Source organism: Helianthus annuus, chromosome 16 (genome assembly GCF_002127325.2).
Source record: "Helianthus annuus cultivar XRQ/B chromosome 16, HanXRQr2.0-SUNRISE, whole genome shotgun sequence".
Classification (NCBI taxonomy): Eukaryota; Viridiplantae; Streptophyta; class Magnoliopsida; order Asterales; family Asteraceae; genus Helianthus; species Helianthus annuus.
This window is the reverse complement of record NC_035448.2, coordinates 112,976,565-113,264,922: the sequence shown is the minus strand read 5'-3', so window position 1 is coordinate 113,264,922 and position 288,358 is coordinate 112,976,565. Positions and strand designations below refer to the sequence as shown.

The window sequence follows — 288,358 nt, the reverse complement described above, 5'->3', positions numbered from 1 at the left end:
GTTCGGGAGGTAATGTAAGTCTGTAGGCCACCTTACCGATTCTTTCGACGATCTTGAATGGTCCAACGTATCTAGGTGCAAGTTTTCCAGTCTTTCCAAATCTGATCATACCTTTCCAAGGTGAGACCTTAAGTAATACACGATCACCGACCTGGAATTCCAAGGGCTTGCGTCGTCGGTCCGCGTAACTCTTTTGACGGCTTCGAGCTGTCTGTAGGTTATCACGAACTTTCTTAACCTTGTCAGTCGTCTTTAGAATGAGGTCAGGGCCAGTAAGCTGAGCCACACCTATTTCATTCCAGCAGACTGGTGAACGATATTTTCGACCATAAAGAGCCTCGAAAGGAGCCATATTGATGCTGGAGTGATAACTGTTGTTGTAGGAGAATTCAATCAATGGAAGATGTGAATCCCAACTACCACCAAAATCGATCACACAAGCTCTAAGCATATCCTCCAAAGTCTGGATTGTTCATTCAGTTTGGCCATCTGTTTGTGGATGATATGCTGTGCTCAGATTGAGTTGGGTCCCCATAGCATATTGCATGGTTCTCCAAAATCGAGAAGAGAAGCGAGCATCTCTATCAGAAATAATGTTCAAGGGAACACCATGTCGAGATACAATTTCATCCACGTAGATTTTGGCCAATCTTTCAGCAGAAAAATCCTTACGGATTGGTAAGAAATGCGCTGACTTTGTAAGACGATCAACAACTACCCAGATGGCATCGTGACCTTTCTTTGTGCGCGGAAGTTTGGTAACGAGATCCATAGCAATGCTTTCCCATTTCCAAACTGGGATCTCTGGTTGCTCCAAAAGACCATAAGGATGCTGGTGTTCAGCCTTAACCTTGAGACAAGTAAGGCATTTTGAAACGTACAAGGAAATGTCTTTCTTCATACCAGGCCACCAATATTGAGTACGAAGATCCTTATACATTTTGTCTGAGCCGGGATGAACAGAATAACGAGACTTATGGGCTTCATCCATAAGCAAAGTGCAAAGATCATCTAGGCTTGGAACCCACAAACGGTCCATGAAATAATACGATCCATCTTCCTTTAGAACAAGATCAGGTTTAATGTGATAGGGAAATTCTTTACTCATCAAATCTTGTGAAACACAAGCATGTTGAGCCTGATATATGCGTGCTTGGATACCAGATCGAGCTTGAACATCAGATCGAACACGAACACAATGAAGCTTAGTACGTTCCTTACGACTCAATGCGTCAGCCACAACATTCGCTTTACAAGGATGGTAGCGAATTTCGCAATCATAGTCGTTTAGGAGTTCGACCCAATGTCTTTGCCTCATGTTGAGTTCTTTCTGATTGAAGATGTGCTGAAGACTTTTGTGGTCAGTGAAAACCACACATTTTGTGCCGTACAAATAATGTCTCCAGATTTTGAGAGCGAAAACAACTGCACTAACTCAAGATCATGAGTGGTGTAGTTTCTCTCATGTACCTTCAATTGTCTAGACGCGTAGGCTATGACTTTATTCCTTTGCATCAGAACGCAGCCAAGACCCAATTTCGATGCATCACAGTAAACGACGAAATAATCATTGCCCTCAGGCAAAGTCAGAATAGGGGCATCACAAAGCTTCTGCTTCAAGGTCTGAAATGCTTCCTCTTGCTTAAAACCCCATTCAAAGGGTTTGTTCTTCTGAGTTAGAGCAGTTAGAGGAACTGAAATCTTTGAGAAGTTCTCGATGAAGCAGCGGTAATAACCCGCAAGACCAAGAAAAGAACGAATCTCAGTAGGAGTAGTAGGCGTATCCCAATCCTTAATCGCACTGATCTTGGAGGGATCTACATGAATACCTTGTTCGTTGACAATATGTCCCAAAAATTGAACTTCCTTAAGCCAAAATGCACACTTGGAGAACTTGGCAAAAAGTTGCTCTTTCTTTAGGAGTTCCAGAGTAAGACGAAGATGGTGCTCATGATCAGCTCGCGTCTTAGAATAAATCAAGATATCATCAATAAAAATGATGATGAACTTATCTAAATAAGGCTTACAAACCCTATTCATTAAGTCCATGAAAACAGCAGGAGCATTGGTCAAACCGAATGGCATGACTGTGAACTCATAATGCCCATATCGAGTGCGGAATGCTTTCTTGGGAATATCCTCTTCATGCACACGAAGTTGATGATACCCAGAACGAAGATCGATCTTCGAGAAGCAAGTAGCACCCTGTAACTGGTCAAAGAGATCATCAATGCGAGGTAGGGGATATCGATTCTTGATGGTAAGGTTATTCAGCTCACGATAATCGATACACATTCTGAAGGATCCATCCTTCTTCTTAACAAAAAGAACGAGAGCACCCCAAGGTGAAAAGCTAGGACGAATGAAACCTTTGTCAGAAAGCTCTTGAAGCTGCTTAGATAGCTCTTGCATCTCGGATGGTGCAAGACGATATGGAGCTCTGGCAATGGGATTTGCACCAGGTATGAGGTCAATACGGAACTCGACTTGGCGTGCAGGAGGTAGACCAGGTAACTCTTCAGGGAACAACTCCGGATAATCCCGAACAACAAGGATATTTTGAATAGATTTACCTTCGTTTTTATCTGCTGTAACATGTGCCAAGAAGGCCACATAGTTCTTTCACAGATACTTCCGAGCTTGAAAACAGGACATAAGCTTGAGGCTACTAACAGGTTTCTCACCACGAACCTGTAGAATCTCACCAGATGAAAGCGGAACTCGAACAACCTTCTCAAAACAAACTATCTCTGCGCGATGCTTGGCTAACCAATCCATACCCACAATAATGTCGAAGCTTCCAAGTTGCATAGATGTGAGGTCAATGGGAAAAAGATGGTCGTTAAGGTTCAATTGGCAGTTGCGAAGAACCGAATCAAGAATAATGGGTTCTCCATTAGCAACTTCTACTGTCAAAGGCTTACCTAGTTTCGTTCTAGACACGCGAAGCAATGGCTCAAAAGACAACGACACGAAACTCTTATCGGCCCCTGAATCAAAAAGAACAGACGCAGGTTGATTATTAACAAAGAACGTACCGTTCACCACCTCATTGTCTGCTTGCACCTCAACAGCATTCATGTTAAAAGCTCGTCCACGAGCCTGAGCCTGAACTGGATTCGCATTAACCAGCCTTGGACACTGGTTTCGATAATGGGTCAGCTCTCCGCAATTAAAGCACGAGCCAGGAGGATAGTGAGGTCGTACAGCTTGTGCTTGCTGTTGAACAGGTAGTTGAGCTACCTGCTGAGCTGGATTTCGAGCAGAACGACAAACCTCTGCAAGATGACCTGATTTTCCACAGTTGGTACAGAAACGGCATGGGAGTTGCTGTAGATGGTGACTATTGCACCTATTGCACAAAGGTGCATTCCCTTCATACCGCCTCTTTGCTGGAGGCTGCGCTGGCTGATTAGGAGCTGCCTGGTTCTGTTGGGCAGTGATGGCAAAATTCTGGGAAGCCTTTCGCTTCCTAGAGCCCTTTGAGGAACAAGAATCCTTCCCCTTCTTGTTTTTACCTTTCTTGTTATCCCCTTTGTCAGACTCCTGATTCTTACCCTTCTTGTCACCCATTCTGTGCAACTTACCCTTTCGAATCTGCGACTCAGTCAACGTCGTAGCTAACTCGATTGCCTGACGGATAGTGGTAGGATTATTACCAGTAACGATGTCTTGCACGGGGTCAGGTAGACCATCGATGTATCTCTCGATAGCCTTGTCGAGTGGGGTGACCATTGTTGGGCATAATAAGCTCAGCTCTTCATATCTATCAGTATACGCCCTGTGCTCACCACTAACCTGCTTCAGATCATCAAACTCCCTCTCCAATTTTCGTAGCTCATGACGAGGACAAAACTCCCTCATCATAAGAGTTCTCAATTCAGCCCATGTTTGTGCTAAAGCAACTTCAGCACCACGATCTCTCATAACCCCGTTCCACCATGTAAGCGCCCTCTTCTGAAATACACTAGAGGCGAACTCGACCTTCCTATTCTCTGGACATAGAACGTGACGGAAGGTACTCTCAATGCTCTCAAACCATTGAAGGAGCCCAGTTGTCCCCTCAGTACCACTGAACTTCAGTGGTTTAGCCGAATTGAAGCTCTTGAAGTTACAAAGAGTGTTCTGATTGTTGTTGGCTTGGTTTATCTGAGCGATAATGTTTGCGAGTGCGGCAACCATGTGTTGTGCCAGAATGTCTGCCATTTCGGCATTAGACAACGGGTTTTCACGTCGAGGAGGCATGCTAAAAAGAGGAAAACATGAGAGGAAACGAGTGAGATGATTAGATGAAAAGAATGCGATGAAACAAAATTAACAAAGCAAGGATGGTGGTCATCTGTTCGTATCACAAAGCAAACAAACGACAAACAGTGACTAATCAAAGTAAATGGGTTCATAAATAATGCTTAGCGAAGACATGCTCGCCTATAAGTGAACACTCACCCCAAAAGTTCCCAGGTAAGAGTGACTGGTCCGATTATGTGGATTTATACGAACACTCTAGCCTTAGACAGAAAACCTAGGGTACAGGCATTCACCCTTCCAGTTTGCACGTGTTCACACTATTTAGAACCCAAAACTTTGATGAGACTTTGAAAACTTGGAAGGCACAAGGCCCAAAAGGATCATTCAAAAAACAAATGATAAAGTTTCAAAATCAATTTGAAAAATCAAAAGGGTTCAAAACCATATAAGAAATCATTTAAAAACAGAGGATTGTTTTTCAAAAATCGTTTCAGAAAATTGGGTTCATGTTTTGGCGATCACCTAAGGATAGGTGAAGTGCATGTTTTAAGATCTAAACACAAGACAACTTGTGTTGGGGTCCTAGAAAGGTTATAGTCTAGGTCAAAGCATTACTAATTACCCAATTCCCTATAACCATTGGCTCTGATACCAACTCTTCTGTCACACCCCGACCACGTAAAACATCAAACCGTGGCGGAAAAGTCGGGGAGTGTTGTAACAGAATTATTGTTTCACAACCATGGCATACAAAGTTATATTTTATTGAATCAAACAAACGAGTTACATTGTCTTAAAACAACTGAAATAATGAGTACATAACAAGTTTTAACTAGTCTAGTTCCATTTTATCGTCACTAAGGCCCAAGTCCACCCTAGCGTATCACGAACGTCCTATGCATTAGCTCCTGAAACACATGTGAAAATAGGTACGTCAGCGTAAAAATGCCTGTGAGATACATAGGTTTTGTGAAAATAGGATTCATGACTAAGTTTAAGAAAAGTTAGTCATGAACCTTGTAAATTGTTTTGTTTTGTAAATCGTTTAAAAAGTGATAAAATCAGATGATATGTATAAGTAAAAGAATAATGTATGGTTAAATAAATAACCAAGTAAAATAAGTTGTAACAAATAAACTGTTTTGTAAAATAATGTCTTGTGAAAAATATGTTATTTGTAAAAATGTATAAATCCAAAATGAATGATTTAAATAACGCTACGACATGTAATACAATACAAGCACTTATATATAGGAAGTACCAGCGGCGTATCCACCATGCTTGTATTACATCACATACATCTCGTTACTTAAACCACTTACCCAAACAAACCACCAATGTAAATTTACCCATGTCTAAACCAAATTGTCAAATGTCATTGTGAAAACCATGTCAAAATGTCTATGTCAAATGTCAATCATGTAGTGTGTAATAAAAATGTCATGTATGGCAAGTGAAATATGTATCAACTAAACCATAGGTGAAAATGTACAAAACAAGGTATTGAAGTAAAACTCAGTTTAAATCAATGTTATGTTTTGTGGAAATGCATGCTACACTGAATACAAACATTTATGTGGTATTGTGAAAATGCATACATCCAAGCCTTGTGACTGTGGTGATAAACCTTTAAACAAATTAAAGGTCTATCGGTTTTTATGTTTAAATCGAATTCGGTCATTCCTTCCATCCAAACATACCCAGGATGTCAGGAACGGGAGTTGTTAATTCCTATGGTACCATTACCTACTAACGAGCGGCGTGATCAAAGTTAATGAATGTATATGGTCCCACTTAAACAAACCAAATGTCATACCCAATATGTAAGCAAGTGATGAAAAACAAATGCACTAAGTATGCTGAACATACATAACGTGAAAAGGTAATGTAAACAATGTACTAAGTATGCGCTAAACGAACATACGTAGCATAAAATGTCATGTAAAACGATGTACTAAGTATGCACACAATGGACATACATAGCAAAAACACGATGAAAGCATGTACTATATGTGTACTATTGAACATAACATGCATATGATATGAAAACATGGAAAGCATGAAAGTAACAAGTAGGCACATGTGTTTCACCCCAAAATGTTTGGAAAACAGTAAAAGAGGGGTCTATGTACTCACTTGATATTGCTTAATAGACTTTAGATATCCACCAAGCAAGCTAGAAGATCACGGATTCAAACGGCACCTAATATAGGTGTTTACATTAATAAACGGACCTATCGGAGGATCGGGTAGTACGAGGGTTCGTAAACCAAATAAGTAGAGGAACTTATGTAATATGGTTTAACAAAGCCTACGTACTAAAGCGAAACCTATCCTAAGTGCTTTTGACCCGTTACGACCCGCTTAGGTAGCTTATGCTACTTTAACGCGTCGTTCGCGTAAAACGCGTTTGGAATGCCTAACTAGCCCTATGACAAGCAAGATATGCCTTAACATGTTTAATATTGTTGTTAAATCAGTTTAGATACCAAAAATTATGTTACATAGGCTTAAAATGAATTTTAGCATAAAAGGGCATTTTGGTAATTTACCTAAGGCACATACATTACCTATCATACAACTACTTAAACGACGTGACCATAAGGTATAACCTCGGAAGGTTATTCCCTATACATTATGGTCACCAAAAGTATTTGGTCGGATCCTAAAGATCAACCAAATGGGTCGGGTTCGAAAGCATAAGCGATTGTTTAGATTGCTTACCTTACGTCCCTAGACAAGCACAAAACTAGAAGCGACGAGCTAAATATGCTAGAACATGTTTAGTAAAGTTAGAAAACAGGTTTGGTATTAAAACAAACGGTTTTAATACCCTAGAGTAGTTTGGTTACAAAATACGCGAGAAAACGCATTTTGGCCGAAACCACGACTCGTCACTGAGCCTAGATAACGTGGTAATCAGTAGGTATAGTCACTAGGGACTATAACCATCGTGATTACGCTCACGTTATGAAGTTCAAACGAACTTTGCGTTGACCATAAACTGGTCAATGCAGAAAGTCAAACGCAGTTTGACTTTAACGTTAAAACGAACGATAAACACGAAAGAATACTTACAGAAGGTCCCCGCAAGGTTTGATTCCAAGTAATCTCAGGTAGGAAGTGTACAAACACAACCACTTAGAGAAAAACTCAGATCAAATGTGAGGGAAATGGGCAAGGCATGGGGGTATTTATAGATTTGGTAGAGCCTTTAAGATCGTTCCTCGTTATCCGAGACTCAATCCTAGCCGTACACATCAAGCCCATAGTTTTAGAAAACCATGGGGCCCCTAAACCAGCCTATAGACTCAACAAAACCATGTGCAAGGGTGGGTAACAGCTGGAAATGGCTGGAATGCAATTCTGCTGATCTGGGCATGGCTTACGGACCGTAAGCATACCCATACGGTCCGTAAGGACCCTGCAGACCAGCAGATTTTGCATTTTGGCAGTTTTGGTCCCTGTGCGCGTATATTCGTGTTTTGGCACTTCTAACACCCATCAAACCCATTTTTGAGTTCTACAAGGATGTTAAAGTATAGGGAACATAAAACATGCTCAAAAATATGCCGGATGTCGGTTCGTTTGGCCGTATGATTGCATTGTTTGGCTAATTACGACGGAAGTCGTAACGGATGCAAAAACGATCCAAATTACGCAACGAATGGATTTTTGACAAGCCAATCACCAAAACAAAATATTTTAATGATTACATAAATTTTTGGATGTCCGGATGTAATAGAACGTAAGTTATGCGCGAAAATGCAAACTTATGCACTTTCTGACACTTTTAGTCCCTGATTGAGCATAAAGTTTATTTTAGCACACCGAACCCCTCAAAGCCTATTTCTAAGCTATGTAAAGGATACTTAGGGTGTGTTTAACTTATGATCATGTTCCGGAATGTTCGTTACAGTTCAAATCAGCATACTTTCACAGTTTGTCAATTTTAGTCCCTGTAAGCGAATAAACTAGATTTTTGCCATACCAAAGCCTTCAAAACTTATCTCTAAGTTGTGTAAAGGTTATTTAAGGTATGTTAAGCATAAATTGATGTTCCAGAGTATTTGTCATGTTAAACTGATTGCGTTTACGCACCAGTTTGCGTATAACTCTCTAGAAAGCGATATAGAGTTTGAAATCGAATAAAAGTCAAAACATGAAAAACATCAAACATCAACAAACAAACATTGGGATCAAATAACTTTATGTCATTGATAACTGAATTGTTTACAATGATTACAAGCACATATGTCACAATATATAAGTGTGTGAATATCAAGAATATATATAAGTTTGATTTCAAATATAATTAAACATCAAGTATAATTCGGTTTCGTATATAATAAGCCCGTATTCGAGATTGATTAAGTATCATGTATATATGCATAAACAAGTGTGAGTAAAATGTATTTACATTATGATCAAAGTCTCGGATTATAAGATTGGAAAATGAAATACGAATTATGACACGATTACAAGTTAAGAAAAATAAAAATACGATTACAACTTCCTAAATATGGAAAGTGCAGAAATGCGAACCGATACACATACACTCTACCCACTCGCAATCACTGCAAACAACATTGCAACACTTAATTTCTAATCGATCAAGGCTCAATCTTGTAATTTTTACATCATTAATAGTAGTGGAGCTGTGTAGTTTCTAACTCCCGGGGTCTTTTTTTGTGCGTGAGATCATCTTCACGAAGAAGATCAATGGCTTTTTCCTTGTGATAAATCACCCATGTTCATTGCATTCATTCTGATTTCATTACATTTTTCTTGTATTTGCTTAACAAACTGCATTATACACTAAGGATCTTGACTACCAATCTAGGATCCTAAATATCAAACCCGATTTTTTCATAAGCACCTCACCTCACTTTCTCATTTTGGTTGTTAAGTTCATCTTGTCAATTTTCACCAAAACACTAACAATAAATGATGGCATCCTAGTTTCCTTTCATCAAATGTTTAGTCTTCTTCCTCTCCCAAACCCTACTTTGCAGGAAGTAATTAAACCATGTCGTTAATATCAGTGATATATCGGTCCCCTAGTAAAATAATGATGTCAAATATTGGTCAGAATATCGGTACCGATATTATCGGCGATATTGACTGATATAACAAATATAACATTGATATTTGACCGATATGACCGATATATCACTGAATTACTAGTGTTAAATTGATATATATATATATATATATATATACATACATAAACTCTACATTATATTAAAATTACCGATATCCCACCAATATCTCACCGAGATAACCTGTATCTCAAATATCGGTCCTTGATCGATATATGATATTTTATCGCATTAACTGCGTAGTAATTAAATCTATGTAACTAGTGACAATTATGTGAATAAATACACAAGTGGATGTATTTGTGTAATGTAAAAGAAGTTACGGTTTCAGAGAAAGGTTATTGTACAAGAGGAAAGAATTGTACGAAGTGTAGGTGACAAGTTTGTCCCTTGATTTGCAAGATCAATGGTTGAGATTAAGTGGTCCCCAAATATAGATTCACATAACTAAAAACAAAGGAAACAAGTTGGGAGCGGGTAAAATAGGAAAATCCAATATTGTTGACTCAGAAACCCACTTCTCCTTGATTTTTCAAACGGTTATAACTTTTTCATACGTTAATATTTTTTTATAAAAATTACACCGTATTAACGAGCATTTCATTCTCCTTAATTTGAGCAGCCTATTGCTATATTTTTCTTATTTTTTGCAAGATTCTGAATACCCATTACATGATTACATGATTTTAAATACCTGGTAAGTGACTACGTGATTTTGAACGCCCATTACATGATTACTTGATTTCATTATAGTATTTTATGTGAAACCCTAGTAAGTGATTTCGTAATTACGTAACAATAGTTGACTATGTATTATTACGTGACTACATGATTTTAAATACTCATTTCGTGATTACGTAAAAACAAAACATGTAATACATAATATTTCATATGGAATACCTAATATTTCATGTATAATCACGTACTAAGGATAAATTATATACAAAACATTCACCAAACCAACCTATAATAACAACATAATGTCGTATATTAGTGATTTAACCACGTAATAAAGCATAAACAATCAAGTTCTTACTATTGAATGTGTAATCACATAATAAGCATAATTGTATTAACATTAGTTATAACAAATCATATTGAATGTGTAATCACGTAATGAATTTACACTGAATGCGTAATGATTTATGTTGAAAGTGTAATTACGTAAAGGGTATTCAAAAATTACGTAGACGTGTATCGGGTATTTAAAATCATGTAATGGGTATTGGATATTCAAAATCACGTAATCACGTAATGGGTATTCAAAGTCCTGTAAATTATTTTTAAGAACACTATAGCAATAGGTTGCTCGAATTAAAGAGAATGAAATGCTCGTTAATACGGTGTAATTTTTTTTTAAAAACTATTAACGTATGAAAAAGTTATAGCCGTTCCCCGAAAATCAAGGAGGAAACTAGTTAAAAGGAGAAAAGATCATCATACCCTTCTCTCTTTGAATTGAGAAAAACAAATGTTTGGTCATGATTCTCTCCTAAACTTCATACAAAATTACTCTGTTGTACATGATTTCTTATCACGGTTTCACTAGTGATATGATTTTGAAGACAAAATGAGAACAAATAAATACAAATCTTTATAGATATTTCCATCTGGTTTTAGTTGTTGATGAACACTATCTCTTTAAATTAGGAATATTGATATTGATATAGGCATAGCAGTTGTATTGTTAAAACATATATGCATCAAGTTAAAGTCTTTAACTCTTATTGTTTTATGAAAAAGAATTAAATTGTATCTAGAAATTTTTGAATTACCCAAATAATTAGTCCCAAAATATTGCAACCGACCCTTTTAAAATATGAAAAAGATCAAAACATTTTAATACCACGAACCTTGATCTAATAATTATAAACGTGAGAAATATGAAACTTATATTTTACATATTGTTAAATAAGTAACGTGTAAAATGACTATTAGAAATATGGGGTATCTAGACAAACATTGACTACTATAGGATACCGTTTAATTATTATATTAAAATATATTATATTATATTTAACCCTACTTCGTTTTTTGTAGAACCTAGGTCAAAATGTAGAGAAAAATAGGCTCATTCCAACGACATATTCAAAGTTATATAAAACATTATATTTTAAAAGCTATAAGAGGAAAAAAAGATTCGAGCTAAAATAATTATTATACATGTCACACCGCGACCTCATTAAAACAACGAAACCGTGACGGAAACGTCAGGGAGTGGAGTGGCAGAACTATTGTTTCACAACCATGGTATTCAAAAGTTTCGTTTTATTAGAATATTTACATTAAACATTGTCTTTGAAACCAAACAAACAAGATTACATACCGTCTATCGTTGTTATTAAGTCACTAAGGCCTCGTCCAGTCCTAAGTGAGCATGCATCCTAGCAATCAACATCATTCAACACCACCTGAAACATATGTAAAACAAAGTCAGCAAAGAAATGCTGGCGAGCACATAGGTTTTGTGTGAGTGTCAGATTCATGGCACGTTTATATGTTTAGATAATTCGTACAACTTCGTAAATCGATATTAGTAAACCTTATTAGTTAAAACATTTGTATTGTAAAATAAATAACCAAGTCAAAACAGATTGGTTATAGTTTATAAATCTCGTTGCCATGAATCTTAACTCAAAACATTTGTTTATGTAAACCCAAATCGTAATTCGTTCTCGTAAAATAACTCGTATGGGTTATATCGTTTAGTAAACATTGTTTGTTTGACATCGTTTCAAATCGTTCGCCCAAGTGAACTAAATAACGCCACAGAATATAATATGATAAAAACACTTATATATAAGAAGTACCAGCGGCGTATCTACCATGTTTTTATCACATTACACCCGTCCTGTTATCTAAACACTAACCAAAAACCAATCATTCGTTTAATTCGTTTAACTCGTTTAAATTGTTCCAATCGTTCAGTCTGATAACGGGATTTGTCAGATCCTATGGTACCATAACCTAATATTGGTCGGCTTGATCAATGTTAATGAATGTTATTCGTTATGTAACTACGTCCAACAAGTTCGTTCAAATTATCGAAATCGTTCTTGTTTAATATAAACCATAGTATTCGTTTTCGAAATCATCGTTAAAAGCATTGAAATCTTTTAACACTAACAATCGAAAACAGTAAAATAGGGGAACTATGTACTCACATCGAAGTGCAAAGTATCCTTGATTAAATGAACTAGCAAAGCTCGAGTAAACCAAGGGATTCAAGTAGCACCTAGTAATCGGATCGCTAGTTAATAAATCGACACCTAAATCGGAAGATCGGGTAGAATGAGGTTTCGTAAACCAAATGAGTGTTGGAACTCATGTGATATGGTTTAACAAAGCCTACATTGTAAATCGGAACCTATCCTAAGTGCTTTTGACCCGTTACGACCCATTAAGGTAGCTTATGCTACTTTAACGCGTCGTTCGCGCGAATGCGCATTCGAGACGCCTAACTAGTCCTATGACAAGTATTATATGCCTTAACATGTTTAAATATGTTGCATAATCAGTTAAGTAACAAAAGTTTAAGTTACATATGCCTAAATACCAATTATGCATGAAAAGGGCATTTTGGTCATTTACCTATGGCATATAAACTACCTATCATACAACTAATTAAACTAAGTGACCATAAGGTATAACTTCGGAAGGTTATTCCCTATAAAACTATGGTCACTAAACATGCTTGGTCGGATCCTAATGATCGACCAAACGGGTCGAGTTCGAAAGTCTAAGCGGTTGTCAAGACTGCTTGACTTATGACTCTACACAAGCACTAGACTAAAAGTGACGATGTTTAACTAAGTTAGAAAACAAGTTTGATATCAAAACAAAGTGTTTTGATACCGGAAAATAGCTTCGATGCAAAATACGCATAAACACGTATTTTGACCAAAACTTTGACTCGTCACTTTGACTAATCGACGTGGTAATCAGTAGGTATAGTCAAACGGGACTATAACCATCGTGATTACGCTCACATTGCAAAGTTCGAACGAACTTTGTGTTGACCAAATCGTGGTCAAAGCAGAAAGTCAAACACTGTTTGACTTTTATGCTTGAAATACAATAACAAGCACGGAAGAAACTTAAAAAGGGTCCAAGCTATGAGGATTTGAACTCAAAATTTCTCTGATATGAAGCTTCCCAAGGAGAGCTTCAACTTAGAGAAGGATTTGAGAGCAAATGTGTGGAAGATGAAGTGAAAAATGGTGGTTATTTATAGATTTTCCATAACCATTAGGATCATTCCTCGATATTTGACCTTCGATCTGGACCATACATGTAAGGCACATGGTTTGGAATACTAGGGGTGTCCAAAACCATCACACGGTATTGAAAAAGTTACATTTAGGCCCCTGAAAATCAACCTGGGTGTCAAAAATGAAGTTTCTGTCCAGATGAGGCAGTGGCGTGCCGCCATAGCACAACCATTAGGCTGTGGCGCAGCGCCACCACATGACAGCTACCAGAAAGTTTGCCAAAATGGCAGAAATGGTCCCTGCAGCTTGTTTAAGCCATTTTCGACGCGTTTAAACCCCGTTAACCCATTTTCAAGGCTCTAAAAGGATGTTAAAGCATAGGGAACATGAAATATGCTCAGAAATATCTTGGATGTCGGTTCGTTTGGTCGTACGGTTGCGTTATTCAGTTAATTACGACGAAAACTCGAATGGATGCAAAAACGATCCAAGTTAAGCGACGAATGGTATTTTTGCATTCCAATCATTAAAATAAGATATTCTAATGATTAAAAATTTTTTTGGATGTCCGGATATGTTTAGAACGTAAGATATGCGCGAAAATGCAAACCTATTCACTTTTGACGCTTTTAGTCCCTATTGATCAAAAAGTTTATTTTAGCATACCGAACCCCTCAAAGCCTATTTCTAAGCTATGTAAAGGATATTTAGGGTGTGTTTAACTTATGATCAAGTTTCAGAATGTTCGTTACCATACGAATCAGCATAGTTTCGCAGTTTGACGCAAATAGTCCCTGCGATCGAATAAACTTGTTTTTGACACACCAAACCGTCCAAAACTTATTTCTAAGTTATTTTTAGGTTATTTAAGGTATGTTAAGCCTATTTCACTGTCCTGGAGTGTTTGTCGCGTTAAACTGGTTACATTTACGCACCGGTTTGCGTATAACCTTCCAGAAAGAAATTTAAAGCTTGAAATCGAACTCGAATCAAATCGTAAAATCATCAAACACATATACACACATAATAACACCAAAACACATCGTTTTATTGATAATTAATATTGTTTTACATCGTACATCGTTTACAGGACACAGTTGTCATAGTCTCCCCTATTTTAGGAAATTTCGTCCCGAAATTTTAACTAGAGGAAACTTGTGAAAACAAATGTGGATATTTCGCTTTCATTTGGTCCTCACATTCCCAAGTAAACTCTGGGCCACGTTTGGACTCCCAGCGAACTTTGACCAATCGAATTCGCTTGTTCTTCAACTGCTTGACTGTACGGTCCATTATATCCACCGGTTTCTCGACAAAGTGCATCGTTTCATCAACTTGAATTCCGTCGAGTGTGTAGGATCGGTTTCGACTCTGAAACGATTGCGTAACAAACGTTCGACGTGCGGAATCCGTGAACGTGCGTGACCGAACACACAATAACGTACACTAATCGGTGATTCTATTTATGATGTGACGAATACAAGCTCCGTGAATCACGTTTTGCCACTTGCTCTCTCTAGTTTCTCTCTCTAAGCACTTAGCTCTCCAAGCTCTAATGTGGCAAAAGTTCTAAATCTAAACCCTAAGGCTCCTATTTATAGGCACAAGATTATAAGAGATTTCCCCTTATTTACAATAATGCCACCTTGCCTATTGTTTACAACTTACAATATAAAGCCTATTTTACTTCTATTTCAGCTATGGTTCCGATTGACGAAGGCGATAGACATTCTGCACTAACAGACTCCCCCTTGGATATTTCCACAGTCAATCTGTAGTCAAACTCATAGCAACTTGACTTTCTCTCTCTCTCTGAGTCTTCTTGAAGGTTTGACGGTTTCAGCAACCATAGACTCCTTCTTTCTCAAACAGAATCCCCGTGGATCTGTTTACGAGCTTCCGTTGCTCCCCCTCTCGCTTAGACTCTTTTTCTTCATCAGGCTCCCCCTTTCGTCAAGCTTCCGTGCTTTTGGGATCGACACCTGGATTTCCAGATACAAGCTCTTCCAGGAACGATACCTGGCTCCTTACACGCTTCCGTTTGCGTTGAGCTCGTCTTCAGACTCCCCCTTAGACTCAGCTGTCGGGATCGTAGTCTGGCTTTCATCGTTTCACAAGTTCAGGATCAATTCCTAGCTTTGTTCTGTATCTGCTTAGGATTTGAAACCTGGTTATCCTGCACATCCTCTACCTCAACATAAATTTCACAAATTTATAACAGTTAGATTTAAGAAACTTACAGGTAGAAATCATTAACTCATCAATCTGTATAGTTACCTCAAGTTTAAATGAATGACCTTGATTAAATAAGCATACAACCTTTTAAAACATTTGTATATGACATTCAAAGTTTTCAACATATTCTCCCAATCCTGTTCATCATGTTTAGCACTCGAATTTTGAATATCAGCTCTTCAATATCAGTTGTCGAAAATCTTTTTGACTTTTCAAAAATTTTATGCTAAAACACTCCGAAAATCTTTTTGGATTTTTGTTTTTGAATGAAATGCAGTAAACAAATATATACAGATAATATTTTTGAGAGTTTGTGAAAGAGGATCATATCAGTTCATGAGACAAATCACTAGCACCGTTAAGCTTTAATCATTTTAAGTTCTAAACGATTCACGTAGATTGACGATATAGTTGTCCTCTTAAATTTTCACACAATTTTCAATCTATCCAGGATACGATTTAAGTGTTTTATGAACTTAGCTCAATTCATATGTCCCACCTCTTGAATATACTCCCGTATCCAGAATCCCAATATTCAGTCTTACAGGTAACTATACTACAATGATATCTGTACATAAATTAGGGGTTAAATGCGAGAACTGAGGGATCTCAGGTCGATACTTCCGTATGCGCAGAGAGATATCAGTTTCGACTTTGCAGTATGTCCCCTTTAGAGGATCTTTTCAGCTACAACAGATGATTATCAATTTTATTGTCTAATCAGCTGAGGGCTTTATGCTATGTTTCAAGCATTTTGGTGAAAGTATTAGCCAAGGACTAGGTCAGAACTACCGTTCAGCAGAAGTCCCGGAATAATACCCCAGACATCATTGAGTATAAAAACCTAGTATATCAGAATACGAGACCTTTCAAACGAGATTTCAGGGGTTACCTATATATCCAAGTAGTGTTCCCCATGAGTTTCGCAAGTTTGAAATTTTAGGTTTATATCCCGAATAAATCTACTAAATGTATAAAAACCTATCGACACATCATCAGTGAGACCGTTTATCACATTTCACATTACATTTCTTTAGCGTGCTGTGATAGTCCACTGATGTACTATCATTTCCTCTTTTCTCAACAAAACTCATTTTTGCTTTTTCAATGTTTTTGGCATTTTCAAATTTTCTAAATTTTTTTAAATTTTTTCTCCCACTAAAATCAAAATATGTTTCAATTTTGATTTTCAAGGAAAATTTGAAAACTGTACAAATAAAATGACAAAATGATATCGAATCACCTCAATTCGCCATTCATTTGGCATAAACAATCAGAACTCCCCCTGACAACAAACTATTTTCCCATTTAGATTTCAAAACACTTAAGTTTGGTTTAATCAAAATGGTTTTTCCGGAAAATTAGTTTTGTGTGTCATTTCACAAATTCGGGGTTATTTCATCACATTGTTTTCCTTTAATCACTTGTCGGAAAGATAAATCAAGTACAACTTAATGTCCTTGATTAATATTTTGTAATTCGAAATATCACAGTTACCAACCTGTGAATTTCTCAAGAAAGATGCCGATACCTGTTCCACACTTACCAACCTGGGAACTCCGGCAAGTCAGGTACTTTATTTAAACAGATTCACCCAAGCCTGACCAGCCTTGGGTGTTTTTGACAATTTTACCTCAAAACTTGGCTCTTCTGGTTTTGACGAACCAGAATCATTGCCTGAATGTGGCTTATCTGCCTTTGATCTGTCAGATTCATCGCCGACACTTTTCTTTTTCTCCTTTTTCTCTTCTGTCCTCAAATTTGTATCTGATGAAACCGTCTTGCTTGACTTTGCAATCGAGTGAATCGTTTCATCAGAACTTTTATTTGAACCAACTAGTGAACCCGAGGACAAAATCCTCTCGAGATACTCTCTCGCCTTCTTTCTTTTCTTCCTCAGTTTGTCTTTTTGCCCCAGAGAAAGCTTTACTTTTGTTTCCTGAACTTTAGGTTCTTGAACTTTCTGTGCTCTAGCTTTCTGTTCTGAAACTTTCAGTTCCTTGGGCTTGACATTTACAAGTTTCTTTGCCATTCTTTGAAATTCAACCCTTGATCTTCCCATTGATCTCCTCGGGCAATCTCTGGCAATGTGACCTCGGATTTGACAATTATAGCACCTTCTTGTTTCAAAACTTCGGCTTTGGCAGTTAACAGCAATGTGTCCTTGATATCCACAAGAGTAACACACTCTGTTATCATACCTCTTCTCTCTTTCATATCGTATACCATTTTCATACCACACACTTAAATCATAGCATTGAGTTGCCTTGTGGTAATCACCATTTCTCTGTTTTCTATCATTGTAATGATTTATCCTTGAAGAATCTTCATCCCATATTTTCCTGTAAGCTGGATTTGGCTTTTGAGAACTGTGGTCAAACCTCCACCACTTATTACCAACATTTTGTGAATTTTTATTTTTAAATTTTTGTAATTTTTTATAATGATTGGATGACTTATCTGATGAGCTTTTATTTTTATTTTTAGGATTTTTCAAATTTTTATCTTTTTGTTTCTGTTCTGCATTCTTTTTAACAGGTTTTTGCTTTGAGCATTCACCTATTTCAGTAGATTGCAAAACAATCTTTTGAAATTTTCTTGTAAATCTAAAAATATTTTTCTTTTCTTTTCTTTTTCATCATCAAATATTTCATCACAATCTTCAATTTTGACTTTGTCAAAATTTGTGACATTGTCACTTATTGGAACAGAGTTGATTGGTTTTGGACAGGGAAAATTCAACCTATCTGATGAAGTCACAAAACCTTTCAACTTCTTTTCAAGTTCATCAATCTTGATTCTTGAATTCTCACCTTCATTTTCAAGCTGAGATATTCTTTCAAGATGAGACTTGATTGATTTTTCATTTTCAATTTTAAGATTTTCAAGAACAGATTTTTCATTTTCCAAGACTTTTAACTGTTCTTGAAATCTTGTTTCATTTTCTTTTAGATTTTTGTTTTCCAGTTTAATCCAGAAATCTTCATCTTCTGAAGATTTTCTTTTACTTTCAAAATCTTTTTCATTTTCTTTCAAAATTTTGTTTTCTGATGATAAACTTTCAACAATCTTTAAAAGTTTGTCATTATTAGATCTCAATTTTTCACAGTTCAGGCGCAAACTCAAAATCTGATCTTCATCAGCCTTCTTCTCGATCTTCAGAGCATTATTTTCCAACGTCAAACTCTTCACATCCTTCAAGAGTTTCACACTGTCTGCTTCTGATTTTTCTCATTTCAAGCAATTTTCATTCATTTTACCACCTTCAGCTTCTTTCTTTGTTTCCATTATGTATGTACCTGCACAAAAAATTTTAACAAAATCAAGAGGATTCGAATTTTTATCAATATAACAACCCCTCTTAATATCGTATCTCATATTCTTTTTTGCTGCAAGACACACATCAATTCGTTTTCTCATTTCAATGATTACATTCAAATCTATCTTTCTTGATTCTTCTTTTATTTCATCCAATAACTTCCTTTTATCTGCATTTTCATGAAACAGATGATTTGTTATTGTATTGATGAAACTTCTTAAATCAAAACGTGATAGACTAGAATCCCGTTTCAGTCCATTCACAAATTTATCCCACTCCAAAGGTAAAGCATCAACAAATTTTAAAATTCTTTCATCATTTGAATGATATATCTTATGTTTTTCTAACTTGATGATTAATTCATAAAACCTTTCCTTCAACATCTCCATTGATCCATTCTCCACACACAAGAAATTTTCGTATCTTTTTACATAAACATTCTTACCATATTTCATCTCATACCAAGCTTCTTTAGTCCAGTTATTCAATTTTTCAAGATTTTTGTTTTCTTGTTCATCAAACATTTTTATCTCACTTTCTTTGTTAAGTGACTTGATTCAAAAATTTGTTTTTCGCTCAAAGCTCACACAATTTCAACTTCTTGATATTTGCACCTTGTTTTAACACCTCGAATCACCTGCAAACACACAAACAAACGATCAGTTTAAAAAATATCAAACTATCAAACAACTGAATCAGATTGTGATTGGGCCGTTAATGAAGTCACATGGGCCGATGGTAATGAATGGGGCGGTGCAACATGGGCTACTAAATCAATGATTGGGCCACCTAAATCAACCAATGACAAAAGTATATATGATCATTGATTGGGCCTTTTATAAAAACGACTTTCAAGGGGCGGTGCACATGGGCTGAACAAGTAACCAGCCGACAACTTAAAATGTTTTCACATGTGATATCAATTAATGTCCGACAAATTTACACAAGCTGATTGGGCCTCTTGCATCACTTCAACCGACAACTACCTAATTAATCGACCAATAATCATCAAATGATTCTGTAGTGAGCCTTTACAAGTGATTGGGCCAATTGTGTTAGTGGGTCGGTGACATAAATGCTAAACAATTAACTAGCTGACACCTCTAAACGATCTGAACCACGTGAAGATGATGACAAAACAGCGAACCACTATCCTGATTTAATGCACAATGAGCGAACCTGATTGTCGTATAAGCGGATCACACATGTCATCATAAGCGGACCATTACACAACAAAACCTATGAGCGAATCTCTTCTTCCACATAAGCGAACCTTAACAAACACAATAAGCGAACCTGTCTTTTTTAACCGAATGAGCGAACCTATGAAACTCCACACGAGCGGACCTGAATTGTGATCTATAAGCGAACCATCTCAAAACAAACAGATCCTATGAGCGAATCTCCTGAACTTATGAGCGAACCTGTTTGATAACCAAATAAGCAAACCTGTGATGTTCGAAAAAGCGAACCTACCTGAATTTTGACGCAAATTCGAACCTAAAAACTGCGATATCTCCTAAACGGCTAGGAGTTTCGATCTGAAACTTGGTAGGGTTGTAGATCAGGTATATATGCACAATATATCCAAAATTCAGACGAATCGGACCGTGAAAACCTGTTCAATTCGACGAATTTCAGTGAAAAAAGTGAAAAATATGTAGAAGATGAAGAAATGATGAAATTCGGATCTGAATTGGCTGAAATCTGGTACAAATCAATGCATTTGATCGTGCAATCGAGCTCCTAGCTCTGATAGACATTCTGCACTAACATAGTGGAATGTGAAGATCAGTATCGGCTAAACACTTTCGTAAATTGGACACGTGGAATGTTGGGTGAATATTCCCAAGTTCAGGAGGTAGCTCTAATCGATAGGCAACCTTTCTAATTCTTTCAACAATCTTAAATGGTCCAATAGATCGTGGTGCAAGTTTTCCTTTCTTTCCAAATCTCACCACTCCCTTCCAAGGGGATACCTTGAGTAGGACACGGTCTCCGACTTGAAATTCCAAGGGCTTGCGTCGCATATCCGCATAACTCTTTTGACGGCTTCTAGCCATCAGAAGATTATCACGATTTTTCTTGATTTTATCTGTTGTATCCAGAATGAGCTCAGGTCAAGTAAGCTGAGCTTCACCGATCTCATTCCAACAGACAGGTGAACGACATTTTCGACCGTATAAAGCTTCGAACGGTGCCATATTGATGCTAGCATGATAACTGTTGTTATAAGAGAATTCAATCAATGGAAGATGAGAATCCCAATTACCACCAAAGTCTATCACGCATGCTTTAAGCATATCCTCCAATGTTTGTATCGTTCTCTCGGATTGTCCATCTGTTTGGGGATGATAAGCAGTGCTTAGATTCAGTTGAGTTCCCATAGCAGATTGCTTGGTCTTCCAAAAGTGAGATGAAAATCGAGCATCACGATCAGATATGATATCCAAAGGAACACCATGTCGAGATACAATCTCATCAACATAAATCTTGGCAAGTTTATCAGCAGATAGATCCTCGCGAATCGGTATAAAGTGAGCTAACTTCGTTAATCGATCGATGACAACCCAAATAGCAGCGTGACCTCTAGATGTACGCGGTAATTTAGTGATAAGATCCATTGCAATGTTCTCCCACTTCCAAGCCGGTATTTCTGGTTGTACAAGCAAACCAGATGGTCGTTGATGTTCAGCCTTGACTTTGAGACAAGTTAGGCATTTTGATACATACAAGGCAACATCCTTTTTCATACCAGGCCACCAATACTGAGTACGAAGATCCTTGTACATTTTGTCAGCACCAGGATGAATAGAATATCGATACTTATGAGATTTGTCCATCATTAAAGTGCGAAGATCGTCTTGTTTCGGAATCCACAAACGATTCTTGAAATAGAGTAACCCATTGTCCTTCATTTCGAGTTTGAGCTCAAGTTGACGTGGTAATTCCTTACCCATCAAATAGAGTTCGAACAAAATTAAGCTTGACTCGTTCCTTTCGACTTAGCGCATCGGCTATGACATTCTCCTTACCAGGATGGTATCGAATCTCACAATCAAAATCGTTCAAGAGTTCAACCCAATGTCATTGCCTCATGTTCAGCTTCTTCTGATTGAGAATGTGTTGGAGACTTTTGTGGTATGTGAAAACCACACACTTCGTGCCATAAAGATAGTGTCTCCAGATTTTGAGTGCAAAAACTACCACCCCCAACTCAAGATCATGAGTCGTGTAGTTTTTCTCGTGAACTTTCAATTGTCTAGACGCATAAGCTATAACTTTGCCTCGTTGCATGAGAACACAACCAAGGCCTAGACTTGACGTGTCACAATAGACAACGAAATCATCGTTTCCATCAGGCAAAGATAACACAAGAGCATCATAGAGTTTTCATTTCAGCATTTGGAACGCTTCTTCTTGTTTGGGTCCCCATTCAAAAGGCTTATTCTTTTGAGTCAAACCAGTGAGTGGAACCGCGATCTTCAAGAAGTTTGAAATAAATCGTCGATAATAACCAGCAAGACCAAGAAAAGAACGAACTTCTGTGGGTGTCATAGGTGTATTCCAATCCTTAATTGCAGCAATTTTGGATGGATCCACATGAATACCCTGCTCGTTGACTATATGACCGAAAAACTGAACTTCTTTAAGCCAGAATTCACACTTGGAGAATTTAGCAAACAATCGTTCTTTCTTTAGGAGTTCCATTGTCAAACGAAGGTGTTGTTCGCGATCGGCTCGAGACTTCGAATAAATGAGAATGTCGTCAATGAACACTATAATGAACTTGTCTAAATAATGTTTACAAACCCTATTCATTAAATCCATGAAAATAGCTGGGCATTCGTCAAACCAAAAGGCATGATAGTGAACTTGTAGTGTCCATATCTCGTGCGGAAAGCAGTTTTGGGAATATCTTCTTCGAGTACACGAAGTTGATGATACCCAGAACGCAAATCGATCTTAGAAAAACATGTAGCACCTTGCAGCCTATCAAAGAGATCATCGATTCGTGGTTGGTGATATCGATTCTTGATGGTAAGTTTATTAAGCTCACAATAATCGATACACATTCGAAAAGACCCATCTTTCTTTTTCACAAACAGGACAGGAGCGCCCCAAGGTGAATAACTCGGTCGGATGAATCCTTTTTCAGATAACTCTTGAAGCTGTTTCCATAACTCATTCATCTTAGATGGTGCAAGACGATAAGGTGCTTTCGCAATCGGGTTAGCATTAGGTACAAGATCAATATGAAATTCTACTTGACGAACTGGAGGGAAACCAGGCAGTTCATCAGGAAACACCTCTGGATAATCTCGAACAATCGGAATATGTTGAATACACTTGCTCTTGCCTTTCTCCTCGGTGACATGTGCCAGAAAAGGCACATATCCTTTTTGTAAATAACTTTAGGCTTTCATACACGACATGAGTTTCAAACCTCCAGATGGCTTCTCGCCACAAACCTCTAGGACTTCACCAGATGAAAGAGGAATACGAACGATCTTATCAAAACAAACCACCTCAACATGAAACTTAGTTAACTAATCCATCCCCACGATAATGTCGAAACTTCCAAGTTGCATCGGTGTGAGGTCAATAGGAAAAAGATGGTTATCGAGGTTCAATTAACAATCACGAATAACAGAATCGAGTACAAGGGGTTTACCAGTAGCAACTTCGACAGATAAGGGTTTCCTCAGTTTAGTTCTAGGTATCGCAAGTAAAGGCTCAAATGACAATGAAACAAAACTTCTATCGGCACCAGATTCAAAAAGAACAGATGCAGGTTAATGGTTCACAAGGAACGTACCATTAACAACCTCGTGGTCAGCCCTCGCCTCGTTTGCATTCAAGTTGTATGCTCGTCCACGAGCAGGATTCACATTCGCGTTCGCATTCGTACTGGCGTTCGGATTTGCATTCGCGTTCACTAACCTCGGGCAATTGTTGCGGAAATAACCCATCTCACCACAATTGTAACACGAGCCTGGTGGGAATCTAGCAGCATTCCCTTGAACTGGAGCGTGTGCTGGATTCTGAGCAGCTTGGTTCTGACCCAAACGACAAATGTTGGCCAAGTGCCCAATTTTACCACACGTAATACACTGCTTACAAGCCTGTTGGGCAGTTTGATGACCATTGCATCGAGTATAATGAGGTGCGGTACCAGCATATTGTTTCTTCGCAGGAGGTTGTGCTGGTGGGTTCTGAGCATTTTGCGCAGTAACAGCAAAATTTTAGGAATCCTTGCGCTTCCTCGACCTCCTTGAAGACTCGCCTTTCTTACCCTTACCTTTACCCTTGTTTTGTGTGGCATCAGCTGACTGCTTTTTATCACTCTTGCGGGTCAGTTTACCTTTTCTGAAGTGAGACTCGGTCAGAGTAGCAGCCAATTCAATCGCTTGACGAACAGTAGTAGGATTACTACCAATCACAATGTCTTGCACAGAATCGGGCAAACCATCGATGTACCTCTCAATCGCTTTCTCCAACGGGGTAACCATAGTAGGACACAACAAACTGAGCTCCTCATAATGATCCGTATACGCACGGTGTTCTCCCCCATCTTGTTTCAAATCATCGAACTCTCGTTCTAAAGCTCGAATCTCGTGACGGGGACAAAACTCTTTCATCATGAGAGCTCGAAGCTCTTCCCATGTTTGTGCCATCGCCACATCGGCACCCCTGTCCGCATAACACCGTTCCACCATGTTAGAGCACGCTTCTCGAACACACTTGATGCAAACTCAACCTTACGCTAATTCGGACACTGAACATGTCTAAACGTGCTTTCCAAACTTTCGAACCATTGCAGGAGCGCAGTTGCTCCTTGAGACCCTGAAAACTTCAATGGTTTAGCCGAATTGAAATTCTTGAAACTACAATTGTCACGGCCCTAGCCCCGGTTTGACCCGGTCAAGAACCGTGGGACAGGAACCCCGTGGTGTTTAATTTAGGCGACAACGGAAGTCTTTAATGCAGGATCTTTTAATACTAAAAATGCACGTTTACTTTATTACATAATTTTAGGGATAAAACCCTGTAATTTACAATAAAGTGATTTCACTGGGAAATCTTAATTTTATGTTAGTGCACTACATCTGTCGACTTTGTCTTGTATCGAGTCTTAGATTGCATTGTATAGATTAGGGCACGTTTTACGAGAAAATAGGAAGAGTATAGAGTTTAGTAGGCTGATTTCGCTCATAAGTGTCAAGTAGGGTGATTTCGGGTGAAATCACATTAGCTGATTTCGCTCCTATGGTCCTGTGCATGTTGGGGCGAAATCAGAACCCTATATATAGGGTCTTCTGAGCGAAATCATGTATCGATTGCCTTGTATTCCACGCCGAAGTGCTGCCGGTGTGAAGACTGAGTGTAATTGCTGTCATATCAATACAATCAGTAGTTTAAGTGAAGAATCAGCTGTTTCTAGCTTTGTTTCTTGTTTTCCGCACCTGAAACATAGTAAAGCTCCTCTAAACGACTCATTCAGGTCAGATCACGATCCTACATTTTACAAAACATGTTTCTTTATTCATTTATATTGAGCCACTTCCTTAAGCTTGTAGTGCTTCACGGCACTTTTCCTGGATCGCAACAGATCACCTGAAACATGTTTGAAAAAGGTTTTGTCAGCGGGAAATACTGAGTGAATCCTTCATTTTGTCTAAATCGATATTATTGTTATAAATTACAGTATTAAGAGCGATTACAATGTTTCTACATGTCAACCGTATACCCACGGTATTTGTCACTCGACCACCCATTGGCTATCTCATTGTCCAATGGTGTATGTGACTATGGTCATATCACCCCTTGGCTATCTCGTTGTCCAATGGTGATGGATTAACAAGTATTGTATACAAAACCCCACATACCAGCTGTAATGAAGACTACAAAGACTTAATCCCTGTAATTATAACTTTGAAAATAGTTTGGAGTTTTGTAAAGCATAATTGATAAAAAGAGAATGACTCACATTGTAGATTTATGCGGGTGGAGTTTAGTCTAATGATTAGCCTGTTTAACCTAATTTAATAACAATGCACACGAAACTAGGTTAGTAACTAATACAGCATTTACGACAATTCACGAGATTAAACCCTCACAACAAATGACAAAGTGCGATACTTAAACATCCATCGAATTAATGACGAATGACAAAGTATAAATCCAATTTGAGCAGGACTTAAACATTCGTTGGATAGCCGTTGAATCGTAATAGCGATCAGTTATTACCCTGTTTATCGCAGCAGCGTTTCGTGTTTGTGTGTGTTGTTATAGTAATCTACGTATATCTCAGTGCATGAAACGAAATTTTACGTCGAAACAAGCAATCTGATCAAGTCCCAGGCCCCCCTATTTATACCCGAAATTTGACCCGCCGGCGAGTCGCCGAGGGATCCTCTCCCCCTGTCGCGTATCGCGAGGCGTGCCCCCTAGCCTAGGGTTGCTTCGTCACTAGTATAGCCCTGGTGAGTCGACGTTCGAACGAACTTCAATTTTGACAACATATTTCGAAGATAATCGTCAATTAGGGTTTACCCCCTTTGAGTTTTAGGGGCCCTGATCCTGATTCTGAATGTTCTGAAAATTTTAGGGTTTATGCAGGATCACTTGGGTTTCTCAATTAGGGTTTCCTATTGGACAATTAACATAATAAGTAATTATTTTAGTGAGAGTTGTTACATCCTCCCCACCTTAATAAAAATCTCGTCCTCGAGATTTACTGAAATAGATGAGGATGTTTTCGTTTCATTTCTAATTCCAGCTCCCAAGGGTATTCTGGTTCTCTGTTTGAATCCCATTTGATTTTGACTAACAGTAGTTGTTTGTGCTTGAGAAACTTAATCTTTCTATCTTCTATTTGCAATGGTTTCTCCACAAATTTCAGCTTTTCATTTACCTCTATATCTTGAAGAGGTACTACCAGGAATTCGTCTGATAGACATTTCTTGAGGTTGGATACATGAAACAGATCATGTGCTCCAGCTAATTCTTCTGGTAGTTGTAAACGATAAGCAATTGGTCCTATTTGTTGAATTACTGGGAAAGGTCCTACGTATCTTGGACTCAGCTTTCCTTTCTTGCCGAACCGTACTACTCCTTTCCAAGCAGAAACTTTCAAAAGTACTTTGTCTCCGACTAGAAATTCTAGCGGCTTGCGGCGATTGTCTGCATAACTTTTCTTACGATCTCGAGCCGTTTTCAGTCTTTCTTTGATTTGCGTGATCTTGTCAGTGGTTTCTTGCACAATTTCAGGGCCTGATAACTGACTTTCTCCTATTTCTGCCCAACAAACTGGAGTTCTACACTTACGTCCATATAGTGCTTCAAATGGGGCAGTTTCAATGCTTAAATGATAACTATTATTATAGGAGAATTCAATTAAGGGTAAGTGGTTATCCCAGTTGCCACCAAAATCAGTTACACATGCTCTGAGCATGTCTTCAAGGGTTTGTATCGTCCTTTCACTTTGTCCGTCTGTTTGTGGATGATATGCAGTACTTAAATTTAGTCGGGTTCCCACTGCTTCCTGAAAACTAGTCCAGAAATGGGAAGTGAAACGACTATCCCTATCCGATATAATGGAGAGTGGAACTCCATGTAAAGATACTACTTTGTCTACGTACAACTTGGCTAACCTTTCCATGCTAAAGGTTTCTTTCATGGGTAGAAAATGAGCTGATTTGGTTAATCGATCCACAATTACCCAAATCGCATCATTACCTTTTCTAGTTTTAGGTAACTTAGTAACAAAATCCATTGTTATGAGTTCCCATTTCCATACATGCATTTCTAACTGTTGTAGTCGTCCCGAAGGTTTCTGGTGTTCTGCCTTAACTTGCGAACAAGTAAGACACTTAGACACGTATCTAGCTATGTCCTTTTTCATACCTATCCACCAGAAATTATTCCTTAAATCTTGGTACATTTTATTGTTACCTGGGTGCATGGTATACCTAGATTTATGGGCTTCCTCTAGAATCTTATTTCTTAATACTCCTTGCTTAGGTACCCAAATTCTTTTCTTGTGGAATCTCCAAATTCCATCATTTCCTTGCTCTAACTCTTTTATTCGTCCTTTTATTCCTTCAGCATCGTCTTAGATTGCCGTTTCTTGAACTTTCTTCAATTGTTCCATTAAATCAAATTGCAGATTTAATCTAAGAGCGTGGACTTGCTTTTGCTTTTCATGATACTTACGACTTAGAGCATCAGCGACTATGTTTGCTTTTCCTTCGTGATATTGGATATCACAGTCGTAGTCACTCAGGATTTCCATCCATCTTCTTTGCCTCATGTTCAATTCTTTTTGCCCAAATATGTACCTTAAACTTTTATGATCTGTATAAACAGTAAACTTACTTCCATACAGATAATGTCTCCAGATCTTAAGGGCAAAAATTATAGCTCTTAATTCTAAGTCATGAGTTGTATAATTTTCTTCGTGCTTCTTCAATTGTCGGGAGGCATACGCAATTACTTTCTTGCGTTGCATTAGCACACATCCTAATCCTAATTTTGAAGCATCACAATATACTTCAAAATCTTCAGTTCCTTCTGGCAAGGCTAAAATTGGAGCATTTGTCAACCTTTGCTTTAAAATCTTAAAAGCTTCTTCTTGTCTAGGTCCCCATTCAAACTTAACTGCTTTACAGGTTAGCTTAGTCAAAGGTACAATTATCTTAGAAAAATCCTTAATAAATCGTCTATAGTATCCCGCTAAGCCTAGAAAGCTTCTAATTTCCATAGCCGTTTGCGGAATCTTCCATTTGGTGATTGCTTCTATTTTAGAAGGATCTACGTGAATACCTTCGTGATTCACCATATGCCCTAAAAATTGCACTTCTTGCAGCCAGAATTCACACTTCGAGAATTTGGCGTAAAGCTTTTCCTTTCTTAACAAAGTTAAAAGTGCATGCAAGTGCTCACAATGTTCTTCCTGACTTTTTGAATAAATAAGTATATCGTCGATGAAGACAATTATGAATTTATCCAAGTATGGCTTACAAATCCGATTCATCATGTCCATTAATGCTGCAGGAGCATTTGTTAGTCCGAAGGGCATGACTGTAAACTCATAATGACCATACCTTGTTCTGAAAGCAGTTTTAGGTATGTCTTCTTCTTGTACTTTCAACTGATGGTATCCAGAGCGTAAGTCTATCTTAGAAAAATACCTAGCTCCCTGGAGTTGATCAAAAAGATCATCAATTCTAGGTAATGGGTATCGATTCTTAATTGTAACCTTATTCAGTTCCCTATAATCGATACACATTCTCATCGATCCATCTTTCTTTTTCATAAACAACACTGGTGCTCCCCAAGGGGATGAACTAGGTTGTATAAATCCTTTGCTTAGTAATTCATCTAACTTCTTTTTCAATTTTAGAATTTCAGTGGGTGCTAGCCGATAAGGTGCTTTGGCTATTGGTGTAGTTCCAGGAATTAGATGAATCCTAAACTCTACTTCCATATCAGGTGGTAACCCGGGTAATTCTTCTGGAAAGACATCTGGATATTCTGATACTATTGGTATATCCTTAAGTTCCTTACTTTTTGTGTTAATGATTACTGAAATCATATACACTACTTCTTGTTTTCTTGAATAACTAGCCAACTTCATTACTGAAATGAATTTTAGTGGCTTTCGAGGTTTATTTCCTGTGATTAAAATTACTTCTCCTGTAGGTGTATGGATTTCTACGGAATTTTTATCACAGAGAATTCTTGCATGGTTGGTTACTAACCAATCCATTCCTAATACCACATCGAACCCGGCTAACTTCATAGGTAACAGGTTTGCAGAAAACTTATGGCCTAAGAGTTCTATTTTTCCTTCTTGCAAAACCTTATCTATTTTAAGAGAATTTCCATCTGCCGTTTCGACTGTAAAAATCTGCCTAAGATTGGTTAATGGTAAATTAAGAGCTTGGCAGAATGAGGTATTAATAAAACTTTGGTTTGCACCAGAGTCGAATAGTACTTTTGCAAACACGTCGTGAACTAAGAACGTACCAGCTATCACATCGGGAATGAGTTCTGCTTCTTGAGTGGTTAGCTGGAATGCTCTGGCATTCTTTTTAGTAGTTCCGTCGGTTGTCTTAGCTTTGTTATCTGCTGGTTTGACCAGTTTGGGACATTCGGTTCTGAAATGCCCGGTTTCTCCACAGTTATAGCAGATCCTGGTCTTTTTCCTACAATCTTCCTCATGATGTCCTATAGCTTTGCAAAAGTTACAGGTTTCATTGCATTTTCCAAAATGTTTCTTTCTTCAATTCCTGCAGAAAGGCGGAGTGGAAGATTGCCCGATTCCCCTCTTCTTAAACTTGTTATTATTACCCATACGAAATCCTTGGGTAATTTTCTGAGCCAATTCCTTCTTCTGGTTTTCTTCTCTTGTACGTACCAGTTCGTTAGTTAGGGTGTTAGCTAATTCTACCGCATCGTCTATAGTGCGAGGTCTCACAGCTTTAACGATATTACGGATTTCGCCAATCAATCCCTAAATATAACGGGAAATAAGCACCAGTTCTGGTGAAGCCAGGGTTGGTACTACTCTCGCATATTCGAAGAATGTCGAAGTATATCCTCGACAGTCTATACCCAACATACGATGGCTCAGGAACTTATTTGCCATTTGTTCCTTTTCATACTCGGGACAGAATTTTCTTTCCATTAACTGCTTAAATTCTTCCCAATTCATGGCATAAGCCATATTTCTTCCTTTGGCTTGAAGTACCGTATTCCACCATTCTAGCGTCCCTTCTTTAAAAAGATGCGAAGCATACATAAATTTGTCTTCTTCAGTACATTTACTTATCATAAGTACTGCTTCGGTTTTCTCTAACCAACGCAGTGTTGCAGTCGCCCCTTCATTGCCTGCAAATTCAGCTGGTTTACAAGCAAGAAATTCTTTGTAAGTACAACCAGGCGTTGCAGCTTTCATTTTCTTAGGGAGTGGGGCCTGCCGTGGATCATTGTTGTGATTATCATGATTGCCTCCTTTATTTACGCTATTACTGAAGTTATCTTCTTGAGTACGTTTACTAGGAATGATTTGTTGAGGTTCAGCAGGTTTCTGGGCAGCAGCCAGAATTGGTGGAATAGCATTGGCTATCCCTTGAGCAACGATATTCTCGATATCTTGTCCAGTCATAAATTGATTTTCCTGATTTTGCTCAGATTGATTCACTTCATTAACTGGTTCATTACCAGCGTTTTCCATCTGGTAATTTATTATAGATATAAATTATTAGTGTCAAATAATTAATAATCAAATATACAAATCAATTACACATAACCACACAAACTTTTACAACACACATATATAGCCAAAATTGTCGATTTCTCGAACTCTATTTTATAGGTTATATTAGGCATCCGTACACACTGTTTATCTTACAATGTTTTATTCCTGAGCTATTTTACAGAGTTATATTTTTGCTACTACTGTTATTATACAAATATAGCCTCCCAACCCCACTATTCCTTTGTCAACTGGCATTTTAGTAGCGACGTTCCCTTTCGTCGTATTTCCAGGAGATTTGTTCTCCCATTTCCCGGATCCTATTCCCTGTACCTATCAGCTCTTCGCAAAAATGGCGGAGTTCGGCTAAGTTTTCGTTACTCATCGGTGGGTTCGGTATAGGTTCTGGGTCGAACTGAGGGAAAAGGTCATAAGGGTTATTAAGAAGGTTTTGAAACTGCCAGTCGTTAGTCCACCACTCGTCCATTTCTCCTAAAGGTTGGGTGTGGATTAGAGGGTCTGGAATAACTGGTTCCAAATTCATTGGAAGTTGGGTTTCAGCAGGATAAAGGTAGAGATTGTTGGTGATAGGTCTAATGATATCACAGCTTGCCAGTAGATGATCTAATTCCACCTGAAATGGAAATTCTTCAGTTTGCTTAGAACTTTCCCCGATTTCTATTCCCGTTGGCCTAGAATTTACCCCGATTTCTATCCCTGCTGGCCTAGAACTCTCTCCGATCTCGATCCCTTTTCCTTTATCCATAGGATTTTCTGTTTTGGGAATTTTCCTAGTTGCTGGTTTCCTCCTGCGCACTTTCCTCCATCCTACATATCTTCTTCTTTTCTTAGGCTTTGCTTTCTCCGGAGGTGGAGCTTGAAATTCCATAGGTTCCTCTAAATCAGCAATGTAACCAGTGAAGTCGTTGGATACTTCTATTAGTACAGGATAGAGATTGAGATTCTGAAGGGCTTCAGATAACGTATTCATGCTGTTTAGCATATATGCAAAATGCACAAAAATGCTAAGTTAAAATTTCATAACAAAATTTCACAAATAAACATTTAAGTCTTATTGCATACCGTTTAATACAAAAGAAAACTGGAATTCGAAACACACTAGAGCTTATTGTAATTTATTTATTTACGGGATAACTTTTCTTTAGAGCTTCTGGCTTGTAGTATAGGTGCTAATACCGATTCAGGGTCCTGATAGTTTTAAAGGTTGGTATTTACTGCTACCGTTGCTAACATATAAAGATCTGCCCATTTTTCATCTAATTTGTCTTCCCAAGGGGGATTATTGCCTATTTCCTGGGTTTCCGGATTAAACCTCACTTTCTTTGGTTGTGATTTTTTTCCTTTCTCCTGACTTTTCCTAATAATCGAATTTCTTTTCTCTGGGGTAAGAGGATTCTCATATTATGCCTTACGGACAAAGATTTCTTCCTCAATTTCTGCTGGGTATTTTGATGAAGTTCCTTTTTCTATAGGTGAAGTATCTAATTTATGATAGATAGCCGAAAGTCTTTGTTTACCCATACTGTAACTAACAAATAGTCAGTTAATAAAACACATAATCACAGAATGGCAATCAGTAGAATTAAGTATTTTGCTGAATACTTAATTTGCTTAAATCAGTGGCTATGATACCACCTTTTCCTGTCACGACCCTATCCCCGGTTTGACCCGGTCAAGAACCGTGGGACAGGAACCCCGTGGTGTTTAATTTAGGCGACAGCAGAAGTCTTTAATACAGGATCTTTTAATACTAAAAATGCCCGTTTACTTTATTACATAATTTTAGGGATAAAACCCTGTAATTTACAATAAAGTGATTTCACTGGGAAATCTTTATTTTACAAAACATGTTTCTTTATTCATTTATATTGAGCCACTTCCTTAAGCTTGTAGTGCTTCACGACACTTTTCCTAGATCACAACAGATCACCTGAAACATGTTTGAAAAAGGTTTTGTCAGCGGGAAATACTGAGTGAATCATTCATTTTGTCTAAAACGATATTATTGTTACAATTTACAGTATTAAGAGCGATTACAATGTTTCTACATGTCAACCATATACCCACGGTATTTGTCATTCGACCACCCATTGGCTATCTCGTTGTCCAATGGTGTCTGTGACTATGGTCATATCACCCCTTGGCTATCTCGGTGTCCAATGGTGATGGATTAACAAGTAATGTATACAAAATCCCACATACCGGCTGTAATGAAGACTATAAAGACTTATTCCCTGTAATTATAACTTTGAAAATAGTTTGGAGTTTTGTAAAGCATAATTGATAAAAAGAGAATGACTCACATTGCAGATTTATGTGGGGGGAGTTTAGTCTACTGATTAGCTTGTTTAACCTAATTTAATAACAATGCACACGAAACTAGGTTAGTAACTAATACAACATTTACGACAATTCACGAGATTAAACCCTCACAACAAATGACAAAGTGCGATACTTAAACATCCATCGAATTAATGACGAGTGACAAAGTATAAACCCAATTTAAGCAGCACTTAAACATTCATTGGATAGTTTCAATCGATCGGACGTTGAATCGTAATAGCGACCGAGTTATTACCCTGTTTATCGCGGTAGCGTTTCGTGTTTGTGTGTGTTGTTATAGTAATCTACGTATATCTCAGTGCATGAAACGAAATTTTACGTCGAAACAAGCAATCTGATCAAGTCCCAGGCCCCCTATTTATACCCGAAATTTGACCCGCCCGCGAGTCGCGGAGGGATCCTCTCCCCCTGTCGCGTATCACGGGGCGTGCCCCCTAGCCTAGGGTTGCTTCGTCACTAGTATAGCCCTGGTGAGTCGATGTTCGAATGAATTTCAATTTTGACAACGTATTTCGAAGATAATCGTCAATTAGGGTTTACCCCCTTTGAGTTTTAGGGGCCCTGATCCTGATTCTGAATGTTCTGAAAATTTTAGGGTTTATGCAGGATCACTTGGGTTTCTCAATTAGGGTTTCCTATTGGACAATTAACATAATAAGTAATTATTTTAGTGAGAGTTGTTACAACAATGAGCATTATTGTTATTGTTGTTTGCTTGATTAATCTGAGTTACTAGGTTCGGAAGTACAGCTGCGATTTGCTGAGCGACAAGGGCTGCGATTGCAGCGTCCTGTTCGGGATCACGTCTAGGTGGCATATTCTAAAAAGAACAATGAAACATGAGAAATGAGTGAGATCGAAAATTGGATAAACAAAAGAGGTATTGAAAACATCGATAAAAGACAAGGAAGGCGATCATTCGTTCGATACCTCGAACAAACAAACGACACGCAGTGACTAATTAAAGTAAATGGGTCAATATAATGTATCGTGAAGATCTGCTTTAGCCTATAAGTGGACACTCATCCCAAGAGTTCCCAGGTAAGTGTGACTAGTTCGATTACGTGGATTTGTATGAACACTCTAGCCTTAGACAGAAAACTCAGGATACAGGCACCCACCTTTCCAGATTGCACGTGTTCACATTATAAGACTCAAACTTAGAGGGTTCAAAACCTTATAATAAATCATCTACGAATAGATGATTGATTTTCAAAACGGATTTGCTATTGTGTTCTCGTTGTGGTTATCACCTAAAGATAGGTGACGGTATTGTTTTTAAAATCTAAACGCAATTTTCTTGCGTTAGGGTCCTAGAAAAGTTATAGTCTAGGTCAAATCATTACTAATAACCTAATTCCCTATAACCATTAGCTCTGATACCAACTCTTCTGTCACATCCCGACCGCAATAAAACAATGAAACTGCGGCGGAAACGTCAGGGAGTGGAGTGGCAGAATTATTGTTTCACAACCATGGTATTCAAAAGTTTCGTTTTATTAGAATATTTACATTAAACATTGTCTTTGAAACAAAACAAACAAGATTACATATCGTCTATCGTTGTTATTAAGTCACTAAGGCCTCGTTCAGTCCTAAGTGAGCATGCATCCTAGCAATCAACATCATTCAACACCACCTGAAGCATATGTAAAACAAAGTCAGCAAAGAAATGCTGGCGAGCACATAGGTTTTGTGTGAATGTCAGATTCATGGCACATTTATATGTTTAGATAATTCGTACAACTTCGTAAATCGATATTTGTAAACCTTGTTAGGTAAAATATTTGTATTGTAAAATGAATAACCAAGTCAAAACAGATTGGTTATAGTTTATAAAATCTCGTTGCCATGAATCTTAACTCAAAACACTTGTTTATGTAAACCCAAATCGTAATTTGTTCCCGTAAAATAACCCGTATGGTTTATATCGTTTGGTAAACATTGTTTGTGTGATATCATTTCAAATCGTTCGCCAAAGTGAACTAAATAACGCCACAGAATATAATATGATAAAAACACTTATATATAAGAAGTACCAGCGGCGTATCTACCATGTTTTATCACATTACACCTGTCCCGTTATCTAAACACTACCCAAAAACCAATCTTTCGTTCAATTCGTTTAACTCGTTTAAATTGTTCCAGTCGTTCAAATCGTTCCATCGTATCAATTGTTTAATCGTTCAAACTCGTTTAATCGTTCAAAATCGTTCTTGTTTTAATTGTGAAAACTACTTTTGGTCGTCTCGTGGAATACATTAAAACCTTCGTAACTCGTCCATCGTTCAACTTCTATTAACAAACCACCATAGGGTAAGTTAACAATTAACAGGTTCAGTCGTTACCCACAAACCCCCAGACATAACCATGGGTGTAGTCTGATAACGGGATTTGTCAGATCCTATGGTACCATCACCTAATACTGGTCGGCTTGATCAATGTTAATGAATGTTATTCGTTATGTAACTACGTCCAACAAGTTCGTTCCCATTATCGAAATCGTTCTTGTTTAATATAAACCATAGTATTCGTTTTTGAAATCATCGTTAAAAGCATTGAAATCGTTTAACACATATAAATCACCCCAAAACAATCAAAAATAGTAAAATCGGGGAACTATGTACTCACATCGAAGTGCAAAGTATCCTTGATTAAATGAACTAGCAAAGCTCGAGTAAACCAAGGGATTCAAGTAGCACCTAGTAATCGGATCGCTAGTTAATAAATCGACACCTAAATCGGAAGATTGGGTAGAATGAGGTTTTGTAAACCAAATGAGTGTTGGAACTCATGTGATATGGTTTAACAAAGCCTACATTCTAAATCGGAACCTATCCTAAGTGCTTTCGACCCGTTACGACCCATTAAGGTAGCTTATTCTACTTTAACGTGTCGTTCGCGTGAATGCGTGTTCGAGACACCTAACTAGTCCTATGACAAGTATTATATGCCTTAACATGTTTAAATATGTTGCATAATCAGTTAAGTGACAAAAGTTTAAGTTACATATGCCTAAATACCAATTATGCATGAAAGGGCATTTTGGTCATTTACCTAAGGCATATAAACTACCTATCATACAACTAATTAAACTAAGTGACCATAAGGTATAACCTCGAAAGGTTATTCCCTATACAACTATGGTCACTAAACATGCTTGGTCGGATCCTAATGATCGACCAAACGGGTCGAGTTCGAAAGTCTAAGCGGTTGTCAAGACCGCTTGACTTACGACTCTACACAAGCACTAGACTAAAAGTGACGAGTTAAACATGTTAAAACATGTTTAACTAAGTTAGAAAACAAGTTTGATATCAAAACAAAGTGTTTTGATACCCGAAAATAGCTTCGATGCAAAATACGCATAAACACGTATTTTGACCGAAACTTTGACTCGTCACTTCGACTAATCGACGTGGTAATCAGTAGGTATAGTCACACGGGACTATAACCATCGTGATTACGCTCACGTTGCAAAGTTCGAACGATCTTTGTGTTGACCAAATCGTGGTCAAAGCAGAAATTCAAACACTGTTTGACTTTCATGCTTGAAATACATTAACAAGCACGAAACAAAATAACAAAGGGTCCAAGCTATGAAGATTTGAACTCAAAGTTTCTCAAGTATGAAGCTTCACAAGGAGAGCTTCAAGTTAGAGAAGGATTTGAGAGCAAATGTGTGGAAGATGAAGTGAAAAATGGTGGGTATTTATAGAATTTCCACAAGAATTAGGATCGTGCCTCGATAATTGAGCTTCGATCTGGACCATACATGTAAGGCACATGGTTTTGGAATACTAGGGTTGTCCAAAACCATCACACGATATTGAAAAAGTTACATTTAGGCCCATGAAAATCAACCTGAGTGTCAAAAATGAAGTTTCTTTCCAGATGAGGCAGTGGCGTGCCTCCACAGCACAACCATTAGGCTGTGGCGCAGCTCCACCACATGCCAGCTACCAGAAAGTTTGCCAAAATGGCAAAAATGGTCCCTGCAGCTCGTTTATGCCATTTTCGACGCGTTTGAACCCCGTTAACCCATTTTCAAGGCTCTACAAGGATGTTACAGCATAGGGAACATGAAATATGCTCAAAAACATCTCGGATGTCGGTTCGTTTGGTCATACGGTTGCGTTATTCGGTTAATTACGACGAAAACTCAAACGGACGTAAAAACGATCCAAGTTAAGCGATGAATGGTATTTTTGCGTTCCAATAATTAAAATAAGATATTCTAATGATTAAAATGTTTTTGGATATCCGGATATGTTTAGAACGTAATATATGCGCGAAAATGCAAACTTATGCACTTTTGACGCTTTTAGTCCCTTTTAATCAAAAAGTTTATTTTCGCATACCGAACCCCTCAAAGCCTATTTCTAAGCTATGTAAAGGATATTTAGGGTATTTTTAACTTATGATCAAGTTCCGTAATGTTCCTTACCATACGAATCAGGATAGTTTCGCAGTTTGACGCAAATAGTCCCTGCGATCGAATAAACTTGTTTTCGACACACCAAACCTTCCAAAACTTATTTCTAAGTTATGTTTAGGTTATATAGGTATGTTAAGCCTATGTCACTATCCCGGAGTGTTTGTCGCGTTAAACTGGTTACGTTTACGCACCCGTTTGTGTATAACCTTCCAGAAAGCGATTTAAAGCTTGAAATCGAACTCGAATCAAATCGTAAAATCATCAAACACAAATACACACATAATAACACCAAAACACATCGTTTTATTGATAATTAATATTGTTTTACATCGTACATCATTTACTGGGGTTTGTTACAATATATAATAATAAAAATAAAAAACCTGTTATGTTTGATTTGAGTAATTGCGTTTATCCCACATCGAAACCAATCAAGCCAACCCTCATGCCCTGTATATATATAGATAGAAAAATGACAATATAACATCTTTAGACCCTAAACTACCACTATCATTACTTTAGGGTCCGTCTTTAATTGTTAAACATTGTCCAAGAACACAAGAAGCTCATTAAAAACCGTAGGTGAGTTCTTCATAACCCCTTTTTATAACTTTTGGGATGGAAACATGTCAAATACAACTTAAAATGTTTTCATAATACAATTCAACTTGTAAACATTTTTATATACTTGAATCATTTAAATGGTAAACACACGTTCATATTCATTATCATTAACATAAAGGCTCTCTTAACTCATAAATCTTACACAACCCTTAGCTTTGGGGATAAAGCCAACATTAGTACGATGAAAGATCTTTTAGTGTGATATACAATCCATTTTCCAAGGTAGGGATTTGGATGATTGAAACCCGACATATGCATACCTCAATCAATTTCCCATGACAAGGAAGTGACAATAAAGGGCATTCGTCACTAGGTTTGGTTCTGTACTCGTGTGTTTAAATTTAATGTCATTTGTGTTAGGGGATTAATTTTTAACGCTATGGATCACATATCCTTAGATTTAGCCTGGATCATTGATCCTTAATGGATGGTGCAGGTAGTCTGAGGATAAAGGATCCTAATTATTACTTATACTGACTAACAATTGTATCCTATGTTTAAACTTGTATTCGCAGGTAATTAACGAATTGGACTTGGTCTATGCAGGAATATCAGTGAATATGCTCTCAATGGGTACGTGCATGTACGAATGTAGCCGTTATGGAGAACATGGGGATACTTGCACAATTTTTGGATTGTTTGTTATCTACTTATTTCCATTTTTATAAGGGGATAATGAGGCTCATTTTAGGGATAATAACAACACAAACGACAACATTCACATTCTCTCTCGCAAACACTCAAACTTCAAACACTAGTTTCAATTGATTGAGCTCATTGTCTTCCGAAGTTGTATTGACTTACTAGTTACTTTTCAATATAGTTGGTGATCGGTAGTTTCCATCACCCGTGGTTTTTTGTTTCCGGAGATCTCATAAGGATCAAGGGCTTTTTCCTCGTACAAATATCTGTGTTCATTATCATTTTTACTTTACAAATTGATTGAATTGTTGTTTATACACATAAGCACTCTATCTCACAATCAAAATTGGGTTACATTATCCTTAAACTGATTTTTAACCAAAACAATTTGGCGCCCACCATGGGGCAAGTGGTGCTTCAATTCTAAAGCTTTTTTGTGTTCATTTTCATCAACTCCATGGCCTCTCACAAAAAATCCACTTCAAGTGCCATGCCGATGGTTACCTCATCTCAAACCAGTGCATCATTACCTCCTATTCCCTTACTATTCCATAAGAATGTGGAAAATGCTTAGAAGAAGACATCATCTGTCTTCCAAGGATCCAAAACTTCTACTACTTCATCTTCTACTAATACTAACAGTGATATTTACGTTTTTTTTTTTGCAAATCAAAAGCTACATGGAACAGCAAGACAAAACCAACCAAAGGGTCCTTCGCAAAATCGATGATATCAAGAAGCAAAAGAGGCCAGCTGAGGATCAGTCTCAATTGGTGCCTAGAATGTTGGACTTTGTCACTCCAGTAACTGTGGCACAACAAACCCGAGTGTCCATCACACATCCTCAAGGATCCTCTATTCATCAGCAGGATCACTAGCGATGACACAACCACAAGGATCCTCTATTCACCAACAGGGATCATTGGTGATGACCCAGCCTCAAGGATCCTTCCTTCGCTCAGAAGGATACATGGATATGTTCCAACCTCAAGGATCCTACTTCAATCATCAAGGATCCTCAGCCCAAGTTCAAGGATCCATGGATCATTCATCCAGACTTCCTGTTGGTGCATGTTTTGTGACAACAGCTTAGATTTGGTCTTTGGATATCTTGTAATTAGTAAAAAGATAAACAGTTAGCGGGTTTAGCTTTGTAATAGTTTGTAATAGTGAATTAAAAGTGATTGGGCCAAACCAAACCCACATATGGGGGAGGGTTTGCGAATTGGGCCTTGCCCAAGACCTAACCCATATCCAAAGCTTTGTCCTATATAAACAAAGCTTAGCATTAGGGTTTAGGTTAATCTTCTAATCACCTTAATCACTTGGAGAGAATTCGTGAAAGACAAAGGCTTGGACGAATTAGGATCTTGATTGATTGTAATCGTTACGAAGATAATCAATAAAGATCGGGTTTGAAGTGATTCGTGTTCTACTCGTTTTCTGTGAAATCTAATCTAGGGGATTCTGCACTCTAGGTTAGATCGACAATTCTGTTACGATCCACACGCGTTAGGGGACTTACAATTAGTATCAGAGCATTCGGCTCTTGATTGGCTTGGTTCAGAATCGTTTCTGCAGAAAAATCGGTGTTTTTGGACGTTTTCGGAGGCTGAGTTCGTGTTCTGCTGCTGATTTCGGATAAGATTCAAGCATTTCGGATCATTACTGATCAAAATACTTGGATTTCGGACCAAAAATCAGTCATTTCGGATTATCAGCATCAATTTCGGACCAGAAACAATCAATTTCGGACCATTTCGGATTTGAAGGCTTGCATTCCAGATCAAAATCTTGCATTTCGGACTGAAGGGTTGCATTTTGGACCAGAATTCAACCATTTCGGACAAAACTGTTGAATTTCGGACCAGATCTGTTTCATTTCGGATCAGAAAGTGATTGATTTCGGACCAGAGTGTTACATTAGGATCTGACTAGTGCATTTCGGACAGAAAGGTGTTCATTTCGGAAAATCATCTCCATTTCGGACCATTCCGGATAAGCATCATCATTCCTGACCATTTCGGACCTTTTCTGATCATTTCGGAAGGGGTGGAATTTTTCTTGGCTTGCATAAGAAAAATTTCACTATTTCGCGTTTAGAAAACTATCCGTAACTCATTTGGACAAACCGTTTGCACCGTTGGAATCCTTACAGAAAGGTGTTCATTTCGGAAAAATCATCTCCATTTCGGACCATTCCGGATAAGCATCATCATTCCTGACCATTTCGGACCTTTTCTGATCATTTCGGAAGGGGTGGAATTTTTCTTGGCTTGCGTAAGAAAAATTTCACTGTTTCGCGTTTAGAAAACTATCCGTAACTCATTTGGACAAACCGTTTGCACTGTTGGAATCCTTGGATTTTTAGGAAAAAAAAAAGGTCTTCGACATTATATATCATTGGAATCGTATTCTCGAGACGAGTCTAACGGTATAATTTGATAAAAACAGATTTCGGACAAAATTTGTTCGGTTTTGCCAGTCTGCTTATGTTAAAATGTCGAACATGACTAAATTGAACGAACTCTTAAGGATGGAGCATGAGGTTGGCACAACCAACAAACCACCTAAGATGATGAAGGTGGAAAACTACTTGACATGGAAGGATAGGTTTCAATCTTTCATTGAATATCAGGACACTCGCATGTGGATCTGTATTGTTGACGGGTACACAAACCCTATGCATGATTTTGAAGGCAGACCTCGTGTGACAGCTTATGTGAACATGCAGGAGAATGATAAGAAAATGTATGAGGCTGAAAAGAGAGCCTTGGCTGCTATCAAGATGTCCCTACCTGATAGTATCAAACATACCTTTAAGAAGTACACTACTTCAAAAGAAATGTGGGATGCTCTAGAGAAGAGATATGAAGGAAATCCTGATGTCAAAAAGAACAAAGTTGATCTTCTGAAGAAGCAGTTTGCTGTGTTTAAGCACATGAAGAATGAGTCACTTGAGGACATCATCACTCGATACTACCATCTGATGTCAGAGCTGGATAATTATGATATAGACTGCTATTCTGACATAGAGAAAAATGACAAGCTGCTAGATGCCCTGCCTGCTAAATGGGATATTTACACTCTCATGATAAAGGGAGAAGCTGACTATGAGACAAAGGAGCTGGAAGAAGTTGTTGGAAAGCTAAGAGCTTATGAGCTCAGCATGAAGAAGAAGGACACTGGATATGATCAGGTTCAAGATCCAGGGATCTACAATGGGCTTGCATCTTCTTCATCTCATGATGCTTCTAGCGACTCTGGCACTGCTTTTCTTTCGTGTGATAATGAGCAGGTTACAGTTAATGAAGATGGTGATGTGTGTTTTGTAGCTGCTGCAGGAGGATCAACAGGAGTCAAGAGAACATCAACCTCAAAGCAAACTAGCAGTGTAAAGTCAATGCCTATGAGTGTGAAGTCTGCTGAAGAACATCTTGCACTACTTGCTTCCTTTGTTGCCTCTTATGAGAACTACATTCAGGGGAAGATATCTGATCCTGCTACCTTACATGAAGACTATGATCAGATTGACCCTGATGATCTAGAAGAGATGGATTTACAATGGCAGATGGCCATGATTTCGAGACGTGTGAAGAGGTTCATGAACAGAACTGGAAGGAAGTTTGTGGGGAAGAATGTAGGTTTTGATAAGGCCAAAGTCAGGTGCTTTAACTGTCAGAGTTATGGTCACTTTGCAAGGGAATGTCAGAAACAAAAGCATAAGACTTCGAGCCAGAGTTCAAACAATAGAAATTCATCAAACAACTCTAACTCAAGGGCGTTGATCTCTACTGCAAGAGAGGGTTCATATGACTGGAGCATTCACTTGGAAAATGATGAAAATGTTACACAAGCATTTATGGCGGAGATCGTGCCAGTTGATGAGAGTGAAGCTACAGTAGATGATGCTAAAGTTGAGAAAAAGACTGAAGCTGAGGAAGATAAGGTTGATCAGACAACTGATGCTGATAAAGAAAAGCCAAATTCTGAGCATGAAATGGAAGATGACGAGAAAGATGAAATCATCAAAAGACTGGGAGCTCAACTTGCTGCTCTTATGGCCAACTCAGAAAAATCGACAGGAGAGGTAAGTAACTCTACTACTTCTGTTTGCTTAAAGTGTCGTGAACTACAGGGTGAAGTTGACAAATTGTCAACTCAAAACAAAAGTCTTGTGAGCGAAATGTCTAACGTAAAAGAATCAAATTTCTTTGCTAAAAGAAACGAGTCATCATATTTGAAAAAGATAAAAGGCTATGAAGCTGAAATTGAAGCTTTAACTTGCAAACTGAATGAAAAACTTCAAGTCATTGACTTAGCTCATGACATGATGGCTGAGAAAACAAAAGAGATTTCTGATAAAAATAAAGAGTTGTCAGATGCAAAACTTAAAACTGTTGAACTTGAAAAGAAATTAGGTCAATTCAGGGATTCTACTTTTGTTATGAAACATATGATGGGCGGGTTAAAGAAGAGTAATGACAAGAAGATTGTGGGATTCCAGGGCTTTAATGAAGTCCTACCTCCTCTTAGTCATGACTATTCTTTCTTACCTGATGAAGATGAGTTCACAGACTTTCTGTCAACATCACCAAGTAGTTTCACATGCAGTCAAGATGATGTGTTTGAAGATAATGATGCCAAGAAGGAAAATAACAGCAAACCTGGTTTGAAATAGAAAAATACACCTTCTAAAAACAATAATCAAACTTTTGTTAAAAAGGTTAATTTTGTTCAAGGAAGTGATATGAAAACCGAAACAGCTGTTATCGAAAAGGAATCAAATGTAGAGTTTGCTAAAAACAAAAACATAGAAAAATCTGCAATTAAGCAAACTGAACAAAATCCTTCCAAGGCATCATCATCAAAACCAGAATCTAGTTCAAAGGCTTCAGGTGAGAAGTCTTCGAAAAAGAGATCGTGCTTCAAATGTCACACAAAGGGACATATAGCTAGCTGCTGTCCTAACAAAAGGATTGAAGCACAAGATAGTGAGAAACAAAGAGGAAAATCACCAGAAAAGAACGGTGATAAAAAGGAAAGAGAGTCTAACTCTCCAAAGAAATCTGCTCCAAAGCAACAACAGGGTGTTGCTAGTGGTGTAGATAAGGCTGAAAAAGGAACTCTTCAAGTTCCTCGTTTTCAAAGAAATCAACCAAGATTTCAGCCTGAATCTACATCAGGCAGACATGAGAGACCTAGAAGTAGTTCACCAAGAATGAACAACCAAAATTCAAATAATTTCAGAAGTCAAGGTCAATATCAAAATCGATAGCAAAATAATGGTGGTCGAACTTTTTATAACGATGGCTTTAGAAATTACAACAATCAAGCTTCTTGGAATCAAAACTCAAGATTTCAAAGGTCACATAGTCCAAACACATATAGGAACCCACAGGACCAGAGACCTTATGGAAATCCTGCCCATTTCCATCAACAGGTCCAAGATCCAAGACTCCAGTTAGGAGTGATGGACATTGGATGGATGTTCCTGTAGTTGATGAATTTGGACGACCCAAGACCATCAAGGCTTGGGTCCCCCACTCTAACTAATCTTTTGGTTGGTGTGTGCAGGAGCTGCTAAGGAGGATTATCAACTTATGGTATGTTGATAGTGGCTGCTCCAGGCACATGACGGGGGATGCGAGGTTGTTTTCTGAATTTGAAGAATATGATGGTGGACATGTTAATTTTGCTGGTGCTAAAGGTGGTAGGATTACTGGAAGAGGTAAAGTGACGAATGGGAAGATCACATTGGACAAAGTGAACTATGTTGAGCAGCTTAAACACAATCTGATGAGCGTGTCACAAGTCTGCGACAAGGGTCACTCGGTCCATTTTACAAATACTGAGGCATTGGTGTTGAAACCGGGTTTGGTTATTCCGGACGATTGGATAGTGATGCGTGCACCAAGGAAAAATGATACTTATGTCATGGACATGGGTGCCAAAGATCCAACTGCTGCGGTGGCGTGTTTACTGTCAAAAGCATCTGAAGCTGAATCTATGCTGTGGCACAGACGCATAGCTCATATTCACTACCGCAAGATGAATTACATTATTAAAAATGAGCTAGTGAAAGGAGTTCCATTGCTGAGGTTTCAAGTGGAAGATAAATGTCTTCCATTTCAAAAGGGAAAACAACACAAGAAACCTCATAAATCTAAAACAGTAAATTCCATTAATGCCCCTTATGAATTACTTCACATGGATTTATTCGGTCCAGTGAACGTAAGGAGCATAGGTGGAAAGTACTACTGTCTTGTTGTCACTGATGATTACTCACGTTATTCATGGGTTTTCTTTTTAGGTACTAAAGATGAGACAGCATAGATGCTGATTGATCTTTTTACAAAATTGGAAAACGTCCATGATGCAAGGATCAAGAGGATAAGGAGTGATAATGGCACGGAGTTCAATAATCGTATTCTGGATCTCTACTGTCTCCGAAAGGGAATTGAACATCAATATTCCGCTCCTTACACTCCTCAACAAAATGGAGTCGCTGAGAGGAAAAACAGGACGTTGATTGAAGCCGCTAGGACGATGCTTTCAGATTCAAAGCTACCAGTTCTTTTCTGGGGAGAAGCTATGAATACAGCTTGCTACGTCCTAAACAAAGTTTTGACCGTTAAACGTCTTAACAAAACTTGTCATGAGTTGATGTTTAACGAAAAACCAAACTTAACAGGCTTTGAACCATTTGGATTACCCTGCACCATTGTGCGAAACAAAGATAAACAAAAATTCGGCGAGGTAGCAGACGAAGGATACTTTCTAGGCTACGTGCCTGGCACACCGAATAAAAGGGTTTTTAATCTAAAAACTGGTAAAATTGAGGTTGTTTTTAATGTGGAAATTACTTCCTACAAACCTCAACAATCAACGAGTGGTCCTGCTATATTATATGATTACGAAAGTGTTTTTAAATCATTTAATATTCCTGAGGTTTCTGATGCAGATGATTCTCAGCTGATTCAAACAGTGATTGGTGAAGACGATGAAGGCGAGTTCATGCCTAGATCGAATGTTGATATGTCAGATGCTCCGGAAACTTCCCATGGTGCTGCTGATCCTGATTCAAGTGATAGTGAACCTGAACCCAATCAGGGGGAGGATTTCATTAATCCATTTGCAAATCAGAATATTCAAGGGGAGGTTGGATCAAACCTGGGTGACAATCTGGAAGTCGATGCTGTTGCTACTACACGAGCAAATAGAGGTCATCCAGTTGACATGATTCTTGGAGATCCTACTGCAGGTGTTCAGACAAGAAGAAGCATTGCAGCAAATTCTGGGTTATTTGTTTCGATTGAGAAGACTGGGATAGTGAATGAATGCTTGTATAGTTGCTTTATTTCCCAAGAGGAGCCGAAGAACATTCATATGGCTCTTAAAGACAATTCATGGGTTGAAGCTATGCAAGAGGAATTGACCCAGTTTGCGAAGTTAAAGGTTTGGGAGTTAGTGGACCTTCCGAAAGGCGAAAGAGAAATTGGCACTAAATGGGTATTTAGGTGCAAGAAAGATAAACGAGGGATTGTCACGCGCAACAAGGCTCGGTTAGTTGTTAAAGGGTTTAATCAGCAAGAAGGGATTGATTACAATGAAGTGTTTGCACCAGTGGCAAGGTTGGAGGCAATTCGTTTGTTTCTCGCTTTCGCTTCATTCAAGGGCTTCAAAGTTTACCAACTTGACGTGAAGAGTGCATTTCTTTACGGAAAAGTCCAAGAACTGGTGTATGTCTCACAACCAGAAGGGTTCGTTGATCCAGACTATCCGGATCGAGTGTACAAACTTGATAAGGCTTTGTATGGGTTACATCAAGCTCCCAGGGCGTGGTACGAGACACTGTCTACACATCTGCTCAAGAATGGTTTTGAAAGAGGTCAGATTGACAGTACACTGTTCATTAAGAGGAAGCAGGAAGATTTTCTGCTGGTACAGGTATACGTAGATGACATCATCTTTGGGTCAACTGATGAGAACATGTGTAAGGAGTTTGAACAGGTGATGAAGAGTAAGTTTGAAATGAGTGCTATGGGTGAGCTGTCTTACTTTCTGGGATTACAAGTTGAACAGAAGGAGGATGGGATGTTTATTCATCAAACGAAGTATGTGTATGACATTTTGGATTGGTTCAAAATGAATGATTGCTCTACTTCCAACACACCTATATGCGAAAATCAGAATCTTGGCCCAGATCATGAAAGCACTGAAGATGTTGATCCTACTCATTACAGGGCGATGATTGGTTCTCTAATGTACTTGACTGCTTCAAGACCTGACATCATGTTTGCCGTATGCTTGTGTGCCAGATATCAGGCGAATCCGAAAGAGTCACATATGAAAGCAGTGAAGCGTATTCTTCGTTACTTGAAGGGGAAACCTAAACTTGGGTTATGGTATCCAGCTGATAGTGATTTGAGGTTCGTTGCTTACACTGATTCAGACTTTGGAGGATGCAAATCAAACAGAAAGTCTACTACAGGTGGTTGTCAGTTCTTAGGAGGCAGGATCGTGTCTTGGCAATGCAAGAAGCAATCCTGTGTGTCTACCTCTACATGTGAAGCTGAATATATTGTTGCGGGTAGCTGTTGCTCTCAGGTTCTCTGGATTCAACAGCAGATGCGCGATTACGGTTTGGATTTCACTCGTACTCCTATTATGATAGATAATAATGCCACTATATCAATCACAAACAATCCCGTAAAGCACAGTAGAACTAAACATATTGAAATACGTCATCACTTTATACGGGATTGTGCTGAAAAACGACTAATTGAATTACATCGAGTCGACAGAGAAGATAACCTTGCTGATCTTTACACTAAAGCTTTTGATCGAGCTCGCTTTGAACACTTAGTCGCACTCAACGGGATGAGGAATCCTGAATAACTGGTTTTTCATAAGAATTTTGTAAATAGTTTACTGCTTTCTCAAAAAATAAAAAATACAAAAACATTGAAAAAGAAAAAACATAAGAAAATAGAAAATCAAAAATGAGTTATCACTGTGTGAAAAAGAAGAAATGATAGTACATCGGCAAGTTAGACTGTCACACTGAAATTGAACCAAAATTGCTTAAGTGTGATAGCAGCTTCATCATATGATGTACCAGTAGGCAAAAGCATGAAATAATCAACTTAGCAAAGTGATATAAACCAAAATGCACTGAGTATGAGTGGGGAACACATCAGTGGTGTGTGGTTTAATGACCTTAATTCTTGCGTTGATAGATTGCCAAAATCTGAAGTTTTGGGTCTTTATGCTGTTATTTCATCCGGGGATATCAGGGGTGTTCTTCTGCTGCATCCAGATACATGCTGACCTAGACACACCCAGGATATCTTAAAAGAGATAAAATTGCCAAAACCCTGAAAATGAAAAAAACTCTCAAAGAGAGTCATTCAATAAGTGCAAAATGCACAATTCGTACCAAAAATGTTATCTGTCTTAGCCCTCGATAAGATATTTTGGTCTCTCTGCTGTACGGAAGTACTGACCTGTTCACCAATTAACTATCGTTGAAAAACAAAACGGATGAATTCAGTATACTCACCTACTACGATGAATCTTTGTGCATACCTTGATCGCGGGGGTACATCCTGAAGTGGGACACGCTCGTATTTCGGTATAATAAAATTACCTTAACGTATCATACGGTAATGGTACTTGAAATGTTCATGCATTTTGTTTAAGTGGACAAACATACTGGTAATCGTCTTGAACTGCTTTTCACTAACAAATTACCTAAAGGATTATCTAAATGTGTGAAACAGTTTGACTTTGCTGATATGATATTCTTACTGGTGATTCTCACAAAAATAGAGCGTTTATTGCTTTTGTATTTATCTGCTTTCAGAAAATATAAAAATCCAAAAATAGTGTCTTTTTCTGTTAAAAATTCTTACTGTACGGAAAACTGTTATTCTTGGAGGAATTGTTACTGATAGGGGGAGACGGTGTTAGAAAGTGGGTTCAAAACTTTCAAATCAAGCAGGTTATAAAGTGTTTGTTTAAAATTTGTGCGTGTTGGTGCTGAATGGAAAATGCTTAATCTGTAACACAGTTTAACACATCTCTTGAATAATAATAAATTGTTTAACTTATGTTGAAAAATTCTTATGGTTTCTCGAGATGTTTGTTTTATAGTATACAGATTGAAGCTGTGTGTTGCTGAAGAGTTGCTGTGAAGATGAGAGTTTGCTTGGATGCATGGTAGAACCTCCTTTCTACATTGCAGACAGAGTTGAAGAGTTGAAGATTGCTATTCAAATGCTGAACTGGAGTTTACTCAAGCGCTAATGTTTTGAAGATTTGGTGATTGGATGCATCAGCTTAGGGGGAGTCTGTTGCTGACAGAAGCTGTTAAAGCTGAAGCTATCCAAAGACCAAATGACTTGAAGATTCTGAAGACTGAAGTTACCTTTGCGAGCTATTGTCAAGGGGGAGTTTGTTGGTGCATGTTTTGTGACAACAGCTTAGATTTGGTCTTTGGATATCTTGTAATTAGTAAAAAGATAAACAGTTAGCGGGTTTAGCTTTGTAATAGTTTGTAATAGTGAATTAAGAGTGATTGGGCCAAACCAAACCCACATATGGGGGAGGGTTTGCGAATTGGGCCTTGCCCAAGACCTAGCCCATATGCAAAGCTTTGTCCTATATAAACAAAGCTTAGCATTAGGGTTTAGGTTAATCTTCTAATCACCTTAATCACTTGGAGAGAATTCGTGAAAGACAAAGGCTTGGACGAATTAGGATCTTGATTGATTGTAATCGTTACGATGATAATCAATAAAGATCGGGTTTGAAGTGATTCGTGTTCTACTCGTTTTCTGTGAAATCTAATCTAGGGGATTCCGCACTCTAGGTTAGATCGACGATTCTGTTATGATCCGCACGCGTTAGGGGACTTACACTTCCAACTCAGACCTACCCAGGATCCAATGTCTTTCAGGATCAAGGATTCTCAGGGAGACAATCATGGAGAAGCTCTGAAGTCTATGAAGGGGATTTCATCCCTATGCAGACCATTGCTTCTTCTGGCCCTACTATTACGCCAAACATGTCTTATCCCAGATATCCTTCTGGAATACCAACTTCAGGCCAACCAGGAGGTAACAATTTTAATACATCTTTTGATACTAACTATGGTTTCATGGAGGATGCAGGGATCAATCAGGCTGTGGCTAAGGAGTTATAGAAACTCAAGGATATGATAACTAGCATCCCAGGAGTGGTCAAACCCATTTTTGAGATTCCAGATGGAAGTCACATGATATCTTGTTTTGCACCTCTAATATGCAATGTAGAGATACCCAAATGCTTTCAAACTCCCAACATGAAGTTGTATGTGTTTTGGTCAAAAATCACACAAGGATAATGCAACCAAATCTGATTTTGTGAGGTATGATGCTTGAATTGATGAACAACAATAAGGATCACTCAGAAATGAAATGAATAAGTGACACAAAGATTTATACGAGGAAAAAGCCCTTGATCAATGAATGATCTCCGGCATAAAAAACCTCGGGTGATGGAAACTACCGATCACCAACTCTAACTAAACAATGAATGTATTACAACTTTGGATGATAGCGAGCTAAGTACAAGGATCACTATAGTGTATTGTGCAAATATGTGTGTAATCGTCGAGTGAATTGCAGAGAGCTGGTGAGAGCAGTTGCACGAGTGTGTGTGTAGCCAAAAATAGCCAAGTGTTTTCTAATTAGCTCGCTACCCCTTTAAAAATAGAAAATATCTACACTAACTAACATTCCGCAAATCATGCAAGTCTTCCACGACTCCATAACGTCCACTTCCAGCCAAGCACGTGCGGAATAAACATGGAATATTCTCCAGAAACGTCGCTAAGACCAAGTCCAAGCTGGTACTCCTGCAAAATAATACCATATTCAAAGTAGACAATCATTAGTATAAGGATCCTTAGGATGATCCATGATCCTGATCCTGAAGCACTTCTGAGGATCACTAATTGACACAGAAGTGAGGATCACCAAACCCTACAATAATTGAGGATCACAGGTCATTGAGAAATCCTCCCCTAACAATTGCCCCCAAAATATAAGGAGTAATTATGTAAATAAACGATTGTATTTTGTTCTTATCCGCAACGAACTAACGGATATATAGCCGTTGTAATTGGACTAGCCGTTACCATTCTGACGTCACTGAAGTGACTAGCCTGCAAGATCATGATTATAAATAAGAGTTAGAGATAGGGATCGATTCGCATTTAAATTCAAGAGAAACTCCCTTTATATTCGTATCCGAAGATCAATCAGGTACTCCTCTCTCCTTTACGTTTTCTTTCTCTGCTCCCTCTTTCTTCATCTTCTTCATAACCAAGATGATGTTAAGATCCTCTCCTGCTAAGGATCACAAGAAGGACAGTCCTCTCAAGAGCCAGGGGATCATCAAAGATTTGGCGAATGAGAGGTGCTGCTTTACTGATCCACAAGTTGACAGAATCCGGCACTGCTTTCCGGCGAACACCTATTTCAAACCGTTCGATCCCACTGTTCTGAGCGATTACATTTCTGAGACTTGTGTAGCTTTCCCGGTCACCCCTTTCACAATAGGATACTTGTAACCTTTCCCTGAATTCACCCAGTCTTTCTTCTCCCTCACCGGCATCTCCTACATTCAAGCTATGCCAATGATCTGGAGGGTCTTATATACCCTTGAAAGGATTATTGAGCAAGAAGGGGTTGATTTAGGAATGTCGGAATTGGCAGAGATGTATGACCTCACGACATTTGGGTCCCACCGATATCTGTTAAGCAAAAACCCGGTGAAGAATATCCCATCTTTAAAGCCACCAAGAATGATACAAACTGGAAACGGCGTTTTTTCTTTGTCAGAAGGGATTCTATCCCAAATGGAAAGGATCTACCAAGGAAGTGGTCCACCCATGGTAGATAGAGGATGCTAAGAAGGATCACCAGATAATCTTGTTTTTGTATGGGGATCACTAACTCCCTTTTGTTTTATGTTGTACAGCTGTCTCTGTTTCGCACCTCATACCATCACCTGGCACCAAGGAAAGGCTTGCTGCTTTCAGAAGGCTTGATCCTGCAACAAGGTCATTCAAGACAAACACCCAAGACTCACAAGAAGTATCCTCAGGTTCTGTCACGATGTCAAGTAAGTATCCTGTTTTTTGTATAGTTAAAAATTTAAGTAAACAGTTAAATAGAAATAGGATAAGGATACTTATCTGTTTTGAATGTGCAGGTGCTGGCAAATCCTCAAAGTCTGCCTCCAAGTTCAGTGTCACTGATCTTGACAATGTCAGATCCTCCAAGAAAAAGACTGCTGCTAGCCCCTCCGTCGTAATCACCAAGGCTACCACTTCAAAGGGAAGAAGTGGCAAGAAAAGAAAGAGCTCTGAAGCTGACAACCTTCAAGGCTTACCTCTGATCCGTCATCAATTCCTCGAGTACTTTAACGATGTAAGGATCACTGACTTAGTTTAGTTATCCTATCCACTTGAGGATCACCAGACTCTAATATGTTGATGCATTTATTGTCTATCGCCTTCGTCAATCCGAGTCGTAGTGAGAAGCCGGAAGAAATCAAGCGCATAATGTCATATTTAGTTAGAAATGGCAAGGTGGCAAACTTGTAATTAATGAGAACTTTCATTAAGTTGCCTTGACCATATAAATAGGAGGTTATGTCATGATTTTAGTAAGATTTTTAGAAGAGATTTTTTGGAAAAGTTAGTAGAAGACTTCTAGAGAGAGAAAGTCTAGTGAGAGAAAGTGGTGTAATCGTGATTCTTGTACCGTTCAAGTCGTATTTCTCAATGGAATCACGTTAGTAGTACGTTATTGTGTGTTCAGTCACGTACGTTCACGAATTCTGCACGTGAAACGTTCGTTACGCAATCGAACGGCGTCAAAACCGGTCCTACAATTGGTATCAGAGCTAGGAGCTCGATTGCACGATCAAACACATCGTTTTCGTACCAGATTTCAGCCGATTCAGATCCGATTTCATCTATTTCTTCATCTTCTATCTACTTTTCACGTTTTTCACTGAAATTAGTCAAATTGAACAGGTTTTCATGGTCCGTTTCATCTAATTTTTGGATATGTTGTGCGTATAGACCTGATCTACAACCCTACCAAGTTTCAGCTCGAAACTCCAAGTCGTTTAGGAGTAATCGCGGTTTTTCGGGTCCGAATTCGCGTCATACGATCAGATCAGACATGGTTCGCTCATTTGGTCAAACCATACAGGTCCGCTCGTGAGGTATCAAACAGGTTCGCTCATGTGACATTACACAGGTTCGCTTATTGTGTATCTAGCAGGTTCGCTCATTGTGCCAAGTGTGGTCCGCTCAAAAGGTTTGTATTCTGGTTCGCTTGAATGTCATCTTCTGCACGTGATTAACAGGTAAATTGCAGGTTCATTTAATGTTCTGATTCACCGCCCATTGATTGTCGGCTTTTGAAATAGAGTTGTTGCATGCGAGTTGATTCAATAAGGCCCAATCAATCGCTAAAGTTGTTGTCAGTTCAAAAGTTTTGAAGACCTAATCTGTGTTTAAACATCTTAATTGCACCACCCCATTAAGAGTTTGACCCAATCACGGTTAAAAAGGTGTAGTCGGCTGAAGTTTTTGTTACACCGACCCATGTGAAGTTCATTGACTGAAATCAGAAATTGTTTGTTGGTCGGCAGCTTTATCTGTGTAGTGTTAGAAAGGCCCAATCACCAAATCGTGTTTATTAATGGTAGTCAGTTAATTGCAGGCTTTTGTAGACGAGGCCCAAATCCCAGCCTTCTTGTTCACCGCCCTTAAATTGTGTGATTTGTTTGATCTTATATTGCACCGCCCCATGTACACATAAGGCCCTAACTTTGACCAATTAACAAGTGGTAAGCTTGATTGTTTGTCAGTCACGTTGATAAAGTCACCGCCCACTATAACTTGGATAAAGTGACACGTTGATAAACCTTTAAGTGCACCGTCCCACTACAATTTGAACGGCCCAATCCCAGTTCCTTACATCGCCCCACCAATGCATGTTTGTTATTGTGTGATTGTAGGCCCTTTGCACCACCCCCACTATATACCTTTGGCCCAATCACGTGTAAAGGCCCACTAAAGGATTTGATGTTATTGGTTGTTAAGTAGGTTGTCATTGATAGGTTAATTGTTTGGCTAAATCACTTGATTCGCATATTAAACGGCTCTTTGCACATATTCAAGTGTCTTGATTGTTTATCATTTTTGAATTGTCATTGTTAGCCATCATTAAGAGTGTTGTAGGCCAATCGTACAACAAGTTGAATTTTTTGTTTGACTCACTCGATCGAATAGTGTTTTTGTCCGATCGCTCAGCATACTATCCGTTCGATCAACCTTCCATCCGATTCAGTTGATTGATATTTTTACTGATCGTTTATTTGTGTGTTTGCAGGTAATTCAAAGTGATTTGTTGTCACCGGATTTTCATCAATCGGATATTCATCAGATTTTTTGTTTGTGTGAAATTTTTTTTATTGATTGAAAATCTGTTGCTGTGTATTCCTTATTACCAAAACATGGATTCTGAAATTTATACTGCACTGAACAAGTTCAATAATTTTTCAGGTATCGATGGAGAATCAATTGAAGAATTGATCGAAAGGTATGTCGAGTTGTATTGGGAGATGGTGAGATTGAAGATAACCAAGACCAATGAGGAATGGGTTAACAAGTTAGCAAATATTTTACCGGGTGATATGTGGAGAACGTATTTGTTAGATTTGAGAAAAATATATTTAGACGTGAATTTGAGCTTATTCATCGAGAAGATTAAAGAGCGAGAACTTGAACTACAAAAGATTTGTAATGCAGAAGCAACCGATGAAGTAAAGTGCAAATCTAAGAAAATCGTTCGAGAGGAAGAGGAGCAGGTTAAAGAAATTTCAGCTATCAAGGTGGAGAAGAAAGCTGAAACTGTAAATATGACCAAGAAGTGCTCAAACTGTGAAAATCTGAAATCTGAAAATGTCAAACTCTTGAGGGATTTAGAGAGTTTGTCATTAGAAAACGAAAATCTTAAAAATTCAGAAAATGTTTTGAAAAATCAAATAAAAAATTTAGAAATTGAAAAATTAAAAATTGAAAAAGATTTTCATAGTCAAATAAAGATTCTTGAAGATGGGAGGAATGTGTTTAGTAAGAATAACATCGAAAAGCAAAAAAACGATAAATTCTCATCTTCAGAAGATTATTCAACTTGAAAAGGAAGGAGAGCAAGCTCGAAAGAAAATCAACGAGCTTGAAAATAAATTGAAAGGTTTTGTGACTTCTTCAGCATATGTGAATATTTCATGTCCAAAACCGATCAATTCTGTTCCAATAAGTGACAGTGTCACAAACTTTGACAATGTCAAAGTTGAAGATTGTGATGAAAAATCTGATGATGAAAATACAAAAATTGAAAAACAAAAATTGTTTTTAGAATTAACAGAAAAATTCAAAAATACTGTTTTGCAATCTACTGAAATAGGTGAATGCTCAAAGCAGAAACCTGTTAAGAAGAGTGTAGAACAAAAACAAAAAGTTAAAAATTTGAAAATTGTTCAAAAAGATAATAAAAGCTCATCAGATCAATCATCCAATCGCAATCAAAAATCACAAAAATTGAAAAACGAAAACTCAAAAATTGTTGGTAATAAGTGGTGCAGGTTTGACCACAGTGCTCAAAAGACAAATCCAACAATCAAGAAGAGGAAAGAGTATCACCAAGCCAAACAGTGCTTTGATCTGAGCGTTTGGTATGAAGATGGTGATTGGTATGATAACAGAATGTGTTACAGATGCGGCTATCAAGGACACATTGCTGTTAACTGCCAGAGTTGGAGATATGAGACGAGGAGATGCTATAATTGTCAAATCAAAGGTCACATTGCCAGGGATTGCCCAAGGAAATCAAGTGAAAGATTGAGGGTTAATTCTCAGAAAGTGGCAAATAAAACAGTCAAAGAAAAGCCCAAGGAACTGAAAGTTTCAGAACAGAAAGTCAAAGAACAGAAGGTTCAAGAACCTAAAGTTCAAGAAAAGAAAGTGAAGCTTTCTCAAGGGCAAAAAGACAAACTGCGAAAGAAAAGGAAGAAGGCCAGAGAATATCTGGAGAAGATTTTGTCCTCGGGTTCACCCGACAGATCGAATAAGAGTGCTGATGAATCGATTCACTCGACAACAAAGTCAAGTAAACCGAATTCGTCAGATGCAAATCTGAGGACAAAAGAGGAGATAAAGAAGAAGGTAACGTTTTGTGGCGATGAACCTGTTTCTTTGGAAACAAAGGAGCCACATGTCGGCAATGAATCTGGCTCATCAAAGTCAGACAAGCCACATTCAGGCAATGATTCTGGTTCGTCAAATCCAGAAGAGCCGGTTATTGAGGTAAAATCTGAGAATTCAGGTTTAACAATGGATGATACAAACTTTCCACCATTGTTGAACAAGAATTCAAAATCACCCAAGGACAGTCAGGCTTGGGTGAAACTTTTCAAATAGAAAAACCTGACTTGCCGGAGTTCCTAGGTTGGTAAGCGTGGAACATGAATCGGCACATTTCTTGAGAAATTTCACTCTGGTGATTTTTCGTCTTTCAAAAAGATAAATCAGGGACATTAAGTTGTACTTGATTCATCTTTCTTACAAGTGGTAATTTGAAAAACAAGGTGATGAAACCCCGAGTTTATGAAATGACACACAAAACTAATTTTCCGGAAAAACCATTTTGATTAAAACAAACTTAAGTGTTTTGAAATCATAATGGGAAAATAGTTTGTTGCGAGGGGGAGTTCTGATTGTTTATGCCAGGTGGATAGCGAATTGAAGTGATTCTCATCAAGTTGTCAACTTTGTACAGTTTGTTTCAAATTTTCCCAGAAAATCAAAATTGAAACATATTTTGATTTTAGGGGGAGTAAAATTTTAAAAAATTAGAAAATTTGAAAATGTCAAAAATATTAAAAATTTAAAAATGAGTTTTGTTGTGAAAAAGAGGAAATGATTGTAAATCAGTGGACTATCACAGCACGCTAAAGAAATGTAATGTTAAATGTAATAAACGGTCTCACTGATGATGTGACGATAGGTTTTTGTACATTTAGTAGATTTATTCGGGATATAAACCTAAAATTTCAAACTTGTGAAATTCGTGGGGAACACTACTTGGATATATAGGTAACCCCTGAAATCTCGTTTGAAAGGTCTCGTATTCTGATATACTAGGTGTTTATACTCTATGATGTCTGGGGTATTATTCCGGGACTTCTGCTGAACGGTAGTTCTGACCTAGTCCTTGGCTAATACTTTCCGCAAAATGCTTGAAACATAGCATAAAGCCCTCGGCTGATTAGACAATAAAATTGATAATCATCTGTTGTAGCTGAAAAGATCTTCTAAAGGGGACACACTACTAAGTCGAAGCTGATATCTCTCTGCTGAACGGAAGTTCTGACCTGAGATCCCTCAGTTCTCGCATTTAACCCCTAATTTATGTACAGATATCATTGTAGTATTCTTGCCTGTAAGACTGAATATTGGGATTCTGGATACGGGAGTATATTCAAGAGGTGGGACACATGAATCGAACTAAGTTCATAAAACACTTAAATAGTATCCTGAATAGATTGAAAATTATATGAAAATTTAAGAGGACAACAATATCGTCAATCAACGTGAATCGTTTAAAACTTAAAACGATTAGAAGCTTAACGGTGCTTGTGATGTGTCTCAAAACTGATATGATCCTCTTACACAACTCACAAAAATATGTTTGTACATATTTCATTTCGGCATTTAATTTTCTGTCTTTGCATTCATGTTTCTTATTTTGAAAAATCCAAAAAGATTTTCGACAACTGATGTTGAAAAGCTGACATTCAAAATCTCAAAGGCTAAACATGATGAACAGACAGGTTGGTTAACTGATTTGAAATGTTTAAGATGATACATTAATTTGAATCAGAAATTGAAATGTTTCGAATTATTTTGATAAAGTGTTAAATGTGATAATTCTCAAATGTTTAGCTGATTCATTAAGTTGAATCACAATATTGTTTGTTATAATTGTGTGTTTGAGATGTGCAGGTTTCTTAATCTGTTGATACACAAAGCCAGGTGTCGATCCCAAAAGCACGAAAGCTTGACGAAAGGGGGAGCCTGAAGAAAGAGAGCATCGGAAGCTGAAGACAGATCCACCGGGATTCTGTTCGAGCTAGAGTAGTTGAAGACTCTCACTAAAGATTCCGTCAACATTCAAGGGGGAGTTTGTTAGTGCAGTTGTCTGTCGACTACATCTTCGTTCGAGTTTAAGAGAGAGAGAAAGACAAGTTGCTACGAGTTTCACTACGAGATTGACTACGGCAATATCCAAGGGGGAGATTGTTGATGCATTTATTGTCTATCGCCTTCGTCAATCCGAGTCGTAGTGAGAAGCCGGAAGAAATCAAGCGCATAATGTCATATTTAGTTAGAAATGGCAAGGTGGCAAACTTGTAATTAATGAGAACTTTCATTAAGTTGCCATGACCATATAAATAGGAGGTTATGTCATGATTTTAGTAAGATTTTTAGAAGAGATTTTTTGGAAAAGTTAGTAGAAGACTTCTAGAGAGAGAAAGTCTAGTGAGAGAAAGTGGTGTAATCGTGATTCTTGTACCATTCAAGTCGTATTTCTCAATGGAATCACGTTAGTAGTACGTTATTGTGTGTTCGGTCACGTACGTTCACGAATTCCGCACGTGAAACGTTCGTTACGCAATCGAACGGCGTCAAAACCGGTCCTACATAATCTTTGCCTTTTCTTCTTTGTAGAAATTTGCTGAGATTGAAGACTACGTGGGGAACGTTGAAGAGCTGGATAAAAAGTATGCAGACCTTCAACAAGTTGTGATGCTCAAGGATCTCAAAATTGCTGACCTCCAAAAAAACCTCCAAAATGCCAAAACTGAGACGGCCAAGGTTCTGATCAATGCTGATTACGAGAAGCACGAGATCACACAGGATTCTAAAGTCTCCGCCGCCATTGCCATGTACAAGACCAAGATACAGATGGCTCAAGAAGCTCAGGATCCTGCCTTTGATAGGAGCAGCTGGGACATGGAAGGCTGGAAGGCTAGGCTGGCTGAGTTGGAGGATGATGAGGATGAGGCTGACGAGGTTCTGGTAATCGAAGCTGGTAGCAGTGGTAAGGATCAGGCGAAGGATACTGGAGCTGGAGGGGATGATGAGGCAGCGAAGGTGTAGGCTGCATGATTGGGCGATGATGGACACTTCTAGACATAGCCGGAGCCCAATTTTTTAAATTTGGTAGTGGTTTTTTTTGGTTGTGATGTTTTAAACAATGATGGTCTGTACTCTAAACAATAGTCTTAGGTTTAAGGATCTAGGATCCTTTGGACAATAGGTAGGATCACAAATGGTGGAGGGATCCTCTGTTTGGGGGATGAAGCCATTGTGATCCTGCCAACTTTTATTTCCTGCACTTGCTATAACCGCATGAACAATGGACACCCTTTGCCAACCCATGTGGACGGGCCACGTTTTGCTGGTAGAAACGTGTGTTGGCAATTTTGACAACCTTAAAAGGGGTTAAATCTTTTTGTTAATAAATAAAACTTTAACTTTTGACTTATCCTGTAATGTTATCCCTGTTAATGTTTTATTTTCCAACTGTTGTAATGTTCATTTTGTTCAAACTTATCAAGCCTTGAAAAATTTAAAAAATATCCAAAAAGTTTAAGGTATGATCAAGGATCACATATCCCATAATCGATAAGTTCTGAAAAATAATATAGTTTAAGAATCACAAGTTCAGTTGTCAAAGTATAAGGGTTATTCAAATAAATAATGAATAAAATCAAAATAGTTAAGGATCATACCTGAGAATCCAAGTTAGGATCCTATCCTTCAACACTTATAATCAGGATAACCCAAAATGCAAACCTTAAGAGAAGGTAAGGATCAAGGATCCTTGAACGTTTGGCTTCAAAAACCTGAAATAGGATACAACTTGGGACTAAGCCAATATAAGATAAAAGTTAGCAACTGGGGACAAGCCCAAAGATAACTGGGGACAAGCCCAAGGATAACTGGGGACAAGCCCAAGGATAACTGGGGACAAGCCTAAGGATCGTATGCAAACTGGAGTATGGCCGTTACTAGCGACTATCCAAACTTAGTGACATGAAAATGCCAAAACCTTAGCTAACGTGAAAACGTTAGAAACCTTAGGAACGGATGTATGGTACGTCTACCATTATACGTAGGATCCTAGGTATAGCCAGTACAATGGAATTGTCAGCCCCTAAAGAGAGTACTGGTCCCATTGTCATGAACTATACCAGAATCATCGTGCGCTACTGGCGAAACTGGGGTCAAGCCCAAATAACTGGGGTCAAGCCCAAATAACTGGATGCTTCTGTGGATAATCAACCCTTTGCTAAGGATACCTGAACCTTCAAAACTCAGAATCAAGTGAAAGGTGGATAGAGGATGCAGGATCCTTATCCTTATATGAGAAAATAAGAGAATGAAATAGTTTGAGATTAGGATGTTACCACAATAAGGATCATCTGTGCTGTAGGGATCCTTTAAGGATAGTTATCATGTGAGGATCATGGATCCTTATCACATGAAGTACTTCTTCAAATGGACAGCGTTCCAGGCTCTAGGTAGCAAATCACCTTCCATTGTTAGCAATCGATATGCCCCCTTTCCTGCCTCAGCTTCAATCAAATAAGGTCCTTCCCACTTTGGTGCCAGCTTTCCATCAGCAGGATTGGTGGTATTCTGAAATGCTTTCCTTAGTACCATATCACCAACTTGGAACTTCCTGATCCTGACATTTTTGTTGTAGGCTCCAGCCATCCTCTGCTGATAGCTGGCCATCCTTATCCTTGCCAAATCCCTGATTTCTTCTATAGTGTCTAGGTCTTGAACCAAGTTCTTATCATTTTCTTCAGGATCACGAATACTTGTCCTTGCAGTTGGAACCACCAATTCTGTAGGGATTACTGATTCTGCCCCAAATACCAAGGAGAATGGAGTTTGGCCTGTAGCATTCTTAGGAGTTGTCCTATCAGCCCAAAGCACATAAGGTAGCTCTTCTGCCCATTTTCCTTTCTTGGATCCAAGCTTCTTCTTCTTCAAGTTGTTGATGATGATCTTATTGGATGATTCTGCCTGACCATTAGCTTGTGGGTGGACTGGTGTTGATGTTATCATCTTAATCCCCCAACTGTCACAAAAGTTAGTAGTTCTGCCCCCAATAAATTGGGAACCATTATCACATATAATTTCAGAAGGAATACCAAATCTAGTTATAATGTTTCTTTTAATGAAGGATATAACTTCCTTTTCTCTGACTTGGGCAAAAGCTTCAGCCTCTATCCACTTGGAGAAGTAATCAGTCATAGCGAGCATGAACACTTTTCCACCAGGTGCCTTAGGAAGCTTACCAACTATATCCATACCCCATCTCATAAATGGCTAAGAGGAGGATATGGGATGCAAGAATTCAGCCGGTTGATGAAGGATATTACTGTGTCTCTGACAAGGATCACATTTCTTAGCATACTCCACAACATCTCTCTTCATAGTTGGCCAATAGTATCATGTCCTCAGGATCCTTAAGAATAATGCCTTGCCCCCAGTGTGGTTTCCACAATCTCCTTCATGGAAATCCTTTAGGACTTCTTGGATTTCAGGATCCTCAATACATCTTAAATATGGTCCTGCAAGAGATCGTTTATAGAACATATTATTTAATATTATGAATTGAGATACCTTGATTTTGAAATCCCTAGGGTTTTCTCCTGTAGGAATCTCTCCATGTTGTAAGTATCTCATGATTGGGAGAATCCATGATCCTGAATGAGATTGAGTATTATCACTGGGGATGATTGCAGAATCTTCTCCTATCTCCATAGCCACATGATCCTCGATGGCAGGGGTCAGGATATGGATAATGGGGATACTTATGTCCTCTGGAATCTTCAAAGATGATCCTAGATTAGCCAATGCATCAGCTTCTGTATTTTCCTCCCTTGGTACCTGTGTCAAACTAAAGGAAACAAAAGAGAGTGCCAATTCTTTGACTATCTCCAAATATTTGGTTAGCTTTTCACCTTTAACAGCATAGGATCCATTAAAGTGGTTAGTGATTAATAATGAATCTACATGTACCTCAAGATACCTGATCCTCATATGCTTAGCGATTTGCAAACCAGCTATCAAGGCTTCATATTCAGCCTCATTGTTAGTAGTTTGGAACTCACAAGCTATAGAGTGGGGTATTATGTCCCCCTGTGGCGATTTTAGTAGTATTCCGAGCCCTGTTCCTTTGACATTAGAGGATCCATCTGTATAGAGTATCCAATGATCCTTAGTTTCCTCTAACTGTTGGACTTCTAATTCGGCTTCCTTTTGCAAGTCACTACTGAAATCTGCCACAAAGTCAGCTAAGGCTTGGGATTTAATGCCTGTCCTAGGCTCATATCTTATATCATAAGCACTAAGCTTTACTGCCCACTTAGCCATCCTTCCTGACATTTCAGGTTTCCTGAGAACATTCTTAATTGGAAAATTAGTTTTAACAATAATGGAATGAGTTTCAAAATAATGTCTTAATTTAGTAGATACCATAATTAATGTAAGGATAAGTTTTTCCAAATGAGAATACCTGGACTCGGCATCAAGCAAACTCTTACTTACATAGTAAACAGGATGTTGTGTACCTTGGTGATCCTTGACAAGGACCGCACTTACTGATTTTGAGGATACCGCCAGATATAAGGATAACACATCTCCTTTTTCTAGTTTCATCAAGGCAGGAGCCGAGGACAGGTAATCCTTAAGAGCTTTGAGGGCATTTTCATGCTTCTCAGTCCAATCAAACTTTTTGTTCTTCCTCAAGATATCATAGAACTCTTTACATTTTTCTGAGGATTTGGATATGAATCTGTTTAAAGCTGCAATCCTGCCTGTTAGCCTCTGAACATCCTTAGCGTTGGCAGGGGATTTGATGTTTATTATAGCTTTGATTTGCTCTGGACTGGCTTCAATGCCCCTCTTTGTCACCATATACCCTAAGAATTTACCTTCTTTAACACCAAAGTGACACTTTGAAGGATTAAGTTTCATATTATATTTGTCAAGGATATTGAATGCTTCCTCCAAGTCTCTCAGGTGATCCTCAGCCTTTTTGGATTTTACCACCATGTCATCTATATAAACTTCCATAGTGTGTCCAATCTGATCCTTGAACATCATATTCACTAGCCTTTGATAAGTTGCACCTGCATTTCTTAGTCCAAACGGCATAGCAATATAACAGTATATACCAGTTGGAGTCATAAAGGCTGTATCCTCTTGATCAGATGGTTCCATCTGAATTTGCTGAAATCCAGATGAAGCATCCATAAAAGTTAACAGTTCATGACCCGCGGTTGCATCCACCATGGAGTCATTGTGGGGTAATGAAGGATCCTTGGGACATGCCTTATTTAAATAAGTGAAATCGACACATACCCTCCACTTTCCGTTTTTCTTTTGAACAACAACCACATTGGCCAACCATCTTGGATACTTGACCTCTCTAATCATACCTGCTCAGAGTAATTTTTCTACCTCCTCCTGGATAATGGCATTTCTCTCTGGTGCAAACTTCCTCCTCTTTTGATGGATTGGTTTGAACGACCTGTCAATGCCAAGTTTGTGAGTGATTATATCTTTAGATATACCTGTCATGTCTTCGTGTTTCCATGCAAAGGTAGTTTTTCTCCTTTTGAGGAAGGATACTAGGTTTTCTTTCATTTCGCCAAGGATCCCTGATCCTATGTAAACTTTAGATTTAGGATCATCAGGATCCAAAAGGATTTGTACTACATCCTGCTCTCTTGCCTCCAAGACCTCTCTCGGAGGTTGCTTTGATTGCTATTGCTCCCTTGACTTTAAGGCTGGTTTCATTGACGATGTGTAGCAGTTCTTAGCCTCCTGCTGATCACTATCAATCTTCACTATCCCCCAAGGACTAGGAAGCTTCACACATTGATGATAAGTAGATGGGACCGCCTTCATGTCATGTATCCAAGGCCTGCCAAGGATAACATTACAACAAGATAAACAGTCAATAACACAAAATTTTTGGTAAGTATGTAGCCCTTCAACGTAGATTGGGAGTTTAATGTCCCCCAGAGTATTCTTAGTCTCGCCACTGAATCCCACGAGCACAGAGGATCTTGGTATGATATCGGATTCGGGAATATTCATCTTCTTAAGAACATCAAGCTGGATGATATTCACGGAGCTTCCTCCGTCTATAAGGATCCTGCGAACAAAATGGTTAGAAATAAAAAGAGTAATAACCAAACCATCGTGATGAGGATCCTGAATGTCAACACGATCATCCTTATCAAAAGTTATGATTTTTCCTTCGGAGACACTAGATGTTCGAATGGGTCTATCCCCATTATCCATCTTAGTTTCCTTTGCATGTCTTTTGGCTGCTGAAAAGGATGTTCCACAAATGTCTGATCCTCCAGATATGAAATTTATAACTTGTGCATCTGCTGGAGGGTTTGGAGCTTTCTCTGGGATCCTTTCAGGATCCTGAGTTCTTGATTTCTTTCTCCCCAATAATTCTTTCAAGTGCCCCTTGCTCAACAAGTATCCAATTTCTTTTCTCAATGCGATGCATTCTTCTGTGAGATGTCCAAAATCTTTGTGGTATGCACACCATTTTGATTTATCTTTAGTTGCAGCTAGTTTGTCATTTTTTCTCGGCCACCTGGCTTTATCACCTAGATTCTGCATCGCAAGGATTAGTTCGTTGTTATCAACAGAAAAACAGTATTCAGAAATTGGAGGATAATCCTCATCATCCTCTTCCCGTTCTACAGCATGCACATTCTGGTTATCAGACTTGTTATAGGATCTGAACTTGTTGTTCTTGAATGAGGATCCTTGCTTCTCTTGCTTTGAGGATCCTGCCAATCTCTCCTGGATCCTCTTGTCATCCTCTAGCCGAATGAACCTAAGTGCCCGGGTTCTTACCTCATCTAGGTTCCTGCAAGGTGTCATAACAAGATCATCATAGAATAATGAATCCCTAAGCAATCCAATTTTAAAGGCTTCAACAGCCGTTTCTATATCTAGGTTAGGGATATCTAAGGATTCTTTACTAAACTTAGTGATATAATCTCTTAATGATTCATTATTTGGGTTATCCTATATAAATCACTAGTTAAACGCTCAAATTTTCTACTACAAGAAAACTGATTATTAAACAGGTTAACTAGATTAGCAAACGAGGTAATAGAGTAAGGGGGAAGATTTAGCAGCCATTTAAGAGCCGATCCAGTAAGGGTGGATCCAAATCCCTTGCACAGACATGCTTCCTTTAACCTTTCTGGGATGGGATTGATCTCCATCCTTTCCCTGTATTGTGCTATGTGTTCTTCAGGATCCGTCGAGCCATCATATAACTTCATGGTTGGCACGTGGAACCTCTTGGGTATCTCAGCATCACAAATGGGTGGTGCAAAACGAGATATCTTATGGCTCCCATCTGCAATCTCCGGAATAGGCTTGACCACTCCTGGAACACTTGATATCATATCCTTCAACTTTTGCAATTCTCTAGCCATGGCATGATTGATACCTGTATCCTGCATAAGGCCATGGTTAGTGGTATAAGAATTATTGAAAGTGTTACCTCCCATTGGGTTCAAATTAGGAACACCGGATGTGAATCCATATTGTTGAGACTCTGGAATGACTGAAGGACTAGTTGAAGCAATGGTCTGCATTGGAATGAAATCTCCTTGATGGATATCTGAATTCCCATATTGCAAACTCCTTAAGGATCCAGGAAACTGGAAGGATCCATGAAACTGAGAGGATCCTTGAACATGAGAGGATCCTTGGACCTGAGAGGATCCTTGAAGCTGAGAGGATCCTTGAACCTGAGAGGATCCTTGAACCTGCGAGGATCCTTGAACATGAGAGGATCCATAGACTTGAGAGGATCCTTGAGCCTGCAAGGATCCTTGAACCTGCGAGGATCTTTGAACCTGCGAGGATCCTTGAACCTGCGAGGATCCTTGAGACGGCCAGAACCCTTGTATATGCTGCGCTCCCAAATATCCTCCTGAGCTAGCGAAGGATCCTATATTCTGAGGGAGGGATCCTGCTGGTTGGAAGTATGATCCCGATGCCTGAGTCATTGCTGATGATCCGTAGTGCACTCCTTTTGGTCCTCCCACGTATTGAACGTCTGGAACTACTGAAGGCTGAGAAGTCATGACCGGAGTATCGAAATTCAAAGATCTGGGCATCAATGGGGAATGATCCTCTGCCGATCTCTTCTGTTTCTTGATATCTCCAATTTCTCTAAGAATCCTTTCATTGGTCTTATCCTCCTGCTGTATATGCTCCTTCATCTGCAAAATTAGAGTAAACAAGTCACTAGTAGTAGGAGTATAAGAAGCAGAAGAAGTTGGAGGTTTTGAGAAAATGGGAGTTGGTTTCTTCTCGGCATTTTTCTGAGATCCAGAAGGTGGTGGAGGCAAAGGTGGAATGCCCTGAGATGAATTGACTGCAGACATGGCACTGGAAGTGTTCTTTGATGATGAAGCCATCTGCTTGGATGCAATGAACCAAAATGATCACGAAAACAGTAATCTCTTAGGAATGAATTACCAATTGCCCCACGGTGGGCGCCAAACTGTTTTGGTCAAAAATCACACAAGGATAATGCAACCAAATCTGATTTTGTGAGGTATGATGCTTGAATTGATGAACAACAATAAGGATCACTCAGAAATGAAATGAATAAGTGACACAAAGATTTATACGAGGAAAAAGCCCTTGATCAATGAATGATCTCCGGCATAAAAAACCTTGGGTGATGGAAACTACCGATCACCAACTCTAATTAAACAATGAATGTATTACAACTTTGGATGAGAGCGAGCTAAGTACAAGGATCACTATAGTGTATTGTGCAAATATGTGTGTAATCGTCGAGTGAGTTGCAGAGAGCTGGTGAGAGCAGTTGCACGAGTGTGTGTGTAGCCAAAAATAGCCAAGTGTTTTCTAATTAGCTCGCTACCCCTTTAAAAATAGAAAATATCTACACTAACTAACATTCCGCAAATCATGCAAGTCTTCCACGACTCCATAACGTCCACTTCCAGCCAAGCACGTGCGGAATAAACATGGAATATTCTCCAGGAACGTCGCCAAGACCAAGTCCAAGCTGGTACTCCTGCAAAATAATACCATATTCAAAGTAGACAATCATTAGTATAAGGATCCTTAGGATGATCCATGATCCTGATCCTGAAGCACTTCTGAGGATCACTAATTGAGACAGAAGTGAGGATCACCAAACCCTACAATAATTGAGGATCACAGGTCATTAAGAAATCCTCCCCTAACAGTATGATGGTACAAATGATCCAGAGAAGCATGTGGCACAATACAGAGAAAGGATGGAGATAAACCCCATCTCCGAAAGATCGAAGGAAGCCTGTTTATGCAAGGGCTTTGGATCCACACTCACTAGATCAGCACTAAAATGGCTGCTAAGTCTTCCTCCTTACTCTATAACTTCATTTCGCACTTAGTTAACCTATTTAATAATCAATTTTCTTGTTGTAGAACTTTTGAAAGGATAACTAGTAACCTATATAGAATAACCCAAGCCCGTGATGAATCCTTTAGGGATTATGTTACTGAGTTTGGTAGAGAATCCTTAGAAATCCCAAACCATGACATTGTGACTGTAGTAGAAGTATTTAAGATGGGATTACAAAAGGATTCTCCTTTCTATGATGACCTTGTTATGACCCCATGCAGGAACTTAGATGAAGTCAGGAACTGGGCCTTAAGATTCATCGGATTAGAGGATGATAAAAGGATCCAAGACAGGTTAACTGGTTATCCTAAACATAAGTACAACGATAAGAAGCAAGGATCCTTCTACAAGAATAACTGATCCAAGCCGTACTCCAAGCATGACAATCAAAATGTTCATGCAGTTAAACAAGAAGAAGATGAGGAAGAATATCCTCGGATATTCGAATACTGTTTTTCTGTTGATAATAGTGAACTAATGCTTGCCTTGCAGAATTTAGGTGAGAAAGCATGATAACCCAAGAAGAATGAAAAATCAACATCCTTAAAGGACAAATCTAAATGGTGTGCATACTGTTGGGGATAGAATTTTAATGCTTATGGATCATGTATCCTTTGTATGGCCTGGATCACGGATCCTCAGGAAATGGTGCAGGAAGACTAAGGATCACGGATCCTCACTATTGTTCTAATAAACTAACAATTGTTTCCAACATCCTTTGGCCTTGTTTTGCAGGTGCATTTTGAAGAGGACTTATTCTAACCAAGAATCAAGGGTAATATGCTCTTATTTTTGTCACGTGCATGGGTCAAGGGCCGTTGATGGAGAACGTGGGAGCATGCCAAGAATTTCGGATAGTTAGTTTAGCTAGATTAGTTAAACGCTATAGTGGGATATTAAGCTTGAATTAACATATAGAACACACACACTCTCGCAGACTCTCTCTCGAACACAGTCTACAAACACACTCGCAATCTTATTGTAACAAGCTCAATATTATCCAAAGTTGTAAACTTTTCCATTCAATATACTTGATAACGATAGTTTTCACTATTCGAGGTTTTTTATGCCAGAGATCATTTATTGATCAAGAGCTTTTTCCTCGTATAATCCTTGTGTTCATTGTCATTTCTGTTTGATAATTGTTCATACATTTGATCGACGTAACTAGCACTCTACCTCACATTCAAAGTTTGGTTACTTTATCCTTAATCATACTTTTAACCAATACAGTTTGGCGCCCACCATGGGGCAATTGGTGCTTCAATCCTGAAAAAATTGTTCATTTCATTCATTTCTGTGCATTACCATCAACACATGGCTTTTCAGGGAAAAACCACTTCAAGTTCCATGTCGGCGGTTACCTCATCACAGGACATTCCACCATTGCCTCCTATTCCCCGTGCATTCCAGAAGAATGCTGAGAATGCTCCGAAGAAGACAATCCCTGTTTTCACAAAACCAACTACTGTTTCTTCCTCTACACCTACTAACAGTGATCTTTATACTTTGATTTTGCAGATGAAAGGTTACACGCAACAGCAGGATGAAACTAACGGAAGGATACTTCGTGAAATTGATGAAATCAAGAAACTGAAGAAATCAGCGGAGGATCACTCCCCACTGATACCGAGGCCGTTGGATTTTACCACTCCACCATCAACAGTCCAGCATTCCAAAGCATCAGGTGTTCAGTATCAAGGATCATCAAGTTTGCAGTATGGATCACTAACAACAACACAGACTCGGGGATCCTATTTTCCAGCCTCAAGGATCCTACCCTCAACATCATGGATCCTCATCACAGGTTCAAGGATCCATGGAGTATCCTCCAAGACCTTCAGCACCGATGTATCCTGGATCCAACATCTTCCAGGATCAAGGATCCTTAGGGAGTCAATTGTCTGGAAGTTCTAAAGTTCACTTAGGAGACTTCATTCCCATGCAAACTATTGCTTCATCTGGTCTCACCCTTACACCAGAGATGCCTCATTTCGGATACAATTCTGGGATGCCAATTCCAAACCAATTAGGAGGTAACAATTTCAATACATCTATTGGCACTAATCATGGTTTTATGCAGGAACCAGGGATCAATCAAGCCATGGCTAAGGAGTTACAAAAACTCAAAGATATGATATCCAGTGTCCCGGGAGTGGCTAAACCCATTCCTGAGATCCCGGATGGAAGTCATAAGGTGTCTCGCTTTGCACCACCCATATGTAATGCTGAGATATCAAAGCGGTTCCAAACCCCTAATATGAAATTGTACGATGGTACCACCGATCCAGAGGAACATGTTGCACAACACAGGGAGAGAATGGAGATCAACCCCATTCCAGAAAGGTTAAAGGAAGCCTCTCTATGCAAGGGCTTTGGATCCACACTAACTGGATCAGCTTTGAAATGGTTGCTAAGTCTTCCTCCTTACTCAATTACTTCATTTTCTCATTTAGTTAAATTGTTCAATAATCAATTCTCATGTAGTAGAACATTTGAAAGGTTGACTAGTGGCTTATATAGGATGACCCAAGGTCACAATGAATCATTAAGAGATTATATAACTAAATTTAGTAGAGAATCCTTAGAAATCCTTAACCTGGATATTGCCACTGTTGTTGAAGCTTTTAAAATGGGTTTACTAAAAGATTCTCAGTTCTATGATGATCTTGTTATGACACCTTGCAGGAACCTAGATGAAGTAAGGAACAAGGACTTAAGGTTCATTCGTTTAGAGGATGACAAAAGGATCCAAGAAAGGTTGTCAGGATCCTCAAAACAAGAGAAGCAAGGATCCTATTTCAGGAATAACCGATCCAAACCATACACTAAACCTGACAACCAGAATGTGCATGTTGTGGAACAAGAGGAAGATGATGAGGATTATCCTCCAATCTCTGAATATTATTTTTCTACTGATAACAGTGAACTGATCCTTGCTATGCAGAATTTAGGTGACAAGGCTAGGTGGCCAAAGAAGAGTGATAAACCAGCTGCTGCTAAAGATAAATCAAAGTGGTACGCTTATCATGAGGATTTTGGTCATCTCACAGATGAGTGCATAGAATTAAGGAAGGAGATAGGTTATCTTTTGAGTAAAGGATACTTGAAGGAGTTGCTTGGAAGGAAAAAGTCAAGGGTCCAGGATTCTGAGAAAATTCCTGAAAAAGCTCCTCCACCGCCAGTTGATGCTCAAATCATACTCTTCATCTCTGGAGGTTCTGATATTTGTGGAACTTCATTCTCAGCAGCTAAAAGACACGCTAAGGAAACAAAGATGGAGAATGGGGACAGACCTGTTCGAACTTCCATTCTTATCCAGGAGGAAAGTATTCATGTTAGCCTTGACTGGTTACTTCTCCAAGTGGATAGAAGCAGAAGCCTTCCCACAAGTCAGAGAGAAATAAGTTATATCCTTTATTAAAAGAAATATCATTACCAGATTTGGAATACGTTCTGAAATGTTTTATGACAATGGATCCCAATTTATTAGGAGTCAAACCACTAACTTTTGTGATAGCTGGGTGATTAGGATGATAACATCAACACCAGTCCACCCACAAGCTAATGGTCAGGCAGAATCATCCAATAAGATCATCATCAACAACTTGAAGAAGAAGCTTGGATCCAAGAAAGGAAAATGGGCAGTAGAGTTACCATATGTCTTATGGGATGATAGGATAACTCCTAAGAATGCTACTGGTCAAACTCCATTCTCCCTAGTTTTTGGAGCTGAATCGGTGATCTATACAGAAATGGTAGTCCCCACTGCAAGAACAAGCATCCGTGATCCTGAAGGAAATGCTGAAAGCTTGGCTCAAGACCAGGATACCATAGAAGAACTCAGGGATTTGGCAAGGATAGGGTTGGCTAGCTATCAACAAAGAGTAGCTGGAGCTTACAACAAAAATGCCTGGGTCAGAAGGTTTCAAGTTGGTGACATGGTGTTAAGGAAGGCATTCCAAAATACCACAAATCTCGCTGATGGCAAGCTAGCACCAAAGTGGGAAGATCTCTATCTAATTGAAGCTGAAGCAGGAAAGGGGGCATATCGTTTGTTAACAATGGATGATGATCTCTTACCAAGAGCTTGGAATGCTATTCATTTAAAGAAATACTTTATGTGAGAAGGATCAAGGATCCTTAGATATCTCAATACCCTGTTCATGTTTGAGGATCCTCAGATGATATATAATCCTCATTCTGGTAATGTATTGCTTCTTATTTGTTGGAACCTGAAGGTTTATTCATGCAGGTTAACAAAATATAGGGATTGATCTTGTAATTAGTTTAATTATGTTTTGGGTTAATCTTATGTGGGTTGGGCTTGTAAGTGTGTCGCATGGGCTTGAGTAGTTTCGGCCCTTATGTTTTGTATTTAAACACCTTTAATCAATAGATTAAGGGTTGTTGATACCGAATAGAAGCAGGGAGCGACACCAAGCAAGGAACCGAGTTCCTACCGATCTTGTATCAGTCATCTTCAAGTTGAATGCAAGTTTGGTTTGTTTTGTTTTTCATTGTGTGTTATTTGATATATATGTTGTTTCTTGAATCACCTTTGTGTTTGGTTTCCGCACTCTCACAAAGTTAGATTGATATCATTGTGATCCTCACGGGTTTTACAATTGGTATCAGAGCCATTGAAGCCATTCAAAGGCTCGGTTTGATATCAATCAGATTCAAGAATCTCATATTTTACTGATTCGATTTGTTGAAGTGTGTATGCAGATCTGTTCATCGACTGTTCCTGAAAATTCCTTGAAAAATTACTGATTTTGGTTCTGTTTGATTTCAGTCTCGGTGTTTGCTGAAATCTCGGGATATTGGTTCAACAGATTCAAAGATTACCAAATCTTTGAATTTTGGAAACTGCTGAAAAATCGGGATTGCGAGTAAACAGTCCTTATCACTTTCTGTTTTGCAGGTTCCGACTCGCAATCTCCCAGTTACGGCTCATCACGGTTTAGTTGCGACTCGCAATCAGCCTTGGTTTCGGTTCATCTCGCCCAGTTACGACTCGCAACCAGCTTTTTGATCATCACTCGCAACCACGGTTTCGGCTCATCCTGTCCTGTTACGACTCGCAACCATATTGGTTACGACTCGCATTCAAGTTTGACCTGACTCGCAACCGTCTACGATTACGACTCGCAAACACCTCATTACGACTCGAAATCACCTCATTACGACTCGCACATTCCACTCGCAACCCAGTTACGACTCGCAACGACAAATTGAAACGGACTTTTGGACTGTTGACTTGGACTTAATTAAATCAATCAATTAATTAACTGATTTATTAAAAATGTCAACCACCAACAGTGAATTGTCTGCTTTAACTCAGCAACAAGAATTGGATTCAAAGCTAGGAACCACAACGCGTATTCCACGTTTAACTGATGCTAATGACTTTCCCGAGTGGAAATGGCGCTTTGAACAGCATCTGAAAGTTAAAGACTACAAGCTATGGCGCAGCATATTGAGAGGACCAAGAGAGATCATGATGGAAAGCCCTACTGAACCTGAAGTCAAAGTAAAGAAGCCTCGTGATCAATACACGGAAGAAGATGTGCTTATTGTTGAAGAAGATGATAGAGCTCTTTCTTATCTGACCATGGGTTTGGGTCCAAACATTGCTATGGGATTTCGCACTTGTAAATCTGCCAAGGAACTTTGGGACTCTCTGGTGGAAGTGTATGAAGGTAATGAGGACATGAAAGAAAGCAGAAGGAACTTGCTGCAACAGAATTTCAACAACTTCAACCATATTTATGGTGAAACAGTGGATAATCAGATCCAAAGGTTTGTCAAGCTGGTGACTCAAATGCAAATGGAAGAAATTCACACCACAAATGCTTCGACAAATAGGCAACTTCTCAATGCATTACCCAAGAGCTGGGATCATCATGTTGCTATGATAAAGAAAACAAAAGATCTTGCAAGATGCACCCTGTCTGAGATGATCTCGCATATTAAAGCTTGTGAATTGGATGACAAGCAGAGAGAGACTAACTACAAGAACAGCATGCTGGCTGCCGGTTTTTCTATAGCCCCCACTGCATCCAGTGACAGCAATACAGCTCTTCTGTCTCAAGGAGGATTCCAAATGTTTCGCAATACTAAACCAGCTCCCACTTCAGCAAATGTCTACAACTCAGGGTCTTCCACTCAAGCTTCCCCTGCAAGTGCTGGAAAGACTTCTGCTGCACCTTCTGTTTCTGTTGCTAGCAATGAAATGGTTGCCTTCTTCTCTAGGCAGTCAAAGGAAAATCTTGAAATTGCAGCATCTGTCATAAATTGCATGAACGCCTTTGCTTCGGGAAATCTTGACCCTCCTAAGTTTTCCATGGATGATTTGGATCAAATTCATCCAGAGGATGTGGAAGAAATGGATATCACGTGGCAGATGGCTATGGCGGCTTTTAGAGCTAAAAACTTTGTGAGGAAGACAGGGAAAAACAAATGGCAAAATCTTAAGTTCACAGGACCCGTAAAGATGCCGTTTGAATATCGTTGTTATAATTGTCATGAACAGGGTCATTTGGCTAGAAACTGTACGAAACCCAAGGTGAATGATGAGCAAACTCCAGCTCAGCCTGCTGCTCCTGTTACACCAAATCGAGAAAGAGCCCTTGTGACTACAACTGGTGTGCCTGCTGATAGTGTCAACAGTGGAAGCCCACAAGTGGGATTGGCCCAAGCTTTGGTGGTTCAGCCTGATTCGCCTTTTGACTGGAGTTCAGAGATCGAAAGATTAAACATTTCAGCTCCTGAGAATCAAGCCACCCCAAGCAATATCGCTTTCATGGCCAGCAATGCTTCTGTGAGTGACGATGTGAAGGCTGCACAGGAGGAGGAGTCGTCAGCTGAAAATTTCGCCTTCATGACTCAAATTCTGTCAGCTCCGGTCAAGGGTCTCACCAAAGAAGAGGTACTTTCTGTTTTTTGCACTTCTGAATGTAGGGAACGAGTTGAGGCCTATAGAATCCATAACGCTGAGCTAATTGAAGATTATAATGAAATTAAACGCAAAAATTTCACTCTAACGAAAAATGAAAAACTTTTCAAAGAGAAAATCGAAGCTCAGCGTAAGGATATCGTCCAACTCAAAGACGATGTTAGTGTAGCCACGGCACAACTCATCATGGTTAAAGAAAAATTGTGTGAGGTAACTAAGGAACTGGAGGATGTTCAGGATAAATATCAAATTAATGAGTTAAATATTAAAAAATTTGATTCCTCCAGTAAATTAGTCAAGAATCTCTGTGATCAACAATTGGCTTATTCTAAAAAGAAAGGGTCGGGTTTGGGTTATAATCAGGCTCCTCCTCCGTACAATAACAATTATACCTACTTGCCTATGACCGAGGAGGAGATGCTGAATGAAAGTAAAATGACATACGGACCCAAAAATAATAAGCCCTCGGTAAATGTTGAAAGTTCCAAAAACAGTAAGTCATCAATCAATGGCAAATTTACTGAAGAGCAGGTAAAATCAGAGACATGTTTTGTGTCAAAGGGTACTTTTGATCCTAACAGTTCTTCGTCATGTGCAGATAAAGTACCTGAAGTGATATGGGGAGATGTGTTTGGAAGTGAACAAGTTTTAGAATCTGATTCTTCTAAAACTTCTTTTGATGATACTAATTCTGGTTGTGTGTTTGGACAAGCGTTTTTGAACTCTTTTCATAGTTATGTTTCGTCTTCTTTTGGGCCTGATGTTTTGGGCAAAACAGTGAATGCTTGTGATGAACCTTTTAAAACTGCGTGTGATGATGATTGTTTTGAAATTGCTGAAAGTTGTGATTCTGATATTTCTGATTCTCTAGGAGAAAATAGTGTGACCAACGACGTTCCTCAGAACACATCCAGTGAAACCACTGATGATGCTTCACAAGAAAATCAATCACATACTGATTTTTCGTGTGAATCAAATTCAGTAAATATTTCTACTGATGAATCTGAGGGAACATCATTGGATGACAATGATCGAAAGGAATCGAAATTTGTTGATGACGTCTCAGCTTCGATCGAGACTGAAACTCAAAATGATTTGCAAAAAGAGAAAGAAGTTTTCTTAAATGAAAATTTAAAAGAAAATGATTGTGAAGAAAATCATAGGTCAACACCTGAAAACTCTAATCAAAATGATTTTCATGAAGCAGTTAAAAATGAAAAATCAAATTTTTCGGATTCTCATGCTTGTGCCAGTGCTAGTTCTGATTCTGATCCTCAGGTATCTACAAGCTCAGGGAAGGCACAAGCAAGTAAATCAAAACAGAACAAGCAAGCTCCATCTACAAGACCCAAAAGACCCGCAGCCTCTGTGAATCGTCAAAAATCTTCCGCAGTGAAACGGCAAATTTGTTTCAACTGTGGGATAGCTGGGCACATTGCCAGAAACTGTGTTTCTCCATCTTCCTCTGTGCAGTCTAAAACTAAACATGCACAGCATCAGAAAGTCAAACCAAATCGATCTGGTCCTTCTAAGTCAATGACGACTCATCAGTCTAAGACAATGAAGAACGACCATCGTAAGGTCAAGCCTTCTGATCAAGATTGGAATGCAGCCAAACGTAGACATAAAAATCAGCAAAATCATTTTTCTGAAAACAGATTTCAAGCGTTTGGTAATTATGCTAACAACTGGTCTAAACAATATTGGAAACCTAAACCCAAGGCCAAGCATTCCAATCTGCCTCATACACTTCAGAAAAATTCTGTCAATGCAAATTTATCAAATTTCTTAAACAAAGACAATTTAATTTGGCAGAGGGTAACGTATTTCGATGCTCAAGGAAAACCCAGATCCACTATGGGCTGGGTTCCTAAATCTAACTAATCCCGCTATTCGTGCAGGAACAGCTGTGGAGGACTACCGTGCGCCTCTGGTACATGGATAGTGGCTGTTCCAGGCACATGACAGGAGACTTATCCCAACTTGTGAATGTCAAAGAATTTAATGGTGGATATGTCTCGTTTGCGGGAGGTGAATCTGGCAGAATCACGTTGAAAGGAACTGTTCAAAACGGAGTTCTCAGCTTTGAAAATGTTAACTACGTTCCAGAACTGAAGCACAATTTGTTGAGCATTTCGCAAATTTGTGATAGAGGAAATTCAGTTCACTTTACGAAGAAAGGTTGTCATGTTCTCAAGCCTGGGATTGTTATTCCAGAAGACTGGTTCTTGATGACAGCTGAAAGAAAAGGAAACGCTTACGTCATTGATATGAACAAGAAGCCATGTGAAGAGATCACCTGCTTATTCTCGAAGATTTCAGAGCATGATGGTTTATTGTGGCACCGTCGACTAGGGCACGTGAATATGAAAAATCTGAATCGTCTAGCTAAAGGTCATTTGGTACGAGATCTTCCGATCAAGGATTTCATGTTGGTAGAGAAGTGTGTTGCTTGTGCGAAAGGGAAGGCTCATCGAAAACCTCACAAGTCTAAACCAGTACCCTCGACAAAGGCTGTACTCGAACTACTTCACATGGATCTTTTTGGTCCAGTGAATGTGCTGAGTATCGGGAAGAAAGCCTACTGTCTAGTAATCGTCGATGATTACTCTCGCTACACATGGGTGTATTTTCTCAGTCACAAAAACGAAACTGCTGCACTGGTGAAACAGTTTATTACATTGGCTGAAAATCAAGCGAGTACTAAGGTGAAGGTTATTCGATCAGACAATGGAACAGAATTCAAGAATGTTACTTTGGATACGTTCTGCAGTGAAAAGGGAATTGATCGACAGTTCAGTGCGCCTCGAACTCCACAACAGAATGGAGTGGCTGAAAGAAGAAATCGTACTCTAATTGAGGCAGCTCGTACCATGCTGGCTGATTCAAAGCTTCCTAGCTTCTTTTGGGCCGAAGCTGTTAGCACGGCTTGTTATATCCAGAATCATGCTTTAGTTAATAAACGTCACATGAAAACCCCTTACGAGATTCTGGAAGGACATAAACCTTCGGTTTCACACTTTCGTATTTTTGGTTGTCCATGTGTGTTATTACTAATGGACTCAAATGGAAAGTTTGAAGTCAAAGGTGACGAATGTTACTTTGTTGGATATGCTAAAGGCTCTGCTTATAGGGTATACAACAAAGTAACTAGGAAAGTCGTTGAGTCGTGCAACATCGAATGGCTTGAAGAGAATGCTACGGACGCTAGAGTCGGTCCAGATTGGTTATATGATTATTCTGCTCTGTTTAAATCATTTAACATTTTGTCAAGTGATGTCTCAGTTGCAGGTGAATCAGTTCCAAAACAACCATTGTCGTTTGAAGATACAGAGGACGAAGTACAGATCGATGAAATTGTGAAGCATCATACTGTTGATCCGCCGGGAATGGTGTTCACGCAACATCCTACACCGACACCGGTGGTCAATCAATCCCCTGAAGGTGCATCAACCAGTGACTCTGCAATGTTTCCTGATCCAATCCCTGAGGATTGTACAGTCACTTCTCCTGTAATTCACACTACAAGTGCACCTGATGAGGGGGAGTGTAGCAACACCACCACTGAAGAGGAGACGGTACCAGATTTGGCCATACCGACGAGCGTTCAACGCAATCATCCAATCGAAAATGTGATTGGTCCTGTAAATGCAGGAGTTTTGACCAGGAGTCAATCAGGGACCATTAACACTTGCTTATATTCTAGTTATCTTTCTCAAATCGAACCTAAAACCATTGATATAGCTTTGCAGGAACCTGGCTGGGTAGATGCTATGCACGAAGAGCTGAACCAGTTTGAAAAACTTGGAGTATGGAAGCTTGTCAAGTTGCCAGCAGGAAAGCGTAAGCTTGGAACTAGATGGGTTTTTCGAAACAAGCAGGATTCTGCAGGTGTCATTGTTCGAAACAAAGCAAGACTGGTGGTTCAGGGATTTAGGCAAATCGAAGGACTGGATTATGATGAAGTTTATGCTCCGGTTGCACGACTTGAAGCTATCCGGATCTTTTTGGCGTACGCGTCATACATGGGATTCACTGTCTATCAGATGGATGTCAAGACCGCGTTTCTCTATGGAGATGTGAAGGAGGAAATTTTTGTTGAGCAACCGCCAGGATTTGTGCATCCAGATCATCCTGAGTATGCCTACAAGTTAGACAAGGCACTGTATGGGTTACACCAGGCTCCTCGAGCTTGGTATGCCACCCTAACAGAACATCTGTTGGCTCATGGATATACACGAGGCACTATTGACCAGACTTTGTTCATCAAGAGGATAGGCAGTGATCAAATCTTGGTTCAAATCTACGTTGATGATATTATTTTCGGATCAACAAGCGAGGATCTATGCAAGGAATTCGAGAAAGTTATGAAGAAAAAGTTTGAAATGAGTGCTCTGGGGGAGATGACTCTGTTTTTGGGCCTTCAAGTCAAGCAGAGTTCGCAAGGAATTCTGATTCATCAAGGGAAGTATGTGGATGATGTGCTGGCAAAGTTCAAGTTCTCGGATGCAAAGTCTGCTGAGACACCTATGGCTGAGAGACCATTGTTGACTGAAGATGAAGAAGGAGAGTCTGTCAATCAACGTCAATATCGGTCTATGATCGGGTCATTAATGTATCTCACAGCTAGCCGTCCGGACATCATGTTTGCTGTTTGCAACTGTGCACGCTATCAGGCTAATCCTAAAACTTCTCATCTTATTGCTGTTAAACGGATCTTTCGGTATCTTAAAGGCCGACCTCGGTTTGGTCTGTGGTATCCGAAAGATTCCAATTTTGACTTGTTTGCTTTCTCTGACAGCAATTTTGGAGGTACTGACAGTGACAGAAAATCCACTTCTGCGGGATGTCAATTTTTGGGTGATCGGCTCATTTCTTGGCAGTGCAAGAAACAACAAACGGTGGCGATATCCACAGCTGAAGCTGAGTATGTTGCTGCTTCTGCTTCTTGCTCTCAAGTGGTGTGGATGCAACATCAATTGCAGGATTATGGTTTGACATATCTTAACACTACTATTTACTGCGATAATGATGCTGCAATACAAATTGTTAGAAATCCTGTTTTTCACTCCAAAACCAAGCACATTGATATTAAAGTTCATTTCATTCGAGACTGCTTTGACAGAGGTCTGATTACGCTTGAACAGATCGACACAGATGCAAATGCTGCCGATTTGTTCACTAAACCTGTCAGCAGCTCGAAATTCAGAGTGCTTGTGGATTTTCTAAAAATGATCCGTTTTACTGATTGAGCATATCTTTTTTTTTTGTTTTGTTTTTCGTAGGTAAATTTGTTCATAAAGCTTTCTATTCTTAGGTAGTTTTTATTTATGCACAAATTTAGGGGGAGAAAAATCGAAAAATACAAAAAGAGTTTCAAAAGGAAGTATGGCTGGACTGGGAAATGAAATGAATTTTCACTTTATGGTCAAGGGCTGACTCATGTAAGACCAGTATCGAAATTGTTTGACTCTAGTATGATGTGTTGGTAGGCTCTATCCTTAAGATTGGAAACAATAGCTATTTCTGTTCAGAACTAAACCAGTACATGACCTCAGAAAAGAAAATCACTTGGAATTAGCTCAAGTCTATTTGAATGTTTGTATGCTTTCCCGATACACACAATTTTGGTCTGATTCTGAAATCTTATCTGAAAAAGTCGTGTACCTCCTCTGCTGCATCCAGATACATGCTGACCTGGAGGTGCTAGGCAACGACAGCTTCTGCTGCATCCAGATACATGCTGACCTAGCTGTACGTTGTCGCGCTGTAGATCTAAACACCCGAAAGAGGCCCTCTAGTGCCCAAAAGAAACCCAAGAAACCTATATCAAATTGAGAAAACTCATTTGATTTGTATATTATATCATCTCATTCTAAGATCTATTCTGTTCTTTTCTCAACCTATTCCCAGTTAAGATTTCAGAAATTTGGATTGGGCTTGTGAAATATGTGGTAGGGAAACTGCTTGCATGATAGAGTGAGCTGTGCATAATTCCGGGATTTGATTAGTATTTGTTTGGGTGCTCATTATTAAAATATCAAAACATGATAAAATTAAAATACAGGCAGTTATATGGAAAAGGTCTAGGGAGATGAGTTTAAGAGGACAAAAATACTGGCAATCGTCTAGGTTATTCTAAAGTAGATCAGTGTTGATAAGTGAAGTCATGCCCGAGACCCTGTGATTTGATCCCTGAGCATCTATGCAAATTTCCTGATTTATTTTTGTAAATAATATTTTATTATTTATTTTTGTTTTAGGTTTTGTTTTGCAAAATAATGCTCAATGGGTTTGATGGGTTATTTGAAAATCAGATTTTTTGGTTGGGTTGGTTAAAATTATCTTTGAAAATCATTTTATTTAGCCCAAAATGCTAAAAGATATTAAGCCCAAGTTCATGAGGCCTAGGCCCAACAAATTTGGGCCCATGAGAACATTGGCCATATAAATGCTGATCACGAGTCATTATCACCATATTTCACTCGAAATCTTCTCTAATTTTCTCTCAACAATTCCGGCCGAAATCAAGATTCCGACTCGAATTCCGGTTGCGACTCGCAATTAAGGTAGATCATCAACAGAAATTATGACGTCATTGTTCAAGTTTTGCAGGTTTCCGACGAGTTCTTGAAGTTTCCGATGAGTTTTCCGACGAGTTCTTGAAGATTCCGATGAGTTTTCCGGCGAATTCTTGAAGATTCCAGTCGAAATCAAGAACAACTGGACTCAAGACCAACGATTACGACTCGCAACCTCGAGATTGCGACTCATGGTTGCGACTCATCTTGTTCGGTTGCGACTCGCAATCTCATGGTTGCGACTCAGTAATCCTGGTTGCGACTCACGGTTTCGACTCGAAACTTTGGGTTGCAACTCATGGTTACGAGTGAACAGTAACAGTGTTTATTTTTAATTCTTATTTTTATCACTGTTAAATTTGGGAACTTATGTGTTGTTTGTGTATTTGCAGAAAAATGGACCTCAAGTTTATTGCTTCTCACAATCAAGTTGCGTATTTGGCACCCCCACCTGTAAAGCACAAGGAGTTGTACACGTCTTTGATTAAAGGCTTGAATACATGCCGCATTGCTCACGCTCTTCGAGACAATCCGGTAGTGTATGAAAGTCTTATCCGAGACTTCTGGAAGACTGCGAAGGTGGAAATAGTTGAAGGCAAAGGAGCGATAGCTGCTGAAATTGACGGAACAACGATTATTGTGACAGAGCAGGGTATCAGGGAGGTGTTGCAGTTTAATGATCAAGAAGCGGATCCAATCGAGCTTGCTGCTGGGGTAATTGAAGCTATCTTGCCACGTCTAAGCTATGAAGGGAGATTTCCGCCCCTGGTCAAGAAGTTTGTTCATCCATATTGGCGCTTATTATTGCACACGTTCCTATTGTGCATGACTGAGAACCGAGGAGGAACTGATCAACTAAACACAACACAAACGGCTGCATTGATCTGCGTAATTACAAATGAGCCGTTCAATTATTCGCGATATGTCTTAGAAGCAATGAAGAGGAATGCTATCGGGCTAAGAAAGGATAAGTTTCTGATGTATCCTAGGTTTGTACAAATGATTCTGAATGCTCGGTATCCTGAATTAAGGCGATCGGGAAACACACTGGAATTAAAGCCCATGGGTCCTTCTTGTTTTGGAGCACTTACAACTAAGAAAGGAACAGAAAAGAAGTTTGAAGGTTTGATTGCTTTGGAAAAGTTCGGTCAGTTTGCTGAGACCGAAGAAGTTGCTGTGAATCCAGTCAGGGCACTAGCCGTACCAGCACGTGCCATAGTAGCTGAAGAACATGACATCCAGCAAAGAGATGAAAACGAGCCTGAGCCAGAGCGTATCACCATCAACTCTGACGATGAAGGTGTTGAGATTACGTGTGATTCTGATGATGATAACATAGAGCTTCCTCCTGAAGCTAATGCTGAAACCGTTTCTACTGTTACTCCGGTGATTTCTGCTGAGAACTTGGCTCTGTTGTTGAAGAAAGTGACTGACACGATGGGTAATCCTCCTACTAATCTGTCAGTGTCTACTGAAGAGCCTGAAGAAAGCCCAAGGGATTCTGATGATATTCCGCTAAAAAGGAAAAGACGGGATCCTAGACCCGGAATGTTTATCGAACGAAGCAAAGATCAATCCGTAACTGTTGCTGATGATGCTGAAGGTTTATATAAGTTTGATTTCGAAACAAATGTTGATGACACCACCACTACTACAGATAGTTTCTTTGAGTCTGATGCTGGAATTCAAGGTGATGATACAGTTATGGCAAATGTTGAAGTTCAACATGAAGCTGTGCCTAATGTTGAAGTTCAAGCTGAAGCTGTATCTAATGTTGAGACTCATACTGAAGCTAGGCCCTCTGAAGCTGTTGGTGCTGGATCTTCCGGTACCATTCATGAAGAACCGGGCAGTTCTAGTGGTAAACGACCTGTTGAACCACTCAGAATGCCTTTCGACAGTGATTCAAGCGATGATGATGAGTTCATAAGTATGAGGGAAATGAAGAAGCGTTTAGTTGTGCTCGAACAAGATTCCATACATAAAGATGCTAAGATCATACAGCTTGAAGACATTATTGTGAAGAAGGATCAACAAATTGAACAACTACAGGGAGATGTTGGCCTGTTATTCAATATTGTTTATGATATGCGAGGCAAACTTGAGAAGAAGTTTGGTCAAGAGTTTTCTGATCCCACCGATGTAGAGAACAGAAAGAAAGCTTTCGAGAAGGATAACGCTGAAAAGGCTGCTGCTATGGAAAAGTACTTTGAACGGGTTACTGATCCAGAAGCAGAAAAGGCGAAAGCTGAAAGGTTGAAGAAGAAGAGAGAGTTTGTAATTCTGAAAAACAAGAATGCTAATCCTGACGATGAAGATGCGCATGCTACACATCATTTGATGGATGTGGGTGAAACTCTCTATGACAAGAAAGGGAATAGATCTGGTGTAGTTAGCTGGGGGTATGATCACGACCGTAAACGATGGTGGATTAAGAGGAAGGTTGGACCAGTCGAATGGTACAAGCGATCAGGGCAATTTCAGTCATTCACTAAGGTTGATTTGACAGATCTGGTAAATAAACCTTATGTGGATGATAAGCCTAATGGTCCTGGTTATATGTTCTTCGAGAGATTGAAAAGGGAAGTGGCAAAAGGCTTTCCTTCGATGCGTACAGCAGATACCACAGTTAAACCAGCAAAAGGGATCAGGGATCCATACACCAACAAGCGGATGAAGATAGTACACTGGCCCGCTACTGATAAAGAAAAGACTATTCCGTTGGTAAGGAAGATTCCAAAAGGGGCGTTGAAGACGATGCACTTCTGGGCATATAATGAAAGACTTGGTCAAGCTGTGATCGTTTGTGATGGAGATGAAAGTTACTGTCTGGTGGATCAGATTGATTTATTGAATCTTGCACCTGAAGATCTTGCAGTACTGGCAAGCAACCAAATCCGAGCCACCGAAAAATATGAAGAAATTGCTAAAGGGTGGACGTCTGCTGTAGCCTCTGTGATGCATATTCACAGGAAGGGATTTGGTGGATACAAGGATAACATGAGTGGTGGTCATCAAGGAAGCTGAAGCAAGAAGAACTTGCATGCATAAACCTAGGGGGAGATTGTTGGAACCTGAAGGTTTATTCATGCAGGTTAACAAAATATAGGGATTGATCTTGTAATTAGTTTAATTATGTTTTGGGTTAATCTTATGTGGGTTGGGCTTGTAAGTGTGTCGCATGGGCTTGAGTAGTTTCGGCCCTTATGTTTTGTATTTAAACACCTTTAATCAATAGATTAAGGGTTGTTGATACCGAATAGAAGCAGGGAGCGACACCAAGCAAGGAACCGAGTTCCTACCGATCTTGTATCAGTCATCTTCAAGTTGAATGCAAGTTTGGTTTGTTTTGTTTTTCATTGTGTGTTATTTGATATATATGTTGTTTCTTGAATCACCTTTGTGTTTGGTTTCCGCACTCTCACAAAGTTAGATTGATATCATTGTGATCCTCACGGGTTTTACATTATTTCATAAGTTCTTAATTTCATTCATTACGAGGAAAGGATGTTAGCTTCGTAACATCCATTTTCATCAAGTTGTAAGTTTTGCAGAGTTATTTACATTTGTGACAAAGGATCTAGGGGTTGGCCACCTCTCCAAAGTTTTTGGGCTTGTCCCTAGTCTAACGTATCCATTACCTTCTACGGTTTAAAGGTTTTCACCTTTCACATGAATTGGGTTTTGACACCCTACAAGTTGCGCATGTTATCCAAGTATAGTTCAAGGCAATGGGACCAGTACCCACTTTATGGGCTGACAATTTCATTGCTGTTGGCTATATGCAGGATCCTAAGTATAATGGTAGATGTACCATACATCCGTTCCTAATGTTTTGGCATTTTCATGTCACTCACGTGTGGATAGTCGTCAGGATGGGCCATACCCCAGTATTCTAAGGTTTCTAACGTTTTCACGTTAGCACAAGTTTCTTTGGGCTTGACCCCAGTTTGTTGGGCTTGACCCTGGTGTATTTGGGCTTGACTCCAGTTTGTTGGGCTTGACCCTGGTGTATTTGGGCTTGACCCCAGTTTGTTGGGCTTGACCCCAATTTATTTGGGCTTGACCCTAGTTTGTTAGGCTTGACCCCAGTTTATTTGGGCTTGACCACAGTTTGTTGGGCTCGACTCCAGTTTATTAGGCTTGTCCCCAGCTTATTGGGCTTGTCCCCAGTTACTAATGATTTTTTCATTTGATGTTTGGCTTAGTCCCAAGTTGTGTATACTATTACAGGTTCACAAAGCTCAATAAGTAAGGATCCTGGATCCTAAGGTTCTACTGATTTCTATGCCTTATTGACATAATTGTAAGTTATAAGGATATAGAATCCGAACTTGGATTCACTGGTATGATCCTTTATTCATCCTTATTTTATTTTTGGTTTATTAATGTTACCCTCAACCTTTGACAACAGGATATGTGATCCTTGATCATGTAATATTCAGCCTTTTGAAGAACTTGTTTCGGCAAATACTTGATATTCTTTTTGAAAACTTATAAATTTTTAAGTATTATGAAATGAAGTTGAATAACAAGAACAAACATAACAATATTCAAGATAAAGGTAAATGAACAACACCAAACATAGTCAAAAGATTAAGTTTTATTTATTTAACAAAACCCTTTTTAAAAGGTTGTCAAAATTGCTAACCCAAATTTCTACCAGCAATACGTGGCCCATTCACTTGGGTTAGCAAAGGGTGTCCATACTTACGGTTCGTTAAAGTGCAGGAAATAAAATGCGAGGGGCACCAAAGGTTTCATCCTCCACAAACAGAAGGACCCATCCACCTTTCTTACCCCCTATTGTTCAGAAGGATTAGAAGGATCCATAACCTTTCTTACAAGTGGTATCAGAGCTTCAGGAGGAGGAGTTCTACATAGATTTGCTGGATTTCATTGCATATTCTTACTTCTACAACTTCTTTCTTCGTCAGACCGAGATTTCACGGTCCGTTTCAGCTGATTTTTGGATATGTTGTGCGTATATACCTGATCTAAAACCCTACCAAGTTTCAGATCGAAACTCCAAGTCGTTTAGGAGAAATCGCAGTTTTTTCGGTCCGTTTTTGCGTCAAACATACAGGTCCGCTTTTACGGCATAATAAAGGTTCGCTCCAAAAAAGTTGGTTTGGTTCGCTTTTAGGACATGTTTTAGGTAGATCCGCTCAAAAAATCGCTCGAAACTTAGCAGATTCGCTCAAAAGTCTTTCAGGTCCGCTCAAAAGTTCCTTGTGGTTCGCTCTTTTGGTTTAAAAAAAAAAACAGCAAACAGGTTCGCTCATAATTACGATTGAGGTTCGCTTTTATGTCACTGATAATCATAGGTCCGCTCAAAGTTCAACATTGGTTCGCTCATAACAACTTTCGTGATTCGCTTATATGACATATTAGATTCGCTTATTCGGTCAAAAAAAAAAACAGACTAAGGTTCGCTTTTGTGTCATAGCAGTAGGTTCGCTTGTAAGGCCCAATCAAAGTGTTCCAAAAACTGACGGCCACTTTTATTTGACTCAGTTGGGTTGATGATTTTATTTGACTTGTTGTAGTCTACACCGTCCCATAATACAAGGCCACTTTATAAGTCACCGCCCATTTGTCTTTTGCTGTTGTATGTTACCCAACCCTTTAGTACAACCGCCCCTATCAATTTTTTGTTCCACCGATCATTACAAATATTGGCCCAATCAACGAATTGATGAAACTTGTCCACCGTCCACTTGTTACAAATCTTAGTTACCGCCCATTAAAAGCAGCAGCCTAGCCAAATTATCCAATCACATAAAAATTAAGCACCGTCCCACTTTAATACCAAGGTCCAATCACATTATTTTGTGTTGATTGTTTGTCGGCAGAGATTTGAAGTTGTGAGTTTGTGGTCCAATCAAAAAAAATCAAAATAACCGTTTGATGCAAAATGTGCACCACCCATTAATATAACCAGCAAAATCATATTAAGGATATCAGGTTGTTTGATGCAAGTTCAGTGCAAGTGGAAATAAGGTCAAGTCGCTTGGAATTGGTAAAGGGTCAAATTCGCTTGAAAGTCGGTTCTAGTTCGTACGGTTTCGAGTTCACAGTTGTCAAAGGTTCATCAGGTTGTTTGAAAGTCCATTAGTTCGTTCGTAGTGAATCTTGTCGTTTGAGTTTGATCTGAGTCAGCAGTTCACACAGTTTGTCAAATTTCAGTCTGCACAGTTTGTCAACATTCGGTCCGCACAGTATATTCACCAGTTCGAGTACCAGTTTTATCCTGTTAATTGATAAATCTATAAACTGATTGTTGTTTGTTTGTTTGTTTGTCAGGTAATATTGTTTGAAAGTGATTTTGTTTGAAATCTGTTATTGAAACATGGATAGTGATGATGATACTGAGTATTGGGCAAGAAAATTCAAAGCTGATATGAAGTTGCTTGCTGAAAGTGATAGTGAAGATGAAAAGGCCAAGAAGAAAAAGAAAAGGATCAAGACACCGGTGAGCAGTGATGATGAAGAGGTGCCGGTGGTGAGAAGACAAAAGGTGAAAGAAGTGTCTAAATTCAAGGTTGAGGAAGAAGTTGATGCGAAAAAGATTCCGGTGAAGTGTGAAAACTGTGAAGCTGTAAAGAAGCAGAACAACACTTTGATTTACAACTTGAACAGTTTGAAGGAGTCTTATGATGTGCTGAATAAGACGATGAATCAGTACAATCAAACGAGTGAAGAACAAGCTGTAGCAATGAAGACTCTTCAGGGAGCGTTTATGACGAAGCAGAAAGTTGTAAACAACTACATTGAGAAGTGTGCTGCTTTAGAACAAAAGCTTGAGCTGCAAAGAATTGAAACGAAGAGAGTTAATCGTTTGTTAAAAAGTTACTCATGTACTTCCTATGTGATTGACAGGATTTATCCGACGATTGAGAGCATGAAGGTATGGGAAGACGATGAGGTAACTGAAAAGAAAGCAGCTGAAGTTAGTGTTGAGGAAAAGATTGCTGACAAGAGAAAGAGTGACAAGAAAAAGGATACTGAAAAGATGTCATCTGGTAAGAAGAAAGGTGTCAGTTATAACAAGTGTCCACCCCCGCTGGAAAATGGATATTTACCTCGTTATCCTAACAATGAAAGAGTAAAAAAAGCCACAAATTTACAGTGGGAGTCAGAGTCGTCAGTAAATCTTCCAGAAAGTATTGATGTTGTGTTTACATCGTATGACACTGATCAACAGTCTCAATTAATGAAGAAAGTCGTGGATCATGTGTTAGAAAACGATGAGATAGAGGAGTCAAAGTCGGAGTCCGCGTCAGAGTCAAAGTCTGAGTCAAGCACTCCGGGTCAAACAGAAAAACAGGGAAAAATAGTCTATGACAAAGTTTTTGTTGTCAAAATCTAATTTGGATGATGGATTGTTTAAAGTGGCTTACACTTTGAATGATTCTGACAAATTATATTCTGATGATGAATTTCCAATAAGAGGTGTCAAAACTGATTTGATAAAAAAGGTTTTCGTACTCACAGAAATTAATATTTCTGAAATAAAAGGCTTATGTCTTAATGAAAAACCAAAATTTTACACCTCAAGAGTACAACAAACGTTAAACAAGAAAAAGAATTACAGTTCTGGTTCAGATTTCCATAAGAGATCAAACCATAACGGTAATTTCAAAAAGAAAGGTTTAGGGTTTATTCCTACAGAAAAACAGAAAAATGAAAAATATGTTCGTGATTTTAAATCCAAAATGTCATTTGTTTCAGGCACATCAACTGATGAAGAAGAAAAGACAAATTTCTGGAGGGAATCAAATAGTGAGTTTCTTGCGATGAAGCAAGACGAACAGAAGCGAGATACAAGAACCTGTTACCGATGTAACATTGTTGGACACATTGCAAAAGATTGTTCGAATGCGATACAATCAAAACAGGGAGTATTTCGTAAAATCAAAGAGAAAGTGTTTGCATTCGAATCACCACATGATAGAACAAAACTGTTTAAAGATTCTATTTTTGAAATTGGTGAGAGTTCGAACAAGTTTTACAAGAAAAGAGCAAAATCTGACAACCAGAAATGGGTTGTTAAGAGTGTTGGTGAAAGCTCTAGCGATGATTCTGATAGGTCGAAATCAGAAGAGCTATCGTCTGGCGATGAAACTGATTCCATAAAATCAGTTGAGCCACATGTTGATTCAAATTGTGAAGCGGTTTCAAAAAATGAGAAATCAGTTCCGATTGTTAATGATGAAGAGTTTCCATTACTTCGGGCTGAGAATTATAAAAAGAAAATTGGTTAAGTTGAAATTTCTAACCAATTTTATCCTGATGAACAGGAATTTGATGCTGAGAAGGTCTTTAACCCCAAGGTAAAACACATCTTTGGCAAGTTGATTGATCGAAAAGTCAAAGGGGTTAAGGAATTTTATGAGAAGAAAACAACGAAAGAAAAGGTTTAACCATCCCTGGTTTGTGACTGGGATGGTACATACTTCGAACAATAAGTCTCAGGACTTGCCGGAGCTCCCAGGTTGGTAAGCGTGGAGCATGAATCGGCATCTTTCTTGAATATTATTCGGTAACGTCAATCATACAAACGGTAAAGAGGTTTGTTTATGTTTGTTGGTTATAATTACCAGTGGTTAGATGATTTGATTGCATATGGTAAATCAAGGACATTAATTTGTACTTGTATTTTCCTACATCTGGTTGGAAGACAAGATGATGAACCACATCCCCGAACATTTGTTTGATAAATCTACAAGTGGTAAAATCAATCAAACTTATTTTCCGCAAAAACCATTTTGATTAAAACAAACTTAAGTGTTTTGAAATCTAAATGGGAAAATAGTTTGTTGATAGGGGGAGTTCTGATTGTTTATGCCTAGTGAATGGCGATTTGAGGTGTTTTGATATCGGTTGTCATGTTTCTGTATAGTTTGTTTTCATATTTTCGTTAATGTGTTTGCATTTTAGGGGGAGTAAGAAAATTTCAGAAAATCCAAAAACATTAGAAAATTTGAAAAAGCCAAAAACATGATAAAATCAAAAATGAGTTTTGTTGCGAAAAAGAGGAATTGATAGTACATCAGTGGACTATCACAACATGCTAAAGAATTGGAAAGTTTAAATGTGATAAACGATCTTACTGCGGATGTGTCAGTAGATTTTCGCACATTTAGTAAATTGAAACGAGATATAAACCTAAATCAAACTTGCTTGATTTGTGGGTAACTATTCTTGAATATATGGGTAACCCCCGAAATCTTGTTTGAAAGGTCCCGTATTCTGAGATACTAGGTCTTTATACTCAGTGATATCTGGGGTATTATCCCGGGACTTCTGCTGTATGGAAGTACTGACCTAGTCCCCGGATAATGCTTTTCGCAAAATGCTTGAAACATAGCGCCGCCCTCAGCAAATCGATGAAACAATAAAATTGATAGTCGCTGCTGTTGTAACCAAAAGATCCTCTAAAGGGGACACACCAAAAGTCGAAGCCGTCATCTCTCTGCATATACGGAAGTATCGACCTGAGCTCTCACGGCCCTCGCACATAACCCCTTTACAGATATCATTTGTGGTATACTCACTTGTAAGACTGAATATTTGGGATCTGGATACAAGAGTATATTCAAGTGGAGTGATACACAATTAAGTTTAAGTCTCTAAAACATTAATATCGTATCTCGAATCAATTGAAGTCTGTGTGAAAATTTAAGTGGACAAACATACTGACAATCTAGGTAAATTGTTTATAACTGAGTATGTTTAAAGCTTAACGGTGTTGGTGATTTGTCTCAAAACTGATATGATCCTCTTGCACAAGCTCACAAAAATATTGTCTGTAAATAGTTCATTTCTGCATTTTATTTTTCTTTAAAAAATCCAAAAAAGATTTTTGGTGTGTTTTAGCATAAATTTTTGAAAACACAAAAAGATTTTCGACAACTGGTGTTGAAAAGCTGATTATCAAAATTCAAAGTGGTTCATCAGTATCTGATTGTGTTTGTTTTGATAAAGAAAAACGTCAAAATTCCAAGTGGTTCATCAGTATCTGATTGATTGATTGATTTGTAAAAAGTGATGATCTTATGCTTAAACGTTTATCATAAATCTTATGTTTGTGGTAGAGTTTTATGTAGGAAAAGTCAATATTTGAGGGGGAGCGCATGTTGGACTTGATAAACTCAAAAGATGTCAAACTTCAAAGTGAGGGAGTCTGTTAATGATAAAAGAGAAAGAGAAGAAGATAGAGAGAGAGAAGCCCAAAGACTGATCAAGACTGAAGATATGAAGACACAGCATTGTTGTGACTCGATAGTCGACTCCATCAACATCTGAGGGGGAGTCTGTTGGTGCACTACATCTATTGATTTCGTCTTAGATCGAGTCTGTCATTGTAATGTATAGATTAGGGCACGTTTTACGAGAAAACTGGAGAGTTTACGTGTTTTAGAGTATAGGTCCGCTTATACGGACATAGTAGGTTCTCTTTTGTGTCAGGTCCACTTATTCGAATATGGTAGGTTAGCTTTTATGTCAGGTCCGCTTATACGGACATGCCGTATAAGGGAACCTATCAGGTCCGCTTATATGGACATGCCGTATAAGGGGACCTCCTCACCTATATATACCGGATAAGGGGACCTCATTTGTAACTTTCCGGATTCCATACCGAGGTGCTGCCGGTGTGAGAACTGAATGTAAACATTGTCAAATTAATCAGAAAAGAGAATTAAGAAGATATCTAGCTGTTTCTACGTCAGGTACTTGTTTTCCGCACATGTATCTGATCAAACTCCTGTGATTGACTCGTTCGAGTCAGAATCCGATCCTACACTTTGCCTCCAGCCAGCAGTGTCCCATTCAGCCCTGTCGAAGGAAGGATCAACAGCTTCTCTGGCCATCCTAAGTTTGGTCTTGAGGATCACGATGGCAGCAGACTTTTTAGCATCCTCGGTGATCTCCAGCCGTTCCCGTCTAACCGTCATCTCCTTTATTAAAAGAAGAATTATTACTAGATTTGGGATTCCTTCTGAAATTATATGTGATAATAGATCCCAAATTATTGGGAACAGAACTACTAACTTTTGTGACAGCTAGGGGATTAAGATGATCACATCAACACCAGTCCACCCACAAGCTAATGGCCAAGCAAAATCAAGCAACAAGATCATCATCAACAACTTGAAGAAGAAATTAGGATCCAAGAAAGGAAAGTGGGCTGAAGAGCTGCCATATATCTTTTGGGCAAATAGAAAAACTCTAAAGAATGCCAAAAGACATACTCCATTCTCTTTAGTCTCTGGAACTGAGGCTGTAGGAACGTTAGACGACCTGACGAGTGGATCAGAAGAGTGCTCAGACTGAATCAGAGGCGGAATTCATTGATTCAGTCTTTGTTTAGCTTGATTTCACTATTTAATGTCTCTTTTATTGATTTGCTAGCAATATACAAGCGCTGGAGACAATCTGGCAGGGCTTCGCCGTACCATACAAGACCTAAACCTAACTACTGTATGATTTCGCTCGAATGACCTATATATAGGACACATGGTTTCGCTCATACGTACCTGACATATAAGCGAAACTACCAGACTGCCATATGAGCGAAACTACATGATGACACATGAGCGAAACCTCTCTATGACATATGAGCGGAACCATGATTAAAACATGATTTCTCGATTTCCGTGCATGATACAATCAGCCCTAACCTAAGACTCGAACGAAGAGGTAGTCGACAAACAACTGCACCAACAGACTCCCCCTTGAATATTGACGGAATCTTCGGTGAGAGTCTTCACACATGACAACTCTTCAATCTTGATCGGTCTTCTTCAGGAACTCTTCCTGGAATCATGTACCTGGATCTTTCTCTGGCTCTAACTCTCGTCAGACTCCCCCTATCATTAAGCTGGGATCGCTGTCTGGAATTTGTTATCACCATTGAAATCAAATCCTGGCTTTATCAGTTTAAGCTCTTCTCAGGTTCTGATGTATCTCCTGGCTTTCCGTAGCAACAGGATCAGAAACCTACACAACTCAAAACATTCTATTACAACCAAACAAAATTATGATTCAACTTAATGAATCAACTAAACCTTTGAGAATCTTCACATGTAAAACTTATCAAACTTTGAAACTTTCCAAAATATGATTAAACATTTCTGTGACACCTGTGTCACTTCAACCATCAAACAAATACCAAACCAATGAAATATTGTATTTCATACTTGGGATTTGTATAAATATGTGTATCACTTGCACATATTAATTCTTGTTCGATTTCGGGCTTTAAATCGCTTTCTGGAAGGTTATACGCGACCTGATGCGTAAATATAACCAGTTTAATGCAACAAACACTCTGGAACAGTGAAATAGGCTTAGCATACCTTAAATAACCCTTACATAACTTAGAAATAAGTTTTGGATGGTTTGGTATGCAGAAATCGAGTTTATCCGCTTACAGGGACTAAATTCGACAAACTGCGAAAGTATATCAATTTGTACTGTAACAGACCTTCCGGAACTTAATCATAAGTTAAATATGCCCTAAATATCCTTTACATAGCTTAGAAATAGTCTTTGAGGTGTTTGGTGCGCAAAAATAAACTTTATGCTCATTCAGGGACAAAAAGCGTCAAAAAGTGCATAAGTTTGCATTTTCGCGCATATTTTACGTTCTGAATACTTCTGAACTTCCAAAAATTTATGTAAGCATTAAAATATTTTATTTTAGTGTTTGGCATGATAAAATTCCATTCGTCGCTTAATTTGGATCGTTTTTGCGTTCGTTACGACTCCCGTCGTAATTAAGCGAATAACGCAACCGTACGACCAAACGAACCGACATCCGAGATATTTTTGAGCGTGTTTTGAGTTCCCTATACTTTAACTTCATTTTAGAGGCTTGAAATGAGATTAACGGGGCTTAAACGTGTCAAAAATGGGCCGAATTGCATGTTTCTCAAGTTCAGGGAAAATTTCTGTCAATTCTGGAAACTATGCCCAGGCAGGCCGCGTGAGAGTTGGTGTGTGCCTTACGCGGGCCGCGTGAAAGTCCCAGATCAGCAAAAAAATTTGTTCCAGCTGTTACCAGTTGTTCCACACCCTTGAACCTGGTTTTTGATCATTCAAGGGGCCAAATTTGATGGTTTTTAAGAGCCCATGGTATCCAAATACCATGTGCCCACTTGGACGGCCGAGATCGAAGCACGTTTCGCGATGAACGATCCTAATGGTTGTGCCATTCCTATAAATACCCACCTTCATCTCATTCTTTCCTCACTTGATTTCTGAGATTTTCTCTAAGTTGGAGTGGTTATCACTTCATACCTAAGAAATACTTGGAAATCAATCTTGCGGGGACCTTCTGTAAGTATTCTTTCGCGTTTTTCATTCGTTTTTATTGTTAAAGTCAAACTGCGTATGACTTTCTGCTTTGACCAGTTTATGGTCAACGCGAAGTTCGTTTGAACTTCATAACGTGAGCGTAATCACGATGGTTATAGTCCCTAGTAACTATACCTACTGATTTCCACGTTATCTAGGCTCAGTGACGAGTCGTAGTTTCGGCCAAAATGCGTTTCCTCGCGTATTTTGTAACCAAACTACTCTAGGGTATCAAAACCGTTTGTTTTGATACCAAACCTGTTTTCTAACTTTACTAAACATGTTCTAGCATGTTTAGCTCGTCGCTTTTAGATCTGTGCTTGTTTACGGTCGTAAAGGTAAGCGATCTAATCAATCGCTTATACTTTCGAACCTGACCCATTTGGTCGATCATTAGGATCCGACCAAACACTTTAGGTGACCATAGTTGTATATGGAATAACCTTTTAAGGTTATACCTTATGGTCACGTCGTTTAAGTAGTTGTATGATAAGTAATTCTTATGCCTTAGGAAAATTACCAAAATGCCCTTTTTACGCATAAATTCATTTTAAGCATATGTAACCTAAGTTTTGATATCTAAACTGGTTAGACAATAATATTAGACATGTTAAGGCATACATTACTTGTCATAGGACTAGTTAGGCGTTCCGAACGCGTTTTACGCGAACGACGCGTTAAAGTAGCGTAAGCTACCTAAACGGGTCGTAATGGGTCGTAAGCACTTAGGTTAGGTTTGATTTTAGTATGTAGGCTTTGTTAGACCATATCATATGAGTTCCAATACTCATTTGGTTTACGAAACCTCATACTATCCGATCTTCCGAGTTAGGTCCGGTTATTAATGTAGTTACCTATATTAGGTGCCGTTTGATTTCCGTGATCCCTCTAGCTTTCCTTGGTTGTTGTTCAAGACTTCTAAGCACCCTCAAGTGAGTACATAGACCCCTCTTTTACTGTTTTTCAAACGTTTTGGGGTGAAACACATGTGCCTACTTGTTACTTTCATGCTTTTCATGTTTTCATATCATATACTTGCTATGTTCACTAGTACACTATTAGTACATGATTTCATTATGTTTTTGCTATGTATGCCCATTGTGTGCATAATTAGTACATTGTTTTACATTACCTTTTCATGCTATGTATGTTCATCATACTTAGTACATTTTACATCACATGCTATGTATGCCCATTTGTCGCATACTTAGTACATTGTTTGTGCATTTTTACCTATGGTTTAGTTGATACATATTTCACTTGCCATACATGACATTTTATTTACACATTACTTGATTGACATTTGACATAGACATTTTTGATATTGATATACACATTTCATGGACTACATTTTGACATAAACATTTTGACATGGTTTTCACAAAGACATTTGACAATTGGTTTAGACATGGGCAATTTACATTGGTGGTTTGTTTGGGTAAATGATTTAAGTAACGAGACGTGTGTAATGTGATACAAGCAAGGTGGATACGCCGCTGGTACTTCCTATATATAAGTGCTTGTATTATATTACATGTCGTAGCGTTATTTATAATCATTCAATTTGGACTTATACAATTTATACAAATGACATATTTTTCACAAGACATTATTTTACAAAACAGTTTGTTTTATACAAATTCATTTTACTTGGTTATTCATTTAACCTTACATCATTTTTTTTACTATACATATCTATCATCGATTTTCAAACGATTTATAAAAAAAAACATTTTACAAGGATCATGACTGACTTTTGTTAAACAACTTTTTCCAAACTTATAAGTCATGAATCCTAATTCAATAAAACCTATGTACTCGCCGACATTTTTATGCTGACGTATTTTCACATGTGTTTCAGGTACAGTAGTTGGTGTTATATGATGATGATATTGGTGTATGCTCACATAGGAATGCACGAGGCCTTAGTGACATTAAAAGATGCAAGACTAGTTGATTATGTTATGTTTCTTTGTTTGTTAAGACATTGTAATTTCTTTTAATCAATAAAACAACATTTCAATTTCCATGTGTTATGAAACAATGATTCTGTTACAACACTCCCCGACGTTTCCGCCACGTTTTGTTGTTTTACGTGGTCGGGGTGTGATAATTTCAAACCAAATTAACCAAACCATCTGTTCATCGTGTTTATCCTTTGAAATTTTGAATATCAGTTCTCCAACATCAGTTGTCGAAAATATTTTTGGATTTTTCAAAATATGAAACATAAAAGCAATAACAAAAATTAAATGCAGAAATGAAATATGTACAAACATTATTTTGTGAGTTCGTGCTAGAGGATCATATCAGTTTATGAAACATATCACCAACACCGTTAAGCATGATTACGTTTTAAGTTCTAAATAATTCACCTAGATTATCAGTATGTTTGTCCACTTAAATTTTCACACAAAGTTCAACTGTTTCGAGATACGCAATTAGTGTCTTAATAACTTAAACTTATCCGTGTGTCCCACTACTTGAATATACTCCCGTATCCAGATCCCAATATTCAGTCTTACAGGTGAGTATACCACAGATGATATCTGTAAAGGGGTTATATGCGAGTGCCGTGAGAGCTCAGGTCGATACTTCCGTATACGCAGAGAGATGACGGCTTCGACTTTTAGGTGTGTCCTCTTTAGAGGATCTTTTTGATTACAACAGCAGCGACTATCAATTTTATTGTTTCATCAGCTTGCTAAGGGCTAGCTTATATTTCAAAGCTTTTTGCAGAAAGCATTATCCGGGGACTAGGTCAGTATTTCCATACAGCAGAAGTCCCGGGATAATACCCCAGATATCACTGAGCATAAAGACCTAGTATCTCAGAATAAGGGACCTTTCAAACAAGATTTCAGGGGTTACCTATATATCCAAGCAGTTTTGTTAACCCACAGAATAAGCAAGTTTGAATTTAGGTTTATATCTCGTTACAGTTTACTAAATGTGCGAAAACCTACTGACACATCCACAGTGAGATTATTTATCACATTTGACATTTCATTTTTTTAGCATGCTGTGATAGTCCACTGATTTACTATCATTTCCTCTTTTATGCAACAAAAACTCATTTTTATTTTTTATGTTTTTGACATTTTCAAATTTTCTAGTTTTTTTTTTTAAATTTTACTCCCCCTAAAATCAAAATATGTTTCAATTTTGATTTTCTGGGAAAATTTGAAAAACAAAGCAGTAAACTGTACAAAGTTGACAACATGATATTGAATCACTTCAATTCGCCATCCACTTGGCGTAAACAATCAGAACTCCCCCTTACAACAAACTATTTTCCCATTATGATCTCAAAACACTTAAGTTTGTTTTAATCAAAATGGTTTTTCCGGAAAAATTAGTTTGTTTACCAATCATTTGTAGATTCGGGGTCACTTCATCACATTGTTTTCTTTCTCTTTTGAATGATAGTTAACTCAAGTTCAACTTAATGACCTTGATTTAACCACTTTCAAGATCAACCTGATTCAAAATCTGAACCACTTGTATCAATCACAAACATACATACCACTTGTAAGATTAACAATTAAGAATTTCAAACCTGTTTTTCAACCAATTACCATTTGTTGGTTGAATTTTCAATGTGCCGATTCCTACTCCTCGCTTACAAACCTGGGAGTTCCGGCAAGTCCTGCAAAACTTCTCAAACACAGATTAAAAATGATGTCGATTCATGATCCACGATTACCAACTTGGGATCTTCGGCAAGTCAGGCTTTTCTATTTGAACAGATTCACCCAAGCCTGACGATCCTTGGGTGATTTTGAATTCTTGTTCAACAATGATGGAAAATTTGCATCATCCATTGTTAAACCTGAATTCTCCTTTTTTACCTCAACCACAGGCTCCTCTGGTTTTGACACACCAGAATCATTGCCTGAGTGTGGCTTGTCTGACTGTGATGAGCCAGATTCATCGCCAACAACTACCTTTTTCTCCTTTTTCTCTTTTGTCCTCAAATTTGTATCTGATGAAACCGTCTTGCTTGACTTTGCAATCGAGGAAGTCGATTCATCAGAACTCTTATTCTTACCAACGGATGAACCCGAGGACAAAATCTTCTTGAGATACTCTCTCGCCTTCTTCCTCTTTTTCCTCAGTCTGTCTTTCTGCTCCTGTGAAAGTTTAACTTTCTTTTCTTGAATTGTCTGTTCTTGAACTTTAGGTTTTAAAACCTTCTGTTCATGGGGCTTGACATTGACTGGAATCTTTGCCAATTTTTGAGACTTAGCCCTTGATCTGTCATTCGATCTCCTTGGGCAATCTCTGGCAATGTGACCTCTGATGTTGCAGTTAAAGTATCTTCTCGTCTCAAAATTCCAACTTTGGCAGTTAACAGCAATGTGTCCTTGATAACCGCATCGGTAACACACTCGGTTATCATACCAATCACCATTTTCAGCCCAAATACTCAGATCAAAGCACTGTTTGGCTTGGTGATATTCCTTTCTCCTGTTAATTGCTGAATTTGACTTTTGAGCACTGTGGTCCGTCCTGCACCACTTATTGCCAACAATTTTTGAATTATCATTATTTACTTTTTGTAATTTTTGTTTTTGATTGGATGATTGATCTGATGAGCTATTATTCTCTTTTTGAACATTTTTCTCATTTTTTATTTTTTGTTTCTGTTCCACTTTCTTCTTTAAAGGTTTTTGCTTAGAGCATTCTCCCTTTTCAGTCGATTGCAAAACAGTTTTCTGAAATTTTTCTTTTAATTTCAAAAACAATTTTTCTTTTTCAATTTTTTCTTTTTCATCATCAGATTTCTCATCACAATCTTCAACTTTGACATTGTTAAAGTTTGTGACATCGTCACTTATTGGAACTGAATTGATCGGTTTTGGACAGGGAAAATTCAAACTGTCTGATGCAATCACAAAACCTATCAATTTCTTTTCAAGTTCATCAATCTTGTTTCTTGAATTCTCAGCTTCGTTTTCAAGCTGAGATATTCTTTCAAGATGAGACTTGATTGATTTTTTCATTCTCACTCTTCATGTTTTCAAGAACAGACTTTTCATTTTCCAAAACTTTTATCTGTTCTTGAAATTTAGTTTCATTTGCTTTCAGATTTTTGTTTTCAAGTTTTATCCAGAAATCTTCATTTTCTGAGGATTTCTTTTTGCTTTCAAAGTCTTTTTCTTTCTCTTTCAAAACCTTGTTTTCTGATGTCAAACTGTTCAAATTACCCAACAGTTTGTCATTTTCAGTTTTTAACTTCTCACAATTTTCTTTCAAAATAAGAATCTGCTTATCATCAGCTTGTTTCTCATCGTTCAACTTCTTGATCTCCAATGTCAAACTTTCCGCATCTTTCACAAGTTTGTCATTGTCAGTCTTAAAGTTGTCACATTTGAAGCACACTGATTCAGAATTTGAAATTTCATTCTTCACAGATTCTTCAATCTTTGGAACTTGTTCTTTCTCTATCTTATATGTACCTGCACCTAAGATTATAACGAAATCAAGAGGATTTCCATTATCATCAATATAACAACCCCTTTTCATATCATATATCAAATTTCTTTTTGCTGCCCAACAAACATTGATTCTTTTGTTTATTTCATATATCACATCTAAATTCAAATCATCCAAATTCATTTTTATTTTATCCAACACATCTCTTTTCTTTTGATAAAGTTCATAATCGTGATTTTTAAGTTTGCTGATGAATTTATTCAGAGGTAATTTTGAAAAACTAGAAATTTCTTTCAGATTTTTCAAAAAATCATTCCATTCAGCTGGTAATCCATTAGCAAACTTTGATACCATTTCAGCTTCTGATATTACTATTTGATTTTCTTTCAAATAGTCAATCAAACGATCAAAACGCTTCTCCAAATCATCCAATTTTTCATATTTCATACATAGGAAATATTCGAAACGTTTACTCCAAACCTCTTTGGGCATATTCTGATAAGAACTACTGAAATATCCTCGATACAAATCATTTAACCTTTTAAGATCATTGTTTTCCTGGTTATCAAACATTTCTATCATCTTTCAAATAATCCCGACAAAACTTAGTTTCTCACAAAAGCGAAACAGGTAATGTCCAAATGAGCGAAACTAATCAAGTTCAAATGAGCGAAACCAGTGAAGTCCACAAGAGCGAAACTAGTCAAGTCCACAAGAGCGAAACTAGTTAAGTCCACAAGAGCGAAACTACTCTGTTCACAAGAGCGAAACCTCCTGAAGACCTTTGGAGCGAAACCTTTCAAAGGAAACCCCTGGATTTTGGTGACACAAGAGCGGAACTATGTGACTTTTGGAGCGAAACTACCAAATGATGTGACACTGGAGCGAAACTAGGTGATCAAATAAGCGAAACTATACAAAGTCCGTATAAGCGAAACCTAGTCCGAAGGTAGTTTGACCCATTTTTAGTCCGTATTTAGGTTCGAAACTTTCCAGGGTTTGTTAATGTCCAATAACACACAGTCTGTTTTTGATCCAATTTTGACCGTTAAAACTTGATCTGATGATGAAAGAAGGTGTAGAATTCAGAATTTTTGAGCGAAAACGAGCTAAACAGTAAGAACTCTTCCTCCTGAGCTCTGATACCACTTGTAGGAATGTTAGACGACCTGACGAGTCGATCAGAAGAGTGCTCAGACTGAATCAGAGGCGGAATTCATTGATTCAGTGTTTGTTTAGCTTAATTTCACTATTTAACGTCTCTTTTATTGATCTGCTAGCAATATACAAGCGCTGGAGACAATCTGGCAGGGCTTCGCCGTACCATACAAGACCACAACCTAACTACTGTATGGTTTCGCTCGAATGACCTATATATAGGACACATGGTTTCGCTCATACGTACCTGACATATAAGCGAAACTACCAGACTGCCATATGAGCGAAACTACATGATGACATATGAGCGAAACCTCTCTATGACGTATGAGCGGAACCATGATTAAAACATGATTTCTCGATTTCCGTGCATGATACAATCAGCCCTAACCTAAGACTCGAACGAAGATGTAGTCGACAAACAACTGCACCAACAAAGGTAATGATCCCTACAGAGATGGTGGTTCCTACAGCCAGAATAAGCATCCATGAACCTCAAGCAAATGCTAAAAATCTGACTTAAGATCTTGATACTGTGGATGAGCTCAGAGACTTAGAGAGAATAAGGATGGCCAGTTATAAAAAAGGATGGCTGGAGCATACAACAACAATGTCAGAATCAGAAGATTTCAAGTTGGTGATTTGGTGTTGCGGAAAGCATTTCAAAACACTATAAAACCAGGTGATGGTAAATTGGCACCTAAGTGGGAAGGCCCCTATTTGATAGAAGCAGAAGCTAGAAAGGGGGCATACCGCCTATTGACTATGGATGGTGATCTCTTACCAAGAGCTTGGAATGCCATCCATCTGAAGAAATACTTTATGTAAGAAGGATCAAGGATCCTTAGATACTGCAGTATTCCGACATAGGATCAAGGATCCTCAAAGGATATATGATCCTTACTTCGGTAACATCTCACTTTAACTTTCTTTCATTTTTAGATACATTATTTGTTCTAAGAAAAGAATATTATATACCTAACATCCAATTTCATCAAGTTTTAAGCTTTTATAGAATTTTTTAACATCATTAACAGAGGATTAAGGGGTTGGCCACCTATCTCCCATGTTTAAGTTATCTTATAACTTCTAAGGTTTAAAGGTTTTCACCTATCACATGAATTAGGTTTTGACACCCCGCCAGTAGCGCGCGTTTATCCAAGTATGGTTCGAGGCAATGGGACCAGTACACGCTTAGTGGCTGACAATTTCATTGTTGTTGGCCATATGTAGGATCTCAAGTATAATGGTAGACGTACCATACATTCGTTATCCTAAGGTTTCTAACGTTTTCAAGGTAGCTAAGGTTTTGGCATTTTCATGTAACTCATGTTGGGCTTGTCCTCAGTTTGGGCCAGACCCCAAGGTTATTGGGCTTGCCCACGGTTTATTTGGGCTTGTCCCCAGTCTATTTGGGCTTGTACCCAGTTATAATGGGCTTTTCCCCAGATTATTTGGCTTAGTCCCAAGTTCATTTTTACAGGTGCTTGGAGCATTAAAGGTTTACAAGTTCTATCCAACAAGGATCCTGAATCCTTAAAACTTAACTAATTTTATTGGTCTGTTTATACTATTGTAACTCTCAAGGATATAGGATCCTAACTTGGGTTCTCTAGTATGTTTTATCCTTAGCTTTATTTATTTCATTGACTACACACTAGACCTTTCAATTAAAGATATATGATCCATATTCGTATATGAAATCAGATTTTCTCTAAAGTTGATATGAAAGAGAATTGGCAAATTTTCAACTGTTAGGGGAGGTGTGGGATCGTTTTCGGCCCTGAATGAGTCGATCAGAAGAATTCCTATCCAAAACAAGAGGCGGAAACTAATGTCTTGGTGCAATTTCAGTCGTATTCACTTCTTACTGTTGTATTATTACTCAATTGATCAATGTTGGTGCACTACATCTGTCGACTTCGTCTTGGATCGAGTCTTAGATTGCATTAGATTAGGGCATGTTTTATGAGAAATAGGAGAATGTATGTATCTTAGATGCTGATTTCGCTCATAAGGTCTTAGGTAGGTGATTTCGCTTATGTGGTCAAGTTGGGATTTCGCTCATAAGGTCCTATGTATGTTGGGGCGAAATCACAACACTATATATAGGTGTCTCTCGGGCGAAATCAGTATCGATTGCCTTGTACTCCACGCCGAAGTGCTGCCGGTGTGAAGACTGCTTGTATTTGCATTCAAATCAATACAATCAGTAGTTAAAGTGAAGAATCAGCTGTTTCTAGCTTTGTTTCTTATTATTCCACACCTGAAACAGAGTAGAGCTTCTCTGAACGACTCATTCGGGTCAGGTCGCCGATCCTACAAGTGGTATCAGAGCTCAGGAGGAGGAGTTCTACAGAGATTAGCTAGAATTCATCGAGTTTTCTTACTTCTACACCTTCTTTCTTCACCAGAACGAGATTTAACGGTCTAAACCTGCTCAAAATTTCACAGATAATAGATAATTGGACATTAACAAACCCTGGAAAGTTTCACACCTTAAAACGGACTAAAAATGGACCAAATTGCCCTTCGAGTTGATTTCGCTCATATGGACATTCTCTGATTTCGCTTTTTGGAACATCTTGATTTCGCTCATAGGGTTTAATTTCTTGGGATTTCGCTCCAGAGTACAATCTAATTTCGCTCCTGTGACACATAAGATTGGGATTTCGCTCCAGAGTACAATCTAATTTCGCTCCTGTGACATATAAGATTGGGATTTCGCTCAAGGACACATCTAATTTCGCTCCAAGGGTTCATAGATTCTGATTTCGCTCCAGGCTGTCTTGAATTTGCTATTTCGCTCGAAAGTTGCTGATTTTGAAAAACGTGATAAGTCATCATGGATACTGAGTTTTATAACGCCTTTGCAACTTCGTCTAGTCCGTCCGTCATTGCCCAAGTTATGAATTTAGAAAATGAGACGGGAACCACCCAAAAGCCCCCGAAACTGATGAGTATTGAAGAATACTACGGGTGGAAAGACAGATTTGAGAACTGGGTTCAGGCAAACCATCTCAGGTCTTGGAAATGTATATTAAAGAAATACGTGTTGCCTCGAACAGACTTGCAGGTTATCAAAGATCTATCAGAATTTACTGATCAAGAACGGAACATGTACAAAGCAGAAAAGATGATGATCAGTCTGCTTCAACAAGCCATCAAAGAAGACATCTTCATTTTGCTACAACATGACAAAACATCAAAGTCAATCTGGGATGCTCTTCGTGTTAAGTTTGAGGGTAGTGAGAACATGATAAAGAGCAAAAAGGCGTTACTTAAGAAAGAGTTTGATCTGTTTAGCAGTTTACCGGGAGAGGATACGAAGAAACTGATTGAACGTTACTGCCACTTAGTGCGATCAATGTCGATGTTGAGTATTACAAAAGATCGTGAAGAGTGGGTAGACAAACTTGCTGATGCGTTACCGCACAAGGAGTGGGGAACGTATTTGATGATTCTGAAGAATACGAGTGTTTATGATGGGCTAACAATTTCTTAGTTCATTGAAAAGATCAAGAGTCGGGATTTGGAACAGCAGAAGATCGCTAGGATGAACAGTCCAAGTGGTCAACAAGACGTAAAGATGTACTACAAAGGCAGTATTCCGGTTCCAGAATCTGAAAGAAGTCCTAAAATCCAGACTGCATTTAGTGCTGGGGATTCAACGGAATAGGTTGAACAAGGTTTAAACAAAAGCAGCAGTGGATTCTCATCATTTCCAAGTGTCAATCCTAAAGAGTCAAATACAAGCTTTCAGTCTCAGAGCACAAAGACAGGAAATGGTTACGTGATTCAGTGCAACATCGCTCTAAATCTTCCAGAAGGTCAAAATTTTTCAGAAGAAATTGCTAAAGACCACATGGCTTTACTTGGTTCTATGCTTCTTTCATATGAAGGTCTACTTGCAGGTCGGATCGGAAATCCTATGCTCACAAAGGAGGATTACGATCAGATAGACGCTGAAGAGATGGAATTAATGGATATCAAATGGTGTCTAGCGAGTGTTCTCAGACGAGCTGAATAGTTCAAACTGATTACTGGGAGAAATGACTTTCTTGATGCACATGTTTCTACTTTAGGTTTTGATAAATCTAAAGTTACTTGTTTTCGATGCAGGGAGAAAGGCCGTTTCAAGCGAGAACGCAAGAACAGAGAAGCTAGTGGAGCTCAGAATCCGTTTGGAAAAGACGATTACTACCGGAAAGCCATTTATCAGCTGGTTGGTCAATCACAAGATTCACAGACGGCTCATGGTAGAAAGATTGAAGATTCCAAGAGAGCGTGTTTGGTGGATTTCAATTGGAACAACTACATATCACCTGAAAGCAAAGCATGTTTAGTCGATCAAGATGATGAGAGGCTACCTGAAGGCTACAGCTGGGATATGTTTGTTGATGAAAAGGGAGAATTCAAAGCTTTCATTGCTAAAATTGTCAGAGAACCAGACATGTTTGCCACGTGGATGAAGTCTATTGGTGAGACTGTAAAGAGTGTGGAGGAAGAGTCTGTTGTTTCTGTTGAAAGTTCAGAAAGTGCTGATGAAGGATCACAAAGTTCAGACGAGAGTGTACAAAATGATGTTAGTTCAGAAAAAGAAGTTGTCTTTGATCAAACACTGTCTGATTCTGGTGTATCAGATGCTAGTTCTGAAAAATCTGTACAGTTTGATCAATCATCTCCAGATGACAGCAATGATGATGAGGAAGAAAAACATATTAATGTTGCTAAATCTCATCTCTCTCCTGAAAGTTTTCATTTCTATTTTGCAGAATGCTTGAAGAAACTGAAGGAGAAACGAGTTGCTAAAGAACAACAACAAAAGAAATCTGAAGATGTTGTTTAGAATGAGAAAGTTGAAAGTGTTGCTGAGGAGATGGTTGATACTGAACAAGTGAAGGTAGAAGAAAAGGTGAAAGAAGCAGAAAAGGTGGTTGAAATGGTAGCATGGAATGAATGTGCAACAAAGAATAAGATAATTGCTGAGTATGAAAAGAAGAAGGAGCAGATGCTGTTCAATCTCAATTATGTGAAAGAATCTTATGATGTCTTGAACAAAACAGTAACTGGTCTTCAAAAGACAAATTCAGAAAGAGAACAAGCACTAACGATGATGAATGTTGTTATGATGACAAAGCAAAAAGCTATAAACTTTTACATCGAAGAGAGTGCTAAATGGAAGCAAGAGTTGGAGACAAAAAAGATTGAGAATGAGAGAATTAGACGTTTATTGCAAAGTTATTCTAGTTCTGATTATCTCATTGAGCAGGTATGGAAGCTTTTCAAGACGACAAGCCAAAGAAAAAGAAAGACAGTGGTAAGAAACCGACTGTTAGCTATAACAAGTGTCCGCCTCCAATTTGGGAAGGGTACTCTCCTAGAAAACCAAACGAGGAGCAACTTGAAAAAGCAGTCAATATAAAGCTAAAAACCGACACAACTGATGAATTACCGGAAAACATTGACGTCACATTTACCTCGTCTGACACTGATCATGAGTCTGAGTTAATCAAAAAGGTGGTCGATCAGGTGTTGGATACTGATGAGGAGTCCGAGTCAAAGTCTGAGTCTGGAGGGTCAAATTCGTCAGTCAATGATCCAAAGTCGTCGGTTAAATGGTCTTATAGTAAAGAATTTTTGTTATCAAAAGCAAATTTGGATGATGAAACATTTGAAGTAGCATACACTTTAAATGATTCTGACAAATTATACTCTGACAAAGAGTTTCCAATAAGAAGTGTTCGTTTTGACATGATCAAAAAGGTTTTCAAAATGACAGAAATTAATATTTTTGAAATAAAAGTTTTAAATCTTACTAGAAAACCTAAAAAATACACTTCAAGAATTCAACAACGTTTAAACAAGAAAAAAGGTTACAATTCTGGTCCTGGTTTTCAAAAGAAACCTAACCAAAATAGTAGCTACAAAAAGAAAGGTTTAGGATTTATTCCACCAGAAAACCATAAAAATATGAAAAATCTAAAACAAAAACAGAATTTGTGTCAGGTGGAAGTGCAGAAGATGAATAGAAGAAACCATTCTGGAGACAATGAAACCAGGAGTTTCTTGCTGAGAAGAAAAGGAATGGACTGAAGTGTTTCATTCAAAGGAAACGCGAACCTGTTACAAATGCAATGAAGCTGGTCACATTGCATGGAATTGTCAGAAAAATGCCAAAACAAAACAGGGAGTTTCTAGGAAATTGAAAGAAAAAGTTGTTGATGTTGAACCACCAACTGAAAAATTTACAATTTTTGAAAATTCAACTTATGAGGTTGGTGAGTGTTCTAAAAAGAATTTTTACAAAAAGACAGAGAAAGACAACCAAGTGTGGGTTGTTAAAAAGGTGGATGAGAAAGTCGGCGATGAATCTGGTTCCACAAAGCCAGAAGAGCCACAGGTTGAGGTGAAAATTTTAGTGAATGATGATGAATTTCCATCACTTAAATTTGAAGAGGTTAAACAGAAAGTAGGTAAGGTTGAAATCTCGAATCAGTTTTACACCGAGAAAACTAAGTTTGATGTCGAGAAAACATTCAATGGGAATGTTAAGAAAATTTTTGGGAAAATGCTGAATGGGAAAGCAAAGGGGGTTAAAGATTTTTATGCAACTAAAAAGGCAACTTACAACCCTACTGCGCAAGAATTAAAAACCATCAAGTCTGAAAAGACTTGGATGGAAGTTTGTTTCCCTTAAAGTCTTATGACTATGCCGGAGATCCCAAGTTTATATCGTGGATCAGGAATCGGCATCATTCATGTTTAATGAGATTGTATAAAAAGTTCTTAAAATTGTTAAAATTTTACAGGTCGAAGGACTGCGCCGGAGCTTCTAGGTTGGTAAGTGTGAAGCAGGAATCGGCATTCTGATTGGTAAAATGGTTTATGTAGACGTGACATTCCTACAGTTAGTATTGTGTGTGTTTTTACAAGTGGTACAGAGGTTGCTGAACTGCAAATGGTAAATCAGGGACATTAAGTTGTACTTGATTTACTATAAATGATAAAAATAGACAAGATGATGAACCATATCCTCGTACTTAACATGTGATGAACCTACAAGTGGTTAAGACAAACTCATTTTCCGGAAAAAAATCATTTTGATTAAAACAAACTTAAGTGTTTTGAGATCTAAATGAGAAAATGGTTTGTGATAGGGGGAGTTTTGATTGTTTATGCCTAGGTGGATGGCGAATTGATGCAATTCGATGTCAGTTGTCAAGTTTCTGTATAGTTTTTCTTTTCTGTAATTGGGTCAAGAGCTTAAGATAGTTTTCAAATTTCCTTTGAAATGTGTTTGCATTTTAGGGGGAGTAGGAAATTATTTTCAGAAAATCCAAAAATAATAGAAAATTTGAAAAAGCCAAAGACATGATAAAACCAAAAATGAGATTTGTTGAGAAAAGAGGAAATGATAGTACATCAGTGGACTGTCACAACATGCGAAAGAATTGGAAAGATAAAATGTGATAAACAATCTCACTGCGGATGTGCCAGTAGGTTTTTACACATTTAGTAAATTATGACGAGATATAAATCTAAAAATTCGAACTTGATTATTCTGTGGGTAACAACTTCTTGGATATATAGGTAACCCCTGAAATCTTGTTTGAAAGGTCCCTTATTCTGAGATACTAGGTCTTTATGCTCAGTGATATCTGGGGTATTATCCCGGGACTTCTGCTGAATGGAAGTTCTGACCTAGTCCCCGGATAATGCTTTCCGCAAAAGCTTGAAACATAGCTTCAACCTCAGCATGCTGATGAAACAATAAAACTGATAGTCACTGCTGTTGTAATAAAAAGATCCTCTAAAGGGGACACACCGAAAAGTCGAAGCCGTCATCTCTTTGCGTATACGGAAGTAACGACCTGAGCTCTCACGGCCCTCGCACATAACCCCTGACAGATATCATCTGTGGTATACTCACCTGTAAGACTGAATATTGGGATCTGGATACGAGAGTATATTCAAGAAGTGGGACACACGAATAAGTTCAAGAGCTTAAAACATTAATTACATATCTCGGATCAGTTGAAATTTGTGTGAAAACTTAAGTGGACAAATATACTGACAATCTAGGTGAATTGTTTAGAACTTAAAATGTAATGCAGCTTAACGGTGTTAGTGACATGTCTCATTAACTGATATGATCCTCTTACACAAACTCACAAAAATATTGTCTGAAAATATTTCATTTCTGCATTTTCTTGATTCTATAAGTGGTGTCATTTACTTTCTTTCAGAAAATCCAAAAAGATTTGGTGTGTGTTTTAGCATAAACTTTTGAAAAAGTCAAAAAGATTTTCGACAACAGATGTTAGAAAGCTGATTTTCAAAATTCCGAGTGCTAAACATGATGACATTGTTGTGAGGGGGAGTGTATATTGAACATCAAATTTGTTTTTAAATCAACAAGTGGTTCATCATAGAGAAAGTGATTTGAGGGAGAGTCAGTGTTGGTGGATATGTTTATATTCAAATTGTTGAAATTGTAAATCTTACTTTGAGATAGAGGTTTTGCAGGTTAAGTTGAGCCAGGTTAATTCAATCCCGAGATCTGATTGAAGAAAGCCAGGTTACGATACCTGAGGACTCTGATTGATCCTGAAGACTTCGTGGATTGAGCTAGAGCCAAGTTTCAATTCTATGGTGAAAGTTAAAGCCAGACAACAATCTTGGATCTATGGATAGCCAGACAACGATCCTGAAGCAGATATTGCTGAAGAACAAAGAAATGCCAGCAAATTGAGAGGGGGAGTCTGAAGATATTCAAGTGGATATTGTTAAAAGGGGAGTCTGTTGATGAAGATAAAGAGAGAGAAGCCCAGAGACAGATCAAGACTGAAGATGTGAAGACATGACATTGTCAAAGACTCGATGGACGACTCGTCAACATCTGAGGGGGAGTCTGTTGGTGCACTACATCTGTCGACTTCATCTTGGATCGAGTCTTAGATTGCATTAGATTAGGGCATGTTTTATGAGAAATAGGAGAATGTATGTATCTTAGATGCTGATTTCGCTCATAAGGTCTTAGGTAGGTGATTTCGCTTATGTGGTCAGGTTGGGATTTCGCTCATAAGGTCCTATGTATGTTGGGGTGAAATCACAACACTATATATAGGTGTCTCTCGGGCGAAATCAGTATCGATTGCCTTGTATTCCACGACGAAGTGCTGCCGGTGTGAAGACTGTTTGTATTTGCATTCAAATCAATACAATCAGTAGTTAAAGGGAAGAATCAGCTGTTTCTAGCTTTGTTTCTTGTTATTCCGCACCTGAAACAGAATAGAGCTTCTCTGAACGACTCATTCGGGTCAGGTCGCCGATCCTGCAATCAATTACAAGCTTTGACAACACTTCGGCAGCACTTTGTGGCTTACCGGAAGAAAACACCTAGAACTATGCTTCTGATTTCGCTCCTAAAGACACCTATTTATAGGATTCTGATTTCGCTCCTACAAGTAATGTCACTATGAGCAAAATCAGGAAGTTACATTACAAGCGAAATCAACTCCATAGACACACACAGGCGAAATCAGGAATAAAGGGTTTCGCTCCAAATGACCACATGTCATTTGGGGCGAAATCACTTCTAATACAAGTTTCTTGATTTTCGTGCCTTGTTCTATCCTAAACAATAGAAGACTCGATACAAGACGTAGTCGACAGACGGATGCACCAACAAACTCCCCCTCGGATGTTGACGGAGTCTTCAGTGTCGAGTCTTCGGTTGTCAACCTTTAGTCTTTATCAGTCTTCGATCTTCCTCTGAAGTATTTGTCATTGCAAGAATCCTCATTCTCTATCTTTATCATCAACAAACTCCTCTCCCTCGGATGTTGAATCTTTAAACTTCATCAGCATCAGCAAATCTAGGATCAATACTGGCTTTCCCCGGCTCTCTTTCAGCTCAGTATCGTCACCTGGCTCAAATTTACCTGCACAATATCTACCCAACACATAAGTTTCTTTTAAAGATTAAACCTTTTAAACTTTTAGAAACTTTTGCAAGAATCTACAATAATGATTTTTACATTCAGGATCTTTTCCTAGCTCTTCTCATGTAAAATTAACATCTTCACATACTCTCTCCCAAACCTGTTCGTCAAGTTTAGCACTTGGAATTTCGAAAATCAGCTTCTCAACACCAGCTGTCAAAAATCCTTTTGAATTTTTCAAAATTTATGATAAAACACACTAAAATCTTTTTGGATTTTCTGAAAGAAAGTAAATGCAAAAACAAAATATTTTCAGACAATATTTTTGCGAGTTCGTGCAAGAGGATCATATCAGTTTTTGAGAAATATCACTAACACCGTTAAGCTAGATTTCATTTTAATTTCTAAACAATTCACCTAGATTGTCAGTATGTTTGTCCTCTTAAATTTTCACACAAACTTCAACTGTTTTGAGATATACAATTAGTGTCTTAATTACTTAAACTTATTCGTGTGTCCCACCACTTGAGTATACTCCCGTATCCAGATCCCAATATTCAGTCTTAAAGGTGAGTATACCACAGATGATATCTGTAAAGGGGTTATGTGCGAGGGTCGTGAGAGCTCAGGTCGATACTTCCGTATACGCAGAGAGATGACGGCTTCGACTTTTCGGTGTGTCCCCTTTAGAGGATCTTTTGTTACAACAGCAAAGATTATCAATTTTATTGTTTAATCAGATTGCTGAGGGCGAGCTTATATTTCAAAGCTTTTTGTAGAAAGCATTATCCGGGGACTAGGTCAGTATTTCCATACAGCAGAAGTCCCGGGATAATACCCCAGATATCACTGAGCATAAAGACCTAGTATCTCAGAATAAGGGACCTTTCAAACAAGATTTCAGGGGTTACCTATATATCCAAGAAGTTGTTCCCCACGAGATAAGCAAGTTTGAATTTAGGTTTATATCTCATTACAGTTTACTAAAAGTGTAAAAACCTAATGGCACATCCACAGTGAGATTGTTTATCACATTTTAACTTTACATTTCTTTAGCGTGTTGTGATAGTCCACTGATGTACTATCATTTCCTCTTTTATGCAACAAAAACTCATTTTTCAATTTTATCATGTTTTTGGCTTTTTCAAATTTTCTAATGTTTTTTGGATTTTCTTAAAATTTCTTACTGTTGGACCGTTCTATGACCCGAAAAGTCAGTCGAAGTAGTTCATCTTTACATACGAAGGCGGAATCAACGTAAGTAAAGTAACAACAGCTAATCCTTTCAATTCCTTGTGTTTATATTGCTTTCTGATAAAATTTCAGCAGAGTTTCAGCACCGTAGCACACACATACGTCGTTACAAATGAAGAACCGCTCAAGCCTATTTATAGAAGACTTGGGTCGCTTATGTGACAGTCCAAATAAGCGATCCAGCACCAGTGTCACATAAGCGATCCACATTCATGTCCTAAAAGCGATTCAAGACTAAACCTAATGACACAAAAGCGGTCCACAATATTACATTGACACATAAGCGGTCCTAAGTCTATATTACACAATATTTACACTTTGACCCCCTATAGACCAATCTTGACTTCAGACTTTTCGAAGACGCAGTCAACAGACATTCCGTGCATCAACAGACTCCCCCTTGGATGTTGACGTAGTCTTTTTAGCATCTTCAGATCCGTAGTCTTTAATCTTTGACTTTTCACCAACTCTGTCTGTCACCTCAAGCAATCTTCACAGGTTCCCAGACTGACTTCTAGCTTTATCTACAAGCTTCCCATTCGCTGTTAATCCAGACTCCCCCTCTCACTGACTCCCCCTCTCATTATGCTGGAATCTTGAGATATCTGGTTCAAGCTTTTGCAATTTGCCTCGATTGGGAAATATCGTCCAAACCTGTTACTCAACCAATAATATTACAAACTATCTTTTCAAACAATAAACACTAATACAATCAGTTTTAAAAATCCATTCAAGTTTTCAAGTTCAAATTAATGACCCTGAATACTTGATTAATCTACCAAGTTCAACTTAATCACCCTGGTTGATCTTTTGACGAAACAAACTGATTTAGTAAAACAATTTTCCAATTTTCTGAAAACTTAACAAGTATCAATTTAATGAACTTGTTTATAACTTTGAAAACAAACATTTTCAACAATGTAAGCTCTCCTCGATCTTCAGCTCAGAATCTCCTGCATCTGCTTCATTTTGCTAGAATCCGACAATCAACTTTCCACTCTGGTTTGTCTAAAATAAAGCAGAAATAAAATCTTTTTGGATTTTAGAATGATCTAAACTAAGAAATGAAATAACAGAAAACTTAAATTGCAGAAAATAAACTATTTACAAATTTGTTTTTGGCGAGCGTGTCAGGGAATCATATCAGCTTTTCAGACAGATTACAAGTACCGTTAAGCTATATTACATACTCAGATTTAAACGATTCACCTCGATTGCCGATATACTGATCCATCTTAAATTTTCATACAAACTTCAATCTATTCAGGATACTGTTTAAGTGTTTTAAGAACATAGATCGATTCATGTGTCCCACCTCTTGAATATACTCCCGTATTCAGAATCCCAATATTCAGTCTTACAGGCAAAAATACTACAATGATGTCTGTACATAAATTAGGATATGCGAAGACTGAGGGATCTCAGGTCGATACTTCCGTATACGCAGAGAGATATCAGTTTTCGACTTTTGTAAATTGTTCCCTTTAGAGAATCTTTTAGCTACAACAACTGATTATCAATTTTATCGTCTAATCAGCTGAGGGCTTTATGCTATGTTTCAAGCATTTTGGTGAAAGTATTAGCCAGGGACTAGGTCAGAACCACCGTTCAGCAGAAGTCCCGGAATAATACCCCAGACATCATAGAGTATAAACACCTAGTATATCAGAATACGAGACCTTTCAAACGAGATTTCAGGGGTTACCTATATATCCAAGTAGTGTTCCCCACGAATTTCGCAAGTTTGAAATTTTAGGTTTATATCCCGAATAAATCTACTAAATGTACGAAAACCTATCGACACATCATTAGTGAGACTGTTTAACTCATTTTGTCTTTCCAAATCTTTAGCATACTGTAATTGTCTAGCTGATGTACTATCATTTTCCCTATATACACAAGCTCTTTTTCAATTTTATCATGTTTTTGGATTTTTGCATTTTTTACTGTTTTTGTATTTTTCTGAAAAAAATATGTACAACTATCTATCTCCCCCTAAATACCAAAACACGTGAAAAATCGACAAACCATCGTAGATTGTTGCTCATCTTCATCCGCAACAGTACTCTCATCAACGCTCACAACTCCATCCGACACCGAAAGCAATTTCATACCATTAAGTTTTAACAAATATTGAAATCGATTTTTATCAAAAGCTTTGGTATGCAAATCAGCTTTTTGTTCGTCAGTGTGGATTTTCTCAATTCGTATCAACTTTTTCTCGAAGCAATCGCGAATAAAGTGATGACGAATCTCAATATGTTTAGTTTTAGCGTGATGTACTGGATTTTTAGTTATATTAATCGCGGCCTCATTATCAACAAACAGAGGTGTGTTAAGAAACTGCAAACCGTAGTCGCGCATCTGTTGCTGTATCCACAGGATCAGTGAGCAGCAACTGCTAGCAGAAACATACTCTGCTTCACATGTAGATAGCGCCACAGATGTTTGTTTCTTACACTGCCAAGTAACCAATCTCGAACCAAAGAACTGGCATCCTGCAGTTGTTGATTTCGCATTAACTTTGCAGCATCCGAAATCTGAATCGGAAAACCCTTCGAGTGTAAAATCGCCCTTGCGAGGATACCACAACCCCAATGTGGGTGTTCCTTTCAAGTAACGTAAAATCCTCTTCACAATAATCATGTGCGATTCTCTCGGGTTAGACTGAAATCTTGCTGCGAGGCACGTTGGGTACATGATGTCAGGCCGTGAAGCAGTTAGGTACATCAAAGAACCTATCATGGATCGATAAAGTGTCTCATCAACCCTGTCTCCGGTGAGATCTGGGTGAATTCCATGATTTGTCGCAAGTGGGGTAGCAGCTGGAGTAGAACTTGACATTCCAAATTTCTCTAGAATATCATGTACGTACTTCGTTTGATGAATGAAAATCCCTTCAGGAAGTTGTTCAACTTGTAATCCCAGAAAGAATTTCATCTCCCCCATTGAAGACATTTCAAATTTCTGCTTCATCACCTGTTCGAAATCTTTGCATAATTTCTCATTCGTCGACCCAAAAATAATATCGTCTACATAAATTTGTACTATCAGAAGATGACCATCAACGACTTTAGTGAAGAGAGTGGCATCCACTTTTCCACGTATGAACTGGTTAGCTAGTAGGTGTTGAGACAAAGTCTCGTACCAGGCTCTCGGCGCCTGATGTAGACCGTACAACGCTTTGTCCAGCAGATAAACTTTGTTCTTGTGGATTGGGTCAGTAAAGCCCGGCGGCTGACCAACATAAACCTCCTCTTTGACCTTCCCATAAAGAAACGCTGATTTAACATCTAACTGAAATACTTTAAAATTCTTCCAAGACGCAAATGCTAGGAAAATTCTGATAGCCTCTAGTCGTGCGACAGGAGCATAGACTTCGGTAAAATCAATCCCCTCCTGTTGACTAAAGCCCTGAACAACGAGTCGAGCTTTGTTCCTTACAACCACTCCTCTGTCGTCCCTCTTACATTTGAAAACCCATTTTGTATTGATTTTTCTTTGACCATCCGGTAAATCAACCAACTTCCACACACCTAACTTCTCAAACTGACTTAATTGTTCTTGCATCGCTATGACCCAAGAGTCTTCAGTAAGCGCCTCTTTGTAAGTCCGCGGTTCGACCTGCGAAATAAAAAAACTTAATGAGAATTCAGTTTGTAAAGGTGCTACTGTAGAATAAAAACATGTTAAGCCCTGGTCAATTTGACGTCTCGTCCAAACGCTCGATTGCAATTCTCCTATTATCAACTCCTCTGGATGATAAGAAAGAGTCCGCGACATCACTTCGCTTGGAACTTCTACATTTCCCTCCAGATTAGTAACATTCTGCTCTGCATCTTGTTCACCAACTTGGTTTGTTTGACTTGACAACTGGATCTGCTCCCCCTCAAGATCTGAATCACCATGGTCAAAAACTGGCATGTTTTCAGCTTCTTGATCATCATTCACCTCCGACTGATTACCAGGAGCAACTTCATCATCATGTTCACCAGCGTTACTAGGACCTGCTTCATCATTATTTGAAGTCTCCCGAGGTCTGCTAGAATACTCTGCTGGAAACCTGAGCGACGATTCATATTCTCGTAAAATATCCAGCTCATCAAAGAAATCTTCCTCTTCCTCTGATTCTTCTCTCATGTCAAACGACTCCCAAAGTTTGTCATAATTAAAACGCCATGAATCACCAGGATTCTGAGGCGGCATAGTATAACCCTGACATTCAACATTTGCTGCTTCAATAATACGCTTTTCACTTGGAACAAAGACACGCCGTGTAGGACCTGAATATCCAACAAATACCGTACAGGGTGACCCAAACGGTTCTAGATACTTCAAATTTGGCTTGCGTTTATTGATTAGCTCAAAACACGTCTTGTTGAACTTCTTCACAGTAAGAACTCTATTGAGAGTATAGCATGCGGCAGAAACAGCTTCAGCCCAGAAATTAATTGGTAACTTGGAATCTGCAAGCATCGTTCTGGCTGTCTCGATTAGCGTCCGATTCTTGCGTTCTGCAACTCCATTTTGCTGAGGAGTGTACGGAGCACTAAACTCATGCAGTATACCTCTTTCATCACAATATTCCTCCATCTTACTGTTTTTGAACTCAGTACCATTATCACTTCGAATTCTACAAATTGGTCTCTGGTACAGATTCTCAATTTTCTTAAACAAAACTACCAAACTATCAAAGGTTTCGTCTTTCGTTTTCAAAAACATGACCCACGAAAATCTGAAGTAGTCATCAGTCACGACCAAACAATAGGAATCTCCTGTTATACTCTTAACATTCACTGGACCAAACAAATCCATGTGAAGTCTTTCCAAAGGCCTCGAAACTGAATTGACTTGTTTTGTAGGGTGTGACTTTTTCTTCTGTTTACCTCTGACACAGCTTATGCACTCCCCTTCCAGATGAAAACCTTTAATATTCACTCTGGTGACCAAGTCGTTATGCACTAAGTGATTCATTTTCCTTAGATGAATATGCCCCATCTTTCTGTGCCATAACCTTGACTCCTTCTCCGTTGCTCTGGACACAAAACAATGAGCCTGACCCGTGGTTGTAGTAGCAACGCTCATGTCCAACACGTACAGATCGTTGACTCTTGGTGCCCTCATGATGATCCACTCTTCAGGTATCACAAATCCCGGTTTCAAGATCAAACATTCTTTGTCGGTGAAATGAGTAGTATACATCCTGTCACAGATCTGAGAGATACTCAGCAGGTTGTTCTCCAGCTCAGCGATGTAGTTAACTCTCTCAAACGTGATAATACCATTTGATAATGTTCCTTCACCTATGATCCTGCCTCCTTGATTACCCGCAAAACCCACATAACCACCATTAATGTCATTTACATCATACAGCAATGCGGTCTTCCCTGTCATATGCCTTGAAGCTCCACTATCCATTATCCACCTGGATACAAGTTTTGGAAGATCCTGCACATAACAAATCATCATTTAAACAACTTCAAGAAAGATGCCGATTCATGCTTCGCAAACCAGGAAGTTCCGACAATTCAAACTGTTTAGTCAAACATGGTGTCCACCCAGGCCTTATCAGCCTTAGGTGTAACCGTGACTTTAGCAATTTGAATTTTGAAATTCTTAGATTTAAGAGGTGGATATTGTGCATCATAATCAACCGTAATTGATTCTTCAGCCTTTTTCACCTCAGAAATTGAATCTTTCTTCTCAACTTTTGGTTCAATTTTAGGTTTCCACACCTGTTGAGCTACTGCAACCCTCTTATAAACTTTATCATTTTGATTTACCAGCTTCTTTACGGGTTCAGTTTTTACATTCAAGTTGTCAATTTGAACATTTTTCTTCCCAACAACTTTCTTCTTAACATACATCGGTGTTTTACCCTTCACATCAACTTTCTTTTGTTGAACCTTCACAGCTTCAGTCTTAGGCTTCACATATGTACACTTTCGTGCAATATGACCAACCTGTTCACATCTAAAACACGTACGAGTATCAGCTACCCTACTCGTGCCTTCAGACTGAGCCTCTGAAGCTCTCTTCTCAAAAAATTCTTTGTTTGATTTTGTAAAAATTTCTTTTTCTTCATCAGCAAGTGAACTTGAACTATTCACAAACTTTTTCTTTTCGACATACCTCTTGTTTGAAACATTTCTTTTATGAAATGGTTTACCCCCCTGATAACCACCCGACCAATTGTTTCTGTTGTTATTGTAAAAACGTGGTGGATAAACAGATTTCTTGTTGTAAACCCTCTCTTTCTTTCGATTCAGATTGTTCACTGCTGACAACTCGACTTCGACCAGTTTGAAAACATTTGTCAATTTGTTCAGATTAACATTCACTAATGGAAACTCAGAATCCAAAAACAACTTATCCGATCCCGACATCTTGTACATGACAAGATCAGATTCATCATATAAGTTGTTTTTGGATTTTTGCTTCGGAATGTATTTATCTAGAAAACACCCATCCTCCTCAGAAGTGTCACAATCCGGCTTAAGCACTTTGTCTATCACACTTTTCACCACACCATTTTGGACACCCTCTTCATTGGAAGACGTAAACATGACATCAATGTTCTCAGGAAGTATAACATCACTTTCTTCCTCAATTTCCACCAAACTAGACTGCTTTTTCGTGTAATTGTCTAAAATTGGCGGTGGAACTTTGTGAAACCCTACACCCGTTCCATCAGAAAACACGTCCTCACCAGCTTTGTTTTTTCCTATAGGTTTGGGAACGATGTGCTGCAAAACAAAGCTAGCTGAGCTATAACTGTTTAATTTCAACTGAATTCTTTCATTTTCAATCTCAATTTCTTTAACCTTAAGTTTTAATTTTGCAATCTCATCCAGTTGTTCATTAATTGATTTTTCTTTTAATTGCAACACAGCTCTTAGATGTTCGTTTTCTTTGAATGTTTTTCCGTTTCGATCATCACTGTCTTTCACAACACTTTTAAGTTTCTCAAATTTTTCGGAGATCTGACGGTTTTCCAGAATTAACTTTTCATTTTCAGTTGTAATTTTGTCACATTTAGTGGTTAATTCATTAAACCGTTCAGTTGAAACTTTTAACTCTGTGTCACGATCGAGAATCTGATCTTCAAAAGTTTTAACTTTTGATTTCAGATTTTTCAATTTCTCATCATTCAAATACGTGACAGTACTACAAAAATTGCATTGTTTGTTGCAATTTTTGCAGTAAACATTTCCATCGACTTTATTACCTGACCTGGATGTTGACACACTTTGACTGACCTTCTCTTTTGACTCAGAAACAGAAATAGAATCTACCTCAAGTGCTTTCGCAGCTAGCACTTGGTCAGCCATTTTCTCTGTATTCTCAGTTGTCAACTTCCGAGTCACATCGATCAACTCCGTATCAACCATCTTTGAACTCTCAGTCTCTGCGTTTTCTTTCTTCTCTCTCTCTTCTTTTTCCTTTCTCTCTTTTTCTTTCTCCTCCTCAAACATCTTCGAAGTTGGTGTTCCCCACCACTTATGCTGCCAGTATTCATCCTCTTCTTTGTACTCCATAATGATGGCTTCAATATCTAGCGTTTTGTCATCAATCGCCACATTGCCATACCGATCAAGATAGCACTCTCTGTCTGGATCCCAACGATTTGCTTTCTTGCTTCCAAGTATACACCAGAAAGTCTGATAATCTTTGTTTCAGCAATCATCTTCCTGTATTGGTACTTCTGTTCCTCTGTACGATCATCCTTGCAAGGAATCGGTTCATCATGACTTGCCATGAAAGCATAACCAATGGCATCATCTTCCGGCAAAACCTCTTTGCTCCAATCGTAACCCTCATCATCATAGATCACAGCTAAAGCCCTTGACTTTTCTCTTTGTTCTTCAGCCTGCTTTAGTCTGGGCGGCTCCGATTTATTTTGATGGTAGATTGCCTTCTTGTAATAATCGTCACGAAATGGATTTTCAGATTCATCAACGTATGCATTCCGACATTCTCGCTTGAAATGGCCCTTTTGTTTGCATTTAAAACACGTCACTTTTGACTTATCGAACCCAAGCTTTGTTGACGGACCACCAATTGATTTCCTCCCGGTAATTTCCATAAAACGTTGCGCACGTCGAACAGCACTTGCCATTGCCCAACGAATGTCAATAAGCTCCATTTCCTCGGGATCTCTCTGATCGTAGTCTTCTTTGGTCAGATTTGTATTTCCAATCTTCCCGGCTACCAAACCTTCATAGGACTCCAAAACAGACGCTAGAAAAACCATCTGTTGCTTGGCCGATTCTTCGTCAAAGTTCTGTGCATTCTTCAAATCGATTGCAATGTTGCACGAAAACTTCGCATCAGAACGATTTGCAGAAGACGTAGATCCACTGTGATAACCACTGTGGCTTCCGCTGCTTGAACTGCTTTGACTTTCTTTGTTTGTTGAAGAAACATTTTCAGCAGAAAATGCAGTTTGCGGAGAAGTAGCTTTCGGCATCATGCTTTTCGGATAATACAGATCAAGATTCTGCTGATAGGATGAGTGATTAACTTTGTATGTTTTCTTCAACTCTAGCTCATGACTTTCAAGTTTCTCAATCACCAAATCTGGTTTCAATTTGTCAGGAGCAATAGTGTTCTTTAACATCAATGCATAATATCTCCAATCCATCTCATCAGGTAGTGAATCAAACAATTTATCAACTATCTCATCATCAGGATACTTGATCTCATGTCGAACAAGTTCCAGCTTAAGATGACCAAAACGTTCAATCATTTTACCCACTGATTCATTTTTCATACATCCAAATATATCAAATTCTTTCCGAAGAAGTTTCTTCTTATTCTTTACGATTTCCTCGCTTCCTATACATTTTGCTTTCAATTTATTACACAAATCTTTTGCATTTGAGTAATCGATCAAGGAAATGATGTCTTCTCGGACGGATTGGAAAAGCAATGCTACACACTTTTGTTCTGCCACAAAAGCATCAATTTCTTCAGCTGATCTCAAAGCTTCACCATTCTTCTTTCCATTTGCATAGCCATTTTTCATGCTTTTCCAGCTTGGAAATGCAAATGCCATCATCCAATCTTCAAACTTTGTTGCCCACCTACTATAATCCTCTATAGCCATAAGCTTTGGAGGTTTGTTGAATGTTCCGAATGCGCTCTCGGACTCCCAAGCTTCTTTCTTTCTTTCTTTCGGCGGACTTTTATCTTTATTGCTTGATGACGTATCGTTGTTGTCCGTACTACCCGAGAATGCGTACATATCGCTGAACGGATTTAAGAAAATATCATCCATTTTGATTGTACCTGCAAAATCAAACAACACTTAGAAAAATTTTGGTTTTAAAAAATATCAGTTCACAAAAACGATCCTGTCTAAACAGTTTGACAGAAAAGCGGTCCAGAATATGTTCGTAAACGCGGACCAGACAATAATGACAAAGTCCTCTCGAGCGATCCACAGTATGTCAAATTAACGACCGAGAATATGTACGTTCGAGCGATCCTGAGAATGATCGTTCGAGCGGTTTCAAAGGCTGTCAAATAAGCGATCCAACTTTTGTTCGTTGGAGCGATCCAGAAGTGTTTGTATAAGCGGTCCAAGTATGATCGTTCGAGCGGTTCAACAATGTTGTCCGTTCGAGCGGTTCAGAAAGTTAAATTGTCCGAAAAAGCGATTCCAAGTGTGAATTTTGAGCGATCCAATCAGGTTATGTCCAGAAAAGCGATCCTACGTCCGAAAAAGCGGTCGACAGATTTTAACAAGTTTTTACCATTTTTAGTCCGTATTTTCACCTGATTCTTTCTAGGGTTTGTTAAAAGTGTGTTTTACACGTTATATTCAAATTTCAGACAATTTTGACCGTTGAAACCACTGAAAACCGAAAAAGTATGAGAGAAAGTGAGTAGAAAAGAGAGATTTCTACAGATCTATGCTGTCGTAGTATGAACTCCTCGTCCTGAGCTCTGATACCACTTGTTGGACCGTTCTATGACCCGAAAAGTCAGTCGAAGTAGTTCATCTTTACATACGAAGGCGGAATCAACGTAAGTAAAGTAACAACAGCTAATCCTTTCAATTCCTTGTGTTTATATTGCTTTCTGATAAAATTTCAGCAGAGTTTCAGCACCGTAGCACACACATACGTCGTTACAAATGAAGAACCGCTCAAGCCTATTTATAGAAGACTTGGGTCGCTTATGTGACAGTCCAAATAAGCGATCCAGCACCAGTGTCACATAAGCGATCCACATTCATGTCCTAAAAGCGATTCAAGACTAAACCTAATGACACAAAAGCGGTCCACAATATTACATTGACACATAAGCGGTCCTAAGTCTATATTACACAATATTTACACTTTGACCCCCTATAGACCAATCTTGACTTCAGACTTTTCGAAGACGCAGTCAACAGACATTCCGTTTACTCCCCCTCAAATTCAAAAACATTTAACAAAATGAAAACAAACTATACAGAACATGACAACTGATATCGAATTGCCTCAAATCTCCATCCGCATGGCATAAACAATCAGAACTCCCCCTCACAACAAACTATTTTCCCATTAAGATTTCAAAACACTTAAGTTTGTTTTAATCAGAATGGTTTTTTCCGGAAAATAAGTTCGTTTATCAACCATTTGTAGGTTTTGGGGATCAAATCATCACATTGTTTACCAATCTTATGAATGATAGTTAATTCAAGTTCAAATTAATGACCTGGAATAACCTCTTGTAGAAACAATGATTGGACAACTTGTAGGATTAACAATTAAACAATTCAAACCTGATTTTCAACCAACTACCATTTGTTGGTTGAATTCTCAAGGTGCCGATTCCTACTCCACACTTACAAACCTAGGAGTTCCGGCAATTCCTGCTTTTCAAAACAAATTTTATAAGCATTTTTAAAAAAATGATGCCGATTCCTAATCCGCGATTACCAACTTGGGATCTCCGGCAAGTCAGGTTTTTATTCTTTGAAAAATATATCCACCCAAGCCTGGCCTTCCTTGGGTGTAACAACATCTTCTTCTTCATCTTTTCTTTCAACAGACTTGAGAACACGTCTTTTAGAAGCATAAAATTCTTTGACACTTTTGGCCTTACCATTGACCATTTGTCCAAAAATGTGTTTCACATTTCCGTTGAAAGTCTTTTCAACATCAAATTTCTACTTGTCAGAATAAAATTGATTTGAAATTTCTACTTTCCCAACTTTCTTCATAAAATTTTCAGCACGCAAAGGTGGAAAATTTTCATCATTCATAGTTGGAACTGATCTTTCAATCTTTCTTTCAACACGTGGCTCCTCTGATTTTGTGGAATCAGATTCATCACCAGAATTGTTACCTAAACCTTTCACAACCCATATTTGATTTTTTACATTTTCTTTTCTTTTCAAAGCACCCTTTGAACATTCTCCCTTCTCAAAGGTCGAATTTTCAAAGCCTGTAAATTTTCGGGTTGAAAGTTCAGTTTTCTCGAAAACTTTCTCTTTCAATTTACCAGAGACTTCCTGTTTTGGTTTGAATGTCTTTGGACAATTCCTAGCAACATGACCAACAATTTTACTCTGAAAACAGGTTCTCTTTTCAGTCTTCTTCTGAAAACATTCTTCTTTAACTCTTCTTGCTTCTTGGCAAGGAATTCCTGATTTATCTGCTTTCTGAATGCTTGTTCTTTCTCAGCTTCTGATGTTTTTCCTGAAACAAACACAGTTTTTGGTTTATAAAATTTTTCATTTTTCTAGTTTTTCGGTTGATTAAAACCTAATCCTTTCTTTTTAAAATTACGATTATGGTTTGATTTCTTTTGGAAACTATAATGACAATTGTAACCCATTTTCTTGTTAATTCTTTGTTGTTCTCTTGAAGTGTATTGATTAGGTTTTCCGGAAAGATTTAAATCTTTTATTTCAGAAATATTAATTTCTGTGATTTTGAAAACCTTGTTAATCATTTCAAGTTTAACACTTCTTATTGGAAAAGTTTCATCCGAATATAATTTGTCAGAATCTTTCAAAGTATATGCTACTTTGACCGATTCATTATTCAAATTCGATTTTGATAGCAAAAATTGTTTATCATAAACCCGTTTGTCCTTTTTGATTGTCGGCTTTGACGTATCAGACTCAGACTCAGACTTTGACTCTGGTTTGGACTCCGGTTTTGACTCCTCAATGTCATCTTTATCTAACACCTGATCGACCACACTTTTTATCAACTTTGACTCATGATCAGTGTCGGATGACGTGTACGAAGGCCCAGACTCCCATTGTAAGTTTATTGCCTTATTGACTCTTTCAGAATTTGGATTTCGAGGTGAATATCCATTTTCGACCGGAGGCGGGCATTTATTGTAGACCACACTTGATTTCTTACCAGAAATTTTCACTTTATCTTCGTCTTCTGTCACAGATTTCTTTTCTTCTGAAGTCTTTACTTCTTCAAATGTCTTCAGTTCCTCAACAATTGGATAAATCATGTCAACCACAAAAGTAGAACATGAGTAACTTTCTAATACCTTGTTGACTCTTTCAGTTTCGATTCTTTGTGTTTCCAGCTTTAATTCCAGCTCAGCACACTTCTTTATGTGAAAATTTACATCATCAAGCTGTCCTATGTAAGCTCTCGTCAGTGTATTCATTGCCACAGCTTGTTCACAGTTTGAATCAGTATACTTGTTGATTTCTCTGTTCATTGTATCATAGGATTCTTTCAATCTGTTTATATTGTGCAGCAACTCATTGTTCTGCTTGATTAAAGAATCACAGTTCATGCACTTTTCAGGAACTTTGACAGATTCTGTATCAACTTTGACTTCAAATTCAAGAACAACTTTGACTGTTCTGTTTGATCATAAAAATTCAGCTCTTCTCTTTTTCTCGGCTTCAGCTTCAGCTTTTAATCTCTCTGCCCATTTCAGATCGTAGGCATTTGCAATGAAAGCTTTAACATTTGAAGTGTCTTTGGACATTTCTTTGGCCATGAATTCTTGGTCTTGGCAAAAATTGTCCCAATTAAAGCCTTCAGCCAACTTTTCATCTTCTTGTTCTGCCAAACACACTTTGCTGTTTGTTGGAAGATATTTATCCCAGCTAAAATTAAAGGTGAAACATGAGCCTCACGAAAATCATCTCGTCCTGTAATTTGTTAAATCTTTTCAGCTCGTCTCAACACAATGGTCATGCACCATTTAATATCCATCAATTCCATTTCCTCGGCATCAATTTGATCGTAATCCTCTTTCGTGAGCATTGGATTACCGATCTTTCCGGCCACAAAACTACTATAGGATTCCAATACCATTCCCAACAAAGACATTTGATTTTTAGCAACTTCCTCAGAATACTCTTGATCACTCTCAAGATTTAATACAATATTGCACTGAAGTTTTCTTCCATTCTTTGTTGCAGAAATGTTTGGATCGAATGATGAAAATCTTGTGCTGCTTGATCGCTAAGATTTCTTTTTAGAAGAGTCTTTCACACTGAAAGCAGTTTCAACTTTTGGAGAAAAATTTGTCTTTTCATTTACACCACCTTTGTAATACAAGCTGATATCCTGTTCTCCATCGTAGTTCTTCATCCTGGCGATCTTCCTTTTCTCCATCTCTTGAGCTTCCAGGTGTTTGATGAAATCTCCCAGTGTCATACTTTTATAATCTTTTCTATTGGATCTAAGCATCATCAGAAACGTTCCCCAGATTTCATGAGGTAGCGCATCTGCAAGTTTTTCAATTAATTCATCAGTATCTTTTTTAATTCCAAGTTTCGACATATTTCTCACCAAGTTACAATATCTTTCGATAATTTGCTTGGTGTTCTCGGATTTCAAACCACGAAACAGATCAAATTCTTTCTTCATGAGAGACATTTTGTTTTTGAGCATATCATCACTTCTAACAAATTTTGCTTCTAATTCTGTCCAAATTGAATAAGCAGTTCCATCATGTTGAAGTAGTATCAAAATATCTTCTTTTATCGCTTGCTGAAGCAGACTCACCATCAATTTCTCATCCCTATATTTCTTTTTATCTTCAGTACTCATTTCTCTATTTGTTAACTGAGTATTATTCCTTGTGGGCCTTTCATACGGTTCTTCAGTATATTCCCACGCATCCAAGTGATATGCCTCAACCCAATTTCCAAACCGATCGGACCACGCATTGTAATCATCAATATCCATGAGCTTAGGCGGTTTCTGAGATGTCCCAGTTTGATTTTCAAGTAAAGCATTTTGAGTGATTGTAATCGGACTAGCAAAGGCATTATAGAATTCAGTGTCCATTGTTCAATTTTCCAAAAGTTCACAAATTTCCAAGTTTAGACAAATTTAGGTTTTGGAGCGAAATCAACCAAGTTCAGTTCGAGCGAAATCCCAAAATCCCACTGGAGCGAAATCAGATGTAGTGTGCAACTGGAGCGAAATCACCCTTAGCGTTGGAGCGAAATCAGATTTTATGACAGTTGTAGCGAAATTAGGCTGTTATCTCGAGCGAGACCTCTATTTCGAGCGAAATTAGCTTGAAACTTTGGAGCGAAATACCAACTAACTCTTGATTTCGAGCGAAATCAGGTGTTAATTATGAGCGAAATTACGATGACGTCACTATTTGCACGAACAGTTTTAAGCGAAACCCTCAAAATCCTAAGTTTTACTTTGATTTTAGCTTTAAAACTTTCAAGGGTTTACTAATACATGATTACGAGTGCTGTGTGTGAAATTGAGCCGATTTTACTGAGAAAAATTTTCAAAATGTAGAAAGAAGGTGTAGAAAATCAAAAAAGGCAGCTGAAATGGTAAGAACTCTTCCTCCTGAGCTCTGATACCACTTATAGGATCCTGAATGAGTCGATCAGAAGAATTCCTATCCAAAACAAGAGGCGGAAACTAATGTCTTGGTGCAATTTCAGCCGTATTCACTTTTAACTGTTGTATTATTGCTCAATTGATCAATTACAAGCTCTGACAACACTTCGGCATCACTTCGTGGCTTACCGGAAGAAAACACCTAAAACTATGCTTCTGATTTCGCTCCTAAAGACACCTATTTATAGGATTCTGATTTCGCACCTATAAGTAATGTCACTATGAGCGAAATCAGGAAGTTACATTACAAGCGAAATCAACTCTATAGACACACACGGGCGAAATCAGGAATAAAGGGTTTCGCTCCAAATGACCACATGTCATTTGGGGCGAAATCACTTCTAATACAAGTTTCTTGATTTTCGTGCCCTGTTCTATCCTAAACAACATAAGACTCGATACAAGACGTAGTCGATAGACTGATGCACCAACAGGAGGATTTTCCAATCCTAAGGATCATGGATCCTCAAGTACTGCCCAGAAGGTGTAGCAGGATCAGGATCCAGGATCCTCATTGTTATACTTACACTAACGGTTGTCTATCTTGTATGTGAGCTCGTTTTGTAGGAGTATATGCATGGACCAAGTCTTATCGATATTCTTGGAGAATATGCCCTCAATATTCCGCACGTGCTTGGCCCTTATGAACGTTATGGAGATCGTGGGAAGCTTGCACATTTAGCGGATAGTTAGTTGTTTTAGTTATTTCTAAATTAAAAAGGGGATAACAAGCTTGAGTTAGAAAACTTGGCTAATTTTTGGCAAACACACACTCTCGAAACATCTCTCAATAGCTCTCAACAATACTTTGGCGATTTCATACACATTTGCACAACAGTGATCCTTGTAACAAGCTTGTTATCATCCCGAGTTGTTTAATCATTTGTTGAAATATAGTTGTTGATCGGTAGTTTCCATCACCCGAGGTTTTTTATGCCTGAGATCAACTTCTGATCAAGGGCTTTTTCCTCGTATAAATCCTTGTGTCACGTGTTCATTTGATTTGCAAGTTGTTCATACAATTATTCATTGATTCAAGCATCACACCTCACAACAAAAGATATGGTTGCATTATCCTTGCTTGATTTTTGACCAAAACAGTTTGGCGCCCACCGTGGGGCAATTGGTGCTTCATTCCTAAGAAATTTTTGTCTTTGTGATCATTTCGGTTCATTACAACCAAGCAGATGGCTTCTTCAGCAAAGAGCACTTCAAGTTTAATGCCGGCAATAACTTCTTCACAGGGCATTCCACCTTTGCCTCCACCACCTTTTGGATCCCAGAAGAATGCTGAGAATGCTGCGAAGAAACAGAGCCCCATCTTCTCAAAACCACCATCTTCTTCTGTTTCTTCTAATCCCACTAACAGTGATCTTTTTACTTTGATTTTGCAGATGAGGGATCACATACAAGAGCAAGATAGAACCAATGAAAGGATCCTCCGGGAGATTGGTGATATCAAGAAACAGAAGAAGTCAGCGGAGGATCACTCTCCATTGATACACAGGTCGCTGAATTTCGACACTCCAGTCATAACTTCCCAACATTCTGCAGCTCCGGATGTCCAATACCTGGGTGGATTAACAGGAATGCGTTCTGGATCGTCGGCAATGACTCACGCTCTAGGATCCTACTTTCAACCTTCAGGATCCTCTGTTCAGCATCAGGGATCCTTCTTCCAGCATCAGGGATCCTTCACCAGTTCAGGAGGGTACATGGGGACAGAGCCGGCTCAAGGATCCTCTCAGGTTCAAGGATCCTCCTTTCAGCCTCAAGGATCCTCATCGCATGTTTTCAGATCCATGGATTATCCTCCAAGACCCCGATTTACAACACATCAAGGATCCAACATCTTTTAGGATCAAGGATCCTTAAGAAGTGTGCAACCTGGAAGTTCAGATGTTCATCAAGGAGACTTCATACCAATGCAGACCATTGCTTCTCCCGGTCCCTCAATTATACCAGAATCCTGCCAATATGGATTTACATCTAGAATTCCAAACTTGAATCCTCCAGGAGGTAACACTTTGAATAATTCTTATGCTGCTAACCATGGCTTCATGCAGGATACAGGTATCAACCAGGTTATGGCTAGGGAACTACAGAAGCTGAAGGATATGATATCCAGTGTACCAGGAGTGGTTAAGCACATTCCTGAAATTCCAGATGGAAGCCACAAGATATCCCGCTTTGCACCACCTCTTTGTGATGCAGAAATCCCAAAAAGGTTCCAGATACCAGATACCAACCATGAAGTTATATGATGGTTCAACGGATCCAGAAGAACACGTGGCTCAATATAGAGAAAGGATGGAGATCAATCCAATTCCTGAGAGGTTAAAAGAAGCATGTCTATGCAAGGGTTTCGGATCCACACTCACAGGATCAGCTCTTAAATGGCTGCTAAGTCTTCCCCCTTGCTCTATTACTTCATTTGCCAATCTAGTTAACATGTTTAATAGTCAATTCTCATGTAGTAGAAAATTTGAACGATTGACTAGTGATCTATATATGGTAACACAAGGTCAAAATGAATCACTTAGAGATTACATCACTAAGTTTAGTAAAGAATCCTTTGATATTCCTAATTTGGATATTACTACGGCTATGGAAGCCATTAAAATGGGATTACTTAGGGATTCGTTATTCTATGATGATCTTGTCATGACCCCTTGCATGAATCTTGATGAAGTAAGAACCAAGGCCCTTAGATTCATCCGGTTAGAGGATGATAAAAGGATCCAGGAAAGGCTGGTAGGATCCTCAAAGCAGGAAAATCAAGGATCCTACTTCAGGAACAACAAGTCCAAGTCCTACAACAAGTCTGATAACCAGAATGTGCATGCAGTAGAACAGGAAGAGGATGATGAGGATTAACCTCCAATTTCTGAATATTATTTTTCTGTTGATAACAATGAACTAATCCTTGCAATGCAGAACCTAGGTGAAAAAGCAAGATGGCCTAGAAAAAGTGATAAACCAGCTGCAACAAAAGACAAATCCAAATGGTGTGCATATCATGAGGATTTCAGGCATCTCACTGAAGAATGTATTGCACTAAGGAAAGAGATTGGTTACTTGTTAAGCAAGGGGCATTTGAAGGAGCTTTTGGGGAGGAAAAAGTCAAGGATCCAGGATCCTGAAAAGGTTCCAGAAAGGGCTCCTGCCCCTCCAGCAGATGCTTAAGTTATAAACTTCATATCCGGTGGATCAGACATTTGTGGTACTTCCTTTTCAGCAGCCAAGAGACATGCCAAGGAAACCAAGATGGATAATGGGATAGACCCATCCGGACTTCAACTGTTACACAGGATAAAGTTATAACTTTTGATAAGGATGATCGCGTTGATGTCCAGGATCCTCATCATGATGGTCTTGTTATTACTTTATTTATATCTAACCACTTTGTTCGCAGGATCCTGATAGACGGAGGAAGCTCAGTAAACATCATTCAGCTTGATGTCCTTAAGAAGATGAACATCCCTGAATCGGATATTATACCAAGATCCTCAGTTCTTGTGGGATTCAGTGGAGAAACCAAGAACACATTCGGGGACATCAAACTCCCCATCTATATTGAAGGACTTCATTCTTATAAAAAATTTTGTGTTATAGATTGCTTATCCTGTTGTAATGTTATCCTTGGCAGGCCGTGGATACATGACATGAAGGCAGTCCCATCTACCTATCACCAATGTGTAAAGCTTTCTAGTCCATGGGGAGTGGTGAAGATTGAGAGTGATCAACAAGAAGCTAAGAATTGCTACACATCATCGATGAAACCAGCCTCAAGACCAAGGGAGCAATAGCAACTAAAGTATCCTCCAAGAGATGTCTTGGATGCAAGAGAACAGGATGTAAAAGACATCCCTATGGATCCTCACGGTCCTGAATCCAAAGTCTTCATAGGATCAGGGATCCTTAGCAACATTGAACAGGATTTGGTATCCTTCCTCAAGAGGAGAAAAAATACCTTTGCCTGGAAGCATGAAGACATGACAGGTATATCTAAAGATATAATTACTCATAAACTTGGCATTGACAAGTCATTCAAACCGATACACCAAAAAAGGAGGAAGTTTGCACCTGAAAGGAATGCCATTATCCAGGAAGAGGTAGATAAACTACTACGGGCAGGTATGATAAGAGAGGTTAAGTATCCAAGGTGGTTAGCCAATGTGGTTGTTCTTCAAAAGAAAAATGGAAAGTGGAGGGTATGTGTCGATTTTACTGATTTAAACAAGGCATGTCCCAAGGATCCTTTCCCTTTGCCCCACATTGACTCCATGGTGGATGCTACCGCGGGTCATGAGTTGTTGACTTTTATGGATGCTTCATATGGATTTCAACAAATTCAGATGGAACCATCTGATCAAGAGGATACAGCCTTTATGACCCCAACTGGTATATATTGTTATATTGCTATGCCATTTAGACTAAGAAATGCAGGTGCTACTTATCAAAGGCTAGTCAATATGACGCTTAAGGAAAAAATTGGACACACTATGGAAGTCTATATAGATGACATGGTGGTTAAGTCCAAGAAAGCTGATGATCACCTTAGAGACTTGGAGGAAGCATTTGATATCCTTGATAAATTTAATATGAAACTAAATCCTTCCAAGTGTCACTTTGGTGTTAAAGCAGGTAAATTCTTAGGCTATATGGTGACAATAAGAGGCATTGAGGCAAGTCCAGAGTAAATGAAGGCAATTGGGAACATAAAATCTCCTGCCAATGCAAAGGATGTGCAAAGATTGACAGGCAGGATCGCAGCCTTGAACAGGTTCATATCCAAGTCATCAGAAAAGTGCAAGGAATTCTATGACATTTTGAGAAAGAACAAGAAATTTGAGTGGACTGAAAAGCACGAAAATGCTCTCAAGGCCCTTAAGGATTACCTATCCTCAGCTCCTGCCTTGATGAAACCAGAAAAAGGGGATATATTATCTGTTTTGGTCAAAAATCTAGTGAGGATAATGCAACCAAACTCTTAGTTACGGGGAATGATGCTTGAAATGAAGAACGATAATAAGGATCACTTCGATGTAAATTGCACAAACAACACAAGGATTTATACGAGGAAAAAGCCCTTGATCAATGAATGATCTCTGGCATAAAAAACCTCGGGTGATGGAAACTACCGATCACCAAGCTCAAATAAATCAATAAATGTTTACAACTTCGGATAGTGACGAGCTAGGTACAAGGATCACTATGGTTAACTGTGTAAAAGTGTGTGAAAACTATTAAGTGTTTGCTGAAAGCTTCAAGAATGCAGTTGTACGAGAATGTGTGTAGCTGAAAGTGGCTAAGTGTTCTAAAAATAGCTCGTCACCCCTTTAAAAATAATAACTAACTAAGCTAACAAACTATCCGACTTTTGTGCCATGCTCCCACGTTCTCCACAACGTCCATTTCCATTCAAACGTGTGCGAAATACCCGTGGAATATTCCATAGTAACGTTGCCAAGACCAAGTCAAGCCTATTACTCCTGCAAAACAATACGAAACATAAACAAACAATCGTTAGTATGAGGATCCTTAGGGTGATCCATGATCCTGATCCTGAAGGTCTTCTGAGGATCACTATTTGTCACAGAAGTAAGGATCACTGTTAGGATAACAAGTAAGGATCACTAATTGTTAGAAAATCCTCCCCTAACAATTGCCCCCAAAATATAAGGAGTAATATGTAAAATGAACGAGTTATGTTTTCTTGATCTTATCCACAACTAACTTAACGGATATAGAGCCGTTATTGTAGAACTATCCGTTGCAACTATGACGTCACAGAACTGACAGCCCTGCAAAATCATGATTATAAATAGGAGATATAGATAGGATCGTTTGTGTTAGGGCTGGAATTTTATTATACATGATCCTTACACGTGATCCTAACCAATGATCCTTGTTTCTTTGGCAGATAGTGATCCTCAGCAGGACTTCAGGATCAGGATCATGGACCATTATAGGATCCTCATACTAACGGTCACCTCCGCTTAATGCAATGTTATTTTGCAGGAACATCTAGCAGGATACGCTCTTAGCATCATGATCAAGGGACGCGTCTTCACAATTATGGCAAGAGCTTAATCGGAGATAGACGTTGCACAGGATATGGAAACTTGGCTTGATTTATGGGCGGCAATTTAGGCTAGATTGTCTTTTATTTCTAAAGGGGTAATGAGCTGATAATTAGTCCTTTTACCTAAAATAGGTCACCTACACTTGTATAAATACCACTCTTCCTCATTTGGAAGAGGACACACGACATACAACACAATTCTCACACACTCAGACACTCAAAACAATAGAGATCCTTGTACTCAGCTCATTATCATCCGAAGTTGTAACTATATTTTTCTTATATTGAAGTTGGTGATCGGTAGTTGCCATCACCCGAGGTTTTTATGCCGGAGATCATACATTGATCAAGGGCTTTTTCCTCGTATAAATCATTGTGTCTTTGCATCTTTATCACAGAAGTGATCCTTTACTTTCATAATTAACCAAGCATCATACCCCGTTTACATAAAGTTTGGTTACATTATCCTTGTGTGATTTTTGACCAAAACAGTTTGGCGCCCACCGTGGGGCAATTGGTGCTTCATTCATAAGAAAATCTTTTGTTTGAAATCATTTCGAAGAGTTACATGGCTTCATCATTGAAGAACACGTCCACGGCGATGTCTGCAGTCACCTCATCACAGACCACTCTGCCTCCTCCACCGGCAGGATCTCAGAAAAATACTGAGAAGAGACCAACTCCTACTTCCTCTAAACCTCCATCTTCTTCTGCTATGAATTCTTCTATTCCCAGTACCAGTGATGTGTTTGCTTTAATTTTGCAGATGAAGGATCGTATGCAGCGGCAGGATGAGACTAATGACAGGATCCTCAGGGAAATTGGAGACCTCAAAAGACAAAAGAAAGCGGCAGAGGATCATTCCCCACTGATGCCCAAATCCTTGAGCTTCGAGACTCCAATGGTCACTTCCCAGCCATCGGGGACCCCGGTCGTACAAATCATAGGGGAGTCAAGAGGATTACATCTCAAGTCGGCAGCAATGACTCAGACATCAGGCTCACATTTTCAGCCAGCAGGATCCTATCCTCAGTATATGGGATCCTTCATGAATTCAGAAGTCTATCCTGGAACACAGCAACTTCAAGGATCCTATTTTGTCCCAGGATCATCCCAGGTTCAAGGATCCTCCTTTGTTCCAGGATCACTCCAGGTTCAAGGATCCTCCTTTGTTCCAGGATCGTCTCAGATACCAGGATCCTTCCCAATGCCAGGATCCCTAAGAAGTTTGCAAACAGGAAATCCGGATGTCCATCAAGGGGACTTCATTCCGATGCAGACCATAGCCTCCACTGGTCCCTCCATTGTCCCTGAATCCCAGCAACTTGGATTCACAACCACTGTTCCTAATTTGAACCCAATGGGAGGTAACACTTTAAATAATTATCTTGCCACTAACCATGGATTAATGCAGGATACAGGTGTCAATCATGCTATGGCCAGGGAATTACAGAAACTAAAGGACATGATCTCGAGTGTTCCGGGAGTAGTTAGACCTATACCTGAAATTGCAGATGGGAGCCATAAGGTATCTCGTTTTGCACCACCAATCTGTGATGCAGAGGTACCCAAAAGGTTCCATATCCCTACTATGAAGCTGTATGACGGTACAACGGATCCAGAGGAACACGTAGCACAATACAGGGAAAGGATGGAGATCAATCCTATCCCAGAAAAATTGAAGGAAGCATGCTTATGTAAAGGATTTGGATCCACTCTTACTGGATCAGCTCTTAAATGGCTACTAAGTCTTCCCCCTTACTCTATTACTTCATTTGCTAATTTAGTTAATTTATTCAACAACCAATTTTCTTGTAGTAGAAAATTTGAAAGATTAACCAGTGATTTATATAGGGTAACCCAAAGTCAAAATGAATCATTAAGAGATTATATAACTAAATTTAGTAAAGAATCCTTGGACATTCCCAACTTGGATACGGCTACGGCTGTTGAAGCCTTCAAAATGGGACTGCTTAAGGATTCATTATTCTATGATGATCTTGTTATGACACCATGCAGGAACTTAGATGAAGTAAGAACTCGGGCACTCAGGTTCATCCGGCTAGAGGATGACAAGAGGATCCAGGAGAGACAAGTAGGATCTTCAAAACAAGATAAGCAAGGATCCTCCTTCAAGAGCAACAAATTCAAATCCTACCATAGAAATGAAAATAAGAATGTGCATGCTGTTGACCAGGAAGAGGATGATGAAGAATATCCTCCAATCTCAGAATATTGTTTTTCTGTTGATAATCATGAACTGATCCTTGCAATGCAGAACCTAGGTGAAAAAGCTAGGTGGCCCAGGAAGAATGATAAACCATCCGGGACTAAAGACAAGTCAAAATGGTGTGCATACCACGAGGATTTCGGGCATCTAACTGAAGATTGCATAGCCTTAAGAAAAGAAATTGGATACCTGCTAAGCAAGGGGTATCTAAAAGAATTGCTGGGGAGAAAAAAGCAAAGGACCCAGGATCCTGAAAGGATCCCCGAAAAAGCTCCAGCACCTCCGGCAAATGCACAAGTGATCAACTTTATATCCGGAGGATCAGACATCTGTGGTACATCCTTCTCGGCGGCCAAAAGACATGCAAAAGAATCAAAAATGGATAATGGAGAGAGGCCTATTAGAACATCAAGTGTTTCAGAAGGGAAGACGATAACATTTGATGAGGATGATCGCATTAACATTCAGGATCCTCATCATGATAGTTTAGTTATTACTCTCTTTATCTCTAACCATTTTGTCCGCAGGATCCTTATTGATGGAGGAAGCTCAGTGAACATTATCCAGCTTGATGTTCTGAAGAAAATGGGTATCCCAGAATCAGACATCACACCGAGATCCTCCGTGCTTGTAGGATTCAGTGGAGAAACGAAGAAAACTCTGGGGGACATCAAACTCCCAATCTACGTGGAAGGATTACATAATTATCAGAAATTTTGTGTTATTGACTGTTTATCTTGTTGCAACGTTATCCTTGGCAGGCCTTGGATACACGATATGAAAGCAGTCCCATCCACCTACCATCAATGTGTGAAACTCCCTAGCCCATGGGGGATAATCAAGATCGACAGTGATCAGCAGGAGGCTAAGGATTGTTATACCTCATCTATGAAGCCAACCTCGAAGCCAAGGGAGCAATAGCAATTACAGTATCCTCCGAGGAACGTCTTGGAGGCAAGGGAACAGGATGTGGACGAAACCCTTTTGGATCCTAGTGATCCTGAGTCAAAAATCTATATCGGGTCAGGGATCCTTGGCAAGATGAAAGAAGATTTACTATCCTTCCTCAAAAGACGAAAATCCACCTTTGCTTGGAAACATGAAGACATGACAGGTATATCTAAGGATATTATTACTCACAAACTTGGCATTGACAGGTCTATCAAACCAATCCATCAAAAAAGGAGGAAGTTTGCACCAGAAAGGAATGCCATTATCCATGAAGAAGTAGAGAGACTACTTCGAGCAGGTATGATCAGAGAAGTAAAATATCCAAAATGGTTAGCCAATGTGGTTGTTGTCCAAAAGAAAAATGGAAAGTGGAGGGTATGTGTCGATTTCACTGATTTGAATAAGGCATGTCTGTTAGGGCTGGATTTTTATTATAGGTGATCCTTACACATGATCCTAACCAGTGATCCTTGTTTCTTTGGCAGACAGTGATCCTCCGCAGAACTTCAAGATCAGGATCATGGGGAATTATGGTGATCCTCATACTAACGGCCACTTCCACTCAATACAATATTGTTTTGCAGGAACATCTAGCAGGATATGCTCTAGACATCATGATCCAGGAACGCGTCTTCACAAATATGGCAAGAGCTTAATCGAAGAAAGACGTTGCACAGGATATGGAAACTAGGCTTGATTTATGGGCAGCAATTTAGGCTAGATTGTCTTTATTTCTAAAGGGGTAATGAGCTGATAATTAGTCATTTTACCTAAAATAGGTCACCTATACACATATAAGTACCACCCTTCTTCATTCGGAAGAACACACACGACAGACGACACAACTCACATACACTTAGACACTCAGTGATCCTTGTACTCAGCTCATTATCATCCAAAGTTGTAATCATATTTTTGTTATATTGAAGTTGGTGATCGGTAGTTACCATCACCCGAGGTTTTTTATGCCGGAGATCATTCATTGATCAAGGGCTTTTTCCTCGTATAAATCATCGTGTCTTTGCATCTTTATCACAAAAGTGATCCTTTACTTTCATAATTAACCAAGCATCATACCCCGTTTTCATAAAGTTTGGTTACATTATCCTTGTGTGATTTTTGACCAAAACAGTTTGGCGCCCACCGTGGGGCAATTGGTGCTTCATTCATAACAAAATCTTTTGTTCGAAATCATTTCAGAGAGTTACATGGCTTCATCATTGAAGAACACGTCCACAGCAATGTCTGCGGTCACTCCATCACAGATCACCTTGCCTCCTCCACCGGCAGGATCTCAGAGAAATACTGAGAAGAGATCAACTCCCACTTCCTCTAAACCTCTATCTTCTTCTGCTATGAATTCTTCTATTCCCAGTACTAGTGATGTATTTGCTTTAATTTTGCAGATGAAGGATCGTATGCAGCGGCAAGATGAAACTAACGAAAGGATCCTCAGGGAAATTGGAGATCTCAAAAGACAAAAGAAAGCGGCAGAGGATCATTCTCCACTGATGCCCAAATCCTTGAGCTTTGATACTCCAATGATCACTTCCCAGCCATCAGGGATCCCGGACGTGCAAATTATAGGGGAGTCAAGAGGATCACATCTCAACTCGGCAGCAATGACTCAGACATCAGGCTCACATTTTCAGCCCGTAGGATCCTATCCTCAGTACATGGGATCCTTCAGGAATTCGGGAGCCTATCCGGAGACACAGCAGTTTCCAGGATCCTACTTTGTTCCAGGATCATCCCAGGTTCAAGGATCCTCCTTTGTTCCAGGATCATCCCAGGTTCAAGGATCCTCCTTCGTTCCAGGATCATCCCAGATACCAGGATCCTTACAGATGCCAGGATCCCTAAAAAGTTTGCAAACAGGAAGTCTAGATGTCCATCAAGGGGACTTCATTCCAATGCAGACCATTGCTTCCACTGGTCCCTCCGTTGTTCCAGAATCCCAGCAATATGGATTCCCTAACTTGAACCCAACGGGAGGTAACACTTTAAATAATTATCCTACTACTAACCTTGGATTCATGCAGGATACAGGTACCAATCATGCTATGGCCAAGGAATTACAGAAACTAAAGGACATGATCTCAAGTGTTCCAGGGGTAGTCAAGCCTATCCCAGAGATTACAGATGGAAGCCACAAGGTATCTCGTTTTGCACCACCAATTTGTGACGCAGAGGTACCCAAAAGGTTCCATATCCCTACCATGAAGTTGTATGATGGCACAACGGATCCGGAGGAGCATATAGCACAATACAGGTAGAGGATGGAGATCAATCCTATCCCAGAAAAATTGAAGGAAGCATGCCTATGTAAAGGATTTGGATCTACTCTTACTGGATCAGCTCTTAAGTGGCTGCTAAGTCTTCCCCCTTACTCTATTACTTCATTTGCCAATTTAGTTAATTTATTCAATAACCAATTCTCTTGTAGTAGAAAATTTGAAAAATTAACTAGTGATTTGTACAGGATAACTCAAAATCATAACGAATCATTAAGGGATTATATAACTAAATTTAGTAAAGAATCCTTGGACATTCCCAACTTGGATATGGCTACGGCTGTTGAAGCCTTCAAAATGGGACTGCTTAAGGATTCATTATTCTATGATGATCTTGTTATGACACCATGCAGGAATTTAGATGAAGTAAGAACTCGAGCACTCAGGTTTATCCGGCTAGAGGACGACAAGAGGATCCAGGAAAGACAAGTAGGATCCTCAAAACAAGATAAGCAAGGATCCTCCTTCAAAAGCAACAAGTTCAAATCCTACCATAGAAACGAGAACAAGAATGTGCATGCTGTTGACCAAGAAGAGGATGATGAAGAATATCTTCCAATCTCAGAATATTGTTTTTCCGTTGATAATCATGAACTGATCCTTGCAATGCAGAACCTAGGTGAAAAAGCCAGATGGCCCAGGAAGAATGATAAACCATCCGGGACTAAGGATAAGTCCAAATGGTGTGCATACCATGAGTATTTCGGGCATCTAACTGAAGATTGCATAGCCTTAAGAAAAGAAATTGGATACCTGCTAAGCAAGGGGCATCTAAAAGAATTGTTGGGGAGAAAAAAGCAAAGGACCCAGGATCCTGAAAGGATCCCTGAAAAGGCTCCAGCACCTCCGGCAAACGCACAAGTGATTAACTTCATATCCGGAGGATCAGACATTTGTGGTACATCCTTTTCAGCGGCCAAAAGACATGCAAAAGAATCAAAAATGGATAATGGAGAAAGGCCTATTAGAACCTCAAGTGTCTCAGAAGGGAAGATGATAACATTTGATGAAGATGATCGCATTAACGTTCAGGATCCTCACCATGATAGCTTAGTTATCACTCTCTTTATCTCTAATCATTTTGTCCGCAGGATCCTTATTGACGGAGGGAGCTCAGTGAACATTATCCAGCTTGATGTCTTGAAGAAGATGGGAATTCCAGAATCAGACATCATACCAAGATCCTCCGTGCTTGTTGGATTCAGTGGGGAAACGAAGAAAACTATGGGGGACATCAAACTCCCAATCTACGTGGAAGGATTACATAATTACCAAAAATTTTGTGTTATTGACTGTTTATCCTGTTGCAACGTTATCCTTGGCAGGCCTTGGATACATGACATGAAAGCAGTTCCATCTACCTACCATCAATGTGTGAAGCTCCCTAGCCCATGGGGGATAATCAAGATCGACAGTGATCAGCAAGAGGCTAAGGATTGTTATACCTCATCTATGAAGCCAACCTCGAAGCCAAGGGAACAATAGCAATTACAGTATCCTCCAAGGAATGTCTTGGAGGCAAGAGAACAAGATGTAGATGAAATCCTCTTGGATCCCAGTGATCCTAAATCAAAAATCTATATCGGATCAGGGATCCTTGGCAACATGAAAGAAGACATGATATCCTTCCTCAAAAGAAGAAAATCTACCTTTGCTTGGAAACATGAAGATATGACAGGTATATCTAAGGATATTATTACTCACAAACTTGGCATTGACAGGTCTATCAAGCCAATCCATCAAAAAAGGAGGAAGTTTGCACCAGAAAGGAATGCCATTATCCAAGAAGAAGTAGAGAGACTACTTCGAGCAGGTATGATCAGAGAGGTAAAGTATCCAAAATGGTTAGCCAATGTGGTTGTTGTCCAAAAGAAAAACGGAAAGTGGAGGGTATGTGTCGATTTCACTGATTTGAATAAGGCATGTCCCAAGGATCCTTTCCCATTACCCCACATTGACTCTATGGTGGATGCAACAGCGGGGCATGAACTGTTAACTTTTATGGATGCATCATCTGGATTCCAACAAATCCAGATGGAACCATCTGACCAAGAGGATACAGCCTTTATGACCCCAACCGGTTTATATTGTTATATTGCCATGCCTTTTGGACTAAGAAATGCAGGTGCAACATATCAAAGGTTGGTAAATATGATGTTCAAGGATCAAATTGGAAAAACTATGGAGGTGTACATAGATGATATGGTGGTCAAGTCAAAGAAAGCTGAGGATCACCTAAGGGACTTAGAAGAAGCATTCGATACCCTTGATAGTTACAACATGAAACTTAATCCTTCAAAATGCCATTTTGGTGTTAAGGCAGGAAAGTTCTTAGGGTACATGGTGACCCAGAGGGGCATTGAAGCAAGCCCGGAACAAATCAAAGCATTAATAAATATCAAATCTCCTGCCAATGCCAAGGATGTTCAAAGACTGACAGGCAGGATAGCAGCTTTGAACAGATTCATATCAAAATCCTCAGAAAAATGCAGAGAATTTTACGATATCCTAAGGAAGAATAAGAAGTTCGAATGGACTGAGAAGTATGAGAATGCTTTACAAGCCCTAAAAGAGTATATGTCCTCAGCACCAGCATTAGCAAAACCGGAAAAAGGAGATGTGTTATCCTTATATCTAGCGGTATCCTCAACCGCTGTAAGTGCTGTCCTTGTTAAGGATCACGAAGGTACACAATATCCTATCTACTATGTAAGTAAAAGTCTACTTGATGCCGAATCCAGGTACTCACACCTCGAAAAACTTATCCTTGCATTAATCATGACATCGACTAAGTTAAGGCATTATTTTGAAACCCATACTATTGTTGTTAAAACTAATTTTCCAATTAAGAATGTCCTCAGGAAACCGGATATGTCAGGAAGAATGGCTAAGTGGGCAGTGAAGCTTAGTGCCCATGATATAAGATACGAACCAAGAACAGCCATTAAATCTCAAGCATTAGCTGACTTTGTGGCTGATTTCAGTAGTGATCTACAAAAGGAAGCAGAATTGGAGGTCCAGCAGCTGGATGAGACCAAGGATCCTTGGATCCTACACACTGACGGATCCTCAAATATCAAAGGCACAGGGCTAGGGATCCTACTAAAATCGCCACAGGGGGATATTAATACCCCACTCCATAGCCTGTGAGTTCCAAGCGACTAACAATGAGGCTGAGTATGAAGCCCTAATTGCTGGCTTACAAATCGCTAAGGATATGGGGGTAAAGTATCTTAACGTATATGTAGATTCATTATTGATCACTAATCACTTTAACGGATCCTATGCTGTTAAAGGTGAAAAACTAACCAAATATTTAGAGATAGTCAAAGAATTGGCACTCTCTTTTGTTTCTTTCAGCTTGACACAGGTACCAAGGGAGGAGAACACAGGGGCTGATGCATTGGCCAACTTAGGATCATCCTTGAAAATTCCAGAAGATATAAGTATCCCTATCATCCATATCCTGGCTCCTGCTATTGAAAATCAGGTGGCCATGGAAATAGTAGAGGATACTGCAGTAATCCCTAGTGAAGAAGCTCAACCTTATTCAGGATCATGGATCCCACCAATAATGAAATACTTGCAAAACGGAGAGATTCCAATGGGAGAAAATCCTAGAGCTTTCAGGATCAAGGTATCTCAATTCACAATCTTGAATAATGTGCTATATAAACGATCCCTTGCAAGACCATATTTAAGATGTATTGAGGATCCTGAAATTGAAGAAGTATTGAGGGACTTTCATGAAGGAGATTGTGGAAACCACACTGGGGGCAGGGCATTATTCTCGAGGATCCTTAGAACAGGATACTACTGGCCAACCATGAAAAGGGATGCTATAGAGTATGCTAAGAGGTGTGATCCTTGCCAAAGACATAGCAATATCCTTCACCAACCAGCTGAATTACTACACCCCATACCATCCTCTTGGCCATTCATGAGATGGGGAATGGATATAGTTGGCAAGCTCCCTAAAGCACCTGGTGGAAAAGTATTTATGCTTGCCATGACTGACTATTTTTCCAAGTGGATAGAAGCTGAAGCCTTCGCTCAAGTCAGAGAAAAGGAAGTCATATCCTTCATTAAAAGAAACATTATAACTAGATTTGGCATTCCCTCTGAAATTGTATGTGATAATGGCTCCCAATTCATTGGAAGTAGAACCACTAACTTTTGTGACAGTTGGGGAATCAAGATGATCACATCAACACCAGTTCACCCACAAGCCAATGGTCAAGCAGAATCATCCAACAAGATCATCATCAACAATCTGAAGAAGAAGCTAGGATCCAAGAAAGAGAAATGGGCAGAAGAGTTACCTTATGTGCTATGGGCTGATAGGACAACTCCCAAGAATGCCACCGGTCAAACACCCTTCTCTTTAGTATTTGGGGCAGAAGCAGTGATCCCAACAGAGATGGTGATCCCAACTGCTAGAACAAGTGTTCGTGATCCTGAAGAAAATGCTACAATCCTAGCTCAGGATTTGGATACTATTGAGGAAAACAGGGATCTAGCTAGGATAAGGATGGCAAGCTACCAACAAAGGATGGCTGGTGCCTACAACAAGAATGTCAGGATAAGGAAGTTCCAAGTCGGAGATATGGTGTTGAGAAAAGCATTTCAAAATACTATCAATCCTGCTGACGGGAAGCTAGCACCAAAATGGGAAGGTCCCTACTTGATTGAAGCTGAAGCAGGAAAGGGGGCATACAGGTTGCTAACCATGGAAGGAAACTTGTTACCAAAAGCCTGGAATGCTGTTCACTTAAAGAAATATTTCATGTGAACATGATCCTTCCTGCATGTGATCCTTACATTGAAGAATCCTTGAAGGATCCTGGAGATATCGGTGATCCTTACTCTGGTAATATGCTTATCCTAAAACTATTGCATTTTCTTACTTTTTGCCTAAGGATAAGGATCATGCATCCTTCATCCTCTACTCACAAACCATTTGAGTTATAATAGTTCAGGTATCTTCAGCAAATCGTCAAAGATCTCCAAAAGCACCACAGATCCTTGGGTACAACCCCAGTTATCCTTGGGATTATCCCCAGTTTCCGCCAGCAACGCACGATGATCCTGGTATAGTTCACGTCTTTGGGACCAGTACCCACTTTCGGGGCTGACAACCTCATCGTACTGGCTATATTTAGGATCCTACGTATAATGGTGGACGCACCATACATCCGTTCCTAAGGTTTCTAACGTTTTCACGTTGGCTAAGGTTTTGACATTTTCATGTCACTAAGTTTGGATAGTTGCCAGAAAGGGCCATACTCCAGTTTACATATGATCCTTTGGGCTTGTCCCCAGTTATCCTATGGGCTTGTCCCCAGTGATCCTCTGGGATCATTCTCAGTTATACTTTGGGCATGTCCCCAGTTACTAATTTATCTTTTACATTGGCTTAGTCCCAAGTTATATCTCACTTTTCAGGTTTTGGAAGTCTAAACATATAAGGGTCCTTAATCCTTATTAACTATCAAAGTCTTATCTATGATTGTCTTGATTGAAGGTTAGGATCCTAACGTGGATCCTCAGGTATGATCCTTGACTATTTTTGATTATACTCTTTATCCTAACCAACCCTGATACTTTGACAACCGAACCTATGATCCTTGAACTAAAACACTTTGAGAATTTTCAATATGAGGATATTTGATCCAGGATCATATCCTAAGTTTATTAAACACTTTGTCAACTCTTGTTATTTTAACAAATATAGCAATTGAGAAATAAGAGGATTATTGAAGGATAACAACACAAGATAAGCCAGAAAAGTTAAGTTATATTATTAAACAAAAGGATCATTAACCCTTTCAAAAAGTTGTCAAAATTGCCAACCCACATTTCTACCAGCAAAACGTGGCCCGTCCACATGGGTTGGCAAAGGGTGTCCATTGTCTATGCGGTCTTAGCATTTTGCAGGAAATAAAGGCGGCAGGATCACAAAGGCTTCATCCCCCAAACAGAGGATCCCTCCACCTTTTGTAATCCTACCTATTGTTCAAAGGATCCAGGATCCTTAACCCTAAGAAACTATTGTTTAAAGATTACAGACCATAATTGTTTCAAACATCAACAACCTCAAAAAACCACTACCAATCCTAAAAAATTGGGCTCCGGCCTAGTCTCGAAATATCCATCATCGCCCAATCATGCAGCCTACACCTTCGCTGCTTCATCACCACCAGCATCTCCACCTTGATCCTTCTCAGCATCACCACCTTCCAGCATGGGGATCTCCTCAGCCTCATCCTCGTCCTCCAGGTCTGCCAGCCTTGCCTTCCAACCTTCAACATCCCACGAGCTTTTGTCAAAGGTAGGATCCTGAGCTTCCTCGGCCATCTGAAGTTGTATCTTATACATAGCAATTTCCGCGGAGACCTTAGCATCTTGGGTGATCTCCTGCTTCTCGTTATCCATATCAATCAACCTCTGAGCAGCCTCAGCCTTCATGACCCGGAGTTCCTTCTCAAGATCTCCTATCTTGAGATCCTTAAGTACGCCCATTTGCTGAAGGTCAGCAATCTGGCTCTCTTGGTCCTCAACATGGCCAAGATAGGTCTCAATCTCGGCAAGTTTCTGCAACAGGAGAAGAAAAAGATAAGCATAAGATCATATGATCCTCAAGAAAAGCAGGATATGCTAGGCGGATAACCTACAGGGGCAGTGATCCTTACCTCATTCACATAGTCAAGGAATTGCTGACGGAGGAGGGGAAATCCTTGTAAATCTTCAGTAGTCTTCCTCTTCTTCCCCTTGCCCCGGATAGACGCTTTGGGAGCTGATGCTGAAGGACTGGCAGCAGGAGCCTTCTTCTTTGAAGACGTAACATTGGCAAGATCACTTAACCCAAATTTAGAAGCTGATTTGACAGACCTGGCAGACTTTCCGGCACCTACACAATCAAAAAACAAGATAAGTTGCTTTGTTAATCAAACAATCCTACATATAATTTATTTTCTGTAAGGATACTTACTTGACATAGTGGCAGATGCAGAGGATACTTCTTGAGAATCTTGGACGGTGACCTGGAAACTTCTGACTTCAGGATTAAGCTTTTTAAAAGCTAGAACTCTCTCTTTTGCAGCAGGGCTCAATTTCAGATGAGCGATGGATATAGCTGCACAAGAAGTAAAAAGAGATATTAGTGATCCTCATCATATGGGACAAGGCTGACAGTGATCCTTAGAGGATCCTCTAGCCTACCATGAGTGGCCCATTCATTGGGCAGATCCTTCCCATCCGGGATAGAATCCCTTCTAACAAAGAAAAAACGACGCTTCCAGTTAGGATCATTCTTGGTGACCTTGAAGACAGGGTGATCCTCCCCGGCTTTCCGTTTCAGCAGATACCGGTAAGAGCCAAAAGTGGTAAGATCGTAAAACTCGGCCAACTCCGTCATCCCCAGATCAATCCCTCTCTGCTCAATGATCCTTTCGAAGGTATACAGAACCCTCCAGATCATCGGCATAGCTTGGATATAAGAGATGCCGGTTAAAGAAAAGAAGGATTGGGTGAAGGATGGAAAAGGATATGAATACCCTATGGTGAATGGAGTAGCAGGAAAGGCCACCCAGGTATCCGAAACAGAGTCACTCAGAGCGGTAGGTGTGAAGGACTTGAAAACCGCATTCGCCGGAAAACAATGACGAATTCTATCTATGTGAACATCAGTAAAACAACACCTCTCCGTAGGGGAATCCTTGATAATCCCCTGGCTTTTTAAAGGACTATCCTTCTTAGAATCCTTGTGTGGAGAATTCCGGAGCAACATGTTTATGACAAGACGGAAACAGAGTAGAAGCAAAAAACAGAGCAAAGGGAAGGAAGAAGGGAAAGAGAGAAGAAGAGGATACCTGATCAAGTCTTCGGTTGTGATTATAAAGGGAAGATACCTCGAATTTAAATACCGAATGATCCTAACCCTATCTCCTATTTATAATGATGATTTGCAGGGATTGTCACATCTGTGACGTAATTATCACAACGGCTAGTCCATGTGTAACGGCTAGTTATCCGGAATCGCCCGTTAGAGATAAGATCAAAACAAAATATAACTCGTCTATTTACAATTAACTCCTTATATTTTGGGGGCAATTGTTAGGGCTGGATTTTTATTATAGGTGATCCTTACACATGATCCTAACCAGTGATCCTTGTTTCTTTGGCAGACAGTGATCCTCCGCAGAACTTCAAGATCAGGATCATGGGGAATTATGGTGATCCTCATACTAACGGCCACTTCCACTCAATACAATATTGTTTTGCAGGAACATCTAGCAGGATATGCTCTAGACATCATGATCCAGGAACGCGTCTTCACAAATATGGCAAGAGCTTAATCGAAGAAAGACGTTGCACATGATATGGAAACTAGGCTTGATTTATGGGCAGCAATTTAGGCTAGATTGTCTTTATTTCTAAAGGGGTAATGAGCTGATAATTAGTCATTTTACCTAAAATAGGTCACCTATACACATATAAGTACCACCCTTCTTCATTCGGAAGAACACACACGACAGACGACACAACTCACATACACTTAGACACTCAGTGATCCTTGTACTCAGCTCATTATCATCCAAAGTTGTAATCATATTTTTGTTATATTGAAGTTGGTGATCGGTAGTTACCATCACCCGAGGTTTTTTATGCCGGAGATCATTCATTGATCAAGGGCTTTTTCCTCGTATAAATCATCGTGTCTTTGCATCTTTATCACAAAAGTGATCCTTTACTTTCATAATTAACCAAGCATCATACCCCGTTTTCATAAAGTTTGGTTACATTATCCTTGTGTGATTTTTGACCAAAACAATGTCCCAAGGATCCTTTCCCATTACCCCACATTGACTCCATGGTGGATGCAACGGCGGGGCATGAACTATTGACCTTTATGGATGCATCATCTGGATTCCAACAAATTCAGATGGAACCATCTGACCAAGAGGATACAGCCTTTATGACCCCAACCGGTTTATATTGTTGTATTGCCATGCCTTTTGGACTAAGAAATGCAGGTGCAACATATCAAAGGCTGGTAAATATGATGTTCAAAGATCAAATTGGAAAAACTATGGAGGTGTACATAGATGATATGGTGGTCAAGTCAAAGAAAGCTGAGGATCACCTAAGGGACTTGGAAGAAGCATTCGATATCCTTGATAATTACAACATGAAACTTAATCCTTCAAAATGCCATTTTGGTGTTAAGGCAGGAAAGTTCCTAGGATACATGGTAACTCAGAGGGGCATTGAAGCAAGCCCGGAACAAATCAAAGCATTAGTAAATATCAAATCTCCTGCCAATGCCAAGGATGTTCAAAGACTGACAGGCAGGATTGCAGCTCTGAACAGGTTCATATCGAAATCCTCAGAAAAATGCAAAGAATTTTACGATATCCTAAGGAAGAATAAGAAGTTTGAATGGACTGAGAAGCATGAGAACGCTTTACAAGCCCTTAAAGAATATATGTCCTCAGCACCAGCATTAGCAAAACCGGAAAAAGGAGATGTGTTATCCTTATACCTGGCGGTATCCTCAACCGCTGTAAGTGCCGTCCTTGTCAAGGATCACGAAGGTACACAATATCCTATCTACTATGTAAGTAAAAGTCTACTTGATGCCGAATCCAGGTACTCACACCTCGAAAAACTTATTCTTGCATTAATCATGGCATCCACTAAGTTAAGGCATTATTTTGAAACCCATACTATTGTTGTTAAAACTAATTTTCCAATTAAGAATGTCCTCAGGAAACCGGAGATGTCAGGGAGAATGGCTAAGTGGGCAGTGAAGCTTAGTGCCCATGATATAAGATATGAACCAAGAACAGCCATTAAATCACAAGCCTTAGCTGACTTTGTGGCTGATTTCAGTAGTGATCTACAAAAAGAAGCAGAATTGGAGGTCCAGCAGCTGGATGAAACCAAGGATCCTTGGATATTACACACTGACGGATCCTCAAATGTCAAGGGCACAGGGCTCGGGATCCTACTAAAATCGCCACAGGGGGACATAATACCCCACTCCACAGCCTGTGAATTCCAAGCAACTAACAATGAGGCTGAATATGAAGCCTTAATTGCTGGCTTGCAAATCGCTAAGGATATGGGGGTAAAATATCTCGAAGTATATGTAGACTCATTGTTGATCACTAATCACTTTAATGGGTCCTATGCTGTTAAAGGTGAAAAACTAACCAAGTATTTAGAGATAGTCAAAGAATTGGCACTCTCCTTTGTTTCTTTCAGCTTGACACAGGTACCAAGGGAGGAAAACACAGAGGCTGATGCATTGGCCAACCTAGGATCATCCTTGAAGATTCCAGAAGATATAAGTATCCCTATCATCCATATCCTAGCTCCTGCTATCAAAAATCAGGTGGCCATGGAAATAGAAGAGGATACTGCGATGATCCCTAGTGAAGAAGCTCAACCTTATTCAGGATCATGGATCTCACCAATCATGAGATACTTGCAACACGGGGAGATTCCGATGGAAGAAAATCCTAGAGCTTTCAGGATTAAGGTATCTCAGTTCACAATTTTGAATGATGTATTATATAAGCGATCTCTTGCAGGACCATATTTGAGATGTATTGAGGATCCTGAAATTGAAGAAATATTGAAAGATTTCCACGAAGGAGATTGTGGAAACCACACCGGGGGCAGAGCATTGTTCTCGAGGATCCTTAGAACAGGATACTACTGGCCAACCATGAAAAGGGATGCTGTAGAGTATGCTAAGAAGTGTGATCCTTGCCAAAGACATAGCAATATCCTCCATCAGCCAGCTGAATTTTTACACCCAATACCATCCTCTTGGCCATTCATGAGATGGGGAATGGATATAGTTGGCAAGCTTCCTAAAGCACCTGGTGGAAAAGTATTTATGCTTGCCATGACTGACTATTTTTCTAAGTGGATAGAAGCTGAAGCCTTCGCCCAAGTCAGAGAAAAGGAAGTCATATCCTTCATTAAAAGAAACATTATAACTAGATTTGGCATCCCCTCTGAAATTGTATGTGATAATGGCTCCCAATTCATTGGAAGCAGAACCACTAACTTTTGTGACAGTTGGGGAATCAAGATGATAACATCAACACCAGTTCATCCACAAGCCAATGGTCAAGCAGAATCATCCAACAAGATCATGATCAACAATCTGAAGATGAAGCTAGGATCCAAGAAGGGGAAATGGGCAGAGGAGTTACCTTATGTGCTATGGGCTGATAGAACAACTCCCAAGAATGCCACTGGTCAAACACCTTTCTCTTTAGTATTTGGGGCAGAAGCAGTGATCCCAACAGAAATGGTGATCCCAACTGCTAGAACAAGTGCTCGTGATCCTGAAGAAAATGCTACAATTCTAGCTCAGGATTTGGATACTATTGAAGAAATCAGGGATCTAGCTAGGATAAGGATGGCAAGCTACCAACAAAGAATGGCTGGTGCCTACAACAAAAATGTCAGATTAAGGAAATTCCAAGTCGGAGATATGGTGTTGAGAAAAGCATTTCAAAATACTATCAATCCTGCTGACGGGAAGTTAGCACCAAAATGGGAAGGTCCCTACTTGATCGAAGCTGAAGCAGGAAAGGGGGCATACAGGTTGCTAACCATGGAAGGAAACTTGTTGCCAAGAGCCTGGAATGCTGTTCACTTAAAGAAATATTTCATGTGAACATGATCCTTCATGCATGTGATCCTTACATTGAAGTATCCTTGAAGGATCCCGGTGATATCAGTGATCCTTACTCTGGTAATATGCTTATCCTAGAAACTATTGCATTTTCTTACTTTTTACCTAAGGATAAGGATCATGTATCCTTCATCCTCTACTCACGAAACATTTGAGTTATGATAGTTCAGGTATCTTCAGCATATCGTCAAAGATCTTCAAAAGCACCGCAGATCCTTGGGTCCAACCCCAGTTATCCTTGGGATTATCCCCAGTTTCCGCCAGCAGCGCACGATGATCCTGATATAGTTCACGTCTTTGGGACCAGTACCCACTTCCGGGGCTGACAACCTCATCGTACTGGCTATATTTAGGATCCTACGTATAATGGTAGACGTACCATACATCCGTTCCTAAGGTTTCTAACGTTTTCACGTTAGCTAAGGTTTTGACATTTTCATGTCACTAAGTTTGGATAGTCGCCAGAAAGGGCCATACTCCAGTTTACATACGATCCTTTGGGCTTGTCCCCAGTTATCCTTTGGGCTTGTCCCCAGTGATCCTCCGGGATCATTCTCAGTTATCCTATGGGCTTGTCCCCAGTGATCCTCCGGGATCATTCTCAGTTACCCTTTGGGCGTGCCCCCAGTTACTAATTTATTTCTTACATTGGCTTAGTCCCAAGTTGTGCTTCGTTTTTCAGGATTGTCAAAGTTAGACCACATAAGGATCCTTAATCCTTATTACCCATCAAAATCTTATCTACGATTGTCTCGATTGAAGGTTAGGATCCTAACTTGGATCCTCAGGTATGATCCTTGACCATTTTGATTATACTCACTATCCTAACCGACCCTCACACTTTGACAACCAAACCTATGATCCTTGAATTAAAGTACTTTGAAAATTTTCAATATCAGGATATTTGATCTGGGATCATATCCTAAATTGGGATAACATATTTTCAACCCTTGTTACTTTAAATATACTACAAAAACAATCAAGAAACAAGAAGATAAGGATAACAACACGAGATAAGCCAGAAAAATTAAAGTTATATTATTAAACAAAAGGATCTTTAACCCTTTCAAAAAGTTGTCAAAATTGCCAGCCCACATTTCTACCAGCAAAACGTGGCCCGTCCACATGGGTTGGCAAAGGGTGTCCATTGTCTATGCGGTCTTAGCATTGTGCAGGAAATTAAAAGCGGCAGGATCACAAAGGCTTCATCCCCCAAACAGAGGATCCCTCCACCTTTTGCAATCCTACCTACTGTTCAAAGGATCCAGGATCCTTAACCCTAAAAACTATTGTTCGAAGATTACAGACCATAATTGTTCACAAACCATCAACAACCACAAAAAACCATTACTAAACCTAAAAAATTGGGCTCCGGCCTAGTCAACAATATCCATCATCGCCCAATCATGCAGCCTACTCCTTCGCTGCTCCATCACCACCAGCCTCTCCACCCTGATCCTTTTCAGCATCACCGCCTTCCAGCATGGGGATATCCTCAGCCTCATCCTCGTCCTCCAGGTCTGCCAGCCTTGCCTTCCAACCTTCAACGTCCCACGAGCTTTTGTCAAAGATAGGATCCTGAGCCTCCTCAGCCATCTGAAGTTGTATCTTGTACATAGCAATTGCCGCAGAGACCTTGGCATCCTGGGTGATCTCCTGCTTCTCGCTATCCATATCGATCAACCTCTGAGCAGCCTCATTCTTCGTGGCCTGGAGTTCCTTCTCAAGATCTGCTATCTTGAGATCCTTAAGCACGCCCATTTGTTGAAGGTCGGCAATCTGGCTCTCTTGATCCTCAACATGGCCAAGATAGGTCTCGATCTCGGCAAGTTTCTGCAAAAAGGGAAATAAGGTAAGTTCAGAACCGGATGATCCTCAAAGAAACAGGATACACAAACAGGATATTCGAAACGGATAACCAACAGGGGCAGTGATCCTTACCTCATTCACGTAGTCAAGGAATTGCTGACGGAGGAGGGGAAATCCTTGGAGATCTTCAGAGGTTTTCCTCTTTTTTCCCTTGCCCCGGATAGGTGCCTTGGGGGCTGAAACTGAAGGACTGGCAGCAGGAGCCTTCTTCCTCGAAGACTTGACGTTGGTGAGATCATCTATCCCAAATTTAGAAGCAGATTTGACAGACCTGGCAGACTTCCCAGCGCCTACACAATCAAAAAACAAGATAAGTTGCCTTATTAATCAAACAATCTTACATATAATTTATTTTCTATAAGGATACTTACTTGACATAGTGGCAGATGCAGAGGATACTTCTTGTGAATCTTGGACGGTGACTTGGAAACTTCTGACCTCAGGATCAAGCTTTTTAAAAGCCAAGACTCTCTCTCTTGCAGCAGGGGTTAATTTCAGATGAGCGATGGATATAGTTGCACAAGAGATAAAAAAACACATTAGTGATCCTCATCATATGAGACAGGACTGATTGTGATCCTTCGAGGATCCTCTATCCTACCATGAGTGGCCCATTCCTTGGGCAGATCCTTCCCATCTGGGATGGAATCCCTCCTAACAAAGAAAAAGCGACGCTTCCAGTTTGTATCGTTCTTAGTGACCTTGAAGACAGGGTGATCCTCCCCGGCTTTCCGTTTCAGCAAGTATCGATGAGAACCAAATGTGGTAAGATCATAAAGCTCGGCCAACTCTGCCATCCCAAGATCAATCCCTTTCTGCTCAATGATCCTCTCGAAGGTATACAGAACCCTCCAGATCATCGGCATAGCTTGGATATAAGAGATGCCGGTTAAGGAAAAGAAAGATTGGGTGAAGGTTGGAAAAGGATACGAATACCCTATAGTGAACGGAGTAGCAGGAAAAGCCACCAAGACGTCTGAAACAAAGTCGCTCAAAGCTGTAGGAACAAAGGATTTGAAAACAGCATTCGCCGGAAAGCGATGACGAATTCTGTCTACGTGAGCGTCAGTAAAACAACACCTCTCCGTAGGAGAATCCTTGATGATCCCCTGGCTTTTTAGGGGACTACTCTTCTTGGAATCCTTGTGAGGAGAATTCCGGAGCAACATGCTTGTGACGGAATGGAAACAGAGTAAAAACAGAAAACAGAGCAAAGAGAATAGAGAAAGGAAAGAGAGAAGAGGAGAATACCTGATCAATCTTCGGTGGAGATTATAAAGGGAGTATATCCTGAATTTAAATACAAACTGATCCTCACCCTATCTCCTATTTATAATCATGATCTGCAGGGATTGTCACATCTATGACGTAATGATCACAACGGCTAGTCCATGTGTAACGGCTAGTTATTCGGAGTCGCCCGTTGGAGATAAGATCGAAACAAAATACAACTCATTAATTTACAATAAACTCCTTATATTTTGGGGGCAATTGTTAGGGCTGGAATTTTATTATACATGATCCTTACACGTGATCCTAACCAATGATCCTTGTTTCTTTGGCAGATAGTGATCCTCAGCAGGACTTCAGGATCAGGATCATGGACCATTATAGGATCCTCATACTAACGGTCACCTCCGCTTAATGCAATGTTATTTTGCAGGAACATCTAGCAGTATACGCTCTTAGCATTATGATCAAGGGACGCGTCTTCACAATTATGGCAAGAGCTTAATCGGAGATAGACGTTGCACAGGATATGGAAACTTGGCTTGATTTATGGGCGGCAATTTAGGCTAGATTGTCTTTTATTTCTAAAGGGGTAATGAGCTGATAATTAGTCCTTTTACCTAAAATAGGTCACCTACACTTCTATAAATACCACTCTTCCTCATTTGGAAGAGGACACACGACATACAACACAATTCTCACACACTCAGACACTCAAAACAATAGAGATCCTTGTACTCAGCTCATTATCATCCGAAGTTGTAACTATATTTTTCTTATATTGAAGTTGGTGATCGGTAGTTGCCATCACCCGAGGTTTTTTATGCCGGAGATCATACATTGATCAAGGGCTTTTTCCTCGTATAAATCATTGTGTCTTTGCATCTTTATCACAGAAGTGATCCTTTACTTTCATAATTAACCAAGCATCATACCCCGTTTACATAAAGTTTGGTTACATTATCCTTGTGTGATTTTTGACCAAAACAGTTTGCATTTAAAATCTAGAGTTACTCCCTTTATAACTGCATTCCGAAGATAAACAGGTATTCATCTTCTTCCTTCTTTTGCTCTGTTTTCCTTCTCTTTTCATTATTCCGTCAAAATGTTGCTCCGGAACTCCCCATCTAAGGATCACACGAAGAACAGCCCGCTAAAGAGCCATGGAATCATCGAAGATTCCATAAAAGAGCGATGTTGCTTCTCCGATCCGCAAATTGATAGGATCCGCTACTGCTTCCGGCGAACACTGTTTAAATCGTTTGATCCCAATGCCCTCAGTGATCATATTTCTGATAACTGGGTTGCGTTTCTTGTTACCCCGTTCACCATAGGCTACACATATCCCTTTCCAGCTTTCACCCAATCTTTCTTTTCCCTAACCGGCATATCTTATATCCAAGCCATGCCGATGATCTGGAGGGTTTTGTATACCCTTGAAAGGATCATCGAGCAGGAAGGGATAGACTTAGGCATGGCAGAACTAGGAGAATTGTATGAGCTCACTACCTTTGGTTCCCATCGTTATCTGCTCAAACGTAAACCTGGTGAGGAACACCCGATCTTCAAAGCTACCAAGAATGATACCAACTGGAAGCAACGTTTCTTTTTTGTCAAGAGAGATTCTATCCCTGATGGGAAGGATCTACCCAAGGAGTGGGCTACCCATGGTAGGATGGAGGATCCTGAGAAGGATCACCAGAGAACTTATCCTTTGATATAAGGATCACTGACATTCTTTTGCTTTCTTGTTGTGCAGCTATCTCCGTTTCACATCTTAGACTGACTCTTGCTGCTAAAGAGAGACTCGCCGCGTTCAGGAGGCTTGATCCTGAAACAAGATCTTTCAAGACAACCACCCAAGATTCTCAGGAAGTATCCTCAGGTTCTGTCACGATGTCAAGTAAGTATCTTTGCTTAAAAATTCAAATAAATAATGAAATACAAGTGAAATTAAGATACTTATTTTGTTTTGGTTGTGTAGGTGCTGGAAAATCCACCAAGTCTGCTTCAAAGTTCAGCGTCACCGATCTCACCACCGTCAGATCCTCCAAGAGAAAAGCTCCTACCAGCCCGTCAGCTTCGGTCCCCAAGGCACCCCTCAAAGGAAAGGGAGGCAAGAAGAGAAAAGCCTCTGAAGCTGAGGATCTGCAAGGTCTCCCCTTGATCCGCCAACAATTCCTTGACTACTTCAGTGAGGTAAGGATCACTGTCCCTGCTCCTATATCCTGCTGATATGAGGATCACTTGGTTCTGACCTTATCCTTTGTCTTCTTTGCAGAAATTCGCTGAGATTGAGAACTACGTTGGCCACGTTGAGGATCAGGATAGTAAGATTGCTGATCTTCAACAGGTTGCAGTGCTAAAGGACCTCAAGATTGCTGATCTTCAGAAGGATCTCCAGAATGCCAGAAACGAGACGGCCAAGGTGTTGATCAACTTTGACTACGAGAGGCATGAGATCACCAAGGATGCCAAGGTCTCCGCCGCCATAGCAATGTACAAGACCAAGCTGTAAATGGCCCTGGAAGCTCAGGATCCTGCTTTTGACAAGAGCACCTGGGATGTGGAGGGCTGGAAGGCAAGGCTGGCTGAACTGGAGGATGAAGAAGAGGCTGAAGAGATCCTGACCACTGAGGCTGGAGGCAAGGGTGAAGGTGGTGAAGCAAGTGGAGCCGGAGGTGGTGATGCAGTGAAGGTCTAGGCTGCATGATTGGGCGATGATGGAAACTTCTAGACATAGCCGGAGCCCAATTTTTTTTTGTTTGATGGTAGTTTGTTTAACAATTTAATGGTTTGTACTGAACAATAGTTTTTAGGATTAAGGATCTAGGATCCTTCAGACAATAGGCAGGATTGCAAATGGTGGAGGGATCCTCTGTTTGGGGGATGAAACCATTGTGATCCTGCCGCCTTTATATTCCTGCACTACTTTGAACCTATTATCATGGACACCCTTTACCTACCCCAGCGGACGGGCCACGTATTGCTGGTAGATGCTCGGGGTAGGTAATTTTGACAACCTTTGAAGGGTTAGTCTTTTTGTTAATAAATAAAATCTTAATCTTTTGTCGCTTATCTTGTGTTATTATCCTTTTGGTTCCTTTAATTCTCAATTGTTTTGATGTACACTTATTAAATAAGCAATTTTGAATAAGTCAGATTGAAAATATTTAGGATATGATCCATGATCAAATATCCTATAGTTGAAAAAATCCCAAAAAGTAGTATATGTTTTAAGGATCATAAGTTCAGTTGTCAAAGTATAAGGGTTATTCAAATAATCAACGAATAGAATTGAAATAGTTAAGGATCATACCTGAGGATCCAAGTTAGGATCCTAACCATAATCAGGATAACTATAAGATAAACCTTAGGGAGAAGTAAGGATCAAGGATCCCTAGTTGTTTAACTTCAAGGACCTGAAATAGAGCATAACTTGGGACCAAGCCAATATAAGATAAGAGTTAGCAACTGGGACAAGCCCAAGGATAACTAGGGACAAGCCCAAGGATAACTGGGGACAAGCCCAAGGATAACTGGGGACAAGCCCAAGGATCGTATGTGAACTGGAGTATGGCCCTAACTGGCGACTATCCAAGCTTAGTGACATGACAATGCCAAAACCTTAGCTAACGTGAAAACGTTAGAAACCTTAGGAACAGATGTATGGTACGTCTACCATTATACGTAGGATCCTAGGTATAGCCAGTACAATGGAATTATCAGCCCCTAAAGCGAGTACTGGTCCCACTGCCTTGAACTATACTAGGATCATCGTGCGCTACAGGCGGAACTGGGGTCAAGCCCAAATAACTGGGGTTAAACCCAAGGAACTGGATTGCTTCTGTAGATAATAAACGCTTTGCTTAGGATTCCTGAACTTTCAAAACTCAAAATCTTGTGAGAGAAGGATAAAGGACACATGATCCTTATCCTTATATGAGAAAATAAGGAAATGAAATAGTTCAACATTAGGACATTACCAGAGTAAGGATCATTGATGCTTTAAGGATCCTTCAAGGATACCCCCAATGTAAGGATCATCTGTGCCATGAGGATCCTGCTCACATGAAATATTTCTTCAAATGGACGACATTCCAAGCTCTTGGTAACAAATCACCTTCCATGGTCAGCAATCTATATGCCCCCTTTCCTGCTTCAGCTTCAATCAAATAAGGGCCTTCCCATTTCGGTGCCAATTTTCCATCAGCAGGATTGGTGGTATTCTGAAATGCTTTCCTTAATACCGTATCACCAATCTGAAATTTCCTGATCCTAACATTTTTGTTGTAAGCACCAGCCATTCTTTGTTGATAACTAGCCATCCTTATCCTAGCTAGATCCCTGATTTCCTCAATAGTATCCAGGTCTTGAGCCAAGTTCTCATCATTTTTCTCAGGATCACGGGTACTTGTTCAAGCAGTTGGAACCACCATTTCTGTTGGGATCACTGATTCTACCCCAAATACCAAAGAGAATGGTGTTTGACCAGTAGCATTCTTAGGGGTTGTCCTATCAGCCCAAAGCACATAAGGTAATTCTTCTGCCCATTTCCCTTTCTTGGATCCAAGCTTCTTCTTCAAATTGTTGATGATGATCTTGTTGGATGATTCTGCTTGACCATTAGCTTGTGGGTGGACTGGTGTTGATGTTATCATCTTAATCCCCCAGCTGTCACAAAAGTTAGTAGTTCTGCCCCCAATAAATTGGGAACCATTATCACATATAATTTCAAAAGGAATACCAAATCTAGTTATAATATTTCTTTTAATGAAGGATATAACTTCCTTTTCTCTGACTTGGGCAAAAGCTTCAGCTTCTATCCACTTGGAGAAGTAATCCGTCATGGCCAGTGTTAGGGCTGGATTTTTACAATACGTGATCCTCACGTGTGATCCTAACCAGTGATCCTTGTTTCTTTGGCAGATAGTGATCCTCAGCAGAATTCCAGGATCAGGATCACGGACCATCATAGGATCCTCATGCTAACGGTTGCTTTCGTTGAATTTAATATTGTTTTGCAGGACATCTAGCAGGATCCGCTCTTAAGCATCACAATCACAGGACGCGTCTTTACAACTATAGCATGTGCTTAATCGGAGATGGACGTTGTGAAGGATATGGAAACTTGGCATGATTTAAGGGCGATAATTTAGGCTAGATTTACTTTTGTTTCTAAAGGGGTAATGAGCTGATTATTAGTCTTTTTACCTAAAATAAGTCACCTACACTTGTATATATAACACTCTTCCCCATTCGGAAGAACACACAACACAATTCTCACACGCTTAGACACTCGAAACTATAGTGATCCTTGTACTCAGCTCATTATCATCCGAAGTTGTAACTATTTTTCTTATATTGAAGTTTGGTGATCGGTAGTTGCCATCACCCGAGGTTTTTTATGCCGGAGATCATACATTGATCAAGGGCTTTTTCCTCGTATAAATCATTGTGTCTTTGCATAATTTATACTGAAGTGATCCTTTACTTTTGTCACACCCCCAAAATCCACCCGCGGAGTACTACCGCTTGGAGGCGTAACTGACCAGGATCCAGCCACCAATCATACTGAACAAGCATATAAATAGTTATAAAAGTCTAACCAATACGATTGGTGTTCAAACAAAAACAAAGTTTAAGTTGCAAGCGGAAGCATAAGTCTCAAAAGTAAAACACAAGTTCAATTGTTTCAAGTTTAACATGGTACGCAGCAATCCGTGTCCCACAACGACTCTCCTCCATGCAAGCTCCAGCTGAGTACCTATGGTCCTGCAAAGCATGTAGTAACGAGTCAACAACTAGTTGAGTGAGTTCACAGTTAGGTGTTCGTTTTAGTTGTTTCGAAAACAGTTTCCTTTATCTGGCATCCTTCCGTGGGGGTTACCCCATAGTTTAAAAAACGTGACCTGTTTGTTCCCGGTTACTCCGGCATTCCAGCCGTGGGGGCTACCCCGTGTTAGTTATCAGGCATTTCGGCCGTGGGGGCTACCCCATGTGTACACTAGACTCGTTACCATATCGACTGCTGACTGTAGTCATGTTTATGTGCCCTGAAACTGTCAATGTCTATCATCATTGACGTGCCCCAGATCCATTAGTTCACGCCCGTCCTCTGCGGCACGGTGTGAGGTTTGTCAGACCTAAATAGCGCTATCTAACTAATGACCCGCTCGCCATTGGCCCGGCGATTAAGTCGATATAAAAAAAGGAGGGACTTCGTGATAGAGTTTTGGTCTAGTACGAGTTGTCCGTCCATCCGGACGAGGAATCACATTCCTGAACCGTTGCTGTCCTACCCAAGGAGGACGAGGAACCCACGTTCCTTAACCCCATTCCCAACCCAGGGAATCCCATGCTTTGTAGAGGGTGTGAACTCACCTCGGTTTGCTCGGCAGTTAATCACAGAAAGGTCAATCAAGTTGCAAGTGGTCAACTATGTCCTAACATAGATACCACTTATATCAGATTCGAACCAAGCAGTGCACGTTCAAGTAGAATCATGGCATGGCAGTTCATCAATAACATACTCAATTAACAGTAGCACGTATAGCCCATATGTTCAGCCCAATTACCTAAGCCTAAAACATGCATTAAACAGTAGCACAAGGAGTCCATAAGGCCGGCCCATTAACTTAGGCCCGTAATTAAGCAAGCCCAATAAGCGTGGTTTCGAGTCGCAACCGGACTCGCAAGCATGGTTGCGGGTTATGCTGGTATTGGTCTCGAGTCGCAACGGGACTCGCAACCTGTGTCGCAACCTGTGGTCTCGGCTTGTCACGCTATGGTCTCGAGTCGTAACCGGACTCGCAACCTATGTCGCAACTATGGTCTCGGCTTGTCATGCTATGGTTTCGAGTCGCAACCGGGTGTTTCGAGTCGCAACCAGGTGTTTCGACTCCCCAGCACCTGCTGATCCTTCACAGTTTGTACTATCCAATGAAATTCATGCAGAATTATGTACTATCCACTAAACATGTCTTGTTGTCTAACATTTACCCAAAATGGATCAAACAATTCAGATTTCAAATATTCAAAGCACCTTCAAAGCACATTCAAGTTGTTCTTCATATACATTCAAAACACATTCATCATGTTCATCAATGTTCATAACCTAAACAACCCTTATTCTACACATTTTGCATCAATCATAAACATAATCATGAATCGCAACATCACACATTTAACATAACTCCACAAACTCGGTTCTATACTAAGCCGATTATATGACATATGTAAATCGGTTTCATGAACATCAACAACTAGTGGTTTAAGCTTCATTTAAACACCAAATATCATAGCTCTTCATGCAATATATTCAAAATCAAGACATGTTAATCGATTTATCATCATCACACACATAAAACATCATCAAGCATACCCTACACTAGTTAAATCATATCCTTCATATTATCATTCAACAACAACAAACATTAATCAATAAACATCATAAATACTAACCGGTTGATGGGTTTCGAGGATGTGTGTGAGCTTCCAACCGATTGTGTGTGTGAGCCGATCCAAGAATCCAATCCGAAAATGAGGAGTGTGTTTGTGTCTCTAGGGTTTTAGTGAGAGGGAAGTAGGAGAGTGTGTGAGAGTGAGTGTGTATGGTTGCCCAAAGAATGGCAAGGTTGGCAAGAAGTATAATATATATATTAGTTCCACAAGGTGCACCCTAATGGGTTTACAAATCGGCTAAGGGGTTTTACGGCCCAAATGGCCCAACCGGCTACTGTTCACTCGAGACCACATGGTCTCGAGTCGGGTCCTTGTTGTCTCGGGTCGCATACATTCACGCATACGTATACACATAGCACATAGTCACATAGAATGTACACATATAAATCATATAGTTTAACGATTCAATTAGTCATATATGTTCAAACACGTTACATCAAGATACATCGAAGGTTCTAAATTTCGAGTTGTCACATCATCCCCAAGTTGAAAGAAATTTCGTCCCGAAATTTGATGGCACTCACTGAGGAAGCTAGTTAAGTTGTATGGTTTTCTCGGTTTTCCTGGGGTGTCACATCCTCCCCCCGTTGATCTGGAATTTCGTCCCGAAATTCCGTAGCTTCAGCCTCAGTAGTGGTCGTACTGTTTGCAAACAGTTGGGGATACTTTTGTTTCATCTGATCTTCGCGCTCCCAGGTGAACTCTGGGCCGCGACGTGAGTTCCAACGAACTCGAACGAGAGGTATTCTAGTGCTCTTGAGGACCTTAACATCCCGGTCCGTGATTTCGACTGGTTCCTCGACAAATTTCAACTGTTCGTCGATCGTGAGTTCCTTCAGAGGAACTACGTGGGTCTCATCTGACAGACACTTCTTCACATTCGACACATGGAAAACGTTGTGAACTGCACCGAGTTCTGCTGGTAAGTTCAGTCTGTAGGCCACTTTGCCTATTTTCTCAATGATTTCGAAAGGTCCAACGTATCGTGGGTTAAGTTTGCCTCGTTTACCAAAATGAACCACACCCTTCCAGGGTGAAACTTTGAGTAATACCCGCTCCCCAACCTGGAGCTCAAGTGGTTTCCTGCCCTTATCGGCGTAGGCTTTCTGACGGTCACGAGCGGCTGCCATGCGTTGTCGTATTTGAGCAATCCGCTCAGTAGTGTCTACCACATGTTCTGGACCAGTGATCTGACTATCCCCCACCTCTGCCCAACAAAGAGGTGACCGGCATTTACGTCCGTACAATGCCTCGAACGGAGCAGCTTTGATGCTAGTGTGGTAGCTGTTATTGTACGAGAATTCCACGAGTGGCAGATGCTTTTCCCAGCTGTTGCCAAAGTCGATTACACATGCACGAAGCATGTCTTCTAAGGTTTGAATAGTGCGCTCGGACTGCCCGTCCGTCTGTGGGTGATATGCTGTGCTCATATCTAAACGTGAGCCAAAGGATTTGTGCATTGCTTGCCACAGTTCTGAAGTAAAACGTGCATCTCGATCGGAGATGATGGAGGTGGGCACCCCGTGCCTCGAAACAACTTCCTTAAGGTATATTTCTGCTAAAGTGGAGAATTTATCCGTCTCTTTAATCGCCAAAAAGTGTGCGGATTTTGTGAGTCGATCCACGATCACCCAAATAGTATCGTTTCCGCGTTGAGATCTGGGTAGGCCAGTAACGAAATCCATGGAAATCTGCTCCCACTTCCATTGTGGTATCTCTGGTTGTTGGAGTAGGCCTGAGGGTTTCTGATATTCTGTCTTGACTCGGGCACAAGTCAAACACTTGCTGACGTAAGTTGCTATGTGGGCCTTCATGCTAGGCCACCAATACGTAGTTTTAATATCGTGGTACATCTTATCCGAACCAGGGTGTACCGAGTAGCGAGATTTGTGTGCTTCATCCATCACAAGTTCTCGTAAGTCGCCATAGAATGGGACCCAAATGCGTCCTGTTACGTAGTAAGCACCGTCTTCCTTCTGCTCTAAGCGTTGTCTTGACCCGCGTAGGGCTTCGGCCCTTACGTTTTCTGGTTTCAGTGCTTCTATCTGAGCAGCTCGTATTTGCGAAGGTAGACTAGAATGGATCGTGAGTTGTAAAGCTCTTACGCGCTTAGGCGCGGTGTCCTTTCGACTTAGGGCGTCGGCCACAACATTCGCCTTGCCCGGGTGATACTTGATGGAGCACTCGTAGTCATTCAGTAATTCGACCCATCGTCGTTGCCGCATATTCAGTTCCTTCTGCTTGAATATGTGCTCCAGGCTCCTGTGGTCGGTGTAGATGGCGCACTTGGTTCCGTACAGGTAGTGCCGCCATAACTTAAGTGCGAAAACAACAGCTCCCAGCTCCAAATCGTGTGTAGTGTAGTTCTTCTCGTGAACTTTGAGTTGTCGTGAGGCGTAGGCTATGACTTTATCTCGTTGCATCAATACGCAACCAAGACCTTGAATTGATGCATCACAGTAAACCACGAAATCGTCTGTGCCCTCTGGCAGTGAAAGGATAGGTGCACTATAAAGTCTATCCTTTAGATGTTGAAAGGCTAATTCTTGTGCATTTCCCCAGTGATAAGCAACGCCTTTCTGCGTTAGCGAGGTGAGAGGCTGCGCGATCTTAGAAAAATCCTTAATGAATCTCCTGTAGTAACCTGCCAATCCCATGAATTGGCGAATTTCCTTTGGTGTGCGAGGCGCAGGCCAGTTCTTAATAGAGTCCACTTTGGATGGATCAACGTGAATCCCATCCTTGTTTACCACGTGGCCTAGGAAATGGACCTCACGAAGCCAGAAGTCGCATTTCGAGAACTTTGCGTAAAGCTGTTCTGTTCGAAGGAGTTCCAAAATAAGTCGTAGATGCTGTTCGTGTTCCTCCTGACTCTTAGAATAGATCAGGATGTCGTCGATGAAGACTATAACGAACTTGTCCAGATAAGGCTTGCATACTCGGTTCATCAAGTCCATGAAAACTGCGGGTGCGTTTGTCAGCCCAAATGGCATGACCAAAAACTCATAGTGCCCATATCGAGTTCTAAAGGCTGTCTTAGAGACATCCTCTTCTCGAACTCTCAGCTGGTGATATCCCGATCTCAGATCGATCTTCGAATAGTAGCTCGACCCCTGCAACTGGTCGAACAAGTCGTCAATGCGCGGTAAAGGATAACGGTTCTTCACAGTCACCTTGTTGAGTTCACGATAGTCGATACACATTCTGAAGGTACCGTCCTTCTTCTTCACAAATAATACTGGAGCTCCCCAAGGCGATGAGCTAGGACGAATAAAACCTTTATCCAAGAGTTCTTGTAGTTGCGTGGAGAGTTCTTCCAGCTCTGATGGAGCTAAACGATAAGGTGCACGTGCTATAGGCGCAGCTCCAGGAGCTAGTTCAATCTGAAACTCGACTAGGCGATGGGGTGGGAGACCAGGTAATTCCTCAGGGAATACCTCAGGATAGTCACGTACAACTGGAAAATCTTCTAGCTTCTTCTCTTTCTCTGTGGTGTCAGTAACTAGAGCCAAGACTGCAGTGTGGCCCTTTCGTAAGCACTTCTGGGCTTTAAGAAGAGAGATGATGTTCTCAACAGCACTTCTCTTGTCGCCACGAATCAGGAGAGGTTCATCACCAAAACCAGGAATACGAACGATCTTCTCGTTGCAAAGAATCTCTGCTCGGTGTTGGGATAACCAATCCATCCCAATAACAACGTCGAAACTACCCAAGACGATAGGGATAAGGTCAATAGAGAAGGTCTGGTTAGCGAGAATAAGTTGGCAACCTTTGACTACGTGTGAGGCCTCCAAACTCTTACCATTAGCTAGCTCTACAGTGTGCTTGGTGTTCAGGGGGGTTGGAATACGCTTAAGCATTTGACTAACTTCTAGTGACACATAGCTAGTATCGGCGCCTGAATCAAATAAAACTGTAACATAAAAGTCGTCGAGAAGGAACTTACCCGTCACCACGTTGGGATCATTCCTTGCTTCACCTTGACCAATCACGAACACTCGCCCCCTGGCACCATTGTTGTTGTTGTGGTTCCCAGTGTTACCATTCCCCTGATTGTTGTTGTTGTTGTTCTGGTTCAGTTGGGGACAATCTTTCTTGAAGTGGCCTTCAGCTCCACACTGGAAGCACCCTTTGTTGTTACCCTGCTGCTGTCGCTGGTTCTGCTGATTCTGTTGACGATTCTGATTGGCGGGGTATAAGCTCCTGCAATCCTTTGCAACATGACCAGGCTTGTTGCACCGATGACAGTTGCCCCTGGTGCATGGCCCACTGTGGTGTAGGTTGCAGCGATTGCATTTGGGGTGATTCCCCTTGTATCCACCATGACTTTGACCACCAGACGATTGCTGACTAGGGCTCTTGTGGTCGTCAGTCTTCCTTTGCTGAGACTGAGATTGCACAGAAGTTGAACCCTTGCTTGAATTTCCATCTCATTTCCGTTTGTTCTCACTAGAGGTACCAGAAGTAGTTGCAGCACCTATGCGCTTTGGTAGCTTGTTCTGCTCCACCGCCTGATCAGTAAGACGGTGAGCCAACTGAACAACCTGCTGGATAGTGGCCAAGTTTGCTGAAGTTACATGACTTTGGATCTCTGGCACCAAGCCCTTGAGATAGAGTTCAATTCGCTTATACGGAGGGTCCACCATAGTAGGACACAACAAGGCAAGCTCATGCGATCTCTTAGTATACGCCTCAATCTCTGACCCCGTCATCTTGAGGTTGTAGAACTCGTCTTCCAACTTATGAATGTCGTCGCGACTGCAGTATTCCTCCCTGATCATTTCCTTGAAAGTTTCCCATGGGGTGGCGTTGGCAGCAACCAACCCCAGCATTTGCACTTGAGCATTCCACCATGTGAGGGCCAAACCCTCGAGAGTACCAGTAGCATACTTCACCCTGCGTGCTTCAGGGCATTCACACATTTCGAACACAGACTCTAGTTTCTCAAACCAGTGTAGGAGACCTACTGCTCCTTCAGTTCCGCTAAAAGTAGTGGGTCGGCAGTCCATAAAGGTCTTAAAAGTGCACACCGGTGCCTGAGCATGTTGACCTAAGGTAGGTGAAAGAAAGACAGAGTTTAACACAAAGGTTGGTTCACGAGAGTAGGATCCTAAAGATCCTAGGATAAGTTCGGACTGCAGGATATACCTCCTGCGTATGCAGCAGCGAGGGCTGCGGCAACTCGTTCGTTGATCAAAGCCGTCAACTGGGCTTGTGTCATGTTAACGCGTCCAGACATGATTCTTCATAACAAGAGTAATACGAGTGAGAGAGGTTCGCGAAAGTACGATAGTAGGATAGAGCAACCACACACGTGTTCAAACAACAGTATTTATACTAATCAAGCATACCGTGGGCAATGTACTATGTATCTAACAAGTAGGCAATATACACATATCATGTCACCTAGAATGTCGAGCCTTGCATGTGGAGTGAAGCGTCGTTGTGGACCGTTGAGCACTAAACCGGTTATAGTCTGGTTTTAACAAAAACGTTTCTCCTTTATTAAAACCAAGTTCACTATAACCAATGGCTCTGATACCAATCTGTCACACCCCCAAAATCCACCCGCGGAGTACTACCGCTTGGAGGCGTGACTGACCAGGATCCAGCCACCAATCATACTGAACAAGCATATAAATAGTTATAAAAGTCTAACCAATACGATTGGTGTTCAAACAAAAACAAAGTTTAAGTTGCAAGCGGAAGCATAAGTCTCAAAAGTAAAACACAAGTTCAATTGTTTCAAGTTTAACATGGTACACAGCAATCCGTGTCCCACAACGACTCTCCTCCATGCAAGCTCCAGCTGAGTACCTATGGTCCTGCAAAGCATGTAGTAACGAGTCAACAACTAGTTGAGTGAGTTCACAGTTAGGTGTTCGTTTTAGTTGTTTCGAAAACAGTTTCCTTTATCTGGCATCCTGCCATGGGGGTTACCCCACAGTTTAAAAAACGTGACCTGTTTGTTCCCGGTTACTCCGGCATTCCAGCCGTGGGGGCTACCCCGTGTTAGTTATCAGGCATTTCGGCCGTGGGGGCTACCCCATGCGTACACTAGACTCGTTACCATATCGACTACTGACTGTAGTCATGTTTATGTGCCCTGAAACTGTCAATGTCTATCATCATTGACGTGCCCCAGATCCATTAGTTCACGCCCGTCCTCTGCGGCACGGTGTGAGGTTTGTCAGACCTAAATAGCGCTATCTAACTAATGACCCGCTCGCCATTGGCCCGGCGATTAAGTCGATATAAAAAAAAGGAGGGACTTCGTGATAGAGTTTTGGTCTAGTACGAGTTGTCCGTCCATCCGGACGAGGAATCACATTCCTGAACCGTTGCTGTCCTACCCAAGGAGGACGAGGAACCCACGTTCCTTAACCCCATTCCCAACCCAGGGAATCCCATGCTTTGTAGAGGGTGTGAACTCACCTCGGTTTGCTCGGCAGTTAATCACAGAAAGGTCAATCAAGTTGCAAGTGGTCAACTATGTCCTAACATAGATACCATTATATTAGATTCGAACCAAGCAGTGCACGTTCAAGTAGAATCATGGCATGGCAGTTCATCAATAACATACTCAATTAACAGTAGCACGTATAGCCCATATGTTCAGCCCAATTACCTAAGCCCAAAACATGCATTAAACAGTAGCACAAGGAGTCCATAAGGCCGGCCCATTAACTTAGGCCCGTAATTAAGCAAGCCCAATAAGCATGGTTTCGAGTCGCAACCGGACTCGCAAGCATGGTTGCGGGTTATGCTGGTATTGGTCTCGAGTCGCAACGGGACTCGCAACCTGTGTCGCAACCTGTGGTCTCGGCTTGTCACGCTATGGTCTCGAGTCGTAACCGGACTCGCAACCTATGTCGCAACTATGGTCTCGGCTTGTCATGCTATGGTTTCGAGTCGCAACCGGGTGTTTCGAGTCGCAACCAGGTGTTTCGACTCGCCAGCACCTGCTGATCCTTCACAGTTTGTACTATCCAATGAAATTCATGCAGAATTATGTACTATCCACTAAACATGTCTTGTTGTCTAACATTTACCCAAAATGGATCAAACAATTCAGATTTCAAATATTCAAAGCACCTTCAAAGCACATTCAAGTTGTTCTTCATATTCATTCAAAACACATTCATCATGTTCATCAATGTTCATAACCTAAACAACCCTTATTCTACACATTTTGCATCAATCATAAACATAATCATGAATCGCAACATCACACATTTAACATAACTCCACAAACTCGGTTCTATACTAAGCCGATTATATGACATATGTAAATCGGTTTCATGAACATCAACAACTAGTGGTTTAAGCTTCATTTAAACACCAAATATCATAGCTCTTCATGCAATATATTCAAAATCAAGACATGTTAATCGATTTATCATCATCACACACATAAAACATCATCAAGCATACCCTACACTAGTTAAATCATATCCTTCATATTATCATTCAACAACAACAAACATTAATCAATAAACATCATAAATACTAACCGGTTGATGGGTTTCGAGGATGTGTGTGAGCCGATCCAAGAATCCAATCCGAAAATGAGGAGTGTGTTTGTGTCTCTAGGGTTTTAGTGAGAGGGAAGTAGGAGAGTGTGTGAGAGTGAGTGTGTATGGTTGCCCAAAGAATGGCAAGGTTGGCAAGAAGTATGATATATATATTAGTTCCACAAGGTGCACCCTAATGGGTTTACAAATTGGCTAAGGGGTTTTACGGCCCAAATGGCCCAACCGGCTACTGTTCACTCGAGACCACATGGTCTCGAGTCGGGTCCTTGTTGTCTCGGGTCGCATACATTCACGCATACGTATACACATAGCACATAGTCACATAGAATGTACACATATAAATCATATAGTTTAACGATTCAATTAGTCATATATGTTCAAACACGTTACATCAAGATACATCGAAGGTTCTAAATTTCGAGTTGTCACATCATCCCCAAGTTGAAAGAAATTTCGTCCCGAAATTTGATGGCACTCACTGAGGAAGCTAGTTAAGTTGTATGGTTTTCTCGGTTTTCCTGGGGTGTCACAACTTTTTCAATAAACCAAGCATCATACCCCGTTTACATAAAGTTTGGTTGCATTATCCTTAGTGTGATTTTTGACCAAAACAGTTTGGCGCCCACCGTGGGGCCATTGGTGCTTCATTCATAAGAAAACCTTTTGTTCGAAATCATTTCAAAGAATTACATGGCTTCATCATTGAAAAACATGTCCACGGCAATGTCTGCAGTCACCTCGTCTCAGAACACTCTGCCTCCTCCACCGGCAGGATCCCAGAAGAATGCTGAGAAGAGACCAACTCCTACTAACTCTAAACCTCCATCTTCCTCTGCTATGAATTCTTATACTCCCAGTACTAGTGACGTATTTACTTTGATTTTGCAGATGAAGGATCGCGTACAGCGGCAGGATGAAACTAATGACAGGATCCTCAGGGAAATTGGAGATCTCAAAAGACAAAAGAAAACGGCAGAGGATCATTCCCCACTAATGCCCAAATCCTTGAGATTTGATACTCCAATGATCACTTCTCAGCCATCGGGAATTCCAGACGTGCAAATTATGGGAGAATCAAGAGGATTGCACCTCGGATCAACAGCAATGACTCAGGCATCAGGCCCACACTTTCAGCCGGCAGGATCCTATCCCCAGCATATGGGATCCTTCATGAATTCAGGAGCCTATCCGGCAGCACAGCAATTTCAAGGATCCTACTTTGTTCCAGGATCATCCCAGGGTCAAGGATCCTCCTTTGTTCCAGGATCATCCCAGGTTCAAGGATCTTTCCTTGTTCCAGGATCGTCCCAGGTTCAAGGATCCTCCTTTGTTCCAGGATCATCCCAGGTTCAAGGATCTTTCCTTGTTCCAGGATCGTCCCAGGTTCAAGGATCCTCCTTCGTTCCAGGATCATCCCAGATACCAGGATCCTTCCAGATACCAGGATCCCTAAAAAGTTTGCAAACAGGAAGTCTAGATGTCCATCAAGGGGACTTCATTCCAATGCAGACCATTGCTTCCACTGGTCCCTCCGTTATTCCAGAATCCCAGCAATATGGATTCACTAACTTGAACCCAATGGGAGGTAACACTTTAAATAATTATCTTACCACTAACCATGGATTCATGCAGGATACAGATATCAATCATGCTATGGCCAGGGAGTTGCAGAAGCTAAAAGATATGATCTCAAGTGTTCCAGGGGTAGTCAAGCCTATCCCAGAGATTGCAGATGGAAGCCATAAGGTATCTCGCTTTGCACCACCAATTTGTGATGCAGAGGTACCCAAAAGGTTCCATATCCCTACTATGAAGCTGTATGATGGTACAACTGATCCAGAGGAACACGTAGCACAATACAGGGAGAGGATGGAGATCAATCCTATCCCAGAAAAGTTGAAGGAAGCATGCCTATGTAAAGGATTTGGATCCACTCTTACTGGATCAGCTCTTAAATGGCTGCTAAGTCTTCCCCCTTACTCTATTACTTCATTTGCTAATTTAGTTAATTTATTCAATAACCAATTCTCTTGTAGTAGAAAATTTGAAAGATTAACTAGTGATTTATATAGGGTAACTCAAAGTCATAATGAATCATTAAGGGATTATATAACTAAATTCAGTAAAGAATCCTTGGACATTCCCAACTTGGATATGGCTACGGCTGTTGAAGCCTTCAAAATGGGACTGCTTAAGGATTCATTGTTCTATGATGATCTTGTTATGACACCATGCAGGAACCTAGATGAAGTAAGAACTCGGGCACTCAGGTTCATCCGGCTAGAGGATGACAAGAGGATCCAGGAGAGACAAGTAGGATCCTCCTTCAAGAGCAATAAGTTCAAGTCCTACCATAGAAATGACAACCAGAATGTGCATGCTGTCGACCAAGAAGAGGATGATGAAGATTATCCTCCAATCTCAGAATATTGTTTTTCCGTTGATAATCATGAACTAATCCTTGCAATGCAGAATCTAGGAGAAAAAGCTAGGTGGCCCAGGAAGAATGATAAACCATCCGGGACTAAAGACAAGTCAAAATGGTGTGCCTACCATGAGGATTTCGGGCATCTAATTGAAGAATGCATAGCTTTAAGAAAAGAAATTGGATATCTGTTAAGCAAGGGGCACCTAAAAGAATTGTTGGGAAGAAAAAAGCAAAGGACTCAGGATCCTGAAAGGATCCCTGAAAAGGCTCCAGCACCTCCGGCAAATGCACAAGTGATCAACTTTATTTCCGGAGGATCAGACATCTGTGGTACATCCTTCTCGGCGGCCAAAAGGCATGCAAAGGAATCAAAAATGGATAATGGAGAAAGACCTATTAGAACATCAAGTGTCTCAGAAGGGAAGATGATAACGTTTGATGAGGATGATCGCATTAACATTCAGGATCCTCATCACGATAATTTAGTTATTACTCTCTTTATCTCTAACCATTTTGTCCGCAGGATCCTTATTCATGGAGGAAGCTCAGTGAACATTATCCAGCTTGATGTCCTGAAGAAAATGGGTATCCCAGAATCAGACATCACACCAAGATCCTCTGTGCTTGTAGGGTTCAGTGGAGAAACGAAGAAAACTCTGGGGGACATCAAACTCCCAATCTACGTGGAAGGATTACATAATTATCAAAAATTTTGTGTTATTGACTGTTTATCTTGTTGCAATGTTATCCTTGGCAGGCCCTGGATACATGATATGAAAGCAGTCCCATCCACCTATCATCAATGTGTGAAACTCCCTAGCCCATGGGGGATAATCAAGATCGACAGTGATCAGCAGGAGGCTAAGGATTGTTATACATCATCCATGAAGCCAACCTCGAAGCCAAGGGAGCAATAGCAATTACAGTATCCTCCGAGGAATGTCTTGGAGGCAAGGGAACAAGATGTGGATGAAATCCTCTTGGATCCTAGTGATCCTGAATCAAAAATCTATATCGGATCAGGGATCCTTGGCAAGATGAAAGAAGACATGATATCCTTCCTCAAAAGAAGAAAGTCTACCTTTGCATGGAAGCACGAAGATATGACAGGTATATCTAAGGATATCATAACTCATAAACTTGGCATTGACAGGTCTATCAAACCAATCCATCAAAAAAGGAGGAAGTTTGCACCAGAAAGGAATGCCATTATCCAAGAAGAAGTAGAGAGACTACTTCGAGCAGGTATGATCAGAGAGGTAAAATATCCAAAATGGTTAGCCAATGTGGTCGTTGTCCAAAAGAAAAACGGAAAGTGGAGGGTATGTGTCGATTTCACTGATCTGAATAAGGCATGTCCCAAGGATCCTTTCCCACTACCCCACATTGACTCCATGGTGGATGCAACAGCGGGGCATGAACTGTTGACCTTTATGGATGCATCATCTGGATTCCAACAAATTCAGATGGAACCATCTGACCAAGAGGATACAGCCTTTATGACCCCAACAGGTTTGTATTGTTATATTGCCATGCCTTTTGGATTAAGAAATGCAGGTGCAACATATCAAAGGCTGGTGAATATGATGTTCAAAGATCAAATTGGACAAACTATGGAAGTATACATAGATGATATGGTAGTCAAATCAAAGAAAGCTGAGGATCACCTGAGGGATTTGGAAGAAGCATTTGATATCCTTGATAAATATAACATGAAGCTTAATCCTTCAAAATGCCACTTTGGTGTTAAGGCAGGAAAGTTCCTAGGATATATGGTAACTCAGAGAGGCATTGAAGCAAGTCCGGAGCAAATTAAAGCACTAGTGAACATCAAGTCCCCTGCCAATGCTAAGGATGTGCAAAGGCTAACAGGCAGGATAGCAGCTCTGAACAGGTTCATATCAAAATCCTCAGAAAAATGTAAAGAATTTTACGATATCCTAAGGAAGAACAAGAAGTTTGAATGGACTGAGAAACATGAGAATGCTTTACAAGCCCTTAAAGAATATATGTCCTCAGCACCAGCATTAACAAAGCCCGAAAAAGGAGATGTGTTATCCTTATATTTGGCGGTATCCTCAACCGCTGTAAGTGCTGTCCTTGTTAAGGATCATGAAGGTACACAATATCCTATCTACTGTGACAACCGTCACTTTTCCGTACATTCCGTACACTAAATGAACAGTGATCTGTGCCTTAATGAACATACATGATCTAGTTTACAAGAGAAATAAGTTTCTGAATTCCATACAAGTGAATTCATGTACGTTTTATACTACAAAATATTGCTTTATGCAAAAACGAGAGCGTTGCGTCAAAAATATTAGTAAACTCACCGGTAAGACACACTGTGTCAACGGAACTGCAGAAAGCAGTCAAACAATAAAATTGGAGCCTAGGTGTAGGTCCAATAACAAGAATACATTAAAACCCAAGAGTACATACAAGGGTTTAATATATATGCTATATGAAAGCAAAAATAAGCACTAAAAAGCACCCGAAACACACTTTAAGAGCAGAACTAATTGCGACAAAACTGCGAAACGAACGTTGATGGCCGCCCGGATAATATTTAATCCCACAAATATTCTGTTATGATTAAAATTTTATTTTAATCAGGTTCGTGTTGAAAAATAAATTAAAACGCTTAAAAACGTTATTTTTCAAGTTTAAGCACGTACCGTGTGTTCCTACGCGACACAGTGCTTACACTGCAAAACGCAGACAACACAGAAAACCTAGGAATATTCCAGGAATATGCTAGGAATATGCTAAGAATATTCCAGGAATATGCTAGGAATATTCCAAGAATATGCTAGGAATATGCTAAGAATATTCCAAAGAATATGCTAGGAATATGCTAGGAATATTCCAGGAATATGCCAGGAATATGCCAGGAATATGCCAGGAATATGCTAGGAATATTCCAGGAATATACCAGGAATATGCTAGGAATATTCCAGGAATATGCCAGGAATATGCTAGGAATATGCCATATAGAATGTCTATAAATACCTTGAGATGGCACACTAGACAATTCACCACCCAACACCACAAAAATACTCTCTCCTCTCCCTCAAAAACTTTCGGCCGAACACCCCTTGATCATCCATCATATTTTTCGATTTTGTTCTTCACATTCCAACATCATACAAGTGTCAAGTGTCACGCATAAGAAGGCTTGGTGCACTCGGAGCTCGAAGGACCTCTTTCTCTAGCTTTTATCCACCACATTCGCGTCTAGATACTTCCCTAGCCTCGAGCTAGTGGTATGTTGCTTAAAACACATTCTTGAGCTATTTTGAAGTGGTTAATATGATGTGTAATGATTAAAACTCGAAACCTTACAAAAAGGTGCATTAAAGTCTACTAAAAACATGAAAAATGATGGTTAAAAGCTCACTAGTTGTGTAAATGTTGTAGTAATTGAAATTTGTGATTATTTAGGCGCGATCTACGTTGTGGTAGCTCGGATCATCATTTAACCCTGTTTGGTTAAGATCATGGATCTTGACATAAGCTTGTTTGAAATGATGCAAGGGTTAAAAGGTGAAACTCTACCACACAAGAAACATGAACTTGTGTAAAAGTATTTTTACTTATGAAATAGTGTCTAAAACTAGCCGATCTATGTGTCCACAAGTGGTATTTTCAAAAGACCAAGCGTCAAAAGAAATCACATGTTCTAATCCGGATCTTACACAAACAAAAGTGATTTTTTTGATCAAACAAGTGTGCGAACACTAGTGTAACAAAAGTTTTAACAAAGAAATAATTTTCGTAAAAACCGACTAGAAGTTGTGGAACTTCATATTCTTTAAAAATAAAGTTTTTTTTTTTAAGAAATTAAACTTATTTTTAAAGATAACAAGACTTACTAAATGTGCTAGTAAATTACTACACATTTTTTTAAATATGCAAGTTCATGAAATGGGGAAAATTAGTGATTGTTGTTGATGATTATTGTTGATAATTGTTGTTGATGATTATTGTTGATAATTGTTGTTGATGATTATTGTTGATAATTGTTGTTGATGATTGTTGACGATTTAAAAGAAAATAAACACATGTTTTGAAAACATGGGAAACCTCCATTTTTAGGGGAAACTCTGTCAAAATTTTTATAAATTTTGACACTTAGAAAAATATAAATTTTTGAAGAACTTATTCCCTAAAATGTATTTAAAGGTATTACCAAGGTTTCCCTAATTTTTGGTGATAAGAAATGAGGATTTCTTCAAAAATAAAAGTGGATATAAATATGTATATTTTTGAGAGAAAAATATATATTATTTTATCACCAACTTTTGTGCTAAGTGTATATAGTATGTGTTATACGTGCTAGCGTATTGAGACGTAAAGATACACTAAATACTCATGAGGAGTATAAACATGAAAATACACATACAACATGCTTAGACACATACAAGAGGATATATTTATGAAAATATATTACTTGGACAAAATACATAATTCGGGTGCAAAATACAAGATACGTATATTTATTTTTGAGAAAATGATATAAGACAAATAGTTAAAAATATAAATATTTTTAACACAAGAACACAAATACAAAAGATAGTGACTTGCACTTGTGCGATACAAGTCTAGTGACTAACGTTAATAAAACGCGTTTAGGTCACGACGCTAGATAAGCAACTCCGGTGAAGTTTACGACGCAGGAACGCAAAGTTGTGAGTTCATGCTCCCCCTTTTCTTTAACTGTTTTTGGTTTTATAACTCTCGGGGGTGAAATACATGTTACAAATATTATAATTTTTTTTTCAAGTAGTAAAAATACAAGAAGCACTCTTGGTGAGAACGAGTACCGAGTGCAATACGAATCGAGAATACAAAAATACGAGAAGCACACTTGGTGAGAACGAGAACCAAGTATGATGTGCTTTAAGAAATGCCTAGAAATTACTAGATCATGTGAGCATAGACTTAATACTAAAAATGCCATAAAGTCTTGGTGAAAACTAGTACCAAGCCATTAAAAACATTCAGTAATTAGGGACGAGGGTTAGATCTAACGGGTACGGCCGAGCCCCACTCATGGTCCTTATGTGACCTCTTGAGTGCTTCGGTGTCCCAGTCGAGGTAAATCGACACAGTCGAGGTAAATCGACACAGTCGAGGGTAATCGACACAGTCAAGGGAAATTGACACAGTCGAGGTTAATCGACACAGTCGAGGGTAATCGACATAGTTAAAGGAGCCAACACTAATGCTCCATAAGTCCTCACATGCCTTAAAGGAGCCAACACTAATGCTCCATATGTCCTCACATGCCGAAATGTCTTTGTACAAACATTCAATTAGTACGTGGTGTACACAAGAAAACTTGATTTTTGCAAGAATACTTTATTTATACAAGATACATACCATGTTTTCATACTCGGTATGCAAAACGCATGAACTCGCTCAACTTTATGTTGATGTTTTCCAAAATTACATGTATTTCAGGTGACAGGATGGATCTTGGGCGCAAGTGTTGTAACTAGAAGTAGACTACAAGTTTAGATGTCATCCACTTTTGTTGAATTGTAACCTAGATGAAGGTTGTGTGATAAAACTTAAATGACAAGTGTTTGTGATCCTCAAAATTTTCCGAATGGATGAACATCGTTTTAAATCATGTAGTTGTTTATTATGATCGAATGCAATGATAACAAGCTAGTCACACATCATACGCTTCCGCAAAAGACAGGGTGTGACAGTTTGGTATCAGAGCTTCGATTGTAGTGAACTAGGATTCCTTCTCGAGTCTAGACTACAATCACTAAAGTGCTTTCACAAAAACATTTTACAAAATGGTTTTCATTGCATTCACGAAAGCGCCAAGATCCACGAGTCAGACACTTTTCAAAGAAAAGACAAGGCAAGGACATTAGTGAGGAATACCCATAGAGTAAGGTGCCAACCAAGGCATAGTCTACAAAAGTTAGACTTGACAAAATGATCCCCCCCCCAAAACGAGAGTTATACGTGGTATAATGCATTAAGTTACTTGATTATGCTAAGTAGCATATTTGTTATTTGTATTCATGCATACGAATAAGTGTACGGAATGATTATTGACGTGAATAAAATTCTTTCGACTCCGACTCCTATTACGGTACGTGACTCGCACGATGAAGCTATCGACCTCGCGTCCTTTGCAAAGCTCGTGGCTGGGAGTGATTACCAGACAAGACTCTGAGCTTACTTCCGTAGGAGATGGCTGCTCTTCCCTCTCGAACGTGAAGATGCCAAACTATGGTGGTGATGACGAGGCAGAGGCGGCGACCTTGAACGAACTCTTAATCAACGGGACGAGGTCCCTCCGGATTATGTGAAGCAAAATTGACAACATACTTGACTAGAAAAGGAAGATGAAGTATTCATCACGAAGGTGCCCCTCCAACTACTAGGAATTCTCTCCATTCCTATTCCATCTAATCATCGTGCCTATACGCGCATAACAGTAACGAATGTTAGCGCATGGACCTCCGCAATGGTCCTTTCCATGGCAAGGAGTGTAAGGACAGTAGTGTCCCCTCCTAGATCAATCATCTGCTTGGACGAGAGAAAATTGGGGTAACTGTGCAAGACAATTTATTATTACGGGGGCCCACGTAATAACGACTTGTAGTGCACAGAAATCCTGGTGGACTCTACGGGTCGAGCTAATGAAAACCACACCAAATTCAATGTATAGGTGTCCTCACCTTCATCTGGTAGAACATCACATAGATCAGTGCTTTAGCACGTAAGAAAGTAGGAAGCCTGTCTCAGCCTACTTCGTGACTGACACTTCTACCTGCGTACGAGACGTTTGAGGAAAACGACATTTAAGCAAGTGAAGATGAGAAACATTCAAGAGATTCAGCGACTTTGCACTCTCTATCACCCATACACGAGCAACCCCCTCTAAGGGAAAATGTATGCCCCAGTAAAGCCAAAAACCTAAGAAAACCAATGTAGCGGGAAATAACTGAAACCTAAATGACCGAGGCAATGTAACCTCAAGTTCGTTTTAAGCCAAGTTGGCAAGCCTAAGTGAAGGCTCAGTAACTGTTTCCCGCTCATACATTGAGTATTTATGTATACATGTGAAATTGGGTGATTACATAATGGCTTATGGTGCTATGTACCTCATAGACACCTGGAATGTTGCCTAACCTACTTCATACCGTTTTGGCAGAAGGGAATGCCGCCCAGGCGAGACACAAACACCAGTACGCTACCAAGAACAGAAGCCGAGCTGCAAGAATGCATCTCGCAGGCAATTGCACGACATGAAGCCCTCCGCTCTAAGCACATCAATGGCACGACTGAGAATAACCCTCCAACTGGCTGCACCTATAAACAGTTCCTGGACTGCAAGCCTTTGAATTTTGATGGCACAGGAGGTGCCGTTGCATTTGTTCGTTGGACAGAAAAGACGGACTCAGTTCTAAGAATGAGTAACTGTTCACCCCAACAAAGCGTTACCTATATCTCAGGGTTATTTCTGGATGGCGCACTCTCATGGTGGAACCTTCAGGTTCAGACCCTTGGTGCAGATGCTGCTTATGCACTGAGCTGGGACGAGCTCAAGGAAATGATGGAAAAGAAATACTGTTCTAGGACTGAAATCCAGAAGCTTGAGGTGGAGTTCTGGAATTTGAAAATGGACGGACCGAAGATTCCTGAATACGTCCAGCGATTTCACGACTTGTCTAGGGTCGTCCCCTACCTAGTCAAACCGGAATTCAAGAGGATAGAACGATTCATTTGGGGACTTGCACCCCAGATTAGGGGCATGGTTACTACCTCAAAACCCTCAACCATCACAGAGGCTATCGATATGAGTGTCACCCTTACTGAAGAGGCTCTACGTGCGGGAAAATTTTCGGAATCTGAGGATAACAAGAAAGAGACTCATGTGGAGTCGTCAAGCAACAAGAAGAGGAAGTCCTCAAACCTAAAGATGAGCACCCAACTCAACTATGGAAGCTCTAAAGCAAACAAAAGAAAGAAAGTGAATTCGCCACATGGCAGGAGCACTGATGGAGCCATTAATAGGGCAGGTGGTAATGTTTACTCGGGGACTAAGCCGAGGTGCAGAGAATGCACTTTTCACCATAAAGGTCGATGTCTGAAGCCTAGGTGAGGAAAGTGTGGAAAAGAAGGGCACAACAGGGACGCCTGTTGGGCGAAGGACCCAGATGGAAGAAATAAGAGAATACCCGGTTGCTACAAATGTGGTGAAGCAGGGCACTTTAGGAAAGATTGCCCAAAGAAGAAACAAGCAAGGAAGGGCTTTCACGATCGAAACTCGTGAACCACGCTAGGATCCAGATGCGGTTATGGGTACGTTCCCTATTAACCACCCTTATGCATCTATTTCTAATACTGGCATCAACCTTAACCTTGCATGCTTAGAACTTAAGAAACTTCTTGGCCTAGTCTCAAGTAAGATAGACGTCCCGTATTCTTTGGAAATGGGCATATAGAAGGATAGCTTAAACAGTCGAAGCGATTAAGGATCGTGATTAGGCACTCAGAGGGCCGTAACCTTCTGTTACCATTGACTCGTGAGGTCATAATAATCAGCATGGATCGGAAATCCAAGTATGCAGCTGAAGTCGTCAATACGAGAAAATCAGACGCATCCCTAGTGCGAATGATGAAACCCAACTTTACTGTAATAGGCGCAAGGATGCTAGACCCCATAAGGCGGCAGATCTACGACATCCTTCATTGGTCGAAGAGGCATAGAAATGCCTCTGAGTAGACTGCAGAACCTGGGAACATCCCCGCGATGGAAGAAGTTCTAGTAGCCTTTTCAAAAGACTTGCCAGAAATGCCCCTTCGCAGCGTCAAGAGAAGTTTAGGATAAACCACGTGCCAAGAGCAGCACCAGTGTCGAATAATGTCTTACCGACTAACTTCGTCCGTAAAGCATGAGCTCCGGACGTAACTGCAAGAGCTACCAGACAGAGGAAGTTAAGGACATGACGCCTTTAGTTAGGGATATGAGGAGAAAGTTGGCAGTTCCATTTTGCGTAAATTCCTGAGAATTGAGAATCAGAATCCTTTGCCAACGACTGGCAACATAAACAGACAAAATCATAAGATCCTAGTTGCCACCCAAGGATCAACTTGAGGACAGGATGTCCATGACTGTGTATACCAGAAGGAAGTGTCCCTGAAACGACCTTTAGGACTCGCTTTGGAAGTTACGAGTTCCTTGTCGTACCATTTGGCCTAACACATGCATCGACAATATTCATGGACCTCATGAAATCGAACGTGTAAGCCATACCTAGATAAGCCATATACTTATTGACTACATTCTCATATGGCCAATGACCAAGGAAGGTCGTGAGCAACAACTGCAATTTACCTTGCAACTCTTAGAGAAAGAACAGTTAAGCGCTATGATGACGAAAAGCGGATTTCGAATTCGCGAAGTGAGAACTTTCAGATCCATGATGGATAAGAACGAGATTCATGCCAACCCTGCAACCAAGAGCTAAGGAGCTAGAGTTGCAATTATGTGACGCCTCTCGACAAAGTCTCGATTGTACGCCGATGCAACAAGACCACGACATTACATACGTGGCACATTGATTAAGGAATCATGAGAAGAACCCTTGAGATAGGTACAGTCATTGCGCGCATCAAACTGGGCGTTATTACCTGAAAGAAAACGTTGCACGATCTTTACTGATCGCAAGGGATTGCAGCACACCGATGATCGTAAGAACTCGAATATGAACTGAGCTGTTGAACGATGCAGACTGTATGAACAAGATGCGTGCTTGTGTGATAAACTTTGATAAAAAGTTGGAACACTCACTTACCCTTAGTAGAGTCTTCCTACAACAGTATTTATCACGCCGCCGTCTAAACCGCTTTGTGTAAAGCTTTAGATGGAACGTAATGAGTCAATTCCCGTTGTGTTGAACGGAGACCGGGAATAATGGATCAACTGGCCGAGATGGTCCAGGAAAAATCTAGAGGCAAGGTCGTTCATATATGCGATTATATCAAGACAGCCCGCAGAACACAGAAAGATTACGCCGATGAGAGGCAGAAATCGTAAGAATTTGAGACAAGAAGCACGACTAAATTGAGAGCCGCGCCTAGAAAGGGCGTAGTGTGAATTGGAAAACGAAAAGATTGAATCCTCGGTGTAGGGATCAGAACCATTGTTCACAAGATGAAGCTTCCAGAAAAAGATCAGTAGTGATCGCGACACATTCATGTGTCTAGTCTTTAGAGGAGTCTGACGCAAGGAACAGTCATAGTTCCCACAAATAAGATTCACGTCAATGATATACTATACAACCTGTTGAGGTTTCGGACCAAGAGTCCACAAAATGCAGAAAAGACATGATTGATTTACTTGAGCATGATAAAATACATGACATGAGAACACAAAGACGTGTTTCAAATATAAGTGACCATATTGGTTTCACAACTCCCCTGCGACTGATGGCATCGCTTGAATTTCGGGACGAAATTCTTTTAACGGGGGGAGACTGTGACAACCGTCACTTTTCCGTACATTCCGTACACTAAATGAACAGTGATCTGTGCCTTAATGAACATACATGATCTAGTTTACAAGAGAAATAAGTTTCTGAATTCCATACAAGTGAATTCATGTACGTTTTATACTACAAAATATTGCTTTATGCAAAAACGAGAGCGTTGCGTCAAAAATATTAGTAAACTCACCGGTAAGACACACTGTGTCAACGGAACTGCAGAAAGCAGTCAAACAATAAAATTGGAGCCTAGGTGTAGGTCCAATAACAAGAATACATTAAAACCCAAGAGTACATACAAGGGTTTAATATATATGCTATATGAAAGCAAAAATAAGCACTAAAAAGCACCCGAAACACACTTTAAGAGCAGAACTAATTGCGACAAAACTGCGAAACGAACGTTGATGGCCGCCCGGATAATATTTAATCCCACAAATATTCTGTTATGATTAAAATTTTATTTTAATCAGGTTCGTGTTGAAAAATAAATTAAAACGCTTAAAAACGTTATTTTTCAAGTTTAAGCACGTACCGTGTGTTCCTACGCGACACAGTGCTTACACTGCAAAACGCAGACAACACAGAAAACCTAGGAATATTCCAGGAATATGCTAGGAATATGCTAAGAATATTCCAGGAATATGCTAGGAATATGCTAGGAATATTCCAAGAATATGCTAGGAATATGCTAAGAATATTCCAAAGAATATGCTAGGAATATGCTAGGAATATTCCAGGAATATGCCAGGAATATGCCAGGAATATGCCAGGAATATGCTAGGAATATTCCAGGAATATACCAGGAATATGCTAGGAATATTCCAGGAATATGCCAGGAATATGCTAGGAATATGCCATATGGAATGTCTATAAATACCTTGAGATGGCACACTAGACAATTCACCACCCAACACCACAAAAATACTCTCTCCTCTCCCTCAAAAACTTTCGGCCGAACACCCCTTGATCATCCATCATATTTTTCGATTTTGTTCTTCACATTCCAACATCATACAAGTGTCAAGTGTCACGCATAAGAAGGCTTGGTGCACTCGGAGCTCGAAGGACCTCTTTCTCTAGCTTTTATCCACCACATTCGCGTCTAGATACTTCCCTAGCCTCGAGCTAGTGGTATGTTGCTTAAAACACATTCTTGAGCTATTTTGAAGTGGTTAATATGATGTGTAATGATTAAAACTCGAAACCTTACAAAAAGGTGCATTAAAGTCTACTAAAAACATGAAAAATGATGGTTAAAAGCTCACTAGTTGTGTAAATGTTGTAGTAATTGAAATTTGTGATTATTTAGGCGCGATCTACGTTGTGGTAGCTCGGATCATCATTTAACCCTGTTTGGTTAAGATCATGGATCTTGACATAAGCTTGTTTGAAATGATGCAAGGGTTAAAAGGTGAAACTCTACCACACAAGAAACATGAACTTGTGTAAAAGTATTTTTACTTATGAAATAGTGTCTAAAACTAGCCGATCTATGTGTCCACAAGTGGTATTTTCAAAAGACCAAGCGTCAAAAGAAATCACATGTTCTAATCCGGATCTTACACAAACAAAAGTGATTTTTTTGATCAAACAAGTGTGCGAACACTAGTGTAACAAAAGTTTTAACAAAGAAATAATTTTCGTAAAAACCGACTAGAAGTTGTGGAACTTCATATTCTTTAAAAATAAAGTTTTTTTTTTAAGAAATTAAACTTATTTTTAAAGATAACAAGACTTACTAAATGTGCTAGTAAATTACTACACATTTTTTTAAATATGCAAGTTCATGAAATGGGGAAAATTAGTGATTGTTGTTGATGATTATTGTTGATAATTGTTGTTGATGATTATTGTTGATAATTGTTGTTGATGATTATTGTTGATAATTGTTGTTGATGATTGTTGACGATTTAAAAGAAAATAAACACATGTTTTGAAAACATGGGAAACCTCCATTTTTAGGGGAAACTCTGTCAAAATTTTTATAAATTTTGACACTTAGAAAAATATAAATTTTTGAAGAACTTATTCCCTAAAATGTATTTAAAGGTATTACCAAGGTTTCCCTAATTTTTGGTGATAAGAAATGAGGATTTCTTCAAAAATAAAAGTGGATATAAATATGTATATTTTTGAGAGAAAAATATATATTATTTTATCACCAACTTTTGTGCTAAGTGTATATAGTATGTGTTATACGTGCTAGCGTATTGAGACGTAAAGATACACTAAATACTCATGAGGAGTATAAACATGAAAATACACATACAACATGCTTAGACACATACAAGAGGATATATTTATGAAAATATATTACTTGGACAAAATACATAATTCGGGTGCAAAATACAAGATACGTATATTTATTTTTGAGAAAATGATATAAGACAAATAGTTAAAAATATAAATATTTTTAACACAAGAACACAAATACAAAAGATAGTGACTTGCACTTGTGCGATACAAGTCTAGTGACTAACGTTAATAAAACGCGTTTAGGTCACGACGCTAGATAAGCAACTCCGGTGAAGTTTACGACGCAGGAACGCAAAGTTGTGAGTTCATGCTCCCCCTTTTCTTTAACTGTTTTTGGTTTTATAACTCTCGGGGGTGAAATACATGTTACAAATATTATAATTTTTTTTTCAAGTAGTAAAAATACAAGAAGCACTCTTGGTGAGAACGAGTACCGAGTGCAATACGAATCGAGAATACAAAAATACGAGAAGCACACTTGGTGAGAACGAGAACCAAGTATGATGTGCTTTAAGAAATGCCTAGAAATTACTAGATCATGTGAGCATAGACTTAATACTAAAAATGCCATAAAGTCTTGGTGAAAACTAGTACCAAGCCATTAAAAACATTCAGTAATTAGGGACGAGGGTTAGATCTAACGGGTACGGCCGAGCCCCACTCATGGTCCTTATGTGACCTCTTGAGTGCTTCGGTGTCCCAGTCGAGGTAAATCGACACAGTCGAGGTAAATCGACACAGTCGAGGGTAATCGACACAGTCAAGGGAAATTGACACAGTCGAGGTTAATCGACACAGTCGAGGGTAATCGACATAGTTAAAGGAGCCAACACTAATGCTCCATAAGTCCTCACATGCCTTAAAGGAGCCAACACTAATGCTCCATATGTCCTCACATGCCGAAATGTCTTTGTACAAACATTCAATTAGTACGTGGTGTACACAAGAAAACTTGATTTTTGCAAGAATACTTTATTTATACAAGATACATACCATGTTTTCATACTCGGTATGCAAAACGCATGAACTCGCTCAACTTTATGTTGATGTTTTCCAAAATTACATGTATTTCAGGTGACAGGATGGATCTTGGGCGCAAGTGTTGTAACTAGAAGTAGACTACAAGTTTAGATGTCATCCACTTTTGTTGAATTGTAACCTAGATGAAGGTTGTGTGATAAAACTTAAATGACAAGTGTTTGTGATCCTCAAAATTTTCCGAATGGATGAACATCGTTTTAAATCATGTAGTTGTTTATTATGATCGAATGCAATGATAACAAGCTAGTCACACATCATACGCTTCCGCAAAAGACAGGGTGTGACATCTACTATGTAAGTAAGAGTTTACTTGATGCCGAATCCAGGTACTCACACCTCGAAAAACTTATTCTTGCATTAATCATGGCATGAACCAAGTTAAGGCATTATTTTGAAACCCATACTATTGTTGTTAGAACTAATTTTCCAATCAAGAATGTCCTCAGGAAACCAGAGATGTCCGGAAGAATGGCTAAGTGGGCAGTAAAGCTTAGTGCCCATGATATAAGATATGAGCCAAGAACAGCCATTAAATCCCAAGCACTAGCTGACTTTGTGGCTGATTTCAGTAGTGATCTACAAAAAGAAGCAGAATTGGAGGTCCAGCAGTTGGATGAGACCAAGGATCCTTGGATACTACACACTGATGGATCCTCAAATGTCAAGGGCACAGGGCTCGGGATACTACTAAAATCGCCACAGGGGGACATAATACCCCACTCCATAGCCTGTGAGTTCCAAGCAACTAACAATGAGGTTGAATATGAAGCCTTAATTGCTGGCTTGCAAATTGCTAAGGATATGGGGGTGAAATATCTTAAAGTATATGTAGACTCATTATTGATCACCAATCACTTTAATGGATCCTATGCTGTTAAAGGTGAAAAACTAACCAAATATTTAAAGATAGTCAAAGAATTGGCACTCTCTTTTGTTTCTTTCAGCTTAACACAGGTACCAAGGGAGGATAACACAGAAGCTGATGCATTGGCCAACTTAGGATCATCCTTAAAGATTCCAGAAGATATAAGTATCCCTATCATCCATATCCTGGCTCCTGCTATTGAAAATCAGGTGGCCATGGAAATAGAAGAGGATACTGCAGTAATCCCTAGTGAAGAAGCTCAATCTTATGCAGGATCATGGATCTCACCAATCATGAGATACTTGCAATACGGGGAGATTCCGATGGGAGAAAATCCTAGAGCTTTCAGGATTAAGGTATCTCAATTTACAATCCTAAATAATGTGCTATATAAGCGATCTCTTGCAGGACCATATTTAAGATGTATCGAGGATCCTGAAATTAAAGAAGTGTTGAGAGACATCCATGAAGGAGATTGTGGAAACCACACTGGGGGCAGGGCATTGTTCTCAAGGATCCTTAGAACAGGATACTACTTGCCAACCATGAAAAGGGATGCTGTAGAATATGCTAGGAAATGTGATCCTTGTCAAAGACACAGCAATATCCTTCATCAACCAGCTGAACTGCTACACCCTATACCATCCTCTTGGCCATTCATGAGATGGGGGATGGATATAGTTGGCAAGCTCCCTAAAGCACCTGGTGGAAAACTATTTATGCTTGCCATGACTGACTACTTCTCTAAGTGGATAGAAGCTGAAGCCTTTGCTCAAGTCAGAGAAAAAGAAGTTATATCCTTTATCAAAAGAAACATTATAACTAGATTTGGCATTCCCTCTGAAATTGTATGTGATAATGGTTCCCAATTCATTGGAAGCAGAACCACTAACTTTTGTGACAGTTGGGGAATTAAGATGATAACATCAACACCAGTTCATCCACAAGCCAATGGCCAAGCAGAATCATCCAACAAGATCATCATCAACAATCTGAAGAAGAAGCTAGGATCCAAGAAGGGAAAATGGGCAGAGGAGTTACCTTATGTGCTATGGGCTGATAGGACAACTCCCAAGAATGCCACTGGTCAAACACCTTTCTCTGTAGTATTTGGGGCAGAAGCAGTGATCCCAACAGAGATGGTGATCCCAACTGCTAGAACAAGTGCTCGAGATCCTGAAGAGAATGCTACAATCCTGGCTCAGGATTTGGATACTATTGAGGAAATCAGGGATCTGGCTAGGATAAGAATGGCAAGCTACCAACAAAGAATGGCTGGTGCTTACAACAAAAATGTTAGGATAAGGAAGTTCCAAGTCGGAGATATGGTGTTGAGAAAAGCATTCCAAAACACTATCAATCCTGCTGATGGGAAGTTAGCACCAAAATGGGAAGGCCCTTACTTGATTGAAGCTGAAGCAGGAAAGGGGGCATACAGATTGCTAACTATGGAAGGAAACTTGTTACCACGAGCCTGGAATGTTGTTCACTTAAAGAGATACTTTATGTGAACATGATCCTTCAAAGCATGTGATCCTTACACTGAAGTATCCTCGAAGGATCCCGGTGATGTCAGTGATCCTTACTCTGGTAATGTCCTTATCTTAAAACTATTACATTTCCTTACTTTTTACCTAAGGATAAGGATCATGTATCCTTCATCCTCTTCTCACGAACCATTTGAGTTATGATAGTTCAGGTATCTTCAGCATATCGTTGAAGCTCTTCAAAAGCACCACAGATCCTTGGGTTCAACCCCAGTTATCCTTGGGATTATCCTTAGTTTCCGCCAGCAGCGCACGATGATCCTGATATAGTTCACGTCTTTGGGACCAGTACCCACTTCCGAGGCTGACAACCTCATCGTACTGGCTATACCCAGGATCCTCCGTATAATGGTAGACGTACCATACATCCGTTCCTAAGGTTTCTAACGTTTTCACGTTAGCTAAGGTTTTGACATTTTCATGTCACTAAGTTTGGATAGTCGCCAGTAAGGGCCATACTCCAGTTTACATACGATCCTTTGGGCTTGTCCCCAGTTATCCTTTGGGCTTGTCCCCAGTTATCCTTTGGGCTTGTCCCCAGTGATCCTTTGGGATCATCCCCGGTTATCCTTTGGGCATGTCCCCAGCTACTAACTTATCTTTTACATTGGCTTAGTCCCAAGTTGTGTTTCATTTTTCAGGTTTTTAAAGTTAGACACATAAGGATCCTTAATCCTTATTATCCATCAAAATCTCATCTACGGTTATCTTGATTAAAGGTTAGGATCCTAACTTGGATCCTCAGGTATGATCCTTGACCATTTTGATTATACTAAACAACCCTTACACTTTGACAACTAAACCTATGATCCTTGAAATTGATTGCTTCAGAAATTTTCAGTGTCAGGATATTTGATCTAGGATCATATCCTAAAATTATTAAACATGGTTTGCTCAACTCTTGTTACTCTAACAAATATATTTCTAAAACAGCTGGAAAATAAAGAGGATAAATAAAGGATAACAACACGAGATAAGCCAGAAAGATTAAAGTTATTTTATTAACAAAAGGATCTTAAACCCTTTCAAAAAGTTGTCAAAATTGCCAACCCACGTTTCTACCAGCAAAACGTGGCCCGTCCACATGGGTTGGCAAAGGGTGTCCATTGTTTATGCGGTCTTAGCAGGTGCAGGAAATTAAAGGCGGCAGGATCACAAAGGCTTCATCCCCCAAACAGAGGATCCCTCCACCTTTTGTAATCCTACCTATTGTCCAAAGGATCCATGATCCTTAACCCTAAAAACTATTGTTCAAGTTACAAACCATAATTGTTTCAAACATCAACAACCACAAACAAACCACTACCAAACTCAAAAAATTGGGCTCCGGCCTAGTCTCGAAATATCCATCATCGCCCAATCCAGCAGCTCACACCTTTGCTGCTCCATCACCACCAGCTTCTCCACCCTGATCCTTGTCAACATCACCGCCCTCCAGCATTGGGATCTCCTCAGCTTCGTCCTCATCCTCCAGCTCTGCCAATCTTGCCTTCCAACCCTCCACGTCCCATGAGCTTTTGTCAAAGGCAGGATCCTGAGCCTCCGCAGCCATCTGTAGTTGTATCTTGTACATGGCAATTGCGGCAGAGACCTTGGCATCCTGGGTGATCTCCTGCTTCTCGCCACCCATGTCGATCAGCCTTTGAGCAGCCTCATCCTTTGTAGCCCGGAGTTCCTTCTCAAGATCGGCTATCTTGAGATCCCTCAATACGCCCATTTGTTGGAGGTCGGCGATTTGGCTTTCCTGATCCTCGACATGGCCAAGGTAGGTCTCAATCTCAGCAAGTTTCTGCAAAAGAGAAAAAAGGTAAGTTCAGGATCAGGTGATCCTCAAAGAAGCAGGATATACAGGCAGAATACACAAGCAGGATATTCGAGAAGGATAACCAACAGGGGCAATGATCCTTACCTCATTGACATAGTCGAGAAACTGTTGGCGGATCAGGGGAAATCCTTGGAGATCCTCAGAAGTCTTTCTCTTCTTCCCCTTACCCCTAACAGGTGCTTTAGGGGCCGAAGCAGAGGGACTGGCAATAGAAGTCTTCTTTCTTGAAGACTTGACAGTGGCAAGTTCATCAATCCCGAACTTAGAGGCAGACTTAGTAGACTTCCCAGCGCCTACACAATCAAAACAAGATAAGTCTCCTAACCAATTTAACATTTTTGCATAGAACTTACTTTTTGGTCAGGATACTTACTTGACATTGTGGCAGATGCGGAGGATACTTCTTGTGAATCCTGGATGGTGACTTGAAAACTTCTGGTCTCAGGATCAAGCTTTTTGAAAGCTAAAACTCTCTCTCTTGCAGCAGGGGTTAACTTGAGATGAGCAATGGAAATAGCTGCACAAGGGACAAAAAAGACATTAGTGATCCTCATCATAAGAGACAAGTCTGATGGTGATCCTTCCAGGATCCTCTATCCTACCATGGGTAGCCCACTCCTTGGGCAGATCCTCCCCGTTAGGGATGGTATCTCTCCTAACAGAGAAGAATCGTCGCTTCCAGTTGGTATCATTTTTTGTGACCTTAAAAACAGGGTGATGCTCTCCAGCTTTCCGTTTCAACAAGTACCGACAAGAACCAAACGTGGTAAGATCATATAGCTCGGCCAGCTCCGACATCCCTAAGTCAATTCCCTCCTGCTCAATGATCCTCTCAAGGGTACACAGAACCCTCCAGATCATCGGCATGGCTTGGATATAGGACATGCCGGTCAGAGAAAAGAAGGATTGGGTGAAGGCTGGAAAAGGATATGAATATCCTATGGTAAACGGAGTTGCAGGAAAGGCCACCCAGGCATCGGAAACGAAATCACTCAGAGCGGTGGAAGTAAAAGACTTGAAGACGGTATCCGCCGGAAAACAGTGACGGATCCTATCAACATGAGCATCAGTAAAGCAGCACCTCTCCGTTAGAGAGTCTTTGACGATCCCTTGGCTTTTCAGGGGACTGCTCTTCTTGTGATCCTTGTGAGGGGAATTTCGGAGTAACATACTCGTGGCAGGGTAAAAGCAGAAAAACAGAGCAAGAGAGGAAAAGAAAAGAAGAGAATACCTGATTGATCTTCGGTTGAGATTATAAAGGGAGTATATCTTGAATTTAAATGTAGATTGATCCTAACCCTATCTCCTATTTATAATCATGATTTGCAGGGATGTCACCTCAATGACGTAAAGGTTGCAACGGCTAGTTCGAGATTAACGGCTAGTTATCCGAGTTGTTTGTTGCAGATTAACTCATTAATTTACAATAAACTCCTTATATTTTGGGGGCAATTGTTAGGGCTGGATTTTTACAATACGTGATCCTCACGTGTGATCCTAACCAGTGATCCTTGTTTCTTTGGCAGATAGTGATCCTCAGCAGAATTCCAGGATCAGGATCACAGACCATCATAGGATCCTCATGCTAACGGTTGCTTTCGTTGAATTTAATATTGTTTTGCAGGACATCTAGCAGGATCCGCTCTTAAGCATCACAATCACAGGACGCGTCTTTACAACTATAGCATGTGCTTAATCGGAGATGGACGTTGTGAAGGATATGGAAACTTGGCATGATTTAAGGGCGATAATTTAGGCTAGATTTACTTTTGTTTCTAAAGGGGTAATGAGCTGATTATTAGTCTTTTTACCTAAAATAGGTCACCTACACTTGTATATATAACACTCTTCCCCATTCGGAAGAACACACAACACAATTCTCACACGCTTAGACACTCGAAACTATAGTGATCCTTGTACTCAGCTCATTATCATCCGAAGTTGTAACTATTTTTCTTATATTGAAGTTTGGTGATCGGTAGTTGCCATCACCCGGGGTTTTTTATGCCGGAGATCATACATTGATCAAGGGCTTTTTCCTCGTATAAATCATTGTGTCTTTGCATATTTTATACTGAAGTGATCCTTTACTTTTTCAATAAACCAAGCATCATACCCCGTTTACATAAAGTTTGGTTGCATTATCCTTAGTGTGATTTTTGACCAAAACAGCCAGCATGAACACTTTTCCACCAGGTGCCTTAGGGAGCTTACCAACTATATCCATGCCCCATCTCATAAATGGCCAAGAGGAGGATATAGGATGTAGAAATTCAGCTGGCTGATGAAGGATATTGCTGTGTCTCGGACAAGGATCACACTTCTTAGCATATTCCACAGCATCCCTTTTCATAGTTGGCCAGTAGTATCCTGTCCTTAGGATCCTTGAGAACAATGCCCTGCCCCAGTGTGGTTTCCACAATCTCCTTCATGGAAGTCTTTTAAAACTTCTTGGACTTCAGGATCCTCAATGCATCTTAAATATGGTCCTGCAAGAGATCGCTTATACAACATATTATTTAAGATTGTGAATTGAGATACCTTAATTTTGAAAGCCCTAGGATTTTCTCCCGTAGGAATCTCTCCGTGTTGTAAGTATCTCATGATTGGTGAGATCCATGATCCTGATCCTGAATAAGATTGAGTATCCTCACTAGGGATAATCGCAGAATCATCCCCTATTTCCATGGCCACGTGATCCTCGATGGCAGGAGCCAAGATATGGATAATGGGGATACTTATATCCTCCGGGATCTTCAAGGATGATCCTAAGTTAGCCAATGCATCAGCTTCTGTATTTTCTTCCCTTGGTACATGTGTCAAACTAAAGGAAACAAAAGAGAGTGCCAACTCTTTGACTATCTCTAAATATTTGGTTAGCTTTTCACCTTTAACAGCATAGGATCCATTAAAGTGATTTGTAATTAATAATGAATCGACATGTACCTCAAGATACCTGATCCTCATATGCTTAGCAATTTGCAAACCAGCAATCAAGGCTTCATACTCAGCCTCATTGTTAGTGGTTTGAAACTCACAAGCTATAGAGTGGGGTATTATGTCCCCCTGTGGCGATTTTAGTAGTATTCCAAGCCCTGTGCCTTTGACATTTGAGGATCCATCAGTATAGAGTATCTAAGGATTCTTGGTCTCCTCTAGCTGCTGGACTTCTAACTCAGCTTCTTTTTGTTAATCACTACTGAAATCAGCCACAAAGTCAGCCAATGCTTGGGATTTGATGGCTGTCCTAGGCACATATCTTATATCATAGGCACTAAGCTTCACTGCCCACTTAGCCATCCTTCCTGACATCTCTGGTTTCCTAAGGACATTCTTAATTGGAAAATTAGTTTTAACAATAATAACATGAGTTTCAAAATAATGTCTCAACTTAGTAGATGCCATAATTAATGCAAGAATAAGCTTTTCAAGGTGTGAATACCTGGATTCGGCATCAAGTAAACTCTTACTTACATAATAGACAGGATGTTGTGTACCTTCGTGATCCTTAACAAGGACTGCACTTACTGCTTTTAAGGATACTGCAAGATATAAGGATAGCACATCTCCTTTCTCTGGTTTCATCAAGGCTGGGGCTGAGGATAGGTAATCTTTGAGAGCTCGTAAGGCATTCTCATGCTTCTCAGTCCACTCAAATTTCTTGTTCTTCCTTAGGATATCATAGAATTCTTTGCACTTCTTTGAGGATTTGGATATGAATCTGTTCAAAGCTGCTATCCTGCCTGTTAGCCTTTGGACATCCTTAGCATTGGCAGGAGATTTGATATTCACTAAGTATTTGATCTGTTCCGGGCTAGCTTCAATGCTTCTCTTGGTCACCATGTATCCTAAGAATTTACCTGCTTTAACACCAAAGTGACACTTTGAAGGATTAAGTTTCATGTTATATTTGTCAAGGATATCGAATGCTTCCTCCAAGTCCCTTAGGTGATCCTCAGCTTTTATGGATTTTACCACCATATCATATATGTAAACCTCCATAGTTTGCCCAATCTGATACTTGAACATCATATTCACCAGCCTTTGATATGTTGCACCTGCATTTCTTAATCCAAACGGCATATCAATATAACAATATATACCGGTTGGAGTCATAAAAGCCGTATCCTCTTGATCAGATGGTTCCATCTGAATTTGTTGAAATCCAGATGAAGCATCCATAAAAGTCAACAGTTCATGACCCGCCTTTGCATCCACCACGGAGTCAATGTGGGGTAATGGGAAAGGATCCTTGGGACATACCTTATTTAAATCTGTGAAATCGACACATACCCTCCACTTTCCATTTTGCGTTTGAACAACAACCACATTGGCCAACCATCTTGGATACTTGACCTCTCTAATCATACCTGCCCGGAGCAATTTCTCTACCTCTTCCTGGATAATGGCATTTCTTGCGGGTGCAAACTTCCTCCTTTTTTGATGGATTGGTTTGAATAACCTGTCAATGCCAAGTTTATGAGTTATAATATCTTTAGATATACCTGTCATATCCTCGTGTTTCCATGCAAAGGTAGTCTTCCTTCTTTTGAGGAAGGATACGAGATCTTCTTTCATTTTGCCAAGGATCCCTGATCCGATATAGATTTTGGATTCAGGATCATCAGGATCCATGAGGATTTCTACCACATCCTGCTCTCTTGCCTCCAAGACATCCCTTGGAGGATACTTTGATTGCTATTGCTCCCTTGACTTCGAGGCTGGTTTCATCGATGAAGTGTAGCAGTTCTTAGCCTCCTGCTGATCACTGTCAATCTTGACTATTCCCCAAGGACTAGGAAGCTTCACATATTGATGGTAGGTAGATGGGACTGCCTTCATATCGTGTATCCAGGGCCTGCCAAGGATAACATTACAACAAGATAAACAGTCAATAACACAAAATTTTTGATAAGAATGTAGGCCTTCTATGTATATTGGGAGTTTAATGTCCCCCAGGGTATTCTTAGTTTCGCCACTAAATCCCACGAGCACGGAGGATCTTGGTATGATATCCGATTCAGGGATACCCATTTTCTTTAGAACATCAAGCTGGATAATGTTCACTGAGCTTCCTCCGTTAATAAGGATCCTGCGGACAAAATGGTTAGAAATGAAAAGAGTAATAACTAAACCATCATGATGAGGATCCTGGATATCAACACGATCATCCTCATCAAAGGTTATGACTTTTCCTTCAGAGACACTTGATGTTCGAACAGGTCTTTCTCCATTATCCATTTTAGTTTCCTTTGCATGCCTTTTAGCTGCAGAGAAGGATGTTCCACAAATGTCTGATCCTCTAGAAATAAAGTTTATAACTTGTGCATCCGCTGGAGGGGCTGGAGCTTTCTCTGGGATACTTTCAGGATCCTGAGTCCTTGACTTCTTTCTCCCCAATAACTCTTTTAGATGCCCCTTGCTCAACAAATATCCAATTTCCTTTCTTAATGCAATGCATTCTTTTGTGAGATGCCCAAAATCTTCATGGTATGCACACCACTTTGATTTATCTTTGGTTGTAGCTAGTCTGTCATTTTTCCTGGGCCATCTAGCCTTATCACCTAAATTCTGCATCACAAGGATGAGTTCATTGTTATCAACAGAAAAACAATATTCAGAAATTGGAGGATAATCCTCATCATCCTCTTCTTGTTCAACAGCATGCACATTCTGGTATCAGATTTATTCAAGGATCTGAACTTGTTGTTCTTGAACGAGGATCCTTGCTTCTCTTGCTTTGAGGATCATGCTAGCCTCTCCTGGATCCTCTTGTCATCCTCTAGCCGGATGAACCTGAGTGCTCGGGTTCTTACCTCATCTAAGTTCCTGCATGGTGTCATAACAAGCTCATCATAGAACAATGAATCCCTAAGCAATCCCATTTTAAAGGCTTCAACAGCCGTGGCTATATCCAAGTTGGGAATGTCTAAGGATTCTTTACTAAATTTGCTAATGTAATCCCTTAATGATTCATTATGACCCTGGGTTATCCTATATAGATCACTAGTTAATCGTTCAGATTTTCTACTACAAGAAAATTGATTATTGAATATGTTAACTAGATTAGCAAATGAGGTAATAGAGTAAGGGGAAGACTTAGCAGCCATTTGAGAGCTGATCCAGTAAGAGTGGATCCAAATCCCTTGCATAGGCATGCTTCCTTTAACCTTTCCGGGATTGGATTGATCTCCATCCTCTCCCTGTACTGTGCTATGTGCTCTTCAGGATCCGTCGAACCGTCATACAGCTTCATGGTTGGCACATGGAACCTCTTGGGTATCTCAGCATCACAAATTGGTGGTGCAAAACGAGATATCTTATGACTTCCATCTGCAATCTCTAGGATAGGTTTGACCACTCCTGGAACACTTGATATCATATCCTTTAACTTTTGCAATTCTCTGGCCATGGCATGGTTGATACCTGTATCCTGCATGAATCCATGGTTAGTTGTAAGAGAATTATTAAGAGTGTTACCTCCTGCCGGGTTCAAATTAGGAACACCAAATGTGAACCCATATTGTTGAGACTCTGGAATGACCGAAGGGCCAGTAGAAGCAATGGTCTGCATCGGAATAAAATCTCCCTGATGGACGTCTGAACTTCCTGTTTGCAAACTCCTCAAGGATCCTGGCATCTGGTAGGATCCCTGAAACTGGGATGATCCTAGAACAAAGGAGGATCCTTGAACCTGGGATGATCCTAGAACAAAGGAGGATCCTTGAACCTGGGATGATCCTGGAACAAAGGAGGATCCTTGAACCTGGGATGATCCTGGAACAAAGGAAGATCCTTGAACCTGGGATGATCCTGGAACAAAGGAGGATCCTTGAACCTGGGATGATCCTGGAACAAAGGAGGATCCTTGGACCTAGGATGATCCCGGAACAAAGGAAGATCCTTGATTCTGCTGCGCTCCTGAGTATGCTCCTGAATTCATGAAGGACTCCATATGCTGAGGATAGGATCCTGCTGGCTGGAAATATGAACCTGAAGCCTGAGTCACTATTGCTGATCCGTAGTGCACTCCTTTTGGTCCACCCACATATTGAACATCTGGAACCACTGATGGCTGAGAAGTAATCACCGGAGTATCAAAATTCAAAGATCTGGGCACCAGTGGGGAACGATCCTCTGCCGCTTTCTTTTGTTTCTTAAGATCTCCGATTTCTTTGAGAATCTTTTCATTGGTCGTATCCTGTTGCTGTATATGATCCTTCATCTGCAAAATCAAAGTAAACATGTCACTAGTAGTGGGAGTGTAAGAAGCAGAAGAAGTTGGAGGTTTGGAGAAAATGGGAGTTGGTTTCTTCTTAGTATTTTTCTGAGATCCAGCAGGTGGTGGAGGCAAAGGTGGAATGCCCTGAGACGAATTGACCGCAGACATTGTAGTAGAGGTATTCTTCAATGAGGAAGCCATGTACTTGTATGCAATGAACCGGAATGATCACCAACAGAAAAACTTCTTAGGAATGAAGCACTAATTGCCCCACGGTGGGCGCCAAACTGTTTTGGTCAAAAATCTAGTGAGGATAATGCAACCAAACTCTTAGTTACGGGGAATGATGCTTGAAATGAAGAACGATAATAAGGATCACTTCGATGTAAATTGCACAAACAACACAAGGATTTATACGAGGAAAAAGCCCTTGATCAATGAATGATCTCCGGCATAAAAAACCTCGGGTGATGGAAACTACCGATCACCAAGCTCAAATAAATCAATAAATGTTTACAACTTCGGATAGTGACGAGCTAGGTACAAGGATCACTATGGTTAACTGTGTAAAAGTGTGTGAAAACTATTAAGTGTTTGCTGAAAGCTTCAAGAATGTAGTTGTACGAGAATGTGTGTAGCTGAAAGTGGCTAAGTGTTCTAAAAATAGCTCATCACCCCTTTAAAAATAATAGCTAACTAACCTAACAAACTATCCGACTTTTGTGCCATGCTCCCACGTTCTCCACAACGTCCATTTCCATTCAAACGTGTGCGAAATACCCGTGGAATATTCCATAGTAACGTTGCCAAGACCAAGTCAAGCCTATTACTCCTGCAAAACAATACGAAACATAAACAAACAATCGTTAGTATGAGGATCCTTAGGGTGATCCATGATCCTGATCCTGAAGGTCTTCTGAGGATCACTATCTGTCACAGAAGTAAGGATCACTGTTAGGATAACAAGTAAGGATCACTAATTTTAGAAAATCCTCCCCTAACATTATCCTTATTGTTTTGGTCAAAAATCACACAAGGATAATGCAACCAAATCTGATTTTGTGAGGTATGATGCTTGGTTAATTGTATGAATGACAAGTATATGAAATCAACGATGAACACCGAGATTTATATGAGGAAAAAGCCCTTGATCTTTAGAAGATCTCCGGCATAAAAAACCTCGGGTGATGGAAACTACCGATCACCAAATATATTGCAAAAACAATAGTGATCCTTGTACAACTTCGGAAGAAAACAAGCTCAATACAATGAATTTCTAGCGAAAGTGTATGTTTTTGCTAAGTGTTTGCAGAGAATTCGAGTGTTGTGTGTATTTTCTGTGGTATGCACGACTTATGCCTCTAATGAGCTCATTTTCCCCTTAAAAGATTAGAAAATATCAAGAAACCAACTTTCCTAAAAAAGGTGGAGGTGGCCCATGACCATCATAACGGTTATATTTTATCAAACATGTGCCACATGAACGAATATTCCCCGAAATTCCAGCTAAGAATGAGTCCACTACGTCCATTACCTGCATTTAAACATTAAAAACATGACAATTGTTAGAAAACAAAAGTTCTGTTAAGGATCCTAGATCCTCAGACTCTGGATCCTCAGACTCTGGATCATCCATTAAGGATCCGTGATCCATGCCCAGACTTAGGATAGATGATCCTTAGCATAAAATTCATGCCCTAACAATTGCCCCCAATATGGCAGTTGTGATAACAATTGCCCCCAAGTGGACTAGCCGTTGCTGCTGGTATCTAGTCGTTACACTGCTTGTCATCACTGATAAGACCTGCTATAATGATCATTACAAAATATATAGAGTTAGAGATAACTCCTCAAATGCCTTTACAGACAAGAAGATCCTTCTGTTTGTGGAGAATGAATCCTTCTAAATAGTTCGCTATTAACCTTCCTGCATTTTAATTTCTGTATAGACACTTTAACTATTGGACAGCCTTATCCGGCCTGGATGGATGGTCCACGGATTTGCTGGTGAAATCCAGACCAGATGATTTTGATTCATAATAAAGGGGTAATAACATTAAACTTTTTTGGCTACATCTGTTGTTGTTTCTTTCCTCTTTTTTTATGTATGCTTTCTATTTTCAAAGATATCATCGCCAAACAACTGGAAAGTTATTGGAAATCTGATGATAATGTTAAACTTTTAACAAAAAACTTGAAGTGTTGGGACAAATGTGGATCAATGATCCTTAACCAAAAAGGATAAGAGACAACTTACAGCTTAGAAAAAATTAGAATATAACATACCAGAGAATCCAAGTTAGGATTCTATATCCTTGTAAATTATTATTGAATAAGCAAACTATGAAAAGTAAAGCTTCTAGGATCAAGGATCCTTATCGTCAGAACTTGTATAACTTTAGAGCTCCAAGATCCTGTAAGAAAAACAAACTTGGGACCAAGCCAAATAATTGGGAATGAACCCATAATAACTGGGGACAAGCCCAAATAAACTGGGGACAAGCCCAACAAACTGGGGACAAGCCCAAATAAACTGGGGACAAACCCAAATAAACTGGGGACAAGCCCAAATAAATGATGTAAACTAGGGTCAGGCCCAAATAAACTTGTGTAAACTAGAGTATTGCCCTCACTGCCGACTATCCAAACTTGAGCGACATGAAAATGCCGAAACCTTAGCTAACGTGAAAACGTTAGAAACCTTAGGAACGGATGTATGGTACGTCTACCATTATACGTAGGATCCTGAATACAGCCAGTACAATGAAACTGTCAGCCCCTAAAGCGGGTACTGGTCGCACTACCTTGAACTGCACCAGGATCGTCGTGCACTACTAGCGAAACTGGGGACAGGCCCAAACTGGGGACAAGCCCAAAACTGGGGAGAAGCCCAAATAACTGGGGACAAGCCCAAATAACTGGGGACAAGCCCATAAACTTTGGAGAGTTGGCCAACCACTTTGATCTTCTGTAAAATGATAACAGCTTTGCAAAAGCTTAAACTTTGTGAAAATAGATGTTAACTGATTAACATCTTTAACTTATGATAAGTAATAAGTATAAAATGAACGAAAATGAAAATGAAAGTAATGTGTTACCAAACGTAGAATCATATATCCTTTGAGGATCCTGGATCCTTAATCAGAATACCAGTATCGCTGAGGATCCCTGATCCTTCTTTCTTAAAGTATTTCTTTAGATGAACAGCATTCCAAGCTCTTGGTAAGAGGTCACCATCCATTGTTAACTAATGATATACCCCCTTTCCTGCTTCAGATTCAATTAAGTAGGGACCTTGAAATCTTCTGAAGCTGACATTCTTGTTGTATGCTCCAGCCATTCTTTGTGGTAGGCCAATAGTATCCTGTTCTAAGGATCCTTGAGAATAGTGCTGTGCCACAAGTGTGGTTTCCACAATCTCCTTCATGAAAGTTCTTTAGAACTTCTTGAATTTCTGGATCCTCGATGCACCTTAGATATGGACCTGCAAGAGATCGTTTATATAACATGTTTTTTAGTATTGTAAATTGAGATACCTTGACTTTGAAAGCCCTGGGGTTTTCTCCTGTAGGAATCTCTCCATGTTGGATATATCTCATGATTGGAAGGTTCCATGATCCTAAATGAGATTATGTATCATCACTAGGGATGATTGCATAATCCTCTCCTATCTCCATAGCTACATGATCCTCAATAGCAGGGGTTAGTATATGGATAATAGGGATCTTGATATGCTCTGGAATCTTCAAGGATGATCCTAGATTAGCTAGAGCATCAGCTTATGCATTTTCTTTTCTGGATACCTGTGTTAGACTGAAAAAAGCAAAAGAATCTGCCAATTTCTTGACTATTTCTAAGTACTCGATTAGTATTTCACCTTTAATAGCATAAGAACCATTAAAGTAGTTAGTAATTAATAGGGAATCTATAAATACTTGAAGATACCTGATCCTCATATTGTTAGCTAATTGCAAACCTGCTATCAAGGCCTCATACTCTGCCTCATGAGTAGTGGTTTGGAATTCACATGCAATGGATTGGGGTATAATGTCCCCCTGTGGCGATTTTAGTAGTGTGCTTAGTCTAGTTCCTTTAACATCTGAAGCTCCATCCGTGAAGAGTGTCTAAGGATCCTTGGTCTTCTTAAGTTGTAGAACTTCTAATTCAGCTTCCCTTTGTAGATCACTACTGAAATCAGCCACAAAGTCAGCTAAAACTTGGGACTTGATGGCAGTCCTGGGTTCATACTTAATGTCATATGCAATAAGCTTGATTGCCCACTTTGCCATTCTACCTGACATTTGAAATTTCCTGAGAACATTCTTGATAGGAAGGTTAGTTTTTACAATAACAGTGTGAGTTTCAAAACAATGTCTATGTTTAGCGGAAGCCATAATTAAATCAAGAATTAATTTCTCTAAATGAGAATATCTGGCCTCAGCATCAAGTAGAATTTTACTTACATAGTATACCGGATGTTGAGAGCCTTCATGATCCTTAACTAGGATCACACTTACTGTTTTAGCTGAAATAGCTAAGTATAAGGATAACTATTCTCCATTTTCTGGTTTCATCAGGGCTGGTGCTGAGGATAGATAATCCTCAAGAACCTTGAGTGCAGCTTCATGCTTATCAGTCCACTCAAACTTGCCTTGAGCAATTTGTCTACCTCTTCTTGGATAATGACATTCCTTTCAAGTGCAAACTTTCTCCTTTTTTGGTGTATTGGCTTGAAAGACCTGTCAATACCAAGCTTGTGAGTCATAACATTCTTAGATATACCTATCATATCTTCATGTTTCCAGGCAAAGGTAGTTTTTCTCCTCTTGAGGAAGGATACCAAATCCTGTTCAATATTGCTAAGGATCCCTGATCCTATGAAGACTTTAGATTCAAGATCATGAGGATCCATAAGGATGTCTTTCACATCCTGTTCTCTTGCCTCATGCTGATCACATCCCATTGAGGGGGTCTGCCTTCATATCGTGTATCCATGGCCTGCCAAAGATAACATTACAGCAAGATAAGCAATCAATAACATAAAATTCTTGAATAGAATTCACTCCCTCTATATAAATAGGAAGTTTAATGTCCCCCAATGTATTCTTTGTCTCTACAGTGAATCCCACAAGGATAGATGATCTTGGGATAATATCAGGTATAAGGATGTTCATTATTTTGAGAACATCCAACTTGATTATGTTCACTGAGCTTCTCCCATTAATGAGAATCCTGTGAACAAAATGGTTAGATATAAATAATGTAATAACTACACCGTCGTGATGAGGATCCTGAATGTCCGCACAGTTATCCTCATCATATGATATCACTTTCTGCTGGGTAAGGATGGAGGTCCGAACAGGTCTGCCCCCATTCTCCATCTTTGTTTCCTTTGCACGTCTCTTAGCTGCTGAGAACCTTCGGAGATGAAATGGATGATTTGAGCATCGGCTGGTGGAGGAGGAGCTTTTTCAGGAACTTTCTCAGGATACTTGATCCTTGACTTTTTCCTTCCGAGCAATTCCTTCAAGTATCCTTTGCTCAAAAGATAACCTATCTCCTTCCTTAATGTTATGCACTCATATGTGAGATGACCAGAATCCCCATGGTAAGCACACCATTTCGATTCATCTTTGGTGGCAGGCGGTTTGTCATTCTTCCTTGGCCACCTAACCTTGTCACCTAAACTCTGCATAGAAAGGATTAGTTCATTATTATCAGCAGAAAAACAATATTCAGAAATAGGAGGATAATCCTCATCATCTTCCTCTTGTTCCACAGCATGCACATTCTGGTTGTCATGCTTGGAGTATTGCTTGGATCAGTTATCCTTGAGATAGGATCCTTATTTGTCTTGCTTTGAGGATCCTGACAATCTCTCGTGGATCCTTTTGTCATCCTCTAAACGGATGAACCTAAGGGCCCTGTTCCTTTCTTCATCTAGGTTCCTGCAAGGTGTCATAACAAGATCATCATAGAACTGAGAATCCTTAAGTAAACCCATTTTAAAAACCTTTACAGTTGTGGCAATATCTAAGTTAGGGATTTCTAAGGATCCTCTACTAAATTTAGTTATATAATCTCTAAGTGATTTATTATGACCTTCGGTGATCCTATATAAGTCACTAGTTAACCTTTCAAAAGTTCTACTACAGGAAATTTGACTATTGAACAAGTTAACTAAATTAGAAAATGAAGTAATATAGTAAGGAGGAAGACTTAGCAGCCATTTAAGAGCTGATCCTGTCAGTGTGGATCCGAAACCCTTGCATAGACATGCTTCTTTTAACCTCCCCGGGATGGGATTGATCTCCATCCTTACTCTGTATTGAGCTACATGCTCTTCTGGATCTGTTGAACCATCATACAGCTTCATGGTTGGTATTTGAAGTCTTTTCGGTATCTCTGCATCACAAATAGGTGGTGCAAAACGAGATATCTTTTGGCTTCCATCTAGAATTTCAGGAATGGGCTTAACCACTCCTAGAACGCTGGATATCATATCCTTAAGCTTTTGTAATTCTCTGGCCATAGCTTGGTTGATACCTGTATCCTGCACAAAGCCATGGTTAGCATTGCAAAAATTATTCAAAGTGTTACCTCCTGAAGGATTCAAGTTTGGAATTCCAGATGTGAATCCATATTGACGGGATTCTGGCATAATCGAGGGACCAGGGGAAGCAATGGTCTGCATTGGTATGAAGTCTCCTAGATGAACATCTGAACTTCCGGGTTGCACACTCCTTAGGTATCCTTGATCCTGGAAGATGTTGGATCCTTGATGTGCTGTGAGTGAAGGTCTTGGAGGATAATCCCTGGATCCAAAAACCTGAGATGAGGATCCTTAAACCTGAAAGGAGGATCCTTGAACCTGAGAGGAGGATCCTTGAACCTGAGAGGATCCTTGAACCTGAGAGGAGGATCATTGAACCTGAGAGGATCCTTGAACCTGAGAGGAGGATCCTTGAACCTGAGAGGATCCTTGAACCTGAGAAGATCCTTAAACCTGAGAGGATTCTTGAACCTGAAAGGATCCTTGAACCTGAGAGGATCCTTGAACCTGAGAGGATCCTTGAACCTAAGAGGATCCTTGAACCTGAGAGGAGGATCCTTGAACCTGAGAGGATCCTTGAACCTGAGAGGAGGATCCTTGAACCTGAGAAGATCCTTGAATCAGCTACGTCCCCATGCATCCTCCTAAACTGGTGAAGAATCCCTGATGCTGAAATGAGGATCCTGAAGGCTGGAAAGAGGATCCTTGAGCCTGAGACATTGCCGATGATCCAGAACGTATTCCTGTTGATCCACCCTGGTATTGGACACGTGGAGCTGCAAAGTGCTGGGAAGTTATGACCGGAGTGTCGAAATTTAGCGACCTCGGCATCAAAGGAGAGTGATCCTCTGCTGATTTTCTTAATTTCTTGATTTCATCAATTTCGCGAAGGATCCTGCCATTAGTTTTGTCTTGCTGCTGCATGTGATTCTTCATCTGCAAAATCAAAGCATAAAGATCATTATTAGTAAGTGTCGAGGAAGAAACAACATTTGGTTTTGTGAACGGGGGTTGTCTTCTTCGGAGAATTCTCAGCATTCTTCTGGAATGCAGGAATAAGATGATGCAACAGTGGAATGCCCTGTGATGAGGTAACCGCCGACATGGAACTTGAAGAAGTTTTTCCTTGAGAAGCCATGTGGTTGAAGGTAATGAACCGAAATGAATGAAATGAACAAAATTTCTCAGAATTGAAGCACCAATTGCCCCACGGTGGGCGCCAAACTGTTTTGGTCAAAAATCACACAAGGATAATGCAACCAAATCTGATTTTGTGAGGTATGATGCTTGATTAATTGTATGAACGACAAGTATATGAAATCAACGATGAACACCGAGATTTATACGAGGAAAAAGCCCTTGATCTTTAGAAGATCTCCGGCATAAAAAACCTCGGGTGATGGAAACTGCCGATCACCAAATATATTGCAAAAACAATAGTGATCCTTGTACAACTTTGGAAGAAAACAAGCTCAATACAATGAATTTCTAGTGAAAGTGTGTGTTTTTGCTAAGTGTTTGCAGAGAATTCGAGTGTTGTGTGTATTTTCTGTGGTGTGCACGACTTATGCCTCTAATGAGCTCATTTTCCCCTTAAAAGATAAGAAAATATCAAGAAACCAACTTTCCTAAAAAGGTGGAGGTGGCCCATGACCATCATAACGGTTATATTTTATCAAACATGTGCCATATGAACGAATATTCCCCGAAATTCCAGCTAAGAATGAGTCCACTACGTCCATTACCTGCATTTAAACATTAAAAACGTGACAATTGTTAGAAAACATAAGTTCTGTTAAGGATCCTGGATCCTCAGACTTGTAATCCTTAGACTCTGGATCCTCAGGCTCTGGATCATCCATTAAGGATCCGTGATCCATGCCCAGACTCAGGATAGATGATCCTTAGCATAAAATTCATGCCCTAACACTTATATCTGGCGGTATCCTCTAAAGCAGTAAGTGCAATCCTTGTTAAGGATCACGAAGGTACACAACATCTTGTCTATTATGTAAGTAAGAGTTTGCTTAATGCTGAATCCAAGTATTCACATTTAGAAAAACTTATCCTTGCTTTGATTATGGCATCTACTAAATTAAGACATTATTTTGAAACTCATGCCATTATTGTTAAGACTAATTTTCCAATTAAGAATGTTCTCAGGAAACCTGAGATGTCAGGAAGGATGGCTAAATGGGCAGTAAAGCTTAGTGCTTATGATATAAGATATGAGCCTAGAACTGCCATTAAATCCCAAGCCTTAGCTGACTTTGTGACAGATTTCAGTAGTGATTTGCAAAGGGAAGCCGAGTTAGAAGGCCAACAGCTTGAAGAAACTAAGGATCCTTGGATACTCTTCACTGATGGAGCCTCTAATGTCAAAGGAATAGGACTTGGAATACTACTAAAATCGCCACAGGGGGACATAATACCCCACTCAATAGCTTGTGAGTTTCAAACTACTAACAATGAGGAAGAATATGAAGCCTTGATAGCTGGTTTACAAATTGCCAAGCATATGAGGATCAGGTATCTTGAGGTACATGTAGATTCATTGTTAATTACTAATCACTTCAATGGATCCTATGCTGTTAAAGGTGAAAAGCTAATCAAATATTTAGAGATAGTCAAAAAATTGGCACTCATTTTGTTTCCTTTAGTTTGACACAGGTACCCAGAGAAAAGAATGCAGAAGCTGATGCATTGGCCAATCTAGGATCATCCTTGAAGATCCCAGAGGATATCAAGATCCCTATTATCCATATCCTAACCCCTGCTATTGAGGATCATGTAGCTATGGAGATAGGAGAGGATTCTGCAATCATCCCTAGCGATGAAACACAGTCTCATTCAGGATCATGGATCCTTCCAATTATGAGATATACACAGCATGGAGAGATCCCTACAGGAGAAAACCCCAGGGCTTTCAAAATTAAGGTATCTCAATTTACAATATTGAATAACATGTTATATAAACAATCTCTTGCAGGACCATATCTAAGATGTATTGAGGATCCTGAAATCCTAGAAGTTTTAAAGGATTTTCATGAAGGAGATTGTAGAAACCACACTGGGGGCAGGGCATTGTTCTCGAGGATCCTTAGAACAGGATACTATTGGCCTACTATGAAGAAGGATGTTGTGGACTATGCCAAGAAATGTGATCCTTGTCAGAGACATAATAACATCCTTCACCAACCAGCAGAGCTCTTGCATCCTATATCCTCTTCTTGGCCATTTATGAGATGGGGAATGGATATAGTTGGTAAACTTCCCAAGGCACCTGGTGGAAAAGTGTTCATGCTTGCCATGACTGATTACTTCTAAAAGTGGATAGAGGCTGAAGCCTTTGCTCAAGTCAGAGAAAAAGAACTGATATCCTTTATTAAAAGAAATATTATTACTAGATTTGGTATCCCTTCCAAAATTGTTTGTGATAATGGATCCTAATTTATTGGGAATAGAAGTACTAACTTTTGTGACAACTGGGGGATTAAGATGATAACATCAACACCTGTCCACCCACAAGCTAATGGTCAGGCAGAATCATCTAACAAGATCATCATCAACAATTTGAAGAAGAAGCTTGGATCCAAGAAAGGAAAGTGGGCAGAAGAACTACCTTATGTATTATGGGCTGATAGGATAACTCCCAAAAATGCTACTGGTCAAACTCCATTTTCTTTAGTGTTTGGGGCAGAATCAGTGATCCCTACAGAGATGGTGGTTCCTACTGCAAGAACAAGCATCCGTGATCCTGAAAGAAATGCTGAAAACTTGTGTAACATTTGTGCTCGAAATCATTATGAACAGTTCAATTATCAATAAAACAATGTTATTTGATCCCAATGTTTGTTTGGTTGTGTTTTACATTTTGCATGTTTTGACTTTTGTTCAATTTCAAACTCTACATCGCTTTATAGAGAATTATACGCAAACTGGTGCGTAAACGTACTCAGTTTAATGCGACAAATACTCCGGAACATCAACATATACTCAACATACCTTAAATAACCTTTACATAACTTAGAAATAAGTTTTGAAGGCCTTGGTATGGCAAAAACAAGTTGATTCGCTTACAGGGACTAAATTTGACAAACTGCAAAAGTATGCCAATTTGAACTGTAACAAACATTCCGGAACATGTCCAAAGTTAAACATACCATAAATACCCTTTACATAGCTTAGAAATAGGCTTTGAGGGGTTTGGTATGCTAAAATAAACTTTTGGATCATTCAGGGACTAAAAGTGTCAAAAAGTGCACAAGTTTGCACTTTCGCGCATAACTTACGTTCTGAATACATCCGGACATCCAAAAATTTATGTAAGCATCCTTATATTATGCCTTAGTGTTTGGCATGAGAAAAATCCATTCATCGCGTCATTTGGATCGTCTTTCGCGCTTATGCGCATTTCGTCGTAATTAAGCGAACATCGCAATCGTATGGCCAAACGAACCAACATCCAGAACATTTTTGAGCATGTTTCATGTCCACAATGTTTAGGCATCATTTTAGGGCCTTAAAGTTGGCTTTACGGGCCTTAGAAGTGTCGGAAATGGCTTAAATATGCAACAGGGACTAAAACTGTAATTTCTGAAACTTTATGCTGATCAGGCAGGGCCAGGCGGCCCACCTGGGTTTTGTGTGCTTTCTAACGCGGGCCGCATCAGACAAACAGACCAGATGCAATGTTTCTGATCCACTTGCATTGGCCTTTCGAACACCGAAAGGGCAACGACACGTGTCAGATTCCTATGGTGGGGGCAAAATAAGGCACCACAACTTTGCGACAAATGTACGGCTTGGATCATGGCACGATATTCAAGAAACGATCCTAACGGCTTTACTTTTCCTATAAATACCCCCCCCCCTTTGGTTAAAACCCACAAAAATCTAATCTAAAGCTCTAAGTTGAGGCCTTTGCTCTCATACCTGAGCTCCTGGATCGAGATTAGCTTTCGGGGACCCTTCGTAAGTGTTCTTTCGTTCTTTATTCGCTTTTCGAGTCCGAAAGTCAACGTTTTGTTTGACTTTCTGCGTTGACCAGCCTATGGTCAACACAAAGTTCATTGGAACTTCATAACATGAGCGTGATCACGATGGTTATAGTCCGTAGTGACTATACCTACTGATTACCACGTTATCTAGGCTCAGTGACGAGTCGTAGTTTCGGCCAAAATGCGCATTCTTGCGTATTTTGTAACCAAACTACTCGTGAGCATCAAAGCCGTTTGTTTTGATGCCAAACCTGTTTTCTAAACTTAGTTAAGCATGTCCTAACATGCTTAGCTCGTCACTTTTAGTTTAGTGCTTATATAGGGTCGTAAGGTAAGCGATCTAAACCATCGCTTATACTTTCGAACCCGACCCATTTGGTCGATCATTAGGATCCGACCAAACACATTAGGTGACCATAGCTGTAACCTTCCGAGGTTATACCTTGTGGTCACGATGTTAGGCGTTCCAAACGCGTTCTACGCGAACGATGCGTTAAGGTAACATAAGCTACCTAAACGGGTCGTAATGGGCCGTAAGCACTTAGGTTAGGTTTCATTTTAGTATGTAGGCTTTGTTAAACCATATTACACGAGTCTCCATACTCGTTTGGTTTACGAACCCGCATACTATCCGATCCTTCTGATTTTGGTCCCATATATTAATATAGCTACCTATTAGGTGCCGTTTGATATTCCGTGATCTCTAGCATTATTTGATTATTATACAAGAACTTCAAAGCAATCTCAGGTGAGTACATTGAACCCCTCTTTTACTGTTTTCCAAACTGTTTTGGGGTGAAACACATGTGCCTACTTGTTACTTTCATGCTTTCCATGTTTTCACATCATATACCTGCTATGTTCGTTAGTACATTATAGTACATGATTACATTACATTTCATGCTATGTATGCCCATTGTGTGCGTACTTAGTACATTGTTTTACATTACATTTCATGCTATGTATGCCTATTGTGTGCGTACTTAGTACATTGTTTTACATTACATTTCATGCTACGTATGCCCATTGTGTGCGTACTTAGTACATTGTTTCACATTACATTTCATGCTATGTATGCCCATTGTGTGCTTACTTAGTACATTGTTTTACATCACATGCCTTCATTTTGGTATGACATTTGGTTTGTTTAACATGGAACAATACATTCATTAACACTAGCTACGCCGTTCGTTAGTAGGTAGTGGTACCATAGGAATTGACAACTCCCGTTCCTGAAATCCTGGGTTTGTTTGGATTGGAAGGAATGACCGAATTCGATATACATAACTTAGATAAACCTTTAATTTGTTTAAGGGTTTATCGCCACAGTCTCAAGGCTTGGATGTATGCATTTTCACAATACCGCACAAATGTCTGTATCAGTATAGCATGCATTGTCCCACAAAGCATAACGTTGATTTAAACCATGTTTTACTTCAATACCTTGTTTTTGTGCATTTTACATATGGTTTAGTTAATACATTTTGCTTGCCACACATGATATATTTTGAGTACACATTACATGATCAACATTAAACATAAACATTTAGACATTGATATACACACTTGGTGGTTTACATTGAACATAGACATTTCGATATGGTTTACACAATAACACTTTACAATTGGTTTATAGATGAACAATTTACATGGTGGTTGGTTTGGGTAAATGGTTTGAGTAACGTGGCGTATGTAATATGGTACAAACATGGTGGATACGCCGCTGGTACTTCCTATATATAAATGTTTGTATAATATTACATATCGTAGCGTTATCTAAATCATTTCAGTTTAGACATACCACGTTTTACACAAATAACATGTTCTTCACAAGGCATTATTTTTACAAACAACTTATCTTATACAAACTCATTTTTACTAGGTTATTCATTTAACCTTACATTATTCTCTTATTTATACATATCATCTGATCTTATCGTTTTTCATACGATTTACAAAACAAAAACAAATTACAAGGTTCATGACTGACTGTTATTAAACGTTTTCTTTAAACTCAAGTCATGAATCCCATTTTCACAAAACCTATGTATCTCACAGGCATTTTTATGCTGACGTACCTATTTTCACATGTGTTTCAGGATGATGCATAGGACTTATCAAGACATACTTAGGCGGACCTGTGCTTTAGTGACTTAAAATGAGACAAGAACTAGTTAATTTATGTTATGTACTCTTTGGTTCTTGATTAAAACAATGTAAACTTTCATGTTTGATTAATAAAACGAAACTTCATTTGCCATGGATTTGAAACAATTAATTTTGTTACAACACTCCCCGACATTTCCGCCACGTTTTGTATGTTCTACGTGGTCGGGGTGTGACAACTTGTTTCAAGACTTGGATACCATAGAAGAACTCAGGGACTTGGCAAGGATAAGAATGGCTAGTTATCAACAAAGGATGGCTGGAGCCTGCAACAAGAATGTCAGGATCAGGAAGTTTCAAGTTGGTGATATGGTGTTGAGGAAAGCATTCCAAAATACCACCAATCCTGCTGATGGCAAGTTAGCACCTAAGTGGGAAGGTCCCTATCTTATTGAAGTCGAGGCAGGGAAGGGGGCATATCGATTGTTAACCATGGAAGGAGATTTACTACCAAGAGCTTGGAATGCTGTTCACTTAAAAAGATACTTCATGTAATAAGGATCCATGATCCTCAACTGTGTCAGTATCCAATGTCCATAAAGGATCCTTAGAGGATAGATGATCCTCATTCTGGTAATGATCTAACTCCAATCTATTTAATTTTTTAATTATCTTATATACAAGGAGAAGGATCCTGCATCCTTTATCCTTCTTTCACTTAGTTCTGAGTTTTGCAGAAGTTTGATATATCCTTACCAAAGGATGTAGTATCCACAGAAGTTTCCAGTTATTTGGGCTTGACCCCAGTTATTTGGGCTTGACCCCAGTCATTTGGGCTAGTCCCCAGTTTTTTGGGCCTGTCCCTAGTATCGCCAGTAGCGCACGAAGATCCTGGTGCAGTTCATGGCAATGGGACCAGTACTCACTTTAGGGGCTGACAATTTCATTGTACTGGCTGTATTCAGGATCCTACGTATAATGGTAGACGTACCATACATCCGTTCCTAAGTTTTCTAACATTTTCACGTTAGCTAAGGTTTTGGCATTTTCATGTCACTAAGTTTGGATAGTCGCCAGTGAGGGCCATACTCCAGTTTACACAAGATCCTTTGGGTTTGTCCCCAGTTTTTTGGGCTTGTCCGCAGTTTATTGGGCTTGTCCCCAGAATTGTTGGGCTTGTCCCCAGTTGCTAACTCTTATCTTATATTGGCTTAGTCCCAAGTTATATTCTATTTCAGGTTTTTGAAGCTAAATAACTAAGGATCCTTGATCCTTACCTTTCATCAAGGTTTGTCTTTTGGTTATCCTGATTGTAAATGTTAAAGGTTTAGGATCCTAACTTGGATTCCCAGGTATGATCCTTAATTGCTTTGATTTTATTCATTATTTATTTAAGTGGCCCTTATCCTTTGACAACAGGACACATGATCCTTAAACTATACTACTTTTTCAAATTTATCGATTATAGGATATTTGATCCTTGATCATATCCTAAAACTTTTTGACATGATCTATTGAACTTTTCTTCTTTACCTATGAATTCAAACAAAGTCTATCACAACAATTGAAAAATAAAGCATTCACAAGAATAACAACACATGATAAGCCAAAAGATTAAAGTTTTATTTATTTACCAAAAGTTAAACCCTTAAAGGTTGTCAAAATTGCCAACCCAAGCTTCTACAAGCAAAACGTGGCCCGTCCACTTGGGTTGGCAAAGGGTGTCCATATTTAACAAGGTCTAAGTGCAGGAAATAAAGGCGAAAGGATAACAAGTGGTTTCCTCCCCCAAACAGAGGATCCATCCACCACTCATTATCCTACCTATTGTCCAAGGATCCATGATCCATAACCCTAAAAACTATTGTTCAAAGTACAAACCGGCATTGTTTAAAACATCAACAACCAAAAAAATTTCAAATCCTAAAAAAATGGGCTCCGGCTGCGTCTAGATAAATCTATCATCGCCCATTTCTGCAGCTCACACCTTGGCAGCATCACCACCAGCATCAGCACCGCCAGCTTGATCCTTAGCCCCGCTGCCACTTGCCTCAATTGCCAAGACCTCGGTAGCCTCCTCCTCAGCTTCCTTGGCCATCTGTAGCTTGATCTTATACATGCACTACTAGAAAACTGCTATTATTCCTACCAAAATTTCCTACGAATTTCCTACGAATGAAAATGGCGACACATTTCCTACGAAATTCCGACGTATTAGAAAGGGTCTTAGTTTTGTGAAAAAAAAGCGACAAAAAACGACAAATTGGTTTGCGTAGGAAAAATGTAGGAAAATTCCGACAGATCTCTGACGAAACCCGTTTTCATTTTAACCATTAGTCGGAAATTCGTAGGAATCGTTATGCGTAGGAAAAGTGTCCCGGCAATTCCCGATGGGATTCCTACGGAATCCGTTTTCATTTTAATCAGCGGTAGGAAATGCGTAGGAATCCAATTTATCATCATAATAAAATGAAATTACTGATATTCAAATATAAAGTTTTATTATTTATAAAAAAATATATGTTATTTTTAAAATAAATTTATTAATATGCATAGTTTTTAATTAATATCCGTAGAAAATGTGTAGCAACGTACCGACACAATTCCTACGAAATACGTTTTATTTTAACTATTTTCCTATCCGTAGGAAGTATGTCAGAAATTACCGACAAATTACTCACGAAATTGATAATTTTTTTATACTTACGCGCTTTTCGGGTCGGTTCCCGGTTCACATACATCAGATGATGTACCAGCTGGCATTTTTATTAAGCAAACATATTTTTCTTTTATAAAAATACAAGGTTATATTAGTTATCCAGTCAATAAATGGATCTTGTCATCAAACATACTTTTCTTTTATAAAAATACAAGGTTATATCAGTTATTTGTTATTTTTCTGTGGACATGACCCATTTAGTAAACGGATCTTGTCATAAAAAAATATACTAATTAAGTGCTTTACTTTATTTTTTAACAGACCAAATACTGTTGGGACCCGGAGAGTGAAAAAAACATATATGACGAATTTCGTAACGTTGTTGAGAATCGGTATAGAGACAACATGAGGGACTTGAGAGAAAAATCTAAAGACAAAGCCAGAGACGCTGGACATGTTATAGGAGACAAGCACAGATTCGACATAATTTATAAATATCCACCAGCTTCGGTGTCTAAGGTAGTATGGAAGCAATTGTGTAAGGTATGGGAGTTACATTCTTATTACTACTTTTTTATATATTCTAAATTGGCACATAGTCTAGCCTTACACACATATATACATATATATATATTTCGTTTTCAGGGTTGGAACACCGAAAAATGGCTAAAAAAGTCAGAGAGCGGGAGAACAAACCGCAATAGCAAGGGCAGTGGTAAAGGTATATCCCGACATACCGGTGGATCCATAGGGTTTGACGAGCATCGCATTCGTTTGGTAAGCTAATCATCTTTATATAAATTAGTAAAAAAGTTGGGTTGAAAAATATAATTGTTTGTACTAAAATGTTTTACGAAAATGCTTTTTTAGGAAAGAAAATACGGCCGAAAAGTAAAGTGGATTGAATTTTATTTTGATACCCATCTCAAAAAGGAAAGTAAAAAGAAGTATTGGGCCGAAGAGCTGGACATTAATAGTCTTGTGGGATTTGAGTTTATTTCTTAAAAATCAAGAGAAATCTATGTAAGTTATCTTTATCATTTTTGAATAATTAGAACATTAGCGTATTAAGTTTTAGTACAACAACTAACAATTTGTTTCCATAATTGTAGTTATGGTACAGAAGTGATATGATAAGGTTGCATGGGTCGGATCTCAACCAACATCCGGATGATCTTGATGTGTGGGCGAGAGTGGCAGGAGATAAAAAGGGCCGGATGTTCGGGGTAGGATCTTCAGATCCTAATTTCGTGATAACTGGGAAATTATCTACATCTACCGAATCTAAATTATATGTTGATGCTATAAGGTCACACGAGGAGGTATTGTTTACTTCTTACAAAGTATCACAATTCTATAAATTATATAGTTTTTAACAATTATTAGTAGAAAACAATAACTTAGATTATTGACCCGTTTTAACAATTTAGGTTGAAAAAGTCCAAGTTGAAATGGAAAAGGAACTTGCAAATGAAAGGGATGCGAGACAGGAGTTGGAGCAAAAAGTGCAACAGATGGAAAAAGAAATGAAAGAAAATGAAGAAAAGAGGCAAAAACAATTTGAAGAGTTTATGAAAAAATTCTAGCCTCCTGATAGTCAGTAGCAGTAGTTTTTTAATTATCCCAGATCAATATGTTTAACAATGGTGATCTTGTGATTGAAACGGGCTCGGAATTTTTGTTACTTATTCCGAATCTTTATGTTTAACAATGGATGATTTGTAATTTAAACGTGCTCCGAATTTATGTTATTTGTTTTTGTTAAATTTATATTCCGAATCATATTTATCAGTATGCATCTTTTAGCAGAAAAAAGCAGGTATTTTTTTGTTTTTCCTGTTATTTTTTAAATGTATCCGTAAGAAATGTGTAGGAAAAAGACTCAACAGGTTTTGTCAAATTCCGTTGGAATTTTGTAGGAAAAAAAGATAGCTTCGTAGGAAATGTGTAAGAAAAAAAGAATACACTATGTTAGAAGTGTGTATGAAAAAAAAACCAATTTTGTCGGAATTACGTAGGAAAAAGGAATACATTCCGTTAGAACTGTGTAGAAAACAAAACTAGTTTTGTATGAAATGCGTAGGAAAAATGAATACATTCAGTTGGAATTGTGTAGGAAAAAAAATATTTCCGTAGGAACTGTGTAGGAAAAAAAAATATTTCCGTAGGAACTGTGTAGGAAAAAAAAATTATTTCGGTAGCAATTGTGTAGGGAAAACGAATAGATTCCGTTGGAATTGTGTAGGAAGAAAAAACAAATTCGTAGGAATTGTGTAAGAAAATTAAAATTTAATAAATATTATATAACAAATATAAATATAATTGTTTTAAGCACAAAATTTTAAAAAATAAATATTCCGTGGGAAATGCGTCGGAAAGTTAAGAAAATTTATTCCGTGAGAAATAAGTAGGAGAAATCTAACGAAACATTTGTGTGGGAAAGGAGTAGGAAAATCCGTAGGAAATGCGTCAGAAAAAAATTACCCACGAGCAGAATTCCCACAACCCATTTTCGTGGGAAATCCGTGGGTAAACGCAGTTACCCACGGATTTCCCACGGAAATTGACGTGGGAATAGTAGCAATTTTCTAGTAGTGATGGTGATGGCAGCAGAGATTTTAGCATCCTCCAGCACCTCAAGCTTCTCGTGATCAGCATTGATTTGGGCCATGACCACCTGCTTCTTCGCCAAATTCAGCTCTCTCTCAAGGGAAGAGATGGTTTCATCCTTTGCCAGGAAGAACTTTTGGAACTCCAGGTGCTTCTGCTCAGCCTCTTCGACATATGCATCAAAAAGCATCTGGATCTCGGCGAATTTCTGCAAAACAGACAAGGTAAAGTTCAGGATCCATTATCCTCAGAGGGGCAGGATAACCAGTCAGGATTGAGGATCCTTACATCAGAGAAGTACTCTTCGAACTGGTGGCGGATGAGGGGCAGTCCTTCCAGATTATCAGCCTCGGTGGCCTTCCTTTTCTTTCCTACCTTGCCCTTGGAGGTGGTAGGCTTAGGCATTGGAACGCTGGGGCAAGCAGCAGTTTTCTTCTTTCCAGAACGGGCAGTAACGGTGTCAAGATCACTGATGCTGAAACGGGTGGCTGACCTTGAAGACTTTCCAGCACCTACAAAGAACAAATAATAGATAAGTATCCTTAATTCTCATTTATTTACTTACATATAAGTTTAAACACTTACTTGACATTGTGACTGAGCCGGAGGATACTTCTTGTGAATCCTTTGTATTTGCTTGGAATGATCTGATTGCAGGGTCAAGGTTCCAGAAGGCAGAGATCCTCTCTTTTATTGCAGGTGATGGAATAAGGTGAGAGACCGAGATAGTTGCATAAAAACAGAAAAGGATCAGTTATCATCAATAAAGCCAGAGTTACCCTATGATCCTTCTATAAGGAACCTATATCCTAACATGGGTGGTCCACTTTATGGGGAGATCTTTCCCATCAGGGATAGAGTCCCTCTTAACAAAGAAGAATCGCATCTTCCAGTTGGTGTCGTTTTTGGTGGTCTTGTGGATTGGATGAGGATCACCGGGTTTATGTTTGAACAGGTAGCGATGTGATCCATGGCTTGCAAGGTTATACAGTTCAGCCAATTCTGACATTCCTAGCTCAATGCCTTCCTGCTCAATGATGCTCTCCAGGGTATATAAAACCCTCCACATCATTGGCATGACCTGGATATAGCACATGCCGGTGAGGGAGAAGAAAGACTGGGTGAAAGCACGGAAAGGATAGGAGTATCCTATCAGGAATGGGGTGGCCGGAAAAGTAACCCAGGTGTTCGAAACGAAGTCACTTTTGGCGGTAGGGTCAAAAGGTTTAAAGACAGCATCCGCTGGAAAGTAGTGACGAATGCGGTCGATCTCCGGATCAGTGAAGCAGCAGCGTTCCTTCGCAGAATCTTTGATAATCCCTTGGCTCTTTAGGGGACTATCTTTTTGGTGATCCTTAGCCGGTGAGGATCTTAAAACCATCTTGGCCATGGGTGATGATAAAGAAATAAGGAACAACGGAAGAAGATGAAGAGAGAATGGAGAGAGAAGTACCTGGTTGATCTTCGAATGAGGATTTAAAGGGAGTATTGCTCGAATTTAAATGCACATCAATCCTTATCTCTAACCTATATATAATGATGATTCTGCAGGATTGTCACTTCAATGACGTGTGATCTGTAACGGCTAGTTAGATTCTAACGGTTATATATCCGTTAGTCAGTTGCAGATAAGCTCAAAAAATATAACTCGCTAATTTACATTTTACTCCTCATATTTTTGGGGGCAATTGTTAGGGGAGGATTTTCCAATCCTAAGGATCATGGATCCTCAAGTACTGCCAGGATCATGGATCCTCAATTCTGTTTGAATTAAGAATCCTCAGAAGGTGTTGCAGGATCAGGATCCATGATCCTCATTGTTATCCTTACACTAACGGTTGTCTACCTTGTATGTGAGCTCGTTTTGCAGGAGTATATGCATGGACCAAGTCTTACCGATATTCTTGGAGAATATGCCCTCAATATTCCGCACGTGCTTGGCCCTTGTGAACGTTATGGAGATCGTGGGAAGCTTGCACATTTAGCGGATAGTTAGTTGTTTTAGTTATTTCTAAATTAAAAAGAGGATAACAAGCTTGAGTTAGAACACTTGGCTAATTTTTAGCAAACACACACTCTCGAAACAACTCTCAATAGCTCTCAACAATACTTTGGCAATTTCATACACATTTGCACAATAGTGATCCTTGTAACAAGCTTGTTATCATCCCGAGTTGTATAATCATTTGTTGAAATATAGTTGGTGATCGGTAGTTTCCATCACCCGAGGTTTTTTATGCCGGAGATCAACTTTTGATCAAGGGCTTTTTTCTCGTATAAATCCTTGTGTCACTTGTTCATTTAATTTGCAAATTGTTCATACAATTGTTCATTGATTCAAGCATCACACCTCACAACAAAAGATTTGGTTGTATTATCCTTGCTTGATTTTTGACCAAAACATCAACAGCCTAAGATTTTTTTGAACTGATTATCTTTATAAACAACCTATATGAATGTGGAAATAGAAACATATCAGAATAAAACTTTAAAGACAAAAGTACAACACCAAGTATAGTCAAAAGGTTATAATTTTTATTAAAACCTTGTTAAAAGTTGTTTTGGTCAAAGCTTACCGAAGCAATTAAGTAATCAAATTAGTTTGTGAGGTAGTGTGCTAGTAATGCTTGTAAAAAATATGTTGGTTTGATTGTTTAAGAAAACAGTTTTAGGATATAGCCTCAGGATATATAAGGCTATACCAATAATCAAACAATGAGCTGCAAAAGTAAAAAGTGGACACAAGATATACGAGGAAAGCCCTTGATCAATCTAGATCTCCGGCATAAAACCTCGGGAGCTCTTCTTATTGCTTGAATGACCATGATACAGTGCAGGATAATGCTCAGATCGCTACTAAGTGTTACAAAGATTGCTAGTTGTGACATCTGTGTCACTTCTACCATCAAACAAATACCAAACCAATGAAATATTGTGTTTCATACTTGGGATTTGTATAAACATGTGTATCAATTACACATATCAACTCATGTTCAATTTTGGGCTTCAAATCGCTTTCTGGAAGGTTATACGCGCACTAATGCGTAAATATAACCAGTTTAAAGCAACAAACACTCCGGAACAGTGACATAGGCTTAACATACCTTAAATAATCTTTACAGAACTTAGAAATAAGTTTTGGAAGATTTGGTGTGCCGAAATCAAGTTTATTCGCTTACAGGGACTAAATTCGACAAACTGCGAAAGTATGTCGATTTATACTGTAGCGGACATTCCGGAACTTGATCATAAGTTAAACATACCCTAAATATCCTTTTCATAGCTTAGAAATAGGCTTTGAGGTGTTCGGTGTGCTAAAATAAACTTTCTGGTCATTCAGGGACTAAAAGAGTCAAAATGTGCATAAGTTTGCATTTTCGCACATAACTTACGATCTGAATACATCCGGACATCCAAAAATTTATGTAAGCATTAAAATATTTTATTTTAGTTTTTGGCATGAGAAAAATCCATTCGTCGCGCAATTTGGATCGTTTTTCGTGCTTATGCGCATTCTGTCGTAATTAAGCGAACATGGCGATCATACGACCAAACGAACCGAAATCCGGCATATTTTTGAGCATGTTTCATGTCCACAATGTTTAAGCATCATTTTAGGGCCTTAAAGTTGGCTTGACAGGCCTTAAACGTGTCGGAAATGAGCTTATTGCATAACAGGGACTGGAACTGTCAAACTGCAAACTTGTTGCTGAACTGTGTTTCCCAGGCGGCCCATGTAAGGTCTTGCACATGTTTACACGGGGCGCGAGAGCCCCCAGATCTGCAAAATTGTTGCAAACAGCTGTTTACAACTGTTAAACACCCAAAAACCACTTGCAAATGGTATTTCTCAAACAAGGGACTGAATCTATGGGCTCTAATGGTTTTCCAAAACTAGGGGCACACATGGACGGCCTAGATCGAAGCACGTTTCCCGACGAACGATCCTAACGGTTGTGCCATGCCTATATAAACCCAACCTATTTCACTCTTTTCCTCACATTTGATCTGATTCAAAGCTCTCTAAGTGGAAGTATATGCTTCCCACCTGAGAGTGAATCGGGTCAAATCTTGCGGGGACCTTCTGTAAGTATTCTTTCGCGTTTTTCATTCGTTTTAGCGTTAAAGTCAAACTGTGTTTGACTTTCTGCATTGACCAGTTTATGATCAATGCAAAGTTCGTTTGAACTTCATAACGTGAGCGTAATCATGATGGTTATAGTCCCTAGTGACTATACCTACTGATTACCACGTTATCTAGGCTCAGTGAGGAGTCGTAGTTTCGGCCAAAATGCGTTTTCTCGCGTATTTTGTAACCAAACTACTCTAGGGTGTTAAAACCGTTTGTTTTAATACCAAACCTGTTTTCTAACTTTACTAAACGTGTTCTAGCATGTTTAGCTCGTCGCTTTTAGTTTTGTGCTTGTCTAGGGTCGTAAGGGTAAGCGATCTAAACAATCGCTTATGCTTTCGAACCCGACCCATTTGGTCGATCTTTAGGATTCGACCAAACACTTTAGGTGACCATAGTTGTATAGAGGATAACCTTCCGAGGTTATACCTTATGGTCACATCGTTTAAGTAGTTGTATGACAAGTAGTTCCTATGCCTTAGGAAAATTTCCAAAATACCCTTTTCGCGCCAAAATTCAATTTAAGCCTACGTAACATAACTTTTGACATCTAAACTGATTTAGCAACAATATTAAACATGTTAAGGCATATTTCACTTGTCATAGGTGTTGGTGCAATACATCTGTCGACTTCGTCTTGTATCGAGTCTTAGATAGCATTGTATAGATTAGGGCACGTGTTACGAGAAAATAGGAAGTGTATTGTGTTTAGAATCATGATTTCGCTCATAGGGTCATAACCAGGAGATTTCGCTTATTTGTACCTAGGGTTTCGCTTATGCGTACATGCTAGGGTTTCGCTCATAAGGCCATGTATCTTGGAGCGAAACCATCAGCCCTATATATAGGTGTTGCATGAGCGAAATCATAAGGGTTGCCTTGTATTCCCTACCGAAGTGTTGCCGGTGTGAAGAACTGCGTGTAATCGAGTGTTAATCAATACAATTAGCAGTTTTAGTGAAGAATCAGATGTTTCTACCTCCGTTTCTTGTTATTCCGCACCTGAAACGAAGTTGAACACCTCTGAACGACTCGTTTGGGTCAGACCTCGATCCTACAAGTGGTATCAGAGCTCAGGAGGAGGAGTTCTGCAGAGATTAGCTGGATTTCATTTTGTTTTCTTACTTCTACACCTTTTTTCTTCAATTCAGAAAGTTTTAACGGTCAAAATTGGATCAAAATTTTACAGATTGTGTGTAATTGAACATAGACAAATCCCTGAGAATTTGAGATCTAAATTCAAAGTAAAAATGGACAAAATTGACCTCGAACTAGGTTTCGCTTTTACGGACTTTGTGTAATTTCGCTTATTGGAACATCCTGTTATTTCGCTTTTGTGTCATAGTGTATTGAGGTTTTGCTCCTGGATAACCATTGATTTCATTCTTGTGTACAACATCCTATTTCGCTCTTAAGGATCATCTGATTTCGCTTTTAAGGACTAGCTGAGGTTTCGCTCTTATGTGCAACATCCTATTTCGCTCATAAGAACAATAAGGATTTCACTCTTAAGTACATTCAATATTCTAATTTCGCTTTTAAGGATTTCTGGGTTTTCGCTCTTAGTGCACAAGTATCTGATTTCACTTATTTGTCACTAATCTTGAAAAACGTGCTAAGTCATCATGGATACCGAGTTCTACAACGCATTTGCAACACCGTCTGGTCCAGCTGCTATTGCTCAAGCTATGAGTTTAGAAAATGAGATGGGAACCACCCAAAAGCCCCCGAAATTGATGAGTATCGAAGAATATTACGGGTGGAAAGACAGATTCGAGAACTGGGTTCAGGCAAACCATCTTAGGTCATGGGAATATATCTTGAAGAAATACGTGTTGCCTCGAACAGACTTGCAGGTTCTTAAAGAGTTATCAGAATTCACAGATCAAGAACAGATTATGTATAAAGCTGAAAAGATGATGATCAGTTTATTGCAACAAGCGATCAAAGAAGATATCTTCATTCTGCTACAACACGACAAAACTGCAAAATCAATCTGGGATGCACTTATAGTCAAATTTGAGGGTAGCGAGAATATGATTAAAAGCAAAAAGGCGCTGCTAAAGAAAAAGTTTGATCTGTCCAGTAGCTTACCAGGAGAGGATACGAAAAAGCTGATAGAACGCTACTGCCACCTTGTACGATCAATGCCGATGTTGAGTATTACTAAAGATCGTGAAGAGTTGGTAGATAAGTTAGCCGATGCGTTACCTCAGAAAGAGTGGGGAACATATTTGATGATTCTGAAAAATACGGGTGTTTATGACGGGCTAACTATCTCTTAGTTCATTGAAAAGATCGAGAGTCAGGATCTGGAACAACAGAAGATTGCTAGGATGAATAGTCCAAGTGGTCAATAGGACGTAAAGATGTATTACAAAGGTAGTATTCCGGTTCCTGAAGCTGAGAGAAGTCCGAAAATCCAAACTGCATTCAGTGCTGGGGATTCAACAGAAAAAGCTGATCAGAGTTCTAACAAAAGCAGCAGTGGATTTTCATCATTTCCAAGTGTCAATCCTAAAGAGTCAAATACAAGCTTTCAGTCTCAAGGCACAAAAACAGGAAATGGTTACGTGATTCAGTGCAACATCGCTCTAAATCTTCCAGAAGGTCAAAGTTTTTCAGAAGACACTGCTAAAGACCACATGGCTTTACTTGGTTCAGTGTTGCTCTCTTATGAAGGTCTAGTTGCTGGTCGGATCGAAAATCCTATGCTTACAAATGAGGATTACGATCAGATAGACGCCAAAGAGATGGAACTGATGGATATCAAATGGTGTCTTGCTAGTGTTCTTAGACGTGCTGAAAAGTTCAAGACAATTACCGGGAGAAATGACTTTCTCGATGCTCATGTATCTACTTTAGGTTTTGATAAATCTAAAGTTACTTGTTTTCGATGCAGGGAGAAAGGCCATTTCAAGCGAGAGTGCAAGAATAGGGAAGCTAGTGGTGCTCAGAATCCGTTTGGAAAAGATGATTACTACCGGAAAGCCATTTATCAACAGGTTGGTCAACTGCAAGATTCACAGACGGCTCATGGTAGGAAGATTGAGGATTCAAAAAGAGCGTGTTTAGTAGACTTTAACTGGAGCAACTACATATCACCTGAAAGCAAAGCATGTTTAGTCGATCAAGACGATGAAAGACTACCTGAAGGCTTCAGTTGGGATATGTTTGTTGATGAAAAGGGAGAGTACAAAGGTTTCATTGCTAAGATTGTGAGAGAACCAGACATGTTTGCCACCTGGATGAAGTCTATTGGTGAGACGGTGAAAAGTGTGGAGGAACAGTCTGTTGCATCTGATGAAAGCTCAGAAAGTGCTGATGAAGGTTCACAAAGTTCGAATGAGGGTGTTCAGAACGATGTTAGTTCAGAAAAGGAAGTTGTTTTTGATCAAACACCATCAGATTCTAGTCTATCAGATGTTGATTCGGAAAAATCTGCACAGTTTGATTAGTCACCGACTGATGACAGCAGCAGTGATGATGAGAGAGAAAAACATATCAATATTGCTAAAACTCATCTTTCCCCTGAAAGTTTTCATTTCTATTTTGCAGATCGCATGGAAAAGTTGAAGGCAAAAAGAGCTGCAAAAGAGCACATGGAAATGAAGACTGAAAGTGTTGCTGAGGAGAATGATAAGACTGAGCAGGTGAGTGAAGAAAAGATGTTTGAAGAAGAAAAGGTGATTGAGACAGAAAAGGTGGTAGAAGTGGTGAAAACAATCGAAGTTGAGAAGATTGTTGAAGTTGTAAAGCCTTGCGAGAAGTGTTTGGAAACTTGCAAGGGATGTGCAACAAAAGACGAGATAATAGCTGAGTAGAGAAGAAGAAGGAGCAGTTACTGTTTAACCTCAACTATGTGAATGAATCTTATGATGTCTTGAACAAAAACAGTAACTGGTCTCCAAAAGACAAATTCAGAAAGAGAACAAGCACTAACGATGATGAATGCTATGATGATGACAAAGCAAAAAGCAATCAATTTTTACATCGAAGAGAGTGCTAAGTGGAAGCAAGAGTTGGAGACAGAGAAAATCGAGAATGAGAGAATTAGACGTTTATTACAAAGCTACTCTAGTTCTGATTATCTCATTGATCGTATTTACCCAACTGTTGCAGGTATGGAAGCTTTTCAAGACGAGAAGCCGAAGAAAAAGAAAGATAGTGGTAAGAAACCGACTGTTAGCTATAACAAGTGTCCGCCTCCGATTTAGGAAGGGTATTCTCCTAGAAAACCAAACGAGGAGCAACTTGAAAAAGCAGTCAATATAAAGCTAAAAACCAACACAACTGATGAATTACCAGAAAACATTGACGTCACGTTTACCTCATCTGACACTGATCATGAGTCTGAGTTAATCAAAAAGGTGGTCGATCAGGTGTTGGACACTGATGAGGATGAGTCAAAGTCTGAGTCTGGAGGGTCAAATTCGTCAGTCAACAGTCCAAAATCGTCGGTCAAATGGTCTTACAGTAAAGAATTTTTGTTATCGAAAGCAAATTTGGATGATGAAACATTTGAAGTCGCATACACTTTAAATGATTCGGACAAATTATACTCTGACAAAGAGTTTCCAATAAGAAGTGTTCGTTTTGACATGATCAAAAAGGTTTTCAAAATGACAGAAATTAATATTTCTGAAATAAAAGATTTAAATCTTACCGAAAAACCTAAAAAGTACACTTCAAGAGTTCAACAACGTTTAAACAAGAAAAAGGGTTACAATTCTGGTTCTGATTTTCAAAAGAAACCTAACCAAAATCGTAGCTACAAAAAGAAAGGATTAGGTTTTATTCCACCAGAAAAACATAAAAATATGAAAAATTCTAAAATAAAAACAGAATTTGTGTCAGGTGGAAGTGCAGAAGAGGAACAAAAGAAACCATTCTGGAGACAGTCAAATCAAGAGTTTCTTATTGAAAAGAAAAGGATTGGAGCTGAAGTGTCACATCCAAAGGAAACTCGAACCTGTTACAGATGCAATGAAGTTGATCACATTGCATGGAACTGTCAGAAAAACGCTAAAACAAAACAGGGAGTTTCTCAGAAATTAAAAGATAAGGTTGTTGATGTTGAACCACCAACCGACAAAATTAAAATTTTTAAAAATTCAACATATGAGGTTGGTGAGTGTTTTAAAAAGAATTTTTATAAAAAGAAAGAGAATGACAACCAAATATGGGTTGTTAAAAAGGTTAGTGAGAAAGTCGGCGATGAATCTGGTTCCACAAAGCCAGAAGAGCCACAAGGTGAGGTGAAAATTTTAGTGAATGATGATGATTTTCCATCACTAAAGTTTGAAGAAGTTAAAAAGAAAGTTGGTAAAATTGAAATCTCGAATCAGTTTTACAAAGAGAAAAATGAATTTGATGTCGAGAAAACATTCAACGGGAGTGTTAAAAAGATTTTTGGGAAAATGTTGAATGGGAAAGCAAAGGGGGTTAAAGATTTTTATGCAACTAAAAAGGCAACTTACAACCCTACTGTGCAAGAATTGAAAACCATCAAGTCTGAAAAGACTTGGATGGAAGTTTGTTTCCCTTAAAGTCTTAGGACTTTGCCAGAGATCCCAGTTTATATCGTGGATCAGGAATCGGCATCATTCATGTTTTTAATGAGTTTGTATGAAAATTTTTGAAAATATTTGAATGTTTACAGGTGAAAGGACTACGCCGGAGCTTCCAGGTTGGTAAGTGCGAAGCAGGAATCGGCATTCTGTTTGGTAAATGTAGACGTAACATTCCTACAGTGGGTAATTGTTCAGATATACCTACAAGTGGTATTGTTTGTGTTCCTACTTGTGGTTATTCTTTACAAGTGGTACAGAGATTGCTTGAATGCAACACGGTAAATCAGGGACATTAAGTTGTACTTGATTTACTAACATAATAACTGACAAAATGCTGAACCATATCCCCGTACTTTATAAGTGGTAAACCTTCAAAGGGTTAACAAAAATTCATTTTCTGGAAAAATCATTTTGATTAAAACAAACTTAAGTGTTTTGAGATCTAAATGAGAAAATGGTTTGTGAAAGGGGGAGTTCTGATTATTTATGCATTAGTGGATGGCGAATTGATGCAATCCGATGTCAGTTGTCAAGTTTTTGTACAGTTTGTTTTATGTTCAAGTGGGTCAAGAGCTTAGTGTGTTTTTTAAATTTTTCTTTAATGTGTTTGCATTTTAGGGGATTAGAAAATTTCAGAAAATCCAAAAACATTAGAAAATTTGAAAATGCCAAAAACATGATAAAATCAAAAATGAGTTTTGTTGAGAAAAGAGGAAATGATAGTACACCAGTGGACTGTCACAACATGCTAAAGAAATGTAAAGATAAAATGTGATAAACAATCTTACTGTGGATGTGTCAGTAGGTTTTTACACACTTAGTAAATTGTGACGAGATATAAACATAAAAATTTCAAACTTGCTTGTTTTGTGGGTTAGCAAATTCTTGGATATATAGGTAACCCCTTAAATCTTGATTGAAAGGTCCCTTATTCTGAGATACTAGGTCTTTATGCTCAGTGATATCTGGGGTATTATCCCGGGACTTCTGCTGTATGGAACTACTGACCTAGTCCCCGGATAATGCTTTTCGCAAAAGCTTGAAACATAGCTTCGCCCTCAGCAAGCTGATGAAACAATAAAATTGATAGTCGCTGCTGTTGTAATCAAAAGATCCTCTAAAAGGGACACACCCAAAAGTCGAAGCCGTCATCTCTTTGCGTATACGGAAGTATCGACCTGAGCTCTCATGGCCTTCGCACCTAACCCCTGACAGATATCATTTGTGGTATACTCACCTGTAAGACTGAATATTGGGATCTGGATACGGGAGTATATTCAAGTAGTAGGACACACGAATAAGTTTAAGTGCTTAAATCATTAACATCGTATCTCAGATCAATTGAAATTTGTGTGAAAATTTAAGTGGACAAATATACTGACAATCTAGGTGAATTGTTTAAAGCTTATAATGTAATGAAGCTTAACGGTGTTAGTGACATGTCTCATAAACTGATATGATCCTCTTACGCAAACTCACAAAAATATTGTTTGTAAATATTTTCATTTCTGCATCTTGTTGTTTTTGCAATTGGTGTCAGTCTTCGTTTTTACAAGTGGTGTCATTTACTTTCTTTCAGAAAAATCCAAAAAGATTTTGAGTGTGTTTTAGCATAAACTTTTGAAAAAGTCAAAAAGATTTTCGACAACTGATGTTGGAAAGCTGATTTTCAAAATTCCGAGTGCTAAACATGATGACATTGTTGTGAGGGGGAGTGTGTCTTAACTGTCAAAATATGTTTTAAAATCAACAAGTGGTTCATCATGAGTTTGTGATCTGAGAGAGAGTGATTGTTGGTGTATGTTTTGAGAGGGAGTCGTCTGATAATTTCAGAAAGTTGGTGAATTCGTTAATACCTAAATTGTTAAATTCTTACTTCTGGGTTAAGAATGTGCAGGATTAGCCAAGTTTCGATCCTGGAAATTGAAGACTCTGTAGTTTGAGCCAGGTTTCGATCTTGGAACATGAAAAGCCAGACAATAATCCTGTATCAGATGTTGCTGAAGAACAAAGAAATGCCAGCAAATCGAGAGGGGAGTCTGAAGATATTCAAGCAGATATTGTTAAAGAGGAGTCTGTTGATGAGGATAGAGAGAGAGAAAAGCCCAGAGACTGATCAAGACTGAAGATGTGAAGACACAGCATTGTCGTGACTCGATAGTCGACTCGTCAACATCTGAGGGGGAGTCTGTTGGTGCACTACATCTGTCGACTTCGTCTTGTATCGAGTCTTAGATAGCATTGTATAGATTAGGGCACGTGTTACGAGAAAATAGGAAGTGTATTGTGTTTAGAATCATGATTTCACTCATAGGGTCATAACCAGGAGATTTCGCTTATTTGTACCTAGGGTTTCGCTTATGCGTACATGCTAGGGTTTCGCTCATAAGGCCATGTATCTTGGAGCGAAACCATCAGCCCTATATATAGGTGTTGCATGAGCGAAATCATAAGGGTTGCCTTGTATTCCATACCGAAGTGCTGCCGGTGTGAAGAACTGCGTGTAATCGAGTGTTAATCAATACAATTAGCAGTTTTAGTGAAGAATCAGCTGTTTCTACCTCCGTTTCTTGTTATTCCGCACCTGAAACGAAGTTGAACACCTCTGAACGACTCGTTTGGGTCAGACCTCGATCCTACAATAGGACTAGTTAGGCGGTCCGAACACGTTTTACGCGAACGACGCATTAAAGTAGCATAAGCTACCTAAACGGGTCGTAACGGGTCAAAAGCACCTCAGAAAAGTTTCGTTTTAGTATGTAGGCTTTGTTAAACCATATTACATAAGTTCCCACACTTATTTGGTTTACGAACCCTCATACTACCTGATCTTCCGATAGGTCCGTTTATTAATGTAGATACCTATATTAGGTGTCGTTTGAATCCGTGATCTTCTAGCTTGCTTGGTGGCTATCTAAAGTCCATTGAGCAATCTCAAGTGAGTACATAGACCCATCTTTTACTGTTTTTCAAACATTTTGGGGTGAAACACATGTGCCTACTTTTTACTTTCGTGCTTTTCGTGTTTTCATATCATATACTTGCTATGTTCACTAGTACACTATTTGTACATGATTTCATTATGTTTTTTCTATGTATGTCCTTTGTGGCATACTTAGTACATTACATGATTTACATTTGACACATAAACATGTTTGATATTGGTTATACATTACATGATTTACATTTTGACATAAACATTTGACATGTTATTCAATACAATTGGCAATTGGTTTAAACATCGACATTTATACATTGGTGGTTTGGTTGGGTAAGGTGATTTAAGTAACGAGGCGTGTGTAATATGATACAAGCATGGTGGATACGCCGCTGGTACTTCCTATATATAAGTGTTTGTATGATATTACATATCCCAGCGTTGTTTAAATCATTTTCAGTTTAGACATATAACATATTTTTCACAAGACATTATTTTACAAACAACTTATTTTATGCAAACTCATTTTCACTTGGTTATTCATTTAACCTTTCATTTCTCTTTTACATATCATCTACCTTACTATCACTTTTCAAACATTTTATAAAAGCAAACACTTAAACTGGATTCATGACAAGTTTTCATTAAACATTTTCTTAAACCTAAGTCATGAATCCTATTTTCACAAAACCTATGTACTCGCCGGCATTTTTATGCTGATGTATTTTCACATGTGTTTCAGGTACAATAGTTGATGATATTTGATGATGATATTGATGCATGCTCACGTAGGATTGGACGAGGCCTTAGTGACATTAAAAGATGCAAGACTAGTTAACTATGTTATATTTTTCTTTGTTGTTAAGACGTTGTAATACATTTAATCCAATAAAACAAAATTTCAATTTTCCATGTGTTATGAAACAATGATTCTGTTACAACACTCCCCGACGATTCCACCACGTTTTGTTGTTTTACGTGGCCGGGGTGTGACAGAAAAGTTGGTGTCAGAGCCCATGGTTATAGGGAATTAGGTTATCAGTAATGCTTTGACCTAGTCTATAACCTTCTTAGGACCCTAACGCGAGTTTACTTGCGTTTAGTCATAAAACAATACCGTCACCTATCCTTAGGCGACAACCACAACAAGAACATAAATTTCAAAACCGCTTTGAAAACTAATTATCTGTTCTAGGATGATTGATTACTAGGTTTTGAACCCTCTAAGTTTTCAAATCTCGTCAAAGTTTGGGTCTTATAATGTGAACACGTGCAAACTGGAAGGGTGAATGCCTGTACTCTAAGTTTTCTGTCTAAGGCTAGAATGTTCGTACAAATCCGCAGTATCGGACCAGTCACTCTTACTGGGAACTCTTGGGGTGAGTGTTCACTTATAGGCAAGCATGTCTTCAGCGATACATTATTATGACCCGTTTGTTTTGATTTGTCACCATCTCATTTGTTTGCCTTATGTAACAAACATATGATCGCAATTCGTATGCATTGCCTTTCTGTTTTGCTTATCCGATAACATTTCATTTGTTGCTTCCTATGTCTTTCATTTTCTTGTAGAATGTCTCTTTACCTCAGCAACGGTCAAATGTCCGAGCAAGCAGCCAAACTTGCCCAGCAAATAGGCGAAGTAATTCTGAAGTCCGTGGATTTAGGTATTGCCATGTCTCGCCTCAAAAATGGAGCCACTCAAGAGTCACTGAGGAAAGTAGAAGTCAAGCCTGCACCAAAATCAAGGAAGCGTAAGGCTTCAAAGAAACCCGCAGCAGTTGCACCTAATCCAGCAGGACCTAGCCAAAAGGCAACACCACCTGCTAAGAAGCAATACAAGGGAACGGCACCACTATGCGACAAATGTAACGGGCATCACCAAGCTCACCTACAGTGTCATGTGTGTGTATCATGTGGGCGAATTAGTCACCTGGCAAGTACTTGTCGAATCGACCCAAGCCAAGGTGGTCCAAGTCAACCACAAGCCAACCCTATCCAAGCTCGTTTTCCACGTGGATCGTGCTACAACTGTGGCGAAACGAGCCATTTCAGGAACAAATGCCCAAAGATTGTCAATGCAAATCCAACCCTTGGATGAGCATTTGGCCGAGCAAAGGAAAAAAAAAATGTTGTTGTCTTATGCCTTTGTTTATTTTGTTTTCTTATATTGTGAAACAATATGTTTTGTTCATAAATAAAAGTCGTTGTTCGCAATTCTGATATACAAATGTAGTTATATGGGTGTATGGCATTTCCCTATGATACCTACATCAAGGAGCTATGCTCCTTACAAACTACTCTTGTGATTCTCCCTTTTCAAGTGATCGCGCATGATTTCCTCGAAATTTTAAGTACTCGTTTCATTCTAGGAGACGAAGTACAAGAAATAAAGCAAAATTTTGAGTAATCGTGCTTCTTGCACATCTGTGCCTTTAAATCCTTGGTTAGATAACTAAGGGTATTTTCAAATCTCATACCCATTACGTTCTGATTTTTCAACATGCATAGCATAAGTTTTCAAAACAACCTCCATGATTTCAAAAACATTGTCTATGTTTTCAAAAACAACCTTCATGATTTCAAAATATTATTAATACAGTATAGTTACTTATATCAAGTGCATGATTTCAAAAGCATCATACATGTTTTCAAAAACCTTATACATAATTTCAAAACTCATCTCGCATGATTTTAAACATTTTTATAAATATACCTACCTAATACACCTACTATATGATTTCAAAAGTATTATATATAAGGTTTCCAAAAACATTGAACACATTTAGAACCCCATGTATAGTTTTCAAAATATTTTCTTCATACATTGACTTAACCTTCAAAATCCGCTTCATATGTCGCCTTGGCATATCTAGCATCTCAACTTCATAAGCATTTTTTTTACTTCATATTTTGACTTAAGCACATCCAGTGCAAGGTTTCAAAACATCTTCAACTTCTAAAATCCATATGGGATCTTTTTATCTCCAAAATTAGACCCTTGTGGATGATTATCATCCAAATCAGAGTCCTTAATTGGGTTCCTTGTGTACTTTAATTCGAACATTTCGGTTCCTTATAATCGAAATCGGATTTTCTCTTTAAGATCATTCTATCTTCATAGTTAGATTCTTGATAATGTTTAAAGTAACAAATAAAATCCACGAAATGGATTCCTAGTGTGCTTTAAATTCATGTGCTCAATTAACAGAACAAATTAACAAAATGATAACAAATTTAAAATCAAGTTAAACAATTATGTGATTATGTGTTTATGCATTTTGTGTTTTCTTTTATGCATTTTGTGCTTTTGAATACTCTGGATATTCGTTAGCCAAATCCTCGTAAAATCTTCCATATCTTCATATGAGTGATTCATAGTAGGATATTCAAAGGTACTACCATAAATCCTTAATGGGCTTCTACGTAATCGTTAAAGACCATTGGATTATATAGTACCATTCCATGATTCAAAAGAGACCCTTTGAGGGATCTAAGTCTAAAGATTTATTCAGAATCTGGTTAGGAATGACATGTGGTGATATAGCTGAACAGACTCCTTGGTAGTCTATTTAAATCATTCATTGATTTAATTAAAAGACCCTATGGTGGTCTAAGCACAATCATCACTGGCTCGTTCATTGTTTCCTTCCCCTACACATTATAAGATGCACTACGTGACTATGCAAGGAATTACGTAATTATGGATGCATACATAATTACGAATTTCAGTGCACGGAAACCACAATAAGACTATTATGTGTAAGAACCAATAGTGGCAACCGTAACAAAATATGAACAATGTAATAGAGGTACGGTGAACGCACCAATAACACTTTATATACTTATATATAAGTGTCCCTCTCACATTTCAAGCATGATGTTATTTAAAGTTACTAGAAGTTCAGGACTCTAACCAGTATTGTTCGATCTTTTCAACTTCATATTTCAAGCTCTCACAAGTTTCCTCTAAGATAAATTTCGGGATGAAATTTCCTGAAGTAGGGGATACTGTGACATCTGTGTCACTTCTACCATCAAACAAATACCAAACCAATAACATATTGTGTTTCATACTTGGGATTTGTATAAACATGTGTATCAATTACACATATCAACTCTTGTTCAATTTCGGGCTTCAAATCGCTTTCTGGAAGGTTATACGCGCACTAATGCGTAAATATAACCAGTTTAATGCAACAAACATTCCGGAACAGTTAAATAGGCTTAACATGTGACATCTGTGCTTGTAATATCATTTTTACAAACTCTGAACAATACAATATTAATAAAACAGTGTGTTTTGATCCCAATGTTTGTCATTTATGTTTGGTTTTGTGCCCGTGTTGATTTTTGATCGATTTTGAACTCTATATCGCTTTCTGGAAAGTTATACGCGAACTGATGCGTTAACACGATCAGTTTAACGCGACAAACACTCCGGAACATCATCATAAACTTAACATACCTTAAATAACCTTTACATAACTTAGAAATAAGTTTTAAAGGCTTTGGTATGGCAAAAACAAGTTTATTCGCTCTCAGGGACTATTTGCGTCAACTTGCAAAAGTATGCCTTTTCGTAGGGCAACGTATAGTCCGGAACTTGATCATAAGTTAAACATACCATATATAACCTAAACATGGCTTAGAAATAAGCTTTGATAGGTTCGGTGTGCGAAAACATGCTTACATGATCTTACAGGGACTAAAAGTGTCAAAAACGGCGTAAGTTTGCATTTTCGCGCATATCTTACGTTCTGGACACATCTGGACATCCAAAATTTTTGTACACACTAAAATATTTTTATTTTAGTGATCGGCATGTAAAAATTCCATTCGTTTCGCAATTTGGATCATTTTCGCGCTCGTTACGATTTCCGTCGTAATTAGCCGAACAACGCGACCGTACGGCCAAACGAACCGACATCCGACATATTTTTGAGCATGTTTCATGTTCCCTATACTTTAACTTCTTTATGAAGCTTAAAAATGGGCTTGACGGGTGTTAGAAGTGCCAATACGCGTTGAAACAAGCTCAGGGGCCAAATCTGTCATTTTGGGAAACTTGCTGATCTGCAGCAAGGTCCTTACGGACTGTAAGGGTCCCCTTGCGAACCGTAAAGGATGCCCAGTGACCAGAAATCATATTTTGCTAACTGTTTGATAATTCAGGGGCTGTTATGGTTAATTCTTTGTGTGGTGGGCAAGTTTGTGTGTTCACCAAGGCTTCTAATCAGCTTGTACCACATGTATGGCTAGGATTAATGCTTAATGACCAAGCAAAACACTTGTGATGATCCTATTAACTCACCACAAGTATAAATAGCCATCCAAACTCCTTCATTCTTTGCTCATTTCTTCTCATTCTCTCTTCACATCTGCTTTGGAGCTCTCTCTCAAGCATTTGGAACTTTGTCTTCTTGTAGAAAAGATAGCAAGGACCCTTAGTGAGCATTCTTTCATTTCTTTTTATGGCTTTTTCCTTATGTAGTGCAGAAAGTCAAACATTTGGACAACGGTTTGACTTTCGGTTTTGACCATCAATTGGTCAAGTCAAAGTTCAATTGAACTTTGAAACGTGATTGTGATCACGATAGTTATAATCCTTCGTGATTATAGCATCTGATTACCACGTTAGCTAGTTGTAGTGTCGAGTCAAAGTTTCGGTCAAAATGCGTTTTAGCACGCATTTTGCCTCGGAACTACTTTAGGGTATCAAAACACTTTGTTTTGATACCAAATCAGTAGGTTGGACATGTTTTGACATGTCTAACTCGACACTATTAGTTTGTGCTTGTTTAGGGTGGTAAGGTAAGCGGTCTAAACAACCGCTTATACTTCCGAACCCGACCCGTTTGGTCGATCTTTAGGATCCGACCAAGCTTAGTTAGTGATCATAATTACTTAGGGAATAACCACTGAGGTTATACCCCATGATCACCTAGGATTGGTTAGTCATTTGCTAGTTAGCTTGTATGCCCATAGGAAATGACCAAAATGCCCTTTTGAAGCTAAAATCCGTATTTTGATTATGTGAACATATTTTTGACATGTAATCTGATTTAGTAACATGTTTAGGGATTATTGGGCATGTAAGACTTGGCATAGCACATAGTTAACCATCCGAACATAGTTTTACGCTAATGACGCCTTATAGTGACTTATGTTACCATAATGTGTCAAAACGGGTCAAAAGCACTTAGGTAGGCTTTCTAATCAGAATGTTGGGACTATTAAATCATACCATATGAGTTCAGTTACTCATTTGATTTATAGAACCTCATTCTATCCTATCTCCCGTTTTAGGGCCGTTTATTAACATAGTTACCTATACTAGGTGCCGGTTGATTCCGTAACCCCTGGAGCTTAAATTGGTCTTATTCTCAAGACTAATTAGCAATCCCAAGTGAGTACATAGTTCCCCTCTTTTACCGTTTTCAAATGTTTTGGGGTGATACACATGTACATACATGTTACTTTTGTGCATTTCATGCTTTTATGACATAAACATGCTAATTTCACCTAGTACACTTATAGTACATGTTTTCCATTGTGTTTTGCTATGTATGTTAAGCATGCTAGCACATTGATTTATTTCACATTTGTTGCATATGTTTACTTAGCATATGGAACACATTGTTTTACATGACATTTCTGCTATGTATGTTTACTAAGCATGCTAGCACATTGTTTTTACATGAACATTTCTACTAGGCATGTTTACTTAGCATTCCTAGTACATGGCTTTCACATGCTACATTGGTTATGACATTTGGTATGTTCAATCGGGACAATAATACATTCATTAACATTAGCTACGCCGCTCGGACTTATGTAATGGTACCATAGGAATTGACAACTCCCGTTTCCGACTTCCTGGGTTTGTTTGGAAGTTGGGGATGACAGAATCCGACAACATAACTTTAGATGAACCTTTAATTCATTTAAGGGTTTGTCGCCACAGTCTCAAGGCTTGAATGTATGCGATTAACATTACTGCATAAATGTTTGTAATCATAAAGCATTGTTTTTCTGCAAAGCATAACATTTGATTTAAACTTAGGTTTATTCAAAAACATGTTTTGTACATTTTCTATGGGGTTGAGTAACTTCTAGTTATTCACCATACATGACATTTGTTTTCACATTAGACATCATTACATAGTTAAGTAGATGATTTCCTACTTGCTGTGCATTTCATTGGTTATACATGATACACATGACATTGTACACGGTTTACACATACACATTTTGACATGGAACAAGACATTTTGGTTGGTTCTTGATAAGTGACTTATGTAACGAGGCTATGTGTTATATGATAAAAGCATGGTGGATACGCCGCTGGTACTTCCTATATATAAGTGCTTTTATCATATTATACATCGTTGCGTTATATAAACCACTTGGACAAAACATGAAACATTTTATACAAAAACATGACATTGTCTTACAAATTACACATTTTTATACAAAATCATTTTCACTTGATTATTTATTTAACCATGCATTGTTCATTCATTATCATTTGATTTTCATATCGATTTTCACATGATTTTACAAAGAAAAACATTTTACAAGATTCATGACATCATTTTATTAAACACTTCTTTCAAATACAAGTCATGAATCTGCATAAACAAAACCTATGTATCTCACAGGCATTTTTATGCTGACGTACCTATTTTTACATGTGTTTCAGGTGCTAATGCATAAGGGTGTTTGTGCTTCACTTAGGCGGACTCGGGCCTTAGTGACTTAAAAGACAGTTATTCTATAGTTTTAGTTGGAACTCAAGACAATGTAACTTAAATTTTAATAATACAAAACTTTATTTGCCATGGTTGTTGAAACAATAATTCTGTCGCTACTCACCTCCCCGGCGTTTCCGCCGCGGCTTTCGTTGTTTTACCGCGGCCGGGGTGTGACAGAAGAGTTGGTATCAGAGCCAATGGTTATAGGGAACTAGGTTATTAGTAATGCTTTGACCTAGACTATAACTTTAGGACCCTAACACAAGTTTACTTGTGTTTAGATTTTAAAACAATACCCGTCACCTATCCTTAGGTGATTACCAAAACTTGAACACAATTTCCAAAACGATTTTGAAATCAATCATCTATCTTTAGATGATTTCTTTTGACCGTGTGCCTTCCAAATTTTTCAAAATCTTGTCAAAGTTTTGGGTCTAAATAATGTGAACACGTGCAAACTGGAAGAGTGAATGCCTGTACCCTGAGTTTTCTGTCTAAGGCTAGAGTGTTCGTACAAATCCGAAGTATCGGACCAGTCACTCTTACCTGGGAACTCTTGGGGTGAGTGTTCACTTATAGGCGAGCATGTCTTCGGTGATACATTATTATGACTCATTTACTTTGATTTGTCACTGTGTGTTGTTTGTTTGCTTTGTGGTAACAAACAAATGACCACCTTCCTTGCTTTTTGTCGATTTTATTGTTATCTCATTTTCATCACATCATCTCACTCGTTTTCTCTCATGTTTCCTCTTTTAGAATGCCTCCTCGACGTAACGTTCCTCAACCTGATGCCGAACTGGCAGCTATTATAGCACAGCAGATGGCTGCTATGCTACCTGGTCTCATAACTCAAATAAACCAAGCCATCAATAACAATGTTAATGCACCTGCTCCGTGCAACTTTAAACAGTTTAACTCGGCTAAACCACTCAAGTTTAGTGGTACTGAAGGAGCAACAGGGCTTCTCCAGTGGTTTGAGAGTCTTGAGAGCACATCCCGCCATGTTCAGTGTCCGAACAATCGTAAAGTCGAGTTTGCTTCTAGTGTATTTCAAAAGAGGGCCCTTACCTGGTGGAATGGGGTAATGAGAGATAGAGGTGCAGATGTTGCTTTGGGTCAGACTTGGGAGGAACTCAGGGCTCTCATGATGAGAGAATTCTGTCCTCGACATGAGCAGAGGGCACTCGAAGATGAGTTCAAGGATCTGAAGCAAGTCAGTGGTGAACACCGGGCTTACACTGTCAGATATGAGGAGTTAAGCTTGCTCTGTCCGACAATGGTCACGCCTTTGGATAAGGCTATTGAGAAGTACATAGACGGTTTGCCAGATCCTGTTCAGGATATTGTCACTGGCAGTCACCCTACTACCGTCCGACAGGCCATTGAGCTAGCTGCTACCCTTACTGAATCTCAAATCAAGAAGGGTAAACTCCACAGAAAGGGTGACAAGAAGCAGAAACAGTCTGATGACGCCAAGGATAACAAGGGCAAGAAGACTGCTGAGTCTTCAAAGAAATCGAGGAAGCGTAAGGCTTCCAAGAACTTTGCTGTTACCGCTCAGACAAACCAGGCTGCTCCTAATCAGGCAGCGCAGAATCAGGTTGCACAACCTGCTGCCAAAAGGCAGTATGCTGGTAATGCACCTCTGTGTAACAGATGTAATAGCCACCACCAGCCACAGATGCAATGTCGTATCTGCACGAATTGTGGCAAGTCTGGTCATCTTGCGAACACCTGCCATTTTGTTCCTAATCTGAACCCAGCTGCACAAAACCCTGCCCAGAATCCTGCACGACCTCACTTTCCGCCTGGTTCATGTTTCAACTGTGGGGATCTGACCCACTACAGGAACAATTGCCCGAGGTTGGCAAATGCAAATCAGGCACCGGCTCGTGGTAGAGCTTTTAACTTGAATGCCAATGAGGCGCGTGCGGATAACGAAGTGGTGAACGGTACGTTCCTTGTTAACAACCATCCTGCTTCTGTTCTATTTGATTCGGGTGCCGATAAGAGTTTTGTGTCCTTAGCATTTGAGCCTTTGCTTTCGATGACTAGAACAAAACTAGGAAAGCCCTTGACAGTAGAAGTAGCTAGTGGCGAACCTGTTGTCCTCGACTCTGTTCTTCGAAATTGCCAGTTGAATCTCAATAACCATCTTTTCCCTATCGACCTCACACCGATGCAACTCGGGAGCTTCGATATTATAGTAGGAATGGATTGGTTATCAAAGTACCATGCTGAGGTGGTATGTTTTGAGAAGTTGGTCCGTATACCGCTATCGACTGGTGAGATCTTAACATTCATGGGGAGAAACCTGTTAAACTCATGTCTTGTACCCAAGCCCGCAAATATCTACGCAAGAAGTATGTTGCTTTCTTATAGAACATGTCGTAGAGGATAAAGGCAAGGGTAAGACTATCCAAGATATCCCTGTTGTTCGGGATTATCCAGAGGTATTTCCTGAAGAATTACCTGGTTTACCCCCTGTGCGCCAAGTTGAGTTCCGCATTGATCTTGTGCCTGGCGCTAATCCCATTGCTAAATCACCTTATCGTCTTGCACCATCTGAGATGCAAGAGTTATCTAAGCAGCTTCAGGAGCTATCTGACAAAGGATTCATCCGTCCAAGCTTTTCCCCTTGGGGCGCTCCTGTCCTATTCGTGAAAAAGAAAGATGGATCTTTTAGGATGTGTATCGATTACCGTGAGCTTAACAAGCTTACCATCAAGAATCGATATCCCCTACCTCGCATTGATGATCTCTTTGATCAGCTACAGGGTGCTACTTGCTTTTCAAAGATTGATTTACATTCTGGGTATCATCAGCTTCGAGTTCTTGAAGAAGATATTCCCAAGACAGCTTTCGTACGCGTTATGGTTATTATGAATTCACTGTTATGCCTTTCGGTTTAACAAATGCTCCTGCTGTTTTCATGGACTTGATGAATAGGGTTTGTAACCCTTATTTGGACAAGTTCATCATCGTCTTCATTGATGATATTCTGATCTATTCTAAGACTCGAGCTGATCATGAACAACATCTTCGTCTTACAATGGAGCTCCTAAAGAAAGAACAGCTTTTTGCGAAATTCTCCAAGTGCGAATTCTGGCTTAAGGAAGTTCAATTTTTGGGGCACATAGTCAATGAACAAGGTATACATGTAGATCCCGCCAAAATCAGTGCGATTAAGGATTGGGATACTCCTGCTACTCCTACCGAGGTTCGTTCATTTCTTGGTTTAGCGGGTTATTACCGCCGTTTCATTGAAAACTTCTCCAAAATTGCGGTTCCTCTCACTGCTTTAACTCAGAAAAGCAAACCTTTTGAGTGGGGATCCAGACAGGAAGAAGCTTTTCAGACTTTGAAACAGAAACTCTGTGATGCACCTATTCTATCTTTGCCCGAGGGTAATGACGATTTTGTTGTGTACTGTGATGCATCCAACTTAGGCCTTGGCTGTGTTCTTATGCAAAGAAACAAAGTTATAGCCTATGCATCAAGACAGCAGAAAGTGCACGAGAAGAACTACACAACTCATGATCTTGAGTTAGGTGCAGTAGTCTTTGCTCTCAAAATCTGGAGATACTACCTGTATGGTACAAAGTGTGTAGTGTTTACTGACCACAAGAGTCTCCAGCATATCTTTAATCAGAAAGAACTAAACATGAGGCAACGACGTTGGGTTGAACTCCTAAACGACTACGATTGCGAAATTCGCTACCATCCTGGTAAGGCGAATGTCGTGGCTGACGCATTGAGTCGTAAGGAACGTGTCAAGCTTCACTGTGTTCAGGTTCGATCTGACCTTCAATCTCGCATAATTCAAGCTCAACATACTTGTGTTGCACAAGACTTGATGGGTAAAGAGATACCGTGTCATACCAATCCTGAGCTTGAACTGAGAGATTTTGGAATTTTCTATTACTTGGGCCGTTTGTGGGTCCCAAGTATAGACAATCTTCGCACCTTGCTTATGGATGAAGCTCACAAGTCTCGTTATTCTATTCATCCTGGTGCAAACAAAATGTATAAGGATCTTCGAACCCAGTACTGGTGGCCGGGTATGAAGAAAGACATAGCCTTATATGTTTCCAAATGCCTTACTTGTCTCAAGGTTAAGGCAGAACATCAACATCCCTCTGGATTATTGGAGCAACCAGAGATTCCGATTTGGAAATGGGAAAACATTTCTATGGATCTCATTACCAAGTTACCGCGCACTAAGAAGGGTCATGACGCCATTTGGGTTGTTGTTGATCGTCTTACAAAGTCAGCACATTTCTTGCCAATCCATGAGAGTCTATCTGCTGATGATCTTGCTAAGATCTATGTTGATGAGATTGTATCTCGACATGGTGTTCCTTTGAACATTATATCTGACAGAGATGCTCGATTCTCGTCTCGTTTTTGGAGAACCATGCAATCTGCCATGGGTACTCAACTTCATTTGAGCACAGCGTACCATCCGCAGACAGATGGTCAATCTGAGAGAACAATCCAGACACTGGAGAATATGCTTAGAGCGTGTGTGATTGATTTTGGTGGTAGTTAGGATTCGCATCTACCGTTGATCGAATTCTCCTACAACAATAGTTATCACTCTAGCATTAACATGGCTCCTTTCGAAGCTTTATACGGTCGAAAATGTCGTTCACCGGTCTGCTGGAATGAGATAGGTGAAGCTCAGCTTACTGGACCTGAACTCATTCTAGAGACTACAGATAAGGTCAAGAAGATTCGTGAAAACCTTCAGACAGCTAGAAGCCGTTAGAAGTGTTACGCGGATCGACGACGCAAGCCCTTGGAATTCCAAGTTGGTGATCACGTCCTACTCAAGGTATCCCCTTAGAAAGGCGTGATTAGATTTGGAAAGAAAGGAAAACTTGCACCTCGCTATGTTGGACCATTTAAGATCGTTGAAAGAGTCGGAAAAGTAGCCTACAGTCTTGAGCTACCTCTTGAACTTGGAAATGTTCATCCAACATTCCACGTGTCCAATCTCAGAAAGTGTTTAGCTGATGAGAACCTCCACATACCACTTGATGAAATTCGTGTTGATAACACGATGCATTTTGTTGAGAAACCTGTGGAGATAGTGGACCGTTCGTTTAAACAGTTAAAGGGCAAACGAATTAAATTGGTCAAAGTTCGCTGGGAATCTAAACATGGCCCAGAGTTTACTTGGGAACGTGAAGATCAGATGAAAGCGAAATATCCGCATCTATTCTCACAAGTTTCTTCTAAATAAATTTCGGGACGAAATTTCCTGAAGTAGGGGAGACTGTGACATCTGTGCTTGTAATATCATTTTTACAAACTCTGAACAATACAATATTAATAAAACAGTGTGTTTTGATCCCAATGTTTGTCATTTATGTTTGGTTTTGCGCCCGTGTTGATTTTTGATCGATTTTGAACTCTATATCGCTTTCTGGAAAGTTATACGCGAACTGATGCGTTAACACGATCAGTTTAACGCGACAAACACTCCGGAACATCATCATAAACTTAACATACCTTAAATAACCTTTACATAACATAGAAATAAGTTTTAAAGGCTTTGGTATGGCAAAAACAAGTTTATTCGCTCTCAGGGACTATTTGCGTCAACTTGCAAAAGTATGCCTTTTCGTAGGGCAACGTACAGTCCGGAACTTGATCATAAGTTAAACATACCATATATAACCTAAACATGGCTTAGAAATAAGCTTTGATAGGTTCGGTGTGCGAAAACATGCTTACATGATCTTACAGGGACTAAAAGTGTCAAAAACGGCGTAAGTTTGCATTTTCGCGCATATCTTACGTTCTGGACACATCTGGACATCCAAAATTTTTGTACACACTAAAATATTTTTATTTTAGTGATCGGCATGCAAAAATTCCATTTGTTTCGCAATTTGGATCATTTTCGCGCTCGTTACGATTTCCGTCGTAATTAGCCGAACAACGCGACCGTATGGCCAAACGAACCGACATCCGACATATTTTTAAGCATGTTTCATGTTCCCTATACTTTAACTTCTTTATGAAGCTTAAAAATGGGCTTGACGGGTGTTAGAAGTGCCAATACGTGTTGAAACAAGCTCAGGGGCCAAATCTGTCATTTTGGGAAACTTGCTGATCTGTAGCAAGGTCCTTATGGACCGTAAGGGTCCCCTTGCGGACCGTAAAGGATGCCCAGCGACCAGAAATCATATTTTGCTAACTGTTTGATAATTCAGGGGCTGTTATGGTTAATTCTTTGTGTGGTGGGCAAGTTTGTGTGTTCACCAAGGCTTCTAATCAGCTTGTAACACATGTATGGCTAGGATTAATGCTTAATGACCAAGCAAAACACTTGTGATGATCCTATTAACTCACCACAAGTATAAATAGCCATCCAAACTCCTTCATTCTTTGCTCATTTCTTCTCATTCTCTCTTCACATCTGCTTTGGAGCTCTCTCTCAAGCATTTGGGACTTTGTCTTCTTGTAGAAAAGATAGCAAGGACCCTTAGTGAGCATTCTTTCATTTCTTTTTATGGCTTTTTCCTTATGTAGTGCAGAAAGTCAAACGTTTGGCCAACGGTTTGACTTTCGGTTTTGACCATCAATTGGTCAAGTCAAAGTTCAATTGAACTTTGAAACGTGATTGTGATCACGATAGTTATAATCCTTCGTGATTATAGCATCTGATTACCACGTTAGCTAGTAATAGTGTCGAGTCAAAGTTTCGGTCAAAATGCGTTTTAGCATGCATTTTGCCTCGGAACTACCTTAGGGTATCAAAACACTTTGTTTTGATACCAAATCAGTAGGTTGGACATGTTTTGACATGTCTAACTCGACACTATTAGTTTGTGCTTGTTTAGGGTGGTAAGGTAAGCGGTCTAAACAACCGCTTATACTTCCGAACCCGACCCGTTTGGTCGATCTTTAGGATCCGACCAAGCTTAGTTAGTGATCATAATTACTTAGGGAATAACCAGTGAGGTTATACCCCATGATCACCTAGGATTGGTTAGTCATTTGCTAGTTAGCTTGTATGCCCATAGGAAATGACCAAAATGCCCTTTTGAAGCTAAAATCCGTATTTTGATTATGTGAACATATTTTTGACATGTAATCTGATTTAGTAACATGTTTAGGGATTATTGGGCATGTAAGACTTGGCATAGCACATAATTCATTTAAGGGTTTGTCGCCACAGTCTCAAGGCTTGAATGTATGCGATTAACATTACTGCATAAATGTTTGTAATCATAAAGCATTGTTTTTCTGCAAAGCATAACATTTGATTTAAACTTAGGTTTATTCAAAAACATGTTTTGTACATTTTCTATGGGGTTGAGTAACTTCTAGTTATTCACCATACATGACATTTGTTTTCACATTAGACATCATTACATAGTTAAGTAGATGATTTCCTACTTGCTGTGCATTTCATTGGTTATACATGATACACATGACATTGTACACGGTTTACACATACACATTTTGACATGGAACAAGACATTTTGGTTGGTTCTTGATAAGTGACTTATGTAACGAGGCTATGTGTTATATGATAAAAGCATGGTGGATACGCCGCTGGTACTTCCTATATATAAGTGCTTTTATCGTATTATACATCGTTGCGTTATATAAACCACTTGGACAAAACATGAAACATTTTATACAAAAACATGACATTGTCTTACAAATTACACATTTTTATACAAAATCATTTTCACTTGGTTATTTATTTAACCATGCATTGTTCATTCATTATCATTTGATTTTCATATCCATTTTCACATGATTTTACGAAGAAAAACATTTTACAAGATACATGACATCATTTTATTAAACACTTCTTTCAAATACAAGTCATGAATCTGCATAAACAAAACCTACGTATCTCACAGGCATTTTTATGCTGACGTACCTATTTTAACATGTGTTTCAGGTGCTAATGCATAAGGGTGTTTGTGCTTCACTTAGGCGGACTCGGGCCTTAGTGACTTAAAAGACAGTTATTATATAGTTTTAGTTGGAACTCAAGACAATGTAACTTAAATTTTAATAATACAAAACTTTATTTGCCATGGTTGTTGAAACAATAATTCTGTCGCTACTCACCTCCCCGGCGTTTCCGCCGCGGCTTTCGTTGTTTTACCGCGGCCGGGGTGTGACATAACATACCTTAAATAACCTTTACATAACTTAGAAATAAGTTTTGGAAGATTTGGTGTGCCGAAATCAAGTTTATTCGATTACAGGGACTAAATTCAACAAACTGCGAAAGTATGTCGATTTATACTGTAACGGACATTCCGGAACTTGACCATAAGTTAAACATACCCTAAATATCCTTTTCATAGCTTAGAAATAGGCTTTGAGGTGTTCGGTGTGCTAAAATAAACTTTCTGGTCATTCAGGGACTAAAAGCGTCAAAAAGTGCATAAGTTTGCATTTTCTCGCATAACTTACGATCTAAATACATCCGGACATCCAAAAATTTATGTAAGCATTAAAATATTTTATTTTAGTGTTTGGCATGAGAAAAATCCATTCGTCGCGCAATTTGGATCGTTTTTCGCGCTTATGCACATTCCGTCGTAATTATGCGAACATCGCGATCGTACGAACAAAAGAACCGACATCCGGCATATTTTTGAGCATGTTTCATGTCCACAATGTTTAAGCATCATTTTAGGGCCTTAAAGTTGGCTTGACAGGCCTTAAACATGTCAGAAATGAGCTTATTGCATAACAGAGACTGAAACTGTCAAACTGCAAACTTGTTGCTGAACTATGTTTCCCAGGCGGCCCGTGTAAGGTCTTGCACATGTTTACACGGGGCGTGAGAGCCCCCCAGATCTGCAAAATTGTTGCAAACAACTGTTTACAGCTGTTAAACACCCAAAAACCACTTGCAAATGGTATTTCTCAAACAAGGGACTGAATCTATGGGCTCTAATGGTTTTCCAAAACTAGGGGCACACATGGACGGCCTAGATCGAAGAACGTTTCCCGACGAACGATCCTAACGGTTGTGCCATGCCTATATAAACCCAACGCATTTCACTCTTTTCCTCACATTTGATCTGATTCAAAGCTCTCTAAGTGGAAGTATATGCTTCCTACCTGAGAGTGAATCGGGTCAAATCTTGCGGGGACCTTCTGTAAGTATTCTTTCGCGTTTTTCGTTCGTTTTAGCGTTAAAGTCAAACTGTGTTTAACTTTCTGCATTGACCAGTTTATGGTCACTGCCAAGTTCGTTTGAACTTCATAACGTGAGCGTAATCACGATGGTTATAGTCCCTAGTGACTATACCTACTGATTACCACGCTATCTAGGCTCACTGACGAGTCGTAGTTTCAGCCAAAATGCGTTTTCTCACGTATTTTGTAACCAAACTACTCTAGGGTATTAAAACCGTTTGTTTTAATACCAAACCTGTTTTCTAACTTTACTAAACAATCGCTTATGCTTTCGAACCCGGCCCATTTGGTCGATCTTTAGGATTCGACCAAACACTTTAGGTGACCATAGTTGTATAGGGGATAACCTTCCGAGGTTATACCTTATGGTCACGTCGTTTAAGTAGTTGTATGACAAGTAGTTCCTATGCCTTAGGAAAATTTCCAAAATACCCTTTTCGCGCCAAAATTCATTTTAAGCCTATGTAACATAACTTTTGACATCTAAACTGATTTAGCAACAATATTAAACATGTTAAGGCATATTTCACTTGTCATAGGACTAGTTAGGCGGTCCGAACACGTTTTACGCGAACGACGCGTTAAAGTAGCATAAGCTACCTAAACAGGTCATAACGGGTCAAAAGCACCTAGGAAAAGCTTCGTTTTAGTATGTAGGCTTTGTTAAACCATATTACATAAGTTCCCACACTTATTTGGTTTACGAACCCTCGTACTACCCGATCTTCCGATAGGTCCGTTTATTAATGTAGATACCTATATTAGGTGCCATTTGAATCCGTGATCTTCTAGCTTGCTTGGTGGATATCTAAAGTCTATTGAGCAATCTCAAGTGAGTACATAGACCCCTCTTTTACTGTTTTTCAAACATTTTGGGGTGAAACACATGTGCCTACTTGTTACTTTCGTGCTTTTCGTGTTTTCATATCATATACTTGCTATGTTCACTAGTACACTATTAGTACATGATTTCATTATGTTTTTGCTATATATGTCCTTTGTGGCATACTTAGTACATTTGATTTACATTACCTTTTCATGCTATGTATGATCATCATACTAGTACATTGTTTTACATCATATCACATGCTATGTATGTTCATTTAGTTCATACTTAGTACATTCACATCACATCACATCCTTACATTTTGGTATGACATTTGGTTTGTTTAAATGGGACAATGTACATTCATTAACTTTGATCACGCCGCTCGTTAGTAGGTAATGGTACCATAGGAATTGACAACTCCCGTTCCTGACATCCTAGGTATGTTTGGATGGAAGGAATGACCGAATTCGATATACATTTACACAAGATGGACCTTTAAATTCGTTTAGGGGTTTATCGCCACAGTCACAAGGCTTAAATGTATGAATTTTCACAACACTGCATAAATGTTTGTATCAGTATAGCATGCATTTCCACAAAACATATCTTTGATTTAAACCAAGTTTTACTTCAATACTTTGTTCTGTGCATTTTCACCTATGGTTTAGTTGATGCATTTCGCTAGCCATACATATCATTTTGGTTACACATTACATGATTTACATTTCACACATAAACATTTTTTTATATTGGTTATACATTACATGATTTACATTTTGACATAAACATTTGACATGTTATTCAATACAATTGGCAATTAGTTTAAACAACGACATTTATACATTGGTGGTTTGATTGGGTAAGGTGATTTAAGTAATGAGGCATGTGTAATATGATACCAGCATGGTGGATACGCCGCTGGTACTTCCTATATATAAGTGTTTGTATGATATTACATATCACAACGTTGTTTAAATCATTTTCAGTTTAGACATATAACATATTTTTCACAAGACATTATTTTACAAACAACTTATTTTATGCAAACTCATTTTCACTTGGTTATTCATTTAAACTTTCATTTCTCTTTTACATATCATCTACCTTACTATCACTTTTCAAACGTTTTATAAAAGCAAACACTTAAACTGGATTCATGACAAGTTTTCATTAAACATTTTCTTAAACCTAAGTCATGAATCCTATTTTCACAAAACCTATGTACTCGCCGGTATTTTTATGCTGATGTATTTTCACATGTGTTTCAGGTACAATAGTTGATGATATTGATGCATGCTCACGTAGGATTGGACGAGGCCTTAGTGACATTAAAAGATGCAAGACTAGTTAACTATGTTATATTTTTCTTTGTTGTTAAGACGTTGTAATACATTTAATCCAATAAAACAAAATTTCAATTTTCCATGTGTTATGAAACAATGATTCTGTTACAACACTCCCCGACGATTCCGCCACGTTTTGTTGTTTTACGTGGTGGGGGTGTGACACTAGTGATAAGTGTTAATGTGTGATTGTAAGAGAGAATTGTGTACGAGTTCAAGAGCTAGGAGTGAAGTGAAGTGACCTATGATCTGGCTATCCATTTATATAATTAGAATAACAAACAACTTCTCATATAACCTAGGGATACTTTGGAATATTTCCTCTTGAACGTTGGAGACCTGTTCTTCCGACTTCAACGTCTATTTCCCAACTAAATTGAGCGAGTCTTTCGGAGAAAGGGTCCTTGTGAACGTTGTGATCCTGCAGCCATAACCTCCAAGCAAACTATTAGTAACTGCTAGGATACTGCCTCAGGATGTTACCAATATCCTGGTCCAGTATCCTGATCGTAATCAGCTATCATAAAATCAAGATATAGTGTCAGGATATGGGCTCAGAATTCCACCCATAACAAAAGTTACCAAAAAGATCAACCCGAGCTTCGCCAGCAATCTGTGGCCCAGCCACTCGGGTTGATGCAGGTTGTCCGATACTAATAGTTCATGAAGTGAAGGAAAATAAAAGGGAGGGGTGTAAAGGCTTCATCCTCTATGAAAAAGAAGGACCCATCCACTTGTTCAACCCCCCATTGTTTTCAGGATCAGTGATCCTTATCCTAAGAGACTATTGTTCAAAGTTTATTATAGACCATAATTGTTCAAAATAAAAAACACCACCAAATAAAAACAACAAATCCTAAAAAAGTGGGCTCAGGCCTCGTCTAAATTATCCTTCATTGCCCACTTCAGCAACATCACCTTCAGCTGCACCAACACCTCCTTCACCACCTTCCTTCACCTCCTTGACCGCGCTTGGACCTGCCTCCAGAGCCTTCACCTGTTCTAGTTCAGCATCCCGCTAGAGGTGTACAAAAAAACCGGTTTTAGAACCGAAACCGGGAAAAAAACCAAAACCGGTTTTTTTAACCAGTTTTTTTATAACTGGTTTTAGAACCGAACCGAACTGCCGGTTGTAGACCGGTTAAGGATATTCATCTTCAAAACCGATTTTAAAACCGAAACCGATTATAAAAAACCGGTTTAAACCGGTAAAAAACCGGCTTTTTTGGAATAAACCGGTTAAAAACCGGTCGTAGCCGATTGGACCGATTATTATTTTGAGTAAAAAAACGGTTAATAACCAAAACCGGTTATAAAAGACCTTGTTTTTGTTTTTGATGAAAATCGGTTAATAACCGGAACCGGTTTTTGAAAAAAAAATCGATTTGTACACCTCTAATTACCGCCCAGCTCCAGGAGAATCTGCCTCCAGCTAGCAATATCCATAGCCTCTTGGGATATCTTGATCCTTGCTTGAAGGATAGCGCGAGCAGCACAGACTTTGGCCTCATCACTGGCATCCGTTTCAGCCTTGTTAGCCTGTATCTCTGTCACCATGATCTGCTTCTCCAAGCTGTTGACCTCCTTCTCCAACTGAGTGATCTTCTTATCCTTAGCGGCGGCGATGGAACAGAGATCAGCCACGTCCTCCTCAGCTTGTGAAAGGCTTTTATCCTGAAGAGCCTTGAGGCGGACAAACCTCTGCATATTACAAGATAGAAAAGTCAGGATCAGTGATCCTTCACTACAGTCAAGACTAATTATGAGGATCAGGGATCCTTACCTCAGTGACAAACTCATGGAATTGTCATTCAATTTGGAGGATGTCCTCTTCAGGTTTAAAAGGCTTCTTCCTCTTGGATCCTGCCTTGGCTCTGGCGGTCATCGTCTTAGGCTCCAGATGGCTTTGGCCCTTGGCTAAGTATCCTATTCAGTCAACAAACAAATAAGTATCCTTAATCCTTTACGAACTATTTCAATACATAACATACAAGTACTTACTTGACATTGTGTAGGAAGTGAAGGTGGTTTCTTCTAACTCTTTTATCTTTAGCTTGAACGTCCTGATGGTTGAATCCAAAGCCCAGAATGCAGCAATTCTTTCTTCTATTCCGGATAACTCAGCGATAGAGGCAAAGTTGTTCATTGCATGCAAATAAAGAAAACAGGATCAATCAGTAACAATAAAATAACTCTCTACAGTCTATATCTAAGGATCCTATATCCTAACCTTTAAGATCCATCTTTTCGGGAGACTATCCCCTAGAGGAATAGAATCCCTTCTCACGAAGAAGAACTAATTCTTCCATGAGGTATCATTTTTGGTGGTCTTAAGGATTGGGAGTGGCTAATGGGGCTTGGCTTTGAACAATAACCGGTAGGATCCATGAGACACAAGGGCATACAGGTGTAAGAGTTCAGAAAGATTGAAGTCTAATCCTTCATTGCTGATGATCTATTCGACAATGTAGAATATCCTCCATAACATGGGCATTGCCAGACTGTAGCAGGCCGGTAAGGGTGAAAAATCTATGGGTCAAGTCGGGGAATGGATAGGTATAGCCAATATGAAAGGGTATGGCATGAAAGCACACCCAAACAAGAGAAACAGAAACACTCTTGGTGGAAGAGTCAAAAGGATGAAAGATTGTTCCCGGAGGGAAACTATGAGTTCAGGATCGGATCGTAAACGATCACTAGATCCGCGATGAATTCGATTTAACGTGCGGAATCCATTAAATCAAACCGTAATCGTGCGTGAAAACGTAAAAAAAACGTCGTTTCATTACGTATCAACAACAACCAGATAGAGTTTCGACTCGATCTACACACTAGAACACTCGAAATCTATGAATCGTGACGAAACTGAGAGTGTTTTGTATGATGTTAATGAACATCTGTTGAAGTTTGATGAACAGAGAACTTTGAAATGGATGGATGATGTGTGTTCTCTCTGATGATTGTTGTTCTCTGATGTGTGTTCATTGATCTGTATCTCTTGATCGGATGGAATGTAATATTCATAGTTGAAACGTGCTAAGTAAAGATTCCTCATCCGATCAGATGAGGTCTTGCCCTTCCGAACAAATCATATTTGACTTCATCTGGTCGAATGGCTAATAACCACATCCATGCATGTTGGATTTGTATAATCTTTACGTGCAGTATTTAATGTTCCATGCAACTAATTTTGTGTATTATAAATTTATGATGTCATCGTTACATAATGATGACATCACCTTTGATCTTGTTCAGTTTCCTCGCATCGTGCCGTACCGTATACAGACCTGACATTACCTAACGACACCTAGTGAAACCTCTGTCCGGTATATTACAGACTCAAGACTTTAAACACTACAAACACAGACAGATTTCTAACTATGGACATACAAAATGCACTCACAGACTCCCCCTTGGACATAGCTTAGAAATCTGCGAAATTTAGTCTTGACTGCCACGGAAAACATATTCAAGCAAACAAACTAAAACTGTAAGCTCCCCCTTGAATAATGCTTCGGATCTTAGATTTGACAATTAATCTTGCTCCCCCTTTGTTTTAGCTGCCTGTCAAATCTTTTATCATTCAAATAAACGTTTCAGATTCAACTGGTGAGAGTTTTCTAAACATATAAATGTTTATTATCATATATGCCATTTAAGCATGATCAATTTCAGTAACCCTCACAGATGATCAAGTTCAAATTAATGACCTTGATTATCCAACTTACCAACTTCTTAAATTTTCATTTTAAAAATTCAAGTTTCAAATTAATGAACTTGTTTATGTTTAGCATCTTCAGATTTTGAAACTCAACTTTTCATCATCGGTTGTTGAAACACAAAGTGAAACAAAATCTTTTTGTATTTTTACAAAGTTTATGCTAAAACACACTGAAAAATCTTTTTGTAATTTTTCTTTAATGAAAAGCAGTAAAGAAATATTTACAAACATATTTTTGTTGAGTTTGTGTCAGAGGATCATACCAGTTTGTGACAAATCACTAGCACCGTTGAGTTATAAACACTTTCAGTTCTAAACGATTCACTTAGATTGTCAATATATTGATCCACTTAAATTTTCACACAAAGTTCAATTGTTTCTGTCACACCCCGACCACGTAAAACAACAAATCGTGGCGGAAACGTCGGGGAGTGTTGTAACAGAATCATTGTTTCACAACCATGGATCAAAATAGTTTCGTTGTATTGAATTATTAAACTCAATGTTTTGGTACAATTCAGATAAATACAAATAATTGTTTCTCAGTTTTAAAGTCGCTAAGGCACAAGTCTATCCTATGTGTAGCATGCATCAACAATCATCACATAGCAGTACCTGAAACATATATGAAAATAGGTACGTCAGCATAAAAATGCCTGTGAGTAACATAGGATTTTATGTATTAGATTCATGGCTTTGGATAAAGGAGGAAAAGGTTTTATGTTTTCAAAATAGCCATGAATCCAATGTAAAAAGTTTTGTTTCTGAAAACGTGTCGTTTTGGAAAGGGGTTTATAGTATGTACAAAATATACTTTGGTTTTGGAAAGTTTGTATAAATAGTATAACAAAGTATACTTTAGTTTTGAAATTGTTAATAGGTAGTATATCAAAATATACTTTAGTAATTAAAATAATAGATTAGGTAGTATATCTCAAGAATACTTTAGTTTAAGGATAAAGGTATTGGTAGTATATCAAATTATACTTTGGTTTTGAAATAAGCATGTCAACTATGCTTTAGTTTAAAAATAGCATATCAACTATGCCTTTGGTAGTATATCAAATTATACTTTAGTTTATGAAACAACAAAGTAGGTAGTATATCAAACTATACTTCAGTAAACAGTAGCATAGCAAACTATGCTTTGGATAGTATATCAAAATATACTTTGGTTTAAAATAACAAGGTTGGTAGTATATCAAACTATACTTTGGTAAACAGTAGCATATCAAACTATGCTTTTGGTAATTAACAAAGTAGTATGTTAAAACATATGTTGGATTTTGTACTTAGTATATCAAAATATACTTTGGTAGATCACATTTGAGAGTACATCAAACTGTACTTTCGTAGTATATCAACATATACAAAAAGAGTGTGATTTAGTATTCAATCAAGCCTTAGTGTATCAAACTACACTTTGGAGACTATAGAAATACCACAAAGGCAATTTCTATTTGGTTAAAATTTGGTTTCTGACATTCCATACAACAGGAATGGGGTGTCTAGTCCTATAGCGCTATATCATACTACCAATCGGCTGGGTGAATGTATAAAATGGGTACAATCCAACAAATAGTTTTATAAGTTTTGGAAAATCAGTGTTTAAACCATGGGTAATCGTTTAATTTATCAAAAGTATATGTACTAAGCATGTGTAATCATATAGCTTAAAATCAGGAAAATAACAGATAGGCATATATGTTTCACCCCAAAACAATTGAAAACAGTAAAGGAGGGGACTATGTACTCAATTGAGATTGCAAGTATCCTTGATTAAGTGTCCTAACAAAGCTTGGGAAATCAAGGAATCAAGTGGCACCTAGTATGGATCACTATGTTAAACAATCGGATCCTAAATCGGAAGATAGGATAGAATGAAGTTCTATAAATCAAATGAGTATTGCAACTCATATGGCATGATTTAATAGACCTAACATTCTGATTTGGAAGTCTACCTAAGTGCTTTTGACCCGTTTCGACCCATTATGATAGTATAAGCCACTATAATGCATTGTTTGCGTAAAACTATGTTTGGATGGTTAACTATGTGCTATGTCAAGTCTTACATGCCCAATTATCGCTAAACATGTTACTAAATCAGATTATATATCAAAAATATGTTCACATAGTCAAAATACGGATTTAAGCTTCAAAAGGGTATTTTGGTCATTTCCTATGGGCATACAAGCTAACTAGCATACGATTAACCAATCCTATGTGATCATAAGGTATAACCTCAGTGGTTATTCCCTATGCAACTATGATCACTAACTAAACTTGGTTGGATCCTAAAGATCGACCAAACGGGTCAGGTTCGAAAGGCTAAGCGGTTGTTTAGACCGCTTACCTTGCGACCCTAAATAAGCACTAAACTAATAGTGTCGAGTTAAACATGTCAAAACATGTTTAACCTACTGATTTGGTATCAAAACAAAGTGTTTTGATACCCTAAAGTAGTTCCGTTGCAAAATGCGTGCTAAAACGCATTTTGACCGAATCTTTGACTCGACACTACACCTAGTTAACGTGGTAATCAGCGGGTATAATCACTAAGGATTATAACCAACGTGATTACAATCATGTTGCAAAGTTCAACCGAACTTTGCGTTGACCAAAGACTGGTCAAACTGAAAGTCAAACACTTGTTTGACTTTTTAAACTAGAAAGCAATAAAAGAATGAAAGAAGGCTCACCCAAGTCCTTGCTATCTTTTCTACAAAGAAGACAAGTCCCAAACTCAGTTGAGAGAGCCCCAAAGCAGATATGAGAGAAGAGAATGAGAAATGAGCAAAGAACAATGAGAAATGGATGGGTATTTATAGTTGTTGGTGATCAACAAGATCATTCCATGTGTTTGTTTGGCCACCAAGCATGAAATCTCATCCATACAAGTGTTAGGAGCAGGTGCAAATCCTTGGAGAGGTGGTAACTTGGTTACCACACAAAGAATTTGCATAAACAGCCCCTGAATTAGCAACAGATTGCTAAAAACAACTTTCTGGTCGCTGGGCATCTGAGGCGGCCCGCATAAGAAATGGGGAGGGGCTTACGCGCCCCGCCTCCCCAGATCAGCAAACTTTCAATTTTGGCAGCTTTAGTCCCTGCATGCATTCGAGTCCATTTCAGGCCTTTTTGACCCCCGTTAAGCCATTTTCAAGGCTCTACAAGGTCAATAAAGTTTAGAGGACTCAAAATATGCTTGGAACACTCTCGGATGTCGGCTCGTTTGGTCGTACGGTCGCGTTGTTCGTTAAATTACGACGAAACTCAAACGGACGCGAAAACGAACGAAATTAAGCGACGAATGGGATTTTTGCATGCCGATCACTAAAATAAAAATATTTTAGTGTGTACAAAAATTTTGGATGTCCAGATGTGGTCAGAACGTAAGATATGCGCGAAAATGCAAACTTACGCCGTTTTTGACACTTTTAGTCCTTGTAAGATCATATAAGCATGTTTTCGCACACCGAACCTATCAAAGCTTATTTCTAAGCCATGTTTAGGTTATATATGGTATGTTTAACTTATGATCAAATTCCGGACTGTTCGTTACCTTACGAATCAGTATAGTTTCGCAGTTTGACGCAAATAGTCCCTACGATCGAATAAACTTGTTTTTGCCATTCCAAACCTTCCAAAACTTATTTCTAAGTTATGTAAAGGTCGTTTAAGGTATGTTAAGCCTATTTCACTATTCTGGAGTGTTTGTCAAGCTAAACTGATTACGTTTACGCACCAGTGCGCGTATAACTTTCAAGAAAGCGATTTAAAGCTCGGAATTGAACAAGAAATGATATGTGCAAAAGATTCACATATGTTTATACAAATCCCAAGTATAAAACACAATATTTCATTGACTTGGAATTTGTTTGGTGCTCGTGGTGACACAGGTGTCACAGTCTCCCCTACTTTAGGAAATTTCGTCCCGAAATTTAATTCTAAAGGAAACTTGTGAAGACAACTGTGATTGTTTCGCTTTCTAATGAATCCTCCGTTTCCCAAGTAAAACTCTAGGTCACGTTTGGATTTTTAGCGAATCTGTTAATTGCCAAAATGTTGTTGTTGAAATAACAGAAACATGGAGTTTCGAGTAATGGATAGGAGGAGGTTTCCTATGAAGACTATTATAGGAAACTTGTGTGTGCTCGAAAACAGAGTCAGAGATTGCAGAATAAAATGACATTGGCCAAGGTCCAGGACTTCTAATAATTTAAATAACGCTACTTTCGCAATGTAATAAGGAACACTTATATATAGGAGGTACCAGCGGCGTATCCACCATGCCCTTTTTACATTGTTCCTGTCTCGTTATTCTCATCACTATAAGTCTTAACACATGACAAAACTTGCTGTGGTTTCTGTGCACTGAATTCCATAATTACGTATGCATCCATAATTACGTAATTCCTTGCACAGTCCACACAGTTCATTTCATAATGTGTAGGGTAAAATCAATCGAATAAACATGAAATGACTTGACTAGATCACAAAAAGATCTTTTTAATTAAATCAACGAACGATCTTTTTAACTAGATCAACACATGATCTCCTTATCTAGATCGTCGTATAATCTCTTTAAATAGACCATTTAAGGGATCTTTATAACTCGGAACCAAATAATCGTTTTGAATCAGCACTTTGGAATCCAAGGTTCTTACTATTTGCATAGAAGCCCCTTAAGGATTTAAGACAGTACTTTGAGTATCCTTCTGAGAATCTAACATATGAAAATACGGAAGATTCCACCAGGACTCAGATAACGAGATTTGGAGTTACACATAAACACAAAATCACCAAATTGTGTATTCGTTAATTTAATTATTAGCTCGATTTTGAATTAATGTATTTTGAAGTACACTAGAAATCCAATCACGGACTTCAATTAGTACTTAAAACATCCTCAAGAATCTAACTATGAAGATAGGAAGATCTTATAAGGATTTGGAATTTGTTTCTGTCGTGTTATAACATTCGTATTAGGATATATAAAGAATCCAATTAAGGACTTACGGCAGTACTTTTATCAAATCAAAGATTTGAAATGGTACTTCAAGTATCTGATTAAAGATTTGAAATTTGTACTTGTACTTTGTTTCTTAAAAGGAACTAGTACTTAGGATTTTTTTGGGGAGATCACAAATTGTCATAGAATAAAGGAATCACACGAGAAGTTTGTTCTGGAAAAGAACATGGTTCTTTGGTGTCGATATTGTAGGGGTATGTCGACACATACACACAATCGTATCAGTTTTGGAAATAAAATTGGAACAACCATTTTATTTATAATAACTGAATTGTCTCAAATGTCAAAAGATAAAAAACAAAGGAAATACAAAAGACTAATTGTTCACTGCTGCATTGTCGTTCGCGTTTGCCTCGTTTATGTTAAATACTCGTCCGCATGCTGGATTTGCATTAACAAGTCTTGGGCAATTGTTCCGGTAGTGAGTAAGATCACCACAGTTATAGCACGATCCAGGTGGAAACTGTGCTCGAACAGCAGCAGGATTTGCAGCATTTTGGTTTTGGATAACATGACGGCAGGTTTCGACCAAATGTCCCAATCGCCCACAGTGGGTACACTTGTGACACGGTGTCTGATTCACATGATGACGGTTGCATTTGTTGCACAAGGGTGCAGTACCAATATAGTTCTTCCTAGCACGAGGCTGTGCTGGCTGATTTGGTGCAACCTGATCATTCTGAGCGATCACTGTGAAGTTTTGTGAAGCCTTACGCTTCTTCGACTTCTTAGAGGACTCAGTCTGTTTATCCTTTGGTTTATCTTGTGCTGACTTGTCAGATGGTTTCGGATCGCCTTTTCGGAAAAGCTTACCCTTCCTGATTTGAGACTCAATCAGGGTAGCAGATAGTTCAATGGCTTGTCTGACGGTAGTAGGGTTGCTACCAGTAACAATATCCTGAACTGGGTCAGGAAGGCCATCGATGTACCTTTCAATCGCCTTATCCAAAGGTGTAACCATGGTAGGACATAACAGACTCAATTCCTCGTAACGATCAGTGTAGGCTCGATGTTCACCGCTGTCTTGTTTGAGATCATCAAATTCCCGTTCTAAAGCCCTAAGCTCATGACGAGGACAGAATTCCTTCATCATTAGAGCCCGAAGCTCTTCCCAGGTTTGTGCCATTGCCACATCGGCACCTCGATCCCTCATTATCCCGTTCCACCATGTGAGTGCTCTTTTCTGGAATACACTCGACGCAAACTCAACTTTTCGCTCGTTTGGGCATTGTACATGACGAAACGTGCTTTCGAGACTCTCGAACCATTGTAGGAGCCCAGTGACCCCTTCAGACCCAGTAAATGTAAGTGGCTTGACTGAGTTGAACGTCTTAAAGGTGCACTGAACATTGTTATTGTTATTGTTTGCCTGATTTATCTGGGTGATAAGGTTCGGGAGTACAGCAGTGAATTGCTGAGTGATTAAGGCTGCCAAAGCGGCATCCTGAGCTTAATCACGTCGAGGAGGCATATTCTAAAAGAGCAAGGAAAGAAACATGAGGGAAAAACAAGTGAGATGTTATTGGATATTCAAAACTAGATGTTAAGAATATCGACAAGGCATAAGGATTGTGACCATTTGTTCGTTACCTAAAACAAACAAACGACACTGTGACAAATCAAAGTAAATGGGTCAATATAATGTATCACTGAAGACATGCTCGCCTATAAGTGAACACTCACCCCAAGAGTTCCCAGGTAAGAGTGACTGGTCTGATACTGCGGATTTGTACGAACACTCTAGCCTTAGACAGAAAACTCAGGGTACAGGCATTCAACCTTCCAGTTTGCACGTGTTCACATTATTTAGACCCAAACTTTGACAAGATTTTGAAAACACCAAAGGTTTAAAAGCCTAATAACAAATCATATAAGGATAGATGACTTCTTGTGATGTTTTGAAAAATTTTGACTCGAGAGAATGAATTGTGTTTTGTTTTTGTTAATCACCTAAGGATAGGTGAAGTGTGTTGTTTTAAGACTAAACACAAGATAACTTGTGTTAGGGTCCTAGGAAGGTTATAGTCTAGGTCAAAGCATTACTAATAACCTAATTCCCTATAACCATTGGCTCTGATACAACTTTTCTGTCACACCCCGACCACGTAAAACAACAAATCGGGGCAGAAACGTCGGGGAGTGTTGTAACAGAATCATTGTTTCACAACCATGGATCAAAATAGTTTCGTTGTATTGAATTATTAAACTCAATGTTTTGGTACAATTCAGATAAATACAAATAATTGTTTCTCAGTTTTAAAGTCGCTAAGGCACATGTCAATCCTATGTGTAGCATGCATCAACAATCATCACATAGCAGTACCTGAAACATATATGAAAATAGGTACGTCAGCATAAAAATGCCTGTGAGTAACATAGGATTTTATGTATTAGATTCATGGCTTTGGATAAAGGAGGAAAAGGTTTTATGTTTTCAAAATAGCCATGAATCCAATGTAAAAAGTTTTGTTTCTGAAAACGTGTCGTTTTGGAAAAGGGTTTATAGTATATACAAAATATACTTTGGTTTTGGAAAGTTTGTATAAATAGTATAACAAAGTATACTTTAGTTTTGAAATAGTTAATAGGTAGTATATCAAAATATACTTTAGTAATTAAAATAATAGATTAGGTAGTATATCTCAAGTATACTTTAGTTTAAGAATAAAAGTATTGGTAGTATATCAAATTATACTTTGGTTTTGAAATAAGCATGTCAACTATGCTTTAATTTAAAAATAGCATATCAACTATGCCTTTGGTAGTATATCAAATTATACTTTAGTTTATGAAATAACAAAGTAGGTAGTATATCAAACTATACTTCAGTAAACAGTAGCATATCAAACTATGCTTTGGATAGTATATCAAAATATACTTTGGTTTAAAATAACAAGGTTGGTAGTATATCAAATTATATTTTGGTAAACAGTAGCATATCAAACTATGCTTTTGGTAATTAACAAAGTAGTATGTTAAAACATATGTTGGATTTTGTACTTAGTATATCAAAATATACTTTGGTAGATCACATTTGAGAGTACATCAAACTGTACTTTCGTAGTATATCAACATATACAAAAAGAGTGTGATTTAGTATTCAGTCAAGCCTTAGTGTATCAAACTACACTTTGGAGACTATAGAAATACCAGAAAGGCAATTTCTATTTGGTTAAAATTTGGTTTCTGACATTCCATACAACAGGAATGGGGTGTCTAGTCCTATAGCGCTATATCATACTACCAATCGGCTGGGTGAATGTATAAAATGGGTACAATCCAATAAATAGTTTTATAAGTTTTGGAAAATCAATGTTTAAACCATGGGTAATCGTTTAATTTATCAAAAGTATATGTACTAAGCATGTATAATCATATAGCTTAAAATCAGGAAAATAACAGATAGGCATATATGTTTCACCCCAAAACAATTGAAAACAGTAAAGGAGGGGACTATGTACTCAATTGAGATTGCAAGTATCCTTGATTAAGTGTCCTAACAAAGCTCGGGAAATCAAGGAATCAAGTGGCACCTAGTATGGATCACTATGTTAAACAATCGGATCCTAAATAGGAAGATAGGATAGAATGAAGTTCTATAAATCAAATGAGTATTGCAACTCATATGGCATGATTTAATAGACCTAACATTCTGATTTGGAAGTCTACCTAAGTGCTTTTGACCCGTTTCGACCCATTATGATAGTATAAGCCACTATAATGCGTTGTTTACGTAAAACTATGTTTGGATGGTTAACTATGTGCTATGTCAAGTCTTACATGCCCAATTATCCCTAAACATGTTACTAAATCAGATTATATGTCAAAAATATGTTCACATAGTCAAAATACGGATTTAAGCTTCAAAAGGGTATTTTGGTCATTTCCTATGGGCATACAAGCTAACTAGCATACGATTAACCAATCCTATGTGATCATAAGGTATAACCTCAGTGGTTATTCCCTATGCAACAATGATCACTAACTAAACTTGGTCGGATCCTAAAGATCGACCAAACGGGTCGGGTTCGAAAGGCTAAGCGGTTGTTTAGACCGCTTACCTTGCGACCCTAAATAAGCACTAAACTAATAGTGTCGAGTTAAACATGTCAAAACATGTTTAACCTACTGATTTGGTATCAAAACAAAGTGTTTTGATACCCTAAAGTAGTTCCGTTGCAAAATGCGTGCTAAAACGCATTTCGACCGAATCTTTGACTTGACACTACACCTAGTTAACGTGGTAATCAGCGGGTATAATCACTAAGGATTATAACCAACGTGATTACAATCATGTTGCAAAGTTTAACCAAACTTTGCGTTGACCAAAGACTGGTCAAACTGAAAGTCAAACACTTGTTTGACTTTTTAAACTAGAAAGCAATAAAAGAATGAAAGAAGGCTCACCCAAGTCCTTGCTATCTTTTCTACAAAGAAGACAAGTCCCAAACTCAGTTGAGAGAGCCCCAAAGCAGATATGAGAGAAGAGAATGAGAAATGAGCAAAGAACAATGAGAAATGGATGGGTATTTATAGTTGTTGGTGATCAACAAGATCATTCCATGTGTTTGTTTGGCCACCAAGCATGAAATCTCATCCATACAAGTGTTAGGAGCAGGTGCAAAGCCTTGCAGAGGTGGTAACTTGGTTACCACACAAAGAATTTGCATAAACAGCCCCTGAATTAGCAACAGATTGCTAAAAACAACTTTCTGGTCGCTGGGCATCTGAGGCGGCCCGCATAAGAAATGGGGAGGGGCTTACGCGCCCCGCCTGAGCTCCCCAGATCAGCAAACTTTCAATTTTGGCAGCTTTAGTCCCTACATGCATTCGAGTCCATTTCAGGCCTTTTTGACCCCCGTTAAGCCATTTTCAAGGCTCTACAAGGTCAATAAAGTTTAGAGGACTCAAAATATGCTTGGAACACTCTCGGATGTCGGCTCATTTGGTCGTACGGTCGCGTTGTTCGTTAAATTACGACGGAACTCAAACGGACGCGAAAACGAACCAAATTAAGCGACGAATGGGATTTTTGCATGCCGATCACTAAAATAAAAATATTTTAGTGTGTACACAAATTTTGGATGTCCAGATGTGGTCAGAACATAAGATATGCGGAAATGCAAACATACGCCGTTTTTGACACTTTTAGTCCTTGTAAGATCATATAAGCATGTTTTCGCACACCGAACCTATCAAAGCTTATTTCTAAGCCATGTTTAGGTTATATATGGTATGTTTAACTTATGATCAAATTCCGGACTGTTCGTTACCTTACGAATCGGTATAGTTTCGCAGTTTGACGCAAATAGTCCCTGCGATCGAATAAACTTGTTTTTGCCATTCCAAACCTTCCAAAACTTATTTCTAAGTTATGTAAAGGTCATTTAAGGTATGTTAAGCCTATTTCACTATTCCGGAGTGTTTGTCGCACTAAACTGATTATGTTTACGCACCAGTGCACGTATAACTTTCCAGAAAGCGATTTAAAGCTCGGAATTGAACAAGAATTGATATGTGCAAAAGATACACATATGTTTATACAAATCCCAAGTATGAAACACAATATTTCATTGACTTGGAATTTGTTTGGTGCTCGCGGTGACACAGGTGTCACAGTTTCAAGATATGTGATTTAGTGTTTTAAGTACTTAACTTATTTGCGTGTCCCACCTCAGAATATACTCTCGTATCCAGATTCCCTATATTCAGTCTTACAAGTGAATATACTATAATGACATTTGTTCTCTGGGTAGTGCGAGACCATGAGAGCTCAGGTTAGAACTTTCGTTCAGACAGAGAGATGATGGCTCGACTTTAGGTGTGTTCCACTTAGGGATCTTCTTTACAATAGCACTTGATTTGTATCTTTCGATATTTATCAGTTTTTATGCTGAGGGAAAGCTTTTATTTAAAGCGCATAAAGTATTATACGAGTACTAGGCCATTGCTTCCGCAATATCAGAAGTCCAGGTATAATACCCCAGATATCACTAAGTATATAGACCTCGTGTCTCAGAAACAGGCAATCTTTCAAACAAGATTTCAGGGGTTACCTATATATCCGAAAGGTGTTCCCCACAAAATAAGAAAGTTATTGATATTTAGGTTTTTATCTCGAAATCAATCTACTGAATGTGTAAAAATATACTGGCATATCATCAGTGAGACTGTTTAACGCTTTTATCTTTACAAATCTTTAGCGTACCGTGACAGTCTAGCTGATGTGCTATCATTTCCTCTTTTTACACAAACTCTTTTTGGGTTTCTATTGTTTTTTACATTTTGAAATTTCTATTGTTTTTGTATTTTTACATTTTTTAATGTTTTTGGATTTTCTGTATGAAAAACTATCTCCTCCTAAATACCAAAACAACGAAAAATGTGACAAACCATAACAGATTGCTTCTCGACTTCCTCTGCTTTGGATTGCTCATCAACACCAAAAATTGCTCCCCCTGACGACAAAAGTTTCATACCGTTTATGTAACGCCCTGCGTTTTCAAACATCCTACATTTAGAAACCTTACGTGAAATTCTATCTTTGGAAATCTTGTGTTCTTATAACCATTCTTTCATCGTAATCGTTATAAAATACGGAACTTGCTTCGTAAATAAAACTTGTACATTACACTTTTTACCTAGTTAAATCATGTTTTATTTCATATTTTACCTTGTTACAAGTTAGGGGAAACATTGTTGCATATTATTACACAACTTAATTAACAAAATTACTCATTATAATGTTTTAAAAAAATAAAAAAAAATAAAGAAATATGGCAGCCCAATTCAGCAAAATTCAGCCCCATATAGTTGGGTTTTGTGGGCTAGTTTCAAGGTGTAACCCCTTCTAAACACTTCCAAAGCCCAACCCATTGAAACCCTAATCCTTCCCCCTATAAATACCACTTATAACCAGCCTCCCTACCACTTTTGCAACCCTAAAAACTCACAAAACATCCACCAAACCGTAGCTGAAAGCAAGGGTTCGAGTAGATTGATACCCCTTCACGAAAATGAGCATAACTCACTCAATTCTTATCCGATTCACTCGATTCTTTTTCCTACTTGCTTGTATAATCATGGGGTTCGATTCCTAGACTTCTCCTTGGAGAAATCAGACCTGGAAATGCCCCGAAATAGTCCATAAACTTTCTGTTTGTTTTTATGTTCATCAAAAACTTGTTTAAACCTATGCAACTTGTGTCTAACACATCTCATACCTATGTCCTAATGCTTACAAATTATCCCATGGTTGGTTAAGCTTAAAAACAAGGTTGAGACATTTAAAATCAGAGGATTAAACCTCATAAACTTGGTGTTTTGTTTAGGGTTTTTAACCCACAAGTCATGTCAAACTTTGTCTTTGATACATGAGTGATTATGGAACTACTTGGGTTGTCCAAACATACAATCCTCACATGATTTGATGATTTCTCTTAGTTAGTATGTATATTTCTTATTCTTTATTGTATGTTCATGACCCTCCTTGGTTGTTTTTTTTTTACATCAAGTGTAGTGGTGAACACATAGAGGTGCCTAAATGGAAGACTTGATCTTCCTACCTCCTACATGACTTCTATGACATTTAGAGGTACCAAAATGAAGATTTTAATCTTCTACCTCATGCTTGAACTATTGGACATATATTATATAACCTAAATATATTAATCGAATAATCGAATCTTTGATGATGAACTAGTGTTCATATGTCGGGGTACTAGATTACATCATCCTAGACTATGATAACTTGTCACGATTCTAATGGAACCTTGTTCCATGAAAACATCTAAACTCCTTCGAGTTTCCTAGTGTCAAGAACAAGCATCATATGTAGTAAATGATTATTTTCCATGTTATTCTCATATCTTATTTTTATGTTGTTTTGAACACCGAATCTCGACTCTAAACATACTTGAACCTTAACCCTTATACATTCGGACTCTAAATCTCTACTCGTCAACAATTGGATAATCGGAAAACATATGCAAACTTTGTGAGTATACTCGTACTTTTCCCCTTTTTACTTTTACTACTTTTGGGGTGTAACATGTTTACCTATTGAAACTTACACATGAACTTTTGTCTAAACACATGAACATTCCTATAACATGCTTGTATATGTGATGACTTGATACTTTAAATTTGGGTGATTCTTATGTGTTGAACTTATCATTAACTTCGTACGAGCCAAACCTTGACATATGTAGCGCTATAGGATTAACGACCCGCCTCTACTGAAACTTTGGTTATGTCATGAGCAAGTTGCGTTTTCTTGGTTTGATATGTTAGACACATGCCATGTTTAAATGTTTATCTTGAATCTCATGCTTGCTATGAGGAATTGTTCAAACTTATCTTTTGCTATGTACGTATCAAACTTGTATACTCGCCTTTGCTTTTGCATTGAACTTTATTTTAAACATGTTACAGGTTGAGGACGATGATGCTATGAAATGAAGTAGCGTTGATGCCTAGATACACATATAGACATTAGGGTTTAAAATGTTGTATCAAAATTTTGATATGTTATCATGTTGTTTTGTTAAACTTGTCGTATTTGAATTTCCTGTAACGTTGACTATTTGAAGTTATGAAATGAAATGAAATTTGGATTTTCTAAATATTGTCACAAATAGCGTTATGATGTCTCTAGCAATCTTCACACTTCGTCTCATCCCGATGTTTCCGCCATTGGTTGGGGTGTGACAGATTGGTATCAGAGCCATAACTATAGGGAATTAGGAAAAGTAGGAATGCTTTAGCCTAGTCTATAGTTTTAGAACCTTATTCGTATGCTTTGCTTGGACTACTACATGATACTTTATTTGTTACTTATTTATGCTCTTTTAAACATGTATGTTACTCATGTGTAATATTCGACATGTTATTCTTACGCATTAATGCTTGTTTTATTATGTGTTAACACTTGTTTCGTTGTTCGATTCTTTATGTGTTATTCTTGACATATTTCTCTATGTGTTAATACTTGTTTTATTTCATTATTTAAGTATCATCCTTGATATGCTTTCTTATGTGTTTATACTTGTTTGTGTATCTCCTTCGACATACACTTCCCTCATGCATTTTACTCGATTATTCTAAATCCGACAACACTCATATTGTACAAATGAGACGAATTCACCAAAATAGGCGTGAAACCCACAATTTGGTGAACGACTCTCAATCTACCTATTCTTTTTTTTTTACACGAGATATCGCGATTAAGCTAGGAGTGAAATCCACATCTTAATGGTAAATCTCAAATTTCAAGTTCTAGTGGACCCTCGTCAACACGTCGAAATTAAATTTTGACCCGGCGAGTACCAACCACACTTAGGATACGAAATCGTCAAGTTAGGGGTGAAACCCGCACCTTGTCGACTAGTTCCACTCCTTGGCATTTTTTTTCATAAATCCCGCCAAGTCTCGAAATTTCGATTGATTTGGGACATGTAGTAACCGGAAGGGTAAATACCGTTAACCGACTTGTCGGCGAGAGTATTTTACCTATTAGGCCAAAACATGCTCCTCAAATTCAAAAGACTTTTCGACCACTTTGGTTAGTCAAAGTTCCGTTTTGGAACACTCCAAACTTTGGTCAAACATGTGTTTCTATTGTTCATTTTATACGATGCAATCTTTCAACCTCGAGTTTACTTTTGATTTCTCTTTTCACACGCACAACATATCGAACCTTTTCGATACACTTATATACGCATGATTTTCATATAATTTAAATTCATATTCCTTGTAACAACTAGTGGAGATGTATCATCGAGATTGGAGTGACTTCCTTACCTTGACGATTGACTCCACCCCTCTTCCCTTAAAACGACTTCACCAACGAGTTAGGGGTGATTCCCTTACTTAGGTGACCGTTACCCAAAACTTATCTTTCAAAATATTTTATTATGCAAACCCGATCATGTTTTATACCTAAATCATTTATCATTATTCAAAATACCTACTTATACCGATTTCAAAATACATTGTTTATCAAACGTACTTCTTATTCTACCATCCATTTTCACTCAAATCATATACACGAGATTCTTAATCATGTCTTTACCGTTTTACTACACGAATTTCCAAACCTTACGAAATGCTACCTATCAATTTAATCGGTCTAATGAATCTCTTGCCCATGAACTTCACATCTGATTTATTAACTGAAACACGTTCACATTATATCATCATACTAGAGACTTCCACTCTTAATCGAAATCAAACTAACCTTTCTCAATTACTTATAAGACCTCATAGATGTTATATGACCGTTTACAAATACTCTTTCCAACATCAATAAATCCTTTGTTAAAATTATTTTTAAACAATCACTAAGTTCTTTTACTAAATTTCTTTTCTAAGGGTCGACGTTTTCACAAGAACTTTCAAAGTCCAAATTTTCATGTTTTGATGCAAATGAAACAAACCCGTTATTTAAAAAAAAAAAAAAAAAAAAAAAAAAAAAAAACCTTCTCTACAACGCTTAACTCGTCATCCAAATTTCAAAACACGTGGGCTAGGAGACTTCATGGGGACCGACAATTTTTAACATACGTGAACTCCTTTTTTTTAAACAAAAGTAGCATTTCAATCATTACAAAATACGTTAAGCATGACCAATGAGTACTTTATGTTCCTTTACATATACAAACTATATTCTACCTTTCAAACCAAGCTCAATCTAATTTTGATTCGACAAACTCAACGTTTTGTTTAAACAACTATACATGCACATCATCATACACATTTTAGTCGATATCTCGCGATAACATCATTTATATCGTTCGTATCTACATACTTAACCTTTTTTTTTCTCTACAATGTCTCAACGTACACCATATACGCAATATTTATTTTTCATACCTACACCTATGTTCATACGTTTTATGCTTGTACTCATACACATACTACTTATACGTTTTACGCTTCTGCTTGTACACATACTACTTACACGTTTTATGTTTATGCTCATACATACATGCGTATTCATACTTAAACTTATGCTCATACTTTCATCCTTACTCATGATTCGTACATTCGTACCTATACGCGAGCGTAATCCGAGGGATTCGCTTACGTGGGTTCCATACATGCTTAAACATAAACATGCTTACATACGACATTCTTCTACGTACACATTCTTATTTTCAAATTCATGTATACCTTGATTCATACATAACTAGTACAAGCTATGTGGATCATGCGACAATCAGTATAATCGCGGGTGCACACGGGATTATAGTGATAGGCGTATGAGAACCATAGAGTGTACTACTGTGTATGGTAAGACACGGAACGTAACATGACCCCAAGTAACGAAACGGACGTAATGTGGTTAAAACATGGTGGATACGCCGCTGGTACTTCCTATATATAAGTGTTTTCACCATGTTACCAAACTTTCGTAAAACGTGCCATGAGAAATTCAGTGTGTTGCAGACCTTTTGGACCTAATACAACTTCACGCAACTCACAAACGCATTATATCCGATTATTCATGACGAGACTTCATCCTTAACACACTACGTTCATCTATCCAACACTTATGCTATTCACATACTTGTACTCTTTAAGAGTCATTCGTTCATTCTATACTCGTATTATTTTATACAAAACTCGTTCGCAATCCAGCTTGTTTAAACATTTGAGTCCTAACTTACCTCGTTACCTATAAAATAGCCTCCCTATTCTTGATTCTTGTGAAACTATACTTAGTATACCTCTATTGCTTTATTTAAAGTAACAAACCTTTTCGTTCCTCTCAATAAACAGGTTTTACGAAAGTATGATTTTTTTTATACTATCCTTAAAAACTTCCCCTTGCAAATCTACCTTGACGTTCTCCAAAATTTGGTACTTTTCAAAACTTTCAAACTTCCCAAGTTTCAATTCTTAATGATCACCTTTATGCCAAAAACTCTTTCAAGCCTTCCTCTTGAATAAATTTCGGGACGAAATTTCCTAAAGGAGGGGAGACTGTAACGCCCTGCGTTTTCAAACATCCTACATTTAGAAACCTTACGTGAAATTCTATCTTTGGAAATCTTGTGTTCTTATAACCATTCTTTCATCGTAATCGTTGTAAAATACGGAACTTGCTTCGTAAATAAAACTTGTACATTACACTTTTTACCTAGTTAATTCATGTTTTATTTCATATTTTACCTTGTTACAAGTTAGGGGAAACATTGTTGCATATTATTACACAACTTAATTAACAAAATTACTCATTATAATGTTTTAAAAAAATAAAAAAAAATAAAGAAATATGGCAGCCCAATTCAGCAAAATTCAGCCCCATATAGTTGGGTTTTGTGGGCTAGTTTCAAGGTGTAACCCCTTCTAAACACTTCCAAAGCCCAACCCATTGAAACCCTAATCCTTCCCCCTATAAATACCACTTATAACCAGCCTCCCTACCACTTTTGCAACCCTAAAAACTCACAAAACATCCACCAAACCGTAGCTGAAAGCAAGGGTTCGAGTAGATTGACACCCCTTCATGAAAATGAGCATAACTCACTCAATTCTTATCCGATTCACTCGATTCTTTTTCCTACTTGCTTGTATAATCATGGGGTTCGATTCCTAGACTTCTCCTTGGAGAAATCAGACCTGGAAATGCCCCGAAATAGTCCATAAACTTTCTGTTTGTTTTTATGTTCATCAAAAACTTGTTTAAACCTATGCAACTTGTGTCTAACACATCTCATACCTATGTCCTAATGCTTACAACTTATCCCATGGTTGGTTAAGCTTAAAAACAAGGTTGAGACATTTAAAATCAGAGGATTAAACCTCATAAACTTGGTGTTTTGTTTAGGGTTTTTAACCCACAAGTCATGTCAAACTTTGTCTTTGATACATGAGTGATTATGGAACAACTTGGGTTGTCCAAACATACAATCCTCACATGATTTGATGATTTCTCTTAGTTAGTATGTATATTTCTTATTCTTTATTGTATGTTCATGACCCTCCTTGGTTGTTTTTTTTACATCAAGTGTAATGGTGAACACATAGAGGTGCCTAAATGGAAGACTTGATCTTCCTACCTCCTACATGACTTCTATGACATTTAGAGGTACCAAAATGAAGATTTTAATCTTCTACCTCATGCTTGAACTATTGGACATATATTATATAACCTAAATATATTATTCGAATAATCGAATCTTTGATGATGAACTAGTGTTCATATGTCGGGGTACTAGATTACATCATCCTAGACTATGATAACTTGTCACGATTCTAATGGAACCTTGTTCCATGAAAACATCTAAACTCCTTCGAGTTTCCTAGTGTCAAGAACAAGCATCATATGTACTAAATGATTATTTTGCATGTTATTCTCATATCTTATTTTTATGTTGTTTTGAACACCGAATCTCGACTCTAAACATACTTGAACCTTAACCCTTATACATTCGGACTCTAAATCTCTACTCGTCAACAATTGGATAATCGGAAAACATATGCAAACTTTGTGAGTATACTCGTACTTTTCCCCTTTTTACTTTTACTACTTTTGGGGTGTAACATGTTTACCTATTGAAACTTACACATGAACTTTTGTCTAAACACATGAACATTCCTATAACATGCTTGTATATGTGATGACTTGATACTTTAAATTTGGGTGATTCTTATGTGTTGAACTTATCATTAACTTCGTACGAGCCAAACCTTGACATATGTAGCGCTATAGGATTAACGACCCGCCTCTACTGAAACTTTGGTTATGTCATGAGCAAGTTGTGTTTTCTTGGTTTTATATGTTAGACACATGCCATGTTTAAATGTTTATCTTGAATCACATGCTTGCTATGAGGAATTGTTCAAACTTATCTTTTGCTATGTACGTATCAAACTTGTATACTCGCCTTTGCTTTTGCATTGAACTTTATTTTAAACATGTTACAGGTTGAGGACGATGATGCTATGAAATGAAGTAGCGTTGATGCCTAGATACACATATAGACGTTAGGGTTTAAAATGTTATATCAAAATTTTGATATGTTATCATGTTGTTTTGTTAAACTTGTCGTATTTGAATTTCCTGTAACGTTGACTATTTGAAGTTATGAAATGAAATGAAATTTGGATTTTCTAAATATTGTCACAAATAGCGTTATGATGTCTCTAGCAATCTTCACACTTCGTCTCATCCCGATGTTTCCGCCATTGGTTGGGGTGTGACAGTTTAGTTTTAACAAATATTGAAAACATGATTTGTCAAACTGTTTTATGTGTAAATCAGCCTTTTGTTCGTCGGTGTGGATTTTTTCAATTCAAATCAACTTCTTCTCGCAGTAATCACGGATGAAGTGATGTCGAATTTCAATATGTTTTGTTTTAGCGTGATGTACTGGGTTTTTAGTTATGTTGATTGCAGCCTCGTTCTCTACAAAAATAGGAGTAGTAAGAAATTGCAAACCGTAATCCCTCATTTGCTGTTGGGTCCACAGAATCTGAGAGCAGCAACTGCTTGCTGAGACATACTCTGTTTTACATGTTGAGAGTGCAACAGTGGTCTGCTTCTTACATTACCAAGTCACCAGTCGTGGTCCGAAAAACTGGCATCCTGTTGTTGTAGACTTTGAATTCAGTTTGCAGCATCCGAAATCAGAATCTGAGTAACCTTCCAGTCTGAAATCACCGTCTTTTGGATACCACAACCCCAAGCTTGGGGTTCCTCTCAGGTAGCGTAGAATCCGCTTGACGGTAACCATGTGTGAAGATCTTGGACTCGACTAATAACGGGTCGCGAGGCAGGTCGGGTACATTATATCGGGCCGAGATGCAGTAAGGTACATTAGCGAACCTATCATTGAGCGGTAAAGCGTTTCATCGACCTTCTCTCTGGTGAGATCAAGGTTGATACCGTGATTAGTTGCTAATGCGGTGGAGATAGGTGCAGTCTCTGACATCCCAAATTTCTCCTGAACATCGTGGACATACTTTGTTTGATGTATGAAGATCCCCTCCAGCATCCGATCGACTTGTAGCCCAAGGAAAAACTTCATCTCACCCATTGATGACATCTCGAACTTCTGCTTCATCATGTTCTCGAATTCTTTGCAGAGTTCCTTGTTCGTGGACTCGAAGATAATATCATCAACATATATTTGCACACTTAGAAGATGTCCAGCGACCTCCTTTGTGAAAAGAGTGGCATCTACCTTTCCTCGAATAAAGCCGTTGGAAACAAATATTGAGAAAGCGTCTCATACCAGGCTCTTGGGGCCTGGTGCAATCTGTATAGAGTTTTATCCAAGAGGTAGACTTTGTCTTTGTGAATCGGATCGGTGAAGCCCAATGGCTGACCGATTTAGACCTCCTCTTTCACTTTGCCATACAGGAACGCCGACTTGACATCCAGCTGATAGACTTTAAACCCTTTCCATGAAGCGAATTCGAGAAAGATTCTGATGGCTTCGAGTCTGGAAACTGGAACATAAACTTCCGTGAAGTCTATTCCCTCCTGTTGACTAAAGCCCTGAACGACTAGGCGAGCTTTGTTGCGCACGATCACTCCCCTATCATCTTGCTTGCATTTGAACACCCATTTGGTGTTAATCTTTCTATGACCATCAGGAGGATCGACAGGCTTCCATACTCCAAGCTTTTCAAACTGACCTAGCTTCTCTTGCATCGCATTAACCCATGATTCCTCTGTCAGCGCCTCTTTATACGTTCTCGGTTCAACCTTCGAAATAAAGCAACTGAGTGAAAAATCATTTTGTAACGGTTTAATTTTAGTGTAAAAACAAGCAAAGCCTTGGTCAATTTGACTTCTCGTTCTAACTCCTGACTGCAACTCTCCAATTATCAACTCTTCGGGGTGATATGATAGAGTCCTCGGCATAACTTCACCAGGAACGTTCACCTCGCTTTCCAAACTCGTGACATTTTGATCTGCAACTTGTTCATCGAATTGGACTGTCTGATCTGATGACTGGATCTGCTCCCCCTCAGCTTCTGAATCACCTTGATCAAAGGTCGGGCTATCCGAATCAGACTCTAAATCATCAAAAACTGTTTTCTGATTTTCTTAAGCAGGCTCCTGTTCTAAAGTTGTCTGAGTTTGCTGCAAATCTATATCAATGTGACCACTGTGACTAGGACCAGCATCATGATCATTTGGATTCTGTTGACGCTTAGAAGACTTGGTTGGGCATTTGTTCATCTGGGAAGCTTCATATTCCCGATATAGATTTATCTGATCAATAAACTCCGGCTCTTCTGGTAGATCAAATGACTCCCATAATATCTCGTAGTTGAATCGCCATGAGTCACTAGGTTTCTGTGGAGGCACAGTATAACCCTGACATTCCACGTGCTGAGCTTCAATGATCTTTCCATGATTCTGAACAAATACTCGTCTAAGTAGACTAGAATAACCCACAAAGATTCCTTCGAAGCTCTTAGAACCAAACTTTCCATCAGGGTCCAAAACCATGCAGGGAGACCCAAACGACTCTGGATATTCCAAGTTAGGCTTTCGATTGTTGAGTAGCTCAAAACACGTCTTGTTATGCTTTTTTACAGTTAACACCCGATTGAGAGTATAGCAAGCAGCAGATACGGCTTCTCCCTAAAAGTTTACAGGAAGCTTTGAGTCGGCCAACATAGTTCGTGTTGTCTCTATCAGTGTCCGGTTTTTCTCTCTGCTACTCCATTCTGTTGTGGAATGTACGGCGCACTGAATTCTTGCAGCATACCCTTTCTGTCACAAAATTCTTCCATCTGATTATTTTTAAACTCGGTGCCATTATTGCTTCGTAGTCGACATATGTGCCTTTGGTACAAATTCTTTATCTTCCTGAACAGATTTAAAAAAACTCTCATATGTTTGATCCTTTGTCTTCAAGAACATCACCCACGAATATCTCAAGTAGTCATCTGTAACCACTAAGCCTCACCAGTTATGCTCTTCACGTTCACAGGACCAAAGATATCCATGTGAAGTCTTTCAAGTGGCCTCGAGATCGAGTTTTCCATCTTCCTGGGGTGAGACTTCTTTGTTTGTTTACCTTTTTCGCAACTTATGCATTCTCCCTCCAAGTGAAAACTTTTCAAATTCACACCTTTGACTAGATCGTTATGAACTAGGTGATTCATCATTCGCAGGTGGATCTAGCCTATCTTTCGATGCCACAAAATCTATGAATCATGACGAAACCGGATAGAGTTTCGACTCGATCTACACACTAGAACACTCAAAATCTATGAATCATGACGAAACCGAGAGTGTTTTGTATGATGTTTATGAAGATCTGTTGAAGTTTGATGAACAGAGAACTTTGAAACGGATGGGCGATGTGTGTTCTCTCTGATGTATTGTTGTTCTCTGATGTATGTTCACTGATCTGTATCTCTTAATCGGATGGAATGCTATATTTATAGTTGAAACGTGCTAAGTAAAGATTCCTCATCCGATCGGATGAGGTCTTGCCCATCCGAACAAATTATAGTTGATTTCATCCGTTCGAATGGCTGATAACCACATCTGTGCATGTTGGAGTTGTATAATCTTCACGTGCAGTATTTGATGTTCCATGCAACTAATTTTGTATATTATAAATTTATGATGTCATCACTACATAATGATGACATCATGATTGATCTTGTTCAGTTGCCTCGCATCGTGCCGTACCGTATACTGACCTGACATTACCTAACAACACCTAGTGAAACCTCTGTCCGGTATATTACAGACTCAAGACTTTAAACATTACAAATACAGACAGATTTCTAACTATGGACATATAAAATGCACTCACAAAAACAGGTGTACAAACGATCAATCTCAGGATCGGTGAATCCACACAACTCAGTGGAAGGATTCTTCAAGAGGTTTTGGCTCTATGGTGAACTGTTGATATCCTTGCTCTTGCTTGGGGAGGATCGAGTAACCATCTTGGCCATGATCGATTTAAGGAAGAAGAAGAGATTGAAAATAAAGGATTATGAGAAGAGAGAATACCTGATTAGCTTCCGGAATGGGATATAAATTAGGAATTCTTGATCTTAAATGGGTTTTCAAAACCATATCTAGTCCCTATATATCGTGATGATTGTTGCAAGCAATCCCATAAGTGATGTCATCAATCTGTAACAGCTAGTTTCTTGAGTAACAGCTAGTCCTTTTCCAACGGAAATATGGCAGATTTAATGAGTATCACACCCGCCATATTTGGGGGCAATTGTTAGGGGATTAATTTTTAATACTATGGATCACATATCCTTAGATTTAGCCTGGATCACTGATCCTTAATGTGTAGGAAGTCTGAGGATCAAGGATCCTTATTATTACTTATATTGACTAACAATTGTATCCTATGTTTAAACTTGTATTCGTAGGTAATTAACGAATTGGACTTGGTCTATGTTAGAATATCAGTGAATATGCTCTCAATGGGCACGTGCATATTCGAATGTAGCCGTTATGGAGAACATGGGATACTTGCACAATTTTTGATTGTTTGTTATCTAGTTATTTTCAGTTTTATAAGGGGATAATGAGGCTCATTTTAGGGATAATAACAACACACACGACAACATTCACACTCTCTCTCGCAAACACTCAAACTGCAAACACTAGTTTCTATTGTATTAAGCTCATTATCTTCCGAAGTTGTATTGAATTACTACTTACTTTTCAATGTAGTTGGTGATTGGTAGTTTCCATCACCCGAGGTTTTTTGTGTCGGGGATCTCATAAGGATCAAGGGCTTTTTCCTTGTACAAATATCAGTGTTCATTATCATTTTCACTTTATAAATTGATTACATTGTTGTTCATACACATAAGCACTGTACCTCACAATCAAAATTTGATTACATTATCCTTAAAATGATTTTTGGCCAAAACAATGTGTATATATATAACTTTTATGAATTATATCTTTTATTGGTATATTTCATTGAAACCTATGAAGCTCACCAGCTTACTATGTTTGTTTTCACTGTCTTAGTAGATCACAAAAGGTGTTTAGTTCTTGTGGGAGAACTGAATAGGACCTAACAACGTTAGTCGATAGAGTCTAGTTATGGTGGTGGTTGTAGAATTATTTTGTTATGACATTTGACCAAAACAATTTACATATTTGTGCATGATAGGTTATACCAAAGTACAAAAGGTTAAGCCTTATAAAAGAAATTGAATATCTTGTCTTATTGTTATTTATTACAAAATGTATACAAGAAATTGCAACAATTTATGCTCTCTTATCATGCTATCCTAAGGTCACTTCGTTTACCAAATATTCCACGACCATATGTTGAAGAGATGAGATCAACAAGCAATGGTAACTGCAATGTCATGAATGAAGCAATTGGAAGACATGTTATTGTGGCAATTATGATAAGTATCCACGATTTATCTTGCCCAAGCATAATATATAATGTTGCACTAAAGGCAATCAACATGGTTGTCACCGACATAAATAGCATCACAAGGCCTAGTATCAATCTCTTAGGTAACTTGTAGAGAAAATCCTCTTCAGCATAGTGTGCTGTGAGAATGGATAAAAACAATAACAAGGCAGTGGTGGATGTGAACAATGAGATTGCATCAGAGACAATAGATATTTTGAAGCCCAACTTGGTTGCAAAAGTTGGATACCCAGTATCCTCTTTGTTTCCACCCGGTACAGTAATAGCCGCTGCAAAAACTATTGTGATAATTAGGGCAGCCGTGATTGTGTATGAATCTGCAGTCTTTTTCAACCACACTTCTCCTTCTTTTCTCAAATACTTGTGTTCTCTTCTAAATACCATTAATGGCGTTTCTTTGTTTTTGTTCACAGCCTCCCTTTCCTTAGGTCGCACTAATTTGCCTACGTCCTATAAGTTTATCTTGTTACAACAAATACATTCAAACAATTTTTTTACTAAAAATTCTATATTTACCTGAAACCACTGCAATTCCATTTGCATTTGTAGGGCTGCACCAGTAACCATGTTGAGTTTGTGTGTAGGCGCCAATTGTCCAGCCAAGTGCAAAAGGTTATTTTCATCTTGGTCAACAATTAAAGTATGGAAACACTTGTTATGAGTCACCTCATGCACAAAAAAGTTGTAAATATTCTCACAACGGTTCATTATTGAAACTTGGGGGAGTGTATAACCATCAATGGTTCTGTACCAAACTGAGTGTGGAAAAGTTGTTGTGATCTGCTTTATTACCTCCGGTGTATCATTTTTCAGCGCCGTTATAAATGCTTCATAACAATGTTCAAAATGATTACAATTTGATGTACATACTTCCTGTGTTATAAACTTAAGTATCATAAGTGTTGTATTGTGTTCCACTTTGTCTTTTTGGAGACACTTGATATGCGGCACTGCTGACAACTAATAGAAACCAAACATTCAATCGTGAAGGAGGCAATTAACGGATCATCGAAAAAGGAAGCAACTAAAAGAAAATAACCAATACAAAACTTAGTTACCATGTAGTAGTGCAACTTTCCAAAATTTGACAATAATCTCTTCATCACTACATAAGAATCCAACAAAATAGAATTACACAAACAAGGAAATTAATTACACAAAACTCAACTAAAACAAACCGATGGTAAAAACAATAAGGCTAGACACGTACGGTAATTAGATGGGACAACAAAAATTATGATTACCCTACTGACATTGCTAAAACGTGAATGACGTTTCTTTATGCAACATTCACAATCCATTCCCTATTCCAATAATTTGACTAACAACCATCTATTTCCCTAAAAAATGTTCTAACTTTTAAATACTTCCCACATCCCATTTCCTATATCTTTCTCTAGTTACTTAAACTTTTGGGAAATGATATATGGAATGAATAAATCCCGGAATATAGAGATTCACTTTCGTTTTTCCTAAAAATTTAGGGATGGGAAATGGGATGAAGTGGTGTTTTTATGATTTCCTTACATTTTCCCTAGATTATAAGGAATTGGATGAGGATAGGGAATGGGTTGAGGGTCATAGATGTATAATTAGGTGGGTTATTAAGTCAATAATAAGTATTTTATAGCCATTTGAGTTTATCTTTCAAGGCAAAAGAGAGGGCATATTGCGCTTGAAAGAGACCCATGACAATAATTTTTTGGTTTTGGTAAAAAAATCATGGTTCATTTAACTTGACTTGTCAACATGGGGCTCGCCCACTTGGTGTGCCTCATAAGGGGAAGGTCACAGTTTCAAAACTGAGCGTATTATTTGGTGTAGAGTAGAGTTACATCTGCAGATCTGATCTGCTGTTAAAAAAAATCCAACTTGACATTATTGAGTCACAAACCAGAGTAGGCGTAGCTCTTCGTGCATTTGGTGACCGGATTGGCCCTATGTGTCTCTTGGTTCTCGATATCCGCATTCTTATTTGCATGGTTTAAGCGTTTCTCTGTTGGCACATCTTCAAAACCAAAATAAACAAGTAGATGATGAGCTTTATATTTACATAAAAAAGGAACATGATATAAGCCCTAATTTGGATTTGGATGGCAAAATAACTTTAAATGATAATAATTTGGGTGCGGCTTCGTTAAAAAAAACAAGTAACTGGTATAAAAGGTTTGGGAAATTAATTTTTCATGAACAAAGATTGCATCAAGAAAAGCCAATCAACATTGGATCTTGAACAAGCAGCAAGTAAGTGAGAACTGAATATGTTTGTTTGGTGAAAAACCATACAAGAATAAACAAATCTTTGGTAAAAATTATATTGTTTGGCACTCGGATATGCATCCCGCTTGTTTGCAATACACCATAATGGAACCTTCAAATTAGCAACAGTTGTTCTAGCCAGTTCAGGGTAGTCCTGGAGCAAGTTATATGCATCATCTGCAAGTAGGATTTATAACACAAAATGAATTTAGCACTAGTCAATACATTAGCAGATACGGTTGTGATGGAAAAGTACCCAGAAACCCTGCCAAGATTGTATCGTTTAGAAGCCTAACACCTTTCTCCCCCTTAAAGGGGCTGTGACATCCTTCCTTTTCGCTGAACTGAATATAATGTTTACACATTTCAAGCAAGTAGCGAAAGGTGGTTTTGTGAGAATGATGTACAGCTTGCTGGATAGGCAAGTGTTTATTTTTGGAGACCATGAATAACAAAACTGGGTTTTTCGCGACCAACATCTTTGCAGCTACGTAGTTGTCAAGACCTGCAGCATAGTGCATCGCGTTTTGCTTTCTATCATTCACTAGTGTTGGAAGTAACTCTGGGGTTATCTTCTCCAGGAGTTTCTCAAGAAACGACGTATTTTCAGGATTACCAATTGCAATATGAATTGCTCGGTGTCCATAAACGTTGAGTTTGTCGGTTAATGCACTTTTTTTGTTGTTGAAAAAATCTAGAGTTGTCTCCCAGTCTCCCACTTGAATAGCTCTATATAGTGGCATGTACTCTTCCACATCTATTGCCATTCAAAATGACTAAAAAAGTCAACAAATGAAAGGATTTGTAATAGAAAGTAGAGTAAACTCCCAAAATGGCTTTTTAGGTTTGGTCATTTTTATCACTTTAGTTCAAAACTCAAACCTTTTGAATCTGTTTCGCTGTAATTTCAATTTTGTTGCCATTTTCATTCAAAAGCAAAATCTGGTCAAAATTTTCCGTTAACATCCAACCTTTTTTCTTTTTTCTCCTTTTTAATGTGTCAGATTTTTTTATTTTGTTATAATAAAACGTTAAAAGACTATTTTATCCTTCATTAAAAGTGAGAGAAAAGACAAAAATTAGATGTTAACTGAAAAATTTGATTAGATTTTGATTTTGTATGAAAATGACAATAAAATTAAAACCAATAGGACCCAGATTCAAAAGGTTTAAATTTTAAACTAGAGTGATCATGGACCATTTTGACAGATGTAACTCTGGAAAATAACATACCTTTGGTACTTTTGGCTACGATGGAGGCGCTTACAGGTAAAGTCCTATAATTTACCTTTAGCTTATTCCAAACGTCACGAGCTGTTTGAAGACCAACAACAGTTCCCATCACATCTTCACTCAATGAACCAAAGATCCATCCCTTCACTAGGGTGTCCGACCGTTTCCATTCCCTATACTTGGCGGCAAAAGCAGGCATGTTTGCCTTCGTTTTCGAAGCATTATTCTCCTTGGGTTTCTTTAATGTGCCATCAATAAAACCAAGCATATCATGGCTGTCCACCAGGCACAACATCTGTTCCTGCCATTGCATATAGTTAGGCTTACCGGACAACTTTATGGACAGAAAGCTTCCCGTGTTCACATGAGAAGGGTATGGATATTGTTGTGACCCTGAGGATTATTATATAGATAGATATGAGATTGCCTCATAATTTTTTTTGTTTGAAATTTGATTCAATAAAATAATGATGGAAGCAATTTATGAATCGGAATTGTACCTTCGTCCATACTAGACGTGTTTGAGTTAACCAGTGGAGTGGAGGGGAAGGTTACAAATAGATTGGATTAAAATCTACTTGCTCACGTTGAGTTGTGTGGATGATGTAAGGGATGGGGGGGGGAGGAACCACCAATTCTTGCATTATCTAGTCTAACATATTAAAAATAAATAGATCCCTATTTAAAATTTCTATACTCACATGTAGAGCAGTAGAGGTGTTGAAATTCAAATATCATAAAATTAGGTTAGCCGTGTATTAGATTGAATAAATGTAATTTTATATACTAAATAATAAAACAATAAGTGGTGGCGAAGCTTGAAAATTTCCACTGGGGTCGGAAGGTACCGGACCTAAAAAAAATTTTCTATCGCGTTGTTTCGAGGTGATATGTTCGGGTCGGACGTCGGTGATTCGATTAGGGTCGGGTCGGGTCAAATATTAATATCGAATAAAAAACGTTTTCAAACATTAAAACGTAGACATTGTTTAACAAACAAATGAACAAAGACACCAAAACATTAAAAAGGAGAGAGGAAGGTGGGTATCCGGTTCTCCTGGATGAAGAATTATAGTTCTGCCCGCCTTCCTTTAAGATTTTTGAATTCTTCAATTATGGACTGCGAATCAAAGTTCACAGCAATCTCCTTTTCTATGTAAATCATCGTACTGTTTGCTAGATACTGACCTGACATCTTATTGCGAAGGCGATTCTTAAATATTTTCATTGCAGACGTTTAATCTCATTGTTTCCATCAACAATTTTCTCTACTTGTTCTTCATTCTTTCTTTCTTTCTTTTGAAAAAAGAAGTTATGCTTTTATACTTCCCCATAGCATAATCTAATAACACAATAAGATTAAACAAATAAAATTAGACATAGTTACAGAAAGATTCAACAAGTTTAGGGCAAAAATTCGGACCAATTTCACCCCTAATTTCAACCTAAATCACATAAATTGCAGCCCTAAGTTAAACCTAAAGCTAAAAAACACATACCTTTAACCTTATGAAGATTGAATAAGCCGAACAAGAAAGATTCAACAAGCTGCAGACGGTTCTGGTCGAACAAGAAAGATTCAACAAGCAGCAGCTGCAGTCGAACAACTAAAGAAGACCAGGCGACCAAGAAAGCAGTGATTTTCCCCCATACTGAATATAAGACTTCGAAGATTCTGAGTTGTCATATGCACAGATTAGGGTTATGATTTTTTGATGTGTTGGTATGCTAATTCAATGATAAGTGAACTGAGGATGTTCAATCATGTGTGCTTAATGTTGATTTGATCAGAATATGTGTATCGTAGGCTACGGTTGGGAAACCATAGCTTACGGCAGGGTTTAACTGGCATACCTCACACCCCGCACAGCCATATGTCGCACACCCTTGGACCGCACACCCTACCAACTGTACACCCTGACTGTCACACCCCGATTTCCACGTGTCTCACCGGTGGGCCCGGTGGGGGATTACCGTGACGATGTTGGCAACAATATAGTCAAACCACACAATTATATAAATGCACAGCGGAAGCTTAAGATAAATATATAAACTTCAACCTCTGGTTGTAATATCAAATGTATTACAGAAGTCGAATATATCCACAGCGGATCAAAATAATAATAAATTATTGTTCATTCAGATGCAGCATCGAGTTTGCGAGACTATGTACGATGCTTAGGACGCCTATACCAGCCCATTTCGTATAGTACCTTCACTTAATCTTTTTGGGGAAAATACGTCAGTTTACACTGGTAAATACATTCAACTGACACATTTGAAAATGTTTATTAAAATTGATTTGAATGCACACGGCACAAACTCTTTTATAACTTGGGAAAATTATTAAAATCTTGTGAACGTTTTACATGTTCTTTTATGCGTTCAGTAGCCCGGGTCGTGCCGGGTTAAAGATTTATAGACACACCACATTGCGTAAAACCGTAGTATAAAAACCAACGGCTACGTCTTTTAAATTTAATGTCGACAATGTATACCGGGTGTACGCCTACACCGGGATGTCGATGGTCGTGGCCATTTCGTAAAATGATGCCAAGGATATCCGGGACAACGGTCATTAAACCCCCCAAAGGCTTTTAAGAAACAAAACTGTTTAAATGAGCCGATCATATTATTTAATTAACCACCTAAGCGATGGAAAAATATAATGCTCAATCAAGCGGTATTAACATACCGTAACCCAAGCCCATATAGGGGAAATAAGTTAAAGTATTTACCTTTGCAAGTATATATCCTTAGTTCGATTAAATCGTTGATAGCTTTTACCGGGGCTCCTAATCTGGAACGAAGGTTTTAATTAACCTCTTAGAATCCTAACGAGTCCTTATATTGGCCGTAGCCTAGACCGGTTGGTTCCGATATGTGAATATGGTTTAATCGCGTGAAAGGCGAAAACCGAGAATGGAGTGTGATTCTGACCCAACAAGTTCAGAGACTTGTTTTATATGGGTTTATGGTTCACACTCTGGATTTTGGGGTTCAAATAATATAATTTGACCCGTATCGGCTAATTTATGAAAACTAGTTTCATAAGCCGAACCGTGCGCGCAATAGGCGAAACGGTTTACCATAAGAGTCTTACGCTTATTTCCTAAGTCAATATGCCTTAAAGAGATTGTGGTATCAGTAGGATACCTTCCGTGATGCCCGTAACGAGTTTAAGTTAATATTATGCCCCGTAGGGGCTTTTCGGTCATTTTAAAGACTTTTAAAGGGCTTTTCGAGTTCTACAGGAAATCTGAGTTTCCCGAACAGCTTATAAAGCTTAAAATACTTTATTTATTATTTAAAATCAATAGCAACTGGAATCGGGTCAAAAGACCTTGTAGAACTCAAGTTTTGGCCGAAAAGGGCATATTCGGTATTTACCGAACCGTAGCCATAACCGCAGGTTATGAGCGAGGTAAAATTATTAAAAATCTTTAAAATTCCCAAAATATTATTTTAATACAGTGGGTAAAAGTTTTGGTGACGAATTCTTGGTTTAGATAGGCGTTATGCTAATTGCGCCGTTAATTACAAAAGTTTACTTTAATTGCGCTATTTAGCATAACTCTCATTCTAGACCTCGGATTGACGTGAAACTTTAAGGACATGCTTATAATTTAATAAGCAAGGTTCTGGTCCATTCACGTGTCCGAAATACTCGTTTTATTTTCAAAATGGCGTTACGGTCAACTTTTAGGCGATTAACGGAAATGCGCAAAAGACTCGGATAACTCATGAACCGATCACAGAGGTTTATACCAACATGTGACCTGGTCCTAAGAGAGTCCTAAGGTATATCTATACCTCACTAAAACGGGTCAGAACTGAAGTCAAAGCAAAAGTCAAACTTTTGCGACATTCGGCTCCGAACCGGGTCAATATAGCAAATGGTCGATTCAAACGAGCGCAAACAAGTTTATATGCTTAATATCATGTTTTATGAACATCAAAACAAGTTTCATAACGTATACATTACAGATTATGTAGAAAACGGCAAAATGACTTTCTGTTGACTTTTTAAGTGCGCGTTTGACTCGATATTTGACATAGTTAGAGTGGTGATCAGAGGGAACCCTTTTAGGGGTTTATTACCCATATAAATACCAACTCATAACCACTTTTGATTCATCATAAGACTGAACCATCACTGATTTATTTTAAAGTCAAACCGTATTTACGACGGTTTGGTTTTTAGCTATTTACTAAGGAAATGTGAAACCACAAAGGGTTAGATCACTTACAGAAGCTTGAGAGAAGACTTAAGAACACAGAGGAATGCTAGAGAGCTCTTGAAATGATCAGTTGAGTGTGTTTGAAGTGTGGTGAACTTATGAGCCAAGTGTGGCTATTTATAGTGTTCAAAAGACCTCAAGATCATCACAACTCAGTCTACATTTGATCATGGATCATGGGCAGGTGTCCCTAAGTGATATGGGTCGAGCATAGGGTGCCCATGCCTCATTTATTGGTTGTTGGTCGTTCAAAGGCTCCAAGAGGCAAGTAGTTACAAGTTTTCTGCATCTGGGCGTTCCACGCGGCCCGCATGGGAGTTCCATGCATTTTTAATGCGGGTCGCCTGAGTTTTAAATATCAGGCGAGTAAAAGAGGAGGCTCGCGGCCCGCCTCAACTTATGCCTAAACCTCACGCGGGTCGCGAGAGGTTATATTTTCTGAATTCTTAAATCTTTTGTAATGATTAACAGAATCTGGCAATTAATAACGAAATCTTTCGTAATGATTTACCTGACCTTTCGGGTTTGAAGGGGTAACTTTGCGGTTTGGCCCTCGGTTAATTACAACTAAGGACCTCGTGTTATTTACCCGCGTTGTTAAGTCCCCGGTTAGTTTATTAATTTATTCAGAAAGCCTTCACTTTCATTATTGACGCTTTTAACCCTTCTCCTTCGAATTCGATCGTAACTCTCTCGTTTCATAACGAAACTTCGCGAAATTTATATGTTATATTTTAGTGAGTGTATAATACCGTTACAAAGCCTTGGGAACGTTAAAGGGTCACTCAGAGGTATAATTAAACATGTTGACACAGTTAGCCCCTGTAGCTTGTAATCTCTCACTTTCTTTCGTGTTTCGCTTCTGTACGATCTATGATTTATTCGTTTGAAGGTTCAAGCATTATTTAGGGTTACTATACAGTATATTTACCCTTGTTGACATTTATAACCCTCGAATTTATATACTTTCAAGGTTTGTCAAAATTAGTCCTTTATTTAATATCAATGCCACGTGTAAACAAATGACACGTGTTAACACATTATTGGACACAAAAATTCGAGGTGTTACATCCTCACCCCCTTAAAATAAATCTCGACCCGAGATTTACTCAAATAAATAGGGGTACTTTTCTTTCATTGTGTCTTCGACTTCCCACGTATATTCGGGACCTCTACGAGCATCCCATTTTACCTTCACAATCGGCACGTGTTTTCTTCGAAGCTTCTTCACCTGTCGATCTTCAATCGACAAAGGTTTTTCTATAAATTTTAAGCTCTCATCTATATGCACATCTGTGTGTGGAATCACCAATGATTCACCGGCGAAGCACTTTTTGAGATTGCAGATGTGGAACACATTGTGAATTCCATTGAGCTCTTCAGGCAAGTTCAACTTATAGGCGACTGACCCGACCCGTTCAATGACCTCAAAAGGTCCTATGTATCTCGGACTCAGTTTGCCTTTCTTGCCGAAACGCATCACCCCTTTCCAGGGTGATACCTTAAGCAACACTTTTTCACCTACTTCGAAGTGAAGATCCTTACGTTTTGGATCAGCGTAGCTTTTCTGCCTATCGCGGGCAGCCTTGAGACGTTCCCGGATCTGGGCAATTTTGTCCGTCGTCTGGAAAACTATCTCTGGTCCCGATAATTGGACCTCTCCTACTTCCGCCCAACAAACAGGCGATCTACATTTCCTACCGTATAATGCCTCGAAAGGCGCAGCCTTTATGCTGGTGTGGTAGCTATTATTGTAGGAGAATTCGATCAGGGGTAGATTCTTATCCCAGTTACCGCCTAAATCGATTGCACATGCACGAAGCATGTCTTCTAGCGTTTGGATAGTACGCTCACTTTGACCGTCCGTCTGTGGATGGTAAGCCGTACTAAAGTTTAAACGCGTGCCCAAAGATTGCTGGAAACTCTTCCAGAAATGAGACGTGTACCTGGTATCCCTATCGGAGATAATAGTCACAGGTATGCCGTGTAAGGCTACAATCTTATCAGCATAAAGTTGGGCTAACATATCGGAGCTATACGTCTCCTTGATGGGTAGAAAATGAGTTGATTTAGTCAGCCTATCGACTATGACCCATATTGTATCGTTTCCTTTCCTTGTTTTGGGTAACTTGGTTATGAAGTCCATAGTTACGCATTCCCACTTCCACTCGGGAAGTTCAGGCTGTTGTAGCAAGCCAAACGGCTTTTGGTGCTCGGCTTTGACTTGAGCACAAGTCAAGCACTTTGCTACGTGGGCGGCCACAGACTTTTTCAAGCCTATCCACCAATAATTTGCCTTTAAATCTTGATACATCTTGTCTGCTCCAGGATGGACTGAGTATTTGGAACTATGGGCTTCTTGGAGGATAACATCTCGTAGTCCTCCATAAATCGGAACCCATATACGTCCGTTCAGTCTAAGGATTCCATCTTTGCTAAGAGTCAACTGCTCCTCAGTTACTCCTAACTTTTCATTAGGATAATTAGCTTCCAACACAGCCTCTCGCTGTGCAGCTAAAAGCCTCTTGACCTCAATGCTTTTGGCATTGATTCGAATAGGTTTTACCCTTTCTTTCCTGCTTAAGGCATCAGCGACCACATTCGCTTTGCCGGGATGGTACCCGATCTCGCAATCATAGTCATTCAAGGTTTCCATCCAACGACGCTGCCTCATGTTCAACTCCTTCTGGTTGAACAGGTGCTGGAGGCTTTTGTGATCAGAATAAATCACAAATTTAATACCATAAAGGTAATGCCTCCACAATTTTAGTGCAAATACAACGGCACCCAACTCCAAATCATGGGTGGTGTAATTCTTTTCGTGCACCTTTAATTGTCATGAAGCGTAGGCAATAACCTTGCCCTTCTGCATAAGCACACACCCCATGCCTGTGTGTGATGCATCGCAGTAAACTACGAATTCATCTGTACCTTCAGGTAGTGTCAACACAGGTGCATTGCTTAGCTTCTGCTTCAGAACTTCGAAGGACTCTTGCTGCTTTGGGCCCCAAATAAATTTTTCTTTCTTCTTGGTTAAGGAGGTCAGGGGCGCAGCAATCCTTGAAAAATTCTCAATAAATCTCCTGTAGTATCCTGCTAATCCCAGGAAACTACGGATTTCGGTAGGCGTCTTTGGCTCTTGCCAGTTCATGACCGCCTCTACCTTAGCGGGATCCACTTGGATACCACGCTCACTCACAACGTGACCTAAAAATTGAACCTCTCGTAGCCAGAATTCACATTTCGAGAATTTGGCGTAGAGTTTCTCACGCTGTAGTAATTCGAGAATGCAACGGAGGTGCTTCTCGTGGTCAGCTTGGTTTTTGGAATATATAAGGATATCGTCGATGAAGACTATGACAAACTTGTCCAAATACGGCTTGCAGACGCGATTCATGAGATCCATGAACGCAGCCGGTGCATTAGTGAGCCCAAAAGGCATCACTAGGAACTCGTAATGACCATAGCGAGTCCTAAATGCTGTCTTATGTACATCCTCATCTCTGACCCTTAGCTGATGATAGCCCGACCTTAAGTCGATCTTCGAGAAACAGCTTGCTCCTTGCAGCTGATCGAATAGATCATCGATCCTTGGTAAAGGATATCTATTCTTTATGGTCACTTTATTTAGCTCTCGATAGTCGATGCGCAACCGCATCGATCCGTCCTTCTTCTTTACAAATAGGACTGGTGCTCCCCAGGGAGATGAACTAGGTCTGATAAAACCTTTCGTCAGCAGTTCATCCAACTGGGTCCTCAGTTCTTTCATTTCCGTTGGAGCTAGCCTGTAAGGCGCTCTTGCTATCGGAGCCGCTCCAAGAATGATGTCTATTCTGAACTCCACTTGTCTATCTGGTGGCAAACCAGGTAGTTCTTCAGGATAAACTTCGGGGTATTCAGAAATGACAGGAAGATCCTCGATCTTCGGCTTAGGTTCTTCTATTATCACCTGAGCCATGTAAATTACACAGCCTCTGTTTAAACACCTTGAAGCTTTGAGCATAGATACGTCCTCGGGTAACCCGTACTGCGTGTCTCCTCGAATGGTAAGAGATTCACCACTCGGAGTCTTTAAAACTATATGCCTTTTGCCGCAAATGATTTCGGCCTGGTTACGGGATAACCAGTCCATGCCTAGGACTATGTCGAAACCCGCTAGTTTGAAGGGAAGTAGAGATAGAGGAAAAGAATGGTTCCTAATGGACATTTCACATCCTTCTAGAACAGTTGAGACGGTTTCTATCGTGCCGTCTGCTAACTCTACTTCGTATTTCATATCAAGGGGTTTGATAGGCATATTTAGTAGTTGGCAAAATTTCTGGTCTACAAAGGATTTATCGGCGCCAGAATCGAATAGTACTCTTGCAAATATATTATTTACGAGAAAAGTACCTGTAAGCACGTTGTCGTTCTGGACCGCTTCCTTTGCATCCATGCGAAAAACTCTCGCATTTGACTTCTTGGTCTCTTCCGCCTTCTTGGCATACTTAGGGCAGTTACTCTTGATGTGCCCCTTTTCATTACAACCATAGCAGGTTGCATCCTTGATCTTTTTGCACTCCACAGTCTTATGATCCTTGGACTTGCATAGTCCACAGGAAGGAGTCTTTGATTGTGACTGTGAATTTGATGCAAACCTGCACTTCCCAGAGTGGGGTTTCTTGCAGATTTTGCAGTTGGGCCTTTCACCAGCTTGCCCATCTTTCTTCGTCTCCGACCCTCTTTTGCCTTCACCGTTTCCACGGTGCTTCTTCCCTGATCTTCGTGAGGTATCATCCTCACGTTTTCTTTTCTCAGCCTCCTTGCTCCTTAGTGTCCTCAGACGGACAGCGTCTAAGGTGAGAGACAAGGAGAGGTCAGTAACTGACCTGAAGGTCGTAGGCCGAGAGGCCTTTACACTCGCCTTTATTGCGGGCTCCAAGCCCCCAATAAAACGGGCGATTCTTCGGGGTTCTGGTGTCACAAGGTATGGAACC

General features: G+C 39.1%; 1 protein-coding gene across 5 annotated transcripts; it reads right to left on the bottom strand.

The window, feature by feature from the left end:
- Window positions 1–275,385: 275,385 nt before the first annotated feature.
- On the bottom strand, window positions 275,386–279,851 carry LOC110915737. 5 transcript variants are annotated; one of them, XM_022160482.2, is made up of 8 exons: window positions 279,642–279,851; window positions 279,142–279,534; window positions 278,165–278,665; window positions 277,936–278,085; window positions 277,544–277,657; window positions 276,708–276,754; window positions 276,166–276,609; window positions 275,386–276,099 (listed from the first exon to the last, which is right to left on the bottom strand). In XM_022160482.2, exons 1-8 carry the CDS (start codon window positions 279,649–279,651, stop codon window positions 275,485–275,487), a joined length of 2,274 nt encoding a protein of 757 aa, XP_022016174.1. In that variant the 5' UTR covers window positions 279,652–279,851; the 3' UTR covers window positions 275,386–275,484. The 5 variants fall into 5 exon arrangements, with proteins under 5 accessions (XP_022016174.1, XP_022016175.1, XP_035841468.1 ...); XM_022160483.2 differs by having other exon boundaries at window positions 275,395–276,099; window positions 279,142–279,442; window positions 279,642–279,790; XM_035985576.1 differs by having other exon boundaries at window positions 275,405–275,927.
- Between the last annotated feature and the right edge of the window lie 8,507 nt (window positions 279,852–288,358).

What these genes read in the sequence shown, in the direction of transcription:
- LOC110915737 (XM_022160482.2), bottom strand. An exon ending in CGTAGCCAAAAGTACCAAAG is followed by an intron (nt 278,666 to 279,141) that starts GTATGTTATTTT and finishes GAATGGCAATAG; the next exon opens with ATGTGGAAGAGTACATGCCA. An exon ending in GAAGAGCTACGCCTACTCTG is followed by an intron (nt 276,755 to 277,543) that starts GTTTGTGACTCA and finishes ATTCTTATGTAG; the next exon opens with TGATGAAGAGATTATTGTCA.